The sequence below is a fragment of the Heterocephalus glaber genome, unplaced genomic scaffold, assembly GCF_053883595.1.
Source record: "Heterocephalus glaber isolate CG9 unplaced genomic scaffold, H.glaber_assembly_v1.0 deba00000122, whole genome shotgun sequence".
Classification (NCBI taxonomy): Eukaryota; Metazoa; Chordata; class Mammalia; order Rodentia; family Bathyergidae; genus Heterocephalus; species Heterocephalus glaber.
Window position 1 is genome coordinate 43319293 of NW_028258138.1, and position 288358 is coordinate 43607650.

The window sequence follows — 288358 nt, forward strand, 5'->3', positions numbered from 1 at the left end:
TTTCAAGGTAGGCATGGCACCACTGAGCTAAATCCTTGGCCCTTTCAATGTCTTTGTTTTGTTCAATTGCATGAGTTTCCTAGACTGATATAACAAAGTACCACAAATTGATGCCTTAATATAATTTATTCTTTCACAATTTTCAGGGCTAGGTGTCCAAAATTAAGATATTTGCAACACCAGACTTCCTCTGAACCCTGCAGTGAAGAATCTCTTTGTCTCTTTCAAGCTTCTTTTGGGGTCACCAATCTTTACATTCATTTGGCTTGCAATCTTTGGCTTACATTTATGTCACTTCAGTTCTGCCTCTGTCATCAGATAATTTTGTCCTAGTAAATCTATTGCTTCTTTTTTCTTAAAAGAACATTACTATTATTGAATTAATGACTTACTCTATACTATTATGGCCTCACCACACCCCGACTCAACTATTTACATCTGTAATGACCTTGTTCATAAATAAAGGCACATATTGAATTATTGGAGATTAGTATTTAAATGTATGTTTTAGGGGAAAACAATTCAATTCATAGCAATAATATAATATAGATGAAATGTATACAAAAGGCAAGCACAAAATCTTTCCAAAATCGCATTTTAAATATAACAAGTGTAAATCATTCAATTGATTGATGCAAAAATGTAGTAATGGCAGCATAGTGTGACTTCAAAATCAAGTAAACAAGTAATAAGCCCGCAAGAAAGTGAAGAATTATTGCTACTTAACTAAGCATCATATCATAATTTCTCCCAGTAAGCAGTTTTATATTAAGCACTCATTTGAACTTCTGGAAGAAATAAGAACACAGTTCTTATTCTTTCAGTGCAATGTATTTTGTATATTTGTATACTTTTCTATGACTCTGTAAAATGAATGACACTTGTGACATTCAGACAATAAGATCCAGGAGCTCATTAGAACACGCTGTTTGCTGCTGCCCATGGCTCACTTGATGACTATGTAAATGACTCACTGGAAACCTGTTTGTAATTTCTGATTAACATGTGGTCTCAGCCCATTTTAACACATACCACCAGAATGCAAACCTCCAAAAGAAGTCCTTTTATCATTAGCTCTCAGATGGGAGCCACTCAATTTACACAGTAAGATAAAGTGATGTCTTTAAAAATTACTTTTTCTAGTCACTGTTGTGGCTTTTATTAACCTTCAAAGATAAAGTTTATTTTTGGAGTATTTATTTTTAAATAACATATTTTTTTAAAAAAATTACATATGATTCAAAACATTTTGCTTAAACCTGATTTCTTTTTTATGTTTATATTATTTACCCACATTAAACTCTTCAGTAAACATAATTCATGAATATATTTTTTAAAAATTATTTTAGTTTTGGTAAAAAAACTCATAATATAAAATATGCCATATTATCAATGTCTGAGTGGTCAGTAGTTGTAAGTATATTTGCATTCTCTATAATCTTATTTTAATGAATCCTGTAATTTATTACAATAATCTATTATGTGTGTGTGTACAAACTGTTATTTGATAGATTTTTTTAAAATACTGTCAAGTTTATTCATTTTATACAGTCACAGGGTAACCACAAGTTTTGTCTTCCATGTTCTCATCTTTTCTTTCTTCTCTCCAGTACATCTGGCACGTAATCCTCTGAAGAAAGGACAGGGGATCAAAGATTAAAATCTTTGGTCTGGACTCAGTGTGCTCCATGTGACAGTCACAGTGTAGGATGGCTGGGTGAGATCACTTCCTATATCCCCTAGGTATCGTTTTCTCCCACTTCTCTACTTGCCCTATACTATCCAGCCTAATACAGAAAACTTGGGGGCTGTGTGTCCTTCCATGTATCCTGCTCACTAAGCAACTAGAGAAAACTTGGGGAATGAGGCTTAGTGTGACAACATGGGATAGAGCTTGGAGCCCAGACAGATTGAAAACAGAATGAAGGCAAATCTGGCAGATCTCTGATTTTACAAAAATGGAGAGGTGTTTTCTCTCTGTTTGTTTTTTCACAATTTATAGGACACTAGCAAAAAGAAAAAAAAAAAAGGTCAAGACAGGGAAGATGAGAAGCTTGTCCATCAGCTCAGAGGAGTTGTTCTTTGTAATGAGCTTTTGGCCCAGCTGAATGGTCCCTGGCATGGACTTACAGTCTTTATTTGCATCCAGGATTGTTGCGAAGAGTATACTAGGGTCTGTATGTCCTCTTAGCTTTGCTGGACCTGCTGTGATATCATCTTTCTTGTCCTCACGAAGCTATCTAAGATGGCACTAGATATCTGGGCCAGGGTTTCTTTAGTAGTTTTCCTTTACCTTAAAAATTCTCCTTCTTGGTCAGGGATTTAGCTCAGTGGTTTTGCCACCTGCTGCCAAGCACAAGGACCCGAGTTTGATCCCTGGTACAAAAAAAAAAAAAAAAAATTCTCCTCCTTGGAGAAGTTCTGGTTTCTTTATATTATTGGTTGCAATTTTGCAAGTGAAATCATTTTTCCTCCAAGACGTCTGATTTCCTTTTGTGATTCTCTACTGCATGTAGAAGAATGCTGCTTCTCCAACTCCTTAGCCAACTGCTCAAGTTCCTGTATTCTATATCAGAACTGCTGAAATTTCTCTTCCTTTTAGTATGCAGTTAAGTAAGTGTACGTAAAGGTCCTGAATATTTGTTAGTATCCTAGGTAAGTGTGTTCACCTCTAGGTGGTAAATGACAATCTCTTGATTACTGATCCAGTGAGCATTTTGGAGAGCCACCATATTGGTTACACTGTTGATAGATTCTTTAGAGTCTTGCTTGGTGAAACTATGTGTATAGTTTTGAATTTTCAAATTGTGACTGATCATAAATAACTCACAAATAAAATATATTAAAAATCACTCCTACTTTTGACTAGAATAAAATAAGTCTATACAAGCTAATTGTTAGAAAAAAACCCTAAAATACTACATACATAACCTAGTCCTTGTCTTTCCAATGAATAAATGTCACTATTGTCTTTGTCTTCAATAATCCTACAAGATGTACCCCCTTGGTGATTAAAACAACATACATCTTCAAAAATTTTATCGATAGACAATAAGTATATGAAAAGTTCTAGCCGTTAGAGAAATGCAAATTAAAACTGCCTTAAGATTTCATGTTAGAATCTCAGAATGGCTATTGTCTTAGTTATTTCCTCATTGCTGGGACAAAATGCCTGATACCCACAAGTTGAAGAGGGAAAGGTTTATTTTAGCTCACAATTTTTAAAAGTTTCAGTTCACACTCAGCTGGCTCCAAGCCACGGTGGCATTGCAGAGGGGCATGGAAAAGGAGAAAGAGTTCATAGCAAGGCAGGGAGGAAGCACCAAGAAATGAGGCTTCCATTCCCTTCATATTCCATCCAGACTATAATCCTGTTGGTGCTATCCACACCCAGGGTGGGGCTTCTGTCTTCAATAAATCTATTCAGCCACACCCAGAACTATACCAAACCAATCAGTTGGCTAAAATCCGGTTATCATGCATTCCTAATCCAGTATCACACATCCATGATCCAGCCACCCCTCAAAAGCCCTACCTGTGAGCACATGAGGCCTTGGGGGGATATCTAAATATAAGCCATAAAAGATATCATCAAGAAAGCAGAAAATAATGAATTCTGGTGAGGATGAAGTGGAAAGGAAATCCTCCTACACTATTGGGGGAAGGTAAACTAGTACAACCACAATGTGATGAAAATCAATATGGAGATTCCTCAAAGCACTAAAAATAGAAATGCAGGGGCTAGGGATTTGGCTCAATGGTTTCACCACCTGTTGCACAAGTGTAAGGACCCGAGTTCGATCCCCAGTACCAAAAAAGAAAAAAAAAAAATAGAAATGCCAGCTATACTACTCCTTGGTATATTCTTGAAAGAATTAAAGACTTTATAGTATATACAGTGATACATGCATACCTATATTTATAGCAATGCAATTCACAGCTAAGCTCTGGAAATAGCTATTAACAGACGAATTGATAAAGAAAATGCAGTATGTAAATACAGTGGAGTATTACACAATCTTAAAGAAGAATGAAATAATGTAATTTGCAAGTAAATAGATGGAACTTCAGATGATTGTGCTAAGTAAATAAGCCAGACTCAGAAAGTTAAATGCAAGATGCTTTTTTTTTTTTAAATATGAAGAATCAAAAAACAAATGAACAAACAAATAAATAAATGAGAGACACCAGGAAACTAGAAAGTAGACTTTGGGAAGGTGAGGAAGGGACTCAGGTGGGGGAAGGAGGAATGGTGAAGGTTGTGGGGTTTTAAGTGATAAAAATATATTAAATGCAAGTACCAAATTCCCAAAACAAACATTACCATTGTGTATTATTATCATGCACTAATGAGGTTAAAAAAATTTCTTAGTCTATTAGTTGAATCTAAATGTAATTTCACATTGTTTTCAATGTCCTTGATTTCAGGGACTTTAGTAACTAAGCCAGTTTATTTCTTATAACTGAGATCTGCCTCTTTTCCCTGTTCTCTGGGCTTATAATTTAAACAGTATTCTAGTGGAACATACCTTCCTGGTATGCCTCTGAAGACTTATTGTGAGTTCCCTTCACTTATCCTGGTAAAATTTACCTTCTTCTCTCAGTTGTATTAAAAAAGAAACAGAGGAACAAGCTCTTTCTGATTTCTCTGTGGGTACAAAAATGAAAATATTGTTTTTACTATCTTTTCACCCATGAATAGTATAAGACTATTATTTCTATTGTCCAGGTAAATTAATCCAGGCTTTTTAAATTTAAATCCCCATTATCCCTTGAGACCTAATTGAATAACATCCTTTTCGTAACCATTAATTATTAATTTGTGAAAGGAAGGAAGTTGAGTAAATCATGACCACTCATCTGCTCTTGGTTAACATTGTAAATAGGATTGCTTTTAAAGATTTGGATTCTATTAGGTTACCATGAAATACTCAAAATTCAACACTCAAATTAATTGACATACAATTAAGTGGGTACTTATAAAATAAGAAGTATTTACATTTAAAAAGTTTTCTAAATATAAAATGTATTTGACTATACTATTTTCTAATAATACAGAAATATCTAAAATACAAAATAACCTCAAAATAAAATTTGTAAATTTAATAAAGACTATCCATTATTAACACACACACATATAAACATTTGTGTATTATATGAAAGTGTTGGTTATGCTATTCACTTTGTAGCCTTTTTATAATATGGCAAGATCTTTCCAGTGTATGGAGGAGTTAAAATTTCTTTAAAGTAGAATTTGAATATGAAATTATTTTAAAAATCCCATGAAATCTCTTACTTATTTTCAAGTATTTCTTGGAAAAATAAAAACAGAACAAAAGTAGAAAATGGATCCTTATAGTGATTGTTGCTCTTTATTTATTTAAAGGAAATTGTGTTCCTAATTGAGAATTCAGAATTCAATCAATCAAAGACAAAGAATACCAGGTTATGAAGCATGAAGAAAATTTAATGACATTTTTCTTAATTTACATTGCAGCTCTAAGACTTAAAAGAAACTTAAATGAACATTTTATACATTTACATATGAACAGATGGGGACTTATAAACTATGCATGAAGCACATAGAATTTGTCTCAGATTTCTGATGAATGGTCCTTAAATTGACTAATGTTTATAACAAAATATTTAAATAAAGTTATTATTTGCCTTAGAATATTAATATGTATATATTGCCAGTTATTTGAAATCATTGTAATTGCAAAAAGGACAACTCAGAAATTTAAAGTAATACCACCTGTTTTCTACTATTTCTTTTATCAATCAAATACGAAATGCAAAATACCTCTATTAACCTTAGAGTTTCCTGTGAATACTACAGAATTACTTCTAGTGTTGAAACACCTCATCTTCTGTTGGAAAACCATAAAAACAATTGTGTGGTTATCTGCCAGAACTTTTAAGTAGAAGTGTCAGTAAGTATTGTAAAAAAGATGCTTGGAGTTATTCTGGTTCTGCTAATTCACCTTCGGTGTGACCTTGAGCATTTGTTCAAACTTTAGGGTTTCCTTTTTCCTTATTTACTAGAAAGAAAGTCTCTGATTTTTCAAGTTTCAGGCAGATTCTCCTCCTGGGAATCTACATGTTACAAAAATTTAAAGGGTAGCAGTTTAGTATCCTACCTACATACCACACTCAAAGTTGTGCATTAACTCAAAATGTTTAGAAATTATGAGAATTCACAGATGTTTTGTGTGTTTGACAAATGGATTGTCTATGTGAAATTGTTCAAGTTAGCTTACTCCTGCTATTCAGTTTGGTGATTGTGTATGTGCTGGGAGTGGTACCAGTACTATCTGAAAATCTGCCTGACATGATCTACTCTGTTAGATGCAATGTAATATTGGTCTTCTACTAACAATATTTCAATGTAAAATATACATTTATCTTATTTTCATTATGTTACTTACCTTGTTTTTTTTTTCTTAAATTCTTTTATTGGTACATTTTAGGCATTCAATACCTTTACATTTATCATTGGAAACTTGTACCTTTACATAATGTATCTTCGTTCTTATTTTTCCTCATTCCCCTGCCTTCCCTTAATAAAGCTTTTTAAAATGCCTCGTTTATATAACAATGTGAAAAATTAAGATCAGAGAGATAGGAGAACAGACAGTATGACAGGAAAATTCAAAAGGGAGACAGAAACTTAGAAGATAACATTCAGGGAATAGTTCTGCAACCTTCCCAACATAAGGTCCCCCTCCAAAAATCTATCAAGCCCATTCCTTGAAGAATTTTATACTTTTCTTATTGAAGCCAGTGCTGTTCAAAAGAAGTAAAATGAAAGTCACATCTGTAATTTTAATTTTTCAAGTAGTCAAATTTTAAAGATGTATAAATAATAAAATAAAATTAATTTTACTAATATATTTCACTTAACTTGATATTTCTAAAATATTATCTTTGACCATGTAATTATTATTATATTATTATTATTATTAATTCTTTTATTGGTACATTTTAGGTATACAACACAATTACATTTCTCATTGGGAATTGTACCTTTACATAATGCATCTTGGTTCTTATTTTTTCCCCATTCCTAGCCCTCCCTTCATCCCCTCCACCCTTCCCTATTTACAAAGACTTTATTTCCATTTCTCATCATTTTTCCTTTCCCTTCTTTCCTTTATATTATTATTATTAATGAGATATTTTACATTTTCTGCACTAAGCCCCTGAAATCCAGTGTGTATTTTATACTCAGCATAGTTCAATTTAGACAAACTATATTTTAAATTTTCAGTGTTGGACAACACTGATTTAATGTGTCAGTGCTAAACACAGTTATATCACAGACAAGTAGAAGTAATTTCCAACTGGAACCACAAATAAACTGACAATGAATCCATGTTTGGAATATTAATTTCACAGCATTAGAATTTAGAAAAGTCATACTTTTGTATTATGAATAAATACATTAAGAAAGAAGACCCCATAATTATTAAGTATTCCTACTCATAGCTACAGGAATAAAGCATTCATTTATTATCACATTTAATTCCTACAAAAAACATCTATTGAAAGATCATTACTGAGATGGAAGTAATGAAACTGTGCCCAGCAAGCACTTCACCCTTCTAGTTTGTCTTTCTAAAGGGCAGAGAGTGGAAAGGTAAAATCTGTATTTCTTGCACTCCCTTAAAACTAGAGTTCTTAATGTGATTCAGGTTCCTCCAATCAGATGCACATAGGTGAGATTTGGCTGAAAGAGAAGCAGACATTGTACGTGCCGTTTCTGCCATTTTTGCTTGGCAAGCACAGGGAAAGATTTTACAGCAGTAGCATTAAACAGAGGCACCCTCATCCATTCTCTGCTTGTCCTGTTGAGCATCAGGGCCCTGAGCATCTGTTTCTCAGCATCTCTGATCCAGCAGTTCTCATTGTGCTTCTGTGCCTCACCTGAAGCATCAAAGTGTGAGACTTTGACACACTTCTTTTGGAAGGGATTATCGGTGCTCTCCATCCTCCATCGTCACCCCGGATGCCAACTGGGAGTTCTCTTGGAGTATTGCTGAGCTGGATCAACCGGAAGCCTTTGGTGAGAAAGGTTCTGAGGCAGGGGTAGTTTGTGAGAGCTCACTCCAGGTTGTCTTGGGGCAAGAGGATGATTTCCAGTCTTGACATCAAAGTATAACTCCAGGATTTTCCTTATCTGTGGAGTCTAGACGTGGTGGAGGCTTCTTTGGTGCAACTTCTCGTGCAGATCCCCTGGTGTGGCTTCTCATCATTCAGTAACTGCAGGCAGCCAGAGGGCTTGTACCTCTAGAAGGTAGAGGCTACTTTTCCTGATTTTAAAGACTAGTACTATATATTCGGGAAAATGATAACCTCTTTATAAATGTTTTTCATCCAACAAAAACTGCTGTATATTTTTGGAGAGTAACTTCAATTGGGAATAATATCAGTAAATCTTCATTGGGATAAAATTGCTCCTAAAAGTTGATATGATAATCTTAGTTAATATTTTAGCTTTTGACATATACTTTATAAATTAGAACAGTCAACATTTTGATAGTGGCTGTATCTATCTTATAGATAAAATATTTCTTAATTTTAATTTAAAATCACAATGTAGTAAAGTGAAAATTGCAATTAATATTGTCTTTAGGAGAATTATTAATCAATAGTTCAATAATATAACTTATTTATGCTTTTTGAATATGATAGCAGATAAGAAGATTTGTCATTTATAGTTTCTAAAATGTGAGCACAAATGGTATATGATAATCGTGAAAGGTCAATTAAGTCACTCTAAAAAAGTATCAAAAATTATAGTGTTAACTATATATTTTCTAGGATTATATTTTAATATGTTTGATGTAGTCAGTTTGCATGACTTAGAGCTTTAACATAAAATTTTTATGTTGTACTCTGGAGGAAAAGAAAGTTTTATATACTTTTATAAATATACTTAATTTTATATTTAATTATATATATTATTCTTTACATATATTGTTGATTGTGTTGCTGGTGATTTCCCCGATTAGATGGATTCTTGCCATTGCATTGACTTTGTATATTTATTTAACTCAACAAGTAGGTATACTAAAACAGACATATGAATCTATTTATTTGTAATAGCTGTTATGTGAAAGCCTCATTTAGTTTGGATTATTTGTGAAATGATAAAATAAAATGTAAGAATAAGACAAAGTTCTCAAAATGATGATTCACAGACTGAATTCTGTCCAAAGATATGTTTCTGTCTGTAAAATATATCCAGAAAGTGACTTTTAAAGCAACATTTTACCAGTGAGACTTATCCATAAATCATCAGCAGTGTAAATGTGGTACTCTTCACATTATGAGGTTTCCATGGGAAATATTTGTTATGACTGAACTCAATTGCTTTCCTTGCAAGAGACAAGTTTTCTAGAGCATGCTATCTTTGTCTATTGAGTTATCCTATTTTCCAGTTTATGCAGATGTCTGAGTATTTTCTCCCCATGCACCTTGTGTAACAGTTTATTTTACTTTTACTACATCTAACAGTTCATTCTAACCTACACTACCTGCTTTTTAGACATGGTTTATCATGTTATTAATGGTATATTTGCCATTTTAACAGGGACAGTGCCTTATTTATCTCAAGCTTTTCTTTCTCATCTTTGCCAGGATCCTTATTTTTTTTCTTATTACTTTGAGTATGCTACCATGATAAAATCATTTCTGAATTGTAATAATCTTTTTTATGGTTGTCTCCTAATTTTGATAACAGATACAGAAAAAACATAACCCCCTACTATAGAGCTATCCATTTGATGAAAGAAAAGAACAAAAATGATAAGTAAATGAAAACCTTAAACATTTTCCCCAGTCAACTCTGTTTCAATTCTTGGTAGAGATCAACAATAACAATAATCACTGAAAGTATTAACTGGATTTAAAGAAATTACAACAAATTAAATGTAGAGAAAAATGTGTGGTTATAATCACATATCTCTGAGGGGTTTGCAATGCCAAGAAAACAATGAAAAGTAAAGTATGCACTAAGATACAGCTAATTTTAAACATTCTTTATTATTTTCCATTAGAATAATATAAAAATTCATTAACATTTATATTCATGAGCGACTTTTCTTCTTATATATAGAGATAGCTTAATATCAGACATGTTTAGCAGATAATCAAATATTCATTTTGCATATACAATGGCCATATATATAATATGTGAATATATAAAAATATTGAATTTAATTCTATATTGAATTTAGAGGATTTAGCTATGAAAAAGATAACTGTAACCCTCCCAAAGCTAAGGTTTAAACATCTACAACATTTAAAAGAAATAAGCACATAACTTCTAGCTACAAGGTGTTCTTCTGGATAAGAATAGTAGATTATGCAAAGATACTAAAATAAGCTCCAAGTTTATTTAATTATCACTTTGGAATAGCACATTTTTTCTAAAGCAGGAAGTTTTTTGATCAGAATATTTACTTTACACTTCTACACAAATTAAAATCTGAGTTTAATTGGCTAGCCAATGTAGAAAGACTTCCTTTCGTCATATTCTACCTATATCCTTCTTCTGCAGGGAACAAGCCTCCTGTCCACAGAAGACATCCTGGTTGACTCAACTTGAGAGTCTTTATTTCTCTTTATCCAAAATCTTCCAGAATCATTGCCTCTATCTGGCTCTAGACCAGAAGATTAATCACATTGTGCTATTAATCTCTGTCAGTGTCCATGACCACATGAAGCCCAAGATTTTCAGGTCAGCATTTCACGCTCCTCTAGTGCTTCACAAATGTGACCACAGTTGATCCTTACCCTTAGAAGTGTCCAAACGTCTAGTCCTGAGCTCATCCCCTAGACATTCTCATTCAGTAGGAGAGACTGAGGCTGCTGGTCACAGAACACACTCTGAGAGGCTGCATCCACCGAAGATCTGCCTGTCTTCTCATATCCCTAATTTATACCATCCTCGAATTCTAATCCCTCCCACTCTACTGTCTAATTTCCTCAACTTCAAAAGTTTCCTACATTTTCTTGCTCTAACAGACAATAAATATTCATTTTTTGTCAATGTTTCAGTTTTTTAATAAAAAGTTTAAAGTCTGTTTTTACTCTTAGTTTTTTTAGCATTTAGTGTTTGGTTATTTGGCTTTTCCTCCTCATAGATCCCTAACTAAAACTTTCATCAATCTTCTTCATCTATTAGTCACTTCATTTCATATACTTGTCTCTGTTTTTTGGGTTTTTTTGCTGTTTTTTAAAAAGAGTTTTATTGAGAAATTATTCATATAACATATGTTTTACCCATTAAACATATACAAATCAATGTTTTAAGTATATTTACAGATATGCACAACCATCATTAGAGTTTATTTTAGAACATTTAAATTTTCCCAAAAAGAATCCTTGTGCATTTACTACCTGTCTACCTCCCAGCTCTAAACAACTGCTATTCTACTTTATTTCCCTTAAGAATCACTTAGTCTTGGTTTAATGAAGAATGAAACTGTAGAATACTTTTGCTTTTATGACTAGTTTTTTCACCTAATAAACATTTTCAAGGTTTAAACAAATTGTATCATGAATCAATGTTTCATTTCCTTATATGACAAAATACTAATATTGGACTGTGTGTGGATATAGATTTGTTTAAGATATTTGGATTGTTTTCACTTTTTGATTTCTATGAATATTTCTGCTATAAACATTGGTACATGTACAAGTTTCATATGAATCTTTGTTTTCCTTACTATCTTTTTATTTTTAAAACTTTCATCATCTCACTTTTTATTTCTCTTAAGATATCATCTATCTCTTATGTTCACTTTTATTTAGACGTTCTTTCTAAATGTTTTGATTTATTTTCATTTTTTCTTGAGTTCTATCATTTCATTTCTAAGTTCTTCTAAATCTAATTTGTTTGCTTTCATTTCTTATGCCATATATAGTGTATTTTAAGGTATTAAGTAATAAATTGTAGTTTTGATCTGATTTGGAAGTGTATGTGCTTTTTACTGCTAATAAGGATATTATTTTTGCATTTCTCGCTATGAAATTTGGTCTATATTATATTAGGAATACTTTGGATTTATCTTTGCTTATCAGAATATTTAGAAAGAAGTGTAGTTCAGGGTATTTTTTCCTAAATCACAAATGTTTCTTGTTTATATGTAACATTCAAAGTCATGGTAAATTGTTCTCTGAATTTTATGGCCATACTTTCATTTTATATAAATATTTTCTATCTTTTGTCTATTATCTCCATCTTAATCAACTTAACCTAATTCTCAGAACTTTCTTCTTGGTTTGTGGCTCAGTCTGGGAAGACTTTCTAGGTTAGTTTTAAGTTTTTAAGAGGGCTACACTGTTCCTGCTCTTTTGGGCTTTTTGTACCCACTCTTAATGAGATTTGGGGTTGGGGAAAGGCACCCTTTGACTGCTGCTGTGTGGTGAGGTCCAGTGGGTTCTAGACCTGTTAAAGAGTTCTCCTACATGCTTTTCTATTCATAGGCTTCCTGAGTTTCTCTGTGTTCCTACCACATGTAGGAAGCATGTAAGTCTTATGCTGGTACTCTTTGTCCACCCATGTTTACGTTATGGTACTCACAGTTGTATTTTAGGTCCACATTTGTTGTGTATTTTGTCCATATGATTTTGATATCTATTTTCTGTGTTGTTTTGTTTTGGGTTCTATTTGTTTGGTGTTGGTGCTATAACATTAAAGAACTGCAATTACTGGTATCTTTCTAGAATCACTTTGTTAATCGTTTGCCATGGTGGCATGAAGAATACTTAGGAATTACTAGATGAAAGAGTTGAATAAATTACTACACTTAATTCTAGGTAATTATAACCATGAAGCTTATAATTTTGTAGTACAGGAAAAAATATCCAATGAACTTTTATTAATTTTGGATTTTTGCAATGCTTTTCTTTTGTGTTTTTATTTAGTTCAACAATTTATCAGATTTTATTATATCATACACTTGTTTACTGTTATTGATGGTCGGTGTTTTACATTTTAGTATAAGTAACTTTAAGCCATTCTCCATTCCATTTTGTTACATGAAAAAGTTATCCCCTATTAACATTTATTTTTTATTTTATTTCCAATTTTTCTAAAGTAAAATATTTAAAATAGATTACTTACTTCTCTAACATTCTTTTTCCATTAAACAGTACTAAAATTATTTAGTTTCCATAATGTCTTCTCCAGTATTACATGTGAAGAATCAAATTCTACAAAAGACAGTTGTTTTCTAGACTGTATTTTTTATATAAGAGTGATGTTACTCATGGAGATGATGTTGACCAGACTGTAACTCATAAAAAAGTAAATCACCCCAAAATGTAATACCTTAAATATTGTTTATAACAAATTAGTTGGAACATATGTCCATGACTCATTACAACACCTTGATTTGTCACTGTATTGTAACTAAAAACTACTGGATTACAAGTTGGCCTTTTCAAAAGGATTTGTAAAAATCATACATTTTAAAGGAAGCTCCTTTGGTATGTTATGAAATGCCACCATAATTTGTCTTCACTCTTGTAGTTATTTTCATTTACTCAAGGGATTTTACTTGCCTCAGGAAGATTTTTGCTCTTGACATTCTTTCGCTTCACTAGAGATTATTTATTCTACAGAGAGCCTTTCTGGAAACTATTTTAAACTTCATAAATGTAAACTTATTAACTCACTGTTCTCCTTTGGTATAGAGCAGTCACATATAACAGATGGAACTTTATGGCTTCACTATATGAACACAAATGAAATTATAAATAGGTGATATTTATTAATAGATGATAACAGTATTTTCTAATCCCTTGAACTTTTAAAATAATGCCTTGAGATATGCTCAAGACCTCACTCTTTCCCTTCTTTAGTAGTTGAAAACTACTATTCTATAGTCAAAATATTTTTATATTTAGAAGGAATTTAAGATAGAGATAGTCTTATTTCCTGACAGCCTCAGAGTTTGTTGTGGAGTTAGAGGAAGAGAATGCAGAGGATTTTTGTTGTTGTTGTTTAAATAATCATATGATCTCAGCTGGCTACACCATGGCTACATGGAAATGGAAAAGTGTCTATTATGATATATAATGCATATTGCTATTACAGTTATTTGGGTTTCATGTTAAAAACAGCCACTTGTTCATTTTTAAGTTAATGAAGAAGAGAAGAGAAGAGAAGAGAAGACCAAATTCCCAGGCAACAATAAACTTCATTTTATCTATATCAGTGATTCGTTTATTACTATGCCTTTAATAGGATTGCAGATAACAGTGATGTTGTGTTTATCATCAATTTTTGTTAAGTATGTGATGAAAGCATACAGCAGGTAGAAATCCCATCCTAATCTACACTCTGAGCAAAACATTGTTTTGAAATATGAAATTAATTTTCCAAATCAATTTATATATTTTAAAAGTCAAATAATTGGCAATTGATTATCTATCACCTTCACCCCATGTATGACCTATGATCCAAGTGGCAAACTGCAGAAATAATTTTGGCTATGCTTCCTGGATAATGAAATTTATCAAAAGGATATTAGGTAGCTTAAAAATGTTGACTTTTATGTGACAAAGCAGCATTTTATACCCCCAAATTATACAACATATCCAGTTCCTGGAGTGAACTGAGCAGCTGTGCTAGTAATAGGCCCTCTAGCTTGAACCATGCGTACCACTATCCTGAACCCTGGATGCTGTGACAGATGAGTTGACAGTGCTCATTTTGTAAACTTTTTGATGCTTTCCCCACCTTCCTGTTGTTGAGGAAGCTCCTGTGGTTCCTAATTCAAAGTACAAGGTGGATGTTTAATGCTGGTAGAAAGATTTGGTTACATGAAAGCTGCAAGAGAGTGCAAAAGAGTAAATTCAGAGCTTGTAGTTTTTACCATGAATAGAAGTTGTGCGTCCCGTAAGAGCTGGTGACCTCCAAACATGGGTGTGAGGGAGAAGGAGTCAGATACTGGTTTACTTAAAGAGGAAAAATAAGCTGCAAACATTTCTCCTTTTAAGCTAGATGATTTTATAAAACAGCTGTTTTGCTTTTCTTTTCTTGTGGGTTTTATCAGTGTAGTCCTGAAAGTACAGATAAAACTGAACAAAAGCTATTACACTTTGGCTGCCATTCAATATCTAATAATACTCAAGTAATTTTTTTCAGTATTTCAAACTGTCTGTGTATGTGTGTGTGTTTGTGTTTCTGTGTAGTAAAGAAAAAAATAATGTAATCATTTTCAGACCCTGAATTCCTTGGAATCTCTTCATGTTTCTTTTTAACAGATATAGGAAGCTCTGCCCAAAGACAGTTGTTTATCCATGCAGTAATTACTTTGATTGTGACAGTTTACCAAACAATATGCCTTTAACAATTGTAAAAAACATGAACTAACTTTTTCAAGTTTCTGTCCGGAGCTTGGCCTGAGGATGAAATAATCTAGCAAATTACTTGATTTTTCTTTTTCTCAAGTTGAAAAAACAAAATTTCTTTGATTTCTGACTTTTATATTCTCTTTGTGGCTTCTTGGGCTCTGATTTCTGACAAAATGTCAAATAACTTAGTGAGAAGGCTTATTAAGTGTTGCCTTCATGCCCTGCCACCTGCAGATGATTCAGCTTCTGGTTGAAATCCAGACTTCTGCAGAGATTTGGAAAAGCTTCTACTTGGCCTTGGGTCGTATTCAAGCTGTGTGTACTCAAAAGCCTAGGAAAGTTTGAAAATGAAATAGAGGATTCAGTCAGTGATAGAGGCCCTTACTATGGATCATGGTTGCCTAAGAGAATCCACTGTCACCAACAAAATCCATCACCAAGAATTTTTCTCTTAAGAATACATACCAAAGAGAACTGTTATAGTTTCTCATAAAAAAGGTTCATAAAAACACTATTCACAACAACCATAACTAGAAAAAACCCAGATGTTCATCAACAGTATAATGGATAAATAAATTATGTTATAGTTAGTAAAAACACTGAGCAGCAATGAGAATGAATGAACAACAGTAATACAGATGGATAAAACAAAAATTTTGTTGACAGAAAAACTCAACACATAAGGAGTATATCCAAAATAATTCCATTTTTAAAGTGTTAAAAAGAAAAAACCAATTCATGTTAATAGAAGTAATTACATTGGTTATCTTTGAGGAAGAAATAGTGATTTCAGGCTCATATAAGGGGAGGTTTATTTCCGAGAGATGTGTTTTTTTATGTGGATGCTGATTTTATGAACATGTTTACTTTGTTCATAGTTGTTGAGTTGAACACATAGTTTCATAGTTTTCTGGATGTAGGTTTTAGTTCAGCAAAAGGTAAATCCATAATATAATAAGCTCTAAAACATGTACATTGATACATTTTATTCTCAAAGATTGCTTTTCCTCTCAAATCAGGGTAACTTAAATGTGTCAGAGTTAAAAACAGAGTTAATATTAATTCGAAATGCTCTGATTGTTTTATTTAGGTGCAATTCACTATACTCTTACTGGATAGTTGTATATAATGAACTATAAATACATTATGTGTGAGTGGCATCATTTTGAAATGAAATGATGTACCATAAAACATTTTACTTGGTTTTCATAGAAGAGTGAGAAGCATGTACATAGAGAAATATTCACTAGTATAGTAATGCAGAGCATATACATACATATATATATATATAGTGTGTGTGTGTGAACTATATCAGCCTATGTAAATATTGATTGCTATTTATTTTAATATGAAGATACTGACCCCATAATATGGGTTCTTATACAGTACCATTGCAATTACATTCCTATCATAACTCATTGTACTTGATTAACGGCTAGTGTTTCCAGTTAGAATGTAACCCCACCCCCCTCCACTGGAGACCACACAATTCCATGTTTCATTTTAATCTCTGTTATATTCTACACTGAATGATGCATATTAGAAATATAAATAATATATTTAGGTGATGGATGCAAAAGATGCAAACAGATTTCAAGGAGATTAAAAGTCCAGTAATCCACCTAGAGTGTTCATGCAGGAATATCTTTCTGGATATTCTTATACAATTTATATGTTCTTCTACTCCCAAATCCTAATAAGAAATGGTTGACAAACTGAGAAAATTAACATTATTTATAATTTTCATGTGAAAATTAAATATAACTATCCATGTAGAGATTTCACTGATTTGAAAATTATTTGTTAATAGAAAGTGAACAGGAAGAGCAAAAACATTCATGCCAATTGAAAATTATGGTGAGGATTTCTGGGAAATGCAGCAGAAATATGTAAGAAGAATTTAGTCATGGTACTCTTATAACTGTTATTGTAGGTCAGGTTATGGGATTTTCTGCTATTAACCATGAGCCATAATTGCAAATTACATACTTATATCTATTTCTAGCTTTTTATCTATGTGTACATAATGTATGATATATATAAATATATATATCATACATTATATACATTTTATGAATGTTTTTTCAAGAAATAATAAGTTTAAGATACTAAATGAGTAGTTAAATTTGTAATGTTTATACAAAATTCTATACCTTGGCACTACTTTGCTAGCAGATTAGAATGTTATGTTGAGTGAAGACTTCCCAGTAAGATTTACTGATGTTTCCCATTTTCTATAGCTGCAAATTTTAGTACAGATCACAAAATACTACTGAAATAGTAAAGAAAAATTACTACAAGTATTACTGAAATATTCAGTATTAGTGTTACTTTTACTATATTCCAACAATTCAAAAAATAGCAAGATTTTAGGAATTTTTAGAATTCCTGAGAATTCTCATTTTTGTTGCCAAATTCTGAAGATTAATGTCTCTTAGATATTTGAAAATGGTAAAGTCAAATAGGTGCTTGATCTTAAATGGTTTTTATCCTGGAGAAAAATCATAACATAAATTGTCTACATGTCAGTATATAGTAAGTGCCTCCAGCAGTATGAACTTGATTATGAAGTTATTAAAGGAAGATCTAAGAAAAATGTGGAAAGAATTGATGGTGGTGTTGCGGCAAAAGAGGTATTTGAGTTTTCAAGTTTGGGTTATAATGAGAAAAGTGGGCGAAGGATTTAAAGAAGAGGGAAATTTTATACAAGAAGAATAAGGTAATCTAAATATACAGAAAAATAATATATGTGGCTAAATTATAGAACACATTTTTCTCTTTTCATAGAATGAGTTTCTATTATAATAGGATAAATTTAATAATACAGATCAAAATGTCGTATACTGATCCTTGAACACTGGCCACATTTGCACAGTGTCAGAGAAAGTTGAAATTTACCATAATAACTTGTCAGAAATTTGTTTAATGTAGTTCCTGTCATGGCATCAATTTTATGCCAAAATTATTTGTAACCCAGTTGCACTCTTCCACTTTTTGCCTTGGAAAAGCTTTTCCTCCACATCTGGTTGTTTGTGACATATTCCTCATCTTTCTGACCCCAAACTCAACACACTGCACAGTGGTTAATGCCAGTGTTGTGTGAATTAGTTCACCTTTTAAAATTTAAGCTAGAGAAGCAATAGCTCTATGCAGAACCCTCAAAGATAAGGTCTGTGCACCTTAATGAAGGCATAGTCTGATGGCTCATCCTTCCAACTCCCTACATGCTGACTGTGTTCTCTACTACCTCTGGATGTCATGCTAAGGTTTTGTCCACAGTCCTAATCTCTCTAGGACCTACGAACAACAAATTATTTCATGCACTTTTTGTTTTCATTCCTCATTGTGTTACACCTGGCACACACATTTGAATCTAATTTTCCCTCTGTTTTCAGGGATATATTGCAGACAGGTTATCTTGGCTTATAGCCATTCTCAGGTGAGAGACCTCAAAGCCAAATTAGAAAGTAATCACATGAGTCCTTGAGTTTTGATCAAGGTAGGAAAATTACATGTATAAGACACTGAACAAGACGAGTATTGATTAAATAATTTCATCCTTTTGAGCTGATCATATATTTTTTGTACTTGGCTCTATTGATATAGTGTATTACATTTATTGATTTGTGTATGTTGAACCATCCCGACATCCCTGAGATGAATCCCACTTGGTCAGGGTGTATGATCTTCTTGATGATCTTTTGCATTCTGTTTGCCAGTATCTTATTAAGAATTTTTGCATCTATATTCATTAGTGAGATTGGCCTATAGTTCTCCTTTTCAGTTGGGTCTTTCTCTGCTTTGGGGATCAAGGTGATGCTTGCTTCCAGGAATGAATTTGGGAGTATTGCTTCCCTTTTAATTTCATTGAAGAGTTTAAACAGCAGTGGCAGTAGTTCCTCTCTAAATGTCTTGTAGAATTCAGCAGTGAAAACATCAGGACCTGGGCTTTTCTTAGTTGGTAAGGTTTTTATTACATTTTCAGTTTCATTGATTGATATTGGGTCATTTAGAAGTTTTAGTTCTTCATTCAACTTTGGTAATTCACACATATCTAGGAGTCTGTCCATTTCTTCTGTATTTTCTATCTTATTGGTGTATAGGTTTTCAAAACAGGTATTGATGATCCTCTGGATTTCTGCTGGGTCCATTGTAATTTCACCTTTTTCATTCCTAATTGGGTGGATTTGGGCCTTTCTTTTCCTTTTCCAATAAAGTTGGGCAAGGTTTTGTCAATTTTGTTTATTCTTTTGAAGAAACAACTCTTAGCTTCATTGATTTTTGTATCATTCTCTTAGTCTCCATTGCATTGATTTCCTCCCTGATCTTTATAATTTCCTCCCTTGTATGAGCTTTGGGTTTGTCCTGCTCTTCTTTTTTAGAAGATTGAGATTAAGCATCAGGTTGTGTAATTGGGCTCACTCTGTTTTCCTAATGTGAGTATTCACTGCTATGAATCAATTTCCCTCATAAAACTGCTTTCATTGTATCCCATAGATTCTAATATGTTGTATTGACATTGTCATTTAATTGTAGGAATTGTCTGATTTCTTCTTTAATTTCTTCTGTGACCCATTGGTTATTCATTAGTGTGTTGTGCAGTTTCCATGTGTTTATGAAATTCTTTAGGTTTCTTTTGCTATTGATCTCCAATTTCATTACACTATTGTCTGATAATATACAGGGGATAACTGCAATTTCTTTGCACTTACTTAAACATGTTCTTTGAGCAAGTGTGTGGTCTATTTCAGAGAACAACACGTGTGCAGCTGAAAAGAATGTGTATTCTCATTTTGTAGGGTGGACCACTCCTTAAACATCTGTTAAATTCATTTGTTCAGAGTTTGAGTTCTAGTATTGCATTATTTATTTTTTGTCTAGTTGATCTATCTGTATGTGACAGTGGTATATTGAGGTCCCCCTCTACTATTGTATTAGTGCTTATTTGAGTTTTCATGTCCATTAGTATTTGTTTTATATAGTTGGGCGCACTAGTGTTTGGTGCATATATATTAATGATTGTCATCTCTTATTCTTGGATTGTTCCCTTGACAAGGATGTAGTGTCCTTCTTTGTCTCTCTTAATCAGTGTTGGTTTGAAATCCACTTCATCGGCAAAGAGGATTACTACTCCTGCTTTTTTTCAGATTCCTGTCGCATGGAGTATTTTTTTCCACCTTTTAACTTTCAGTCTATGAGTTTCTTTTTTAATCAGGTGTGTTTCTTGCATGAAGCATATTGTTGGTTCTTGCTTCTTGACCCATTCTGCCAGTCTATTTCTTTGGATTGGTGAACTGAGACTGTTAACATTGATGGTTATTACTGAAATGTATTGACTTATCCTTGTCATGACTTTTTCTTTTTGTTGGATTTTCCTCTTTCCATTTAATTTCTTATCATGCCCAATGGATTCATTCTGCTAGGGTTCCTGGGGTTGCGATCCTCATTGTCTTTTCCTAGGATATTGTTTAAAATTTTTTAGAGTGCTGGTTTGGTATTCATGAAGTTTCTGAGGTGCTCTTTGTCATGAAAGTATCTCTTTTCTCCATCAATTTTGAAAGATAGTTTTGGAGGTTACATCAATCTGGGTTGTAGGCTGTTTTCCTTTAGGGCTTGAAATACATCATTCCACACTCTTCTTGCCTTGTGGGTTTGTGTTGAGAAATCTGCTGTGATTCTGATGGGTTTTCCTGTGTATGTGATTCGTATCTTTTATCTAACTGCTTGTAGAATTTTTCTTTTCTGTTGGGCTTCTGGAATCTTAACTATTATATGCCTAGGTGTTGATTTTTTGTTTTTGATCATGGCTAGATGGAGTCTTATGTGCCTCACTTATCTCTATGTCAAGTTCTTTTCCCCTATTTGGGAAGGATTCTGCCATCATTTCTGTGAACATTTTTTTTTATGTCATCTACACTCTCTCCTGTTTCTTCATTGACTCCAATCAGTTTTATGTTATTCTTCTTTGCATTGTCTACCAGTTGCTGGATTGATTTCTCAAGGTCCCTTACTATTTTTAAGAAGTTTTTCTTTCCCTGGTCACTAATTTCAATCCTATCTTCTATATCTGAAATTCTAGCCTCACATTAGCTCATTCTGCGATGTAAACTTTCAATGGAGTTTTTATTCTCCTGGCAATCTGTTTGTGTCTGTTTTATGGATTCCATTTGTTTCCTATGTTGGAATTCCATCATGTTCCTCAGCTCTTCTATTTTTTTTATCTTTGTCCACTCTAGATTTATTAATCATGTCCTGTACTATGGGCACAATTTCTGCTATTATCTGAGAAATTATTTCTGATTTCATTCTTTCCATCTCCTCTTTCATTGCCAGTTCAGGGAGTCCAGGTAGTTGAGCATCAGCTTGTTCCATCTTGTTGCCCTTTAGGGTTACCTTAGGTGATCTGGAAGCCTGCTTCTGAGACTTATTTGTGTCTTCTCATTTCAACAGATGCAGTGTGCTGTGTCTTTTTTGAGGCAACTTTTTGCTCACCCACTGGTCTTGAATTCTAAGCAAGCCACCAAAGAGCCTTTTCTCTGATGCTCACCAGTACACCAATTCTTAGAGTCCTGGCCTTCTGGATCCCTGAGCTGACCTGTTGTCTGGGCAGGCTTCTGGCTGGGGCCTGTGCACACTTGGGGTGGTATCTAGGTGTGTCTCTCACTGGGTCTCTTATGTAGCTGTTGTCTGGGAGGGCCTTTGTTTGGGGACTGTGTACCCCAGTTTCTGTTGTCTGCACAGGCTTTGGCTAGGGTCTCCATGCACTTATTAATGGTATTGGGCAAGCCTCTGGGCATTGCTTGTGTGCCTGTACAGCTCTTCTCCAGGTGGGTCCCTGGCTGTGGCCAATGGTACGGTGGGCCTCTGGCTGAAAAGTGCACTTCAGTGTAGCTCCTCTCTGGGCAGATCCCCCAGCCTGAGTAGGTGTACCAGAGCCTCTTGGGTTGGGGCAGACCCAGACTGGGATCTGCCTGCAGCTGCACTGGTCTATGCCACACAGCTGCTCCCCGGGATCTGTACACACTCACAGATGCAATGGTGGGCCTCTGGCGGAAGCCTGTGTGCCCATGCAGCTCCTTTCCCTTTGCACCCCAGGTCTGGGTGGTAGTGAAGGAGCCTCTGGGTTCAGGGCAGACCCCTGAGTGGGATCCACCTGCAGCCATGCTGATCTGGGCCACACAGCTGCTCCCTGGGATCTGTACACACTCAAAGGCCAATGGAATGGTGGGACTCTGGTGGTCGAGAAACTCAAAATATTAATAAAGAGCAAAATAAAAGACAGAGGTAGGAGGTAGGGAGATATCTCTTTCTCAAAGGTGAAGAGGATTGAGAGATGGAGGGAGTAGGAAGGACTGAAAGGGAAGAGGTGACAAAAGAATTAAGATGTTCCATGTACATCTATCAACTCCCCACAAGGAATGCAATCATTATCTACTAAAATATGTATGATTTAAAAAGTTAAAATATTGTCCCAAATTTTGGAAAGGACAAAGTTCTCATCACTGTTATTTGAGATATTCTGAGTAAAACAAGAATTTGAGGGGAAGACATACAATCTAGTTTTCAAATGTAAGTTTGGAATGGTTAATCAGTAAAAAGGTGTTTTTAGCTCCAAGTCATGTCTTTAAATCACTGTGATTTCTTTAAAAAATCACGTATATTCTAGCATTTACCTTTTTGTTCTTTGGAAAGAGCTGGCAGTACAAAGGACTTATGTTTAAGATTTGGTATTTTCAAGAATCCCACTGCATGAAAGTTGCATTTAAAAATAATGAAATTTAGCATCTACAAAGAATTAGAATTCTACATATTTTATTTCATTAGAACTATATCCAGATGTTTGATGTGAAATAATACTTCTAATGTAAAGTCATACTTCAGAAATGATTAAGTATATGTTGAAAATACAATAAATAATAATAAAAAAGCTAATTTATTTTCTATTTTCACATCACTTTAATTTTTCCATCTTTGTCCCATTTCTCATTTTGTTTTTTTTTCTTATTTTACCACAAATAGCAATTTGTTTAATTGAACATTTGCTACATTACTAGTACCACAATAGGGGTCTAAAGATATACTTTTGTAAATAAGTTGAAGATATATTTAAATAATTGAAAGCTTAGCAAAAGATGTAAAACATAACTGTTGTCTTATATAGCACAATCCTTAAGATGTTAGATGGAACGAGAAAAGGACAGATAGGTTTTTGAAATTTATCATTTCACTTTATCCTGTTATAGTCTATACAAATAAACTTTATGTACCTCAATTAGATGATTGTGTGTGTTATTTTTTCCTAATGATATACCAGAATTTATGACCAAGTGAACTCATATTTGTGAGTGATAAACATTAAAATGTTAACATTCTATAACTTTTCTCTGACAATAAGCATCCAAGAACAGAGAAAGCATAAAATGAAAAGGCAACTGAAATCTCTTTGTCTGTGTAAATATTAAATATATATCATGCTTACATGACTCTTGGAAGAGTTAATGTGGAAGGATTCAATTTCATTTGCAGAAATAACTCTTGACAGTTATTCCACAAGGCTTCTCAAAATTTCTGCAAATAACACTGTAGGAATGTCACATAAAACAGCTGTGCTTTATATTCTATCTACTTTATAGATTACTGAATTCTGAACCTGATTAAGTTGTTTGACTTTTAGAAGACAGGATAAACAAACTAAGAGATATGGCATTAGTTTTAATAAAACATCTTTCTTGAGAATGGCCATTTATCTCTACTAAACAAGATTTCATGGGATGAAAAAAGAAGATATAAACTCATGAATATGGTTGTGTTTATGTGCAGTTTTCAGAATAGAATTTTGTAGATAATTCAAGTAACTCAAGTAAATAGTTCAATCTAAATTATTCACTAAGTTTGGCAGGATTATTTAACATTGCAAAAATATTACAGATATATACCATGGTCATTTGTGATATTAGATTTTTTTTTTTTTTTTTTTGGTGCCGGGGGTTGAACTCCGGCCCTTGCGCTTGCGAAGCAGGTTGAAGAACCACTGAGCTAAATCCCCAGCCCTATGATATTAGATTTATTAGAATGGTAGAATGTGAGAGAGAAAACTGATACACCGAAAATTTGAAAATAAAATGTGAGCATTTCAATCATTGCTTGAGGCCTTGTTGGTAATTTAACATTAAGAATATGTTAATGTATATTGATAGAAGCTATACTAAGCATAATACTTCAACTGGGGAGGAGAATAAATATTATTAAGAATTTAATAGTTTGAAGGAAGAAACAAAAGGAAGTAGGATCTATAGATTACAGATTGAGTAGTCAACTGCTTCTAGATGGCATTCTGTTCGAAACAGGAGAAAGGTTTTTATTCTGAAACTCCATTAAGACCAACCCGTGGGACAAAGATTAGAGACAAGGTGGCATTTTCCTGTTTATACCTGAAAACCACAATGTTGCCTCCAATAAAATGAGAGAAAGAAGCCTTGGGGCAAGGAAGACAATATTAAAAAAAAAGGTTGTAGCCAATATAAAAGAAAATTAGAAAACAAAAGTTAGAGAACTTCAGGTGTTCTGCTGGTCATGAAATGGCTGAAAACAAATAGCACAGAAATATACAAAGATTTGAAGAAACTACATTCATTGAGATTCTTTGACCTTAGATTCAAAGTGTTTGAATTTTCTAGCTATAAAAGATCTTCTCAGGTAACCAGAAATGATTTTATACAGTTACAGTAGGGAGGAAACAATTTTATTTCTGTATAAAGTTAATTGCATAGATAGAAAATGAACAATAAAAAGAGATGTTAACACATTTTTCTTGATGTTTTGAGGAGGGGATATGTCCCTGTGTCTATGATCAAATGGTATATATGTATATGCATGCACCATCCGTACAATGCTAAAAACAAATATAATTATTTTCCTATTTTTTAATAAAACATGAACTTGCAGGGCTATAGGCTTGTACCAAAGTTACTTGTAAAATTTTGTGCTGCTCCAAAACAAGATAATTTTCCAGATGCATACTAGAATATTGTAAGACTGACCCATCACTCAATTTTTAGTAAAGTTGAAGGGTAAGTAGATAACAAACTTTTAGACCTTAATTTTCAGGACAAAGGAGTCACATCTAATCCAATATATATGACTGAACAACAGAACAGTTAAAATTTCTAGATTTTCAGCTAAATGGAATTTGCTATTTACTCTTTTGAGGAGGAAAAATGAGTGTTCTCTATGTTGAAAGGAGCAAAAGTAACAAAAACATATTTGATGGGCAGAATGGTAGAGTGTGGCAAAAAAAGATAGCGTTTACTAAAGCTTTCTTTCTCCTTTTATATACATCAATGAGACACTGTCCAGCTCCCTTTGAGTTAGTTTGAACCCATGTGCAAGTTCTGGTCAATTGATTATGGTCAGAGTTTGAGGTATGACACATTCAGGCCTGACACATAAAAATCTATCAGATACCAACTGCCCTTTATGCCTTCATTGTGGAAAAAATTGGATGTAGAGGGTTGGGGTCAAAGACGGAGTTGCCACAGGATGGAATGAGCTGGGGACTCTTGAGTGCTATGGATTAGATCTAAAGTATCTCCCAGAGTTCCATGTGTTCAGAGCTGGGCTTTTGGAAGATAATTGGATCATGTGGTGCTATACTCAACAGTGGATTAATATGATGCATCCATAGCTACATGTGCTGCCAGCAGTTGGAGCCTGGCCAGAATTGTTGGGTGAAAGGGGCCATAACCTGAAAAGGTATATCTCCTCCTTGGCTCCTCCTTTTGCTCTGTTTTCTGCCTGCCATGGGTTGAACACCTTTTCTTTTGGCACTGAACTTCAACCATTCTGTTTCTGCTCTGGAGCCAATGGACCAAAACCATGAGCCAAAGTAAACCTCTTCTCCATTAAGTCATGTGTGTTGGGTATTTTGTCCCAGTGACAAAAAAAAGTGACTAAGGCACTAAATAATCATGAAGCAGTGCTCTTTTGCTTTCTGAAGCCCTACCCAGAATGGCATGTGATGTGCCAAACAAGTCTATTCATTGATATTTGAAAAATTGCTTTTTACTCGTTTAGAATATCCTGTTAAACACACACACACACAGAAGATTGACAGTGCAATGCTGAAACTTCAAAGACAAATAGTTATAGTGTATATTATATACTATTTCTAATCATAAGAAATAGTTTAGAAACTTGTTTTATCATTATCAAATGAAAAAGAAAATAGAACAAGCTTGTAGGAGGAAAATTTACTGAGAATGGATGATATATCAACATGTAAGTGGAAACCAGACATCTCCACTCTTGTCATACTGCAAATCCAGAGTGATTATGAGAAAAATACAGGAAATGTCTGGATTGAACTTTTGAAATTCATTGGGTAATCTGGCAGTCATTGAGGGAATGGAACCTAGTTAAATTACTGTCCAGAAAGAAACTTTCAGTCAAAAATAAAAGATGGTGGAGACAGAATATATTGTGAAAGACAAATCTATCTTATGACTACTATAGAAATCAAGATTTCCTGAAAATGTTAGAGCATGGGAATAGATATTCAAAAGACATGGGTAAAATTGGTCAGGAAGTAACTGAAAAGTCCTCACAAAATGTGGAATGTGCCATTGGATAGGGCTGTGGAAATGCCTGGAATTTGGGGAATCTCCCAGATCTAAGTATGTGCCAACTACATCATAGACTAGAAAATGGATGTGTAGAGAGTGCTGGACCCCAAGGAAACAGAAGTGGTCCTTGAGGGCTGCAGGAGTGAATCCAATCAGTAATGAAACACCTAATAGTTCTTCGGTTATTGCTTTTCTTTCACAGTTGTTTCTCCATTGCAAAATAAATTTCACTATCATCTAAAATAATGCTTGGCACATGAAAGATAATAAGTACTTATGTAATGTGTTAATTAGTTTTTCTGTTGATAAAGCTTATTTTCTCAGACTTTATTTTAATATATTTTACATATTTTGAGTGAGAGAGTGTCTAAATGTTAAAAAATAGAAATTGAATAATATTTTAAAGATTCAAGTTTGATATGACTTATGTAGAACTGTGGTTATATTATTATAATTAGAGTAAATCCCAAACTACTCTGATTTCATCTTATCTTTTTCATGATATCATTTAGGTAAAAATTAAATCAAGTAACGTATTTCCTACTTACCTTTAGAATGTATTGTTGTTCTAAAAGTCTCTAAATTCATTCTTACTTTAGCCTGAGTTTCCAAAGTGATAACTTTATTGAGACTTTTTAGTATTTCACCATTCTAATTTTTTTTTTGAAGGAGTTTGAAGCTTTTCCTCTCTTGCCTCTCAACTTCATGTTTGTGGTCTTTGTTTAAAAAAAAAAATGACAGGAAGGGCAACTATATCCCCAATTACTTGGATGCCAGAGTCTTTGATGAGTCAAGGCATTGTGGGTATAGTGATTTATCTGGCATTGCTTTTCTTGTTATTAATGATATTCTAATTAGACCAATCAGTTTTAATTAGTGTGCTGTCATGTAGCAATCTAATAAAATACAGTGTTGAGGAAAATTGATCTGGCCTTGATTCTAATTACTTTCCTTGATGCTAAACCTTATCAAAATAGAAATTGATTCTTTCCAGGCAACCTACCCTACGACCTGTCTCTCTTCCTTTATCTTGTCTTGCTTTCTTACACACAGTCTTCTATTTGTCCCCTTAATTCATATCATGTTCTCATCCTTAATTCATATTGTGTCCTCATTCTCAATTTATTTTAGGCATAACTTGGTCTTTGATGTAAACTGGAAGGGTAGGGTTTACCACCTGTCAGTAAAAGCATTCTTCAGTACAACTTTTCCTCCATGGAATATACCAGATCATAGTCCCATAATCCTAAAGGCTGGCCCAGAGGTAAGGCAGATAGGTTTAGACCCAGGTTAGCCTCCACATAAATCAAAATCAGAGAAAGCTGAAACTGTGGCTGGATTTAGATTTGTAAAGGCAGTAACATTAGCATTACAAAAGAAATATCTTAACAATTTTTATGGGAGATTTGTTTAAGTCTATATTCCTAGAGTAGTATGACATTTTTACGGTAAATAAATGAGTATCTCCAAGAATTAGGTGATTGATGTTTCCCTCACATCTATTTCAATCTCTTTGAGATCAAAATCATTTGAGATAATTGATATTTTCTTTGAATCAGAAAGTACTTCAAATACGAATCTTAAAAGCAGACAAAATTTTAAATAGTTTTAGCTTACTATAAAACTAGGATTTTTTAAATAACACTGTTAATGGAAACAAAATTTAGGTGTACCTTTCTGTGTAATTTTAGTTGTTTTCTTCTTTTTTAAACATGCTTTATTTTAATGATGTTTTAAATCAAAGGACAGGTTGCAATTCATTCAAAGCATATATCTTGATCTTCATAAAAGATCCTTTTCATTATACTATCATAGCTTTTGCTTGAAACATTGAAAATCTCATTAACTTTCTAAATTTTCTTTTGTGTGTGACCCTCAAGGAGTTAATAGTAGCTATAAATCTATGTATTTTCAGATGAAATAGATATCATGACTATATAAAATATTTTATGCATCACTAAACATTCTTGAAATGCTTATAAAAATGTCTAAGAAGGATTTTAGAACTGTTTTAATGGTTTTATGCAACTTTGAATTTGGAATCTGTTAAGTTTTAGCTTGTAGGTGAGGCTATAGGAAAATTAAACTGAAGTGTTGCTCAATCATTGAACTTCTCCTCATAACAATGCTTCTCATGATACCAGCAACCAGTCCATTGACCATTTGAGAATAAGATAGGAACTCATTTTGTTACGAAAGTCCTATAATTCATTAAACACACTGCTTAGGTAAGCTGACAGTTGTTTATCATAAGAAGTCTGTATCACTGGAGAACTCAGAAATCCAAGTTATATCTGGCACTAGCTCCTTATTTCATCATATATTAATTCTTTGAGTAACTCCACTGCGGACCATTTGTCATTTTGAAAATAAAAAAGATGTTTCTTGGATAATAAATGTTTTCACAAGTAACAGAATATCAGTGAGAGAGGGGAGCCAGAACTATCCTACCTTTATCAAGATTTTATATGATGTTTAAAACATATTCTCTGATACATTCTTGATTAATCTTACTGTAACTCAGTTATGAGCTTATGAAAGAGGCCATATCAGGAAAGAGACCACTCTATCCAGTAAAGAATACTTGATCAGTAATTTGAAAGTGATGAAAAAATTTAAAGACTATGACATTTTCATGATGAAATCTGTAGACCTGTACAAAGGAAATGCTCAGTGACACCTCAGTTGTTGAACTCAATTTGTTTGAAATTTGTTCTCAAACACCGAAAAGTTTGAGAACTAGACATATTTTTCCCAGAACAAATAAGGGCAACCAAATTTACAAAATTACACTTATAAATTCACTTTTCCAGGACTTTAACAAATTTTACAATGATTTCTTTCTTTAATTCTATCATGGTTCTCACAGTTTGCCTCTTAGGTTTACTGCTGATATCAGTAACTTTCTTTGGAGCCATGGTTACAATATTTTACGAAAATAAAGTGCAAAAGAATGTTTTAATGCACTAACACAAGCACTGAATGCTGTCTGGGAGGAGTGGCGCTTAGACTGAAGCATCCCCCCTTTGTGTCCGCAGTGAGATGCAACACGCGGCTCACTCAGCCTGTACAGGCTTTTCCAAATCAGATTTTCAGTTCAAGGAGTTATGAACACTGAGCAGATTTTTTTTCAAACTTTGCTGTTTGAGTAAAGTTCAAGTTGGCTGTTCAACAACCAAGGTAACACCATATAGAAACTATTCTAGGGCTGGGGATTTAGCTCTGTGGTTCCGACACCTGCCTTCCAAGCACAGCTTGATCCTCGGTACCAAAAAAAAAAAAAAAGAAATTATTCTAAATACTTTTTAGCATAGACTGTTATAAAATATTTATTATAAAAAGTAGAGAAAGCTTGTGTCGAATCCTGTAGTTAGAGAGGTTCTAGGAGATTCTAAGAGAGAGTCTAGATACTGAAATATGTGATACCTACTCCAAGCTCTTTAAGGTTAGTTTGTACCTTGTCCACTAACGAATCTTTTGTCATCTGGCCTGTACCTTCTTAGGATGTATATCTTCATGTAAACACAGTGGCAGGAGCTGGAAAGTAAATATATTAATTGTTTAACCTGAGGCTCTTAGAGTTTTTCCAGGTTAAATACTAGTGTGAAACCTATACCTGGAAAAGCATAAAGTTGAGATATGATTATTAACTGGCTGTTTTGCCTATGGATTGGGGACAGGGAGAAATATTATGAATGCTCTACCATCCTCGAATTTTTCAATGAAGTGTTTCTCATAGCCAGATATAACTGATTTGGGAAAATAATTAACTTAAAGTTATATTAAAGTAGATTTGTTCATAAAATCCAACTAGAGAAGCAGCAGAATCCTAACAGAGAAAACTATATTGTGCAAGTTGCAGAAAAATGGACCAAGGAATATGTTATATATTTTCAGTCAGAGTAAAAGTCTCAATGAAGGGACTGTAGATAATAGACTCTGGGTGATGGAAGAGGTAATTCTCTTCAGAGTCATGAAAACACCAGCATTAAATGTTCAGAAAGTTCAATGAGAATTAGGTATAGGCCATAGCCTGCCCAGAGAAAATTTAGTAGCATGTAAATATTCTTTCTCCAAAATCTCAAAGTTTTTCTGAACCAACTTTCCTCCCATTGTAAAAAATTGAAAAGGCAGTTTAATCTTCATGTGATGATGGAGGAGGGTGGAAGCTAAAGGTGAGTACTACAGCCCGTCACATCTGTCTTTGCACAGTAGATTCCTATGCTTGTAGCTGTCAGGAAGCAAAGAAGATGAGACTGTTAAATTTTGAATTAATTCTGAAGTATTACATATGATTGGACATTTTGATTACCAAAATGAGACTGCATAACTTGAAGTAATCAGAGAACATTTTATTATCTAACTGACTGAGAAATGATGTAAAATGTGCCTAAGACTTCACCCAGATAGAAAAATAACTAGTTCCACACAATGGATCAGAAGGGGTATTAGGGAGAGAAATTTGCATTCAATTTCACATGTTATGAATCCTGCTTAGTTAATATACTGGTCATACAGTTGTTCAGGAAATTTGCTTGCATTTTTAGAGAAAATGCCAAACCAATCCAAATTTTATTAATGCAAAAATCATTGTACCAGTTAAACTAGATTATCAACATCACTAGATTGAAACTCCTGAGGAGGTGATTGGATTGTGAGGGTAGTAACTGAAGGGACTATTAGAAAGTGGTGTCTAGCTGGAGGAAGTGGATCATAAGGGTGTGACAATGAGAACTGTAGCTAGTTCTTGAGTCCTTCATCTCTGACTGACTCCATAACACTTGAATTTTGCATGCCTGTAAAATTAGCACCAAATAGATGATGCCAAGGTTGGCTTCCAGCTGAGTCAGTAGGCTGGATCTCTTGGATCATTAGGAGAGTAGCCTCTGTATACCTGGAAGAATAAACTCCAGGATTCATTTTCCTACTTTTCCCATGTGTTGTCCTACATTGCAGATTCTAGAAAGTTAAAATCTATCTTTCTTAGACTCCCTTCCAGATAATTTTTTAAATACTTGTTAGATTTCACCAAATAATGTTGTTCTAATGAAATTTTAAATACAGAAATAAAGTGGATGCCACATTTCAGTTAGAGATACTGGATTTTTTATTGTTCCTCAAAATTATAATTGTCCTGAAACAGACAGATCATCTGTGGCAGTGAGACTCAAGATGCAGACCACAATCATGAGAACTGTAGTAGTCATAGGGCAGCAGCAGAAGCATAACTGCAGTCCTGATTCCTGTGATATAGTTATGTTAGTCATTAGGACTACGCACAAATCTTTGGAGTATTTTTCTTTCAAATGTGTGGTAAGATTATAGTTCCTAAACATCTTGAAGTAGATGAGGCCATGTTACTTGGTTTCACCAATGCGATATGGGAAAATTGTATGTACTATTTTATGTAGAAGTATATATATGCTGACATGTGATTCTTTAACTTTTCCTCTTTCTTTAGCCACAACTAAGATAGAAGTATGTGCTGAAAAGGAGTTGAAAAGCTGAGCCATCATATCTATAGCAGCTACCCTGGAGAATCATCCAGATATGTACCATTGGTTTTCCCATTATTGTTTTAAATTACCAAGATTTGGAGATTTTTTATCCTATCATACATTGACTTATCTTAGCATTACAGACTTTGATGTTGTTATGATTTGTATCTAGATGTCCTCCAAGACTCTCATGTGCTATAGGCAGGTCTTTTGGAAGGAAATTGACCATAGGGGCACAATGACTGACTTGCTGTTATGAGGTGGGGCCTAGTCATGGGAGGAAGGTCATTAGGAGCATGATGTTAAATCTCAAATCGCCTCCCTTTTTCCTCTTTTTTCTCTCTACTTCCTCCTGGCATGATGTGAGCAGATTTCTTCTGCCGAGGTCCTTCTTCTATTATGCTGTCAAACATACCAGGACTGAAACTTATGAAATGTGAGCCAAAATAAACCTCTTCTCCTTTATGTTGGGGTGTTGGGTATTTTGTCTCATGAATGAGTAATGTACTAAGATTGATACTACATATGAAATATTGTGATAAGAGAACCTGAAATATGTGAGCATATAGCTTGGAGAAGGGATCAAAAAACATCATTTCTGTCTGAAAATTAATAGTCTGTGTTATTTACTGACAAAGTGCTTTGTAAAAGGTCTTTTGAGAGGACATGGAAGGTAATCATGTACTTAATGAACTCATAGGGATAGAGGGAATGGACAGCAAAGTGAATGTGGAAAGTGTGTACTCATTAACCTTAACTGTGTTAGGAAGTTATGTGGAGGTATGAATTTAGGAAAGAATTAGACATAAAATAATAAAAAGATGAAAATAAATAGAAAATTAGGAACTCTGAGGTTAGAAGTGCAGTTATTTCTCAGCCCCTCACTTTATATGTAAAAACTAAGAGAAGACTTTGAGTGACAAGAATCAAATTAAGGGGGTGACTATCACAAGCATCGTTGTAATCTTCAGATGAATTAAAGTGTTTCAGATTTAAGATCCACTTAAGAGCGTGGCCAAATTAAGTGAATCTTCAATTAGCTAAAAATGTCTCAGAAAATGATTAATGCATATCTCAATCACAGAGCTATTACAATCAAGGTATATAGAATCACATCTAGGTTTTTAAAAAGATGGTAATAAGATAGAAACTAAACATATACTACAAAATTGTAATGTCCTGAGAAAATTGTGCATTTGGCTATATCAGCTCATGTAACTTATTGAAATGAAATAAAATACCTACTACAGTTTTGAAGAGGTTTTCTACCAAGAAAGCAAATACTGAGCTAAAAGGTAATACCAACTAGAAACTTAAACTTTTTATTTTTGGCTTCCAAACTTGTATAAATAGGAATTGGACTAACAAGTCTCTCCAGCTAAAAAATATGCTGCATTCTTTCATTCCAATTATAATCTAGCCAATGAAAAAATAGCAAAGAAACAGTTTCTTGGGGTAACTATAGCAAGGGAGAGAAGATACTACTTTGGAGCAGTGAGAGGGCATATGGAAGGAATACTCTTCATCTCTAGGTAGAAAACTCATTGTTGAAAATGAAAAAATGGAAACAAAGTCTTTGTAAATAGGAAGGGATGGAGGGGTTGAAGGGAGGGCAGGGGAATGGGGAAAAAATAAGAACCAAGAGAAAAAAAACCTCATTGGGAATTCTGAGCTCCTGTACAACAGGGTTTTTTTGTGTTTTTTTTTTTTTGGTACCGGGGATCGAACTCGGGTCCTTGCGCTTGCATAGCAGGCATTGAAACCACTGACCTAAATCCCCGGCCCTAACAGTTTCTTATATGCCTTCAATTTTCCTCTAAAAATAAAAAATGCTTTAATAATTCTATTGCATTCTTATAAGTTGGATGTTGGGCCATATAATTTGACTTTGAATCAAGAGCAACCGCATTTGGCACCAATGTAGAGACTATCGTGAATACCAAGAAGTCATTAATTTGAGTATAAGGCACAAAGAAATGCTATAATAGTCATTATTACCACTTATCAATATCGCTGGTTGTTCTTTCAGACTTAGGGTAGGGACACCTGTTCACGTGAAGTTATGAAGAGTGATGAGACTTGGTTTGAACATTGAGAGTGGAGCAAAAGTGGTGCATGTGAATTTTAGGAGAAAGTATTTAAAGAATAAGTGCACTGTTTTAGATCTTTTTCCCTTATAATGGTAGTCTCACAAGCCCATATGTAAATATCATGTAAATATCAGATAGCTCAGAAAAGACCAGGAGAATCTTCATGAAATATAATAGGTAATGTTTGAATAAAGTATAGAATTTTATCGTTGTAAACCAATGAAATCTCAAGCTTTTTTTTTAAAAAAATTATATCATGAACTACCTAAATCTGAATATATAATACATATGGATTTTTAATACTGTAGCCAAGATATTTAGGACTGATTATTGATTCTGCATCTCTCAGAATGAGAAGAGTTGTAACAATCTTGAATGATTTAAGGGACAAAAGGTATGATTCTGGAAGATGATCTAGATAATGTTATGGAATTTTGATTCTAAGATTGAGTGAACAGTGGAAATAGACTGAACATGAAAGTATAAAATACATCATCAGTAAAACTATGTTCACTATACTAAGGCTACAGAAAATTACATAATATATAGATAGAGAGCACATGTTTTCTAGAAGTAGACACTAAAAAATAGGAAAAGTGTTTTGATGCTCTGGTTAGAATTAATGTTTTATTTGCTTTTGGAAGTAAAACTAATTTGATGTTCCCACTAAAATCTAAAACAATTCTTATTGTGTGATTAAAAATATATACCCAGTTTATATGAAAAAACTGGTTCAGAGAAAACATTGGCTTAGATTTTCTGGAGATAAAAGAAAAAAAAATTAGAAACTTGTTTCTACTAAAACAGTTACAAGAAATATAAATGGTCTTGAAACCTAAGATATTCATAATATATTAGGAAGAAAATAATAAATTTGAATGATTTTAACTACAGTATACCACCTAGCCAGTTGAAAAACAGTCTATAAAATATGCAATTATCCCTTAGGTATTGTAAATTAACCACATAACAACATCAAAATTTTCAATTGTGAAAAAAAAATAACACATGCAGCCTAATTGCTGGGAAGAAAAACTGTAAAACAAGGTAAAATGTGTTCTTAGAGATTTATATTATGATACTAGACAGTTTTCTTTTGAAGTTCCATATTTGTTTATAAAAGCTCTCTGTTGGAAATCAGGTTAACTGTGCATGGCCAGTTTCAATAGTAAGTTTTATTTTTAGAACATTTTGAGTATCCAGGAACCTATTCTCTCTTTTTTTCTTCTTATGTGTTAGTTAATGCTCTCCAGAGAAACATAATTAAACAGATGTAAATGTATTTAATAGCATTTCAAATATGGAGATGAGAATGAAGAAGAGAAGGTGCATTTATTTGAAAGTAAATATTTGGAGGGACAGTAGACATACATCTGACTCTAGAAGTAATAGATTTAAAGATTATCCAAATGTAGTGATTGTAAGTATTTTGAAACATTTCAGTATTTCTGAACTTATTGTAGAGAGAGACACACATGGAGATTTATTTGGCTTATGCAATTGTGCAGGCTAGCAAATACAAAACCCTTGGGGTAGGCCAGCGGACTAAAGAGCTAGGGTAGATTTGATATCACAGCTGGAGGCTAATAACAATGGGGAAGCAGAACTCTCTCCATCAGGTCACCTGAGTGTTTTTTCTTAAGTCCCTTAACTGATTGGATGAGGCTCACCCACATTATGGAGGGTAATATGCTTTAGTCATTGTACTAATTTAAGTGGTAAGTTATTTAAATATATCTTTTTAGAAACATCAACACTGGTGTTTGATTAAATATTAGGGTCTAGTCAATTCGACACACAATTAAGCATGACAACTTATAAAAGAGCTGAGATAGTTTGGGTCTGGATTGTGCTCCCAAAACCAATATAATAAGGACTTGTTTCCCAAGTCATGGTGATTTTGGGTGGTGGTAGAACCTTTCACTGAGGCCCAGTTAGGAGGTCTTAGGTCACAGAGAGTTTACTCTGAAATGAGACTGTGCATCCCTGCTGTCTTTTTCTTTTCTAATTTTTGTCCATGAAGTGAACCACTTGTCCTACTACAGACTCCAGCCATTCCCATCCATTGCCTCTGTCAAAAAATGAAAAGCAATATGTTTACCCAATGATGGACTGGAAACTCCAAAATAAAACTTACCCCTTTATAAGTTGATTATCTAAAGCAGTTATTTCAGTAACAAAAGTGGACTGACACAGGAGCCTAGGCCTCCCCAGTCTTCCCCCCCACACCTTGGATCTTCCCCAAGATCTATGATTGGCAAGTAGGGCTAGCTCCTAATAGTAATTTATCATTTTGCTTCACTCTCAGGATAATTTGTAGTTTGATCAGGAAAACACTTCTAACCTAAAATGATTAAACATGCAATATATAATTTCAATTTTAGATAATAAGCAGAAAATAATTATTTTGACGAATACCTTTGTTTTGGTTCCTACCTCTAGCAGCACACAGTCTTCTTTTGTACATGGACACACAATTTTTTCTTATAAGCACTGCTGCTTATTTATACCAATCAATTCTATTCAGGAAGAGTAAGGGCCCATTCTGTGTCAAGTCTGTGTTAAAATCTTAAGATAAAATGGGTGATCTCATAAATAGCCTCATAGTCTAGCAAGGGGAATGTATATATATACAAATAGTTTGGCAATTGCTCTGATAATTATACCAACAATTTTACAACCAGAAAAAAGAGAGAATTATAGTTTCAATCTTGTATCGTCAAATAAGTTTTCAAAAATATAAAATGGCAACTATCTGTGTGTTGAATAATGGTTTACTAGATGGTATACTGACAAGGAAGTAAGGAATAGAATTTAACATACAAGGGAAAGCAAGGGAATGTTAGTTGGAAAAATTGAGGGTGACTGGAGCATAGCCTATGTGAGAAGTTGGGTGGGCACCCAGCTGTGAGGATGAGTTGGAAGAGATATTGAACACAGAACTAGGAAGACTCAACTTGACACAGCAGGGAGAATGGACACATTGAAGGTGTTTAACACAAGAAACGATATGATAAAGGTTATTGTAGAATTCTACTTTGCAAATGTAAGCAGAAATAGAATTAAAGACCAAGAGAGATTTGAGTCAGATAAACTGTTAAAAAAACACTAATGATTCTTTCAAAGAGATATCTAGATTATAATGGCAGAAATGAAGAAAAGAAGATGAATTTAAATGTGACTACTTGGAAGGACATTGAAAAAATATTTGACTGAATGTACAGAGAGATGCAGATTTGAGACTCTCTTTGGATTTACTGAAATTTCAAATGTCACTATTATAAGTATATTAGTGGAAGACTTTCTAAAAGTTATGATATACTTTATCTTTTCAAAAGAGCATACTGAATATAATATAGTTTTATTGGAGTCACCAATATGAACATTCATATCTTACTTTACTGTAGGTCATAGGATAGTTTTATTAACATTTTATTGCTTCTGTTTGTTTTCATTCTGCTTGCCTGTGATCATTGCAATAGGTTTACCTATTAGAGATTTTCCATAATCTCTAGTTTATTCCTTTTTATAGATGATGGACTAAAAATGAGAACAAAATTGCAACAGTAAACTAAGAAATGTATAAGCAAGAGTGAAGAAGTGTTTCCTATGTGTTTATGTGAAGGCTTCAAGCTTGGGGCTCCATGGCACAATGTGTGTGCACACTGAGACTTGGTTGACTTTGTATTTCATGGGGGTATACAAGAGCATTTAGGTCAACTTCAGCCTAACTCCAGATTGAAAAGATTTTATTACAAATATATTGGCTTCATGTGTTAGAAGTGAAAAGAGCATAAATCATTAGTCATTTCATTGTCTCTTTACTGTGAGAGTAAAAATATGTTATCTTGTAGACACAATACTGTATACTAGACATTGGCAAACTATGATCCACAAGCCAAATCTGCCTGTGTATTTGTTTGTTTATACATTGACATCTAAGAACAATTGTTGCATTATTATTATTATTTTGTTAAATTCTTTTATTGGTACATTTTAGGTATATAACACAATTACATTTCTCATTGGGAATTGTACCTTTACATAATACATCTTGGTTCTTATTTTTTGCCCCATTCCAAGCCCTCCCTTCACCCCCTCAACCCTTTCCTATTTACAAAGACTTCATTTCCATTTTTTCCATTTCTCATCATTTTTCCTTTCCCTTCTTTCCTTTCCCCTGCCCCTCCCACTACATCTACCCCTTTGGACCTTTTCTTCCTATTTTGCATTATCAATTATTCATTCTAATCATTGGTACATTTTAGGTATACAATATAATGACATTCATCATTGGAAATTTGCACCTTTACATAGTCTCTCTTGGTTCTTATTTTCCACCCTTGCCCAGCCCTCCTTTCAACCCCTCCATACCTCCCCACTTACAAAGATTCTGTTCCTATGTTTCCATTTTCTCATATTAATCCCATTCCCTTCTATCCTTTCCCCTAGCCCTCCCACTTCCTTCCCCTTTGCCCCTTTTCTTCCTATTTCACATTACCTATTATACATTTTAGTCCTTATTTACACTTTCAGTTTCTCACACCAGAGAAACCAGATGGTATTTCTACATGTGTGTCCTATTTATTTCACTTAAGAGTATTGCCTCAATGTGCATCCACTTAGCTATAAATGTCTCTAATTTCTCATTTTTTATGGCTGAGTAGTACTCCATTTATAAAAAAACCACATTTTCTTTATCCAGCCTCCAGTTGATGGGCATTTGGGCTGTTTCCAAATTTTAGCTATTACAGATTTTGCTGCAATGAACATGGGTACACATATATCACTGTGGTATGATTCTTTCAATTCTTTGGGAAAAATACGCAGGAGGGGAATAGCTGGGTCAAATGGGACTTCCAGCCCTAGTTCTTTGAGGTATCTCTATACTGATTTCCACAATGGTTGCACCAGTCTACACTCCCACCAGCAGTGGAGCAGGGTTCCTCTTTCCCCACAGCCCCACCAGCATTTGTTATTGGTTGCTTTCATCATAGCAGCCATTCTTTCTGGAGTGAGGTGGAATCTCAGCATTGTTTTCATTTGCATGTCTCGAATGACCAGTGATGTTGAACATTTTTGCATATGTTTATTTGCTATTTCTACTTCTTTGTCTGAGAAATGTCTGTTTATTTCAGATGCCTATTTTCAGATTGGGTCTTTAATTTTGGGAGGTCTGATTTTTTTAAGTTCTTTATAGATTCGAGATAGTAGACCTTTGTCTGAGGAAGAGCAGGTGAAGATTTTTTCCCACATCGTGGGTTGTCTCTTCACACTGCTGGTGGTTTCTCTATGTGAAATAGGAAGAAAAGGGGCAAAGGGGAAAGAAGTGGGAGGGCTAGAGGAAAGGATAGAAGGGAAAGGGATTAATATGAGAAAATGAAACAATAGAAACAAAATCTTTGTAAATAGGGAGGAATGGAGGGGTTGAAGGGAGGGCTGGGCAAGGGTGAAAAATAAGTACCAAGAGAGACTATGTAAAGGTGCAAATTTCCAATGATGAATGTCATTGTATTGTATACCTAAAATGTACCAATGATTAGAATGAATAATTGAAAATATAAAATAGGAAGAAAAGGTCCAAAGGGGTAGATGTAGTGGGAGGGGCAGGGGAAAGGAAAGAAGGGAAAGGAAAAATGATTAGAAATGGAAAAAATGGAAAAGTCTTTGTAAATAGGAAAGGGTGGAGGGCGTGAAGGGAGGGCTAGGAGTGGGAAAAAAATAAGAACCAAGATGCATTATGTAAAGGTACAATTCCCAATGAGAAATGTAATTGTGTTGTATACCTACAATGTACCAATCAAAGAATTTAATAAAAAAAAAAAAAACTCTCAGTGGAGTTCTCCTGGATATCTGTTTGCATCTGTTTTATGGATTCCATGTTTCCTGTTCTGGGATTCCATCATATTCCTATGCTCCTCTATTGTTTTTTATCTGTGTCTGCTCTTAAGTTATTAATCATGTCTTACACTATGGATACTATCTCTGTTGTTATATGAGAAATTATTTCTGATTTCATTTCTTTGAGGTATTCTTTCATTGCCATTTCAGGGAGTCCAGGTTTTTGGTATCAGATTGTTCCATCTCATGTCCCTTTGGTGTTGTCTTAGGAGATCTGGAAGTCTGGTTTTGAGATTTGTTTACATGTCTTCTTATTTCAACAGGTGCAGCATGTTGTGTCTTTTTAGAGGTGACTTTTGGCTTGCCCAGTGGTCTTCAATTCTCAGCAAGTCACCTAGAGGCCTTTTCTCTGCTGCTCACCACTGCACCAATTCCTGGGTTCAGAATTTTGGGTTTCTGGATCCCTGTACTGAACTATTGTTAGGGTGAGGTTCTGGATGGAGCCTGTGCACATTTAGGGTGGTATTTGGGTGGACATCTGGCCCTTGGTTGTGCACTATTGCAGCTCTTTTCCAGGCAAGCCTTTCACTGGGATCTTGGAGGGGTCCTGGTTGGTACCTGCCTGCATCCATGCACCTCTGCTCCATGTGGGCTTCTAGCTGGGATTTGTGAGCACTTACAGATGGACTCTGGGCAGGCCTCTGGTTGTTGCTTTTGTGCCTGTGCAGCTCTTTTCAGGGTGGGGCCCTGGCTGGGACCTGCCCATACCCACTCAGCTCTGGTCCAAGTGGTCTTCTCACTGCAATCTGTACACACTTGCTGATGGAGTCTGAGGACTTATTTCTTATATACACCTTTTGTTGCCACTTTCATTTACATATGCCCTATCTTACTAAAATCTTTGGAAGCATGAATCAGTCCATGGGTGGTATATACCACTCAGTATTTGGTGCAGTATATCAAAAATTTTCATTTCATTATAAATGTTTTGTATAGATCACAAGCCTTCCTAATATTTGTGGAATTCAAACAAAAAGAAGAAAGAGTTGTAAATTCTGCAGGAAAAAAAAAAAAGAAAAAGACACACTGTTGGAATTCCAGTTTGAGATGTCAAGACCTCTGAGGTTTATTAATTCTTTTATAATTAATTTCTTTATCCTTGTCTTAATAGAAGTGAATATATTTTCATGAATTGTTACTTGGTAAAAGACAGGGTTACATTTTAGTTTTTAGTTTCATTAGTGCATGCTTGCAGTGTATAATGATTACATTCCTTGTAAGGAGTTAGTGAGTGTACACCACACATCTTAATTTTTTTCATTCCCTTTTCTTCCCCTCTATCCCTTCTTCCCTCCATCTCTTAATCCTCTTCTCATTTGAGAATGATCTGTCTCTATACCTCCTATTATCTTTTATTTTGCTTTTTATTTTTACTCTGGGTTTCTCATATAAAAGAAACTGTGAGATTTAAGGTTATATGTCTGGTTTATTTCATTTAAAACTATGGTCTCAAGGTGCATCTATTTTCCCACAGATGACTCAAGTTTATCCTTCTTTATGGAAGAGTAGTAATCCACTCTGTGTAAATACAAGATTTTGAAAAATAAATAGTTTAACAAAGTGTATAATAATCTAAGTTATATGACTAACATTACATTATTAATATCTTTTTAAGTGAGGAATGAATTTAGGACGAGCAAAGTGGAAGTATGTTACTTTTCTCTTGTTGCTGGGGCAAAATATCAAAATCCAAAGTTAAAGGAGGAAAGGGTTTATTTAGCACACAGTTGGTAGAAGCTTTAGTCCATAATCAGCTGGTTTGAAAGTAGGGTGGCAGAAGGGCAACAGTTTATGGCACCCCAAAGGTAGCAAAACAACAAGAGGCTTTAACAGCATCTTTCTGCCCCTTTTATCTTATTCAGACTACTTAGGATGGGTAGCACTCATGCCCTTAATCCTAATGCCCTGGGGCCTAGTCCCACCATAAATCAATCACTTTCTCTAGATTCAGCCACCTCTGAAAAAGCATGAAGCTTTGAGGGGACATCTAAACACAAGCCATAACATTCTGCTCCTGTCCCCATAAAGATTCGCATATGCCTATATTTTATTTCATCTCTAAGAGTTGTCAATGTCCTAAAAGTTTCAGCATTGCTGAAAAGTCTCTGAAATTTAAGGCAAAAAATTAGCTGCAAGCCCCTGTACAAATGAAAAGAAAATTAAACACTTCCAACACTAGATGGACATTTCTATTCCAAAAGTTAAAACAGGGGAATATAAAGGAATGGGACAAAAGCAAGTCCAGAGCACAGAAGGGCAAATATTATATCTCACGTTCCACTTCCAGCATCCCCAGCAATCTTTGAAAAGTTGTGAACTCCAAAGGGAGTTCACTGCCCATGGTTGTAGATCCCACAGCTTCTCTCTTGGGCTTGTTCTGCTCCCTCCTTGCAGTTTTTCTCAGGTGATCAGTGCTCCTGGCTTCTCTAAATTTCTAGTGTCTCCACTGCACCTTCAGCCTCACTCTTACATCTTCACATGCTGCCCTCTCAGGGGCACATTGCCTGGCCTCCCAGGCCTTCTGAAATCTGAGTGTACTCCTTCATGACTCCACAACTCTTCCATTCTGCCTACATCTCAAACCAGCACCACGAAGATGATGCCAAACTCTGATGCCAGCTGGAGCAGCAGTAGCCAGTCTTCCCTCACTCTTGGCTGTATGGGTTGAGTGTCTGGCGCACTCTGAATCCATTTCCGAGCAACCAATTCTCTAGGTTGCTGCCACTCTGGAACACAGTGCTCTGGGGCTCTCTTCTCAAAGCAGTCTTTCACTTTTGTCATTTTGAGGCTGCAAAGGGTGGAGTCCTGCTACTTCTTGTGATGCCCTCAGGACATCTTTTCTATTCTGTCCCTTTTCAGCAATCAAGATCTCCTTTCCTTTATCTTTGCAGGACACAGCTTTACTGGAGCTTCCTTTCTGGCCAAACTCAAAACATTTTAAATTATTCTGCTGGGCTCTTTGCTCTTGATTCTCAACATATATCTCGCTAAAAGCCCCAAACAGCAGCCAAGCTATGGCCTCAACATTAGTCTTTCTTGAAATTTCTTCTGTGAGATTAATTATTCTGCCACCCTTAATCTCAGTCTCAGGAAAATTCTCTGGACATGAACAAAATGCAGACAAACTTTCTGCCAAGCCATAGCACATATCATCTGGAGTCCAATAGCCAATGCAATCCTTCCTCCCAGCAGAAATTTCCTGAGTTTAGTCTTTACAGTCTTCCTGGTCTTCTGAGCTCTGACCAGAATCCCCCATACAGAAAATCCTGAGATGTTCCAGCTCTACTTCTACAGCCAACATCTCCAAATCTTTCCTAGCTCTTCCCCTTCCTACAAGCTAGTTCCAAAGGGTTTTGAGCCACATGGCCAGGTAATGTCACAGCAACGACCCTACTTCTCTGGTAACAAATTATGTGTTAGTTACTTTTCTTTCATTGCTGGGACAAAATACCCAACACCCAAAGTTAAAGGATAAAAGGGTTATTTGGCTTACAGTTTGTAGAGGTTTCAGCCTCTAGGCAGAAGGCCAACAGTTCATGGCAGTGGACGACAGCAAAAACAAGGGATCTTAACAGCATTTTTCTCCTCCTTTTATCCCATCCATACTACTGTGAGTAGGGTGGTGCCAAACCAATCATTTACATGTAGTGGTTTAGTAATCACATGCCCTTAATTCCAGCATCAGACATTTGAGATTCAGTCACTCTCTGAAAAAGAAAGCCCTACCTCATCTGCATCAGGCTTTGAGGGGATATCTAAATATAAGCCATAACAAAAAGTTTTATTGATCTAAGGAAGAAGGGGTTGCATGTTAATAGATCCTGAATTTTAAGGGATCTGTTAGGCTTTTGCTTATATCAGCTTACTTTATATGCTTTAAAAGTAAATAATAATGTTCATAGCACCGTGTTGCAGATCCATATTGATTCTAAGTATATTTTCTCTAATAAATTTAACTATTTACTGAAGATGAAAAATCAGTAAAAGAGTTGACAGGCAACATTGTAGTGCCCAAGGGTGCAGAGTATAGCCTGATACTAACTAAGTCTGAACCCACTTTTACCCTCTGGAGAATCTTAACTAAAGCATAAGAACAAAAAGGAGGGAGTAGGTTACTGGAGTCTCAGAATATTGTTTAAAAGTAAAACTTCCTGTTATAACTCACCTTGCACACCCAGTGTGCTTTCCAACATAGTGCTTTCAGGAAGGGGGTTCAAAATAAAATGTGAAGTATTGTAATACTAAATTCTCAAGTATATGATATAAATCTCTCAAGGAGATCTCACCTTTTAAATAGTCTTTCAGTCATGAAATCACTAATAGATTAATCCACTGATGAAGTTAATGCTCCCCAATCCAATCATCTTCTGGGTGTCATTTAATCTAATCAAGTTGGCAGCTAATGCTAACTATCACAGCTATTAAAAAGTCAGAAGACCAAGGAATACTTTAAGTAATTGTAAGGGGAAAAAAGGCAGATGAAACAGACATGCATGCAACCTTGACAAAGGTAGATGTATTTCCCTGCAGGCAGCAACTTTTGAGAGATTACACGCAATGTAGCTAACACATTAGTAATATTTTGTTTCATGTTGTCTCTAAATTCAATGGAGAAGTATGTTTTCTCAGAGATGTTAGGTAATAAAAAGCTAAAAAAAATCCTTAATAGCTCAAATATGATAAGTACAAATATATAAGTAGAAGTGATATAGATTTTCATCTGAAATCAACATATTTGACCATCTAGATAAAATTTCATATTACTTATTGTCATTAAAATTATATTCAAATTTATAGAAGTTGGCAGATAAATATATATATTTCATTCTTCATGTAATAAAGCACATTTATTTATCTTGACTTTTTGTTTTGAGAGGTACATTGATGTACAAAGTTAAAATAGAGAATCCACCACCAAAAAGATAGTCTAAAAATATTGCATGTGATAAAAACATTCTGGGTAAGAAAAAAATAAAGAGATAATGAAAAGATCAGTGACTACCAGGCAGAGATGAATAAATGGAACACAGGGGACTTCACAGTGAAATTATTGTTTATGAAATTATCATGTTAGACTCGTAACATTACGCATCTCTGTTAAAGTCCAGAGGATTATAAAACAAAAATGTGATCTCTAATATGAAATGTAGACCAGTTTGCACTAATATATTGCATTATTGATTTGTATATTAATTAATACATCATTGAAAAATGTATCAATTATAAAAAAGTACCACACTACTGCAAAATGTGTGGAGCCTCACATGCTGTCTACCGCATCTCTTGGTGGGCTACACTGGGAATTATTTACTTTCTGAGTTCACCATATCATCTAGTAGATTCATAGTCTATCTTCTCTGAAGTGAGCTTTGACCTGTTGTTTTAGTTTGGCTGTTTGGTTCTAATTAAATGGCCGCAATGAAAGCTACAATGAACCAATAGGCAGCTGAAGGATGAAATTAGCTTATTTATAATAAGCTATCATATATAATTTATGTCTTTAATGTAGAAATTGTCAAAGTAGAGAAAATTATACAACTATATATTATATAGCACATGAGGAAATAAAGATAATATTTTACATTAACTCTTGGTTCTTTTCTCTCACAGTGGATTCTTTTCACTTTTTTTTTTTTTTTTTTGGTACCAGGGATCGAACTTGGGTCCTTGCGCTTGTGCAGCAGGTGGCGAAACCAAGGAGCTAAGTCCCTGGCCTTTTTCACTCTTTGATATGAGAAAAAACTTAATTTTCCTAGAAATAATGTGACTAAACATGTGTTCAAACTCTGATTGAATTGATTCATTTGATAATGTCAACATCTATATAATTTCACAAATAAAATCTCTTCATTGCAATATTCAAACGCCAATTCTACAGAGGAGGTAAAATCATAAGAGTCACATGTTTACATTTACAGTCATTTAAGGAAAGATGTCATAGAGAACCCATGCTGTATATATCCATTTCTGAATTAAGCCTGGAAATGAATGAAAATGTTAATGATTAAACATTTTCAACTGCCAATTGTCTATGAAATGATAAATATCACTGAATATATGGTAATAAAATGTCTGACAAAATTGTAAAGGGCATAATTTCTGTGAACATGTACTAGGAAAAGTATTATAAATTATACACTCATAATTGTGAAAGGACAAAAGAGATTATGTTTTCTTTTTATATAAAGAATAAGCATTGATTATAGCATATGTCAAATAAATTTCTCTTGTCTAATGTTCAGCATTAAGGATTCATTATCTCAGATGAATGGTTTTTAAAAATAATTTGTATTTCAATTAAGTAGAAATTATAAATTCTTATTCAAAATGATGGAATTAAGCTGAAGTTCAAAATACATTTCTTCTATATTTTCTGGACTCCACAGTTTTACCCCTCTAAATTTTACAGTGTTTATCGTAAATACCTTTTTATTCTTCTTTCTCTCCTGTATTAGATTGTAGTTGTTGATATAAGAATATGAAATCATAGCTCTCTTACCTCACAAACCTAAAATGAATACCCTTACTATGTATGCCTAAATCTTCCTTTATTTTTATTTTTATTAAAAAGTATAGTTATCCTTCTTGAAACTAAGTAAAATAGCCTAATCATATTTCTTATTGATTTGTATCTCCTAATGATCTACTACTTCAATACTGAAATGAAGATGTGGCATCCATAATTAGATAATTCTGTAATTGTCATATCCTTATCATAGCTTCCTATTGATCTAGTTGCACAATAATATTAAAATCTGCCAAAAAACTTTTTCTTCATTACATCAAAGAAAGCATTGAAATTGGCTATTTGGGGTTGGCTGGGTTCCTGGGAAAGCACATGCTAAGATGCAGTTAGATTTATGAAGGCTTTATTGATAATTGATAACTGAAAAGGAATGGTTGGAAGCAGAATTGATAGGAGTAATTTTCTGACCTTTTTGCTGAACCTACAATGTCTCTGTCAGTCCGACATTGAACAACAGAGTATATATTGGCCACTAAGAATCCCTGTGAGGGGCAGAAATGGGTAGATTCCTGACTACTACCTTGCACAATCATTAGTTGAGGGACACTTGGAATAGAACAGAACTTTGTTTTGTATTAGAAAGTGAATCTTGATAAGTTTAGAGTTAGAAAATTTCAGCTAATCACATTTATCTCAAATAGGCAGACTGTTCTTTCTTTAAGGATGTGAGTTCCTCTTCTCTGTGTATATCAGTCAGCATTATTGTTATCAGGACAAGATACCTGTTGCCTACAATTTAAAAAGGTAATGGCTTATTTGGCTCATGATTTCAGAAGGTTCAGTCCATGGATGTCTGGCTCCAAGGCAGACACATCATGGCCGAAGGGCATTGTCAAGGAAAGCTCTTCACTTCGTGGTAATGGAGAAGCAGAGCAGAACAGTGCCAGAGAGAAAAGGTGCAGGGACTAGATAGAGTACACTAGGTCACACCTCCATGATCCACACAGTTATACCCAGATGTGTGCTTTTCTAATTTACTCAATGTGTCTTAATCTAGTCAAATTAACAGTCATGATCAAAGGTCATGCTGAATCTGATACTGACCATCTTTCAAGCTATTTTTCTATATTTTGTCACGGAAGTTCAGGAAACAGCTCCTTCAGAGCATTCAAGGAACTTTTCTTTCTGTGGGAGAATTGGAAAGAAGGAGATCAGAGAGCTTGCTTTGGGTTTTGGGACTCCAACTGATACTCATCAATGTCAAAGAACAAATTTCCTTCATTTCCAGGTAAAACTCCTTTGCTCTTGGGTTAATTTATGGTATAAACCAAAATCTCATTCCATAAGATTATAAGTGTTTAGTAGCCATGAGTTTTTCAGGCTTGAGTTGCTACATTTGTCCACTCTTAGTTATACTTTTTATCCATTTTATTCAGGTATTGATTTAGAGACAGTATTTCAGCTATACCTGTATCATGAAATTCCAATGCCCTACTAGGTATCCATCTTGATGGTGTGACTATAAACTAAGCCACAGGACCACTTTCACATGTCCCCCTATGTAAAGTGGGTTATCTGGTGACTTGTGATCAAGCAGCATACCAGGGCCCAGCAGCATACCAGTAGCTATTTTTAAAGCCTATATAATTCTCTACTAGAGATGTCATGGCTTTACTCCAAACACTCATAAGCCTGTTCTGTGCTATCCACACTGATGCTTGCCATAAGGTCCATCTTGCATCTTTTCCACAACTGAAATCTCAAATACAATATGGTGTGCTGGATCATGCAGCCTAAGTGGCAGAATTTCACACACTGTAGCATGGAGTTGGTGCCAGACCTTCATTGCTCCAGTTCACACTCAAATTGGCAACCTTATATCACACTATGTAAGCATCAAAGTAATAGTTTTACGTGGGTAATATGCTGCCCATAGAATATAAGAGGCATTCTTAGCACTAAAATTCTTCTTTGGTAGTAAGGCGTGTAAGATGAAGCAATTTGACTTTCATGTTTGAAGGGAAATCCTAGAATGGTCCTGGCCATTGAACCTTTAAAACCTTTGGCAAAAGTAATGTACCCATGGTTCTTCATGGAGTTTACTTTTCACCATTTGGAGAACTCTTTAATAAGATCATTTTCTACAAGTTATTTCCTGCTCATCTTGCCTAGACAACACAAATACCATTGCTAGAATGAATATATACAATCACTGTGCTAGTCTCTGAAATGTTCTTTGGTATACATTAAGAAAGAAGATGATATGGTTAATATAAATATGGGAAAAATAAATGTAGATTTATTCAATATGAATGTGAACCTTTTCTTTTCTGATTTGGATAGATGAGTGTCTTAGTCACTTTCTTGCTGCTGAGACACAATAGCTGACATCCACAAATTAAAGGAGAAGTTTATTTTGGCTCAGAGTTTGTAGAGGTTTCAGTCCATAAGGCTAGCTCCAAGGCAGGATACTGTGACAGAGGCACATGAGGAGGAGAGCTGCTCATGGCATGGGAGATAGGAAGCAGAGGAACACTGCCCCCAGTGCCCCACCTCTCCTGACCAGACTGTACCTCCTAATAGAAAGTTAGCTATAATCCCCTGTATTAGTTGATGCTTAATTTTTTTGCTTAAATTCTTTTATTGATACATTTTAGGTATACAATACATTTACATTTATCATTGGGTGCTTGTACCTGTACATGATGTATCTTGGTTCTTATTTTTTCCCCATTCTTTGTGCTCCCTTCCCCCCACCCTTCCTTATTTACAAAGACTTTGTTTCCATTTTTTCCTTTTCTCATAATTTTCCTTTCCCTTCTTTCCTTTCCCCTTCCCCTCCTACTTCCCCTACCCCTTCATAGTTTGAAATAGGAGTATACATAATTTTTATCAGTCAATGCTTACTAGAGTCAGATGTAGAAGAGTCCAAACCTCTGTCTGTGCTCTGGAAACTGGAAGGATCCAGTGAAGGGCTTGGAGCCCATGGCAATGTCCTGTGCAACTCTATATCAAGGATCTATACCAGAAAGGCTCAGAGGCCAGGGGTGGAAGCCAGAAAGTCTGTACCATCAGGGTGAAAGTTATGCCAGAAGGCTGAGAGATCTGCACTGGAAGCTAGGAGATAATATCCAAGATGAAGACCAGGATTGAAGGTCCCCAGAAGGAAGACAAAAACAAAATATCCTTTTAAGAAAAAACTCTGAAAAGCAGTTTCTTCAGGAAAATCAGCAACCATAAAATCTTCCCCTCCAGTTCTCCTTTTATGCCCTTGGCAACAATCTTCAAGTGGGTCTTCCACTCCCAGAACCATGCTGACTCAGTTCAGCTGGGTTTTCTCACTTAAATTAACCATTAGCTAATCCATCACAGCCCCATAATCCAGTCACCTTCCAAAAGCCGTCTAGGATAGCATGAGCTTTCAGAGGGATATCTAGATATAAACCATAACAAATAGAAAGGCTCAAATCATTGGCTGAATATTTTATACTTCCCCCTTTAATGACACATGACAATTGTAACTAGCCCTACTATTTAATTGATCCAGTAGGTTAACTAAATTTTTATGATCTATTCAATTTTGGTATGAGGCTATGCTGGTAAATGAGATAAAAATATGATGTAAGTCACATTATTAAGACCTTAAGGAGTACCATTCATCTCCATTTTTCTTCCTTCTCCCAAGAGGCAATACCATTATTCACTTGAGACTGGAGTAGCATGAAGTTTTAGAGGCTTCCACTTGGCCCTCCTCTCTATGGCAACTTTTACCTCATTACCCAATTACTAAACTTTCCAACCATGTCCACCAAAAATGCATCTGAGAACCAAACAAATCAGAAATATCTTGACTGGAAGATATAGATGACCTACAGTGAACCATAATGTCACCAAGACTCCATTTATTAGTTGAAAATCACGTGCTCCCATTCTAAGAGGAGCCCATGAAAATGCATGTAGTCTATAAGTGTCAAGGTCAACATAATATTATGTCTAATGGTCCTTGTAATTTCTATGTATTACTCTTAATCCATTGTAAAAGTAAGTTAGAAACCATAGGGCCCTTTGAGGAAAGAGAAGTAGTAATTTCAGCTAAAGTATTTCTGGATCTTTGTCTCTGTGGATAAAGTATTCTGTTGAGTCAATCAGATTCTAGTGGAGCTTTAGAAACTAGCTCAGATGTGAAAGTAGCCTAATTTTTACTGAAGAAACTGCTGCCAGCTTTAGACTTGGCATACACACACACACACACACACACACACACACACAAACACACACACACCAAAGACAATTTGGTTGCACCTTTGATGATTCCCTATCTACTTGACCCTTAGAGACACTGTAGTCTTTGAAAGATACCCCTGACTTTCTGTGTCAGGACAAGAGGACCACTCTGGGGAGAGTGAAGAACTATGATCCCTTGGCTTTTGGTGGTTAAACATTGTTGCCTGGCTTCTATTATTTTGTGGTCATGTCATTCTCATTGCATTTAGTGAGACAAGCTCTAGATAGATTTCCTACCATATGCTCTGACCTAAGAGAAGAGCTAAAATGGAATCTGATGATGACTGCTGGTAAGCATTTTTCTCACTGATATATTTCTGATAGTCTTTGTGAAGGAAGAATTTTCTATGCCATGAAATATAATTCCCTGAATTTTCTCATAATTTTTAGAATGAACTCATATAATCTTCAGACCTCATTTAAGATAACCATTTCATTATTCTCCCTTTACTTGGGCTTTAATACAATTTAATTGTATTAATATAATTTTCTCGGTGAATTTAAGCATTGTAATCTTATTCAATTACATTTTCTAAGCCTTTTCTGCTAGTTCCAACAACAAGTTTGCTCCATCCTCCAGCTCTAGGATGTTAAATCCTGGGCTCTAGGTCATAAACTGGCCATTATCCAAGCTTGTGTTCAAATTGATTTGGTCAAGCACCCACAGATGTCTTTCTTCCTAGTGATAAGTGTGCCCTGTGCCAAGAGTTACTGTGAGATATAAGTTCTTTGATCTCCTATTGACTTAAGCATGGCATGACTAGATTAAGCAGAAGCATAACTCTAATTGTAGGTCTCCACTCCAAGAGAGAGTGAGGATATCCCCTTCAGGTAGCATCGATAGCCTTATGAAGAAAATCTCTGTATTTTCTTTCTCTGTGAATGTTAACATTTTTATCATTAATTAAATTTATTGGTATAATTCAGATATACATAATGATCACATAAATCATATGAAATTTATACCTTTACATGATATATCTTGATTTTTATTTTTTCCCATTCTCCTCCCCTCCCTTCTACCCTTCTTCCCCTTATTATTTACAAGAGCTTTGTTTCTGTTTTATCTTTCTTTTCTTATTTTTTCCTTTTCTCTTCCTTCCTTTCTCCCTCCTCCTTCCCTTGTCCGCCTTCTCATTTGAACATTTTCTTCATAGCTGCACAGTTTATAATAGCTAAATCTTGGAAACAACCCAAATGCCCATCAACTGATGAATGGATAAAGAAGAGGTGGCTTTTTGTATACAACAGAGTACTACTCAGTCATAAAGAAGGATAAATTTGAGATATTTACAGCTAAATGGATGCACCTAGAGACCATACACTTAAGTGAAATAAATTGGACATGTGTAAATATCACATTGTTTCTCTGGTGTGAGAAACTGAAAGTGCAAATAAGGACCAAAATATATAATAGATAGTTAACTCTTAATAGTGTTGGGAGAGAACGTGATGCATCATTAGGCTTAAGTGACTCAGATGACTATGAGACAATCTGAGGAGTCAACGGCTTCAAAGACATCCACACAGGTGTTCGCAAGCCATTTGTAACAGTTCTAAGTTTTCTTACCTCAGCTCCCAACTTTGATGCAACAGAACTGTCTGACTTGAATATTCAATCATCTTTGGAATTTAGCTTTTCTAATGATTTAATCTCATGTTGATCTTCATTTTTTTCTACTTGCCTGCTGCATGAGATGAACCTTCTTTGGGATTCCAGAGACTGGTTCTTGCACTAGATTATCAATTTTTAATTACTTCACTTGCTTTAAGCTTTTTTGTTAGTCACCAGTAAGGCAGCAACAACATGCAGTTGTTCTGTCCTTATACCTGTCATTTTCCTTAAATATTTCAAAAGTCTAAATCATAATTCTGCCCAGTGTGTGTTCTCCTCTTTCAGGCCCACCTGGCACGCCACAAGTGAATAACTGAGCATGTGGGGTCCTGCCTGTTCCAGGGACATTCTTTAGCACCTGGTCCTATTTTAAGTCCTGAGTGGCCCAAGTTCCTAGCTGCCACAAAAGATTTTTTTAAGGCAGAATATCTAAACAGTTTGTTTCTCCTCTCATTTCTACAGAATGTGGAATATAAGATAAAAGTGGCAGATAGAATTGGAGAATACTTTTGTCACTTGGCGCTCCCATAGTATTGCCACATTTTTGGCCAGGGGCTTACCAAATAAACATTATTAGTTTTCTATTGCTGCTCTAACAAAGTACCAAAAACTGCAGCTTACCACACAAAAGTTTATTATTTTACAGTTGTAGAAGTCAGAAATCCTAAAATTAAAGTGTCAGAAAAATTGGATTCTTTCTGGAAACTCTGGAGGAGACTCAGTCCAATTCCCTTGCCTTCTATTAGATTCACAGAGCCACCTGTAGTCTCTGATCATGGCACTATCTTGCATTTTCAGAGTCATGAGGAATATATTCCAGTCTTCACCTCCCTGTTTCTGTTCTCAGACTGTATTTGTGTCACTGAAGCTCCTGCCCTCTTTCTTATAAGTATTTTGTGATTTGATTGGGTCCATTCGGATAATCTTGGATAATATCCCAGCTGTAGAACTTTTAAAAGTGTAACAAGAAATGTTTAGAGATACAAACTGAGATATATCTCTTATGCCCTTTTTATGAACATTTCTTTCAGGTCCCACTAGGAAGCTCTTAGACTCTTTTATGGATATATAATAAAACAGTTAGAACATTCAGTTTCTGCTTCAATGCATGTTGCTGAAATCATAGCAGAACATGCTGTAAGATGTTTAAGAAAGAAAGATTCTATTTTCTTTTGCTTAATTCTTAAATGTTGATTTTGAATATCAGAAAAGTCCCCATGATGAATTTAATTATTATGTACTGCAAAATATACTAATAAAATAAAAAAGGTTAACTAGGTAAATGTTTAAAATCTTAAAAAACTAAAAATATAAACCTGATCCACTACATAAAATGATTTATAATAAATAATAATAATAGAATTAAAGAATACAGTCTTATAAGACCTAAATCTGTTTTCTCTTCTAAGTAAGATTCTATATGTTGTAAGGAAAATAAAGAATTAGAAGGATATTATCACTGTCTTGTCTGGTTCTCTGTGCAGAATATTATACCTAATACTCTGGCCTGTTTGGGGGATTATGTTGAGTATTTAGGAAGTTACCAGATAATAAAACACTAGATAAGTCATGTGGCCTCAGTTGGAGAAAACATGGCATATTTGGTTTTCTGAAATTGTGTAGCAGGGAGTGTCTCCAATCCTTACAGGGTCCCCATGTCTACCATGAAACCCAAATGCCTCTGCAGGAATAAATCCAGAAGGAGGCTAAGCATTTGGACCTAAAATAAAATTGCATGTGATGTTGTCTTTCCGTGATGAAAGTGGCTGAAAAGATACTATTGAACCTGAAGGGACTCATATTCTGGAAAAAGAGGATGTACAGTGTTTCCTATGCATGTGATATTCAAATAGCAAAAAGTATATGCTAAAGTCCTTACACAAAAAGATTTAAACTTCTTCATCTGAGAAGTGTCTATTCATTTCAGATTCCCATTTTTTGATTGGATCTCTAAATTTGGCAGGGGTCTAATTTTCTAAGTACTTTATATATAATAGATGTTAGTTCTTTGTCTGATGTGTGACTGGCAACAATTTTTTCCCATTCTGTAGGTTATCTCTTCACTCTGTTGGTGTTTTCCTTTGCTGTGCAGAAGCTATTTAATTTGATGTGATGCCAATGTTGATTCTTGATATTATTTCTTGTGTAACCAGGGTGCTGCTCACAAAGTCTTTGCCCACTCTTCTGTCAAGAGTGTTACCAATATTGTTGTTCAGTAGATTATGTGTCTCTGTTCTAATGTTTAGATCTTTGATCCATTTTGATTAGTTGAGTGTATGGTGAGAGATATGGGTCAAGATTCAATCTGCAGCATGTAGAGAGCCAGTTTTCCCAGCGTCATTTGTTAAAGAGGCTGTCTCCAGTGAAAGTGTTTGGTCCCCTTGTCAAAGATAAGGTAGTTGAATGTTCCTAGAGCTGATTCTGCATTCTCCATCCTGTTGCATTATATAACTTGAAGTCATTAATTGTAATGCCTCCTGCCTTTCCCTTGTTGCCCAGGATTGGTTTTACTATTCTAGGTCTCTAGTGGTTCCATGTGAATTCAGGATTGTTTTCTCTAGTTTTGTGAGGAATGCTGTTGGAATTTTGATTAGGACTGTACTAAATCTGTATATCAGTTTTTTCAAGGATAGTCATTTTGAGTATATTTGTTCTGCCTATCCAGAAACAGGGAATATCTTTCCATTTTCTGATATCTTCTTCCAACTTCTTTTTCAGAATAGTGTAGTTTTCATTGTTGAAGTCTTACTTCTTTGGTTAGGTTAATTCCTAAGTATTCTATTTTACTTGATGCTATTGTAAAAAGTATTACTTCCCTCATTTTTTTGATAGTGAGTTCATTATTGGTGTATAAGAATGCTGTTGATTTTTTAGTTGATTTTTCATCCTGCTGCACTAGTGAATTTGGCTATAAATTCTGAGAGTCTTCTGTATCATTTTGGCATCTTCTCACTCTTGAAAGAAGGGCTATATTCAAGAATCAAATGATAAGAAATGCTGGAGAAGCTGTGGAGATAAAGGAACCCTCCTTCATTGTTGGTGGGAGTGCAAACTGTTACAACCCTTGTGGAAATCAGTATAAAGATATCTGAAAAAGTAAAAATAAAAATTCCATTTGACCCAGTTATTCTTCTACTAAGCATTTTCCCAAAATAGTTAAAGACATCATATTAAAATGATATATGCTTACTCATGTTCAGAGAAGCACAATTAATAATAGATAAATCTTAAAAGCCCCCTAGTAATCAATATATTAGATTCCATATTGATGGAATCTAATTATTGCCTCAATAACTACAAGACTTACTTTTTGAGCAGTGAAACAGAGGGCAAATATGGGAGGCGGGGAAGCTTTTTAAAATTATCTCTGTAAGAATAGTTCACAGGTACATAGATCTCACATGTTAAAATGCTTTCACAGCAGTTTTCTGTCCAGCATGTAAGAAGCTTGGAAGTCATCACTGTCCTAACAAGTAAAAAGCTGAACAAACTAAAAAAAATCAAGTGCTCCATTGAGATTTGTCAGAAAAGTGAAGCTACAAGGAAATTTGCTGCCCTGAAATTGGAAAGACAAGCAAATAGAAAGAATCACAACTTCGTGCAGAAAACCCCCGTAGGGACCAGTGCCAGGGTAGGAAATATGGAACTGTAATTGGCAAATTGGAAGAGGATCAGTGTGGACAACCCTGAGAGCCCAAAATGCCCAGACAATTGGATTATGGGGATTTCTACACTTCTGTGAGTCTTACCACTAGGAGCTTAACCAGACTTTTACAGTAGATATGAGGAAGAGAAAGAGGAACTCTTATTACTGTGTCAGCAGTATGGTAGGGAGTAGGGGGAAAAAAACAGAAATGAAATGTGTACTGTATTCGTAACAAAGTTTTTCCTCAGGAGAAGCTCTTTTAACAGAGCTTAAACTACTGGGACATTCTTAGAGCCTAGGAAGTGAAATATATACTCTATCCCAGTTTACTCTTCCATGTCGGTGACAGGAAATTCCTAACTCCAGCTCATTCTGGTCTTCTCACGCAGGAATGGGGAAAATATCAGGATTTAGCTAAGCCATAAAAATTGAGAGGTACTTGTGAAGTTCACATTCCAGAAGTATGGGCTCACTAAAAATTTAAAAACTACTCAGGAAGATATTGAATGCTCTACACTCCTTAAGACCACATTACTAAAGACTATTTCCTGAAGTTCTTTTTATTTTGTTTTATTTATTATTTTTTGGTACCAGGGATTGAACTTGAGACCTTGTGCTTGCAAGGCAGGCAGCTGAACCATTGAGCTAAATCCTGGCCTGCAGTTCTTTTTATTGAGTGTATTCTGCGTGGATATAAAGATACAATTATTAGGCAAACTAAAGGATAACCCTCACAAAAAAGTTTAAAGAGATAGAGAAAGTATCAGAAGTAGATTCAGATAAGGCAAGAATGTTGGGCCAGGAATTTGAAATAGATACATTTAATATGCCTAGGGCTTTATCAGTAAAATAGAGAATATGTAAGAACAGATTGGCATAAAAGTAGAGAGACAGACATTTTTAGAAGATTGTTTAAATGGTAGAGACCCAAAACACTGTAACAAAAAGGATGAATTCATTTGGTATGCTTATCATTAGACAGGACAGAGCTGAGAAAAGAAACCTTTAGTTTTCAAAGTGGATTGGCAAAGAAAGAATCTAAAAATAAATGGAATAAAATACCAAAGAACTAAGGAATATCTATAAAATATGTAACATACTTATAATGGAACACTAGAAAAAGAAAAAGGAAGAGAATAAATTTTGAAGTGATAATGACAAACTTTCTAAAAATTAGTGTCAAATATCCAATTATAGATCTAGGAAGTTTAAATAAAATCAAGTATAATAAGTGCCAGAAACATATAACTCCTCAAACAGAAACAAAGCATAAAGCAATGCCTAGGCATATGTTATTAAAAATTTGTTCAAATAATTTTTGTAATAATGTACATATATTTTTATATAATTTTGTGTATGACTATTCATATGTTAAGTGCACAAAATCAATGGTACAGAGAAGGGGCAAGACCCAGACTGAGAGAAGTTATTTTCACAAGACATATTTGATAAAGGCCTATTATACAAAGAACTATTAAACTTAATTAAAAAATGAACAATCTGACTAGCAAATTTATCCTTGGACCTCACCAAAGAAGATGTGCCTTGTCAAGTAAGCATATAAAAAGATGCTGGACAATATCTGCCACCAGGGAATTGCAAATTTAAAAAATAAGATATAACCATATATTTATTAGAATGTTCTAAATCCAGAACAAAAATTACATTAAATGCTGGTAAGATGGAAAGCAATGGCATGTCTCAGATATTGCTGCTGGAAAAGAAAAATGGCACAGCCACTTTGTAAAGCTGTTTGTCTAACAAAATAAATTGTGCTTGTACCAAATGATCCAGCAATCCTGCTTCTTGGAATTTAACTAACTGATTTGGTGTTTAATGGCATATGTTTACAACAGCTTCATTTATAATCTTCAAAATTTGGAAACAACCAAGATGTTCTCAGTAGGGAATGGATAAACTGTTGCATTCAGACAATGTAATATCATTCAGAGTTAAAATCAATGAACTACTATGCCATGAAGAGAGAAATTTTAGACACCCTTTATTTGAAGAAGTCAATCTGGAAGGCTACATATTTATTGTATAATTTCAACTTTGTGACATTTTGGAAAAGACAAAACTATGAGGATAGTGAAAAACCAGTGTTGCCAGGGGGTTGGGGGTAGGGGGTACAGACATTAGGCAGGGCACAGAAATTTTTAGGTAGTGAAACTATTCTATATAAAACTATAATGATGCACATATGTCATTATATGTTTTCCAAAACCCTTAAGATGTCCACAACCAAGAATAAATCCTGGTGAACTTTGGGTGATAAAGATGTGTCAGAGCACGTTTGTCAGTTTTATCGAATGTACCACTCTGGTTGGGAATTGTGTTGGCAAGGGAGGCAGTCATGAATGTGGCAGTCATGAATGTATGGGAAATGGGTATATTTCCATTTAATTTTGATATGGAACAAAACTACTTGAAAATTTAAAATACTTTCAAATGATTTACTCTATTCACCACCTTAAGAATTGTACAAATTAAGTCAGGTAGGGATTGTTTTATTGACTCAGTAGTAGAAATTGAAATGTACTGGATATGAAATTTGAGAAATTACAGCAACTTAGCTATAATTAAATTCTTTTTGCTGCTATCTTCATGTAACATACTGCCTTTTCTAAAAACTGATATGACTGAATGGTTATTGAAATTACACAGATGGCTTAAATAATTAAATTGTATGCATGAGATTGTTTAAAATCAATATATTAATTGGGATTTAAAGCCATCATGATGTGTATATGTGTACGTGTAGTTAGATTTATATATGTGTATATTTTCTAAACCTTTATTACATATTATAATTTGTACATATTTTTAATTTATTGAGTATTTAATTCATGCCTTTTGTTTGTAATACATATAACATTATTCATTTACAAGGATATAGAGAAGAATAATATACTTGAATGAATTAAAATTACAGAGCTGGCAAGTAAATCTGGCAATGTACTTAATTTTAACCATAGTATATCAATGTTAAAATTCAGCAAATAACTCAAATTTATCAGTTTTCAGATAAAAGGGCCACAGACTGAAATACATGTCATATATTGATTCTGTTTTCGCTAACAAAAGTGGAAATTTCTACTTCTGAATGGTTTCTGTCTTTGTTCTGTTTATTTAAGCCCCAAAAGTTTCAAATGTTACATTTTATTCTCAGCTGGTGTGAAACTATAGACATTATGCTTGCTCTTCTCCTTACTCTTCCATCTAGGTGAAAGTTACAATACCCTTTTATTTAACCCCGTATGTCTCCAGCCCAGCATTTTCTCTCCCAACTACCTCAGTCCTATCTTCTTTAAAAAACCCCTTTTCTTAGTCTCTTCCTCTTTCCACCTAGTTTATCACTTCCACTAAGCCAGTCTTCACTTACCATAAATATAAAATTCAAAGAGAGTGCTTATGAATTTTCCTCCTGCATCAACATTAAACCCACACATAAAGTACTCAAAGTGAATTTATTTGTGCTATTATTGTTCCTTCAAAATAGGTCTGTTGCTAACAGGTCGCTGGCTGTGCATATGTCATTCATGCAGCTATAAAAGGAAAGAGAAAAAATGCCAGGAACATTGCTCCAAGCTGAGAAACCAAATGCTAAGCAGGGACAAGGAAGTAGCTGAGCTTAGAGTTTAATGATGGAATCCAGCACTGACAGCTGTTTGGAATATTAAATACTTAATGAGAAGGGAGTATTATATGATTCCCAAGTAATAAAGAAGTTGGCATCATTATTCTTATTGTGGCCACATGTGTGCAATGATTTAAGGAGATGAAAGAAGCAAAAGGCATTTCTAGTTGTCTTATTTATTTTCTCATTGCTGAGACAAAAATACTCAACACTCAAAGTTAAAGGAGGAAAGGTTTATTGTAGCTTGTAGTTTATTATAGTTCCTAGAGGTTTCAGTTCATAGTAGGTTGAGTCTAAGACAAGGTGGAATGGCAGAAGGGCAAGACAGAGGAAAAAAATTCATGGTGGGCAGAAGGCAATAAGGCAGCAAAGTAGTGAGTAAGCAGTGAGTAAGTGAGCAGCAGCAGAAACAGAGTAAGCTGCTCCTATTTATCCTTTCTAAGCTACCCACCCTTTGGGTTGTACCACTCACACTCTGGGATGGACCTTCCCATTATTCGCAAAGTACTCATTTGCAAGTACACATGAGAAAAGATTGTGTTCCTATTAAAGGTGATTTAAGATCACCAAAGGCTCACCAAATATTATTGGTCTTTGGTCACCTGGGTGAGAGGCCAAACACTCTGTAGAATACTTTAGAAAAGTTCTATTCCCCATACCCTCTGGGTCAGCTGTTGTGAAGCCTGCAAAGCTGGGAATAATGCACTACATATATCAGTGCCTCTTTCTTGTCATCAATTTGGAACTCATAGGAAAAGACAAGGAAAGCAGAAAGGTGCAGAATGCCTAGAGTCCTGTGTACTCCAGTCTCTACCATCACTGCTTTATTTAGCCCAGGCAAAAGACTTAAACAAGCACTTTCTAGTCTCTCATCTAACATTTCTTCCTTGTTCAAAATACTAACACTTGGGCCAGGGATTTAGCACAGTGGCACTGCACCTGCCTCGCAAGGGCAAGATCCTAAGTTCAATCCCCTGTACCAAAAGCCCCCCAAAACAAGCAAACAAACAAAAAACACTCATTCTCATTCTTCTATTTCTAAATATTTTAATAAGAATTGTAATTATTTTGTAGCTTTGAAATCCCCATTCCTGAATTATATTCAAACACTTATATAAATCTCCTAGCAATTTTATTTGTAGTTACACAGGGAGAATTTATTTATTCAAATGTTAATGAACATTGCAAAACACTTTAACTGTGCACTGGCAATCAACTTCTCTAAGTCCAGTGAGATAGAACACATATATAGCAAGTTATATGATGTGGGTTTATTACTCATGGGAAAGGTATCAAGGCATGAAAGAAGCTTAGGATTCACTGTGATCCAGACCCTCAAGGCTCAAGAAAATTACCAGAGGCAGATGGAGTATGAATTGTTCATTTCTCAATTCTACAGCTGAGAAACCCTGGAAAGCAGCTTGGCATGTGTTGTATATTTAAAGTCAATAGGAATTACTAGGTAAATCCTTTAAGGGCATTCTGCTCAAGGAGAGAAAGGAGGAAAGCCTGGCTGTCAAAGGGAAGTTCTTCTTTCACTAAGATGTCATTTTCCCTATCAGGGACAGGCACAAAACTCAGGCTACTTCAGAAGTTCAACTGTATCTCAGGACGTTGTACTACCAGCATATTCTACAGTTTTTCTTGAAAACTACAATCCAAAAAGCAAGGAGAATGGAAATGTTACAAGGCTGTACAGAGAACTGGCCAGTAAAAGTTAGTTGAAGCCATGAGCAAAGCTTAAATTTATATATTTTATGTACTGATTATCAGAAAAGGGTCTACTTTAATGAGTCATCGCTATATTATTTCATTATTGTTTTCCTTATTTCAGTCAGTACAATCCTTAGTAAAAACTTCTTTGGAAAAGAAGGGTAAGGGATAATTTTCTTGGCTAATTTCCATAGTAACTGATAATTAGAAACATTTCAACTCAGTTAACCTTATATAAATTGATGTACTTACAAATACACTTTCCAAATTGTCATAGTTTTTCAACATACAATTGTTGAGCCTTTCCTGCCTAAGTTCTAAATCCTGTAAGCAAAGCAAAAAGTCAACTGAACGAACATTTGTAGAGGATTTCTTAAAATTAAGTCAATAATGGGAAGAATGAAATTCAAAAATGAAAAAGAAAGTGATAAATGCTGTCTTCCAAAAATGTACAATATTCACGATGACATAGAACAGAATAGGACAGCTTAGTTAAAGTATGAGAAAAATGCTTAGGAAGACTGGAGACGGAAACGATCAAGAAGGAGAACTTGATTGAATCAATGTTTACTGATGTGCATTTTAAATCATGAATGTAATTTAGTCAAACAGAGGAATTTAAGCACAAGTTTATTTAAAATAAGAAAGTAGTCCTTATGCTCACATCCTAGGTTAAAACTAGCAATATGGTAAAGAGTACTTTGCTCTCCTGTGTCAGGGTTTTATCATGGATTAGACATTCTTTGTCTCTTTTCTGAGGTTTGTTTTTTTCTCCATGGCATATTTTACACTTTAATGTAAGAATTTTTGGATTGTTAATTGTGTCATGCTGCACACACAAATGTTTACTACTTTTGCTGGACTTAACAACTGGGCTAGATTTTCTATTCTCCCCTATAATTAGATGTATCTATATGTATTAGTTCTAGCCACGGTCATCACTGGAATGTCTGCCAAACCAAGAAAATATTTTTATGTGGTGCTCGTCTAACAATTTGTTTAAAGTGCATCACAGAATTCATGGGTCAATGTGAGGTGCAGTAATTTATTAATGGAAACTCAGAATAATGGATAGAGATGAGTTACTTCTGTATCATTTTTTCATCCAGTTAATATATGCCATGATTTTCTATGGGATCTGGTCACCATGTCTTCCAATTTAGGTCAAGAAACTTAATATGGATTCTTTATGCAAAATGTGCCATTTCTGGTCAATTTTTTATTTTCCATTGTGAGAAAAGGGCAACAATGCTGTTATTAGTTACATTGTTTGGATTTTTGGAAACTGTATTTAAACCATATATGTCCCCTTTCTCCTGATGATTTCTAAAAGAATTTATTTAATTCTTATTGCAATATGCTCAAAGCACTGTATCATCCATCTTGTTGCCAGGACTACCAGCTTTCAATAACTTTCTCAGAGACTCTTACAAGTTTCACTAGTGGTAATCCAAATGAAATTTGTATCTATAAAATGCATGATGATGAGATGATTCATTTTCTGATCATCTAAATTTTACCATTTGTAAAATATGATGCCACATTTTCTACCCTTATTGTTTCTTGAATGTTTAAGGCCATAATCAGAGTTTTCTTAGGATGTAATCTTGTCCAGTGTTCACTGAATCATTGCCTTCCACACACTGCCACCAATGGAGAAGATAGATGGGTTAATGGATGGAGCACAAAGACTCATCATATCCACACAAGGAATGTCTATTTGTCTTTTGGCATGTATAACTGAGGCGAGTACAATACTACAGCACCTAACTGGAGGTGAGAAGTCATCAATTAGAAAACCCTTTGACATTTTGAAGAAACAACTCAAAATCCTTTGGAATAAATAATTACCAGCAGAAGAAAGTGAGATAGACTGAATATCCAGGTGAAAGATCTCAATAGATTAGAAAGGGAAAAGAGAAGACAGGATCTGCTATATGCTGCGTGTGGACACTGTATCAAAACTGGAAGGACCCTAGGTCTTCCTATGGAATTTGTACATTTCTAGAGTGCATGGATCTTACTACATAAAGTGTCTAAATTTTTTAAGAGGAAATTTATACTAGAGTGCTCTTTGGACAAGCTGCATCTATCATAATTGCTAATAATTAGCAAAGTTGAAAATATTGCCTTAAGTAGGGCAGAGGAATAGAATCACTATATAGAAGCAGCAGGTGCAATAGTAACACAGACTCACTGATCAAATCTCAATTTTATTTAATTTAATTCAAATCAAATTACATAAATAACTAGTATTCAGAAGCATAGAGATGCTTAGAAGCATGGAAATGGTCATCTGATTGTGATAACTAAGGTTGACTATGCTAAATTCTCAAATAAAGACAAAAACTCTCTAAAACTGAGAATAAACATAATTAGGTAATTTAAATAGTGTTCTCGTGGGGTTGGAGCAGCCCTCTTTGCTCATCCTTTCTGTTCTCTGCCTTGTGTGTCCTTGTGAGCAAACCCTGTTTTGAGTAACAGCCAGTATAGCAAATAAACCCAGAGCAGCATGCTGTGAGTCATTTATAAACTAGCAACTCAAGGTGTTTTAAGGGTTAGATTATTAATAATGAATAAGCAAAGGGGGTGTTTAATTGAGAAATAAAATATACTTTTGAAAGTTTAGTGCTTAACATTTGATAAAAAGGACATTCCAATTTTCCCCAAAGTTCTACATACTATGTGGATATTTTGTAAATCCTAGAAGTGTAGAGTTAGTTTTTAGTTGTGGTTCAGCAATGAGGCAAAAAGTTTAGATGTTGAAGGCATTGCCTGGCTATAAACTTCAACCTTACTACAAATTAGCAGATCATCATTGAACAATTTGCCTAATTTTTTGTGCCTCATATTAGTTTCCTAACATGTAAAATTGAATTAGAAATAAATGTAATATTTATAAAAATTTAATGTTTAAATTGAGATAGTCTGTTCCATGAATTAATATTTAGAAAATTCCTGATAAAAATTACACTCTAGTTCAGGATAAAATAAAATGAAATAAAAATTTTAAAATATATAGTGTTTTAAAGAGTACCCAAAAATGGTTTAGTGAGGGGGCACTTTTATAGAAGATCTTAAAAGTAATTAAATAGTGCATTTGAGGAAGAGAAAATCCCCTTAACAGACTGGAGCTGTCCTGGTGCTTAAAGTTTCTAGCCCCTGGTGTTTTATAATCCTGTTGGACATAGATGTTCTCACAGAGACCAGTATTATTTAAAGCCATTCTCTCATTTTGATGAAATCAGAACAAAATAGAAGTTCAAATCATGATTGTTGTTTGAGCAAATCCCCACATAACCCACCCTCCACTTCCAACACAAGTGATGGCTTCTTTACCACTGAGCCTCACACTTGTCATCTTTTCTCCTAATTGATATTTTAATAAATGCAACTGTAGAGTTATCCGTTTCTGACATCACCTAGACCAGGAAGCACTTCGACTTTCTTAAACCTTCCCAAAAATCATTCAGCCAAAGCATAAATCCTATAAATCCTTTCTAAAACTCCTCTTCTGAGATGCTTGTGGTTATCCATGCTGTATATTTGTTATTATAACTTGTAACTATAGTTAGGTCCTCAGTGGTCTTTTGCTGGAAGGCACTGACGCACCACCTATTATGAAGATATTTTTATTCACATTTTAATATTTATATAATAAAATACTAATTGCTTGAAGGCACTGAAAAGTGCTATATCTAGAATCATTTCAATTTTTGCAACTGTCTCAAACAGGAACATATTGACAAAAATAACTGTAGCTGGATCCAATTCTCCAGAAGCAGGTTTCATGCGTGTTTTGCATGTAATGTTATGTTATTCACATTGCATTTCTGACCTAAATAAGAGAAAGATTTTTCATTCTATGCTTTTTGGAGGGCTGGTGTTTTTTTTGTTTTTTTTTTTTTCCAGAGGTGTTTCCTCCCTTTTTTTTTTTTTTGCTCAGCTTTATGAATCTGGCAAGCTTTTCTGTGTGTTGCTGAAAAGACTATTGCACCTATGTACACAGTCACAGCAAATAATTTATTTCAGACCTCCAAGAACATATTTTTTCACCCTCAAAACAGGGATTTTTCATTTCAGTCATCAGTCTCAATCTTAGCAATGATTCCACAATGTCAGTATTCATTTTCAATAAAAAGAAAAAGTTATAGCTCAAAGTGCTTTGACACAGAAGAATAGAACAGTGGTAAAAACAGTCCTCAATTTTTATGCAACAACTTTAAAAATTTTAGTCAGCAAAATATCTTAATTTTTAAATACTTGATTTTTCTTCTTTATATTTTGTTTTTTATTCTAATCTCAAGTGTTGTAAAAATAAATATATTCCAGGTTAGCAACAAAATATTTGAACATTCTGTTAATTCAAATGATTGTTTTTTAATATTTCAGAAAAAAATCTAGGGGCTCACGTACACTCGGAAAAAAATTTACCACTGAGCTACACCTCAGCCCTGTTTTAGTGAAGAGAAATAATACTTTGCCTTGACTTATCCAGACTCTTATTGGGATAACTTGTCTAGAGATGTATCTTTATCCATAAAATTATTATTATCGATCCATTTTGCTTTTACACTTTGTATAATTGTGCCCCTGCTGCCTGTGAATTTTATCCATTATAAAATTTTCTAATCTGTTCCTAAATTAGATATATTTTTATATTACTATATTATGAAGTTAAATGTGACCTTTGGAATTTTGAAGCCCATTCTTTTAGGAATAAAACAAATGTAGGTATAACCATCCTTAAAAATAGTTTTTTTCTTATAATTCCCCAAAGAGGAAGATTATTCTTCAACTTCTCAATCTAAAAGGAAATCTGACTTTTAAAAGAAATGACCAGGGAGACTTTGATCATTATCTGTAACAATCTGACAAAGGTACACATTTATCATTTCCCTTTGAAGGTCTCATACTAAACCTTGTGGTACTGACATTTCATAGAGTCAGCAGATAATATTTTTCCCATTCTTATCAGTCTGTTGTGTACTTTAACATGAACTGTACTGGGATTAATTCCTGAACTGTTAAACAGAAAAAGATGAATTTCATTTAAGATAGTCCATTGACAATATAATTACTCCTTAATCATTCCTTTTTTAACCTTTATGAAACATAGCTGCAGGTCCTGTATGAAGGCATGAATTCTGGAAGATTTGTATTCATATTTTCATTTGCTAAGAAATGACAGCTTTCCCTATACTATATACTACACTTGCTCTTGGCCAAAAGGCTGAGAAGCTTGACTGTACTATATGAACAAAACTCCCCAGGAATAATAGATTTGCCAATATTTGTAAAAATGAGATACAATATTCTTTTTTTTTTTTTTGGTACCATGGATTGAACTCAGGTCCTTGTGCTTGCACAGCAGGCAACGAAACCATTGAGCTAAATCCCGGGCCCCAAGATACAATATTCTTTATCAGGGATTCTTTACTGACAATATTTTTTAAAATCACTCAGTTTCTCTCTTTATTTTCTATCTTGAAACTGACAATATTTACCGCTTTTAATGAAACACATGCAACATGTCATTAAGCTAAACATTCCTATTATGGAAATTTTTAGGAAATAATTCAAAATCTTGGGAAAATTTTCAGCATGAAATGAATCAGAGGATATTTTATATTCTGTAGCATTCACAGTAGTACTTTTCTTAAAATTTACAGAAAGCAAAATATACTGCATCACTGAGTTTGATAAATTAAAATACATTTTCATAGATTGTAGTTAGTAGGGAGACACTTTTATACTTGACTTCTAATGACCCACTTTTTCCTGATGTCTTGTTTATCAGTATTACGTTACAATATTGCTTTTCAATTTTACTAGTCTCCAGCACAAAATCTTATATGCCTTTGATTAAGACAAATGCTTTTTATTTTGAAAACTTCTATACTTTGAGCGTGAAACCTTTAATCATGGTTTCTTTGAACGAATGTCTCTACATGCAGTGACCAAAATTTATAATTCAATATTAAGGTATGAGGTCTGAGGAACAGAAAAGCATGGTTAAAATCTTAGGTTGCTCTTGAAAATACAAGAGTTATAGTAACTTAAAATGAAAAGGGGTAAAGGTTATGCAGATAAACTGAGTCATGTAATTCGTGGATACATGATATTTTGTCATGTCATTTTGTCATCCTCTTATCTGAGTTGGTAAAGAAATAATCTCTAACATATCTCTAAGTTATCTATGGAGTATTAGAAAGGGATATTAGAGATCATTAACTGATTCTTTTATTTCACAGAGGAAGAAATTATATTCTATAAGGGAGGAAAATCCAGTAACTGGATTTCTTTGAATTCTATGCTTATTCTTTCCAACAGTGGGTTCTTTTCCTTACCTCTTCTCAAGTGTAACAAAATCCCCTGAAATACTAGATACTTTATAGAGCTTTGTGACTCTACTTCACTTTTCCAAATGCAGTGGCTTCCAGGAACTGACAAATCATGTTGCTACATCAAGAGCATTCAGATTCTCTGCACCCATCCCCTCTACCACTTTCAGAGTTGGAGCAAAAAGATGCAATTTCTCACTTTAATGAGGGATACTGAGACTCAAAATTCCAAATTCCACAAGTAAATCATTTGCTTATGTAATCTCTACAGCTATAGACCATCCCAGTAAGAAACCTGGTCATAACTCCAAAAGGTTACAGTAAAGTTTATGTTAAATTTTTTCCATTTCATATAACAAGGAATACACTAATGATTCTCATGTTGTTAATCCTGCATTGATTGCCTTTTAAGTCTTTTAAACTTAAGTGAAGATGTTCATAATCAAAGATTTATATAGCTGTATGTGGTCTCTGTTAAGTAGTGTACCTCAAGCTTAACTTACAGATGCCTGAATTGAATTTAGTGTCACTGTTGAATTAATAAATTGCTTAATATCTTTTTTAAAGTCTTAATTATTTCTGACTCTGTCTGTATTTGTCTCTATATACAGCATTTATTTACTCCATGGTAGATTAAAGATGACTCAAACTTCTTTGCTGTTTGTCTCACTGAAAGGCAGAGTTTCTTCTCTTGTTTAGTCTGGTCTCAGTGATTCTGACGAATAGAATGTAGTGTAAATGACATTCTAAGACTTCTGTGGCTAACTCATTAAAAGTCTCACCATTTCCATTTAGGTCCCTTGAAAGGGTTGCTCTGGTTTGAGTCAGCTACCAAGAGAGGAGTCTGTAAGGATCAAAATATATAATTGATAATGTGAAATAGGGAGAAAAAGTCTAAATGGGTAGGGGAAGTGGGAGGGGTAGGAGAAAGGAAAAATATAAGAAGAAAAAATGGAAGCAAAGTCTTTGTAAATAGGGAGGGGTGGAGGGGTTGGAAGGAGGGCAGCGGAATGGGGAAAAATAAGAACCAAGATACATCATGTAAAGGTACAAGTTCCCAATGATGAATGTAACTGTATTGTATAACTAAAATGTACCAAAAAACTTAATGGGAAAAAAAGAAAGAAGTCTAACTATGGTCATACTGTGAATCAGTGTAGAAGTCTGGGCATGAAGAAGCCTATGTGTAGAGACTGTATAGAAGACAAGCCCAGAGAGAAATAAGCCTAATTAGCCATGAACTTTCATCCATTTAAGTCCAGGTAGTAATGAATTAACTCCTCCTGCCTAGGAGCCATGGCACCCTGATCTTGAGGTCTCCTCTGGGCTCAGAGCCATGGCACACCTACCCGCAACTTTCTCTATGCTAGGAGCCACAGCACACTTACCTGGAAGCCTCCTCCTCCACCTGGCCCGGGAGCTGGAAGTTATTTTCTTTTAGGGCTTGAACTACTTCACTCCAGGCTCTCCTTGATTTGAGGGTTTGTGTTGAGAAGTATGCTGGGATTATGATGGACTTTCCTTTGTAGGTGATTTGTTTCATTTCTCTAACTTCCTGTAGGATTTTGCTCTTCCGTTGAGTTTCTGGGATCTTGACTATTATATGTCTAGGTGTAGATTTTTTTGATCATGGCTAGTTGGAGTTCTATATGCCTCACTTATCTTTATGTCCAATTCTCCACCTCTGCCTGGGAAGTTTTCTAATATTACTTCTGTGAACAGTTTTTTATGTCAATTGTACTTTCTCCTGTATTTTTGTGGACTCCTATTAGTCTTATGTTATTCTTCTTTGCATCACCTAGCAGCTGCTGGATTGATTTCTCGTGGTCCCTTACTATTTTTAAGAAATCTCTGTTCTCATGGTCCTTAACTGCAATCCCGTCTTCTATATCTGATATTCTGTCTTCAGATTCCCTTAATCTGTTCTGTATGCTTTCAATGGAGTTTTTAATTTCCTGAATATCTGTTTGAATCTGTTTCATGGTTTCCATTTCTTTCTTATGCTGGGTATTTGTGGCTTCTAGCATATTTCTGAGCTCATCTGTTTTTTATGTTTCTGTTCTAAAGCCTCTAATCATGTCTTTCACTCTGCTCACCATCTCTGCAGTTATCTGGGAGATTATTTCAGCTTTGAATTTTTCTAGAGCCTCATTCATCTGTTTTGTTACTTCCTGTGCTATCAGCTCAGGGAGTCCAGGTTGTTGATCACTGGATTTTTTCACCTCATTTCCCCCAGAATTTGCCTTTTGTGTGGTGGAAGTCTCCTTACTTAAATGTCTTCTCATTTTTGTTTTTGTTACTGTCCTTGGTTTAGTTCCTGGGTTAATACTTTGAAGTTGCTTATTGTAAGTATCTTTGTTGATGTATTTAGAACTCTTATGGAATGATTGCTTCTCAGAGCTGTCTTCCAGATATAGGTACTCTTTAGGTTTTGAGTCTCTAATGGCATTGAGGCTGTCTCATTTTCATTACACTAGGAAGGACAACTGATTAGATCAATCACAATACCTTAGCCCAAGTGATACAATTAGCAACACAATAGCATTGAGTACCTCTTAGAAAATGATAATTTGTAGGAGTTATTAATCTACCACCTTTAACTGTGAATTAAATCAAAATTGAGGACCAACCCAACATATGTTTATAGTGAATAAACTCTTTGATATGTCAACTTTACCCTTTGGAACGGGGAGTTAGATGGAGTTGGGGAGGGAGGGATAGGTAGGTAGAGGGATAGGGGAAGGTTAGCAGTGAGGCCTAGAGGACACAGGTGAGAGAAGGAAAGTGAAAAAAAGAAGAATAAAGAAGAAATATGAATTAGTGCCAGAATAGGAACACAAAAGGAGATGAAGAACAATGTGGGACAGCAAGGGAGTGAGGGAGTGAGGGAGGGAGAGAGGGGGGGGGAGAGAGAGAGAGAGGGAGAGAGAGAGAGAAAAGAGAAAAATAAAAAAATTAAAAGAATAGATAAAGAAGGAAAAAAAAATAAAAATAAGAGCACCCCCCCCCCAAATAGTGGCAATTTTGAAAATAACAAATAAAAGATAAAAATGAAGGGACTCCTTCAGTGTATGTCTCTTCTATCACAATAGACAATGTGGGCAGAAGAGTGCAGTTATAAGTCAATGAGTCTCAGTAAGCCAGTCACAGACCCATGAGATTCAGGCAGATTTCTGGCTACAAGTCCCAAGTTGAGCTCCCTGTCCTCCTGCAGGGTTGAACTGTGCAAGGTTCTATTGCAGGTTCCAGCTGCCTTTCACTTGGAGATAGTCCAGGTTCTGATGGGAGGTGATGATCCTTCTAACTTACCAATTATGATGGTCTGGTGTGTCTTTACCGCAGAGATTCTCTTCATTTTTCCAGTGGGCTTCAGTTATCATCAGGGAGCCTGAGAGAGGCCCTCTCTCTCTTGTTCACTTCTGCAGTTCAGGACAATGGCCTTTATGTCCCCCTGTGCCTCTGTAGTGTGGAACCAGGTAGCTGCACAGCCAAGAGGCCAGAGGTGTGTGTCGGGGGCTGTCTGGCACTATTGTTCTAGGTGCCCTTGCACCTCCACGGGCGGCTGGGGGTGTGCCCAGGGGGTCCTTACAAGCCCTTGGTCACAAGTGGGCATAGCCTGCCAGGCAGAGCTGGGTTCAGTCAGTGCTGGGCACTCTGCTCCCCGTACGGCTCTACCTGCACGGCTCCATGGGTGGCTTGCCACTTACTGTATTTTGACATGAGATGATGATATTCATGTTATACTTAATCCTTCAATGAATACCCTGCATATACCAGACATTTATTAAACAAATTTTGAATGACAGCTGCAAGAAAATGAACAAATGAAAGACTTCTTCTGATTCTTCACTTGTAGTATTAAAAAAATCAAAATATAAAATTTCCAAAATGCTTACATTTTAGTATTTTATAATTCCAAAATAAAAATGGGAAATATAATAAATAATTCTTGAATGAAGAAAAAATTCATTGTTTTTGAGATTGTACTATTTCCCATTTTGTATATCATTGTGTTCATTTATTTATTTTTAATTCTACTCTCCAATTTTCTATCCTCTGAAGCTCTGGATAGGAAAAGAAAATTTAAGGTTTAAGGAATGAGAATTGGAAGCTGATCTCTTTTTAGACAATATTGACTATTTTAGTAAGTCGGAATAATAGGCAGGGAGGCAGAGAATTCTTTAGACATCATAGTGCTTTGACAAGTATTTCAGCTAGAATTCAAGATTTATTGGGAAAGAAGAGAAAGAGGTTGAGTTCTCTCCAGATCTATCTCAAGTTCAAGCACTTGCAGTAATTTAACAGCTGAAAAGTGAGGGAGAGAAAAATAGAAAATTTATATAGTTCTTGAATCCCTATTTAAGTTTCTTCTTTTCAGAACTGTAGCATTTTTTCAAAATTATTGTATTTTTTAATCTTATATATTTATGGAATACAATGTGGTAATTTAACACATGTATGGAATATGTAAAGATCAACACAGGACAATTACCATTTTCATCTCCTTAAAAATTTTTTTTATTGTTGTTGTTCTAGGGTCCCCCAAATGCCTTTCTAATAGTACTTCATAAAATATGTGGAAATTATCCAGCCTTATACTTAATAAATTTATAATATTATGAGGAAAGAAAGCCATATGTGCAAATGAAAGTATAACTTTGGCAAGATACATGCCCTATAACTTCCAGTACCTGCAGCTCCAATTATTAACAATTATCAATGAAACATTCCATTTCAATCTCTATAATTTACTACAAATATCAATTTGAAACTAAGTTTAGAAGTGGTACAGCAGTTGATTAGATATCTATGTTATAAAGTCAATGGGAAACATGACATATGCTCTTAGGATTAGAGATGGGGAAGAACAGTGGTATATCAATTGTGATAGCTTGATGAACATGTTCCTTGACTTTGCACAGTAAGATTTTTAACATTATTTTCAGTCCTAACAAGAAGCAAAGTGAAAATTTATTTTTATATAATAAATGAACTGAAGAGGATCTATAAACCTAAAATATTAATTACCATTCCCAGTACAATTATGACTAGTATTTTAAGAGGATTAAATTCACATAATACAATTAATATTTGCATATTAATATTTGCTGTAAATTAAACCCACTTCTATGAAAAAGGGAGGTTAATTTCATCACATAAATTATTAAATGAAATTGGAATCTGCTACCTAACCAACTGTTGCATTTTTCTTACAGCAGTATCATTATATGTAAGAGACATATATCAGTCATATAGGCTTTTAATAAAACAATAAGGAATATTCTGAGGATAACACAACTACTCATAAAAAATGATTTCTTATGAAGGCGATTCCATGTCCCTAGTTTCAAATTGGCTAAAATTTTATCACATACATTCTAGAATGTATTACCTTGTAGAAGCACACATAGGAATGACTTAGTTGATAATCTATCTTCTACTGAATGACAAACTTTAAAAAAAATTTTTTTTTGGTACCAGGGATTGAACTCGGGTCTTTGCGCTTGCGCAGCAGGCGGCAAAACCACTGAGCTAAATCGCTGACCCTGAATGAAAAGCTTTTAAAGGTATATTTATCTTTCTAATTAAAATGGAGCACCTACTCAAATCATGAGTGTTTTATCTGTTATTACATCCTTTTATTACTAAACACTGAAAGAGATATTTAATTTCAGCTGTTCTGATACATTTACATTTTAACTATCAAATTTTCATGTTTGCTAAATGTTTTTAATGCAGAAAGGAAATTATGTAGCTTTAATGGTGTTTTCATTTCTATACCATAGAGATCATATTTTCTTGATTTCTTGTAAGACTTATTTAATAAGAAAGAAAAAGGGAAATGGAAATTAGGAAGAAATAGTTTTACTTGATTTGGGCTATTTCTATGTTACTAATGTCTTCATGTTAAAGAGTCTGTGTAAAATAAAACTAGATTTTCCATTTATATAGTAGAAATAGAAGGTCAATATCAGTTAAGGATGTAAATGTAAAAAAAGTTATAAAATGAAGAATATGATGATTCTTAAGCCTCCCCAAATAAATCCATTTTTGTTTGACCATGTACAATTGTACCATTTTTTCCAATTTTCTGAAGCCATGCTAAGGTGACAAAATAAAGTCCATTATGGTGTTCTTGCTAACAGTTACATGGATAATATCAAGATTACATTTGCTAATGATGTGAGTGAGTTACTGTATTATCAGGAGCCAGTGGTTTTCTGAAATATATTTTAATCCGAGTTATTTTGAAAAATGAAGTTATAACCATCCCATATGAACAAGGAAATGATCACTCAATATTAGAATGAGAAACATATATAGATTTCTGGTGAAGTATCACCAGTAATGTGTCATGTTTTGCACTTTTATGTCATTGTCATTTGTTCTGAAAAACACAAATAAAAAAATGGCCAAGTAAAAGTAGTAAAAACAAATTTAAAAATTTTTGCTACTCTGCAACTAAGCTGTACTCCTCTAATTCGTATATTATGGTGTCCATCAATTTTGATTAGAATTATTTAACTCAGCTTCCTCCTTCACTCAGGCAACTTAAATCATAAAGACTTTCCATGCTCGCATTTATTTATTTATTTATCTTTCACATATTCACAAATGTTCATTGATTGTCTATGATGGAAGTGCCTATCATGGGGATCGTTCTGGACACTGAAGATAGAATAGCAACAAAATAAGAAAGGTTCATGCTATCATGGAGTTTTCATTCTAGTTGAGTAAATACTGAGGAAACAGATGATAAGCATATAATATGGTACATGGTGACAACTGTAATGAGCAAAAACAAGGCAGAATAAATAAAAAGCAACTGTAGAGAGTCAGCAGGGAGGCTCCAATAATAATTCAGTGTTGCAGCAGACACCTAAAAACCATGTGGGTATTTGGGAAAATTTTGTGCTAGGCAGAAGGAAGAATAAGGGCAGTGGCTCTAAGGAGATCACACTTGTCATACGCAAAGGATAGCAGGAAGGTCAGGTGTGTCTAAAGCAGAGAAAAGAAAGGGGAGTGTGATGAGAACAGAGGTCAGACAAGTGCTATTCACAACTGTCTACCCACTCAGGATGTGCCAGTCCTGAAGGGAGCATAAAAATTAGAACGGTGGTTTTTGTTCTTACAAAGCTTTTGCTTTGGAAATGGCCACAAGACTTTCACAGAAAACAACACAATTTTTAACATAACCAATTTTTTAAAATTCTTTTTAAAATTTTATTTTAAAATTTCTATTAGTACATATTTGCATTAATGATTACTTTCCTTGTGGAGAGTTGGTAACACAACTCCATACTTCTTTTAATTCCCCTTTCCCTCTCCTTCCTCCCACCTCACTCCGTCTCCAAATCCTCTTCCTATTTAAAAAAGATCTATTTCCCTAGTTCCTATTATCTATTTTTTTATTTTTCTCTTTATTTATATTTAGGTTTCCTCATGTAAGAGAAATCATGTGGTATTTAAGCTGGTGTGTGATTTATTTCACTTAATATTATGGTCTCGAGGTGCATCCATTTTCCTATAACGACTCAAGTTTATCTTTATGGCAGAGAAATACTCCATTGTATATAAATAGTGCATTTTCTCCATCCACTCATCTGCTGATGGATATAAAGCCTGCTTACAAGACAGCTATTATGAATTGTGCTATTATAAACATGCATTGGCATGTGTCATTATAATATTACATCCTTAAATCTTTGTAAATTATTAATTATGCAGTACAAATTTTATAGTAGCAATTAATTTTCCTAAAATTAGTAGAAATTTCTTGACTTTGTAGGGACTGTGCTAGCTTAATATTACCTGTAAAGTGTTCTTTGTTAATCTTGAAACATCTTATGATATTATTTAAAGTGCACAAAGCAAAGGCTACAAAAGGGTCACTAATTGCTAGAAGCTATGTAGCTTCTTAGTGAAGGCTATGAGGGCCACACAAACTTATCTGTATTGTGGCATGGCACCCTGCCTGTGTGGCTTTCTAGGTTGGGCAGAAAGGCTACCATCACCTGATGGAGATCAACAAGAGGATCTGGAAGATTGGTCAGGGCTACCTACTCAAGGATGGCATGCTGATCACGAACAATGCCTCCACCAATTATGACATGTCTGACAAGGATGTCAACTCTGTGGGTGCCTTTGTCCACTATGCTGAAGTGATTGACAACTTTGTCACATATTGTAATAACAAGGAGTCAGTGCACACACTGAATAATCCTTGAAAGTCCAGACCAATAGGGGGTTCTGGAGAGATCTACCTGAAATTCACTGATAACCACCTCCAAGTTTTACTGTGGCCACTTCCATGCAGGAGAAGAAAGTGTTCATGAGATCACCTAAGAAAGACTGCCAAGGAAGATGGCACTTAATGTCAGAAACACATTCTCCAACTGATGGGATTGCAATAAAAGTTGTTTACAAGTAGGGGCAAGAAAGGGCAAATTTAACATTGGTGAGGCACACATTTCTAAAATTACACTCCTGTTTATAACATTTAAAATGAAAAAAATGAGCAACAGGAGTCAATAATGGTTCCTTTGAAGGAAGAAGCTATGTTACCTTGAATTTTCTTTTCTTTTCTTTATCTTTCCTTGCCATTTTTTCTTTTCTTTTTTTAAGATTTTTTCTCGTCAATTAGAGAAATATGTTAGACATTGATATTTATCAATGTCATTTTAATTTAAAAAATATATTGAACAGGGGCCTGGGATTTAGCTCAGTGATGCCACCACCTCCCTCATGAGCCAAGGTCCTGAGTTTGATCCCCAGTACCTCCCCAAAATTATTTATATATATATATATATATATATATATATAAAACAGAAGGGAGAAATATGAATGTGATTATTGTACCATTGTGTGTATTAGCAACTGAACAAGTTTACTATAGAGTATCCACTAGCTTGTATAAATCTTGTCATTTTTATGTGATAAATTATTGGCGATTAACAAGTACAAGATAAAACACTAAAATACCTTGGAAATACAATAATGAACAAACAGACATATTTCCTGCTCTCATATAACTTATACTTTTGTAAAACCAAAAATGAAAGCAATTTCAATTATATCATAACATTTATAGAATGATTCACAGGTTCATATAAATAGAAATGCTACCTTACATCAGAGTTTAGGCATAAACATTTGCCTGAGGTGATGATTTATTAATGTCTGGAGGATAAGTAATATTAGGTAAGTGAGTAAGGAGATGGTGTAGTGGAGAGTGTTCTTGGTAGAAAATACAACGAGTGTGAAGCTATTTGGCTATAGAGATCAATCATTACATTAGAAAAACTTATGAAGAGAGATATAAGTGGTGCATAAAGAGCAAACGATGTTAAGAGAATGAATATATAAGGTGTGATCAAAATATGCAATTAATGTTTAAATGGAAATTACTTATAGTAAATGACATATTACCATTAATGCCCCCTTAAGATATTCTTGCTTTGAATGTGCTTATCCCATCAGTTCTAGAATACTTGTTTATGAGTGTCTTATAAGGTGTGTTAAAAAAATACAGTGAATGCTACTGCTGAATGTCATCCAATGGAAAGGCAGTCTCATAAAAAACATTGCAGTTTTTCCTCATTCACCTTATCCACCAATTCTGACACTGTGGGACTTCTAGTTCTTCCCTAATGGCAAAATGACCATGAAAGCTAAATGGTTGGAATCTGTTTTGGACATGGAGGCAGCCACAACAGCACAACTAAAGAAAATCAAGAAAGAGAACTTACAGAACTGCTTCAGAAAGTGGCCAGAAGGATGGCATATGTGTTTGAAGTGAGAAGTATTCTGAGGGGGATTAATGGGAATGTGCTTTTCCCTATAATAAATTTTTTTAAAATGTAAATCATACCATATTGACTGATCACACCTCATATAAGAAGTCAGGTAACATAGGCCTTTTTTTTTTGATATGTTGATACATTAGAACAAACAGAATATTTTTGTTGTCCATTAGAAATTAATATGTGCTCACCCCTCGCCAATATTCATATGCTGAAAATTTAATCCCTTCTATTTTAAAATGACCTTATTTAGAAACAAGATCTTTGCATATTTAATTAGTTAAGATGCAAGTGTAAGTAAGGACTAAAATCTACAATAGATAATGTGAAATAGGAAGAAAAGGGGAAAAGTGGGAGAGGTAGGGGAAAGGAAAGAAGGGAATGGAATTAATATGAGAAAATGAAAAAATGGAAACAGTCTTTGTAAATAGGGAGGGATGGAGGTGCTGAAGGGAGAGCAGGGGAAGGGGGAAATAAGAAGCAAGAGAGATTATGTAAAGGTGCAAATTTCCAATGATGAATGTCATTATATTGTATACCTAAAATGTACCAATAAAATAAAAATTTAAAGAAAAAGATGTGATCATGTTGGAATAGAACTAACTCTCCTTTGCATATGACTGGTATCCTTATAAAAGAGAAAATTTGGACACAGACTCATTTAGGTGAACACCACAGGAAGATAAAGGTAGAAATAAAATTATGCAGCAGAAACCAGCCCTTACCAGGGAATCATCAGAAGATGAGATAGTTTTCTAACAGCCCTCAGAGGGGACCAATCCTGCTGACATCTTGATCTTTAACTTTCAAACTATAGAACAATAAATAACAATAAACACAATAAATTCTGTTGCTGATACTGCATTTGGTTACACTAGTCCTAACACAATCACACAATAGAATTCACAATAATCACAAAACCTGTAGCCTAAGGCTGAGTCTAAACTGATAAAATTCTATAGGATTAAATGAAAAGTCTCCCTTGGACTAAATCTTAATTTACTGTAAGGAAATGATAGTAAAGATACTGTTTTGTAGTGGCATGAGATTTAAAAGAGCTATGTATTAAATTTGAACTAAGCCCAATAAGAATCATTGGTATAGTATATTGCTTAATTTCATTTTAGAGTGTATTAAAAATAAATTTTCAGTAATGAGCAAACTTCTTGAAATATTGGCAGTGTGCTTTTCTTCTAACACTTCCTTGTAACTTGACCCTTTTCAACATCAGTCAGTGACATGTGAATTGCATTGAAAATTGGTGTTTTTAATACAGAGATTGCAGAAATCCAGAAAAATGAAGTTATCATTAGAAAAAAATGGTTTGGAAATTTAAGTTTTTTAATTTGCAATAAACAGGGATTATTTCTGTACTTGTGGTGTGATTCAGGTGTTTGTTTCATTTGAGAGAAGAATAACAGAGAAAGAAAAAAGAATGAAGGACATATATTTTTGGTCCACAATTGAAAATATATACAAATATTAAGGAAATATGGATTTTAGAAATAAGCAAAAATGTTCTTATATGTGTTCCTTTATCTTTTTCAAACTCTTGCCTCTCATTTTACTTTCATCTCTTTAGGAAAACTATCAATTTTTACCACTGCTTTCCTTAATTCAATTCATATATTCATATTCAATTCATATAAATTCACATTCAATTCATTTGCATCATTCATATATATGCATATGTATAGAATCATATGTATGTATGTGTGTGTGTATATATATATATATATATATATATATATATATATATGATTCTGTCATTTTACTGCAGAATTTTTTGTTTCAGTTTCATCATTGCAATTGTTCTGTTTTGCTGTGCTGTTTTCTAGATGAATATTACCCAGGGTTTCCAATCATCTATCTATGTACTAAAAATCAACTGGAAAGGAAATACTGTGCTCATGAATGAAGTGCATTATATTTGCCAGGTTAGTAAGTGCAGAAAGAGTTGAAATTATTGAGGATATTCTGCTCTCTTAAGAAATGAATATAGATTAATTATTTTATTCTTTTTTTCCCATTTAGTTTATTGGTACATTTTAGGTATACAATACAGTTTCATCATTGGGATCTTGTACCTTTTCATAATGTATCTTGGCTTTTATTTTTGTCCTCATTCCCCTGCTCTCCCTTCACCCCCTTCACCCTTCCCTATTTACAAAGACTTTGTTTTCATGCCTTTTTTTCTCATATTTTTTCTTTTCCCTTCATTCCTTTCCCCTACCCCTCCCACTTCCCCTACTCCTTTAGACATTTTCTTCCTATTTCACAATATCAATTATACATTTTGATTCTTATTTGCACCTTTAGTTTTTATAAGGCATCTAGAGATGAAGAGATGAGGGGGAGTAAAAAGAAGTGTTATGCACCAACTTTTCATGATGAATGTAATCATTATGTGTTGTGAATAGGTAGTAATAAAATATTAAACAATTAAACAAATATTACATATTTGTAAAATAGAAATTATGCTTAAAATCATAAAGTTTTAAGAATACTTTATGTTTGTGGTGTTTTATATATCCAATTGTTTCTGCACTGTTTCTGTACTGTTCTGTTTGTTTCTGTACTATACTGCAAACAGGCAGTAATAAAATATTAAACAATTAGACAAAATTATATATTTACAAAATATGTTATGCTTAAAATCATAAAGTTTAAGTATACTGTGTGTAGGTGGTGTCTTGTATATTCAATTTGTTTCTGTACTATTTTTTTCTGCCTGCTTTTGGGTTGTTTATTCTTATGATTCCACTTTTAGCTCTAGTCATTACTTCTCAGATAACTTATTTTATTTATATATGTATTTATGTATGTATGTGTTCATGTGAGTAAGTATTTATTTAGCAGTACTGGGAAATAGATCCAAGGACGTCACACTAGCTACATTACGAATTTTTTATTTTGAGTCAAAGTCGTGCAAAATTTATTGCCCAGGCTGGACTCAAATTTGGTGTTTTTCTCCCTTGGCCTCCCAGAGTGGTGGCATTATAGCTATTTACCCCATACTGGGCTTCATTTTACTTTTAGTGGTTAAACTAACTCTTGTTTTCCAAATTCGAGTATGTATCAGAAACATCTCCATAGCTTTTAAAGACAGAAATTGCTAAGGACAAGCTTAACAGTTTCTAATCGGTTTGGAATATATATATATATATATATATATATATATATAAATATATATATAAAACATATCAGAAATATATATATATATCAGAAATATATATTATATATTTCCTGACATATTATTCTGACACACTGGTTCTATTGTTATAGGACAGTCTCACTTTAAAATACTTATTTATTTATTTATTTATTTATTTTCAATTGCCTTCAAAGGCCATCCCTGGAGACCTGTTTCTTGGTCCTGCATAAGTTAATCAGATTCCACCTCAGGTTTAGTGTATAATGAGACTAACGATGAAGTTAAACCAATTCAAATTCAGCTCACAATTACACTTAACATAAAATGGAAAGTGAATCCACTTTCTCACTGAAGTTCACTTCAGCAAAGTTCCACAACATCAAAGATGCAAATGTTATCACTAATGTCATGGAGAGCCTTAGGACTTTACCTGGAAAATAATGCCTTTAAAATACATATTTATTTACATGAATCACTAAAATCATATGTTTTCCAACAAACTTTTACTCCAGTTTTTGGGAAAAATAGTAAATGAGAAGGATAAAGGTAAAATTTGAGATATTTTTGAATTTTGCTTGACATTGTCCTCTCACTTAACTGTAGCCTCAGATGTGTATTTTTGGTCTGATCTTATTAAGGAGCTATCCCTGACAAAATAATGAAAGTTAAAATATTCTTGCTTAAAGTTTTAATTTAGTTATGTAGTAATTTCTATTTAAAATGCAATTTTTATTTAAAATGTAATTTTAGTTCAAAAATGAGACACAAATGAGATAACATATATAATTACATGAAAATCACTGTGATAGTTTTCTTACTTTGTCAGCACCCTAATAGTTTCATTTTAATCTAGATGTTTTTAGTTGAGATTCTCCAGAGAAATAGAATCAATGAAACTATATAATGAAATATATAATGGAATGTTTATATACACACACATATACACTTACATATGCATGATACACATATAAATAGAGATTCACTATAAGTAATTGGTTCACATCATTTTCATGATAACAAGTGCTGGCAAGTCTGAATTTGCAGGATGGGTCTGCAATCTAGAGATCTGGAAGAGCTCTTGATACAAATGAGGTTAGAGGAGAGCCTGCTGTAGAATTTGCTCTTCCTTACCAAGACTATTCTTTCTATCTTGGTTATACTTTTGATGGCTTGAATGAAACCTATCCACATTATAAAATAAAATATATTAAAAATTGACTTTATCGCAAAATTCTCATGTGCAGCACTCAATTGTACTTCCAGCAATATGAAGGCTGAGGCAAAAGAATCCTAAGAGTTTGAGGCCAACCTGGGCTATATACTGATTTCAAGGCCAGCCTGAACTATATAAGGAGACCCTGTTTCAAAATAGATGCACATTGAGGTGATACTCTGAAATGAAATAAATAGGACACACATGTAAATACCAAATAGCTTCTCTAGTGTGAGAAACTGAAAGTGTAAATAAGGACTAAAAGTTATAATAGATAATGTGAAATAGGAAGAAAAGGGGCAAAGGGGAAGGGGAAGTGAGAGGGGTAGGGGAAAGGAAAGAAGGGAATGGAATTAATATGAGAAAATGAAAAATGGAAACAAAGTCTTTGTCAATAGTGAGGGTTGGAGGGGTTGAAGGGAGGGCAGGGGGAGGGGGAAAAATAAGAACCAAGAGAGATTATGTAAAGGTGCAAATTTCCAATGATGAATGTAACTGTATTGTATGCCTAATATGAACCAAAAAAATTAATTTTAAAAAACAAACTAGGATAAAACACCTCAATATAATGAATAAAAAGTCAGATCACATCAGATACATATTTAATTTTCTCAAATTTCAAATTGGAACCCAAATAAGCATTAAAACAATTGAATAAGGGAAGCATTTATAAATGCTCTGAAAAATGCTATTATATAGCTGACATTTGCAAGTTTCCCTGACAAGTGTTATACGAGTATTGGCTATAAAACAGAATTCCTGGTTGTAAATAATTCCTGCTTTTGTTTATAATGTATCTTTAGATAAAAAGATGGATCGAACCCTATGCTCTCTGCAGTTTTCCCCATAGTGATGTGTGTGACACACACACACACACATGCGTCTATACGCACATGCAATGAAGACCAAAACCTTAGTTTCTGCATCTCCGAGTGTTGCCTACAGAGAATTCACTGGGGCATCTCTCCCAGAAGTTTGCTGAACAGGCCTGAAGGCCTCTTTGACCCAAGATTAAGCCTTCACTTCAGGGGAACTTGTACCAGGACTAGACAGAGTGGTGGTACCCAAACCAGTTTCCTTCCCTAAAGAGATAAAGGGATGGCACAACTCAGAAGGTGTTTACAAAATTCCAAGCTTATTGTGGTATGGAGGTTGTTGTGCAAATTCTTTGCAGTTTATCTGCCTCTTGTTGCCAGTGCTTGGGACCTTACTTGCTCATGGATTTCTTCCTTCCCCAGTAAAATGTGCTCCATGCAAATCCTCACCATGGAGTCTATTTCTGAGCTAAGTAAAGGACAATGAAATATTATCTATTGTTTAGTTCACTACATCAGTGACTCGAACAGTAATTACAAAAATTGGTAATATTTATTTTTAGTAGTGCTTATTTATTTTTAACTTGAAAGGATGAACTTTCTGAGAAATCCTGTGTTACAGCCTTTTAAATTCATTATTAATGTTACATGTCTATTTTGATATGAATTAACTGCTTACACTTTGCTTATTTTCTTCACTATTATTAATCGATATCAAATATTAAAGGATTTTTATTACTTATTCAACATATGATAATATAACAGTAATGTCCAAAATATGATCAGAGTTAGGGCATTTTCTCTTCTCTACTTTTATTCAGTGTGAATGATAGCTTTATAGATCTTAGATGCATGTTTTATTTCTGCTGTTATTTTTCAAATCCACCCATAAAATGTAGAGCTCTCATCTTGATTGGTGACCTTCTGTTTCAGTTCTTGGTATTAGAGAATGAACTATGGATTTTATTTATCTGATTGCAAGAAAGATCTGATTTTTGAGAAGTAATTTGGTTTATAGAATGTCACAGTATCAAGAAATACTATGTGGTCAGGCGCAATTTGACCCAATGTCATCGGAAGAAAAGTTTAGGAAACCTTTAAATAAAAAGATCTTACATTTTTGAAGAATCAAGTATACACTCTGGATGGAATAGTCAAGAGACTCTCTCAGTTGTGGTTATATCCTTACAAAGTCTTCAATATCTTCACAATGAAACACAATACAATGGCCACCTCAACAATAGGATTATGTAACTATTAAATGGGTTACTCTAAGACTAAGATGATGACGATGATGATGATGATGATGACGATGATTTATTTTGTACCAGGGATCAAACTCAGGACCTTGTGCTTGTGAGGCAGGCATGGTGCCACTGAGCTAAATTCCTGGCCCAAAACTAAGATTATTAACTTTGTCATTTATTGAATACAGAAAATATAAGTTCTGGAACTTACAGATAAAAAGTATTTCAATGCTTTCCGCCTTTTCCAAAATCTCAAATAGCAGTTTCTTCATAGTATTAACATTCTACATGTTTGTCATAAGTTCCTGAGAAAATATATAGATAATTCATATTTGAAAGCTACTTGGGAAAAGCTTTTGGAACATGATGAAAAATTTAGATGGTCTGCATAAATAGAACAGTCTTATAAAAACTGATTGTATTTTTTCCATCAAATAACATATTTTTTTCTTGGGGAAATTTTGCGAGTCATGTCATACTCTAATGTTATTTCTTTATTGATTTAATTATAACACGATGAGATTTTGATACCATATAGGACATCCACTTACCCAAAACGTGTTAACCTTCTGATTTTAAACATAATTGCTATTTTATAGAGTTTTTGTTTAATAAGTTTGAGTTATTTTTCAAAGAAATTAAAACTGACATATATTCATTTCTAAAAGGAACAAAACACCCTTAATAGTTTCAGTGTTTGCATTGTGTTTTTATTTCCACTATACAGTTTGGTTCCTTGGTGTATGATTTAAAACCCTGAGTAATATTCATCTGAAAAAAAACATAGTAAATTGGGGTTTTTATAAGATTGAAACTAAAACATACCACTGAAAAGATTTTCACAGGAAGGTGGCAGACATATGATTTTTCTATAGATATTGAAGTAGATGTCAATAGATTGGAAAAATTGGCAAACACTTTCCTAAGTATTTTCTTTTCTCTTTTCCTCACTCATTATTCATTTTGGAGTTCTGTCTGTTAAGCAAATTGTTTCTCTTTTATCTCCAGCTTACATTTCTCCCTCTCTCTCTCTCTCTCTCTCTCTCTCTCTCATTTAATGCAATAATGTTTATTAAAAAAAACTGATGAGCAGTGGACTTTCAATTTATTCCCTCCTTTACAAGGGAAATTCCCTCAGTCAAAAAAGAAAAGAGCACCTGAAACTCCTAAAGACATACTGCTTTGAAAACTAACTCTTGATATTTTTAAACAGTGGGTTCAAGCTATGTAAGCTTTTTTTTTTTAAGATGGACTTAATTATCTAGTATTGCATATGTTAAACAAACCTGGAACATGGGGCAGGTTTTCTTGAGAATCTATTAAGCTAAGCAAGCATAAGAGAGGAAATAAGGAGGATTCATGCTGAAATAGCTTCCTTTGTTAGATGTAATAGAGCCACAGTCATAGAACTGGATGATTATCTGAGCTAGGGAATATACTGATGAGACACTAAAGAATGCTACCGGTGGTCACAATCTCTCTGCTTTGTCCATTTCTTGTTTCCTGAATCATCAAAGTATTAGTAATGTTTGTATCACACTTGTATTGCTGAAGAATTAGTAATGTTTAACAGCTGGTCAGATCTCCGATTCTTGTAAATTTGATTTATTCCTCCCTTTGCAAAACTTCAACATTCTAAGTGGAATTTCCTTCTAGGATCCATGTCAGGTTGCATGAATAGTTGTCATCAAAGAGAAGAGATCATTACAAAATTTAACCATATGCTAAATAATACATAAGTAATGTAGTTATTAATGAATTATTATACCATATATTATCATCATTCTGAAGACAGGGTGGTAATTCAAGGATTTGAAAAACATAAAAGACTCTGACAACTAAAATACATTAGCCAGAGAGCAGGTCTCTGGCTTCATTTTAAATCATATTTATTGGAATAATCTCTGCATACTCATTGGAAGAAAATTTAATCATGATTCAAATACACATATTTTAATAGCTTCCTTCTTGATAAAAGAACCAATTAACAATGAGATATAAAAACAGAGGAAGGAAAAACCTGCTTAAGAAAAACTTTATTAAAAACAGTTAAATTTCTTGTCTTCATTCTTTAGTAAACTATTTGATATGGATTTCAGGAAGAGCTTCAGAATTTTTTATTCCTCTTCCTAAAAGATCACACATAAATAGAGGCCCTGCCTGCTTGTTGGTGCAGATATGAATAGATTTAAAGAAATATGAGGATACTCTTTAAAATAATTTTAGCTTTTTGTTCACTTAGAAATAGAAAGGTTCTATTGACAAAATGAAGGAAAATGTGCTCTATTAGGACTACACTTTTTACTCCAAATTCAATATAAAATAAATGTTTACAAACTAAAATGTTTCACTGAGACATTTCTTCATGAATTATATTTTAGACAAACTCCCATTGGGGCAAATGTTTTCATCTTTTACAGGTGTGAAAAATCTTCTAGGGAGCAGTATTTCCTAACAAATGAAAATATTTCCATCTCCAACCTGCCTTGAGAATGTTACCCCTAGAAATAAAACAACTTCACTATGATTCTAGGCCCTTGTTCAGAACCCATTATGTCAAAGGCAGATTAAAATCACATTTTTGCTATCTGTGAATTTTGTATTCCACTGCTTCGTGTACTTCCTCTTTTTCTCCACTAATATATAGTGATATTTAATTTTAATGATGATTATAGCTTATTATTATCATCATGTGACTGAAAAGATAATAAATGGAATGTTGCATTTACTATTCAGAATGTCTGATCAGAATACATCAGTATGTGCTTACCATAGGAAAATGTAGCATCACTGGCTGGCAGAATTCATTTAAAACTTAGCTAAAATTTTGCATGTACTAAAACTCAGTTCAGCGTGTTTGCTATTGCTCAGATTCATATAAATCACAGGTCAAATTATGTCTTTCAGGTATATAGTGATTATAACCACTAAATATCTGAGTATTATGGCCTACAAAATGAACATATATTATTTCTGAGTATATTAATATGAATGACACAGGAGTGATGCTAATTAAACTAACTGCAGTTTGTTTATTTAAAAACCTACTTCATTTCTTTTATTGATTTAGATAGTCAAATTTGCAAGAAGTTGATAATATATTACATTTTTTATTTGAAAATAAATTTTAATAATGTAGTGGAACAATATGCGTAAGACATGAAATAGCTAAATACAAGCATGAAGTGTCCTTCAGTAACGATCTACTTAGGGAAACTCCTGTTCATGTCAGCATACAAATACCTGGACTCATGCACATGTGCAGGCTGTAAGCTCCTAGCTCTGTGCAGTTACATGCATCTCTGAATTGTAACACTGTAACAAATGGTAAACAATGAACATCAATCTTCATTACAACAGTATACTAACCTTTATTAAAATTAAATATAACTAATAATTCTTTGCAATCCTAGAATTGCTCCTTATGAATAGATAGGTATGCAATAAAAAGAACAATGAAATAGGATTTGGGATGATAAGTACCTCACCTAAAGTGATGGAGGAAGGCAAGAAATAAAATTAGATGAATGGACATGATGAGCCAGAGATTTTCCTGAATGTTAGGTTTCTTCACCCTTGACTTTGTGTTGAAGTACGAAGTATTTAAATAAAAGTATGTTCTTCCCAAATATATAGCCTAAGGAGCTTTCACACATAGAACCCCTTGTTATACTAAATATTTGAATCAGTAACAAAACATTAAAAGTAACTCAGAGAATGTGGAACACACAGACAACAGGATACCATCAGACTATCAAAAATGATGAAATGTCATCATTTAGTACAACATAGATTATGTCAAATAAAACCAGTTAGAGAAAGATACCACATGAATGCACTCAAAAGTAGGACCTAAAACTGTTGGTCCCATAGAAATTGAGGATGAAACAGTTGTAATAAGAGATTGGAGAAAGAGATGAAATAGTTAAGTCAATAAATAGAGTTATTAGTCGACATGAATAATAATTTCCTATATATTAATATAGGAATATATAATAATAATGTCCTATATATTATATTTCCCAGAGTAGTTAGAAGAAAGGAATTTAAATGTGCTCAACAAAATGAAATGATAAATGAATCAAAACACCACATTGTATTTCTTTTTTTTTCTTTTTTCTTTTTTGGTACCGGGGATCAAACTCGGGACCTTGCGCTTGCGAGGCAGGCGCCGGAACCACTGAGCTAAATCCCTGGAGCACATTGTATTTCTTAAATACGTATAAAAATTGTGTGGAAAAAATAAGGTAACCTAGAAATCTCTCTTTTGTTCTCTTCAGTGTTTATCTGCTTCTTCTCTCAAAAGTAAACATTTGTCCTGAATGCTAACATTCTAGATTAGTTTCTGCCCATTTTTGTAATTTCTGTATCTCTAACTTTGTAGAATGAGTATTAGTGTCTGGTTTATTTTACTAAACATTAGTTTTGTGATATTAATTCATATTTTCAAGGAGTAATTATGAAAGGTCAATTCTTCTTGTGGCAATAGTTTCATTTTGTGACTACATCTCAGTTTTTTTCATCCTTCTATAAGTAAGTCTTTACATAGTTTTTACAATTTGAGGCCACTGTAAATCACTAGAAAAATCCTTATAGTATTTGTCTTTTGGCAAACAGTATGTTTATGTTAGGTATATTTCTAGGAGAGTGGCTGCTGGGGTATAGGGTCTGGATGTGTTCACAGGATATCATAAAATTTTTCCAAAATTTTAGTAATTTACACTGTCCCACTCCACTATTGTGGGCCATATATATGGGGATATTTGGTACTTTCATCTATTTTACTTTACTAATACTGGCACGTATCTAATGAATATTATTTAGTAGTTATAATTTGAAGTTTCTTATAATTAATTAACTTGAATTGCACTTAATATTTATTGTCCATCTGATATACTCTTTTGTGAATTATATACGTAGCACTTCTGCCTGTTTTCTATGGAATTTGTATCTTGTTCTTGTTAATTTGTTTTTCCATAAGTGATATGCATCCTTTGTCATATACATGTATCATAAGGGGCTGGGATTTAGCTCAGTGGTGCCACTGCCTGCTTCACAAGCTCAAGGTCCTGAGTTCAATCCCCGGTACCAAAAAAACCCAAAAACAAAACAAAAAACCATATACATGTATCATAAATGGTTCTTTTGCTTATACTCATTGTCTCTTCACACTGTTAATGGTATTTTAACAACAAAATGTTATTATTAATATAGTACAGTTTACAAAATTTTCTTTTCTGATTTGATCTGTTGTTTAAAAATATTTTTTTCTTCCACAAGTACATGATGAGTTGTTATATTGGTTAAAAAATATAGCTCAAATACTTCTGCAAACTACAAATTCCATTGTTTTAAAATATTTCAATATTATAACTTTCATTTAAAGGGCTAGTGTATCTTATTTCACTGAAAAGAAAGATTTGTGTTATTATCTTTTCTTTTTTAAAGAATCTTTTTAGTTTATGTCTTATATGCTGAGTAACTACTTTGAAGATGATGATACACAGTGTAATTTATTGTCTTTTCTCTATTATTTGATTATGAAATTTTGTTTTATTTTTCAATAAAAGAAAAAAATATTAACTTTCACCTTAGAACTGCATTTATCATTGTATATGAGGTAAGGTAAGTGTCAAGATATATTTGTTTCCCCTGTGAGTAACTGATGATCTCTGGCTTTATTTATTTAAAAGATAATTAACCACTGCACAGTGCTATCTTTTATTTTAAATAGTTATTTACTTGTATGAATACTAATTACACTGTTAAAAATGATATTTAAAATACAACTAAATAAAGAATATGAATTAGGTAATGAAAAAGGAAAGAAAATGATTGTGCTTAATCTAATTCTGATTATCTTATGTATCATAAATTTAAAAATAAAATTAAAATCAAAGCCTTATGCGGATCAGATCTATAAAAAATATGATTCTTGTGACATTTTTATTTAGGAAACAAATCACACTGATTATCTGAAAGTCTTCTGAATAGAGGGAATGTAACAGCAGATTCTATACACAAACAATGAAGAAGTGAAAGAGCAGACTCTTACTTTGTGGGTTTCTATTTTCTCAGAATTATCAAATAGAATAAGCAGCTTCTATCCTTAGATTTTGGGGAAAAAGAAGTGTTGTACGGACTGGTAAGTGGATGAGTGGCTTAGTCATCACTGGAAGCATCTGAGCCCCATTAGGCTGGTTCTGTGTGGCAAAGAAAGCTGCAAACTGTGAGGCACTGTTGAAATTCTGGAAAATTAAAATTAGAGTTAAGAAGTGGAAATACATTAATCTCTTCTCCCTTTTCTTGTTTTTCAATATGCCATGAGTGTTCCTTATTTTTTTTTTGTATTAAATTCTTTTATAGGTATGTTGTAGGTATACAACACAATTACATTTCTCACTGGGAATTGTACCTTTACATAATGCATCTTGGTTCTTATTTTTTCCCCATTCCTAGCCCTCCCTTCACCCCCGCCACCCTTCCCTATTTACAAAGACTTTATTTCCATTTTTTCCATTTCTCATCATTTTTTCCTTTCCCTTCTTTCCTTTCCCCTGTGCCTCCCACTACGCCTACCCCTTTGGACCTTTTCTTCCTATTTTACATTATCGATTATTCATTCTAATCATTGGTACATTTTAGGTATACAATATAATGACATTCATCATTGGAAATTTGCACCTTTACATAGTCTCTCTTGGTTCTTGTTTTTCACCTTTGCCCAGCCCACCCTTCAAACCCTCCAGCCTCCCTATTTACAAAGATTTTGTTCCTATTTTTCCATTTTCTCATATTAATCCCATTCCCTTCAATCCTTTCCCTTAGCCCTCCCACTTCCTTCCCCTTTGCCCCTGTTCTTCCTATTTCACATGCCCTATTATACATTTAGTCCTTATTTACACTTTCAGTTTCTCACATCAGAGAAACTATTCAGTATTTACACATGTATGTCCTATTTATTTCACTTAAGAGTATTGCCTTAATGTGCATCCACTTAGCTATAAATGTCTCTAATTTCTCATTTTTTATGGCTGAGTAGTACTCCATTTTATAAAATACCACATCTTCTTTATCCAGTCTCCAGTTGATGGGCATTTGGGCTGTTTCCAAGTTTTAGCTATTACAAACTGTGCTGCTACGAACATGGCTACACGTATATCACTGTGGTATGATTCTTTTAATTCTTTGGGGAAGATCCCCAGCAGTGGAATAGCGGGGTCAAATGGGACTTCCAGTCCTAGTTCTTTGAGGTATCTCCATACTGATTTCTACAGTGGTTGCACCAGTCTACACTCCCACCAGCAGTGGAGCAGAGTTCCTCTTTCCCCACGGCCCCGCCACCATTTGTTATTGGTTGATTTCATGATAGCAGCCATTCTTTCTGGAGTGAAGTGGAATCTCAGCGTTGTTTTCATTTGCATCTCTCGAATGACCAGTGATGTTGAACATTTTTTCATGTATTTATTTGCTATTTCTACTTCATTGTCTGAGAAATGTCTGTTCATTTCAGATGCCCATTTTGGGATTGGATCTTTAAATTTGGGAGATCTGATCTTTTTAAGTTCTTTATAGATTCGAGATAGTAGACCTTTGTCTGAGGAAGAACAGGTAAAGATTTTTTCCCACATTGTGGATTGTCTCTTCAAACTGCTGGTGGTTTCTCTTGCTGTGCAGAAGCCTTTTAATAAGAAGAGATCCCATTTGTTGATTGTTTTTGCTAGTTCACGAGCAACTGAGGTTTTGTTCATAAAATCTTTTCCTACACTGATGTCTTCAAGGGTTCTACCTAACCTCTGTTCCAACTGGTTCCAAGTTTCTATTTTAATATTTAGATCTTTAATCCATTTTGATTTTAGTTTAGTGCATGGTGAGAGATACAGGTCTAGTTTTAATCCTTTGCAAGTTGAAAACCAATTTTTCCAGCACCATTTATTAAAGAGGCTATCTTTCCTCCAGTGAGGGTGTTTGGCTCCTTTATTGAAGATGAGATGGCTGAGTGTGTCTGGCGTTGTTTCTGCATCTTCTAATCTGTTCCACTGGTCCTCAAGCCTGTTTCTTTGCCAGTACCATGCTCTTTTTATCACAGTAGCTTTGTAGTAGAGTTGCAGGTTGGGGATTGTGATACCCCCTGCCATGTCCCTGTTACCTAGAATTGCTTTTGCTATTCTGGGTCTCTCCTTATTCCAAATGAATTTTTGGATTGTTTTCTTGAGGTCTGTGAAGTATGCTGCTGGGATATCAATTGGAATTGCATTAAATCTATATAGCAGTTTTGGAAGTATGCTCATTTTCACTATATTAATCCTTCCTACCCAGGAGCAGGGGATGTCTGTCCATTTTCTGATATCATCTTCAATCTCTCTTTTCAGAGTGCCATAGTTTTCAGAGAAGAGGTCTTTGATCTCTTTTGTTAGGATGATTACTAGGTATTTCAGTTTTTTGGATGCTATTGTGAAAGGAATTATTTGCCCTATTTCTCTCTCAGTGAGTCTGTCATTGGTGTAGAGGAAAGCTATTGATTTTTGTGTGTTGACCTTGTAACCAGCTACTTGACTGAATTTGGTTATTAAGTCTAGAAGACTTTTGGTGGAGTTCTTGGGGTCTTCTATATAGAGTATCATGTCATCTGCAAATAATGACAACTTGACTTCTTCATTCCCTATCTTTATTCCTTTTATTTCTTTCTCTTGTCTAATTGCTGTGGCTAATATTTCCAGGACTATATTGAACAAGAGTGGTGATAGTGGACATCGTTGTCTTGGTCCTGATTTGAGTGTGAAGGATTTCAGTTTTTGACCATTTAGTATGATATGGGCTGTTGGTTTTTCATAGATGGCTTCTATCAGTTTGAGGTAGAGACCATCTATTCCAATTTTTTTGTAGGGTTTTTATCCTAAATGCATGTTGGATTTTATCAAATGCTTTGTCTGCGTCTATGGAGATAATTATATGGTTTTTGTCCTTGGCTCTATTGATATAGTGTATTACATTAATTGATTTGCGTATATTGAACCATCCCTGCATCCCTGGGATGAATCCCATTTGATCAGGGTGTATGATCTTCTTGATGATCTTCTGCATTCTGTTTGCCAGTATCTTATTAAGGATTTTTGCATCTATGTTCATTAGTGAGATTGGCCTATAGTTCCCTTTTTCAGTTGGGTCTTTCTCTGCTTTGGGGATCAAGGTGATGCTTGCTTCCAGGAATGAATTTAGGAGTATTGCTTCCCTTTCAATTTCATTGAAGAGTTTAAACAATAGCGGCAGCAGTTCCTCTCTAAATGTCTTGTAGAATTCAGCAATGAAGCCATCAGGGCCCGGGCTTTTCTTAGGTGATAAGTTTTTAATTATATTTTCAATTTCATTGGTTGATATTGGGTTGTTCAGAATTTTTAGGTCTTCTTCATTCAACTTTAGTAATTCATATGTATGTAGGAATCTATCCATTTCTTCTGTGTTGTCCATCTTATTGGTGTATAGGTTCTGGAAGTAGGTATTGATGATCATCTGGATTTCTGCTGGGTCTGTTGTAATTTCACCCTTTTCATTCCTAATTGCATGGATTTGGGCCTTTTCTTTCCTTTTTCTGACATGGTTAGCTAAAGGTTTATCAATTTTGTTGATTCTTTCAAAGAACCAACTCTTGGCTTCATTGATTTTTTGTATCATTCTCTTAGTCTCCATTGCATTCATTTCTTCTCTGATCTTTATAATTTCCTCCCTTGTATTAACTTTGGGTTTGTCCTGCTCTTCTTTTTCTAGAAGCTTGAGGTTCAGCATCAGGTTGTTAAATTGGACTTGCTCTTTTTTCCTAATATGAGTATTCACTGCTATGAATTTCCCTCGTAAGACTGATTTCATTGTGTCCCATAGATTCCGATATGTTGTATTGTCCTGTGTCATTTAATTGAAGGAACTGTCTGATTTCTTCTTTAATTTCCTCTGTGACCCATTGGTCATTCAGAAGTGTGTTGATCAATTTCCATGTGTTTATGTAATTGTTGTGGTTTCTTTTGCTATTGATCTCCAATTTCATCTCACTATGGTCTGACAATATACAAGGGATAACTTCAATTCCTTTGCACCTACTTAAACATGTTCTATGAGCAAGTATGTGGTCTATTTTGGAGAATGACCCATGTGCAGCTGAAAAGAAAGTGTATTCTGATTTTGTGGGGTGGAAGACTCTGTAAACATCTGTTAAGGTCATTTGTTTAAGAGTTTGATTGAGTTCTAGTATTTCAGTACTTATTTTTAGCCTAGTTGATCTATCTATTTGTGACAGTGGGGTGTTGAGGTCCCCCACTACAATTGCATTGTGCACATATGGCTTTTCATGTCCATTAGTATTTGTTTTATATAGTTCGGTGCACTAGTGTTTGGTGCATAGATATTTATGATTGTCATCTCTTCCTCTTGGATTCTTCCCTTTACAAGGATGTAGTGTTCTTCTTCATCTCTCTTAATTAGTGTTGGTTTGAAATCTACTTGATCTGCCAAGAGGATAACTACTCCTGCTTTTTTTTCAGGTTCCTGTCACAGGCAGTATTGTTTTCCACCCTTTAACTTTCAGTCTATGAGTTTCCTTTTGAATTAAGTGTGTTTCTTGTATGCAGCATATTGTTGGATTTTGCTTCTTGACCCATTCTGCCAGTCTACTTCTTTTGATTGGTGAATTGAGACCATTAATGTTGATGGTTATAACTGAAACATATTGACTTGTCATTGCCATGACTTTTTCTTTTTGTTGGGTTCTCCCCCTTTACATTAATTTCTTGTCTTGCCAGATGGGTTCATTCTGCTTTGCTTCCTGAGGTTGTGATCCTCAATGTCTGTTCCTAGGCTATTGTGTAAAATTCTTTGGAGTGCTGGTTTGGTATTCACGAAGTTCCTAAGATGCTCTTTGTCATTTTAGTATCTTATTTCTCCATCCATTTTGAAAGATAGTTTTTCAGGGTACATCAATCTGGGTTGGAGGCTGTTTTCTTTTAGGGCTTGGAATATGTCACTCCAAGCTCTTCTTGCCTTGATGGTTTGTGTTGAGAAGTCTGCTGTGATTCTGATGGGCTTTCCTTTGTATGTGATTTGTTTCTTTTCTCTGACTGCTTGGAGAACTTTGTTCTTCTGTTGTGTTTCTGGATTCTGAACAATTATATGCCTATGTGTAGATTTTTTTAGATCAAGGCTATTTGGAGTCCTATATGCCTTACTTATCTGTATGTCAAGCTCTTTTCCCCTCTTGGGAAGTTTTCTCCATTATTTCTGTGAAGAGATTTTTTATGTCATCTGCATTCTCTCCTGTTTCTTCATTGACTCCAATCAGTCTTATGTTATTCTTTTTTGCATCATCTGGCAGCTGCTGGATTGATTTCTCATGTTCCCTTATAATTTTGAAGCAATTTTTCTTTTCTTGGTCATTAATTGCAATGTTATCTTCTATATCTGAAACTTCATGAATATCAAACCAGCACTCCAAAAAATTTTAGACAATACCCCAGGAAAAGACAATTAGGATCACAACCCCAGGAAACTCAGCAGAATGAATCCACTGGGTGTGACAAATTAAACACAAAGGGGAGAATTCAACAAAAAGAAAAAGTCATGATAAGGCTTTTAAAACTTTTAACTTCATCTCTCTAATGAGTGTATAATTCAATCTTGTTATTTTACTGATTAGTATTTTTCTGATTCTAGAGTTGCACACCGTTCTTTGTACTTTATTGGCTATTTATCATCTTCTTATGTCTATTTTTTAATTGGGTTGTCTATTAATGAGCTCTAAGAATTCTTTATATATTCTGGTCATAGGTTATATGTATTGTAAATATGGTCTGTTTAAGGACTACTTTTCATTTTAATGATGTCATTTAAAGTTCTAAATTTTGATGGAATCTCATTTATCAATTTTTTTTCTTTTATACATCATGTCTTTTGTATACTAGGGAGTTCTTGCCTATTCTGAATTCATAAACATTTTCCCTTATAATTTCTTCTTAAAGTTTTATACTTTTAGGCTTTCATATTTAGGTTCATAGATCCCTTCAAGTTATTTTCATGTATGGGAATAAAGGGTTGAGGTTAATTTTTATATATGGATAGCAAGTATTCTAGTGCCATTTGCTGAAAACACTATCTCTTCCTCAGCTCTTGAATTGAGTTTATATTCTATAAAATGCTAATGTTAAATAATCTTTCAAAACTCAGTGGACCATATATGTGTGGTTCTATTTCTAGATTCTCTGTTTTATTCGAATGATCTATATGTCTTTCCTTACACTAAGACTGCCTTGATTACTGTAGCTTTAGAAGAAGTCTTAAAATTAGGTACTAAATGTCTTCCAACACTGTTTATGTGGGTTTTTTTTAACTTTTTTAGGTCCTTTGTACTCCTACATAACTTTTAAATTTCAATATCCAATTCTTCATTGATAGCATGTATACACAGACCTGAATTTTTATATATACCTTGAGTTTTCTAATCCTGCTAAATTCAAATACAAGTTCTAGGGGCTCCTAGAGATTTCTGAGTATTTTCTCTGTACATGATCATTTCATCTACATATAAAGATTTTGCTTCTACCTTGCCAATCCTATCCTAATTGTGTCATTTTATTGCCAGACTATTTTGGTGGGGCTTAGGTTTTAAAGTTTAATGGATGGATAAAGACTAAGCATATCTGCCCTTGTTCCCCACCTTAAGGGGAAAGCATTGTATCTTCTCCATTCATATAAGGCATTCTCACTGGAAGTATGGAGTACATGTCTTTAATCTGTTGAGAAGTTTCTGTTCTACTTCTAGTCTTCTGATAGCTTTTCCCATGAACAGCTGTAGAATTTAATCCAGTAATTTTTCTCCAACTAGTGACAGGATCATATGGCTTTTTCCTTTCCTCTGTTAAAATGATGACTTTTGGGGGTGGATCTTCCAATGCTGAACCAACACTGCCATCTCTATAACAAAACCACTTTCTACATACTGCCAGATCTGACTTCTAATAGTTTTTGTTAAACAAATTTCTATCTATGTTCATGCTTTTTTCTTCTATTATCTTTATCCAGTTTTAGGATTAGCACAATGTTGAGTTCCTAAAATGAGAGAAGTGTTCCTTCTTTTTTCTGATTTAATTGTTTGATATAATTTATCAGTTAAAATGTATATGAGCCTGCTGTTGTCATATAGGTAGGTTTTCAAGCTAGGAATATACTTTCTTTAATAGGTGCTATTCAAATTTTATATTTCTTCCAGAGTTAGTTTCATTAATTTGTCTTCCAAGGTACTTCTTAGAAGTTGTCAAATTTATTTCAAAAAAAGATTTTTATAATATGCTTTCTATATCCTTTTAAATTCTGTAAAATCTGTAGTAATGTCTCCTAGCTCTTGGCATTATAATTTTAAAAATGTATAATTTATATTGGAAGAAAAGGTCTAAAGGTGCAGGGGAAGTGGGAGGGGTAGGGCAAAGGAAAAAAGGGAAAAGAAAAAATATGAGAAAAGGAAAAAAATGGAAACAAATTCTTTGCAAATAGGGAAGGGTGGAGGGGGTGAAGGGAGGGCAAGGGAAGGGGAAAAAAGAGAACCAAGATACTCATGTAAAGGTGCAAGATCCCAATGATGAATGTAACTGTATTTTATACTGAAAATGTATCAATAAACTTAATGGGAAAAAAATTTGCATATGTTCCAAGATTACAATGGTGAGTGAAATATTAAATTTATTTAAGTCTGATGAACTATCTTAGATATAATGTAAAAGATTTTCCATTTTTAAAATTTTCTTTCTTAAAAGTTTTTAATTGGCATGTAACTCAACATGTTTATTGAGTACAGTGTGATAATTCTGTCTCTATATATACATAAATTTAACTACATCTATCATGTATCTATAACGTAATGATCATAATCAAAGTAGGTACTACTCCCACATCCTAAATATTTGTCACTTATTTATGTTATGAATTTTTCAATTATTTTAGGTTTTTTATCAAATACATAACAAATTGATGAAAACTATGTTAGCTTACTTTGTGCTATATAGAACACTACAACTTATTCCTCTTGACTGTAATTTACTGCCCATTACCTATCCTCCTTTAATTTACCCGTTGCCTTTTTAGCCTCTAATAATTTTACCCTACCTTTGAGATCAACTAATTTAGCATCCATATAAGTATTACTAAGAACAGAGATCATTATTTTTCATTACCTAAACATTATTCTGTCTCTATCTTATTTTTCCACTCTCTAATTCCTTTGTGAATTGGTCATGAATGTTGTCCCAGTATGTCAAAATAATTTCAGCCATTTCCATTAAAAAAAGGTAGTTCTCGCCTATATTTAGTATTGGATATGTTGACTCCCAAACAGAAGAATAAGTTATTATAGTGATAAAAACAATTGTAGGTAGTGGACATTATGTAGCTCAAGAAAATATGATCAGCTAACTGTATATAGTGATTTTCTGTGTCGTAGGAATTTATAGACATAAATGAAGCTTTAAGAAGAGTAAGAAAAAAAAAAGAAGAGAGATAACATATGGAGAGGTTCATTTCCTAGGTCTCCTGTCCTAAATCTGTCTAAAAAAGTGACAGTTCCTAAATTACCCCACAATAAATTAAGCTCTGATTGTAGCCTTAAGCATTTCATATCTCATTAAGAAAAGTAATAAAAGAAGAACAATTCTGTATCATAAAAATATAGTAAAAATTGGCATTCTTTGAAAATACTGATATTTCTTTGTTTTTATATAGATTTTTATGAAAAAATTTTTAAACAGTGCTCATTTGAAAGTAGCAAACTACTTAATAGTTTTTGATATAAAAATCAAAACAAGATTTTTCATACATATTTTAACATTTTAATTGTTGAATCTCTTTGATACCAGCTCATCAGATAATGCTGATGACCAAAGTGCTAGTTAAGATGAAAGAAAATACAAATTCTGGAGTACTTCAATAAAAAAGCTTTTATTGACAAAATTAATAAGCCACCAAATAAAATTCTCCCTTTTCACTTTTTTCTGCTTCTCTTCCTTGCTTCACTCTTAAAATGACTGTTAAGAGTCAAAAGTTGGCAGGAATAGGAACCTGGAAGATGAAATCACGGTGAAGTTAGATTGCCTGCAGAGGAGGTTCCCAGGGTAGCTGACTACTAGGGGTGTTTTCAGGCACAAACAGGGGCCCTGATATCTTTTCAAAAGTGAAAAGGAAGAAAAAACACAAGTGGCCTTGTATTATTTTCAGACAAAGATCAATTCCTGAGATAAGTGAAACTTTAAGAAAAGAACTTTATTTTCTTACTAAACCTTCTTTTTCAACTTGTTAAAATTTATGTTAGGCAATGAAGACAATTATAAAAATAAATACAAACACATACATATAGAAGTTTGTGTATTTAGTATAGCACATGTGGAAATTATAAATAAATTCAAGGCACTATAAATTTTAAATTCAGATTTATTATAACCTTATTAATTTATTGTGGGCTCTACATCAGATCTTGCCAAATTTTCTTGACCTAGTTGATAAAAACCTCATTCAGAAAACTATGTAGGAAGACTATACTATATTTTATCAATTCCTTTCCTGCTCTTTCATTTTCTGGTCAGGAGTCATACCTTCAAACTATAATGTTTAATTGTATGTAAATATACTCATTGACAGGAAAAATATCATAATTTAGGATTTTGACAAGGGTAGGAAATGAGAAGTTAAAGACTAGTAAGAAAGCAATACAATGTATTAAAATAAATGCAGACATGAAAGAAATTAGATTGGGGGTTCATAATTTTTCAGGCCTTAAAAGTCCCTAACATATCACTTGATTTAACACAGTTTTGTAATTTATTTGCATAATAAATATTTAGAATCTTCAAATCCATTTAATCTGTATAGTAATGACAGTGCATGTAAGCATTTATTGGCTGATTGCAAGATATCTGAAATATTCTGAATATTAGTTTCCCCGTCAGAGATTCTGAGATTTTCAATCATAGTAACAACTTTTTTGTAATAAGTTTGTTAATGTATGTATTTATGATTTAAGAGAATAATATAAGTAAAAGTTAAGTAAGTTGCACCAGATACATCACTTATGGACAGAAAAGCAAGATTTTTAATCCAAAGAACATAGTTTGAAAGGTAGAGCATTTAACTCCTACATTTAAGCAGAAACAGAAATGCAATTAAAATACAGCATTCATTTCATTTTCTACAAATTAATTTAAATGCAAGTGTATGCACATCATTAAAGATACATTAGTCTATTTGCATTGTGAATGCACATCACAAGGTCTACTACATTGAATTACTTTAAAAAGAAAAATTTATAAAACATGTTATGGTTTATAGATGCAATCTTTTTTAAAATTTATATATTAATTGGTACATTTTAGGTATATGATACATTTACATTTATCATTGGGTGTTTGTACCTGAACATGATGTATCTTAGTTATTTTTTTCTCCATTACCTATGTGCCCTTCACCCCCACCACCGTTCCTTATTTACATACTTTGTTTCCAATTTTTGTCCTTTCTCATAATTTTTTCTTTCCTTTTTTCCCTATCCCCTTCCCCTCCCATCATAGATACAATCTTAATTAGAGTTGAGTGATTCATTTTAGATTATTTCAATCAATGATTATACTATATCCAAGTTTTCAAAATGGTGTATATTATCACTTCTGCTCTTGCCATTTATTCACTGGGGTATACTAAATAAATATGTGAATCAGGTATCATGCTAGCAACTGTTCTGATTTTTTTTTGAAAGGTCATAGTCTTTAGTCTCAAAGATGTTAATGTTTGAGAAAGACATATTAACAGATAAATTTACTTCTATAAGGGTAATTAGTATTAGTTTTTATAGGACAACAAAAAAAGGATATCTGACCAAGCCTGAAAATGTAAGAGAAGGAAACAAGAAATTTTATTCTAAAATTTTATAAATGACATAGAGCTAGCCAGATGAAATATGGATAGAAAGATAAAAATACTTTCAACAGAGAACAGATACAAAGACAAAGAAGCAAGGAAAATATTTTTTTGAAGTAGGTGATGTGAATTAGAAACTACGAAGAAATACAAGTTGACGTATAACAAAGATCCATGAAAACCATATTAGGTTCTGTGTCTTTTGTCTACAGTTGAGAGAATCTTTGGACAGATTAGTCAATATATGAAGCAGACTGATTTGAAATTTGAAAGATTTACCTCAAATTTCAAATTCAGGTAGAGAAAGGATTAGAGGAAGACAAACCTGGAAATAAAGCTACAGTTATGGTATTTAGTAAAAGGACCCACGATCAAATAAATTAGGGTAGTGATAGTCAGAATGAAAAAGATAGATAAAACAACATAATTTACTATGAAAAATGAGATTATTAGGCCAAAATAAAAAGCCTGAGGAGGGCCAGCGATTTAGATCAGTGGTTCTACTGCCTGCCTCACAAACTCAAGGTCACAAGTTAGATACCCGGTACCAAAAAAAAAAAAAAAAAAAAAAGCCTGAGAAAAATAGATGCTATGTCAGGATATCAGGCACACCAAGATGTAATATGCTTTTAAACAATGATTTGATAGTGACTGTGTGATAAATTAGATGATGACAGAGATATTTTAACTAAAATTTCATAGGTTACTGCATTGGGCTATTGAACATCACCATCATGTCTTATTTCAAAATTGAAAAGAAGATGATTTGTCTCAAGATTTTAAAAACTTTTATACCAATCTCTTACTGATTTGTCTATTTTCCACTACCATTCATTCAACATAAAAAATGAATCTAGGAAATGGATGATGAGGTTTTTGTGATTATATCTAGTAGAGAGTCTTTGCTCATTAATATGCAATAACACTGCTAACTTATTCAGTGTGATCACTAAGACATTCTAGGTCTCTAGGTTATCCATTTGCCTATCTATCTATCTTCAATCTATATCAAATGTGTGTATGTGTTCATTATCAATAGAGTGGAGTTTTCCATTGGAAAAATAAGAAATGTATTATTCTGTGATGTGTGATCAAAAATACAGTGAATGTTTAAATTTTAAAAATTTAACATAAAAAAAGACACATTGCCATTAGTCTCTCCGAAAATACTTCCCTTTCTTTCAAACACACTCATTCCATCATTCTTGCCACTTTCTGAAGCAGTTGTGGAAGTCTTCTTTCATAAGTTTGTTTAGTTGCACTGTCATGGCTGTCTCCATGTCCTGAATCAATTGAAAACATTTACCTTTTGTATCATTTTGACTTTGGGGAAGAATCAGGAGTCACATGATATCACATATGGCCAATGAGAGAGATGAGGACAGAGCAACATTGCAATGTTGCTATGATTCTTTTCTGTAGCATGGTACATGGCAGCAGCAGTTCTTGAGAATCACAACACGAGAAGACACCCAGGAAAGAGGATTTCCAGAACTACATCAGAAAGTAGTGAGAACAATGGAATAAGCGTGCTTGAATCAAGAGGGAGTATTTTGAGATGGATTGATGGCAATGTATCTTATAATAGTTTTTTAAATGTACACTGAAATTTTTGAATGGTCCTTGATAATAAAACGCACATCATACACACAGACACACACACAACACACCTGCAAAGTTTCTTCAACAAGTTTTCATATACATTATAGCAACAGGAGAAAAAGGCCATTCTGGACAAGCTTTTTTATAGCTACAAAAGGGATCAACATAGTCAAGTATTGTTATTCCCCCAAAGTTTCTTATTAATTGTATCAATCCATTCCATAGATCATAAACGTCTCCTTTTCACACAATTACAATTATTCAAACTCCCTCTTTCAATTTCTTATTATTTCATGCACTCTTCTTGTGTGTCCTTGCCACTTTTAAATCTAGTTTTAGTACACTGCTCAAACATGCGAGTGTGTAAAGTTTCTTTTTGGTGGCTGGAACTTCCTGCTTTCAGTCTCTTTCTCAACTGAAGTAGAAGTCTATCACAACTGCTCAAATGTTTCTTCTAAGTAAATCTTACATGTGAAATTTTCTTTTCAGTACTGGGGATCAAACTCAGGACCTTGTGCTTGTGAGGCAGGTTCAATGCCACTGAGCTAAGTCCCTGGCCCCTCTTACATGTGACTTTTGATGTCACACAATCTCTAAATCCCTCAACTCTTTCTTGTTTGTATAAGACAGTATTCCACTACTATAGCAAATACTTGAGATAATCAACTTTTAAGAGAATATTTTAAGGAAATTTTTAAGGAATATTTTAAAAGAAAAGGTTTAGTTTGGCTCACAATTTTATAGGTTTCAATCGATTATTAGTTAGTTCAACTGCTATCTTCCAAGCAGCGCATCCTGGCAGGAGTGCATGGTAAAGCAGAACCTCTCACTTCATGGCCAGAGAGAAGAGACAGAGAGAGAGGTAGACTCCCATATTACATTCAAAGGCACTCGTCCAGTGAGATCAATAGCAGCCAATAAGTCCCAATGCTTAAAGGTTTCAACATCTCTCAATAGAGTCATTGTGGGAAATAGTCCTTTACCACATCGAATTTGGAGAATGTTTAAGTTCTAAACTACACCAATACTTTTGCCACACTCCAAATATATACTTAGTAAAGAATAATGCCCAGAATTAAAGGCAAAAAAGAAGCCTAAATGATGTAAACTATTGTGAAAAATCATTTCCTCCATTCCTGTCAGTATGCAGGTATTATTGCTGTCCAGATACTTTGAAGCAGTAGCGCCTTCCCATTCATACCACCCTCTTGTTTTTAGTATCAAGTATCTATTTTCTTTTGAAAAAAAGTTTAAATGAAGGAAACTTGAATTTCACAGTACAGAGAGATCTAATTTTTGCAATTGAGAGAAGTAGAAATAGAGATACCACCAGAACAAAATGAAAAGAATAACCAAGCAGTTCAACATTGGCAACACATGATATTGGAGAACTGACCATCACTGGTGTTCTGGATCAATTTAAAATGGTTAACTTTTGTGGTAATTCTGATTTGGGGGAGTCAAAAGTCCCACCGTACCAGTATTGCAATTGTCGGTAGATGTTTTAACTTAATTACTGGGTTATGTTTTTTATTTTTCATGTTTTGTCAGGTTATACTCCCAGGAATGTACTCAGAAATATTTCCTCGGTGTTGTGGGTTACGTATTGGATGTTCCCCAACAGTCCATATGTTGGAGGCTCAGCTCCCCTGGTAGTCATATTATTAAAAGTGATCTGACTTTTAAGAGGTAGAATCTAGAGGAAGGTCCTTAGGTAATGAAGGGTGCTATCCCCACAAGGGAATGTTGGTTATTTTTCTAAAGTAAGTTCCTGAGCTTGACTTCTGAGTCTCTTTGTGTTCAGTATTGAGATGTGATCACCTCCTCCCATACGTGCTCCTACCACTGCCACCATCAATGTGACACAGCTGAAGTATCCTTCCAAGAACCAAGCAAATGCTGTGTCATGCCCTGGAATCCCCAAAATACAGAGTGATATAAATAAATATCACCTCTTAATAATTAGCCTGCCTCAAAGATTTTGACACAGTGATAAAAAGCTAATAACCCCAGTTGCAAGAAATTGTTGTTTTGATGCTGCAAGTAATCTCTTTTTTTCTCAGTATCTCTCTCACTCTGTGTATTTTAGCCTATGTCTCCCTCCTCTCCTGTCTTTCTTTCTGTCTCTATCTCTATCTACCTGATTTTGATAAAGCAAGCTACCTCATTGGAGATTTCACATATCGCAAAACTCAGAGCAGTCTCCAGGCAATAGCCGGTAAGAAACTGAGGTCCTAAGTCCAGAAACAATTTTGCCAGTATCCAGGTGAGATTGAAAAATCATTCCCCACCTAAACCTTTAGAACAAACCCAATCCTTGACAAAAGCATTGACGACAGCCTTTATGAGAAATCGTGAAGCAGAGGGTCAAGTTAAACTGTACCCAGATTTTTGCCTCACAGATTCTGTAAGATAATTAACGTATGTTGTTTTATGAAAAATTTTAGGAACTTATTGTGCAAAAATTGATAACTATATCAATTCTTTCAAATTTAACTTGGGTATTATTTAATATGAATATTTATTATATCTGGCTTACAAACCTGTAACCAACTAAAGCGATTAAATATTATGCATTTTTGTCTGGGTAAAAAAGTTTATTAATATGTTCTATCATGTTTGATGGATATTTTAATAAATATGAATTATTGTAACATTGGCTTATTCTATCTTAATGTGAATAATCTAAATTACTCCCAGACATAATGTACAGCTCAATTTTCCATGTTTTTTTTTTTTTTTGGTACCGGGGATCGAACTCGGGTCCTTGCTCTTGCGCAGCAGGCGGCGAAACCACTGAGCTAAATCCCCGGCCCTTTCCATGTATTTTTCATTAACATGATGCTTCAAGAGATGTTATGGAGTCATGCCATGTAAAATGATTTCATTTGTGTTGTTTGGAACGACAAAAAGAATGATAGGGATTATGACTTTTCTTCTATCAATATACAGCTTCATTCATTAGTGTGTCATATATTTTTGTTCAATAGTAAATTCCTGTTACTGTGGCACAAAATGTCCCATACACATAGCTTTTTGGTACAATAAATCTCAGTTGTTATAAGACATTCTTTAAGAAAAGTTAATCACAAGATCACTGATTCAAAATTTGCTTGAAAATATAAAAATACTCTGATTAAACAATTGCACATAAAACTTGAATTAGAGTTTAAATTTTTGATATTTCTGATACCTGCAGTTCAATATCTTAGTTGAAATTTTTGATTGGTAATAATAATAACACTTTGCTAGTAAGTGTGTTAAATTCAGCCAAAATGATTCATCTTCTCTTATATACTCTTTCCAGTATTACCTTGCAACAGAATAAACCATCTTTATGTGAATCAAATTTCCCTAATTGAATGAAAGACATATATTTTAATAACAGCAACCTATATATTATTTTTAGTACTGATATTGAGAAAACATTTCATTATTTAACTGAAATACTAAATGGAAATTTTAACAAGATATCTGTAACAAATATAATATGTTAAATAGATAATTTTCTACCAAAACAATAGAATTATTTACAACGTATTTTTGTTGTTAATTATTATAAATGTCTATTTCTTATTTACACATGCCTATATTGGCAAACAACTCTCACCAAAAAAGCCCTCATGTTTTAAGTGGCATCATGTATAAGCTAAGTATTGAGATTTTCCCTAATTTCATCATATTCCCATAAGGTAATTTAAACTACCTTTTTAATTATGAAAATAATAATAATATTAAGATGTAAATCCATGAATATTCTGTGCCCCTCTTACAAAAATTTGGCTATTGAATAACAAATGGGTAGCTAGTTCCTTACCAACTCCTTGGTTAATATATTTTAACGTGTCTCTTTCAAATTTGTTTTCATTTTGAAACATTAATATTAAAATTGTTTTATTCTTTAGTTGATAAATATTTATTCCTTATTTTTCTTTATATATCTTTTTCCAATTCTGTAAAGAAACATACCTTTTTTATTCAGACACGACCAGCTCTGCTTCCTGGGGGGAAATGTTCTTTATTTTTGGCTAAACTCTTACTTTCTTTATTCTTTTACTGTGTCCAATATTTGGTTACAATTCTGTAGGATTTGGAAGTGCTCATAAAGAATAAATAGCAAATAAATGTTATATGACAGGATGTTGGTTTCTAATATTGTAAGAGATTAAATTTACTGCTAGAGAAACATTTCACTGAATAAAATAAAAGTCCATAATCCAAAACCTAATTGGTTTGCATTTTATTTGCTCCATTATTACATACACATTTTTTATAATTTTCACCTATAAAAAACAGCCAGGGTGAAATTTTGTATTATGTGTGTGTGTGTGTGTGTGTGTGTGTGTGTGTGTGTACTACCAGATCCAATATTCTAGAAACTATAATAAATATTGTATTTAAGACTAGATACAACTGAACTACTTTATTAGAATAGAAATGTATTCCAGGCAATTGTCCAGTGATAGCCATTGCCAAATTATATGAAGCCTTCACTTAACAGAGAACAGAGACACCTCAACCTCTGATATTGCCATCATTCAAGATAATGAGCAACACAAACCATTCTATTACCAATCTAAAAGCAATAAATGTCAAAGTAAAAGAAGTACGCAATATTCTGGCCTGAAAGAACAAAGGACAGAAGTAATGATAGTACCTTTTAATAATTGCAGTCTATTATATCATGCATAACAAATCATGCTGTGATTGCCAACAGTGTTACTTTAACAGGTTAGAAGGAGAACAGAGTGTGGAGGTAAGAAGATGTTTTGACAGTTACTGTGAAAAATATCTCAAACTCCTTAATTTAAAATACCTGGCAAAATAAAAATATATCAATTTCAGAATGCTTATGATTTTAGCTCTTTGTATCTTATAAACCGAGGATTCGGTGTTTGATTAACCTTCTAATTCATTCTGTTAGTGACTTTAAGGCAGTCAAAACATGACAACTACATATTACACTTCTTTCCAACTAAATAATCATTAGAATGAGTGAAGAGTATATAAGCAATTTCTTAGGGGATCATTTCAAATATTATAGTGGAAAACAATGTTTGATAGGTCAGTTATAAAAACAAAACAAAACCCTGTTTCCCTAGTGAATATTGAGCAATAAAAGAAACAAATGTCCTGTTTCAAGCATTATAGATCATATACCTAGAGCTTAGAGAGTGACTCAGAAATCAAGAATTTGGATCTCCCTGTCCCTGAAAAATTTCACTCATGCTACACTTTAGATGTGACTCAAACTCTGACTCTTCCCTTTATTGATGTATGCAACTACTTTTTAATACTTTTGAATACAGAAAAGGATGAATATTCCAAAGTCTATACAAGTTACCTAAAATATAAGAATTGGAAGAAGTTCTGACTTACTTGAGGTGTTCAACTTTGTTCTTTAAATTTAGCCAGAGACACAAAACCTGTTCCATAGGAGCAATGTATAGATCCTTGCTAGGCATTATATATTGATAGTTGAGGGAGAGTTTCCTTTTTAATTAAGGCTTGGATGGCACTTTGTAGTGGGAGCTGCTAACATCTTTCAGTTTCTGCCCTCATTCAGGACAGCATGCCATTGACAATCAGGACAATTCAAACTTGTAAATTTAGGCTCACCCAGAGTAGTTGAAATTCTATCTTAAACTTTTTTTCTTTCTGTTCCACCGAAAAAATTACTTTTGTTACCTGCACAGGGAGTGAACAGCATCCACAAATTCTTTTGGAAAAAAAGAATATATTTTCTCATTAAAATATGTACAAGGAGTCACAATTTACACAAAAGAGATTGAGTCTAGTTTGCAAATTACTGATCATAACTAGAAAGCTTACTATCTAAGAGAAATAAAACATTTTTCTTACAAGTATTGCATTTGCTCTATTGCTTCAATGTGGAATTCTCTTAAGACCCCTGGCAGCTGAATTAGTCCATGAAACCATGACTCACAACTTGAGAAAGTCTCCACGTTGTCAGGTGACCAACCTCTGCCTTCTTTGCTCTCAGTGTATCACTATATGGGTTGGAAAGTGAGATGAATTGTAGCTTCTGCAGAAACAGTACTTTATTTAGAAAAATTGTGAGGGCAGTAGTAATGAGTTAATGTGCAAATGACCAATAATCAGGAATCTGATTGCTTTAATTTCAAAAGAGTTGATGTATAAGGAATATTTGTTTCTTAGTGAATTTTGCTTCAGAATCAATGGGATAACTTTTTTAAAATTTACTTTTCTCTTTTAGAAGGACCGGAATAATCTAGACCAGTAGCTTGTAAAAATATTTATGAAATTAATATTGTTTTAGTATTTCAACTACTAATGTATTGCAATTTCTTTATGTCAAGACTATATTAATGGTGTTTTGGGAGTGCATAATTAATTTCTCACGGACATGCTCCAAAATTCAACATCTTTGACTTTCTCTTTTTCTTCTTTCAAGAGGTGTTAACTTGAATGAACTGAGAGAAGTTTATTGGCAGGATGCATCTCTGGACAAATATGAGCTGTCTAAACTGGAGTTGGTGATGTTTCTCTTTAACATTATCAGGCTTATTTATTGATCAGTTGGACCTTCCCTCCCCAGTAGCCTCTCTCTAATCTGGATATCACTTAAGAAACAGTCTTATAAAATGATTCTTCCACAGATATTGATGACTAAAATATTTATTAATATTTTAAATTTAAATTTGCTAAATAACTTTTTAGCAACTGTGGAAGAATAAAGATTTTATAACTCCATCTTTTCACAAAATATTTTTTTGTGGTAGAACTTTTGTGAACTAAATACAGATTTATGAGGTTTTGGGGTTCACATACAGGAATATTCCAATCTGCTATGGTTTAAATATGGTTTCTCACCACCCAGCAAGATGTCTCCACATTGAGGATTGAGTTCTGTTATGTTGGTTTTGAGAGGGGGTGGGTCTTTAGGAGACATTTGGAGTCCGGAGGCATCCATACTCGTGAATGGTTTAATGTTTTCCTTGTGTGAAAGGGTGAAATTTCACACATCTACCTATCATTCCACTTGTTGCCATGAGTTGAAGCAGGATAAAGCCCTTAACAAGAAGTAGAATTGATACTAATATATGTTCTTAAACATCTAGAACCATGAACCAAAATCAAATTTCTTTCATTATAAATTACTTTGTATTACATATTATGTTATAGCAAACAAAACTAAACTAAGGGCTCTAAAAGCCTGCAATATACATGATCTATTTATAGTATTATCTTCTATTCCTGAAAAGTTTGACTCAACTCTGACTTCCTATGCCAAGAAACCCCCTTTTACATGTTTATATCATGCATTGGAATTTAAATCCATCCATATTTTTCTATAAATTGGAGAAGAAAGTCTTAGCCATTCTAATCAATGGGTAGGCCAGTGTCATATTCAGTAGCAGTGGCTAGACCACTGTCAAATTCAGTACTAAACTATCCATTATACAGTACATATTTACTTTAAAATATTTTGAGTTGTTTAATACACCTTTAGGTAGAAAAAATGGATCTGAAATAAGTAAACAAAGTAAACATTACAGATATTCCTGGGCTTAAAAAAATGTAGGAAGCTCTCCCTGTAACAATCAAGATCTGCCAGGGGAACTGGTAGAAGTCACACTTCTGGCTCTGCGTGGATGCGTCATGATGGTGTGGCCTTGGTGTCCATGCTTGCTCTCTTTCTCTTTCTTCTTTGGCACTGTTCTTCTGGTCTGCTTCCCAGACACCATGAAATAAGCATCTTTGTTGTGTCATGGCTTTTCTACCTTGGAGGCAGCCGACTATGAACTGAATTTGCTAAAAATGTGAGGTACATTAAACCATTAAACTTCTCCTTTTTTTAAATTGTGGGTATCAGGTATTGTGTCCAACAATGGGGAAGCTAAATAATATACTCCATATCTGCAGATTCCATATCCATGGATTCCACCAACATCAAAGGGAAAATATTTGGCAAAAAAATGGTATGTGTAGTGAAAATGTACACACCTTTGTCAATTTTCCCTAATTGATACAGTTAACAACTATTACATAGCATTTATATTGTATTAAGTATTATTCATTATCTAGAGATTAAAGTATATGGAAGATGTTCCTAGGTTATATACAAATACTATGAAATTGTGCACAAGGGGCTTGAACATCTGTGGATTTTGATGTTTATGGTGGTCTTAGAATCAATACACCAATGACTCAATACTTTATTGTAAAAAAAAAACTGGTAGCACCATCATCTCTCTGTTCCCAAAGAACAAAATTGTGCTTTTGTATATTCATATAAAATTATCTGTAATTACTCTGGGTCTCCAGAATAAGTTTTTGACAGGAAAATTTAGTCCAGTGTGTTTAATTAAAATTAATTACTCATTATGGGATAGTCATTATTTGAAAGAAGAAAAGCAAGTGTACAAAACCAGACTTTAGTAAGATAGCCAATTGAGAGAACAGATTTAATAATAAAGTGATTCACTAATGATACTACTTTAAGTGGTTTTTTAATTCATTTTTTAATGTATTCAAGGAAAATAGAATAAGTTATATTCTTTTCTACCTAAAGCTACCGATTAATATGTGGCCTCTGTTTAGAATTAGCATATATGTTCCACATTGTAACAGCAAAAATACATTAATGTTTAAGGTGATTTGAACATATTCTAAACTTTATCTCAAAACTGTGTCTTGGCATTTGTAATTCACCTTACCATTTTGCTGTAAATTTTGTTACAAAAGTAGAAAATTGATCATAATTAAATAGTAAAATACATTCTATAATTTTCATAGTATATTCCAAAGTACCTTTATTTCAGGCTATTTTATTAAAAGATGTCAAATTTTTATTTTATTTAAAAATTTTTAATTGAAAAATATTTTTTAAAACAAATATCTCTTGTTTACTTCAAAAACTACAATACATGTTGGATAAACATATATTTCTTCAACAGAAACAAATAAAACAGCTAAATTTTGTTTTGTTACTGAATAGCTCAGTAATAACAGGGATAATTATGCTATACTTTCTTCATACAAGATTACTGTACAAATAACCTGCAAACATAGGAACAATTTTTACTCTTTCACAGATGAGAAATTTGAGGCTTAAAAAATAATTCTTAAAAGTTTTTCTATGGTCAAGTGAAAGAAAATAAAACTTAAGTTTCTTTATATTTCTTCTAAATATGACCCCACACTGCCTCAAATCATGCTATGTAAATTTTGGTTACATTCCTGAAAAATGTGAGGAACCAGTCATGGAGGGAATACAGTAAATCAAGGGCCAGAAATGCTAAGGAAGAGATAGTACTAACAAATTATTTTCATAGATGTAAATTTGGTTTTAGAATAAAATATAAAAAGCCATTCAGAGGAAGAAGTATCCTTTTTTCTTTTTTCCATGTTTGGTAGAATATTGATTCATAGTGGTTTTCTTGAAGTTAAACGCTCTTTTAACTCTCCATTTAGTAAATACAATATAATAGCTTTAACAAAAATAATTTTTTTTTTTTGGTACCGGGGATCGAACTCGGGTCCTTGCGCTTGCACAGCAGACGGTGAAACCACTGAGCTAAATCCCCGGCCCAAAAATAAATTTTTTAAAGATGTAAAAACTCATACCCGAATAATGAAAAACAATCCATAGGTTTCTTCAGGATATTATGTAGGAGAACGCTGGCATCAACTTAAAATTTAGATTATTTACAAATTTTGTGAACTGGGGAACTCTTTGCAAACATCGAATTGCGTGTTTCAAAATGAATTCAACATATTAATTTGCAGTTTTAACTGATTTGTTTGAAGAAAGATGGGAAGAAGAGAGTTTAGAGACAGAGTGGCTTGTTTCTTCACACGTAGAATTGAGTCTTTGAGATTTATTTAATTTATGATAACAGGGATTGAACCCAGGGCCTTAACACTGAGCTACATCCCCAGGACTTCGTATTTCTTTTTTAAATTTTGAGACAGAGTCTTGTTAAATGGACTCAAACCTGCAATCCTCTTGCCTCAGCGTTCCAGAATGTTGGAATTACAAATATGTGCTACCATGCCCAGTGTGTAAGCCATATTTTCAAAATGTAGATTTGCAATTTGATTGTGTTGATTACAGTCTAATATTCTCTATATGCTAGAAGCAAAAGTGACCTTGGAAGACAAGAAATACTTATATAATCCATTAAAATAAACAAAAGCAAGTTTTTTTGACAAAGATGTGAATGATTTATGTAGTGTTTGGAACAGAATTAAAAATTTTATGGATTGTGTTCTATTTCTTGTACTCCTCACACTCCTCTGTGGTGTCCTGTTTATTGAATTGGTACTACTGCTGCAAGTAATATACATTTTTTTCTTTTCCTCTTCATGATAAGTACTATCTGAAGGAGTTACCTTTTATGCTGACATCTACAACTCACTATAAGAAAGAAAAAATATGTGTGTGCTATATCCATTATCAAATTTAATACTTGACTTTAGTTTTACTGATGATGGGGCTAATTCACATTATAATAGATTCTATAATGTTAAAATTGGCAATAGAAAATCTATCAGGAGAAATACACATAAAAGATGATTGCAACAACAAATATTTGAACAAACAAAAGAAACTCTTATATGACAACACTTTTTACTTACTTCAATATCTAGAGACCAAAGGGTGAGACTACTAAAACTCTTATTCTCAAGGTTCTCTTTTCCTACAAATCTCTTTAGGGCCAGGCTGGTACCAAGATGCATTCAGGATTCCTATGTCAACGTCACACACTCTGCACAACTCTAACAAGAATAAAAAAAGTGTGAGATGCTTCTAGATGTATGGATAGAAGAGAAAGGAAGAAATTTTGCAGAGAAAATCAACCACCAATCTTTCTCGTCAATCTGAATTGCAACATGTGCCAAATCCTGAGCAGTCATCAAGGACAGGATGAGCCTGAAATCAGGTCAAAGGCTATAGCTGAAAATTGAATCAGCTTCACCTGACAACTGGCTGTGTTGGGCAATGGCAAATATCCAACAAAAATTGGGCCTCTTATTATTCATGAAAAGAAAGGAAGGGAAAAAAAATGTTGTATAGCTAACCAAAAATATCCACAACAGAAGCCCCACAAATAGCAGTTATTCTAATAAAGATATTTGTCAGATAGACTACTTAAGTGGGCAAAAAGCTGAAAGAAATAAAGAAAGGAAGAAAAAAGGAAAGGAAGAAAAAAAGAATAAGAAATGGCTAAAACTTTGATTTAATAGCTCATTGGAATCTGATTAACACTGTATTTTGAAGACTGCCATATATAAGATATGTGTGATATATATACTGATATATATATATAAATAATATAGAAAATACTTCTGTAACCATGTCTTAAATAAAAATTTCAACTATATTAATAGTGACATAAACTAAATGGGAGGTTCATGATAATTAGATAAAAACAGACATTTTGGGTAAATAGGACTCATTTAAGAATTCAAGATGACCCTACCTTTCTTCAAATAGCAAATTTTAGGGTACTTTGCATAGCAACACCAGATTGTTTGTTATAATATAGTTGAGAATTTTAGTCTTTTATTTTTTGGTGAAAAATATTTCCCAAATCAGTGGAAAACTGATTTATTTAATCAAAGAAAGAATTATGATTAAACCCACCATTCAGGTTGCTTCTATATTATATGTAACACACAAAGCTAAAAAATATCAATTCCAGTGTTTAGTGATGTGCTTACCAAATGACTAGTTTCTGGATATAATTTTCCATTTTTAGATAGTTTTTTTCTGTTTTATGTTAATTAGAGCTCAGTTTTGACATGCCGTAGTTGGGTCTATATAAATGTGACTGATTTGGAATCATCAAATATTATGATGTGGTAAAAAATATTTAAATGATTGTGTTGATTTATTTTCCACAAAAAAAATTACACTTTCTATTTTCTAAGTCATTCTAGTTTATTAAGGAGTAAATCTGGAATAAAATGGCATTCAGATTTCTTATACTTTTTATTTTTAATATTAAGAACTATCATTTATCTCAGTATAAAAGGGAATGAAGAATAACTTTTGTCATAGAAGTTTCTCAAATATGTCACTTTCTTATGACCCTGTACTACCATATATAAATTAGTTTTTATTAAGGATGTAGTAGAAAAATCAGAGAAAGCTAAATCATAAACTATCCAGACTCATCAAAATACTTGTATCAGCAAGATTTTGTTGTGCTGAAATAAAAACTAGTAAAACATAGCAGGTTCTAAATTTTGTGGCCTATGGTAAGGATACAGGAGAATGGCCATTTAAATGTGAAAGTTAGCATGACTTATGGTTATATGACTTATGATTATAGTTAAATTTAGATTATATGTAATATAGTTACTCCTATTGCTGATTCAAAGATTTTTTTCAGCCTCTAGGAGTTAAGGCATTCATGTACTTCAAGGTTTAGCAATAGTTTTTTTTATTTTTATTTTTAATCTTAGTATTGACATTGAGAAAACAATTTTTCAATTTCCCTAAAATCTTGGTAGGAATAAGTAAAATTACACTTTAAAGTATTTTCTTGTCATAAATATTCATAAATTTGAAAAGTAAGTTATCTTGTAGATGGCATGTAAAGTTGCCTACAACAATTCATATTCTTTTATGACTTCCTTCCAGTGAGTGCAGGCAGAACCTGTGACTTGATTCTAACCAGTACAAATTGGAGATGTTGCCTTCTGGAGTATGTTTTGTTATATGGCAAAGGGTATGAGATATGATTCCATTATTGAATTTTTTTACAGGAAACTTCCAAGCAGACTGAGGAGAAATATTCTTTTGTTGAGTTTGAAGGAACAAATAGCCATGTTTTGAGGTGGTGGAGAGAGTCACACTGCAAAGAACTGTGGGCCTCGGGTCTAGATGACTGCCCGAATAGAAATAGGAACCTCAGTCCTACAACTACAAAAGAATGAATTCTCCCCTCCCCTTCCCTCTCCTCCTTTTCCCTCCCTTCCCCTACCCTCATCTCTCTACCCTTCTGCCTCCTTTGCTCTCCCCTTCTTCTCTCTCTTGCTCTGTACTCTCTCTCTCTCTTCTATAGAAAGACACACTCAAAAGGGGAAAATAAATCTGTAAACCAAGAAGAGGGCCCTCACTACTAATGGAATCAACCAGCATTGTATCCTTGAGTACTTTACTACTTATTTTGTGTCATTTTATTCTGGAGAGCTAAATGAAAAAATCAATGTCTGGTTTTTAGTAACTGAAGCTACAATATTTTGTTAGAGCAATCTGAGAAGAATTTATGTCAAATGTAAATTAATTAAACTGTTCAATCAAAAATAGAGAGACTGACTTGAGACCAGGAGACTGTGAGGACCCTGAGCATGCCCAGAACAGCCCACTTAGCCACAAAACAGGGGCCCACCTCCCCATCCCCCCACCCCCAGCTCTGGCCTCTTGACTGTGCAGCCACCTGGTTCCACACTACAGAGGCACAGGGGGCCATAAAGGCCATTGTCTTGAGCTGAAGAAGTGAACAACAGAGAGAGGGGCTCTGTCAGTTTCCCTGATGAAAACAGAACCCCACTGGAAAAGTGAAGAGAATCTTTGCAATAAAAGCACATCAGACCACCATTCCTGGTCAGTTTGAGGGATTGTCACCTCCCATCCGAACCTGGACTATCTTCAGGAGAAGGGCAGCTGGACCCTGGAGTGGAACCTTGCAGAGTTCAAGCCTGCAGGAGGACAGGGAGCTCAACTTGAGACTTGCAGCCAGAACAGTCCCTGATTCCCATGAGTATGTGGCTGGCTTATTAAGACTCATTGACTTACATCTGCAGACTGCTGCCCACATTGTCTATTGTGACAACACAGACATACCCTGAAGGAGGCCCTTCATTTTTATCTTTTACTTGTTATTTTCAAAATTGCCACTATTTTTTTGCTCCTATTTTTAATTTTTTTATTTTTTTCTACTCTTAAAATTTTTCTTTTTCTCTTTTTTCTTTTTCTCTTTTCTTTCTCTCTCTCTCTCCCTCACTCCCTTGCTGTCCCACATTGTTCTTCATCTCTCTGTGTGTTCCTGTTCTGGCCCTAATTTGTATTTCTTATTTTTCTAATTTTTCTTTTCTTCTCTTTCCTTCTCTTGCTTCTGCCTTCTGGGCTCATTGCTAACCTTCCCCTATCCTTCTACCTACCTATTCCTCCCTCCCCAACTTCTTCTAACTCCCCGTTCCAAAGGGTAAAGTTGCTATATTAAAGACTTTTATTCACTATAAACATATGTTGGGTTGGTCCTTGATCTTGATTTAATTCACACAGTCAAAGGTGATAGATTAATAACTACCACAAATTGTCCTTTTCTAAGAGGTACTTGATGGTATTGTGTTGCTGATTGTATCCCTTGGGCTAAGGTGCTGTGATTGATCTAATCAATTGTCCTTCCTGGTATAATGAAAATGAGACAGCTTCAATGCCATTAGAGACTCAAAACCTAGAGTAGCTATATCTGGAAGACATCTCTGAGAAGCAATCATTCCATAAGGGTTCTAAACACATCAACAAAGATATTTACAATAAGCAACTTCAAAGTATCAACCCAGGAACTAAACCAAGGACAGTACCAAAAACAAAAATGAGAAGATATTTAAGCAAGGCAAAAACTCAAAAGGCAAATTCTGGGGGAAAGGAGTTAGAAAAGTCAGATAATTAACCACCTGGACAACCTGAACTGATAGCACAGGAAGTAACAAAACAGATGAACGAGACTCTAGAAAAATTCAAAGCAGAAATAATCTCCCAGATAACTATAGAGATGGTGAGCAGAGTGAAAGACATGATTAGAGGCTCTAAAACAGAAACAGATAAAAAAATAGAAGAGCTCAGAAACATGCTGGAAGCCATGAATGCCCAGCATAAGAAAGAAATGGAAACCATGATCACCCAACATAAGAAAGAACTGGAATCCAAGAAACAGATTAAAACAAATATTCAGGAAATTAAAAACTCCATTGAAAGTATGCCCAACAGATTAAGGGAATCTGAAGATAGAATAACAGGATTATGGTTAAGGATAATGAAAACAGAGATTTCTTAAAAATAGTAAGGGACCATGAGAAATCAATCCAGCAACTGCTAGAAGATGCAAAGAAGAATAACATAAGACTGATAGGAGTCCACGAAAAAACAAGAGAAAGTACAATTGACATAAAAAAACTGTTCAGAGAAATAATAGTAGAAAACTTCCTAGACAGAGGTGGAGGATTGTACATACAGATAAGTGAGGCATGTAGAACTCCAATTAGCCTTGATAAAAAAAAAAAAAATCTACACCTAGACATACAATAGTCAATATCCCAGAAACCCAACAGAAGAACAAAATCCTACAGGCAGTTAGAGAAAAGAAACAAATCACCTACAAAGGAATTCCCATCAGAATCACAGCAGGCTTCTCAAACCCTCAAACCAAGGAGAGCCTGGAGTGAAGTATTTCAAGCCCTAAAAGAAAATAAATTCCAACCTAGACTGTTGTATCCTGCAAAATTTTCTTTCAAAATCAATGGGGAATTTAGATACTTCCATGACAAAGAACACCTGAGATATTTCATGAATACCAAACCAGCACTCCAAACAATTCTAAGCAATATCCTAGAAAAAGACAATGAAGGTCACAACTCCATGAGACCCAACAGAGAGAAGCCACCAGGCAAGGTAAGAAACTAAAGGGAAAGGGGAAAAAATAAGAAATGAAAGAGCCAACAATAGTAAAACATCATGACAAGGATGAGTAAATTTCTACCAAGTATAACTATCAATACTAATGGCCTCAATTCACCAATTAAAAGAAATGGCATAAGAAGCAAAATCCAGCAATATGCTGTACACAAGAAACACACTTAACTCAAAAAGAAATTCATAGCCTGAATGTAAAAGGATGGAAAACAGTTTTCCATGCCACGGGAACCCAGAACAAAGCAGGGGTAGTAATCTTATTTGCAGACAAAGTAGATTTCAAACCAAAACTAATTAAGATAGACAAAGATAGTCACTACAACCTTGTGAAGGGAACAGTCCAAGAGGAAGAGATGACAGTCCTAAATATATACACACCAAATACGAATGCCCCCAACTATACAAAACAGTTCTTAATGGACATGAAAAACCAAATAAGCACTAATACAATTGTAGTGGGAGACCTCAATACCCCACCATCACTAGACAGATCATCTAGACAAAAAATTAACAATGAAATTGTAGAACTGAACCAAGCTATTGACCAAATGAATATAATAGATGTTTACATAATGCTCCACCCCACAAAATCAGAACACACATTCTTTTCAGCTGCACACAGGTCATTCTCCAAAATAGACAACCTGCAAGCTCATAGGACATGACTAAGTAAATGTAAAAGAATTGAAATTATCCCCTGTATATTATCAGACCATAGTGCAATAAAATTGGAGGTCAATAACATAAAAAAATGCAAAACCCCCACAAACACATGGAAATGGAATAACACCCTCCTGAACAACCAATGGGTCACAGAGGAAATTAAAGATGAAATTAGACAGTTTCTACAAGTAAATGATAATGCCAGTACAACACACAGGAATCTATGGGACACAACGAAAGAAGTTCTATGAAGGAAATTCATAGCCATGAAAACAGAGAGAACTCAAATAAACAACCTAATGCAGAACCTCAAGCTCCTAGAAAAAGAAGAGCATGAGAAATGCCAAGCTTGTACAATAGAGGAAATTATAAAGATCAGAGCACAAATCAATGCAATGGAGACTAAGAGAATGATACAAAAACATCAATGAAGCCAAGAGTTGGTTTTTTGAAAGAATAAATAAAAACAATAAACCTTTAGCCAACTTTATCAAAAAAAAAAAAAAAAAAGGAAAGATAAGGGTCAAATCCATGCAATTAAGAATGAAAAAGGTGAAGTCACAACAGACCCAGCAGAAATTCAGAGGATCATCAATACCTACTTCAAGAACCTGTACTTTAATAAAATGGAAAACAAAAGAAATGGACAGATTCCTAGATACATATGAATTGCCAAAATTAAATGAAGATGTTATAGAAATTCTAAACACCCCAATTACAATGACTAAAGAAAAGACTAGGTCCTGATGGCTTCACTGCCGAATTCAACAAGACTCTTAAAGAAGAACTATTGCCATTACTCTTTAAACTCATCAATGAAATTGAATGGGAAGCAAGGCTTCCAAATTCATTCCTGGAAGCAAGTGTTACTTTGATTCCAAAATCAGAGAAAGACCCAACCAAAAAAGACAACCGCAGACTAATCTTCCTAAAGAACATAGATGCAAAAATCCTTAACAAGATACTGGAACAAAGAATGCAGACAGTCATCAAGAAGATCATGTACCCTAACAAAGTCAGATTTATCCCAGGGATGAAAGGATGGTTCAATGTTCATAAATCAATAAATGTAATACACTGTGTTAACAGAGCCAAGGACAAAATCCATATGAGCATCTCAATAGATGCAGAAAAGCCATTTGACAAAATCCAACACCCATTCATGATAAAAACCCTACAGAAAATTGGAATAGAGAGTCTTTATCCCAACCTGATTAAGGCTATTTATGAAAAGCCAATAGCCAATATCATACTAAATGGTCAAAAACTGAAAACTTTCATGCCAAAATCAGGAACAAGACAAGGATGCCCACTATCACTACTCCTGTTCAATATTGTTCTGGAAGCATTAGCCACAGCAACTAGAAAAGAGAAAGAAATAAAAGGAATAAAGACAGGAAATAAAAGGAATAAAGACAGGAAACAAAGAAGTGAAACCGTCATTATTCGCTGAAGATATGGTACTTTACATAGAAGATGGAAAAAACTCAATCAAAAGTCGTCTAGACTTAATTGACAGATTCAGTACAGTGACTGGATATAAGGCCAACACTCAAAAAACAATAGACTTCTTATACTCAAATAGCAGACTCACTGAGAGAGAAATTAGGGAAATAATTCATTTTACAATAGCATCCAAAAAAATGAAATATCTAGGAATCAATCTAACAAAGGAAGCAAAAATCTCTACACTGAAAACTACAGCACTCTGAAAAAGGAGATCAAGGGGGCTATAAGAAAATGGAAAAACATTTCTTTTTCCTCAGTGAGAAGAACCGATATAGTGAAAATGGCCATACTTCCTAAACTACTATATAGATTTAATGCAATGGCAATTGAAATTCCAACAATATACTTCACAGAGCTAGAGAAAACAATCCAAAAATTCATTTGGAGCCAGAAGAGATCTAGAATAGCAAATGTAATTCTAGGTAACAGAGACATGGCTGGGGGTATCACAATCCCCAACTTGAATCTATACTACAAAGCTATTGTGATAAAAACAGTATGGTACTGGCAAAGAAACAGACCCTAGGATCAGTGCAATAGATTAGAAGATGAAGAAACAACTTCAGACATACTCAACCACCTCATCTTTGCAAAGGAGCCAAACATCCTCAATGGAGGAAAGATAGCCTCTTTAATAAATGGTGTTGGAAAAACTGGATTTCAACCTGCCAAAGATTAAAACTAGACCTATACCTATCACCATTCATTAAACTAAGATTGAAGTGGATTAAAGATCTAAATAGTAAGACAGAAACACTAAACTTGCTGGCAGATAAGTTAGGTAGAACTCTTGAAGACATTGGCATAGGAAAAGACTTCATGAAGAACTTCAGTAGCACGGGAACTAGCACAAAGAATCAACAACTGGGATCTCATCTTATTACAAAGCTTCTGAACTGCAAAAGAAACTACCAACAGAGCTAAGAGACAACCTACAATGTGGGAAGAAACTTTTAGCAGCTGTATCTCAGACAAAAGTCTATTATTGAGAATATATAAAGAACTAAAAAGAATCAGACCCCCCAAATTCAAAGACCCAATTCAAAAATGGGCATCTGAAATGAGCAGACATTTCTCAGTCAAAGAAGTAAAAACAGCAAATAAATACATGAAATAATGTTCAACATCCCTGGTCATTTGAGAGATGCAGATGAAAACAACACTGAGATTCCACCTCACCCCACAAAGAATGGTTGCTATCAAGAAATCAACCAATAACAAATGCTGGCGGGGGTGTGGGGAGAAAGGAACCCTTCTTCATTGTTGGTGAGAATGTAGACTGGTGCAACCACTGTGGAAATCAGTATGGAGATATCTCAAGGAACTAGGGCTAGAGGTCCCATTTGACCCAGTTATTCCTCTGCTGGGTATCTTTCCAAAAGAATTAAAAGAATCATATCACAGCTATATATGTGCACCCATGTTTATAGCAGCACAGTTTGTAATAGCTAAAGCTTCGAAATAGCCCAAGTGCCCATCAACTGAAAACTGGAAAAATAAGATGTGCTTTTTTTATAAAATGGTGTACTATTCACCAATAAAGAAAGAGAAACTAGAGATATTTATAGCTAAATGGACACATATTGAGGCCATACTCTTAAGTGAAATAAATAGGACACACATGTGTAAATACCGAATAGTTTCTCTTGTGTGAGATACTGCAAGCGTAAATAAGGGTTACAATGATTAAAACCAATAATTGACAGTTTGAAATAGGAAGTAACGGTCCAAAGGGGCAGGAGTGGTGAGAGGGGAAGGGGAAAGGAAAGAAGGGAAATGAAAAATTATGAGAAAAGAAAAAATGTGGAAAAAAAGTCTATGTAAATAGGAAAGGGTAGAGGCACGCAGGTAATGGGAAAAAATTAAAACCAAGATACGTCATGTACAGGTACAAGCACCCAATGATAAATGTAAATGTATTATATACCTAAAATGTACCAATAAAAGAATTTAAGGGAAAAAAATTATCTCATCTGACACTAATTTAAATTTACTTAATAATTAATAGTGACAAATACTTGTTTGGTGTGGTGATTGGTTACATATTCATTTGTAAACATATACCAAAATATTTTGTCCAGTTTTAGTTGCTATATATCATTTTATGTTGATTTAAAAAAATATTTTTATATATTCTGGTTAAAAAACTTCATATATGTATTCAGACAAAGATATAAAAGTGTATGTTTATATATATGTGCATGTGGATATGTGTATGGTACCCCCAGTAAATAACTTGAACTTTCATTTGTTTAAATACATATTTGAAAAAGCAAAAAAAAAAAAAACCAAAAACAGAGAGATTGGCAAAATAGATTACAGAACATAATTCTACTGTATGATATCTAGAAGACACTCACTTTAGATCCAAAGACACAAATCAGTTGAAAAGATAAGGATGGGAAAGGATAATCCATGCAAATAGAAAGTGAAAGAGGATTTGGTAGCCTTACTAATATCTGATAAAATTGATTTTAACTCACATCAGCTTACAAGAGAAAACGAAAAATATTAAATATTCATAAAATGGTATAGCAAGAAGGTATGACAATTATAAATATTTATACATCAAAGAAAAAACATAGACAATTATACATACAAAGAAAAAATGATAAAATGCAGTGAGATACAGAGAGTTTTATAATAATATTGGACACTTCAATATCCCACTGAGCAAATGGATAAAACAACCAGACAGAGGATATGTAAGCAAATAGAGTGGTTGAACAACAAAAATAAACCAACAAGGTCTAACATTCACACATTACATTCTACTCCACCATAACAAGAAAATAGACATTTGTATCCTGAGCACAGAGACAAATTCCCAGGATAAACCTTGGGTTAAGGTCTAATTTCATTTCCAATATTTCTAGGTTTAAAATAACAAATTTTTATTTATGTTCATACTTTTCTATTATCTTTATCCCATTTTAGTATTAGCACAATGTTGATATACTAAAGTGAGGGGAGAAGTGTTCCTTCTTTTTTCTGCTTTAAATGTCTGATATAATTTATCAATTAAAATGTATATGAGCCTGTTATTGTCATATAGGTAGGTTTTCAGCTAGGAATATACTTTCTTTAATAGGTGCTATTCAAATTTTATATTTCTTCTAGAGTCAGTTTCATTAATTTGTCTTCCAAAGTACTTCATAGAAGTTGTCAAATTTATTTCAAAAAAGATTTTTTTAATATGCTTTCTATATTCTTTTAATTCTTTAAAATCTGTGGTAATAGCCTATAAATTTTGATATTATAATTTTTAAAATGTATAATTAATATTGTGTAATAGGAAAAAAAAGTCTAAAGGAGTAAGGGAAGTGGGAGGGGTAGGGGAAAAGAAAGAAAGGAAAAGAAAAAATATGAGAAAAGGAAAAAAAATGGAAAAAAGTCTTTGTAAATAGGGAAGGGTGGTCAGGGGAAGGGGGAAAACATAAGAACCAAGGTAAAGGGACAAGATAACAATGATGAATGAACTGTATTTTATACCTAAAATGTACCAATAAACTTAATGGAAAACAATAAATAAAATAACTTCAAATTAGAAATCAATAATTTAAGAAAAGAAAGTTCACATTTGTGGAAACTAAATATCACACTCTTGAAATACCACAGAGTCAAAGAGATCACAAAGAAAATTAGAAAATAATGAGACAAATGAAAATGAATATGCTATATCAGAATGGATCCAACACTACAGAAGCAGTGTTAAGGGGAAAATTCACAATGATAAACACTAATAATAAAACAAATATCAAATTAATACCTTAACTTTATAGCTTGAGGAATTAGAAAAATAATAAACTAAAGCCAAAGGTAGAAGAAGGAAGTTAATAATGAAGATTAGGACAGAGCTCAAATGATAAAAAAAACAGAAAAATATTGAAGTCAACAAAACAAAAAGTTATCAAAAGTTTAGCTGTATAGATTAAGCAAAAAAGAAGATTCATTTTACTAAAATCAGAAATGAAAGTAGGGACATTACTATAAGTTCTACAACAATAAAAATATAATGAGATTATTATGTCCAATGGAATGCAAAAAAATCTATTACCTAGATCAACTGATGAATTCCTAGAAAGATAAAACTTGACTGTAAGACCGGGGGCCTTACCAAACGCTCCGAGGAGCTGACTGCAGCGAAGAACACCCAGGAAGGAACACACCGGACAAGTTGGAAAGTAAAACAGACCTTAGTCTGGCCAGACGGCACTCCCAAAGCAAAGTAGCTTAGAGAGGCAATCAGCCCAGAGTCCGAGGCTCTTTTATAGGGGGTTGCAGGGAAGTTAAAAGGCGAAATTTACAGAAGAGGGAACAAAAGTTAGTGGTCTTGCATTTGTATTTTAATTAGCCTGACATGTACTGATGGTCAGCAGATGTTTTGTAGATTGTTCTATAGATAAGGTGTCCTGAATGTCAGTTTTCAACAGAGTTGAATAATTATGGCTAATACAGATCTTATCTAGCATCCCTGAACTAACAAGCATCTTTATCTATTTACTCACATTCAATCACAGTTGGGGCTAGGGGAGTTTTATGATTACAGAGTTACCAGTCCCACATGACTAGGCTAAATCACAAAAATAGAAAATGTGACTAGTCCTAAAACTTGTAAGGATATTAAATTAGTAATTAAAAAATAATTCCTGGCAGAGAAAAGCCCTCATCCAAATGGTGTCACTTGCAAATTTTACCATATGTTTAAAGAGCTAATACCAATACTTCTTAAAATTTACAAAAAATTTAAGAGATGTGGCCAGCATTACAACATTAATGTGATATCAAAGCCAGGCAAAAACGCTACAAGAAAAATTTGCAGAAAAACATTCCTCAGGAAGAGTGAATATTCTCTAATAAATATTAACAAACCAAATTCAGTATCATAGTTGGAATATACATTGAGAGCAAGTGAGATTTAATTCTGGAAGGCAAGGATGATCAGACATATGAAATTATTTGCTTCTATTGAAGATAGGTAAGTTAGATAGGTCCAGCCCACCAGGAGCCAACATAGAGGACAGTGAAGACACATTCATTGAAGGCCAGCATTGTAAAGGAGAAACTACCACACCCAGGTAGGATGAAGAGCAGTGATTGATATTCTAAATAGGTATCAATCACCTGGATGGGGGGCCTGACCCACCCTTACTGAAAATACTTGTATGCTTGCTATGTGACTTGCTCCCTCATTTGAGCACCATTTAATCATTGTTACCTGGGTGACTGTACTTGTCATCTTATTGGTTGGTCATGGTTTTGCCCAACTTCATGGTCACCTTGTAAATTTCCACTGGGTCTTACAGTTTTGTCCACTTTGTACTCACCTCACCACATGGCTTTGCTGTATAAAACATCTTTGAACTATGGGATGGGTGGGCAGCCCACTTTCCAGACCCCCTCTGTCTCTCTTAGGCAGAAGCTTTCTTTCTCCCAATAAAATTTTCCTAATCTTAACCTCTATTGTTCCTAAAATTCATTCTTCCATTTTAGAGAACAGGAACTCAGGTTTCAGGTATCTAGTAGGTTTAGGAGTTATATCTCTTCCCCCTATATCACTTCCATTCAACATCACTGTAAAATTTTTAAGCAGTTAGGAAAGAAAAAGGAAAAAAAGAAAGGAAATGAAAATACACATCCCTATCAGAAAGGAAAAAAAATCGTGTTTGCAAATTATATGATTATATATACAGAAAATCTTAAAATTTTCCTCCAAAGACCCAGTTGGAACTAGCAAATGAATTCAGCTATTGTAGCACAATCCAAGAGCACACAGGTCAATAGCACTTCTAGTATTAACAATGACAAATTTAAAAAGAAGTGAAAGAAAATAATTCTATTTAATATAGTATCAAACAGAGTGAAATAAAGAAGAGATTTTTTTGTATGTGGTTCAGGGGATTCAACCCAGGGCTTTGGCCTTTAGCTACATCTTCACCCCTTTTGATTAATTAATTAATTAATTAATTTGTTTTAATTTTGAAACAAGCTCTTGGAAAGTCACCAAGTTACCCAGTTTGAGCTCAGATTTGCAATGATCCTGCCTCAGTCACCCAGAGTGTTGAGAAGGAATTAATTTAACCAAGAAGATAAACAACATGTTCAATTAAAACTATAAAACATTTGTAAAGGACATTGAATATATGAAAAATTAAAAGTCTTCTCACATTCATAGAGAGTAAGTTAACATTCTTGATATCAAGGTTACTCAAAACAATCTAAATATTTAATGAAATTCCTGTCAAAATATCAAAGAAATCTTTGCAAAAATACAGAAAGCCATTCTAAATTCATATGTAATCTCAAGAGATCCGAATAGACAAAGTAATTATGAAAAGACAAGAGAGTTCACTTTTTCTGATTTTAAAGTTAACTATAGTAAATCTACAGTAAAGAAAACCATGTAGTACTGGCAGATAAGCAGGGATTTAGAAAAATGAAAGACAGTGGTACAAAACAAATTTTCATAAAAATGGGGAAATGCTTTTTGACAGAGACTCCAGGAGTATTCAGTGGAGAAAACTCAGTTTTTTCAATGTGTGGTGCTTGGAAAAGTGGATATCCTCATTAAAAGAAAAAAAGATTCTTATCCAATGTAATATACAAAAATTAAATCCACTAATTATAAGAACTAAAACTATAAAAATCTTACAAGAAAACAGAAGACAAACACTTTAAAGAATTGGATTTGGCTGTGAATTCTTGCACGTAATGCCAGACATATAGCTAGCAAAATAAAACAGACAAATTGGAAATCAAAAATTTTTAAAATTGTGTCAATGAACTATAAACAGAGCAAAAGTACAACTCACAAAGTTGGATAAAATATTTGTAAATCACATATTTCACAAGAGGTTAATATTCAAAATGCATAAAGAACTCCTAAAGTTCAACAATAACAACAAAGATATAAGCAACCTAATTAAAAAATGAGCAAAAGTCTTGATTAGACATTTCTACAAAGACAATTACCACATGAAAAAATGGTCAACATCACTTATCATTAAGCAAATGCAAATAAAAATTACAACAAAATTTTACTGAACAGCCATTAGGATGTTTAATATTAAAAATGAACATAACTGTTGGCCGGTGAAGATGTGAAATAATTGAAATTCTTGTTCATACTTGATAGGAAATGTAAAATAGTGAAGGACTACTGCTGTAAATATTGTAGTCAATTCTCAAAAAATTAAAAATAGAATTACAATATGATCCAACAGTTACACCTTTGGAAATATACTGAGAAATCCAAGCAGAGTCTCAAAGGCAGAGTTGTACACCCATGTTCATAGCAGCATTATTCCCAATAGCTAAAAGGAAGAAGCAACCCAAGTAGATGAATAAATTAGTAAAATGTGTTATATGCATGCAATGAAATATTTTCTCCTTTAAAAAACAAAATTCTGACACGTTTCCACATGGATAAACCCTGAAAACATGCTAAGAAAAAAAAGCCAATTAAAAAAGAAGACAAGTACTGCATAATTCTAGTTCTATAACACATCTTTATATAACATATTTAAAACAAACTCAGAAATAGAAAGTGGACCAGTAAATATCAGACAAAAATAGAGTGAAAAGTTGTACAATGAGTGCAGACTCTTAGTCTTGCAGGATAAAAGTTCTAGAGATTTTTCTATAGAAGAATGTGCATACTTAATAATATTATAATATGGTTAAAATTAAGGGAATAAATTAATATTATATAATATTTACTATAACTTTTAAAATACAACTTTGAGAGAAAAAGACAAATGCTGACTATTGATAAAACTTTACAATATTTTATTCACATTACAAGTTTGATGTAGTAACAAAGGTTGTATAGTTTGTCAAAAATACACAGCAAGTAAAAAGATAAAGTTAAATTGTCTTTTAAGCTATATATCCTGACTAGAAAGGAAATAAAAACATGATGTAAAGCACTTAACTATTATTTAAGCTGTTTTCTCTAAGATCCTAATACTATGAATTATTAATTGTATAGCAAGCTATTTGTTACAAATTAAGTTTCTTTGAAAGGGTATTCCTCTTGCAATGTTTTTTTCTCCATTTATGGAAACTTGTCAGTTTGAATTAGAGGAATTTTGCTTGCTTGTTTGCTTATTAAAATTTCAATTGAGTTAACCCCTATATAAATTTTTAATATACTATATAAAAGTAATATTGGATGATTCTTAAATATAAAAATTGGACATCATTACAGGACTACTATGATTGAGACAGTTTTGGGGGTAAGATGCTGGATCGCAGTTGACAATCTTTCCCTTTCTCAAGAAAGTTTGGTAAAAATCTTCTACATACAGTTTGAACATATTTCATTTTATAGTTGTCTACTAAGAGTATTGATGCTTGTTGGAATTCTTGCTTTCTCTAAACTTCCCTCTTATGCAATTCTTATCTAAGCCTATTGTCATTATTATATACCTCTCTTGTTTTAAAATTCAATGGTTCTCATTTAATCAAGCACTAGTATTTTCATTGTTGACATTCCTTTCTTCTATAAACATTGTTTCCACTGCCCCTTTCTTTTTACAGGACACTCTACTCAGTGGTCTACGTAAACTTCAATTTCCACAGAATTAAATTTTTATCACGTAAAACCTTAATACTAATTTCCATTTTTCTGTGTACTTTACCTCACAATTTATTCATTTGTATATTGATGATTGTTTCAAAATCTTCTCATTTTGGATTTTCCATACTTTTACCCATGTATGTCTCAGTTAAAGAGATTTGAAGAATTACTGTACATCCTTCTTATCTCTTTCTTATAAATCCAAATTCCTTTCTATATTCTCAAATCTCAGTGAATGGTAAAATACAATATGTGTGATTGTTGATTTGATTCCTTTTTCAAATATTATAATCTCTCACTGATATTTCCACTATCTAAATGTCTATCTTATATATGAACTATCTTATATAAACTATCTTTCAGACAGTTTTTCAGGGTGCTGCTTTACTTTAGCTTTGAACAAGAAAAGTCTCAGTGGGCTGTGGTGGTGCACACCTGAAAGCCCAGCACTCTGGGAGTCTGAGGCAGGAGATTGCAAACTTAAATCCAGCCTAGGCAATTTAGTGACTTATAAGACCCTGTCTTATAAAAAATAAAAAAAAAAAAAAATGGGGGAGGTGCTGGGGATTTGGGGATGTAGCTCAATGTGAAAACCTTTGTTTCAATTCTCAGCACCACACACAAAAAAATTCTTCAGTTTTTCTTATTGATTAAATAAATCCATTATCTTTGCTACTTCTAAGATGGTTATTCTAAAAATAACATTTCTTTGACAAGGCTTTACAAAGCCAGTTGTACAAAGGCCCCCTTAGAAGTGTCATTCTTTAATCACTGTTCAACATGAGTTCCTGCCCATAATTCGACCAATAACCCTCTTGCATGTACTGCTAATTTTCTATCTGGTTACTTTTGATTATACTACTATGCTTGTTATGTCTCACAATTCAGTCTACTTTTGTTAGCCCACAGAATTAGCAGAAATTTTAGAACACAGGAATAACTAAATAATTTAATTGAGAGAAATACATAAATATGAATATAAAAGGAAATTTTGAAGAAACCAAACAGTTAATGATTCTTTTTTTTGTAACTTCCAATGCCTCTCAGTTTTATTTCTATTTTTAATTGTCATTTTCTCTTAAAATTTAGGCTTTAACTAGGCAACAGAGCTACTGTTTGCCAAATTCCAGCTAAGAATCCATAGCACAAAGTCAAAGCTTACAAAAAGAACTCTCAATCTGCACAACTAATTTCAGAAAATAGTTTAGTACATTTTTGTTATAAAATTTATTTACAGGAGGTTATTCACATGTATTTATCAAATCTATTCCTGATAATTCACAAAAGCATAGAAACAAACTGCACAATAAATCCAAGGCAAGTTTTGTACAAAAAAGCAACTCAAGTTTTGAAGTAGGACATGCAGTATTCCTGCTGAGATAACTAATACTGACAGAGGGGCGCTTTCTCTGACGCCACACGAGGAAGCAGCGTCACACTCCTCACCCTCCAGGCTGACATCGTACAACAGCACAGCGCTGCCACGGCCGCATCAGCAAAGGCCACAGCTGGCACATGCTCCGCCCTGCAAATACGCTTCCAACTGCAATAAATAAATTTCAAATTTAACGTCAGGTCCAACTGTACTCAGCGTGCACGTGGTCCCCAGCGCCATGCCCAGTACCGCAAAGACAAAAAAGACAACAGAGTTTCACTACTTTGGGCACAAACAAGCCAGTGAGTGGTGACCCAGCAGATGAACGCAGCCTGAGAAGTCGCCTGAGTGGAGAGGACGCTGCGTGCACGCTGTGGGGACGGCCTTCCCGAGCCACATGTTACATTAACACTAGGGCTGGGCAATGCTGGATCCCGCTGTTTTTCACGCCTCCCTTAGAAACCCAGAGTTTTTAGACAAGCCCTTTGTTGTGAGAGCAGGAAAGGAATCTTAGGGTAACAATGAGATTTCTTGTCAAAGGTCTGTGGAGGAAGCTTGGACCACAGTGGGACCCCCCCGTACCCCGACTTCCTCACACGCAGCCCAGGACAAACTGCACCCACAAACCGGCAGGGCTGGCTAGTTAATGATTCCTGAGGGAAGAAAAGTTTTAGTAAGTTTGAAGTTATTATCAAAAATATATAGTTATCAAAAATGTGCCAAAAGTTTAGATTCTATTCTAAAAATCTAAAACTATTCCATTCTAATACTCTCTTTACTAAGAGATTCTGGGTCATATATCAGAATGGGCATGTGTGTTATAGTTGAATAAGGTACGACAATTTTATCAAAATTATCGTGTGTGAAATACACACACTTGTCTCAGTTGATCTCTTTTTCAGATGTGCTTTCTGAAAGTAGTTCAAAACTTGCTTACATAATGGAGACAGCTTTTCTAGAGAACTTTCATTATAATGTATGGAAGTTTTCACATGAGTGAAAATAGAATTAACATGAGCTATATGTGTGTGACAATGAGAAGAGAGAACAACTTTGATTCCTAAATAATTATTTAAAATAGTTTTGTAAAATAACAACAAATAGAATTTTATAAAATAGGTATCTATTACATATTTATTAGCATTTTTTACATTATTTAATTTTAAAACAAACAATTATTTGGTTAAGCAAATCTAGAATAGCTAAATGTCATCATTCATACAAACTATAATTATCAAGTAATATGTGAATTTCCCAAAACTAGAGAAATGGTTAATTTTTCTGTCTTTATGCTCAGCAAAGATTATACCTTAACATATTAGAGATTTGTTACAATGTGAGAAACCGTTTAATATTAAATATATAATAAAAATATGTTGATCATAAATCTAAAAAAAAGAATTTAGAAAGTGTAGTGGTTAAGATGGAGTTTCAGCCTGATTGCCATGGAGTCACCTGAGGATTGGTGGAGAGCACTTCTGGGTCTGTGTGGGTGGGTCCTGAGACATGACCTTAGAGGGTAAATCTGTTCCCTCCCCTTTCCCCTCTTTACCCTCTTTTCCTCTGCTTTACTTCTCGGACACCATGAACTAAGCAGTTTTGCTGCATCATACCCTTCACCTTTAATGTCTCTGCCTCAGAACCTTTGTAATCATAAAGCTGACTAATACAGAAAACAAGTTTTGGATCAAAGTAAATATTTAGAAAGCATCTAATCTCAGATTAAAAAAAAAGATACAGAATGGTGAGAATGTTGAACAAGTATCTAGTGATTTTTGAAAAAGGTGAAGCCTCATATCATTTAGAAGGTGTTCTTTTCTCTCCCCATTCAATTCTTATTTAATTTCTCCAGAAACAAAGATGATTTGTTTATTTTAAATTAGCTATATAATTATTGAAATCCACTTCATATAATTTATATTAACAAATCATTATATGAATTTATAACTACAGTGTAGGCTGCCTTTCACAAATGTTGGTGTTATTAGAACAATGTGTTTATCAGCAGGAAATAAGCTCACATTGAATGGATCACAAGTTAAATGTCAATTGACCCTACTTTTTGTTGTTTAAATTGCATAATTTGTCATATGCTGAAAACATATACAGGGAGGCACCTCAACTACTCATTTTTACAAATGTAATATAATTATATTCAATTTGATTTCTTAATTTTTCCAGGGAGAGAACAAGCTTAAATGACAAGTAAACATTATTTGTTGATGCCTTCATTTTAAATTGAAAGAGATTTAGAAAGGTTATATGATTATGATATAATTTAGACCTTGAAATTTTTGCTTTCTTTGAAAAAAAAAATGTATAAATTGCATAACCTCAAGTTTTATTATAAAAAAATTCATAAGAAAAAAACACTTCAGGTGAATGTTCTTTTTTAAAAATAAAACTATTTGTTTTCATTTTTCTACTGTTTATTAGCTCAATCACTGGTCGATCCAAAGTCCATAGCACTTATATTACCCATCAATATATTATTTGAAGTGCAAGTAAAATGAATTTTAGTCAGTTGTTTGTTCACATTTCTTGACTTCAATTTCTTTTCAAAGAGAAATGGCACTGTCTTTAAAACTAGAAATTTTCAGAGCTGGAGCAAGTTAATCTGCCAATGGCCAGAAAGTTTATATAACTCTTGTCTATTATACTGACAGCTGTACTACAACACACCCAGCATCTCTCTTTAAGGCAGGGTAAAATTTGCAGTCCTGTTATGAGGTAGAATATGAAGGTGTTCCCATATGCCTTTCCTTTATATCTCCAGTCACATGTAATTTCATCATTATTTGCTCAGCCATGCCAAATATTGACAATGTTAATGCCACAAAAAGGCATGCAGCAATCATAGTAGTTAAGTGGCTCCAATATCTAAATGATCAAAATGAATTAATTATTTTAAAGGAAATTATAAAACTTTTGCAAGCAGACTTCAATGATTGATTGGCTGTATAAATATGGATCTTCTAATTTCAGTCAAATTTCTAATATTATGATATGTATGTATGATGGGATTTTATTGGAAGTTCTTATGACTTTAAATCTTTGCTCTTTCTTTTGTAGTTACCATTCTTTAAAAAATCAAAGTAAAAATGTTTGTCTCAACAGAGTATGTAATGCATTTTGAAAAATACGTTATTTCTTATTAAATAAAAGCATATATAATTTACACCCTTTTAAATATAAACAATGCCCTCACAATTACACACACATAGCAGACAACTCCCTGTAACAATGAGAACATTTTAAAAATATTTTTTATTAGAACATGTTTCCAGTACATGATGATTCCATTCATCTTAGGGAGGAGGTACATTTATTTAACATATCTTGATTCTTGTTTTGTTTTGGGTTTTTTTTTATTTTTTTTTTTTTTTTTGGTGCCAGGGATCAAACTCGGTTCCTTGAGCTTGTGCAGCAGGTGGCAAAACCACTGAGCTAAATCCCCAGCCCATATCTTAATTCTTTTTATTGCTCTTCTCCTCCCCATTCTACTATCTCTCTTTCTCTGGATCCCTTTCCCCATTTTCTGGTTTTTATTTTTTAGTTTATGTTTGAGATATATACTAATTGCTTTCATTGTGGGTAGTTGGTACATATACATGACTCAGCTTAAATTTTTATAGGCCCTCCTCCCTCCACCTTTGGTCTCTTGGTCTTTTTCCAATTTGTAGATGTTTCCTTTTATCCTTTTATCAATCTTTTATTTTGGTCTTTATTTTTACTTTGGATTTCTCATATGGCATTTAAGCTTGTGTGTCTGATTTATTTTACTTAACATTATGTTTTCAAGGTATATCCATTTTCTTACAAATATCTGAAGCTTATCCCTCTTTATAGTCAACTAGTATTCCATTATGTATTGATACCACATTTTTTAATTCATTCATCTGTTGAAATATAGGCTGCTTCCAAGATTTTATACTGAGAGACAAAATTCATGGGTTATAGTATATTTTTTCTACAATGCATGCCTTAAACAAGTGAATTGATTTCTTTTAACCTCAATACTTCTACTGTGTAATATAATGGAATGAAAATTTTTGATCTTACGCAGCACTGGAAAGGGGATGATTACCTCCTCTTCATAAGGGTCATGTTTGTCACTCTTATAACAAAGGACATGTTAGCAAGAGAAAATTTACTTAATCATAATTTTACAGGACACAGAAACTTTCAGAATGAAGACCAAAAGAAATATTGGAAAATGCATACTTTATGCATATTGACTTTGATAAAGTACTGGCTGTTGTGCAGAAAAGTGATTAGAAAAAAAAATGATGTGATCTGATAATATAAACTGAATGAAGAGACCTAGTAAATCCTGTCTTCCCAACTTGATTGTTCAGTTGTAGCATTTCTCATCCCTGGATTTTAGACAAGGGTAGATCAGAGAATTTCATTATGGTTAGCTCCTAGAAAGAAAAGGGAAGCAGAAAAAGTAGATTAACAGTTCTAGGTTTTATGACTGGCTTTGGAGAAAAGAGTTCTGGTTCCTGTGACCAGTCTGGGGTAGAGTGCTGGTGGTCTCTCTAGAGGGAAACCTGGAACCCCTGAAAGCACTGGCTTTTAAAGAAAGAAAAGGAGACGGCCTGGGGGACAAACAGCAGTTTAATTCCTCTGGCACTATTCGACAATCACAAAGGAAAGAAGCAAGGCTTTTATACATGTAGGAAAGCAGCTTAGTTATTCTGGCTAATGTCTTTCTGATTTTAACCTCTGGTGACAAATGACTTTAAGTGACTCATAAAAGCTACAGGCGAATTCACAAGTCCCCTGTTTCCATTCACTAATCCCGTACATCAAAGAGCACGCCGCAGCCCTCTTATCAGATGGTATTAAAAGAGCAGGACGAAAGTCAAGCCCACCGGCCCACCACAAACATCACAGATGTGTATAGTGAGTTGTATCTCTCTTACCACCTATAGAGTCATTGGGTCTTGGTCCTCTGATCCCAGAAAATGGTAAATAAGAAAACTAGGAAAACCTGTTTTTCTCCCGTGAGACTTTTACAACATCTCTTAAAGTTTTCTGGCATTCTTTTAACAAACAGACTTGTGAAATTTCCCAGAAACGACTTAATTTTCTTAGTTCACAAACTTCTTGTGATCAAGTCTTACAACTAGATAGCTGAATTCTACAATTTCCCACAGTAGAGGAATTTTAGTTTGTGCTTGTTTGTTTTGTTTTGTTGTTTTCTTCAGGAAAGAATGAGGGTTTGAGAGACAGAAAGGCAGAAGAAGGTGAGAGAGAGAGACCTTGGTACATAGGTTGCTTCTGAGTTATCCAATGTATTTTTTTTTTTTTTTTTTTTTGGTACCAGGGATCAAACTTGGGACCTTGCACTTGCAAGGCAGGCACCAGAACCACTGAGCTAAATCCCTGGCCTTGTCCAATGTATTTTAATAAAAACACTATACCATTTTGCCATACTTTAGGGTAGTATTTTCTAAGCCTTGATGTTTACTTAATCCTTCTTATCTATTACAAACAGGTGGGAAAATGGTACAAAAGTATATACATAATGAAAGTGAATATATTAAAAGTGTAAGCTGAGATACAAATGAAGATAAGATCATTTCAAAATAATGTTTTATTATTCATCGATCAAATACTATTTTCAGATAAGATAGTTTTATGTAGTCAGAACATGATGGTATTGGTTGAGAAATTATGAAGTATTATTTCTTTCCCAAATTAATGCCATTTGACTCAGATAGCTTAACTTTCTTTCATCTTGATTACATTTTAGATAGGATTCTACTCACTTTAAGTTTATGACCTCTCCTTTCTTCAAACATTTACTTGGGAAGCTTGTAATTATAAATTCTTTCTCTGATCTTTGAGGCATAGAAATTGCTTAAAAATTATTTTGATAAGTTCATAATCCAAGAGTGTCTTTCTAAGGACTTAAGACCTGTGAAAATTATCTATCTATTTATTTATGTATTTATTTTTGACTCAAAGTTTTGCTATGTAGCCCAGGCTGGCCTTGAAATCACGATGTAGCCCAGACTGGCCCTGAACTTATGGCGATCCTCCTGCCTCAACCCCCAAGTGCTGGGACTACAGGCATGCACCACCACACCCAACAGGTTTCAATTAGCAATAATTGCGCCTCAGATAAACCTTATTGGCTACAATACTGCCATTGCACAAAGCTGCACCCAGAAAATTTAACAAGTACCTTATGCAAGTTATAATTTTTTTCCTATGCAGTGAAAATAGTAGAACGTTTAGTTTACCTTTGAGAAAAGCCAGCTGGTAAACCTAGACCCTCTAGCCTTTTCAGTGAGCTCGTACCGAGTCCAGACTAGTGATTTTAGTTTGTGTGCCAATTTTAGCTTTTAGTAAATATTTAGCCACAGTAATGGAAATTGGTTAACATATGAAAGTTACTTATATAATGTTATTTATATTGCATTATAAAAAGACATATTTAAAATAATAAAATATATATTTTAAACATAAAATGTATATATTTTTGTATTTAAATCAGTTATTTATATGGAATTTATTTATTTATATTATACCAGTAAAAAGTTCCTACCAACTTTTTTCATTTTTATATTAAAGAGGCTTATAGCTCATAGTAACCATGCATTACAGACTCATTAAGTAATATCTTTATTACATATAATTATTTATAATTTATATTTTATTATAACTTTTAGCCTTTAAATAAAGATAGCATGTTTAAATCCCATTGGCATGTTAAGTCCAAAATTTTCTAATGATCTTCCAGTCAGTTTCCATGGTGAAAGAATCTGAGTCTTACAAAGAATCATGATTAGTTAACTCAAATGCAGAGATGGGCCTCAGGATGAGATTTTTCTTCCAATTCCTAGGCCAATACAAAAAGTGGTTCCTAAGTTCATGAGTTCAATTGTCTCCATGATTCTGGTTGCAAACCAAACTGGATGAGAACTGAATCAAATTTTCCCAAAAGGTAAACATTAAACTGAACCATTGAATTTGATTCAGTTCTCGTCCAATTTGGTTTGTGATCAGGATCGTGGAAAGAACCAAGTTCACGAACGGAGATGCCACCGCAGTAATGCCTCAGTTCACAAACTTCTGTTCGGAAACAATTCGGTTCACAAACAGAAGTGTTAGCAAGATTTTGCTTCCATTGGAAAACTCCACATCAGGAACAAACACAGCCATATTCCCCACACAAACACAAATGCATCTACCTCCTCTAACTAGTAAAACAAATTAAGTTTTGTAAACCAAGGTACCATTGTACCTAACTGAGGTGAAATTTTCTCAATTGATTAATGTATTGTTCTGGTTGGTCCCTATTTTTAGTGCATAAAGTCAACAGGGGATTTGTCTGTAAAGTTAAATATTCCTATATATTTGATTCACTGTTTAAAAGTCAGTATTTTTGACATCTATAACTGTTACTACAAGGGTTGGTCTTGTCCATAACTTTCTAATTAGATACACACAGACTTGTGAAACTCCTAATTGCTCAAATAAAATTCTTAGGCAATGTAGCAATTTTTGTGTATGTCATTTATTTCTTGCATGTGTCTTTGAGGTATTTTTACCTCTAGTTACTCAAGTATTTTCTAAGTGATGAGTTGATCTAAAAATTAAGTCATATTTCACCCTAAATTGAATGGCATAAATTCAATTACTATGTTTTCATTAGAATGTGTCTTTGTGGGCTTTCAAAAATTATCACTGCCATTGCTACCCACTGTAAGAAAGGGGAGGTCTAGTGCTGAGATGGTAATGCCAACCTAAAGTTGAGCAAATAGTACAGAAGAATGGATGAAAATAGCCATCTATTGTGTCTTTTATAAAGATCATCACTGTGATTTGTGTATTAATTATCCCCCCAAAGGCTCATAAGTTTTCTTTCCCCAGGGGGGCATTATTAGGAGATGATCAAAGTTTTAGGAGACAGGGCCTAGTGGGAAGTAGTTAGATCACTGGGGGTGTGCTGTTGAAAGAGATTGTGAAATCCTACACATCCTCTTTCTGGTCTCATTCTAGATGTCATTGTATACACTGACATGCCCTTCCACCACCGTCTGCTCTCATCAGAGGCCAAAGCAATGGGAAACTGGAACTTTCAAAATTGTGAGTTAATTCAATCTTTCCCCTTTATAAAATTGATATCCTCCAATATTTGGTTGTAGCAATACAGAAAGCAAATATAGTCACATTCCTTAAAATTTCCTTTCCATGTAACTGTCATGGTCAGATTTGGTGAAAGGATAGGAGAGATTTCAAAGATCTTCCAACTTCCATCTTGTAGAGGATATTGAAGATAGTCATATACGCATTTTTAAAAATTTATATATTAATTGGTACATTTTAGGTATATAATACATTTACATTTATCATTGGGTATTTGTACCTGAACATGATGTATCTTAGTTCTTATTTTTTCCCCATTACCTATGTGCCCTTCACCCTCACCACCCTTCCCTATTTACATAGATTCTGTTTCCATTTTTTTTTCTTTCTCATAATTTTTCCTTTCCTTTCTTCCCTTTCCCCTTCCCCTCCCACCACCCCTCCACCTTTGGACCTTTTCCTATTTCAAATTATCAATTATTCATTTTAATCATTTTCATCCTTATTTACACTTTCAGTTTCTCACACTAGAGATACTATTTGGTATTTACACATGTGTGTTCTATTTATTTCACTTAAGAGTATGGCCTCAATATGCATCCATTTAGCTATAAATGACTAGTTTCTCATTCTTTATGGCTGAGTAGTACTCCATTTTATAAAAAAACCACATCTTCTTTATCCAGTTTCCAGTTTATGGGCACTTGGGCTGTTTCCAAACCTTAGCTATTACAAATTGTGTGGCTATAAACATAGGTGCACATATATCACTGTGGTATGATTCTTTTAATTCTTTGGGGAAGATACCCAGTAGGGGGATACCTGGGTCAAATGGGACCTCTAGTCCTAGTTCCTTGAGGTATCTCCATACTGATTTCCATGGTGGTTGCACCAGTCTGCACTCCCACCAACAATGGAAAAGGGTTCCTTTCTCTCCACACCCCTGCCAGCATTTGTTATTGGATTTCTTGATAGCAGCCGTTCTTTCTGGGGTGAGGTGGAATCTCAGTGTTGTTTTCATCTGCATCTCTAAATTAACCAATGATGTTGAACATTTTTTCATATATTTATTTTCTGGTTTTACTTCTTTGTCTGAGAAATGTCTGTTCATTTCAGATACCCATTTTTGAATTGGGTCTTTGAATTTGGGGGGTCTGATTTTTTTCAATTCTTTGTATATTCTAGATATTAGAACTTTGAAGTACAGCTGCTAAAATTTCTTCCCATATTGTAGGTTGTCTTTTAGCTCTGTTGGTAGTTTCTCTTGCAGTGCAGAAGCTTTTTGATAAGATGAAGTCCCACTTGTTGATTCTTTGTGCTAGTTCCCATGCTACTGAAGTTTTGTTCATTAAGCCTTTTCCTATGCCAATATCATTGAGAGTTCTACCTAACTTATCTTCCAGCAAGTTTACTGTTTCTCTCTTGATAGTTAGCTCTTTAATCCACTTCAATCTTAGTTTAGTGCACTGTGATTGGTATGGGTCTAGTTTTAATCTTTGGCAGGTTGAAATCCAGTTTTTCCAACACCATTTATTGAACAGGCTATTTTTTCTCCAATGAGGGTGATTGGCTCCTTTGTCAAAGATGAGGTAGCTGAGTATGTCTGGACTTGTTTCTGCATCTTCTAATCTATTCCACTGATCCTCAGGCCTGTTTCTTTGCCAGTACCATGCTGTTTTTATCACAGTAGCTTTGTAGTATGGTTTCAAGTTGTGGATTGTGATACCCCAGCCATGTCTCTGTTGCTCAGAATTGCTTTTGCTATTCTAGGTTTCTTCTGCTTCCAAATGAATTTTTGGATTGTTTTCTCTAGTTCTGTGAAGTACGTTGTTGGAATTTCAATTGATATTGCATTAAATCTATATAGTATTTTAGGAAGTATGGCCATTTTCTCTATATTGATTCTTCCTACCCAGGAACAAGGGATATCTTTCCATTTTCTTTTATCCTCTTCGATCTTTTTCAGAGTGCTGTAGTTTTCAGTGTAGAGATCTTTTGCTTCCTTTGTTAGGTTGATTCCTAGATATTTCATTTTTTTAGATGCTACTGTAAAAGAAATTATTTCCCAAATTTCTCTCTCAAGGGGTCTGCTGTTTGCGTATAAGAAGGCTATTGTCTTTTGAGTGTTGACCTTATATTCACCTACTCTACTGAATCTGTCAATTAGGTCTAGAAGTCTTTTGGCATAGTTTTTTGGGTCTTCTATGTAAAGTATCATATCTTCAGCAAATATTGACAGTTTCACTTCTTCCTTTCCTATCTTTATTCCTTTTATTTCTTTCTCTTGTCTAAATGCTATGACTAATGTTTCCAGTACAATATTGAACAGGAGTGGTGATAGTGGGCATCCTTGTCTTGTTCCTGATGTTAGCACGAAAGTTTTCAGTTTTTGACCATTTAGTATGATGTTGACTATTGGTTTTTCATAAATAGCCTTAATCAGGTTAAGATAAAGACCTTCTATTCCAATTTTCTGTAGCGTTTTTATCATGAATAGGTGTTGGATTTTGCCAAATGCCTTTTCTGGATCTATTGAGATGGTCATATGGTTTTTGTCCTTGACTCTATTAAAATACTGTATTACACTATTACATTTATTGATTTATGGATGTCAAACCATCATTGCATCCCTGGGATAAATCCGACTTGGTTAGGGTGTATGATCTTCTTGATGGCTGTCTGCATTCTTTGTGCCAGTATCTTGCTGAGGATTTTTGCATCTATGTTCATTAGAGAGATTGGTCTGTAGTTCTCTTTCTGGGTTGGGTCTTTCCCTGGTTTTGGTATCAAAGTAACACTTGCTTCCAGGAAAGAATTTGGAAGCCTTGCTTCCCTTTCAATTCCCTTGATGAGTTTAAAGAGTAATGGTGATAGTTTTTCTTTAAACGTCTTGTAGAATTCAGCAGTGAAGCCACCAGGACCTGGGCTTTTTTTGTTCATAAAATATTTATTACATTTTCAATTTCACTCATTGTTATTGGGGGGTTTAGAATTTCTATATCTTCTTCATTTAACTTTGGCAATCCATATGTATCTAGGAATCTGTCCATTTCTTCTGTGATTTCCATTTTATTAGAGTACAGGTTCTCAAAGTAGGTATTGATGATCCTCTGAATTTCTGCTGGGTCTGTTGTGGCTTCACCTTTTTCATTCTTAATTGCATGGATTTGAGCCTTTTCTTTCCTTTTTTGATAAGGTTGGCTAAAGGTTTATAGATTTTATTTATTCTTTCAAAAAACCAGCTCTTAGATTCATTGATTTTTTTGTATCTTTCTCTTAGTCTCCATTGCATTGATTTCTGCTCGGATCTTCATAATTTCCTTTCTTGTATGAACTTTGGGTTTGTTTTGGTCTTCTTTTTTGTAGGAGCTTGAAGTTCTGCATTAGGTTATTTATCTGAGTTCTCTCTGTTGTCCTAATATGGTCATTCACTGCTATGAATTTCCCATGTGGAACTGCTTTCATTGTGTCCCACAGATTCCTGTATGCTGTACTGGCATTATCATTTACTTATAAAAACTGCCTAATTTTTTTTTTAATTTCCTCTGTGACCTATTGGTTGTTCAGGAGAGTGTTATTCAATTTCCATGTGTTTGTTGGTGTTCTGCAGTTTCTTATGTTATTGACCTCCAATTTTATTGCACTATGGTCTGATAATATACAGGGGATAACTTCAATTCTTTTACATTTACTTAGATTTGCCCTATGAACTAGCATGTGATCTATTTTGGAGAATGACCCATGTGCAGCTGAAAAGAATGTGTATTCTGATTTTGTGGAGTGGAACCCTCTATAAACATCTCTTAAGTCCATTTGTTCAATAGCTTGTTTCAGTTCTAGAATTTCATTGTTAATGTTTTTCCTAGAGGATCTGTCTATTTGTAATAGAGGGGTGTTGAGTTTCCCCACTACAACTGTAGTAGTGCTTATTTGGTTTTTCATGTCCATTAATATTTGTTTTGTATAGTTGGGGGCATTTGTATTTGGTCCATAAATATTTAGGATTGTCATTTCATGCTCTTGGATTGTTCCCTTCAAAAGGATGTTGTGACCATCTTTGCCTCTCTTAATTAGCTTTGGTTTGAAATCTACTTTGTCTGCAAATAAGATTGCTACCCCTGCTTTTTTCTGGGATCCTGTCACATGGAGAACTGTTTTCCATCCTTTTACTTTCAGTCTATGAATTTCCTTTTGAATTAGGTGTGTTTCTTGTATACAGCATATTTTTGGATTTTGGTTCTTAATCCTTTCTGTCAGTCTATTTCTTTTGATTGGTGAATTGAGGCCATTAACATTGATAGTTATAATTGAGAGATATTGACTCATTCTTGCCATGATGATTTATTGTTGTTGGCTCTTTTCTTATTTTCCCCCCTTTACCTTTAGTGCCTTACCTTGTGTGATGTCTTCTCTCTGTTGGCCCTCATGGAGTTGTGAACTTCATTGTCTTTTTCTAGGATACTGCATAAAATTGCTTGGAGTGCTGATTTGGTGCTCATGAAGTTTCTCAGGTGTTCTTTGTCATGAAAGTATCTAATTTCCCCATCGATTTTGAAAGATAATTTTGCCGGATACAACAGTTTAGGTTGGAAGTTATTTTCTTTTAAGGCTTGAACTACTTCACTCCAGGCTCTCCTTGATTTGAGGGTTTGTGTTGAGAAATCTACCATGATTCTGATGGGCTTTCCTTTGTAGGTGATTTGTTTCTTTTCTCTAACTGCCTGTAGGATTTTGTTCTTCTGTTAGGTTTCTGGAATCTTGACTATTATATGCCTAGGTGTAGATATTTTTTGATCGTGGTTGGGTGGAGTTCTATATCCCTCACTTATCTGTGTGTCCAATTCTCCACCTCTGTCTGGGAAGTTTTCTACTATTACTTCTGTGAACAGTTCTTTTTATGTCTATTGTACTTTCTCCTGTATTTTCATGGACTCTTATCAGTCTTATGTTATTCTTCTTTGCATCATCTAGCAGCTGTTGGATTGATTTCTCATGGCCCCTTGCTATCTTTAAGCAATCTCTGTTTTCACGGTCCTTAACTGCAGTCCTGTCTTCTATATTTGATATTCTGTCTTCAGATTCTCTTAGTCTTCTCTGCATGCTTTCAATGGAATTTTTAATCTCCTGAATATCTGTTTCAATCTGTTTCATGGATTCCAGTTCTTTCTTATGTTGGGTAGTCATGGTTTCCATTTCTTTCTTATGCTGGGCATTCATGGCTTCCACCATGCTTCTGATCTCATCTATTTTCTTGTCTGTTTCTGCTTTAGAGCCTCTATTCATGTCTTTCCCTCTACTCACCATCTCTGTATTTATCTGGGAGATTATTTCTGCTTTGAATTTTTCTAGAGCCTCATGTATCTGCTTTGTTACTTCCTGTGCTATCAGTTCAGGGTGTCCAGGTGGTTGATTACCTGACTTTTCCACCTCATTTCCCCCAGAATTTTCTTTTTGTGGCATGGAAGCCTGTTTATGCCTTGCTTAAATGTCTTTTCATTTTTGTTTTTTGGTACTGTCCTTGGTTTAATTCCTGGGTTGATATTTCAAAATTGCTTAATGTAGGTATCTTTGTTGCTTGTGTTTCAAACCCTTGTGGAATGATTGCTTTTCAGAGGTGTCTTTCAGATATGGCTTGTGTTTAGGTTTTGAGGCTCTAATAACTCTGAGGCTGTTTCACTTTCCTTATACCAGGATGGAAAACTGATTAGATCAATCACAACATGTTAGGCCAAATGTTACAATCAGCAATACCTTAGCATCAAGGGCAGCTTAGAAAATGACAATTTGTGGTAGTTATTAATCTATCACATTTAACTATGTGAAGTATAATCCCCTGTGCCTCTGTAGTGAGGGACCAGGTAGCAGAAAAGCTGTAGGGTGGGGGGGGGATATGGAATTGGCCCTTGCAGGTGCCCGCGTGGCTAAGCAGAGCACTGCATGAAAGCGGGGCTCCAAGCTGCTCGCGGCACCTCACCTTGCTGTGCACAGGAACTGGAAAGCAGCCAAGGAGCCTCAGACTGTTTGGCCCACCCATGGCTGAGGAAGGCAGGGCCCATATTTGCATTATAAAACACCAATTAACTTGGAAATAGCAACAAATGATTGCAACTTTTTCATTGTAAGGTGAGTTATTAAATTTCTAGTATGATTTTTTGAGTAAAATAATGGTTTTATAATAAGCTCCAAAATTTTAACAGACACAAGTTTCATTAAAAATAAAATAGATCCCAGTGAGCTGTGGTGTGGGCCAGAGCTGTGCGGCTGCAGTCAGATCCCAGCCAGGGCCCTGCTGAGACACCAGTGGCTCAGGCACACAAGTCCAAGCCAAAAGGCCACCCAGAAAAGAGCTGCACAGGTGCACAAGCATCAGCCAGGGGCCTGCCCCATACCATCAGGAAGGGCATGGAGACCCTAGCCAGAAGCCTGCTCAGACACCAGTGTCTAGGGTCCCCAGCTCCCAGCCAAAGGCCCTCACAGACAACAGTTACACAGGGACCCCAGCAAGAGGCACACCTACTTACTATTCCAAGTGTGCACAGGCCCCAGCCAGAAGCCCACTCAGGCAACAGGTCAGCTCAGGGACCTGGAAGGCAACCATTCTGAACCCAGGAATTGGTACACTGGTGAGCACCAGAGAAAAGGTGGCTCAGTGGCTTGCTGAGAACTGAAGACCACTGTGTGAGCAAAAAGTCAACTCAACAGAGGCACAGTAGGCTGCATCGGTTGAAATGAGAAGACAGGCCAATAAGCCTCAGATGAGACTTAAAGATCTCCTAGGGAACCCCAAAGGGAAAGGAGATGGAACAATCTGATAATCAACCACCTGGACTCTATGAACTGGCAACAAAAATGGATCTGGAAAAAATGAAATCAGAAGTAATTTCTCAGACAACAATGGAGATTGTGCCCATAGTGCAAGACATGATTAGTAAATATAGTGCAGACACAGATAAAAACATAGAGGAGCTGAGGAACATGATGGAATTCCAACATAGGAAATAAATTGAATCCATAAAACAGATCCAAACAGATTTCCAGGAGATGAAAAATTCCACTGAAAGTTTACACAGCAGAATAAGCCAATGTGAGGATAGAATTTCAGATATAGAAAATAGGATTGCAATTAGTGACCAGGAAAAGAAAACATTCTTTAAAATAGTAAGGGACCATGAGAAATCAATCCAACAGCTGCTAGATGATGCAAAGAAGAACAACATAAAACTGACTAGAGTCAATGAAGAAACAGGTGAAAGAGCAAATGACATAAAAAAAACTGCTTACAGAAGTGATGGCAGAAAACTTCCCAAGTAGGGGAAAAGCACTTGACATACAGACAATTGAGGCATACAGGACTCCAACTAGCCATGATAAAAAAATGTACACATATGCATATAATAGTTAAAATTCCAGGAACCCAACAGAAGAACAAAATTCTACAAGCAGTTAGAGAAAAGAAACAAATCACATACACAGGAAAGCCAATAAGAATCACAGCACAATTCTCAACACAAACATACAAGGCAAGAAGAGAATGGAGTGATGTATTTCAAGCCCTAAAGGAAAACAACCTCCAACCTAGATTGATGAACCCTGCAAAATTATATTTCAAAATTGCTGGATAAATAAGATACTTTCATGTCAAACTGCACCTTAGGAACTGCATTATTACCAAACCAGCACTCCAAAAAATTTTAGACAATATCCTAGGAAAAGACAAAAAGGATCACAACCCCAGGAAGCCCAGAAGAATGAATCCATCAGGCACAACAAGAAATTAAAAGCAAAGGGAAGAATCCAGCAAAAAAAAATCATGACAAGGATAAGTCAATACATATCAGTTATAACCATCAATGTTAATGGTCTCAATTCTCCAATCAAAAGAAATAGACTCACAGAATGGGTCAAGAATCAAGATCCAACAAAATGCTGCATACAAGAAACATATTTAATTAAAAAAGAAACTCATAGACTGAAAGTTAAAGGGTAGAAAACAACACTCCATGCAACAGGAACCCCCCAAAATCAAGAGTAGCTATCCTCTATGCAGATCAAGTGGATTTCAAACCAACACTGATTAAGAGAGACAAAGAAGGACACTACATTCTTGTAAAGGAATAATCCATGTGGAAGAGATGACAATCATAAATACATATGCACCAAACACTAGTGCCCGCAACTATATAAATCAAATACCAACAGACATGGAAAATGAAATAAGTACTAACACAATTGTAGTGGGGGACCTCAACACCCAAAGTCACGAGTAGATAGATCAACTAGACAAAAAATACAATGAAATATTAGAACTCAGTCAAAATCTTGCACAAATGAACTTAACAGATGTTTACAGAGTGTTCCATCCCAAAAAGTCAGAATACACATTCTTTTCAGCTGCACATGGGTCATTCTCCAAAATAGACCACATACTCATTCATAGAACATGTCCAAATAAGTGCAAAGTAGTTGAAGTTATCTCTTGTAGATTATCAGACCATAGTGTGATGAAATTGGAGGTCAATAGCATATAAACTGCAAAAATTTTATAAACACATAGAAAGTGAACAACACACTTCTGAATAACCAATGGGTCACAGAGAAAAGTAAAGAAGAAATCAGACAGTTCCTACAATTAAATGACAATGACAATACAACATATCGGAATCTATGGGACACAATGAAAGCTGTCTTATGAGGGAAATTCATAGCAGTGAATAATCACATTAGGAAAACAGAGTGAGCCCAATTACACAATCTGATGCTTAACCTCAATGTTCTAGAAAAAGAAGAGCAGGACAAACCCAAATACAAGGGAGCAAATTATAAAGATCAGGGCAGAAATCAGTGCAATGGAGACTAAGAGAATGGTAGAAAAATCAATGAAGCCAAGAGTTGTTTCTTCAAAAGAATAAACAAAATTGACAAACCCTTAGCCAAACTTATCAGAAAAAGGAAAGGAAAGGCCCAAATCCATGAAATTAAGAATGAAAAGGATGAAATTCCAACAGACCCAGCAGAAATCCAGAGGATTGTCAATACCTACTTTGAGAACCTATATGCTAATAAGATGGAAAACAGAAAAAATGGACATATTACTAGATATGTATGAATTACTAAAGTTGAACGAAGAAGACCTAGATTCTAAATGACCCAATATCAATCAATGAAATTGAAAATGTAATTAAAAACTTATGAACTAAGTAAAGCCTGGGTCCTGACGGCTTCACTGCAGAATTCTACAAGACATTTAGAGAGGAACTACTGCCACTACTGTTTAAACTCTTCAATGAAATTGAAAGGGAAGCAATACTCCCAAATTCATTCCTGGAAGTAAGCATCACCTTGATCCCCAAAGCAGAGAAAGACTCAACCAAAAATGAAACCTATAGGCCAATCTCACTAATGAATGTAGATGCAAAAACCCTTAATAAGATACTAGCAAATAGAATGTAGAAGATCAGGAAGAAGCTTATATACCTGACCAAGTGGGATTCATCCCAGGGATGCAGGGATGGTTCAACATACACAGATCAATCAATGTAATACACTACATTAATAGAGCCAAGGACAAAAACCATATGGTCATCTCAATAGATGCAGAAAAAGTATTAGACAAAATCCAACATGCATCTATAATAAAAACCCTACAAAAATTGGAATACATGGTCTCTACCTCAAACTGATAAAAGCCATCTATGAAAAATCAACAGCCAATATCATGCTAAATGGTCAAAAACTGAAATCCTTCACACTCAAATCAGAAACAAGACAAGGATGTCCACTATCACCACTCCTGTTTAATACAGTTTTGGAAACATTAGCCACAGCAATTAGACAAGAGAAAGAAATAAAAGGAATAAAGATAGGGAATGAAGAAGTCAAATTGGCATTATTTGCAGATGACATGATACTCTATATAGAAGACTGCAAGAACTCCACCAAAAGTCTTCTAGAAATAATAACCAAATTAAGTAAAGTAGCTGGATACAAGTTCAGCACAAAAAATCAACAGCTTTTCTGTACATGAACAACAGACTCATTGAAAGAGGAATGGGGCAAACAATTCCTTTCAAAATAGCATCCAAAATGCTGAAATACCTAGGAATCAACCTAACAAAAGAAATCAAAGACCTCTACCCTAAAAATTATAGCACTCTGACAAAAGGTATTGAAGAAGGTATTGGAAAATCAAAAGACATCTCTTGCTCTTGGGTAGGAAGAACCAGCATTCTGAAAATGACCATACTTCCAAAACTGCTATATAGATTCAATGGAATCCCAATTTCAATTCCAGCAGCATACTTCACAGACCTGGGGAAAGCAATCCAAAATTTCATTTGGAACAAGAAGAGACCTAGAATGCCAAAGGCAATTCTAGGGAATAAAGACAAGGTAGGGGGTATCACAATCCCCAACTTGAAACAATACTACAGGGCCAGGGATTTAGCTTAGTGGTTTTGCTGCCTACTGCAGAAGCACAAGGACCCAAGTTCAAGGACCCACGTTTGATCCCTGGTAGCAAAAAAAAAAAAAAAAAAAAGTAAAAGAAACTCTACTACAAATCTACTGTGATAAAAACAGCACGGTACTGGCAAAGAAACAGAGCTGAGAACCAGTGGAACAGATTAGAAGATGCAGAAACAACTCCAGACACACTCAGCCACCTCATCTTCAATAAAGGAGCCAAACACCCTCATTGGAGCAAAGATAGCCTCTTTAATAAATGGTGCTGGAAAAAGTGGGTTTCAACTTGCTAAAGATTAAAACTAGACCTATATCTCTCTCCATGCAGTAAACTAAAATTGAAATGGTTCAAAGATCCAAATATTAAAACAAAACACTAAACTGGATGGAAGAGAGTTTAGGTAGAACTGTGGAAGACATTGGCATAGGAAAACACTTTTGAACAAAACCTCAGTTACAGGTGAACTAGCACAAACAATCAATAATTGGAATGTATTCTTATTAAAAAGCTTCTACACAGCAAGAGGAACCACCAACAGTGTGAAAAGGCAACCCTCAATGCAGGAAAAAATTTTCACCACCAGTTCCTCAGACAAAGATCTACTATGCAGAATATATAAAGAACTTAACAAAAAATCAGATCTCCAAAATTTAAAGATCCAATCCAAAAAAGGGCATCTGAAATGAACAGGCATTTCTCAGATAAAGAAGTAGGAATAGCAAATAAACATGTGAAAAAATGTTCAACATCACTTGTCATTCTAGAGGTGCAAATGAAAGCAGCACTAAGATGGCACCTAACCCCAGAAAGAATGGCTGCTATTATGAAATCAACCAATAACAAATTCTGGCTGGGCTGTGGGGGAAGAGCCCATTGCTCCACTGCTGGTGGGAGTGTCGACTGGTGCAACCACTGTGGAAATCAGTATGGAGATACCTCAAAGAACTAGGACTGGAAGCCCCATTTGAGCCAGCTATTCCTCTGCTGGGTATCTTCCACAAAGAATTCAAAGAATCATACCAGAGTAATATATTTGCACCCATGTTCATAGCAGCACAGTTTGTGATAGCTAAAACTTAGAAATAGCCCAATTGCCCATCAACTGGAGACTGCATAAAGAAAATGTGGTTTTTCTATAAAATGGAGTACTACTCATCCATAAAGAATGAAAAATTAGAGACATTTATAGCTAAATGGATACACATTGAGGCGATACTCTTAAGTGAAATAAATAGGACATGTGTAAATACTGAATAGTTTCTCTGGTGTGGGAAACTGAAGGTGTAAATAAGAATCAAAATGTATAATAGATAAAGTAAAACAGGAAGAAAAATTCTAGGGGGGAAGAGAAAGTGGGAGGAGTAGGGGAAAGGAAAGAAGGGAAAGGAAAAATATGATAAAAGGGAAAAATGGAAACAAAGTCTTTGTAAATAGTAAAGGGTAGAGGGGTTGAAGGGAAGGCAGGCAGATGGGGCAAAAAATGTGTACCAAGATAGAGCATGTAAAGTGCAAATTTCCAATGATGAATGTTTATATTGTGTACCTAACATGTGCCAATAAAATTAACAATCAAAAGAAATAAAATAAAATAGTTGAGACCATGGGTATGATTTCAATATATTGAGCTTTCCCTTTTTTTTGCCCATCATGTCTTTTTAAGGTCTGATATTGCTTTTCTACTTCCTTAGTACTAAAAGCAAGTGAGAGCACAAATATACAAGTATATTTGAGCTGATCAAATTGTTCAAGCAAATTGTTTCAGTAGAAAGATTAGAATCTAATTTCTTAGGTCACTACCTGTATAATAAAATGTGAAGACTCTGGATAGAAAAGATTTTTTTAAAAAGGTGGAGAAATGATAAAATCCACAGGGATTGAAAAGAATCCCTAAACTAGTCATCAAAGTCTTAGTCATTAGCATAATGCTTTTTCAATTGTGCTTACCACTCACTGACCCACTGCAGTCTCATTATACTAAGATACTTACCTTACTCTTGCCTATAGGTCACTTATGTTTAATTTCTGTTTAAAATGTATCCTGATGCCTAAGTTACTTTTTTTATTACTGGGACAAAACACCTAACACTCACTACTTAAGAAAGGACATGTTGGGCTGGGGATTTAGCTCAGTGGTTCTACTGCCTGCCTTGCAAGCGCAAGGACCCACGTTCGATCCCCGGTACCAAAAGAAAAAAAAAAAAAAAAAACAAAGAAAGAAAGGATATGTTTATTTTGCCTCATAATTTGTAGAGTTTTCAGTCCACAGTCAGCCAGGTCAAATGTAGAGCAACATGGCAGTGGCATTTGGCAGAAGAGAAACAGCTGCTGGCATGGAGGAATGAAGCAGAGAGAGAAGAGAGAAAGGAGAGAGAGAGAGGGAGAGAAAGAGAGAGAGAGATCGAGAGTGAGCGAGCGAGAGAGAGAGAGAGAGAGATCAAGGGAGAAGGGAGAAGGGATTGGGATACCTCCTTCCAGGCCACACCCTCAGTGATCCACCTCCCCCAACCAGGCTTCACCTCCAAATATGACATTTAGCTGTAAACTCATCAGTGGATTGATCCACTGAAGAGTATCACTCTGCCATGATCCACCACCTTTCAAAAGCACTACCTATGGGCACATATGGCTTTTGAGGACATCTATATAAAAACCATAACACTTGATGAAAACTAGAATATATTAGGATTGCCTATAGATATCAGAAAGAAACATCAACTTTTGCTCAGTTAAAAAGCTAGCAATGGGCCAGGGATTTAGCTCAGTGGCAAAGCGCCTGCCTCATGAGTGCAAGGTCCTGAGTTCAATCCCTGGTACCAAAAAAAAAAAAAAAAAGCTAGCAATTATCAATTTTTCTCTACTATTCTATTTGGTGACACAGGAAGTTTAGTTCCCTTGAATAAGAACCAAGATACATTACGTAAAGGTACAAATTTCCAATGATGAAGTTCATTATATTGTGTACCTAATATGTACCAATGAAATTAATAAAAAAGTTTCAGTTTGGGAAAAATAATAATACTTGCAATAATAAAAAAATGAAATACATAAACTTCCCTTAATGAAGTAGAACATTCACTTTTTCCCCACTGACAATATTTTATGGTTCATGCCTTACCTCTGAAAGAAATTAAACTCTTTGAATTGAAGGTCAATTTTAAAGATAAAAATGAGCCTTGCTTTTAACACACAGTCCTTAGACTTAGCCTGTTGTCTTAGTTGCTATCCTCTTTGCAGAGACAATATATCCAACACTGAAATTTAAAGGAGAAAGGTTTATTTAGCTCAGCTTTTAGAGGTTTCAGTTCATAATTGGCTGGCTCCAAGGCAGGATGGCATGGCTATGAGAAACAGTTCATGTTGAGCAGAAGGCAGAATGCAGCAAGCAGTCAAGTAGCAAGCAGCAAGTGACAAGCATAGCCCTCTTTCTGCCCCTTATATTCTATCCAGGCTACATATCCTTAAGGTGTTTAGCACTCATACCCAGAGTGGGCTTTACCATTATCCATACCCAGAGCTATGCCAAACCAATCAGTGAACTAATTTAGTAATCACATAGTTTTAATCCCACCATCACACACTCTAGCTTCAGATGCCTCTAAAAAGTTCCACCTATGACTCCATGAGGCTTTGGAGGGACATCAAGACACAAGACATAACACCTGTGTACACAACTTTACTCAGTTCTGTAGCTGGCTAAGTGGGTTTGACTTCTTTAGTCACCTTGACACATCCTTCTTTAAATAAACAAAACCACTCTGAGAGGGTTAAGTCATCCCAAGCACAGGAAGTTTCTTTAATTCCTGATACCCAGAGGGTATATCTTTGTCAAAATGAGAACTAAAAGAAATGTTACTCACAAAAATTATTTTAACAACAGGAAAATATACATTTGTACTCATATGTTAAGTACTACCAGAGAAAAAACTCCACTTGGCAAAGTTATCCATGGCAGGAAAATCTTATTGAAGGTTACTATGATAAGAAAGGAAGATGATACCTGGGACTGAACTCAACAGTATTGAAAAAAAGGTCAAGAGAGTTTTTTAAGTGTTAGGGTTAGTTAACTGGAGAGCTATGGAAGACATTAAAGAGGAAGCTGATCCAGGAGATGTGTGAGCAACTTGAGATAATCCTGAATATAGAGATATCTTTCTCTGATTAGGTCATCTATATTTGTTAAATGAAATTAGACTTTACCCTCCTACAGAAATAGACATGCCAATACTCTCTCCCTTCTTGATTACATTTTAAATGGATGGCCACAAGGTTTCTCAGAAATGGAAGAATGCTAGGCTTTATTCATATTCTTTGAGAGCAAAGGAGATTTAAATTCAGAGTACACAAAGAAGCAACATTTCATAATAAAAATATGCAAAGCATAGATTTACAATAGCAACCAAAGAATTTAGAAGAACTTAGAATAAAATTAGATTTTTAAAGAGAAAGTTAAAATCATTCAAAAGTGTGGTTAAAAGAAAGAAGTCAAGTGAATCTATAAAAAACGGAAGATAAAAAATAGTATTTATTCAGATTTGGTATTTTTCCGTGATTGTCTACAATTAACCATCTGAAACAACAAATATTTAATATTTTAAGTGAAACACCTAAGAAAATAAAATTAATTTTCCTTAAAAATTCCTGGACCTGTGAGAGAACATAGATATACAAATCATAGTCTAATTTTTTGATCAAGGCTATTTGGAGTCCTATATGCCTCACTTATCTGTATGTCAAGTTCTTTTCCCCTGCTTGGGAAGTTTTCTGCCATTACTTCTGTGAAGAGTTTTTTTTATGTCATCTGCATTCTCTCCTGTTTCTTCATTGACTCCAATCAGTCTTATGTTATTCTTCTTTGCATCATCTAGCAGCTGCTGGATTGATTTCTCATGTTCCCTTATAATGTTGAAGCAATTTTTCTTTTCCTGGTCATTAATTGTAATCTTATCTTCTATATCTGACATTCTGTGCTCACATTGGCTCATTCTGCTGTGTAGACTTTCAGTGGAGTTGTTCATCTCCTGGAAATCTATTTGCATCTGTTTTATGGATTCCATTTGTTTCCTATGTTGGGATTCCATCATGTTCCTCAGCTCCTCTCTAGATTTATTAATCATGTCTTGCACTAGGAGTACAATTTCTCCTGTTATCTGAGAAATTATTTCTGATTTCATTTTTTCCAGATCCCCTTTTGTTGCCAGTTCAGTGGGTCCAGGTGGTTGAGTATCAGAGTGTTCCACCTCATTTCCTTTTGGGGTTGCTGTAGGTGATCTGTAAGTCTGGTTTTGAGATTTATTTATGTGTTTTCTCATTTTGATTGGGGGGCGGTGGGGGGTGCTGTTGGTGGCTGTGAGGATCACCTCCTCTGAACTGGGAGAGGTGGGACAGGGGCCAGGAGTGGAGGTAGGGATGGTGGCCCAGAACCCCCTTCCTCTGGGCTGGGAGCAGTGGGAGGGATGGTAGCTGGGAAGCCCCTTCCTCTGGACCAGGAGCAGTAGGACAGTGGCTCAGAAGCCCCTACCTCTGGGCCAGGAGTGGTGGGAGGGATGGTGGCCTGGAAGCCCCTTCCTCTGGGCTGGGAGCGGCGGGACAGAAGGTGGCCCAAAAGCCCTTTCCTCTGGGCTAGGAGCAGTGGGAGGGATGGTGGCCAGGAAGCTCCTTCCTCTGGACCAGGAGCAGTGGGACAGGGGCTCAGAAGTCCCTACCTCTGGACCAGGAGCAGTGGGACCCAGTACCGTGGTCTGGTGGTCTGGTGTCCTCTCCGTCTTTGTAGTGTGGAACCAGGTGGCTGCCTGTTTGCATCAGGGTGATTCGGCGTGTTCTGCTTGATTCTCGACCTCGGTAGGGCATCCGCAGACCTGCCTGTCTGCAGTGTGCCGACTCAACCCGTTCTGCATGACTCAGACCTCTCATAGTCTAATTGTTGAAGTTTGTTCTACTGGTTGTGGTTGAAAGCACCTACCTGACATTGAGTATAGTGCCCCAAATCATGCCATAGTGGTTTCCTTTGTTCCCCCTCAGGCTAATGATCTCTTCTTGACTTTAAATATAACCTACTTCCATTGTCTAACTTTGCATTTAATATATCACAGTGTATGATATGATTATACAATACTGAAAGCCTATGTTCATAAATGCCACTTCTATAACTATAGCTACATAGCTTGCTATATAGCTTTGGTTTATACTAAAAAGTTGCAGAAATTTAAAAAAATTGAACCTTTGTAGGACATGCAGTGTACATTTCTTTCTAGACTTATTTATGTGGCATAAAAAGAATTTATGGAGCTAGATTTGCCAAATCAAAGCTTAAAGTTTATTAAACAATTCACTTAGACTAAAATGTTTGCCTATTATTTGATAGGAAAGATGATAGAATAAAATAATTGAATTCTATTCTATCATGGTAAGGTCTTACCTAATTAAAGTGAATCAATAAATATATATTTGTTATTTGACATATAGATTGAGTTAATTTACATAATATAAAACATAACAATGATTTCTACCCCTTACAAAAATACTGAAGTACATCTTAACAGTTTTCATTGTCAAAACCATATACTGTAATATTAAATTTGTATTTGCATACAGATGAGGACTGTTTCATGTTTACAAAATTGCATTTTTTGTATTTCTGTTAGTTTATCCACACATATAATTTCAATTATTTAGTGATGCTAAACACAATACATATTATGTTAACAAAAATAATGTGTGCCTAACTTTATCCTTGTTGGTTATTTCATGATTTAGTAAACCATTTCCCACTAATCATATATTTACTGTTGATATTTCACTTTTTAAAATATTTCTGTATTTATTTTGATTTTCAAAATTTATTATCTTATGTAAATAAATAATATGTATTTTCAGAAAACAGATTCATAAGTTATGGAGAATGCTATGTTTAATGCCTTTTGATTCAGATTAAGGTATTACTTTTTTGTTAGTGTTTGAGATAAGAGTTTTGGCCCACAACTTGTTATTCCTGCTTAAAATCTAGGGTAACAATACATTTTATAAAGAAATCCTGTCTGGATTTTGTATTTATATTTTATTGAAAAATTATATTTGTGAATTATATGAATAACTGTAAGAGTCAAACATATAATAATCAAAATATTATTTCATCCATATATAATCAGTTTTGATTTCTTTTTGACTTAACAGAATACTTATTAGAAATACATTTCTTATAATCGCATGAATTAGCATTGTACAATAAAATGGAAATGTTATTACAAACATATTACAAAAACTGTTCAGAATAAAATAAATTGTAGGAATTTTAGAAAATTGATTAATATTAGAATTGGATATCAAAATTTTAAAAGCAAGTGCTAATTTTATTTATTTATTTAGTACCAGGGATTGGACTCGGGTCCTTGTGCTTGCGAGGGAGGCAGCGGAACCCCTGAGCTAAATTCCCAGCCTGCAAGTGCTGATTTTAGTACCATGTAAAATAAAGCAATATCCCACTATAGAAAAAATATGAATTAGTCATTTTCAACATTCTGAGGAAAATGAGATATATTTTCTTAGTATGTTGCATGACTCTTAGATTAAAATACTCAGACATTATTCATAAAGAATATAAATTGCTTGATTTTTTTCTTGTTCTTTTCAATTTTGAGGTCTGATCATCACAGCATGTTAAATAGAACCACATAAAAATCTCCATGGGAACTTGTGATACTGTGTGACTATATTTGTCTCTAATTTTATTTAGCTCATTTCCCCAACACCTACTTTTTCTTTGGAGTAAATTACAAGCATCCTTTAGAACCATTAGAGCAGCCTTGCAACAGTGATGGATATTTATATCTTCCATCAATAAATCAGCCTGCACAGATAAATTCTCAGCTAATTACCTATTTACTTGCCTATATCTCGACCTATTACAAAGAGAATTTGAAATGACTTACTTATTGAAAAAGCCCAGAAAAGTTTTCTAGATTACTTGGAATTTTCAAATTATCCTTGACAAATAAAAATAAGTCTTAAGATAAAGGCTAAGATTCATAAAAAGTGAAAGCCATTTGGCTTTTGGTGGGAGCTGGTTATTATATATCCGGTTTTGCTGTCTTTGTATGATGGTCCACAAGACACTGTCATTGTCTCTCAGCTGAGATGGAAAGGCAAAGCTCTACCAAATTATTTTAAGAAAAAGTTATCAGACACCTTATTTTGTATTACTTTATTTTATATTGATTGGTTGAGTTTCTAATATTGAGGATTGAAGCCAGATCCTTCACACTCATCTGCATCCTCAGAATTTTTTTACACTTTTTATTTGTGATGGTCTTACTAAGTTGCCTCATCTGGGCTCTGGGCTCACATTTGTGATCCTCTGGCCACAGCCTCTCAGAGCACTGGAAATATAGCCAGTTAGCTACTGAGAGAGATTGATCAGATTTGTAGGCCTGTATTTCTCTTATAGCTCAATAACTGTGTTGAACATATAGACATTCTAAAATAATATTGATTAATAAATTTTTCATAAAAGCTATTTCATGAATTTAAACAATGAATGTATACAGTATTTACAGGCTTTATTTCCTAGGCTCTGAGCATAATAGATTCTTCTTGTTTATTTGTTTTTAGCAATGTTCAGAGTCTTTTCAGGTATTGATTTGCCATTATACACTAAGGAAACTGTTATCGAGCTGTTCTTTTTAATTAGATGAGGCAGTTACATTTTCATAACTGAAAAAAGAATTTATTCTGAGGCCAGAAAATGAGTTTCAATCCCAACTAATTCTATGATCTCATACAAATTACATAACCTTTTGTTAGACATTTACTTGTCACTTTTACTACAGCCATAAAAATACATAACTTATGACCCTTTTAAATAATCAAATAAAACAATTTACGATTAAATTACATTCTTTCTTTCTTTGTTTCAGTATAATCACTATCAAATCCCATACAACAAACCAGATTAAGTCAGATAATATTTCTAAGTGAAGGATTTCTAATCTAGAAGTTCTTCTGTGTAGACCTGGGTGGCATCTGGTTTTTATCCCCCATGACTTTTATTTTGTCTCATCACCAGAACATTGTATTGATTCCATATGTGAAAAGTGACGATGTGTAATGCATTCTTTTGGCCAAAGTTTTTCTTTTCTTAGAGATGCTACCATCAATTGATCCATCATTGTTAGTTCTATAATAGACAGCACTGATTATAGTACTAGGTTTAGTTCTACAAGGACTCATATGGTTATCGAGTTTCCTTTTTAAAGGATTTTGAAACTCTTATACTTTCACAAAGAATTTGGTTCACACAAAATATGCTATAACAGAACTGCGATTGATTTGTAATACTAAACAGAATACTTCTGAGGGCAAGAGCCTGTGAATATTTTTACAAAAATAGAGAATTACAATCCCCAAACAGTGAAATCAAATTGTCTTTTTGTTTTGTATGATTAAACAAATTATTCTAAAGACCCCTTACATATAGGAAATAAATACATATTTCTAGCCCCTTTCATAAAATAATTCTGAAATGTTCTATACAAGTAATTGAAAATGTGTTTGAAACATAAATGTTTAGTTCTGTATGTTTGTGGCCTGTTAAAGACCTGAACTAATCCATTGATCAAAAGATATACAAATTCTATACTGAAAGCTCATGGTAAGGGTGCCAGTGAAGGGATTTGGAAATTGGCTAGAAAACAACAAATCTGACTTTTACAGAAAGAAGAAACTTTTTTATATGTGTGCCAGAGTTCATTCGATTCCAACTCCCAAATGCCTATTTCAAATAAGCATTGTATTTATAGGGAGACTAGTCCCCCAAACCCTAGTCAAGGAAACACTGTCTTGTAATGGGCTGCTGTTGAGCAATTGCGTGGCTCTTATCAGTCACTGAATTTGTGTGCTAGACTGCATGTCATCCATCACTGAGGCTGGGCTGTGCTTGCTGAGATGAACAGAATTCCCAATAAAGATGGAATGGGAATGAAGTGTACATAATTTTTTCCAAGGACTCTTGTCTTTGCTTCTGCTTTTTTTGCTGTTTTAATTTGTGCCATATATAAAGAGTAACTTAGTAGGGTGGGAGACTTCGGTAGTGCAGCTGCATGTAAATCTTCCACCAATCGGTAAGTAATCTTTAATAAACTCATTTATTTGCCAAGATGGACTTGCCCAGGTCATTCTTCAGTTTGTTGGCACCACCTCAATTCAGAGGCAGATGCTTCTTTTATATCACCCTGGGAAATTAACAGAATAACATTATTAGATGACCCCATGATAGAATATCTCTAGTAAGCCTTAGGTAACAATTGGACAGTTACATATTTTAACAGGTAGCATACAATTCTTCCAACATATACGCTTGACTAAGAGAAAAGAGAATAGAAATGTACTTTTGATTTTTGTACTGTCTATAACAAAATCATTTTTGTGAGGGTTTTTTTGGGGGAACACTGCTAGGGATGGAGTCCAGGGACTCAAAAATACTAGGGAAGCACCTCACACATAGTAGGAAAGCACTATTCGCTGATTTATGCCCCAGTCCTAATAAAAAGAATTTGATAAGAGAATCAGACCCACTTCTTTAATGACATCATTTCACTTCTTCAACTCTTTCTTCTCATTGAATCCTTTGATAACTAGGGTCTTAAAAATCTTTGTTTAGTGCCAGCTTTTCATGATTAGTCATTCGACTTATATCTAGAAACTTCTTTTTTTTCTGCTACATATTAGAAAACCTACAGACCTAAGTTGGCAAACATATGTCTTCAACTAAGCTAATCTTGAACTTTAAAAAAATGTTTAAAATTGTGATGGAGTACACTGTTTTCCATCACTTAAGAGTCTTTTAGAGCCAAATATATAGGTAGCGAGAAGAACAATGTGATGTGGACTAAGAAGGTCACAAAATCTCTTTGTTATGAAATTACTGTTTTACAATTTCTACAAGTTAAAACTGATGGATTTATACATAGTAGGAATTTGTATAATTAGATTGATTTTATCTAAAACCTATCTGAGATGGGGAGTCCTAACAGGACTTTCGCACTGATTGATGATGTGTTTTTATGTGTAGCTTGTACAGTGGTGATGAGCATTCCTTGTATCAGGCGCTGCAGCTCTGACTGATAATAGAAGGCACAGACTTTGTGATTCAGGGATACTACCTGGAACAATAGTGTCCATTTCCCTCCTGTAAATCACCGCAACTACCAAGAAGGAAAATGAGAGGATACAACATTAAAAAACTATCCAGATGACCTTCTGAAAAAATGAAATCATTTTCTGAATTTCAACTCCAGTTAAGCATTAAATGCAATTGTTCCAAGAGTGAAAGTGAAGTTATTGATACCAGTATTTACATGATTTCTTTCTTTCTTTCTTTCTTTCTTTCTTTCTTTCTTTCTTTCTTTCTTTCTTTCTTTCTTTCTTTCTTTCTTTCTTTCTTTCTCTTTCTTTCTTTCTTTCTCTTTCTTTCTTTCTCTTTTTTCTTTCTTTTTTTCCTTCCTTCCTTCCTTCCTTCCTTTCTTTCTCTCGCTCTTCTTTCTCTCTCTCTCTCTCTCCCTCCCTCCCTCCCTCCCTCTCTCTCTCTCTCTTTCTTCTTTTTTGAGACAGGGTCTCACTATGTAGGTCAGGCTGGCCTTGAACACACAACTATCCTCCTGCCTCAGTCTCCTGAGTGCTGGGATTACAGGCATGCCCCACTCTACCCTGCTTCATGATTAATTTCAATGAAACATTGGATTTCAATAAATTGGAAGGGAATAGAAGGTGCAGAATCATTAAAATAACTGAAAGTACAGGATATAAAATATTTATATAATATGCACTCACTATGTTGTACACACATTACACATACGTGCTCATCTTCCTTTTCATTCTTCATGGTCTTCTTTAAAATAAAATGCCCACTTTCCTTTCCTGTCAGAGTACTCTTATGACTAAATGTGCATGCTGTGGTTAGAGTGTAATCCCCAGGCTTTCATATTTGAAACTTGGTTCCCAGTGTAGCAGTGTGAGAGGAGGTGGAAGCTTTAGGCAGTGGAGCTTGGTGAGAGTTGAGTGGGTCTCGGGCTTTCTACCCTCTGTAGACAGTAAGGTAGTTTTTATGATCCTATTGATTCTCGTGAGAGAAAATTGGTTTAAAAGATCTGCTCCTGACTATCTGGCTTCCTGTTCTACCTCATGATCACTACCTCTGTAATACCATGTGCTATTATTTATTTCATAGACTGAATGGATGGATATTTTTGATCTTGAACTTTTAGCCTCCAGGTCTTTGAGCTAAATAAATCTGTTTTCTTTAGAACATGCTTAGCCTCAAGTATTTATTTATAATAATGAAAAATTGACCAACACAATTTGTAACCTTAACTTATGGAATCCTTTTTTCTTCCTACCTCTGATAATTTCCTGTGTATTCATCATGCTATATTCTCCCATTTTTTGTTGTTTTCAGACTTTGTAGCACTTTGTACCACTTTGGTCAAAAAACCCTTATTCCTTCTTTTAACAGTTACACTTATTTGCAGAAGTGACTTTTTATTAACCTCTTTTTACATGAATTATGATTTACAACTTATCAGTCTCATACTGCATAGTTCGCATGACTACCCTGAAGAAAAAAGATTATGGGTATAGGTCAATAGGGGAGAAATGATTAGTGATGGCAAACATAAAAACAAAATGTAGTAACAAAGTGAAAATTACCCTTTTTTATATGATCTTACTTTAGATGTAATTGTTAATCGTGTAAAAGTAAAAACAAAACAAAACAAAACCTGAGTAAAAATCTGCAATAATTAATACAATCTGGGATTTCATCAATAATAGTAGGAAAAACACAATCAATAAATGACATCAAAATGAAAAAATAATAGGTATAAAATTTGTCATTAAAACACTATTTTTAGTTTCTAATATGAAAGTCCATTAAAATATAGACAACTATGAAAAAATTTTAAAACTGCAGTATTCATTTGTTATAATATGCAAATTGAGAATTCATATAGTTTTAAAGATATATGTGTTTTCCAGTACTTTAAGAAATCAGAATTTATGTAATCTACATTTGAAAAAGATTGCCTTGGACATTAAATTCATAGATTATCAGTATTAAATTTTACTCAGTTTTTGTTTCAATGTTACTGAAGTTTTCTTTGTTAAGTTAAACATTTCTTCAATAACAAATTCTACATGCTCCCACATGGGGTAAAATTAAATTTACTTTGTATTTTAGCTATAAAAATTTTGTAAATTACACTACTATTTTATTATGAATCTTTTGTCTCAAAATGTTCAATATGTTCAAAAACACATTTTGCGAAATCTCTTTAAAATTAGTATTACACAGGTATATAAGCTTTGTAAATAGTTTGAACATATAACCCCTTTTGTTGAGTCATATATTGAGAATTATTATAAATAGAACCAACTCTTGGTGTCTCTATAACATTAGATGAGTCACTTAATCTTCTTCAGGATTAGGTTCATTTCCACAAAATGATAAAGCAAATTCAAATAACATCTAGGACCTATTTCACCCCGAGGCTCAATTTTTTTTTAATATATATCACTTTCAAAAATCTGATCCCCTCTTTCTTCATGTCCTGTCTTGTTTTCTATTTTACCGTGTGGTTTCCTCTTCATCTGAACATAATATAACAAATTGCCTCACATTACAATTGATTATACATACAAGAAGGAAGCTCTTCAGTGTGTGGGGTGTGTGTGTGTGACTGTATCTGTGTGTGTGTGTGTTTGGGGGAGAGAGAGAGAGAGAGAGAGAGAGAGAGAGAGAGAGAGAGAGAGAGAGCGAGAGAGACAAGAGACAAGTGACAGGTGACGGGGTGGGGGGATTTTATTTCATTAGTTCGCACAATAGGCCAGGAAGACTAGGCTAGTTTGGCTGTAACCCGTGCTGCTTTTTCCAGGAAAGCTAAAGTGATTGTGAAGTGACTTCACAATAATTTAGCAGTGACAATACATTTGAAGAGACCCTGTGGAAAGCTACTGCCAGATCTCATCCAAGCTGAGCATTTTGACTAAAGCTACACTGTTGCTACTGCCTGACTTCCTATCAGTTCAACACTTAGTAATCACTGAAGCTTCCAGCATGTTTCCTTGCTGGTACATCCTGGGAGTGACAGCCAGCATATGGAATTATGCTCCTTCTTCCCCCTCGCATTCTCACATAGACTTAAGAAAATAAGCTATGTTTGGCCTACTTTATAGGAATTCGTGGAACAAAACTTTCTACTACAGGCTGATAGGTAGTAAATTTTGTTATCTGTTGTTTTTTATATTTATCTTTCTGAAGATTTGTTATGGCAGTGACCTTAATACGTATTGTTATTGCTATGTGTAGGTATCAGTCATTAAAATTAACAACTTCATTCAGAATTACTTTTTATATTATGGAGTTTTCAAAAATATTTGATCTTATTTGTTTGGATATTGTACAATTTATTTCAGGAATTATAAATAAAAATTCTTAGTTTCCTCTAGTAATTTTTCAAATACTAATTTATTTCATTTGAGATAGTGTTTTTAATGTAAAATGAAATAAAATTAATTAAAAAGAAGCCTAAAATTAATGGGCAAATTTACTTCAGCAGTAAATTTTTATGGAGCTTTTTCATCTTTGAGTTACTACGATTTACAAAAATATTTCAAGTAAAATATTTATGCAGGAAAGCATGGCAAAGCTGATTAGGGGAAAAACATGACCAGATCCCAGGACACATGCTCCAAGTAATTCTTAGGACCCTGTATGTGGACTTCCTGTAAGAACCCACTATGTGTGGAGTGAATAAAAAGACAAGACGCCATTAAGTACTCACTATCCTGCATCATCATGGTAGCCTGCCCTGTACTCCCTGGGTGTGCATTAGTTTTGTAAGTTTTTAATTTTAATTTTAATTTTACCTCTCTTTTACTAGGTTCAAGTTCACTCTGCAGAGCCAGTTTCTCCCTTCCCCTTCACTTTTAATTTTTTCTACCTCAAATAAATGTGAAACTTGCCAACATTTTTGCTTGTTTACTTCAATTCTTTGTTTGAGATAGAAAGAACCTGGAAACCAACTCTACAAGGAAACTCTAGCACCTCAAAACCTGGTAACAATATAGCTTGAAAATTATGTCTTATAATGGATAATTCATTTTTATTATTACTACCTTATTACTAATATTGATTTATGGGTACTTATTATATTCAATGTCAAATTGTCTTTAGAAACAACTGTGTCTGTACATAGAAACAACAGATATGCTTAAACAACAATAATTAGAAAAGTTTCTTGCAGCATAATGATAGATTTATTGAAAACATTTCTCAGTGCATTAGATCTCTAATACATTTGTAGTGGTACAGAGTTTGACTGAAGCATTAATTTTCCACTTCAGTTTTCATACAAAAAGTTTGTCTTGGTAATCCTCTCTCCTAGTGACATAATGAACACTGTTGTACTGAGCTTTCTTCCCTTAAGTTCTAAATATCATTGCCAAAAATTAAAATTATTTGTCTGTTTGAACCTCATCACTTCCACCTTTACCACAGATAGCTCAGTTAGATAGTAATTAATATAGAGTCAGAGAGTAACTGGGTCCTCAAAGAAATCAGCACACATACAAAAATAAAGACATTGGAATTATGACTGAATACAATGACCAGTCCTCCATCCTTCCCTTATGGATAAACAATAAACTGAAATTATACTGTGATTAACACCACCTGGTCCAGTAAATCCAGATAGGCATCAAATGCCCAGGTGGATGACCAGAACATCTGGATCCATCTCTTCCCAAAAATGTCTTTGTTTTTTCCATGTACCATTGCTACATGACTTATTTCCCTATTGGATCAATATTAGCTAAGTGACTATACTTATAATCCTATAAGTTGATTGTATTTCGACCCATTTTGTAGAACTGCTGTATAAATTACTCGTGACAAAGGGCCTCAGTGACCACCCATTTGGGACCCCTCTTGGAAATTCAGGAGCTATTTTTCATCTCTTTATTTACAATAAGATTTTCCTAACTTCTGCCTTCGGTTTGCAATTTCATTCCTCCATGTTGTGAAGTCACAAACTAGGCACATTTTACCTCTAAAAGGTTAGCAGTTATATTTTTCATATATCAACTTGACAATGGTTCTTCTGATAAAATGTAAATTACCTATTGTCATAAGAACCAAAGTACCTCTCAGAAAGTAAAAGTAAGCAAAATTTCTGTAACTAATTCAAGCTAGATGTATGGTACACTGAAGAGCTTGTGCACCTTTAAACCTCTTCAGTAACAGTAGTCAGACTATATACAGTATGATGTAATACAAAAATGTCTAAAGGAAGAATAAGTTGCATATCAGATTCATAAACAGAGTACTGGAAGGCACTGAAATAAAAAATTAAAAATACATGATGACCACAGTGGAGGTAATGCATTTACATAAATCTTGCAATACTTGAAACTATCCAAAATTTTGAAAAATAGTTACATTCATAATTTGGGAATATTTTGAGCTCAATATCCAATCATCTTCCAAAGCCTTACTTCTGAACACATGAGGCTTCTGGAGGGCATTTTAGATTAGAACCACAACAAGTTGTGAATCTTTGCCTGCAAGTGTGTGGTTCTTAATGCATGAGGTAGATTGAGAAGGCTCAGGGAGGTCTCGAGTGTATGAAGTTTCTGTGTTGTGCTCTGTTTACTCAGTTTGCTGAACTCATGTAGTATTTCACAGAGAGGATACAACCCTTAAAAAAACACACAATTACTGCTTTGTTTCAATCATTCCCAGTATGTCATTCACCTTAGGAAAATCTACATTTAAAAAAATACTATTCTAATAGAATTGGCTATGTGTATATAAGTACACATTGAGCGAGTGTCTGCATATTATTCATAGCTTGAAGTGTAAGTCAGTTTTACCAAAACACATCATCTATCTCACCGTATTTGAATCATTAATCTGATTTTTAAAAAATTTTATATTTTTATATTTTGAATTTGTATTAAATTTCTATTTAGCTGCATAAGACATAAGTGCATGAAGTTTTAATGCTGAGATAATGTGTATATGTCTTTAACACTTTAATTCAAAGCTATTTAGCACTAAAATTTCAAACTAATTTTGCCCTATAAAATTCTAACAGTTTCAAGTGTAGAAGATAATGTTAAAAACAACTTCTTACTTGTATTCTTGTTTCTATCTTCCTGTTAGCCTCATTACGTCCTGAGAGATCATACTATATACTCAGTGATATATATATATATATATATAATTGTCATGTAAATTCTCACAGTAAAATGACCATAATCTTATGTATTTGAATAATAATAATCATTAAAATTCCCCTTGCCTTTCATCTTCCACTTTTCTCTTTTCACTCTTAAGTAGCCCATAAGTACTTAAAGGGAAAAGTAAATAAATAAAAAAGAGAGAAATGTGAGTGGATATCATTCACTGACTTGATTTATTTATTTCATTTTTCCAGTACCAGGGTCTGGGGATTGAACATAGTACCTTAGCACTGAAATGAATTCCTAGCCCTTCTCATTTTTTCAAAAATTTTAAGACAATGTCCCACTAAGTCACTTTTAATTTCCTTCCTCAGCCTCCCACAGTGCTGGAATTATAGATATGTGGCAGCACTCTCTTCTGATATTGGTTATATTTAAATTCAAAATTTCCAAAACCTGGAAATTGTGTTTTAAATCAATTTATTTTATAAGGAAATATCTAGGATTTCTCAAAGGTACATTAATTATTTCAGGTAAAATTATCAAGAAAGGTACAGTGTACACATCATGTATTTGATTTCAAACAGTTAATAAATGTGCTGAATCCACAAGCTGTTTACCTGGGGATGAATACTCAGCTTTTCTGGCTTTTTTTCCCCACAGGAGACCTGAAAGTTAAAAAGCTCCCTAATTTTAGCAAGTGAAAATGCTTTACTTCTATTTTTTAGTATTTCAAGTGGAAAATTATTCTGTTTTTTTTTTTTCTGGTACCAGGGATGAAACTCAGGAGCTTCTGCTTGTGGGGCAGGGCCGGCGCCACTGAGCCACATCCCCAGGGGAGTTATTCTCTGTTGTGACTATTCTGTTTCTGTTTTATTTCTCCACATCATTGTTCTATGAGGATATGTACATTTAAAATAAATATGTATTAAATACCGTACATTAAACAATCCAAAGTTGTTGAGTTAAAGACAATTTTCTGAAGAAAATAACGTGTCATATTTTCTTCTAAGAAGCTGTGGAGGCAGTTATCTTTAACTTTTTTCTATAGGATTTATTTAAACTGTTTTAAAAAGTCAACCTCACACTTCAGCATGATCACAGCAGTTCTCTAGCATGCAACATTCTTATTAATACTCTATTTTTCTTGCAATTAAAAATTACAAATCACTCTAATTCTTTCCCTACACCATCGCCTCTCTGTTGTTCCCACTCTTTATGTTTTTGTCTCTCATTAGCTGCTTTCTCACAGTATTCAGCAAAAAAATATATTTCATATGCTGTAATATAATAATTGTCATACACTTTTAACAGAAAAACATATATAAATTATATAGCTGATATACAATTTTTATATACATTTTATAAAACAGGGTTTTTTCTTTAATTAGAATTGATATAAATTTTATTAAATATTTTAGGTTAAGGGAGACTCATTAAAAAAGAAATTGCAATATAACTATTTCAAAGTAAATGTACATTTATCAAACTCAAAATAATTATAGTCTAAGAAGAGGGATAACTAGGAAATGCTTCCATCTGAAACACAAATAATGGAATGATAAATGAGCAGAAATAAAGTATCAGTAAAAAAGGAAACATTTGTTGTAGATGGAAGAGTATGTATAATATTCTTCAAGTGGTGGATGATGTCATAAGAATTTAAAGAAATTGGTGACAGCTAGAGTGTAATGGAGAGCTTTCAGATGAGTGGTATCAATTAATGCTGAAAAAAGAAAAATGTATAGTAGAATGCAAGGTTTTAAAGCAACTTATTCTTTATATTGAAGAAATGAAAGGGCACCACTTCTAGCTGGTGATGGAAATAGCCAGATACGTTTATAAAATATCACAGGATCAAAAATATTTAGGATGATAGTAAGAATGGGGGAGAATATTTAGTCAGCTATGTATCAGGAGGTCGTGATTGGTCTATCCAAGACAAACACCTGTAGAATTCTATTGCATTAAGAGGAGACTGTGGGGATGGTTGTGTAAGATGCAGAGCCCTGAGGCTCAATTCCAGTCACCACAGACATAAAAAGGTAAAAAAGGATAATAGACTTGGACTAATGAATTTGTTGTAGAGATGGTGATTCTCTAGAGATTTTCCAGGCCTTCAGTCTCAGGATTGGTATGGAATCTTTGATCTCTCATATTCCCAGCCTTTCAACTTCTTGTGTTAAGCAGCTACTGAATCCTCAGGCTCTTCAGCATACAGATGGCCAGTGTGGACTATGCTGTCTCTGATGCTGTAAGCCTATCTAATAAATCTCCTTTTATAACAATTATACTATATTCCTTATATTATATTATATTATATTATATGTATTATTCACCTTCTCATTGCTGGGACAAAGTACCTTACATCTGAAACTTAAGGAGGAGAGGTTTAGTTTAGCTTGTGCTTCACGATTTGGTCCGTGGTTGGTTAGCTTCAAGGCAGAAAGAATGGTGAAAGGAATGGCAGAGGAAAGCTGCTCAACCTGTAACAGCCAGGCAGAAGGAGAGAGGGAGAAAGAAGAGAGGCTCCAGGTCATGCACTCAGTGAACCATCTCCAACCAGGCCCGACCTCTTAAAAGCATATTTGGCTACTAACTCATCCACAAATTAACCCAAGGATGAGTATCACGCCCCATCGTTCAATCAACTTTCAAAAGCCACACTTTTAAACCATCTATCTATCTATCTATCTATCTATCTATCTATCTATCTATCTATCTATCTGTCTATGACAGATTTAACACACAGCCTTCACACTGAGCTATATCCCCAGTCCTTTTATTAAATTGATTTTTCATTTTGAGACAGGGTCTTGCAATATTTCCCAGGCAGAACTTGAAGTTATGATCCTTCTGCCTTTGCCTCCCACAGTACTGGCATTATAGGAATGGACCCCTATACCTGGCTGAAAGAAATGTGTTTTGAATGTGAATTAGAATATAAAAAATATGAGGATTTGAGAAAGGACAAAAATACTGCCTAGATATCTGGACAAATCTCATGTAGGTGCAATATTTTTAATATAATATCTGAATAAATGCAGGCACTTTGTGGAGAAGAATATGAAAAGTGAGATATTTGAGTATGTATTTGAATATGAATATTTGATATTCAAATCAAGATGTAAAAAAGAAAGTGTGGACTAAAAATGCACAATTATTCAGGCACTTGTCTACTTAAATAGTGAGAATAGAGAAGATGGTCTGAAAAAATTGTTGAAGGTGTCACAATATATGTGCTAAATGTAAATTTGAAACACACTGACATAAAGTCTTTTTGGCAAGGAAGACCCCAGACAAATTGATAGAAAAAGTTGGTGAAAAGAAGCATGGATTGAACATGGTAGAGATTATTTTAAAAGAAGCTGTCGTCTTCAAGGTTTATTAAGGCTGAGAGGCCAAATAATTGAAGGAGAATAGATAAATTGTAGTTTCAGTCAAGTAAGTTATGAAAACTATGATTTTTATATTAAAATATTTAGATTATATTTATATCTCTGCTTATAAGAAAAGATTTTGAATCTGGAAAACTTGGAGAACTTTTCGGTACATGATTTTCTTAGGTATATTTCCAACTGATAAGTTTGCAAAATATATTACATTTAATAAAACCTGAAGAAATTAGTTCAATTTAATGAAAGTCTAAATCTGAAAGAACTATCACAAAATATTTATACAAACAAGTATATGTTCTCCAGATATTTTGCATATTTATTTATAGTTCTTAAAATAAATGGCATGTAAGGATACTGTAAATAATTTAAACATGTAAAGTAGAATTTTATGCATTATTAATATAACTATGCTTTCTATATATATATTAAGCATATTGGTTGAAAGGAGGAAAAAAAATGATGAGCCTTTTGTGACTTTTACGTCTGTTCAAATATTATTAAACTACTCAAATATTACTTTCCCTGTAAAACATTCCTTCTATGTCATCCTCTACATAAATAAACATGTCTTTGTACCTACCTTGTAACATAGGCACAAATATGTGTATATTTTACTGATAATTAAAGGATTAATGCCTATTAACTAGATACCTATGCCTCAGGTTATATTGTTCTGTGTCACTAGTGCCTATTTCACAGTTTGTACATACTAACTGTACTAAGAATGCTTATACATTATTCAAAAAATTTTCATACAAAACATGAATAATAGAAATAGTAATGATTGTATATTATTTTAATTTAACATTTTCTTTACTAAAATGACTATATTGAGAATCTAAGGTAATAAATATCTTATGAAAAAATCAAAAACACAGAACAGAAAAATTGACTAATAACTGACTGGTAACATTTTTACATAATAGAATTAAATAGAAAATACTTGTGAAATACCTATAATTTCCATCAGAAAGCATGAGGTGAACAGAAAATATTTTTATTGTGAAAGAAAAAAGTGTGACTTCATATAATAATTCTCAAAGGAGGCACACTTTATATTAATATTATGTAAATAAAAGATTCATTATTTTCTCAATATTCTTTATATGGGTTGAGAACATGGTTTCTGGAGAACATGATTTCTCAGAAACAAGCCTTGGCCCAGGCAGTAAGCACAGTCTGGGGTGAACAGACAGAGGGTTGCCTGATGCAGAGAGGACACCTCAAATACTGATATGTCCTAAAAGCAGGTGGAAAAAATTATGATTTGCTGGATCCCAAGACTACAGATCTTGGAAAGAAACCACTCATTCAAACACACAGGAATACTTTCTTTTACTTAATTCTATTTTTATTGTATTATTTTTATATTTCCTTCATTGGGTTTTCTGGGGGGTTGGGGTTTTAACAGTTTGTGGTTTTGTTTGCCAAACAGTACCTGTAGGTCACAATTTTTCCTAATGCTTACTCAGTAAAGCACTATGAAAACAGTTAATATATCTTTCAATCATTTTCTGTGCCCAAGGTATACATAATGTTTTCATGGGGGAAGGGAAAGACAGGAGCATGCATGAGGATGAGGGATCACATCTCAAACAGGAAGACAGGAGAGTTGAGTGGGGCCAGGATTAGGCTTTTATCATAATGATCTAGTGAGAACTAACTAGGTTCCCAAGAGAAACGCCCAAACTTCTTTTGAGGGTGTGACTCCAATGAACCCAATGACTTCCTACATGGTCTCAACACGTAAAAGATCCATCAGGTTTCATGTTGCCACTCTGTGGACCAAGCTTGACAGCACATGAACCACTAGGGGAACAAATTTAAACTCTATTCAAGCCATAGCAGCTACATTCATCGCTTTTGTTTATATTTAAAATCCACTCTATTTATCCAAAACATTTCTACATTTATTTTTCTACATAGTTCATCTATTCATTAAAATATTTTGTGACAAAACAACTATTTTTTCCAATAATTATTCAATCAATTGGGGTATTTTTAAATTATAAAGCATGCCATGTACAAATAATAAAAAATAAGATCATATTTAATTTTTAAATTGTATAATCTTTCTTATTCTAATGGTATTGCCTAATCCTTTTATAACAATAAGTGATAGTTCATCTCTTATTTAGAACTTACTGAAAAGTCATTTCATATGTCATTTGCAAGGTAAGATCTGCTTTTGTTTTTACATTCACTTTGTATTTACATTTATTTTATATTTTTGTCTTTTTCAGAAAGTTTCAAATTATTCATATTTAAAAAATTTAGATCTTCCTCAAATTAAGAAAGATGTTAAATTTTTGAAAAATAATTTCAGGAGTCTTCATTTTTCCTTTCTTATTCTATTAGTATGACAAATGGCCTTTTTTTTTTGCTAGATTTTACATGTATGTATCATTGCTTGAAATAAATTTTAAGCTATTTCCTTTCTGTACACGAGAATGGTTCAAATAATAGCTAATTTATATTATCTTTAAATTCTTTTAAGTAGTTAGAAATTCTGAACCTGATGTTTTTATATGCTAGTGTGCAGAAAATTACAGAAACACACTAATAATTTCATATGCCATGTAGCTTGTATGATTATTTCTGCCTATATTAATAACACTATTAATATTTTACAACTATTAGCACTGAATGAATTTTAGATCAATTTACATAAGATTTAAAAATTACTGTAATAATTCCATAGATGTCCTCTGTTTTTATAGTGATGTTAACATTTTTTTTTTCCAAGGGATTGAATTCAGGACTTTGCACTTACCAGGCAGGTGCAGTGCCACTGAGCTAAATCCCTGGCTCAGTGTTATCATGTTCAACAGGGAATTTGAATTTATGTTTTCATTGTGATTTGTGCTTATTTTTGCCTTTTCTCTCTTTCTTTTTTTTTGGAATTTCTTTAATTGTTGATTTCTTCCATACTTTTTATTAGTTTTATATTGTGGCTGTAACAAATTTGTACCAACTTAATGGATTTATACAAAAAAAAATGTATTACATTACATTTCTGTAGGTCAGCAGTCTAACGTGAGTCTCACTTGATTAAAGTAATCTTGGAGGACTGTGTCCCTTTTTAGAGTTGCAAGATGGGAACTTATCTAGTTACATTCTAGTTTCTATAGAACTTTCACATCCTTCCTCCATCTTCAAACCTAGAAACACTCTGTCCCTTATTCCACTGACATATCTCATTCTAATCATAGCTACAAAATGTTCTCAAGTTTTAAGAACTCTTGTAATAGTGTTTGTGAAATTTCTCTTATCATGTAAGGCAACAATATTAGGATAAAAATTTATGACATGATGTCTTTGGATTTTATTCGATCTATGGTAACTAGTTTGATTTTTTTCTCTTTCAATTTACAAAATATATTTTTACTTCAATCTTTTAAGTATCAATAAAGTTCTCTATTATTCTTAGCCTGTATTTATTGAGTTTGAAGTGTGAGAATGAGAATATCATTAATTTAGTAATTATACTAATATTTTTTAATATCTCCCTGTGTCCAGTTCTAGATATGGAATTTTAAGATTGAATACAATTGGAAAAAATCAGCTATATTGGACCTTGTATTTTAGACAGTGTGCAAAAAATGCACAAGTAAAACATGGTATGCCAGAAGGGGATCAATGTTGTAAAGAATTATAAAGGAAGGAAACTTGGGAATACAGTGCAGAGGGTAAGGTCTGCTTTTTTCACACAAATATTCTCATTACTTAGGTGATTATTCTATGAGAAGGAGCTCCCAGCGCTAAGTCACTACACTTGAAATATGGTTTAAGAAGTGAGAAAAACCTAAAGGAAATCACTGTGCTAGGAAAGGTAAAGAAAACTGTCGAGTAGTGGAAGGAGAAGTGAAGATAGATTTGGGGAATAGAGCACAGGCCTTTGGTCCATTGCCCTAGTCCTTTGTAAGTACTGTAGTTTTTTTTTTTATTCTGAGTAAATGCTAATCCATAGGAAGATTTTGAGCAGAAAGTTACCATGATGTATGCTTTAGAATTTTTTTTTACTGACTGCTGTGCTGAGAATGCCATGTAATGGAGCACTAACATAAGCAAAGATCCTAGAATAGAGATTACAGCATTAATCTGCAGAAGAGACATTATATGACAATATTAGTTAGACAGGCAGGAGAAATTGGCCAGATTCTGAGTCTATAGGCTAGTTTTGCTGAAGGACCTGGTATATATTTAAAAAGTGAGAATTCAGCGATGGCTTCAAGGGGATTATGAAAGGACCAGGCTTAGGGAAGAAAGTTAGTAAAAAGAATAATGACTTGAGTTCTGGAAATGTTTGAAGCACTTCTTAAATACTACCCAGAATTTGAGAGTGATAGTTGAATAGTAAGCTGGCACTCTAGGTGTTTAGTCTGAACTGAAGATAGAAACTTCTAAGGTCTGGAAATATTATTAAAACTAGTAGAATGGGTTTGATAGCTATTAAAGAGGCTCAAGGAATGAGTCCTGTTAACTCTCAAAAATTTCAAAATTGGTATCTGGCCAAAAAGAAAAATAAAGGAATAGGTCAGGTTGAAAGACATGAAAAAGGAGTAATATTTTGAAAGTCAAGAGAAAAATTTCAAGAAGAAAGAATATCTGTACTTAATACTTCTGTTAGATGTAATTAGGTGATAATTCAGAAATCATCATAAGATTTATTAATATATGGTCCTTGGCAGCCTTAAAATGCTATTTTGGAGAAATAGTATAAGCAAAAGCCTGGCTAAAATGAGTTCCAGAGCAGTAGAATGAGAGGAACTGGTGACTTGCATGCTGAATATAGAGCCAGAAAGAATTCCTAATGAATAAAACATAGCCTAGAGGAGAAAGGCAATATTCGATGTAAAATGACTGGGTTTTCATTTTCATAATTAGACAAATGATGATGCTCTTTGATAAGGTGTGAAGGTTACATTACTGGACCATTTTTACAGGTGTTTTATTGTTTCTTTTTTTCTCAAAGAAAATCAAAAGCAAATGGAAAGTAGATATTTGTGTATGTTTTGGTAGAAAAATCACCATAAAAAACTCATATTGTAACTAAAATAATATAAATGTTACACTGAAATATATCAGGCCCTATGGATTTATATATGCATTAATTTTACCATAACAAGAAAACCATATAGTAGATGCTATTATTTTTCCTCTTTACCTAGATGAGTAAAATGAGAAAGGCTAAGTAACCTGTTTTAAATTCACATACACGATAAATTTCAGAGCCAAAATTTAAACTCAGATTAGCTGAAAGATAAATATTTCCTTTTTCTTTTCCTTTTTTTTTCTTTTTTTAATATTTATCACGTGTGTGTGTGGTACTTGATTTCAAATTTTGGACACTCTACTACTGAGCAAGTTTCTCAGCTTTTATAAAAAGTCTGTCTAGAATTCCCATGCTGGTCTTTAATTCAGGATCCTCCTGCCTCAACCTCCCAGCTAGCTAAGATTAGAAGTAGAGGTCCTTGTACCTGGCTTATAATACTTTTTATTATAGTAGGAAATTAAATTTAAAAACACAACAAAAAACCCCTCCATAATGACCATTAAGAAAAAACCAAGTTAATGAAGTGGATAAGAAACAGAATATTCATCTAGAAAAGTGGGACCTGAAGGGTCTAGAACACTATGGTAGTACCAAAGCTGCCCTTAATGGAAGTATTTTATAATTTCATTAAAGTAGCATCACTCAACAGTCATGCCATCTGGTTTCAGATTATTCCAACCATTCAAGGGGAAATTTCAAGGATTGCTCCTGATTTTTTAAAAAAAGATATTCATTTTTCTCCAATCTCAGTTTACTCACATCTTCAAAAAAATCTATCCTAACTTTCACCCTGATTCTGTTTATTTGCAGGAGGAAAAAAGTCCATCCATCATGAATTGTTATGTGCCTCTTTTCCTTGGGCAACCTATTACACACACAAAAATAAAATAAAGAGTTCAAAGTTTTACCAGTCTTGTGATGGTAAAACCTTGGATTCTATAAGTCATTCTGTCATTTTATCTTGATCCATGCTCTTCTTTTTTTTCTCATTCTGCCTCAGATCAAAGAATGTCATTGTTTAGAGGATTTTCTTCTCTATTTTATATTCTAATATTAATGAAGAGAAAAGGGGAGTGTTGGTAGAAAGAGTTATGCATTGATTTCTTGAATGTTCGCCATATAATTTACTTGCTTTTTTTCAATGATTATGCTCTAAAGTTGTTTTTATTCTTCTGTTACTTTATTTTTCTTTTAGTATTGCTGAAACAATGCATATTGCTAGATTTTGCTTTATTCACTGACTTAGTTATTCATTTGAAGTGAGAATAAGATGTGCTTAATCATGGTACTAGAATTCCTTCAGTCATCTCTTTAATAAATAAGAATCTCCAATAATACCACAGATACAGAACTTCATGTCATTGTTCATATTTCCATACCCTAGAATAAACAAAAGCGATTACTGTTTGAATCCTTTTGGCTGAGAGTGATAAATGCTCTTCAATCTAGGCTATAGTTTTGTATTTTTTCTTTTGAAAATTTGAACTGCATTCATTCATCAAAAATCCCTTAACAGTTCTTCTGTGTATGCATATATTTCTTCAAATATTGCTGGTATTGACTGGAGAATCACATTTTATTATTTTGAAGATGTACTTAATGGTATTTTATTTATATTCTTGAAAGTAAAATAGATATATCATGGAAACATGTTTCAAAATTCTCAGAAAGATATGTCATTTTAAAAATTCATCATGAAAATTTTAAAATTAGAAAAAAAAAGTTCCAGAAATTATTACAAAGGAGTTTAATATAAATATGTATTATAAGTAAAATGAATATATTTCATAATATAAGTTAACATGTGTGTAAAATGCTCAGAAATATTTAAGACATGAATTCACAAGAGGATATAATCGCAAACATTTATGCACTCAATAATATAAATTCAAAATACATGATGTGCGAATTCATAGGACAGGAAGAAAAATAGACAAATCTGCAATTACATGGAAGACATTAATTTTAACATGTTTCTTTCAGCAGTTGATACAAGAAGTAGACAAAAATTATTAAAATAGAACACTTGAATAATACTATCAACCAACTTCACTTAATTTTCATGAATAAAGTACTTCATCCCACAAAAGCAGAATACATAAGCTTTTCTCTCATACTTGGAAGAGTTTTCAAGATAAGTCCTACTTTGGGGTGGGAACATTTAGAACTCTTATTAATTTTAATGTCTCTCACCAAAGCTAGAAGAACAAAAATAAAATTGTTTAATTTCCTTGTGAGTAAGAGTGATTCATTACCAATACAATGATTTGAATCCCACCTATCAAGTATATTTGATATTTTAGAATTGTGAGTTTTTAATCTGTGTAACAGTAATGGTAACTTGTCTATCAGATTGACACAAAAGTTAAGTAAAATTGCTTTATTAAAGTTCCTGTCATAAAAATATAATATTTAATATTTATTCTAGGCTCATATAAAAATCACTTCTAGGGCCGGGGATTTAGCTTAGTGGTTTCCCCACCTGCTGCGCAAGAGCAAGGACCCGAGTTCGATCCCTGGTACCAAAAAAAAAAAAAAAAAAAAAAAAAAAAAATCACATCTATCCGGAGATGCCATGCATGTATATCTTTCGTGAATGAGAGAATGAGAGTATTTTTGTTACCTTTGCACCTCTGCTATTTCCAGTCATCCTTTATTAGCTATAATTTTCACCTAAGTCTTAAAATTTCTTTCATGGAAAAATTAAGATCATGACCTGCTTTGATTTTAAAACTAATAAGTCTTTCAACCTATAATCTATTAATAGAAAGTTATTTACTTAAAGTTTATTATGAAAATACTTCTATTAAAATCATTCAAGTTCATTAATTTCATCTACTCTTCATCTACTTTTCTAAGTAGATCAGAACATTGATTTTCCACTATTAAAAACATTATACACATATATACATAATTTTATCTCAAAAACCTACTTTTATGTATGTAAAGATTAATTTGTTTCTCATTCATTTATAATATGAAGGCACTACATTTATTTTTAATAAACTAATGACATGTATAACAGAGTACAAAATCATTTAGATTATGAACAACATGTACAGTGGGACTCTTTTTGATATATGTAAAAAAATAAGCTTGGAAGCATATTAAGAGTGACTTATTATACTAACCAATGAGTAGAAAATCACAGATGATTTTTATTTTTGTAATTCTTTGTATGTTTGTACACAGTATTTTGAAATAAATGCATATTCCTTCTGCAGCAAGGAAAAATGAACAGTTAAACCAGACAAAATGTGCAATTAGTTTAATCAGGTTCCTTATTTTTTTTTTTTGTATTAAATTCTTTTATTGGTACATTGTAGGTATACAACACAATTACATTTCTCATTGGGAATTGTACCTTTATATAATGCATCTTGGTTCTTATTTTTTCCCCATTCCTAGCCCTCCCTTCATGCCCTCCACCCTTCCCTATTTACAAAGACTTTATTTCCATTTTTTCCATTTCTCATCATTTTTTCCTTTCCCTTCTTTCCTTTCCCCTGTGCCTCCCACTATGCCTATCCCTTTGGACCTTTTCTTCCTATTTTGCATTATCGATTGTTCATTCTAATAATTGGTACATTTTAGGTATACAATATAATGACATTCATCATTGGAAATTTACACCTTTACATAGTCTCTCTTGGTTCTTGTTTTTCACCCTTGCCCAGCCCTCTCTTCAACCCCTCCAGCCCTCCCTATTTACAAAAATTTTGTTCCTATATTTCCATTTTCTCATATTAATCCCATTCCCTTCAATCCTTTCCCTTAGCCCTTCCATTTCCTTCCCCTTTGCCCCTTTTCTTCCTATTTCACATTACCTATTATACATTTAGTCTTTATTTACACTTTCAGTTTCTCACACCAGAGAAACTATTCGGTGTTTACACATCTGTGTCCTATTTATTTCACTTAAGAGTATTGCCTCAATGTGCATCCACTTATATGAATTACCAAAGTTGAATGAAGAAGACCTAAAAATTCTGAACAACCCAATATCAACCAATGAAATTGAAAATGTAATTAAAAACTTATCACCTAAGAAAAGCCCGGGCCCTGATGGCTTCACTGCTGAATTCTACAAGACATTTAGAGAGGAACTGCTACCACTACTGTTTAAACTCTTCAATGAAATTGAAAGGGAAGCAATACTCCCAAATTCATTCCTGGAAGCAAGCATCACCTTGATCCCTAAAGCAGAGAAAGACCCAACTGAAAAAGAGAACTATAGGCCAATCTCACTAATGAACATAGATGCAAAAATCCTTAATAAGATAATGGCAAATAGAATGCAGAAGATCATCAAGAAGATCATACACCCTGATCAAGTGGGATTCATCCCAGGGATGCAGGGATGGTTCAGTATACAAAAATCAATTAATGTAATACACTATATCAATAGAGCCAAGGACAAAAACCATATGATTATCTCCATAGACGCAGACAAAGCATTTGACAAAATCCAACATGCATTTAGGATAAAAACCCTACAAAAAATTGGAATAGATGGTCTCTACCTCAAACTGATAGAAGCCATCTATGAAAAACCAACATCCAATCTCATACTAAATGGTCAAAAACTGAAATCCTTCACACTCAAATCAGGAACAAGACAAAGATGTCCACTATCACCACTCTTGTTCAATATAGTTCTGGAAACATTAGCCACGGCAATTAGACAAGAGAAAGAAATAAAAGGAATAAAGATAGGAAACGAAGAAGTCAAATTGTCATTATTTACAGATGACATGATACTCTATATAGAAGACCCCAGGGCCTCCACCAAAAGTCTTCTAGACTTAATAACCAAATTCAGTTAAGTAGCTGGTTACAAGGTCAACACACAAAAATCAATAGCTTTCCTCTACATGAATGACAGACTCACTGAGAGAGAAATAGGGCAAATAATTCCTTTCACAATAGCATCCAAAAAACTGAAATGCCTAGGAATCATCCTAACAAAAGAAATCAGGTTCCTTATTTTACCTTGGATTAATTGATGTTGAGTTCCCTTAAATTGATAGATTATTTGTTCCTGTATCACATAGGTGCTTTCTTAGGAGTGCTGTTGAAAGAAGCTCTGTACTTTTTAAACATAGTTTGCTTTATTTTAAGGTGATTTTACAGAATTTCTTTCTTGCTACAGGTGCTGCCTTATGAATACATCATTTACCCATTGGACATTCAAGTGGTTAATAGACTAAATCTCTCTAATTATAGAGGAGATCAAAATGTGTTGACAGCTCTGCCATTTGGGGGGAGTGACAACCCCGGGTCCCTGCCACATTCTGACATTCAAGCTACATTGCTAATATCAGAAATATTCTGTAAGCGGCTCACAGAAGAAAAGCAAGTTACACAGATTTTGTCAGATTTTTCCACTCAGCTGTGACATCAATTCTCCCGCACATACTTTCAGATTCAAAGCCCAAAAAGCTAACAACAGAAAAATGCATTTCATTGCTACTAATATCCTCACCTTTCAAGGTTAGTGCAGAGTTTCAGAAAGGGCTTCTGGGTGGGCAATATAAGATCTAGGTTCTGATTTGTGTCCCTATCCATACAGCATAATGTGTTCTACTTTCTCTGAACATTAGATTAAATTATTTTTAAGTGCCGTTCCAAACTTTCTATGATTTTTTGGGAAATTATATGATTATATGTATAATGTGCCTCTGGCTTTAGATAGAATTAGTTTACTAAGGTTTAAGGTCATTTTGCTACTTTCAATGCAGTAACTTTGATTCATTTGCAAACTTAGATAAAATTCTCTCCTTAATCCTCAATTTATATTGGAAACATCATCTGAAAAAAATGCTTTCTCATATAAAAGACTTTGGAGATTTTTGTAAATATTTGTTTATAACCATTTTTCTGTATTTTAATAGTTTTATATGTTTTGTTCTGTATTATTTATCAGTCATCTACATCTATCAATTAATACACACAGACATACAAACACACATGCGCGCGCATGCAATCTTAGGAAAACCTTATGTGAACCTACTACTGTGTTTGAATAAGTTCTCTCTGATGGATTGAAAACTGCATTCTTTTAATAACGATTAATTTTCTTGCTTCATTAATCCAAAAGGAAAATTTGAAAGATATATTACTATGCATGTCTCAGATTCCCAACTTGTTTAATGCACTTTGAGAAATTAAGAACATTGCAATTAATTTAGCCAAAACAAAATATGATGAAAAATTTATGTAGATTTTTTTTCTCATGGTACATGTTTAACTATACATGTTTTTTTTTACATTTATTATAATTGAATAAAATTTCTGGAAATGTCAACATTTTGAAATACAGTTTTATATTTAATTTTAAATTTCAGAATCTTTTGTCAACAATATATGTCTAAAATTAAATATATTGGTTGATTTTCATAAAGGTCTTAAATTAGTTTTATAAAAACATTAACTTCAATATTTTCTTGCAGATCTTGAATGTGTGGTGGCAGCATATCTGAATTCATTAAATCAATAATCTATAAATTAATCAGAAATCATTCAATGGATCTGTAAGCATTGAAATAGATATAATACAAGATATACAAGTATATAAGAATTTACAGGATTGGCTTACAATGGCCGCCCACTGAGTCAGATGTGGAAGAGTGCAGAGGGTCTGTCTGCACCTTGGAGACTGAAGAATTCAGTCAAAAGGCTGGAGCTCATGGCAGTGTCCTGTACAAGTCTGTATGAGGAAGCTGATGGATGGGCCTATGATGGAAGGCTGGAGTCTACACCGGAAGGCTGAAGGATCTGCACCACAAGCTGAAGAGCCTGCACTGGAAGCCAGGAGATGACTTCTAAGGAGAAGGTGAAGACTGGTGCTCCTTTGAAGAAGTAGAAGCAGATCCATCTTTCTTCATTTCCCCTTTATATTATCCAGGCGACAAGCTGCCCTAGGGTGGATCTTCATCACCCTAGGGTGTGGAACTGCTGAGTCAATTTTGTCGAGCTTTTGTTACTCAGATTGCCACAAGCAATTAACCATCACATCCAGTAACCAGTGCATTATGCAATTATATATTTTTTATTATACCTAAAATGTTAACATTTGAGAAATAGTTGTCTTTAGATGTTTTAAGGATGAATTTAGCAAAATTCAGATTACTTTTATCTTATTATAATTGAATTCTATTTGTCCTGAATATGCATTGTGGCTCATAATTCATTTATTTTTCATAAAAGAACATAATTCTACTTATTTTGTATATACAATTTTAACCAATTAGTTTTTCTTCTTGCTTCAGCTTGTGTCACATGAGCTATAGGTTTATTTCTCTTTAGGAAATGATTACTTTTGCAAGATGTCTTCTAGGCATAGCTGGTTTTTGGCTTTTGAATCCATCCCAACATCCTGGCTCTTAAATTTATTAGGGATGAGAAGTTGCTGCCCGTTTGGCTTACCACCCAGTTCTTTGGTATTGGGTTCATGACACCCAGACAATCTCATTATTGGTATATAGGAAGAACAACTGATCACAACAACTATGTCAACTTAGTTAAAGTAGTACAATCAGTAATAACAATAGCATCAATACAGTCTAGAAAATGACAGAGTGTGATAACTAATTTGCCCCCTGTAACCGTAGGCACAAAATTTATAATTATAAAAAAATCTAAAACAAGTCAGGAAATTATATGCAGTAAATATCCCCTTAATAGAGTGATTTTATCTTCGGGGGAAAAAATTTAAAATGGATAAATGAAAGGTACAGAGAAATAAAAGAGGAAAAGAAAGTAGAAATAAGGATGAAGAACAAAGGAAAACTACTGAAGCTTTGAGAAACCAGCAAAGATGACAGAAGGGAAAAAAAGAAGGAAAAAAACCAAAAAAAAAAACGAAAAAAAAAATCTAAAAATATGTTCACGCTCATGAAAAAAAAAAAAACATCATGAAAAGAAAATTCTCTGTGATTTCAAGCTTGTGGTTATCTTCTGGGTTCTAGTTTTGTGATAGTGTTCAATTCAGGGACACTGGTAGGCCAAAAAGGCAGACAGATCCTAGATCATGCTGGATGATCCCAGCAACCCCACAGTAGGATGAGGGTAGAGTGCTGGATAATCCCAGCAAGGCTGTAGTGGGAATAGGGTGGGGCACCAATTCTTTTGCCTTTAACTCCACAGAAGTTCAACCTGATCCTGGCCTCTGGTTGTGGGGATCTTGAGTTGTTCCACCTACAAAACAAGATGTGTCTCTTGCTGGCCTGACCCTGGCTGCCTGACCTTGGTTGGACATCTCCCATGGCTGTCCCTCACATACACACTCTGGGATTTCAATACTTGGAGTCCTGAAATAAAGCCAACCCACAGCTCCTCCAAGTCCCAGGTTCAGTTGGCCCCTCCCTAAAATGATGTCTGGCAAAGCTCGCTCTCCAGAGGAAACAATGGACACAGGCTGGAGTCACTCACTCAACGGCTCTTGAAGCTCACAGTTTTTACAGCTCCTTTCCACTGGTGAATTTCTCCTTGTAGGTGTCTGGAGTCACCTGCCCTCACTGTGTCTCTATAAATTTGTCCCTCCTCTCTCACGCTAGGAGCCAGGGCAAAAGTGCAGTTTGCCACCTCCTTTTCCTGCACTGTGGTCTGCTGAAGATCTAGCTATTATAAATTGTGCTGTTATAAACATGAGTATGCGTGAATCCCTACAATATGCTGATTTTAATGTATTGGGGGAAGATAACTAAAAGAGGTCAAGGTGAATAAATTTGGATTTCTATTTTTAGTTTTTTGAGGAATTTCCATGCTGATTTCCATAGCGGTTGTACTAATTTATATTCCCACAAACAATGTGGAAGAATTCCTTCTTTCCCATGTTCTTGGCAGCATTTATTATTAGATTTTTTTATGATAACCATTCTTTCTGGTGTAAGATGATATCTCCAAATAGTTTTAACTTGCATTTCTCTATCACCAGCAGTGTTGAACATTTTTTTTCATGTATTTATTGACCATTTGTACTTAGTCTGAGAAGTGTCTATTCATTTTGGCACCCCACTGTATTCTTACTATAGGCTTGCAGTTTTAGTCCTCTGTCCAGGAAATAGGTGGCAAAATATTTTCCCATTCTGGAGGTTGTCTCTTCACTGTTGGTTGTTTCCTTTGCAGTGCAGAAGCATTTTGATTTGATGTGATCCTATTTGTTGATTCTTAACTTTATTGTTCACAGTTTATTCTAATTAAAAACGCTGTTTTTTAGGAAGAAAAGCAAAGGGGAAGGAAGTGGGAGGGCTAGGGGAAAGGATAGAAGGGAATGGGATTAATATGAGAAAATGGAAAAATAGGAACAAAATCTTTGTAAATAGGGAGGACTGGAGGGGTTGAAGAGAGGGCTGGGCAAGGGTGAAAAACAAGAACCAAGAGAGACTATGTAAAGGTGCAAATTTCCAATGATGAATGTCATTATATTGTATACCTAAAATGTACCAATGATTAGAATGAATAATCGGTAATGTAAGATAGGAAGAAAAGGTCCAAAGGGGTAGGTGTAGTGGGAGGGGCAGAGGAAAGGAAAGAAGGGAAAGGAAAAATGATGAAAAATAGAAAAAATGGAAATAAAGTCTTTATAAATAGGGAAGGGTGGAGGGCGTGAAGGGAGGGCTAGGAATGGGGAAACAATTAGAACCAAGATGCATTATATAAAGGTACAATTCCCAATGAGAAATGTAATTGTGTTGTATACCTACAATGTACCAATAAAAGAATTTAATACAAAAAAACACGCTATTTTTAAGTCGTATGTTTAAAATAATAACCAAGCTGAAATCTTGAACTCATCCTTGAACAAGGAATGAACCATTTCCCTTTCTAACAGGTTGCACAATACCATCATACATGGCACAAATCACCTGTTAATATTCTGCATATGGACACAATAAACTTATGTATTATAAATATTACCTTATTGTTTTTCAAAATTATTTATTTACTGCATCACTAATAAAGTAGCTTTAAATTTGTGACCATTGCAACAATACTGAAGAGTTTACTTGTACAGAATAACAAAATTCCTATCCTTTGGTACTTAATGAGACAAACTGAAAATGAAACCTTAATGCTGTTCAAATAGAATTCATTTAAAATATCAAAGAATTTATACACAAAATTTTATTATGCCATCTTTAAATAGAGGACTTTAGATTATGCAAAGGATAACATTCATTATTTATGGAATGTAGCAGTAGTGATAAAACTTGGCTTTCCTATTATCCTAAAATTTCACCAAAGGAAATAAAAACCAATAACCCTGCAAAAGAGTAAAAGTGTTTTTCCATTAAGCATACATTAATCAAAGTAAAGTTAAATAAAATTTAAATGCCTTTTAGGGATCATTGTTTGCTAAAACAATAAAATTACCTGATCATGCAGTCATTAGGAGCTTAGATAAGTTTGCTCTGAATTAATTTCACTCTGTTGGGAGATAATTACAAAAGTTTGTAACTTTTAATATATTCTGAGCAGAAAATTTTATTTTGTACATCACACTATTTGAAATTGTACTATTTTTACCAGAAAGTAAGACAACACAGAGACGAAGTCCAAGTATCAGGTCACTATTTTCTTGTGTAACAAAAGCTTAGTTTAAACTTGCGTATAAAATATCACTATCACACATTTGAAACAAGGTTGTTTATTTTAAAATATTATTTAGGTGGAGCTAATGAGTTTGTTAATTAAGAAAATTAGAGATAAAGACAAAAGAGTTCCATATTTAGATCTTTCTATTCTTTGAACAATAACAATTTTGTAGTTGGCAAAGAGGGCTGAGCTCTGGAACTATGGAGATATACATGTGTTGCAAAATTTAAGACACTTATCTTTCCTCAGAAAAGATTTCTTTAGGTTATAAAATGTCAAGTTAAAAAAAAAATAAGACTCTGAAAGGAGTCAAAGTTTTTCTCCGTAGTTCAAGAAAAGGAGGGCAGATTGTCTACAAGTACCCAGATACATTTTTTGGTATTTCTCATCTGCAATTCAGACCACAGACCCTATTACACAGAGGAGATATCCAGTGTTCATCACATTACCCTAAAATCAATAATTAAGTCAAAGAGGAATCAACACAACTACTATTACGTAAATAGAAATGATTAATCTATCTCATCTTACAAAAAACCTAAATGCTTCCAAATTACTGTTAATAAATATGAATATTACAAAATTAACACATTTGATTTATTCTTTAGTTAAAAATGACTTCTCTACTCCAGTGTTGCAACATTTTCCCATGATCTCACAGTTTTTATACTTTTAAATTCCTGACCATGTATGGTAAGCCCCTCACTTATGAACAAGTTTTGTTCCAGGAAAACACTCATAAGTTCATAAGTTGGATTCATTCTTAAGTCTGAAAATGTGAGTCTTGTACACATTTGATACAAATATACAATGTAAAGCATGAAAAAAACCAAACACAAACAAATACTATAAACTATTTTTACTTTTATGGTTACCTTAAAGTGGTGGTACAATATAGGACAACAATTGTAAGTAAACTATTTTCACATTTGTTTTATGGTTATTGTCTTGAGCTTCCTAGCAGTCCCCTCCATATCACCACTGCTTTTTCTCTTGCTTTTAAGCATCCTGGGCTTTGACTGAGCACTGTACTACTGTAAACTAACTACCACACTGTAAGCACATAGCAGCACAACTGTGACAATGTCCAGCGGACATGTGAGCTACTTCTGTGATTTGTTTGCATTTACGAATTCTGTAATGTGAGGTCTGTTTGTATTTGTGAAAGTTCACAATTCAAATGTTCATAAATTTCTTCTTGAAACAGTGTGGGATAAATGTATTGCTATACATTTTTACACAACTTAAGTCATTCAGAGTATGCAAAATTAAAATAAGTGACAGGGAGATATACTCTCCAAAGTGAAGTGTTCATTTAAGAAAAGCAGAGGATTGAAATCTAGGAAATCCATGTTATGGCATTCCAGAAATTGGGGGCGGGGGCAACAGGAAACTTTTAAATACAAAAGTTCATATAAGCTATCTGGAAACGAAAAGCGTTAGTTAGAAAAACTTGCTAAGAAGTGGGTTTTAACTATTTGTGGGAGTCAGTCATTATTAGGCAAGTTTCCTCATGTTAGTGGTCTAAATGGAGTCGTGCAGTTCTAAGGAATTTCTCACATACTGCCATTCATAGGCATGTATGTGTACTACTTCTTCCTTCATTGTTTTCTCGCTCCACTTTGTTAGGGTTTGACATAAAGTGCCTTCATTGTAATACTCACAGTTTCAAGTGTTTATACATATCTATCTCTCTCTGTTCTGTTTCTTGTTTTTAATTGTTTTGCAAGATGTATATGCGTGACTCCGAAGCACATCCTATACTTGCAGCTTGTACTCAATATATAGCCAAATAATTAAGTCCCCAAACCAAAAGCTAAGTAGGTTCCCATATTCTTCCCATATTCCCATCTCCATCTCCATATCAGTGTCCATGGGGGATATCTTTCTTTCCTTCCTTTGTTACTTGGTATCTTCATCTAATTTCTTTTATTCTGTATTTTAATGCTTTTCACAAATTTTGGCATATTTTCAGTATCATTAAGTTCTACATAGTATTTGATTTTGATCTACAGAGTATTTAGTGTGTATTGTATAATATTAAAGTATTTTGGGTATTTATATATATATATCTATTATTTGTTTTCTAATTTAATTGCTTTTTTGGTTTGAGAAAATGCTTGGCATAATTTTATCCTTTCTGAATTTACCATTAGTTGTTTTATGCTTTAGCATATACCCTTTTTTGAAATGAATTTGGATCCTGCAATTACTGACTGTGGTGTTCTGTAAATTTTAAGTAGAATAAGATTGTTTATAGTATATTTTTACTGATTTATTGACTTCATATTTTTATCTATTACCAAATTTTTTCCTATGATTTTTAAGTTATCTACTTTTTACTTCTGTCAAAATTTACTTCATACTATTTGAAGCTATGTATTAGCCACTATACTTATAATTTTATATCTCTGTGAAGCAGTATTCTTATCATTTTGAAACATCTGTCTGATAAAATTGTAGGAAACAGTGAGGTACACTTTGTGAAGACTGAAAGGGGATCTAGGGCAGAGAGGAGAAGGACTGTTGGGAGGGAGGGGAGAAAAAATGATCAAGATGCAATATCTTTATGTATGAATTTCCCAAGGTTAATGTAATTATTATGTATCACAGTTATACAATGATAATGAAAAATTTTAAAAACTTTGTCTTGAATTTGTTGTTGTTGTTGTTGTTATTGGGGATCAAACTTGGGTCCTTGCGCTTCTGAGGCAAGTAACAGAACCACTGAGCTAAATCTCCAATTTTAATTGCTCTTCAGTCTGTTCATTCTAACCATGTGGGCAATATATTTTTTTCTATTCAATTAATTTCAATAAGTCAATACATTTGAACTGAGTCTTTCACAGACAGTATTGCTGATTTAATTTATTTACTTGTTTACAATATTAGAATTAAATGTAACTATTGATAGTTGTTGGCTTTAGCTTTAGCTGTCATTTTAGTTTTATTTTCTTTCGGTTTTTGATTTATTTGTTTTCTTTCATGCCTTTGTAAAATTTATTATCAAAATTCCATTTCAATGAATTAATTTGCATTTTCTATGCCTCTGGGTGTTGCATTATCCAAGCTTAATTTTTTAAAATCAACTTAGTTGCCTGCAAAATTATGGTTTTCTTCATTCTGAACATACTAATCATGGTTCTATCGAATCCCTAATATTTCCAAATATGTAGAGATTGAAGGTATGGCTCTATAATTATCATTTGACTGATGGCATACATCTATGAAATATATGAATGGTATATAATTAATATATGTGTGTATGGATATCTAAGTATCTGTAATGAGAGAGGATTCTAATTTAGCTATATAAGTATTTACTTTAGTAAAAGAAAGAATTCAAGATACTTTTCTTTTTAGTATCAGACTTTTGAAAGTCCACTACTTAGTGATAAGTACTAATGCATCACTTTTATTTCCTTAGTAGAATTAGTTTTATGCTTACCTAAGAATTGTAAACTCCAACTATGTGTGATATAATTGTATATTTCTATTATATGTTTTATTATTACAATTTAAATACGAACACCATTATTTTAGGCCATACCATTACTGGTATTTTGTAAAGCTTACTATTGATTTTTTGCCACCCAAAAGCAATCTAAGGGGAAGAAAAAATGGACACGTGTTATTGAGAATCTCAAACAAGTTCTTATTTTTCTTTAAAGTTCAGCCAATCTCGATAGTTTCTATATTTGAATCATACTCTGCCCAGCCTGAGTTTCAAATCTGTACAACTGACTCAAAATAATGATATTGGTAACAACAACTTCATGCTTTATGGGGCTTGTAGAAAAAAAGAAAAGCACGATCGATGTTCTTTCATAAGATCTCTAGCCCTGCAGGCTTCCTTCAGAGGAGTTCTTTGTCCTCAGTGGCAGGAGTAAAGGATAGGGAGAAGGGAAGCAAAAGCCCTACTCTCTTTTAATACAGGGTTTATGAAAGTGATTCAGTGAGGCAGAAAACTTCATTGCCAGGCTATAATACAGGTCCTTTAACAGTCCATAAAGAAAAAGTGAATTTCAAAGTTATTTTCAAAGGATAGATTAAAACTACAGGAACAAAGCTGGAAAGTGAGGTCAAATCTAGGATTGTACTCATAAAACTTAACAAACATGGAGTAGTGAAAGAAAATTCCTTTGCTAAGTTAGCTTTATTAAATGGGCATCTAATCATGTTGACTTCTTTTTATGGCAACATTATCAAGAGAAATTTTCCTAAATAAACATATTTGCAATCTAAAACATGAAAGCCTAATGTTTGCTTTAGGAAAAATATTCATTTTAAAAAATGAAATAAGCATCTATGTTCTTATTTTATAGTGCAGTTGTTTATATGTGGAAGAGCACACATGTGCATGAGTGTTTGTATATGCTTTATTGCGCTTCATGTGTGTGTCTTGTGTATACAAACAGACTCAACATACACACATATGCATATATTTTGGCTTGGAAAATATTAGGATGTAGCATATTAATGTAAACTTTTATTTTCAATTTAAAAAATACAAGATTTCACATATCAAGTGATCTAAGAAGAAGGATATATATAAAAATGCCAGACCAGCAATCTGATATGAAAATAATTTGCTGAAACTCAGTTCTCGTTAGAATAAATATGCGTGTTCCTCAAACATCGCCCTTCCTTTTGTTATTGTCTCCCAGATGTGGCATGAGAGGCATCTTTTGTAAAAGTTGGGATTATTTGATTGTAAATTCTAGAGGGAGTTTTTTATTTGTATGTGTATTAAAAGTTGAAAAAAATTTAGAAGTCTAGTGGTTCATGTGTATAAGATATATGTGGTAAGAATAGTCATTGGTTGATGTGAAGACTATTTATACCTTTGTCATAAGGAGGATGTATGTTGTGAAAGGATAGTGATACTTCTGAAAAAGTAAGCCAGGCTAAGATATATATCAGAACTCAGAAATGTCAAATGACATAAATCAATCAATCAATACATAAGGCAATCAAGCATGGTTTGTTTCTGACACTGTGGTACATGACACTGAAGTACATGTTAGCCTTTCTCTTTGGACACAAGTAGTTAAAAAATGTTTCAAATTTTTAAAAACTAAAATATTAATACCATTGTCATACATGATTTTTAGGTGATTATAATGCTTTGGATCTCAAAGTTCCCTCAGATGATCTTGTGTGGAAGGCTTGGTTCTATTGGGAGGGGGTATAAATTTTAAAAGGTGAAGACTAGCTGAAGGAAACAGGATGTTAGATACATCCTTGAAAGGTATTGACAACTAGTCTCTTCTGCCTTTTCTTTTTGTTTACTGGCTGTCACACGATGAGCAGCTTTGACCCACTATAAGCTTCAACATGAAGTGCTGCTTTACCGTAGGCTCAAAGTCATGGGGCCAAGAAACTATGTACTGAAACTTTTGAAATCATAAGCCACAATAAGCATTTCCTTCTTTAAGCTGATTATCATGAGTATTATTTGCAGGGATGGAGAGCAACCTAACACACTGATCTGCATTGTCATTTTTTTTTTTCATTACTGGGGATAGAACTCAGGACCTTGCACTTGTGAAGCAGGCATGGTGCCACTGAGCTAAATCCCCAGCCTTGTCATTTTATTTGTAGTGGAAAGTAGAGCCTTAATAACTGAAATGCACAGAGTAGAAAATAGTACACCAAATATTTTTTCTAGTACAGTGAAACAAATTTTAAGTAAACTATAGATATAATAAAAAAATGATAACAAGGAATATAATACAGATAAGAAAGCAAAGAACTAGTAGGTTTAGGAATTGTAAATTCATGTTGGTTTGAAATCCATTGGGATGAATGTTTTACAGGAAATTCCTGGCTGAAGAACAAGTGGGTTTTATTTAAAGAAAGGAATATTTTGAAATGTTTGTATATTTATAATTCTTTTAACATTAATCTATTGATTCATATATAGGATGCATATATACATTTTGTTTAAATATCTAATTTTTAAAAGAAATTAAAATAATGTGAAAAAAGTTATATGCTTATGAAATTTTTCTTCTGCTGCTCTTCATCTGTCTGCACTAATCCATTTGTATATTTAATATAACTTTTCTTCATCCTGAACCATTTTTGACATTTTTTGTAGTGTACTTCTGCTTGATTGCTTCAGCTTTTTATGTCTGAATTTATATGATTTGTTTTAGCTTTTGCATGTCTGAGAATGTTTTAATTTTGTCTTTGTATTTGAAACATATTTCTTTTTTTCTTTTACTTAAAGAACTTGTTTTTTATAATCTCATTCAAATTGTTTTAGATGAGAAATCTACTGTCAAATTTATTTGTACATAATATGACCTCCCCCCACACACACTGGCTGCTTTTAAGATGTGCTCATGCATGTGTGTGTGTGTGTGTGTGTGTGTGTGTGTGTTTGTCATGGAATGCCTAGATATTTGGTGAAACTTTATGCTAGATGTTTTGTGAGATATTTTTAAATTACTTTAACATAACATCAATATACTAGTAAAGCACATTGCCCTTGTAAAGTGAGTGGATCTCATTCAATTATTGAAGGTTTGAATAGAATAAAAAGCCTTGCATAGTTCTTTCTAGAAATCCTGTGAAATGTGCCAAACCAACTTTCCTTGCTAAATTATGTCAGTAGAGATAAAGATTTATGTTAGTTTTTTTTAATAGGAAAAAAATGTTCTTAATGTCTTTTCCTATATGTTGTTTTTATGATTACCTGTAATGTAATCTCTGTCTCTGTCTCTCTCTTTTTTCTTTCTGTCCCTGTCTGTCTCTGTCTCTCTCTCTGTTGTGATCTCTCCATTTCCATTAATTCTGGGTAAAACTGTTCTGTTTTTTAATGTCTATTTCTCAAGTAATAATAATAATTATCTATTCAGGACCTTTTAGTAGAATGAAAACAAAATTATATTATCTATAATTCTGCTAATTCTTCTCTTTTGGTATTACTATTCCTATTTTCCAAAGGAAAAAATTAAAGAACAAAGCAATTAAATATATAATCCAGTATCATAATAGTTTATATTAATTGCTATTGTAGCATTCCTTACTTATTATGGTTTATATCTAGATGTACCCCCCTCATAGCCTCATGAGCTCATAGGTGAAGCTTTGGGGAGATGATTGGATCATGGGGATGTGATATTTATCGGTGGATTAGTCTGCTGATGAGTTTATAGTTAAATGAGATTTGGGAGGTGAAGCCTAGATGGGGGAGGTTCATCACTGGGAAGTGTGACCTGAAAGGTCGCATCCTTCTCCCTTCTCTTTTGATGCCCACCCCCCTCCTTTTGTCCTGGCATGGACTGTTTCTCCTCTGCCATACACCTCTGCTATCTCCCCTATGCTGCCCTGTCTTGAAGTCAGCTGACTGGACTGAAAGCTCTAAAATCTGTGACCAAAATAAACTTTTCCTCCTTTATGCTGTGGGTATCTGGTGTTGTTTTGCAGCAACAGAAAGCTAGTAAGACAATCCTTTACCTCTATTTGAATATTTTCTTTTGTTTTGCATAACAATGTGGGAGTTTTGGCTTTCTGAATTTATAAATCATCTGGAAAAACAAAAACAGCAAATTTTAACAAAAAGATGGTAGAAAGTACAGTTAGTTAATTAGTTTCTAAATAATGTTACTAAAAATAAATAAATATTGGGACATGGTTTGTGAAAGCATCATATTTGCTTGCATTATTGTTCTAAAATTAGAAAAATACATTTGCATTGGCTTGGGAAAGTGGTTGAATAACAGGTGGAATAACAAACAATGAAATTACTCTTAAATTTTATTTTTGCAGTTACAAATAAAATTTAAGATACTGTGTTTTAGTACCGCCATACTTGCGGTATCACTTATAAAACTGATCAGTTACTATGAATAAAGTACATGATTTATCTGCCCATATCATCTTATATTTCTATATGTTAGCCATTGCTTTTTAAGAAGAGTGACAGAATTGGGATAATATTAAGCCCATTCAGTTGGTATAGTAACTTCAGTGAATGAACTTCTTTCCTGGCAGTTAAGATGTTCTATTTCACTGATTGCTTTCTTTGACTCTTACTCTCTCCAAATGGGATAGGATATGTGCAGAGGGGGTAAGTAGAATATACATTTTTGGTATTATGTTTAAGATAGAATTAAAGAAGAAGAATTAATGGTACTAGTGCTTCAGACTCAAGGTCTCATAATGTCTGGGGATGTATAGTTTAAGGCAGACAAACTCTGTTCAGAAGTTAAACTATAACTTTTGGTAGAATAGAACTGATAGAGTTATGTGGTATAAATCCAGAGAATTAACATCAAAATCTTAAAAATCAATTCTCCACTTTATTCAGACCTACTGGGATTCTCTAAATACAGAGGTAATGTTATGGAAAGTACCCATTCATAGCAAGATGAGAAGCATTCAATTCTGCTCTTACTAAAGATAGATCATGGGAAAAGAAAAGCTGTGAATTGGTAAATAAAATGACAGAAAAAAGCAGAACCAAGAGAAAAACTCATTCCAAGCTTTCCATAACAGATACATGATGGCAAAAGTATAACATGATACCTAAAGATAGTATGTGATTAAATAAATAAAAAGCAAGACCTAATAAAGTTAAGCACCAATACTTTGTGCTAGAAGAAGGAGGTAATGGAACTCCATTTGTGCAGAATATATCAATGTCTATGCTGACATTTTTTATACTTATTTCTACATGAAGACATCTATTTATAAAGTAAGTAAATCAAGCACAGCAACTAATTATTTCAGAATAGGTGGAATAGTTATTAGTTATTTATTTCATAGGTAAAGTCCATTTTAACTACACTTTCCAAAGCCAGAAAATGATCAACAGGGGAAAAAAACCCCTATGATATCATAGTCATGTCTTATTTCAGTGCAAATGTGTTATTCCTCACAGTTTTATGGTATTGATTATTGCTCCCAACCCCTTTACTCATGCATCTCTACATAAGAAAAGTATGTATTAATATCATCTTGCTTACTCTAAGTGCCTCCTTGGGAGATATAACATACCTTTTATATTAGGTAAAATATAACTAGATATAATATACCTATTAAATTAAGTGAAAAAAATCTTGACATACATTGAAAAAAATGTAATGCCACTAAATATATAGTCAAATTCAAAATAAACTTTTAAGAGAATAATACTTTTGGCATGTAGTATAATTGGCATTTTTTAGTTGACCTAATGAGAATATTCCTCTACAGAATTTTTTGGCGTGTGATATGTTACTCTAGCAAAGAATTTAAGATACAGTTTGTGCAGCTCGGTCAGTGACCTTTCCAGAATCATGTAAACTCTATTTTACTCTCAATATTACAATAAATAAATATTCTACACCTTTTAACCCCATTTTCTTTGTAAAGGTGGGGATATGTTTTGTTTTTACTGATATGAATGAAATCTTTAATTTTTCAAATTCATTTTGATGGAAAAAACAAAATTTCGGTCATTTATTTTAATTCAACAACTACATTCAATATTTTTGCTGTAACGTAATACAAACGTCTTTGAAATCTGAGAATTTTTGAAAGCAAGCTGCACTATTTTAACATCTTTGGAATTTTAGAGGTGAATGTGTAAAATAAATAGGTGTGTTTCAAACAGTATGAATTAGTCACTATCCCATTGCTGAGACACAATACCCAACACTTACAGTTTAAAGAAGGAAAGGTTTATTTTGCTTTGCAGTTTCAGTGGATCCACTGCGTATCTGGCTGTTTCCAAGTCAGAATCAGCCTGGTAGAGGAAAGCTGTGCACCAAATGGCAGCCAGGAAGCAGAGAGAACAGGGCAGAGCTGGAACCCAGAATATACCCTTCCAACCCATCTCTAGGGACCCGCCCCTTCTGACCAGGCTCCGCCTGGGGACACATTAGATCAAATCCATAACAATGAATACACGTGTGCATGGATGTGTTGTTGTTGTTGCTGTTGATTACTGACTTTTTATAAATGTGACCTTTTATCTTTCTGAATGAAATTAGAAAAATAATCCTTATATTTCCTTAATTTCCAGTAGGCTTAAGCAGAATTCAAGAGCAAATATATCGTTATTTATTTCATATCTAATTATACTAACAAGATTAATTCATTAAAATAATTGTTTCATTTTACAGGCCAATCAGTGAGCTAAACTCTTGATCCTCTCAGATAAGCTTACACAGTAAGGGAACTGTAGCTTTAATGTTTTGTGCACGGTGCATATGAAGAGATGAAGCCATCAGTAAGAGGACAGGAAAGACTGCTTGGAGTAGTGGGTACACCCATGGTTCCGGCGGCGCTGGATTTGACCGCCACATTACCATGCATTGTTTTGCCAGAGGGTCGGCTCTACCAAGTAGAATATACTTTTAAGATTATTAACTGGGGTGGCCTTACATCAGTAGTTGTCAGAAGCAAAGAGTGTGCAGTAATTGTCACACAGAAGAAAGTATGTGATAAATTATTGGATTCTGGTACGGTGACTCACTTATTCAAGATACCTGAAAACATTTGCTGTGTGATGGCCAGAATGACAGCCACAGCAGATCTCAGGTACAGAGGGCATGCTTTGAAGCAGCTAATTGGAAATACAAGTATGGCTATGAGATTCCTGCGTTCATGCTCTGTAATAGAATTGCTGATATTTCTCAAGTATACACACAGAATGTTGAAATGAGGTCACTTGGTTGTTGCATGATTCTAATTGGTATTGATGAAGAACAAGGCTCTCAGGTGTACCGGTGTGACGCTGCAGATTACTACTGTGGGTTTAAAGCCACTGCAGCAAGTATGAAATGAACTGAGTCAACCAGCTTCCTTGAAAAAAAGGGAAGAAGAAATTCGATTGGACATTTGAACAGACAGTGGAAACTGCAATTATATGCCTGTCTGCTGTTTTCTCAATTGATTTCAAACCTTCAGAAATAGAAGTTGGAGCAGTTACAGGTTAAATCCCTAATTCAGGATTCTTATGGAAGCAGAGATTGATGCTTACCTTTTTGCTCTAGCAGAGAGAGACTAAATATTGTCATTAGTTTACCAAACCCATGAAGTCACTTGCCTGTGTGTTTGATAACAACAGACCAACATTACAGAGGCAGTTGAACTGACAGAAGAACCTCTCCCACTCCTCCTGACACTCAAGTGGTGAGGACTCTGTATATATAACAATAATGCTTTCAGGAGGGGGGAGGAGGGAGAGAGAGAGAGAGAGAGAGAGAGAGAGAGAGAGAGAGAGAGAGAGAGAGAGAGAGAGAGAGGAGAGAGAGAGAGAGAGAGAGAGAGAGAGAGAGAGAGAGAGGAAAAAGAAAGAGAGAAAGATGACAGGAGCAAGAGCATTTAAAATAGGAATCTGTAAATCTTAAAAATTATGAGAAAATCACCTCTATGTAACTTATAGGTGGAAGTGCTTTTTTAAAAAAATTTTCCCTTAGTATATTTTTGTGATATACAATAAATATATTCATTGTGGGGAATTGGTATGTATATATATTGTATCTTAATTCTTTTTACTTCTTCATGGCACTGATAATTTTAAAAACTCAAATATGTGTTGGGAATGAGGATGTAGTTAATGCAAAAAGAATCTTCCAATATCTAAGTCACTAGTTATAGAAAGACCTAGAGTGTGACCCTAGAGTAGAAATGGAGACAGAATTAGGAATCTCCAGGAATTGTTTTCATTGATTGAACCTACCTACTCTATTTATTTACTTGTTTTACTCTATAAGTATGTGTATAAATAGCACTCAGATTCATGCACTAAGACCAATACATAGCATTTTACTTATTGATAGTAATAACCAATGGAATACTTTCAATACATAGAATCATAAAAAGAAAGTTTATTGTATCTTATAATTCCTATAATTGGTTACTAATGATTCAATTCTGAGGGTAGCAAGTGGAGGAAATTAGGATAAAAAAGGAATAAACCCCAAAAGACTTTAAACTGGCAAAATTCTGCTTTTTTTCTGTAAATGCCATTGTTAAATTCAATTTTGAGAAATGTTTTTCTCATAAGTATAAGGCTGTTTTTGACCAAAAAGTCTTATTACACCCATAAGGCTATTCAATATTTTAACATATATTTTAACCTATGTCTAACTTATGCTTTTGAAAAATACTGATTATATTAGACAACTTTATGTTTTATTTTTCTGGTGTCTCCTTTGCAAAACATTTTCATTTCAAGTATATTTAACATAGTTCCTGAGAGTCAACCTTTTCTTTTTAACTTGTTGATTCAGGCTGCTATAACAAAGTATCACAAACTGTGTAGTTTATAAACATAGAAATTTATTTTTCACACTTCTGGAGGCTGAGAATTCCAACGTCAAAGGACTGACAGATTTGGTACCAGTAATGTCACTGGGCAGGGTTTGAAGAGGCTCCTGAAAAGGAGATGAGGACCTCAGGTCAGACTGCTATGTAGGCTCTTGACTCATGTTACAGAAAAAGAACTTCAGGACACATCAGTGTGAGGCATAGGCAGAGTCAGAAATAAGTGCAGAAAGGGAAAGACTTCAGTGTGCGTAACTACAGGAGGAATGGTCTGATGCAGGAGTTTATACTGGACTACTCACAAAAGAGACCAGCTTTAAAAATTATCTGAGGTGGGCTAGGATCCAGCCAATAATTATTTCATATTTTGTTTCATACCTTTGGAGGAATCCTTTTGGCTTGAAGGGTAAAATTTTTCTTTTCTTTAGGATGAAGTTTCCTTTGATTCCTGTCACAGAGTAATTGCTCCCACTCATAGGAAAGATGATCTTATCATGGGGTGGTCTCGGAGGCCCTGCTTTTCCTGGAATCCAAGGTGATTTTAAGTTTGGAGTCTTCTAGGAGTTGTTTCAGAGACATGTAGAAAAGGAAATTGTGAAATCTAGCAATTGGATACTGCTGATTATCCTGCAATCACTTTAGCACTTCCATCTTGCTTTCTGTCCTCAATCTTGAAGGGATAAATTTAGGGCTAATAAATTTTGCCACACAAATACTCCGTAAGTGATTATCATGCCCATGTGCAGAGATGAGCAGAAATTAGAACCAGAGTTTTAAGGTAATAAGACAGACAAAACATTGAGTTTGTCTCGTACATATCCTTAATCCTTCTATCTTACTTCATTGAGATTTCACTTTCTCACTTTCTCAAAGATGGTAACTTCCCAATGTTTTCATTTCATTTTAAGGCCTAGGTAGCTTTCTAGGGTCCTAATTAGATCACTAATCCCATTCTTGAGAGCTCTGACAAAGATAATCACTACCCAAAAGTCTCCACTAATTTATTATACCATTATTATCTTGTGACTTGTGATATATATATATATATATATATATATATATATATATATATATGAATTTTGGGATACACAAACATTCCTTTCATAGCACCTGTCTGGTCCCTTCACATGCTTTATGTCCTGCCCATCTTGATATAATCAGCATTTTGTGGTGTTTTTCAGGATTTGAATTTAGTGAAAGATAGTTTTGAGTAACTGTGATTAAAAGGAAAATCCTTCAATGCAGAAAGTCTCCACAATATTAGTAGACAAAGAGAACATCTGTTTTGCTGAATAAACAATATGTGAGAATGTGATGAATATCACAGGCAATCCATTAAAAGATTGCAAATTCCAGCCCTGTATATAACTAGACAGATTACCCATCATATATTTGTTTCTAAGGTTTAAAAAAATAACTAGTTAATGTTAATGAGAGGACTTGAGAATAATATTTTTCATGCTTAGCTCAGTCTAAATTTACCTGTGAATTGAAGTTACCACCTGGCTTACTTTATTGGCATTATCTGGAGGAAAATGGAGCTTCTCATGGTGAAGGTAGTTTTGCAACTTGGAAAAGCTCAGGGAAGTTAGGCTTTTATCCTTCCACAGAAACTGGGAGTTGAGTCCTATCTTTCTTCATGTTTGCACTTCAGAGAAAGTTTCAAGTCTTTGAGAAAGATATTCCTGGATCATAAAGTTGACAAAAGGTCAATATAGTCTTATAAGGATTTATGTACATCTAAAAGAGGGGAAAGCACCTACAATTTCCTAAATAAATGCTCAAAGAAAAAGATAGAGAAATTTCTTTTCTTATTTTTAGCAGAGAAAATTAAGCCTCTTATTTTAAATTTTCATTTATCCTTAAAATGTAAACAGGAGAATCATGTGGTTGTTTTCTTGGGAAAATTTTTTATGGTGATTTCCTACAATTTCTTACAAAAATTGTTTTCTGAAATCTCACACTGTGCTGTTCAAAGTTTTATTTCTACTTTCTTGCTTGTCTTTCTGCAAGACAAAGAAAAATATTTTAATAAATTCGTAAACATATAGTTTCATATTTAAAATTTACCCTTTATTTCATACTTTACATCAAATTAATCTTTTGATGTTTCGTTTTATCATGTTGACAAAGAAGGTAATTTAAAATTTCAGATAGACAATTCAGTATCACACAGTGCTCAGAGTCACATTGATCACAGTTCATATCAATAGTCTAGGTGCCATAAAGTACCTTTCTGAATAATGATTGCCCTTTAGGGTTATCAATTATTAAGACAGAAGTTGAAGGGTAACCTACGATATTTCTACATTCATTAATTTCATAGTATATATTTTAGTATGAAAGATGAAAGGGTTATTTAACATTTGTAGTTACTTTTTCTAGACATTACCATTGATTACACATGTATCTCAAAATTATTGTAGACATAAGAGCTGTATGACTAGAGAACTATCTTCTGTTCAGAGCTTATTACATGCTTTCCACTGTAATTAGTATTTACTAACCCTAAAATACAAAGACCTGGGGCAAGTCCTGGAGAAAACTTATAAGACCATACCCTTACATAAAAATTAAGAGAAATTTACATTATGAAAATTTACATTAATGAAAAGTATGATGGCACATAACTAAAATACATACTTATGATATAAATCTAATGAGAGCTATTCTTCCAAGTTAAATAAAAATACTCAAAATGGAATAACAAGGTATTTGTCAGAATTACACTCAATGCTATGTCCTAAATAGCCCATCTCTTGCTAGATTATATTTGGTAAATAAAATATTTAACTTGACAATATCAAAAGAAATGTTTTATTAATTTAGTACAATTTTTTAAAAATTTATGCAGTTTTGCTTTTGTTTATGTCAGTTTGCTATTATTTCTCAATGAGAAGCACTAAAGAACACATAATGCCAGTAATAATTTATATTCAAAACAAATTGACCTCTACTTACACAAAATGATAACTAATGACTCTGGAGCTTCCATCTCTTTTAAATTGCATTTTACATCTTTTTCACCAGAAGGCATTTGTTCTTGACCTTAAAGGTTACACAATTTTTATAATTTCTAATGTATCATTAATTTTTCATTCATTTTAAATTATCTTCAAATTAATTCCTTTAAACTACATGCTGTAAGCATTCCTTGGATTCAACATTCAATGAATTGTTTAACATACATATTCCTATGTTAACAATATTCTTTGGAAAATAATTAAATTGTCATAGTTTTCCTCAGTTTGTTTCACAATTCAAGGTACAAAATTTGTAGTAATCTCAAAAGATTTTCTATTTCTCTGTCATTTTATGCATAATTTTCAGCACCTGGGTAAATTAATCACTGAATAGAATTCATAGTGGCTTATCTTCTTCAGGCTGTGGAGTACTAAAAACATATTTCATGGACTTCATGTGTGAATCTGTCAGTTTACTTTGCTGGATGACGAAATACCCCACAATGTAATGATTTCTAATAGTAACCCTTTACTGTAGCTTATGAGTGCATTAGTCAGGCATTTTGAAAATACGAAGCAGATTTAATTGCTTTTCAGTTGGACTCACTACCGTGTCCACAGTTACTTTGCAGGATACTGGGACAAATGTGGACTCCTTTGTATATTTTACCATAATCAGTGGCAATCTGCAGGAGTAGCATGGTTGTCTGAGCCACATATTTCTCTTACATTAAACTTTTTTGAGCTTCTTTGCATGGTGGCGACAAGAAGAGGAGAAAGAAAATACGTTGTGTGGTTCCACTTCAGGCCTGGAAGAGGATTTTCTGCTGCATCTTATCAGCAAAGTAAAAACTTAGTCCTCATCTAATGCATGAAACAGCACAAACTTCTACTTGATAAGAAAAGCTCCAAGTAAAAGGTAATAAAGGAGGTGGACTTTAGCCATTTTTAAAAAATTAATTTCATTGGTACATTTTAGGTATACAATATAATGATATTCATCATTGCAGATTTACACCTTTACATAATCTATCATGGTTCTTATCTTTTCCACATTCCCCTGCCCTCCCTTCAACCCCTCCACCCCTCCTTATCTACAAAGACTTTGTTTCCATTTTTTCATTTTCTCATATTAATTCCATTCTCTTCTTTCTTTTCCCCTACCACTCCCATTTCCCCTTCCCCTTTGCCCCATTTCTTCCTATTTCACATTACCTATTATACCTTTTAGTCCTTATTTACATTTTCACTTTCTCACACCAGAGAAAGATTTGGTATACACTTAAGAGTATCACCTCAATGTGCACCCATTTAGTTGTTTGAGGTATCTCCATATTGATTTCCACAGTGGTTGCACCAGTCTGCACTCCCACCAACAATGAAGAAGGGTTCCTTTCTCCCCACAACCATGCTAGCATTTGTTATTGGTTGATTTCTTGATAACAGCCATTCTTACTGGGGTGAGGTGGAATCTCAGTGTTGTTTTTATCTGCATCTCTCGAATGACCAATGCTGTTGAACATTTTTTCATGTTTATGTGCTGCTTTTACTTCTTTGTCTGAGAAATGTCTGTTCATTTCAGATACCCATTTTTTAATTGGGTCTTTATATTTCAGGGCTCTGATATTTTTGAGTTCTTTATATATTCTAAATAGTAGACCTTTGTCTGAGGAACAGCTCATTTCCCACATTGTAGGTTGTCTCTTAGTTCTGTAGGTGGTTTTTCTGGCAGTGCAAAAGCTTTTTAATAAAATGAGATCCCAGTTGTTGATTCTTTGTGTAGTTCCCATGCTATTGAGAATTTGTTCATAAAGATTTTTCCTATGCCAGTGTCTTCAAGAGTTCTACCTAACTTGTCTTCCAGCAAGTTTAGTGTTTCTATCTTAATATTTAAATCATTAATCCACTTTGATTTTAGTTTAGTGCATGGTGAAAGATAGGGTTCTAGTTTTAATCTTTGGCAGGTTGAAATCCTGTTTTTCCAATACCATTTATTAAAGAGGCTGTCTTTCCTCTGGTTAGGATGGTTGGCTCCTTTGTCAAAGGTGAGGTAGCTGAGTATATGTGGAATTGTTTCTGTATCTTCTAGTCTATTCCACTGATCCTTGGGTTTGGGAAACCCAATTTTTCCAGCACCATTTATTAAAGAGGCTATCTTTCCTCCAGTGAGGGTGTTTGGCTCCTTTGTCTAAGATGAGGTGGCTGAGTGTGTCTGGGGTTATTTCTGCATCTTCTAATCTGTTCCACTGATCCTTGGGTCTGTTTCTTTGCCAGTATCATGCTGTTTTTAATCACAGTAGCTTTGCAGTATAGTTTCAAGTTGGGGATTGTGATACTCCCTACCATGTCTCTCTTGCTTAGAATTGCTTTTGCTATTCTAGGTCTCTTCTTGTTCCAAATGAATTTTTGGATTGTTTTCTCAAGGTCTTTGAAGTACGCTCCTGGAAGAGATGTGAGGTAGAGCTCTTGAAAACATTGGGGTAAGAATAAATTTCTCAAACAAAAGTTGCACTTGAACTAGCACAAAGAATCAACTAGTGGGATCTTTTCTTATTAAAAAGCTTCTGCACAGCAAGTGAAACCATCAACAGCATGAAGAGACAACCCACAATGTGGTAAAAAATTTTAACCAGCTGTTCCTCAGACAAAGGCCTACTATCTAGACACTATAAAGAACTTAAAAAAAATCAGACCTCCCAAATTTAAAGACCCAATCCAAAAAGTGGCATCTAAAATGGACAGACATTTCTCAGACAAAGAAGTAGCAATAGCAAATAAATATATGAAAAATGTTCAACATCACCAGTCATTTAAGAGATACAAATGAAAACAATGCTGAGATTCCACCTCACCCCAGAAAGAATCTCTGCTACAATGAAATCAACCAATAACAAATGCTGGTGGGGCTGTGGGGAAAGAGGAAGCCTGCTCCACTGCTGGTGGTAGTGTAGACTGGTGCAATGACTGTGGAAATCAGTATGGAGATACCTCAGAGAACTAGAACTGGAAGTCCCATTTGTCCCAGCTACTCCCCTGGTGGGTATCTTCCCAAAAGAATTATAAGAATCATACCACAGAGATATTTGTGCACCCGTGTTCATAGTGGCACAGCTTATAATAGCTAAACCTTGGAAACAGCCCAATTGCCCATCAACTGGAGACTGGAGACTGGATAAAGAAAATGTTTTTTTTTTAAAGATAAAATGGAGTACTACTCAGCCATAAAGTATGAGAAACTAGAGACATTTATAGCTAAGTGGATGCACATTGAGGCCATACTCTTAGGTGAAATAAATAGGACACGTGTAATGAATAGCTTCTCTGGTGTGAAAAACTAAAAAAGTGTAAATAAGGATCAAAATATATACTTGATATTGTGAAATAAGAAGAAAGGGAGTAGAGGAAGTGGGATGAGTAGGTGAAAGAAAAGAAGAGAAAAGAAAAAATATGAGAAATAAATGGAAACAAAGACTGTAAATAGGGAAGGGAGGGCAAGGGAATGGGAAAAAAATAAGCAAGATACATCATGTAAAGGTACAAGATCTCAATGATGATTGTAGCTGTACTGTATACCTAAAATATAACAATAAAGTTAATGGAAAAAAATTGGGTTTCAACTTGTCGAAGATTAAAACTAGACCTATATCTCTTGCCATACCCTAAACTAAAATTGAAATGCATTTTTAAGGAAATCTATGAGGTAAGCTGAGTGATCTTCTAATAATTCTTGTCATTTTACAAATCAGTGGATGATGACAGAAAATTATTTCTTAATAGAAAATTGTGATCAGATTAAATTTGAATTGATGCCAAATTGTAGTATTAAATGTTAACTAGATTGAGTGAATATTTTGAAATTTTTAAGTTTTGAAGCAGAAAATCCTGTAAATGAGCCCATTTTATTTGCACTGGAAAGAAGTCAAATAATCATAAATATTCTTTAAATTTTGTTCAGTACTGAAATGGAATCTCATTGTAAGTATTTTAGTTTCCTATGCCCATATAATGAATAGTAATTGCAATACAATATTTAGAATTTAGTAGATGGAAATATGTGAACTTCTTAAGGAGTAATTCAGATATCTAAGTGGTAATTTTACACATGGTTTTTCACTTTTTAAAAATACAGGGTCTTGCTATATTGTTTAGGATGCTTAGAATTCACTATTGTAGCCGAGCATTGCCTCAAATTTATAATGATCCTCCTGCCTCAGTCTCTGCAGTGTTGGGATTGCAAGTGTGTGCTGCCATGCCTGGCTTTTTATTCACATTTTAATAACAATTTTAATAATAAAAGTGAAAGTGATCTAATGTCTTTAAAATTGTTCCCTAAATAATGGTTGTTCATCCATAGAACAGAAAAGTTATAAAACTACTTTGAACTTTTGTATTGATAATTTACACTTTGCTTTTTCTTTAACAAAACTCTTACCATAGCCAATAAAATAGTACTAAACTCATTTGAACTCAGAGTTAGCATTCCTACTATAGTTTTGCTTCTTTCTTTTATGTGTGTGTGTGTGAGTATGTGTGTTTTAAGTCATCAAGCTTATCAGCAAACAATCCCACATATTACTACTGAATTTTCTAGGAAACATCATACAGTTTGGCTACACCATTATGTTCTCATGAACAGTTTCAATATTTTGACTTCCTCTGCAACACTTGGTATGTTTGGTTTTTGTTCTTGATGGTAGTATTAGTTCTTTTTTAAATGCTGGGTAAAATTCAGCAGTGAGGCTATCTAGTCCTAGGCTTTTCTTTGATAAAAGACATTTTATCTCTCATTCATTTCCATTATTTTTATTGATCTGTTTAGTTTTCTATGTCATCATTACTCAAAATTGGTAAGGTGTATATGTTTAGGAATTTATCCATTTCTTTTACGTTTTATAATTTTTTATGTATAATTGTTAACAGTATTTTCAAATGTTCTTTTATATTTCCATGTTGTCTACTGAAATATTTTTTGTCTTATTTATTCACCTGAGCCTTCATTTTACTTAGTCTTGGTTAGAGTTTGCCAATTTTTATATTTAAAAATGGGAATCTATACATATGGTATACTAGTTGGCTATAAAGAAGGATAGACTTGAGGCATTTATAGGAAAATGAATGGATCTGGAAAATATAATGTTGAGTGAAATAAATTAGCTACACAAGCTTAAGTACCATATAGTATCTTTTCATTTGAATAAGAAAAAGTATTAAGAAAATAATGAGGTTGGATAGAAAGAGACAAGGGGATAAATTTCTTGCAAATGGGAAGGGATCCAGGAAACTGAGGGTAAAGGGAGAGGGGAAGGGGAAGTAAGAACAATTAAGATACATCATGTACAGGAGCCTAATAACCTCAATGAATAAAAACATTATATTATGTCATAAACATGAGACAAGAACAATAACATGAATGAAAAGATGGAAAGGGGATTTAGAGGCACAGGAAGAAAAGTGGGGAGGGGACTAAAAAAGAAGCATGCTCTATTATATACATATATCTACTCCATATGATGAATGTAAACATCCTGTGGTACAAATTTGGACTATTAAAATACAAAATAAGTAAAAACTGTTTTATTGATCGTTTGTATTTTTGTATATTTGGTCATTATTTCAATTATTTCTAGTCTGATTTTTATTTATTTCTATCAAATTTTGTTTTGATTTCTTATTTTTCTAGTTTCTCAGTTGTACAAACATTTTTTTTCTAGTTTTTCAGCTGCACTGCTATTTTCTTTAACTTTTCTTGATGTAGGCATTGTTGTTACAAATTTTCCTTTTAGTATAGCTATTGCCATATATTTTTTGTATTTTTTTATTAATCATATTTTAAAAAATTTCTTTGCAGTTTATTCTTTGATCCATTTTCATATACTTTCCATGTATTTGTATCATTTCCAAAGTTTTTATTACTGAGTTCTAGTTTTAATTTATTGTGGCTATATTGAAAAAGATAATCATGTGTTTTCAATTTTTAATACCATTTTGAGACTTATGTTGCCCCTTTCTTCCTTCCTTCCTTTCTTTTTCTCCCTCCTTCATCCTCATTTTCCTTTTCTTTCTCTTTCTTTCTTTCTTTCTCTCTTTCTCTCTCTCTTTCTCTTTCTTTCTTTCTTTCTTTCTTTCTTTCTTTCTTTCTTTCTTTCTTTCTTTCTCTTTCTCTCTCTCTCTTTCTCTCTCTCCCTCCCTTCCTTCCTTCCTTCCTTTCCTTCCTTCACCTCTTTTTATCAAACCCAGGGCCTTGTATATGCTAGGCAAGTACTGGATCACTGAGCTACACTCCCAACTTTCAGTTCTTTATCTCCACTCACTTTTATATACAGACATATTTTAAATATTATTTATATTCTTCTGCCTTCCAAATTTATATATTCAGCTTTTCTACTTTTCCTGATATAGGTAAAGCTACACTAAAGCTATCTGGCTGACATGCCTAGCATCAAAGAGATAGCATCCAAAATTGAATTTGAAATTTTCATGTCTTATTTACAATTCTCACAACCATGTCTGGTTCAGTAAATAACCCTTCAATATTCTAAATGTCTAATGCCAAAAATGTGGAATTATACCTTACTGATCTTTCTTTCACATTATCTCCTTTTTTTTTTTCTTTTGGTACCAGGGATCGAACTCGGGTCCTTGCGCTTGCGCAGCAGGCGGTGAAACCACTGAGCTAAATCCCCGGCCCACTTTCACATTATCTTCTAATAAATGCTGTAGGTTCTCCATTCAAAATGTGTTCCAAATCCTATTGACTCTCACTACCTCCAGAACACTGTTGTATTATCTGGATTATCACAATAACTTCTTAATGTATCTCACTTCTTCTGCCCTTGTCTTATTATAGAATATTCTTTATGCAGCTGTCAATCTGAGTTAAATCTCATCATATCACTCTTCTGTTCAAAATTCTTTAGTAGCTTTCTGTTTCATTCAGAAAAATATAGAATCTCTTAAAAGGCTGTATCTGCCAATGTCCCAGTAGCAGAAGACAGCCTATTCAAGCTGGATCATTGACTCTAGTTCCGTAAGTACAATGAGAGTTTATGGAAACCAACAATAGATAGTAATTTATTTACAGTTTGGGATTTCATTTTCCTGGGGAAGCAGATTCTGTGGCTGAGGATGTTTACAGAACAAGCATTCATAGATGAGAATGGTAGTTCCTACCTGTATGAGAACTGTAGTTCCTACCAGTGGATACTGTGGCAGTAGTCTATTTTCTTCTTAAAATAGTAAACTGGAGATCTATCTCTGACAGTCCTTGTGAAATTATTGGAATTTGTCTCTATTTGCTGAATGCCACCATTCTCAGAGTCTCTCAGGGATTCATTGAGACCAAAATGTAAGCTGTTTCTTAGATTCTTTCACTACAACCACTGTACTGATTTTGTTTTTTTCATTTTTCTCAGTGAATTTGAAACAGTATTGAACAATCACATCTTGCCTTATGAAGTTATTGAAATTTCTTCTTCATAATGTTTTATCTCCTATTGTGGATATATCTTTATGAATCCTTTACAAAATATTAATGGGGTTCTGGGAGACAACAGTGTTTGATAGATTTATAAGTCTGCCATATTTTACTAGAGAAAATTCAGTTAAACAAACAAGAGAGGACTTTATCCATAGTTTCAATTTCTATAGTTTCAATTACCCTTGTTTAAAAATATTAAATGGAAAATTCTAGAAATATGTAAATAGTTCACAAATTTTAAAGTGCATGCCATATGCAGTACTATGATGAAATCTGTACCATTCTGCTCTGCTCCACCTAGGGTGTGAATCATCCCCATGTCCAGTGTATCCATCGTGCATATGCTACCTAAGCATTAGTCACCCTTCTTGAGTATCAGACAACTGTCAGAGTATCAGAGCTCTTGTGTTCAAGTAATCATTATATAGTAGCCTACTCCTTTGTCATAATACCTACTTAATTCTCTTCATGTAGTCTCATCACATAGACATATCATCTCACATCATCACAAAAAGAATGGTAAATACAGTCCAATTAAAGAAGAGAGACAGAGAACCACATTCATATATACCATTTATTAAAGTAAGTTACAATATGTTGTTATAATTGCTCCAGTTTATTATTTAATCTTTTATAGCACCTAATTTATAAATTAAACTTTATCGTAGAAATAGGAAAACAAAGTTTCTATAAAGGTTTGATATTACCTGCAGTTTTAAGCACATACTGAAATCCTGAAATGTATCCTACAAAGAAAATGAGGGACTACTGTTTTAGTGTACGGTGTTACCCTAAGAACTGAGAAGAGCTTGGTAAAGTCTCAGGAAGCAGATTTTAATTTCTTGCTTTTCAAAACTATTAGTGTTTCTTAACTTATGCATTCATTGGTTCTTACTTTAAGTGACCAAGAGCCTATTTTAGTGGGCTAGTGAGCAGGTGTCATGGGGGACATTTCATTGCTTGAGTATGCAAATATAAAAGAATGTTTGCTATCACACCTAGATCACTGTATGTTATTTTAAGTTTCATTTTATTAATTTTATATTATTCTTATTAAATAATATTGCCTTGTATATTCAGTCTCTTTTAACTATAAAATAAAAGCTCATACCAGATAGCACAACAAAGAAAACACAGGGAACTAATTAGAGTTAGAGAAGCTGAAAGTCAATGGGAAATTGAGTCAGGAATCATTTGTAATCAGAGGAATAAAAAGCCCTCATGGTATTACCAGAAATTAGACACTGGTGTCACTTAATGTACACACTCCAGGTTAATGGTACCAGACTTGAAATGGACGATAGATGTGACATAATCATCTTGGAGCTGGTGCCTGAAGAGAAAATGTAACTGTAGTTCTTTCTGCTTTGTCCCCAAATGTCTCACAGGTGCCTCCCTTGGATTAAGCTATTGAGAAGACAAACAGCCAGGGAATCTGGAAATCCAGAGACAGACAACTGATGAAATATTTTTTAAAAGAAGTTAATTAATGGCTAGCCTCTCCTCTTGGCTTCTCTATTTTTATTTTACTTGCTCTTCTCAAAACTGCACCATGATTAAGAACTCAGCTTTTTTTTTTGTTTATATTTTTGTTGTCCATTGTCCTGAATTCAGTATGAATAAGAAATATCTTTGCTTCTTTCCCTAACAGTTTGACCAAGTTCCTAGGGATCGCCTCCTCCTGGAAGAGTCTGCAAAAATGTAAAAGGTTCTTCGGCACAGAAAACCATCCACTTGGTGTCTGGAGTCAGATTCCAGGGTAGGTATCTGAACTCCACCAATCTTAGTATGACTTTACGCAAATTACTGAACTCCAACCCCTCCATTTCTTCATGTATGTATGAATGGTTGTGTAAGCCTAAGAAGGTAAATGTACAAAAAGCCCTGACTTCAGCATATGGCACATAGGTAATAGTTAATCCTTGTCATGTACATCGTTTATTAATATTAGGAACTCCAAAAATGGTAGTGGTAACAATCCCAGCTTCTCAAATAGTGATTCTATTTCCAGTTCCTGAGTTTATCAACACACATAGCCACCATCTTGGACATCTTGGGTCTTCCCTTGGGAAGCTGAGGATGGGGAGAGATCTTTTAGATGTATGTGAGCTGGAGTCCTTCATTGATAAGCTGGAGAAAAGGAGTTTCAGTTGCAGTTATGGGGTGACTTGGGAGATGAGGTAGCCTGAGGAGAGATGAGGGAAGGCTACAGAATCAGAGTTGAGAATTGGGGTATCTAAGAATTAAAAGATGGAACTAATGGTTGTATGAAGATATATTTATTTGGGAACCAAATGAGAGAAGTATGTCAGGTAGGACACAAAGAACTCTAAATGCAGAGTGGGTGAATTTGGGGAGGGTGTATTTGGGCATGAAATGGAGTAGTTATTGTGTGTCTCAGGGGCTGAGCAAGCTGAGTCCCTTAGGAATGTCACAGGAGGCTGAAGAAGTAAGATGACATAAGGAGTAGGACGAACATTATGTGTGAAGGTAAATACAGTGTTTTGGAAGTGGGGAGGCCACCAGGAATCAGCAGTGGCTTGAAGTTTAGGGCTGAGCATTGAGCATGAGGAACTGGGGAGTGGTGGGCTGATGGAGCACTAGGAGGACCTAAGGATTTGGTTCTGGAAGCAGGACCAAGTCACAAGGCTTGTGCCTCTAGGCTGCCAAAAGCTTGGCACCTGATTGTGCACTGAGGGGCCCAGAGAGAAATAGGTGGGGGCCTGTGGTCTGAGAAAGGACTCTAGTTAGCAGTCTCAGGGACTCAGAATCCTGGGAATATGTGGATATATCTGGGGTCCACAGGAGGGGTGGTGAGCAACAAGGTCTCAGAGGAGGGCAGAAGGTGGGCTCCAGGCCAGTGTGTGTCCTGGGATTCTCCAAGGAGGCTGGACTTAGGGTCTATCTAAGTCTGAGTCTCACTGGACAAGGTCAAAAAAAGATCCCAAAATGAAGGTGGAGAACCTAACTCACCCAACCTGGAATAAGTTTCAGATTCATTGACTCCAGATATGGAAAAAATTAAGTTTTAGGACTAGTAAGAGGCATAAAGGTATTTACTAGGAAAAAAATTTTTTTTTTTTGGAACCAGGGATCGAACTGGGGTCCTTGCGCTTGCATAGCAGGCATCGAAACCACTGAGCTAAATCACCGGCTCAACTAGGAAGAATTTTAAAAGTACATATTGAAAGAAATAGAGCATGTGCCTTCAAGAGAGAGTCAAGCATCCTTGTTCTGCTGCTTACCAGGATGTAGCCTCTAGTAATCTATTTAACTCTCCTGCTCTTCAATATCATTCGTGTCAGTGAGTATGACAATAAAATCGACATCCCACAATGTCTTTAGGAATTAAGGGTCTGGAGCAGTGCTGGGCACACAGAATGCTTAGTATCCCTTAGCCATTATTTCCATTACTCAGTAGACATTGAGATGAATCAAGAGCGGAGTCAGTGAACAGAAAGAAAAGATTGGGAAACAGCCTTTACATTTCAGAAAGGTCAAAGTTCTGCTATTTGTGTTTTTAAAATCATGTCTTAACACTTGCCTGGTTTCACATCAAGATTATCTAGGGAGTTTGTTAAAATGTGTATCTTGGACAACATCAATACAGATTGTAGCATAATTTATAAAGGATAAAACATTTAATATGTTTTTCAGGTAATTCGTATGCACAAAAACTTTTGAGAAACGGTGCCAAAGGGATCCTGAGTATACAACTCCCTCTTTAGTTTATTTCTCCCATTTACTGAATGAGCTGCAGGTGAAAATATTTGGGCTTGTAAGTGATTGCAGGGACATTTCTTTGGGGACCTGGGCAACAGATTTCACTACCAAGTCATTGCACATTTGAAACTGAATTATATTTTTAACTTTGATGTTCCTTACAAATTTTTTTTTCCCCTTTGGTGATTTCTACTCTTACTAGAGACAAGAAAAACAGCAATACCATGTTTGTTCCTTTTCTAATATCTAAGGGAGTAATAAAGTTGGTCTAGCTGACCTCTTGATGGTTTCATTGCTGTTATTTTTAATAAAACCCTTTTTTTGAATAAGTAAGCATACAATATATTCTCTATGAAAACTCAGATATGAATTCTGCAAAATCTTTCAAAAATACTCAAATCAGACACTTGTGTCTGTTGAATTTGTATGATTATTTTCTTCTTCGCAGGTATACAATTTCTTGCTCTTTTGTGGGTTTGGAGTTTTTCTTTTATATTTATAGATTTTCTCACATGTTATAGAATTACCTTGGTCTCACACATTAAAATTATGTTATTATCTTTCTATTTAAACATAGAAAATTTACACCAAAGAATGAGGTATTATGAAAAGCACAAAAATATACATAATCTAAAAGATTCAATGTTTTGTATCAAATCATATAAATTGTTAGGTAGCTGTGTTGGTTGAGGGTCTAAAGCTATCTGAATTTATATTTCCTTTAGCACACTAAAAACAGTAAGTTCTCTTATCAAAAACTTCACTAGGTACCCATCATCCACAAATTGAAGTCAAAATGCCTTACCAGATATCAAGATGTCTGTTGATATGATTATCCATAGGTTTTTATTTATCTTTTCAATCTGTGTCCTAGTAATTCCATTCCTACTCCCTAAATTAGAGTACTTCTTTTATATCCAATACTTGAGAATGCTTGCTGGTAATGTTTTCCTTTACCTCAAAGATCTTACTCTTAATCTTTATATGCACATGTCTTCAATATTCTTTGAGAAAATATTTAAGTATGAGATCCTATATGATGTCTTAAAAGCAACACAGGTACGACTTATATTATTATTAATAGTTGTATACATACTTAGAGATGAGAAAAAGTGACTGGAAAAGTTTTGCTGTTATTAGTCTATAAAGTTTACTGTTTCTGAAATGTGATAGGCATTCTTACAAAACATGTAAATTAATATAAGGATAAATTAGACCTGAAGCATATGAAGCATATAAATCATTTCTTCTCTCCATGGCAACAATTTTTCCTCAGCTTAGGCTATCAGTAAATGTCATTTGGACTCCTGGAAAAACTATTCTTTCCACAAAACAATTCTCCACAATGCAGGCAGAATTATGGTTGTAAAATTTTAGTGTGATTATAGCATTTCATAAATTTCAATACTTGAATGGTTCCACATTACTGAATTATGGATTCTAACATTAATGTGCTTTGAGGATATTTTGTCCTATTTAATTCTTTTCCACTTCTGTCCTTTACACCCATTTTTTAAAGTCTACGATTTTCAGCAGACATATTACAGTTATCCTAATATCTTATTCTGTCTTATTACTGAATTTGGAACATGTTATTTTCTTAGTTTAAGGCAGTATTTTTATGCCTGCCATAATAATTTTGTTCTGTCTAATTAATAATTTATTTTGTGATAAATCCAAGTCTAAATGTCACTTTATTTATGAATCTCTTACTCTATCTGCTTTTTAAAGTACTATCATAACTCAGTGCTTCTACTATCATAAAATATTCTCTACTATTTGCTCATCTATAACCTATAGAATAGTTCCTTGAGCCCAGGTAGCATACTACATATTGATTTACTTGTCTCTTTTTAATCACTTCAAGTAGTTAGGTGCACAGTAATCATCTGATACACATTTGCTAAATAACTGGATGTGTACATTTACTGTAATAAAATTTCAGATTGTAGGTTAAGTTATGAATTTTGAGGAAAGTAGATTCCTCTACCCAAAGATACAACTTAAGTATATTTAATTAAATATAATTAATTCCAGCCAGGGCTGGAAACCAGAGAGTATTTGAGCATTTTGAACAAAATCAGATTTTCTATAATCTAAGGCACTAAGTTCCCACAGAGCATGCTAGAAAATTATATAAAAACAAAATAATAAAACAAAATAAAATTATACACAGTGCTTTTGGCCAATAATAGGAACAGTTTAACTATGCAAATTTCACCATAAGCATCTATTCAATGCTAGTTTAGACTGTCTCTACTCTAGGAATCTTCTTTAAATCACTAATCAGTTCATCTCAAGAGGCACTTGGACAGCACTTTTGTGTCCGTACTGAAGCTATTATTTATGTAAAATCCTGAGTGTTTCTTGGGCAGGTGTCATTTCAATCAGTCAATTCTTATGATGAATAAATTTGATAAAATTGTTTTTATATTTTCTATTATATTATCTTTTAAATAATTAATGAAAAATATGCATTGTCTGCTCATCCTGTATTAAACAATTGTTCTGGTAAGTGGTTAAATCCTAAACAGAATTACGAGGTTTTTTTGTTTTGTTTTGTTTTTGCTGTTGCCTTGTCATCTTGTTTAACGAACTAGCCATATTTCTTGAATGGGTTGTTTATTTAGCAGTATAGATTAAACAGTCTCCTCAAGACTTTCTAAGAAGCTTGAGGACTAATAACCCATAAATGATATGTCAGTATCCTCAACACAACACCTGCTTATTGAAGTTAATGCAATAGAATTTGAATCTTTTCCTGATGTTCCTTCTTTTTATTTCTTTCAACTTGCCTAAGTTTCTGTCATTTATTATATGCTTTGTCACCAAAATCTCTTTCTTCTCTCTCTAAAATATTGAGTATTTGTCATATGTTAAATTTTCAGTTGCATCTAAAGTCACTTATTTCTTTCACTAATATCTAAAATGCATCTTTAACTTCAACTGCAAGTGGGTTTGGTCTCCATTAGAAAAATGTCATTCATTAAAAGCAGAGAAGTGAGAAAAATTTCCTCCCCATCTTTCACTAGCTCTTCCCACTCATCATTTAGGAAACCACTCAATATTATTTCACTCAATATTATTTCTTTTAACAAGCTTTACTCCATTCTGGAATATGATAGATTGTTGTAAAGGCTTTTGTACTATTTCAGACTTTTCTTTCATTCTTCTTACTAATTAAATGTTTGTATAATTACCTTCTGTTAAATGTGAATCTCCCTTACTATGTTGGAAGGTAGGGGACACTTTTTCATTTCTTGCAACACTGCCTTTAGTACATAACACAGTGCCTGGAATATGGTTAGATGCTAGAAACATTTTCTGAGCCCATCAAAAATAATATAATATAGAATTTCTAGGGGGAAGGTGATTTAAGGAGTTTGATAGTCAGGAAGGATCCATTTTCTTCTGATCTCACTGCATTTAAACAATCATGTTCTCTGATCAGCATAGGGCTTTAGGGACTTCCTGAAGACAAGGTTTATGTAGAGATAATGTTATGAACAGGAATTGATATTTCATTTTGTCATACAGGAAGTGGAACATAAGGTAATAAGTGGCTCTATTTAAATGTTAGATGTTGTAAAGTCTAATAAATATAAAGAAGTCTTAAAATCTTTCAAACATATGATATGGTATTTATTTCACTTGCTTCTAAATTATGTTTAAAACTATGTAGCCCAAACCTAAAAGATAAAAGTAAACAATTCCTTGGTACTAAAAAGTTAAAATTATTTCATCTAAATTTAAACAAATACTGTTTCTCTGCAAACTATGCTTTGTTTGGTGACAGGAAAGCAAATTCTATTGCTGTTTGTATTTAAACACCTGTTTTGTTTTACAATTTAAAAATTATTCGTACTGAAAAACGTAGGGTGATTTCATTCAATAACCTGTACCTGGTAGCTGTGATTTTCCTCAATCTTAAGGTGTAACCAAAAATGATGTAATATGGCATACTTAGATGCAGCTTCCTTTTCTGCTTAAAGCATATGCCATATCCTGTAAGTGTTATTTTTCTATTGTAATTCTTTATCTTATTCCTTTTCTTTACATTGCCTTTAAGTTTCCATGGGAACCATAAGAGGGAAAATAAAGATACATTTTCTATGTGCATTATTTTAAGAAAATATTTTTTCTGTGAAGTTTAATTCTGGGACAGGTTTTACTTTATTGCAGATAGTAGTTTGACCACTTGTGCTTAATATGAACCTTTTTTTATATGGAATTTAAAATTTGGTTTTGCTTATTTCTGCAAATATATTATTTCATCTAGTTTTTATGTAAAACTATTTGTCTGAAAGTATGTAAATATGTTTGCAATGTAATATATCATAGATCTTCTGATTAATTAGATATTTTGCTTCCATTCCTTCTAATGTATGAATTTGGAAACATTTGGCTTAATGCAAAAAATTAATTGAAGAAAATCTTGGGTACTATTTTTCATAACATAGTTTTGGTATGATAGTAGTAGGGAGAAGCAATTAATATTAGAGAAAAAAACTTATTCTAATAATTCTTTTCTGATATGCAAATACCCATATCTACAAAAGAAAATCCCATTATAAATAAAAATAAGCTTGCTTTATCAAATGTGATGCTAGAAAACTTCCCCCATTTGTTATTTTTAAGGCAAAAACATTGCAAAATCTTATTTCATAAGTCTAATTTCCCATTAAAAGGTAAAAGGAATAAAATAATAATTAAAATGAAGCAATAAAACAAAACAAAACCAAAAGGGCTAGTTTAATTAAATGTCTTTGAGAAATTTAGAAATGCTTATTCCATATAATGTAATTTTACATATTTTAGCTGTAGATTTTCTTTCATTTTTGAGATTTAAAATTACATTTAAACTTTTATTGTTTGTAGTCTTGTTTTATAAACACCCCAGGTCTTATAAGAAGTGACAGCAGCAGAGTTCATTTGAGATTTCAGTTGAAAACAAGAGAATCCAGTTTCTTTCTAAGTAATCTCTATCCATTTTCTAGTAGAAATATGAAAGATTTTACTTGAGATTTTCCAACACCAATTGAAGGACAACAGAGAAAGAATAGAGATTAATTAGCTTCTCCAAAGAGATCCTTCCAAACTAGTGTTTAAGTCTAGATAAGGGTTTCTTAGTGTATTGTCCACAAAATCTCAATCTCAGACTTAAAAACATGTAACATCATTGGAAAATGTAAGTCAAGATCAGAAAACACTGAGTTAAAAGGAATTCCTGAGCTATTACTTTTATGACTAGATTTCTATGAGATATTGCTATGTTGATGACCAGTATCAGGATAAAAGAGAAGACAATATTAAGTAATACATATCAAACTAATTTGAACATAGTATATTTATTAATGGATATTACTGGTTATGTTCCTCTCTTCCAATCAGATTTAAGAAAATAATTATTTTAAATAATACGCTTTACTTCAGGGTTATAAAATCTAGTTTATTTATTCATCATGGAGTTGTCCGTCAATAGAAAAGATACTTAAGAAAGCTGAATAGCTTCCAAAGGTATCTTAAGCAAAAATGCTATTTAGATGAGGCTAGAAAACAGGGACAACCTTTGTGTTACTGATAAAAGTTGTGGAGTCATTAGCTTCTTGGTAGTTAGAAAGCACAGAGAAAATTATAAGCTTTTGGGTTGAAGGTACAGAACCATAAAAGAAGAAAATCTGAGAACAGAATGCTAAGAACATCACTACTTAAGAAAAGGGGAGAGAAATGAGAGAACAGTTTTCAGACTGGTAGAGAAGAATAAATATTGGTAAAAGAAATTCATATAATATTCTAAGTAGCAGCTCAGTATCTGTTGATGCAGAGGTAGGAGTACGATACAAAGAAAATAAACAGATACTTATGTAAGTATCATTGAATTAAAAGATTTTTTCTTAAGTGTATTTGTGCATTTTCCAGAGGTTTTTCCAAAGAAAATTGTTTATTTTCTTACCCAAATCTTTTGTATATGTGTGTGTGTCTATGTCTAAAATGTGGTTGTGAATCCATTTGATTACTTTTACTGATCAATTTCTATAGAAATCATTTCTATTACAATCAGGATCAATTATTATGTTGTGGCAACTAACAATAGTAAAAAATATTCCCAGTATCTACTATTCTCATTGTTTTATTCTAATATAGACATACAGTAATAGCAGGAGTGTTAGCCCATGCCCAGATGGAAATCACTTTAACAACTAGACTATAGGGCTTATATGTAATTTCTTTGAAGTTTACAAACTGTTTCTTTTCTTTTTTTATTAATTTTATTGGTACATTTTAGGTATACAATACAATGACATTCGTCATTGGAAATTTGCACCTTTACATAATCCATCTTGATTCTTATTTTTCCCCCTTCCCTTGCCCTCCCTTCAACCCCTCCACCCCTCCCCACTTATGAAGACTTTGTTTCCATTTTTTCCCCTTTTCTCATCTTAATTCCATTTCTCTTTCCTTTCCCCTACCCCTCCCACTTCCCCTTCCCCTTTGCCCCTTTTCTTCCTATTTCACAATATTTATTATACATTTTGATCCTTATTTACACTTTCACTTTCTCAACCAAAGAAACTATTCAGTATATGTGCAGACGAAGTGAGCATAAGGGAAACTATTCAGTATTTACACATGTGTGTCCTATTTATTTCACTTAAGAGTATTACCTCAATGTGCATCCATTTAGCTATAAATTGTCTCTAATTTCTCATTCTTTATGGGTGTGCAGTACTCCATTTTATAGAACACACACACACACACACACACACACATACACACACACACACACAGACACACATTTTCTTTATCCAGTCTCCAGTTGATGGGCACTTGGGCTGTTTCCAAGTTTTAGCTATTACAAACTGTGCTGCTATGAACATGGGTGCACATATATTCCTGTAGTATGATTCTTTTAATTCTTTTGAGAAGATACCTAGCAGGGGAATAGCTGGGTCAAATGGGACATTTAATCCTAGTTCTTTGATATTTCTCCATACTGATTTCCACAGTGGTTGCATCAGTCTACACTCCCACCAGCAGTGGAGCAGGGTTCCTTTTTCCCCACAGCCCTGCCAGCATTTGTTATTGGTTGATTTCATGATAGCAGCCAGACTATTTTTGAAGTTATTTAGGTCAGCAACTTTTTCCCAACCCATCACCTTCAGTGAGGTTTTTTCGTACACTTGTAATTTGGTTAGAATGTATTTTCACATCTTTATTCCATCCAAGCATTCCTCAGACTCCTAAATTATTTTTATTGCATATACAATGTAGCTTACTTTTTGTGCAATGTTAATAGGTTTTGACCAACACAGAGTGTCATGTATCTACCATTACAACAGCATAAGCATAATTTAGTTCCTAATAATTCTCCTGTGCTTCTATACTTCAACTCTCACTTTTATCTCTAAACCTATGGTGATGACTGATTGTGGATTTGTTTTTATCAAGAATATTTTATATTTTTGTATATAGTATTCAACTTTGTCAGGCTGGCTTCTTTTGCTTGCAGTGGGCAATAAGGATTCATCTATATTATTTCATGGCTTAAGAGTTCATTTCCATTTACAATCAAATTATATTTGTGTGGATGTACTCTAGTTTGTTTATTCGCTTATGGTTACTGTGGTTTATCTTGGTTGCTTATAGTTCATGTTGATTAAGAGTAATGATGCTATTAACATTTGCACACAGGTTTTTGTGTGTGCTTAAGTTTTCAAGTCTATTGGGTAAACGCTTAGGAGGATTACCTGCTTAGATAATGTTTAGCTTTATAATAAGCTGCAAAAATGTCTTTTAAAATATTTTATCACTTCACATTTGTACCAGCAATGACAGAAATATCTTCTTGGCATAGCCTCACTAGCTGTTGATATTTTTACTTTTATTTTAACCATTTCAGAAGATATATACTGGTATCCTATTATTGTTTTTTGCAATTCTCTAATGATAAATTGTGTTGAAAATATTTTCATATTTATTGAATATTTATTTATCATATTTATTTCATATTTTCATATTTATTTGTTATTTAAACACCAAATTTAGGACAGATCATTTGTACATTATTGATTATTTTTCTTTTTGTTCAATTGTTTTAATTGTTACTTAAGAATTCTTAGTAAGGCATGGTGGCACATGCCTGTAATCCCATCACTCTAGAGACCGAGGGAAGAGGATCATTAGTTCATGGCCAATCTGGACTATGCAACAAAACTCTGTATAAATAAATAAACAAGGAATATGTGTATATTGTTGAAACTTGACTTTTATCAAGCATTTTTTGTAAATACTTTCTTCTAGACTGTGGGGTGTAATTTCATTTTGTAACACTGTATTTTCACAGCACAACTTATTAATCTTAATAATATTCAACTTATAGTTTTCCCCTATTTTGTTTTTGTTATTATATTTACAAACACATTTCTAAACCTAACACTTTAATTTTCTCATGTAATCTTTTAGAATTTTCACAGTTTTGTGTTTCATATTTCTGTGTATAATCCATTTTGAATTAACTCTTATGAAAACTGTATGTTATATATTTAGGATATGTGTAGATAGATAGATACCTAACTGTTCCAGCATCATTTGTTTGTAAGATTATCCTTTCTCCATTGAGTTGCTTTGGGGATTTTGCCAAAGATCACAGAAGTATATTCTAATTTAGGGTCAGGTTTTAGGCTATGTTCTGTTTTTTGGAACTCTGTATTGTTGATTTCACAAATACTATGCTTAAATGATTGTTGTAATTTTATAATAAACCTTGAAATTGGGCAGTATGACTCCTCTCTTTTTCAGTGTTGTGGTTGCCTTCCTAGGTCTTCTAGAGGAAGAGATAAATTAATGGACTCAAAGTGACACAGTGGGTAAGGGCAGGGCAAAATAAAATAGCAAAGTATTCAAAGTGATCTAAAGAATAATCTATACATACTCTCCATTTTCAAACAACTCTGAGAATAGTTAAGTCATTTTTTGTACTTGTGCAAATGGAGATGACATATATATGTATATTATATATATATTATATAGTATATTAAGTAGTTTGAATATAACATTACCCTCATGGTCTCATGACACTTAAGAATACCAGAGTATATATGATGTCCAAATTTGTTTTGGGAAATTACTTCACCAAAATAATGAGTAAACAAGAGATTAGGGAAATCATGAGATAATGTTTAATTTTCAAAAGGAAGAAACTCCTATAAGAATAAGAATTTTGCCAAAGATGTAAAAAGAAATCTATTAAACATGAATCATTTGCACTTTTCCCCGGAGTGGGGTGTCACCATTTCTATTTTTTAAAGAACCAGTTACTTAGCATGGATGCTTACTTAACCAAAACATTTCCAAACGCCTGGCCTGACTCCACTGGTTCATACTTGCTACTTACCAGACCCAGCTCTCTCTTCTTTCACAAATGCCTATTTGAAACTCTAACCCCTTCTAACTACTACTAAAAGTGATATCACCAGCAATTCATTGCTTTTCAATGCTAAACCAAATAGTACTTCTCTTGAAATCTGATCCCTGAGCTTTAAGATGATTTTTCTGAGTATTGTAGGTTGAATTTTTCAGAAGGCAGAACTGATAGATGTACTTTGTGTTTGTGGAACCCTTTTCACTACATAAAAACTTAAAAGGAATTTCTGTCAAAGGAAAAAATGATTTGCTTCATTTGATGTGGCTGTTTCATCCATCATGAAATTAGCTTGCAGTAATTCAGCTCTTAAAAGTGTCTTCTAAAAGAATCTTGGTAAATTGACAAGACTATTTTTTGCCATTTTGTTTCTTTAGGAATTATACTGATTTGTTAGTTTTTCTCTGAACTACACAGGCAGTTTGAAAAGAGAGAAATATCTAACAATAAGTTTGATTTGTCTGCAGATGAATAATAGTCTAATCTCAAACTGAGAAAAGTTGGCTCTGAGCTGCTGGAATTTAAATAATGCCAACTACAAATTTAAAGTTTGGGTACTGTTATTTCAGGGACAATATGGCTTCATTAAGAGAACATTTTTAGGTAAACAAAATATACACTCTATGAAATAAATAGACCTGAATTTATTAAGAATCTACCATGTGCAAAGTATTATGGTAGGTGATGTATTGTAACAAAGAATACATGCCTACAGAAATTTCATAAACAAATCTATACTGATAAGAAACTTTTGCTTTCAGTGAATACTATGTATCTTAGTTCAAAGTATGTTTCTAAAATTTTGCTACCACTTTACTAATAATAAAAAATGAAGAACAACTGAATCTGACAAGATTTGCCATTTTTTTAGGTGTTTTGAAGTGCTTCATAATATATTTAAGAATAGCTGTGCGAACAAAGGGTACTTACCTGAAATTCTTTAACTATTTCAAACATAATATCAATAAAAATAAAATCAAACAAAATGCTTCTATGTGAAGTCTAAACGTGTAACAAAAATATCCATAAAGGAATTCAATCAATAAATGTGATTGTGTGATTTGTCATCCAAAAGTGTCAGCTTGGTTAATTTAGCAAAATAATTCAACAATTAAATTATGGTGTCTATTCAGTTAATTTTTTGTTATGTAGAATCTCCCTGGTGATTCCCAAAGTGAAAAAAATCAATATATCCAAGTTTCCTTTTTTATCTGATTTATGGGTTATCTTATAAATGCAAATGCAATACCTTTTTCTGCTTCTTTCATGCCTCTTAAAAATGGACCTGATGAGAGAAAAGAAACACACACAAAAAAATGGATTGATGAATTCTTTGTACAATTATAATAAAACAACTTAGAATTTGAATATATAAAGCACTATTATTCTTAGCAATTACTGATTATTTATTTTTACTCTTCTTAGAGACACTGAAAATTCACATTTGGACATTGTAAACAGACATAGATTCCATTACACCAGTTCCCTTTATTTATAGAGAAATGTTCATCTATGACAGCTCATTTGAGAACATTGAACAGATTTTACCAAAATAAAAATACTTTTTTCTTTGAAATGATTTTTCTATTATGCTTTTCCAATTTTGATCCAAGCATGTTTGATTTTAGTGATTTTTTGAGGCTTAACAGTTACACAGTGAAAAGGGAACATTTTCTAGTAATATCTGGGCTCAATACATTGCCTATAGAAATTACACAGGCAGTAAGACTCTGAAATAAACTTCTGTGATTCTTACTCTTCCCTAACATCTTTCTAAATCTACACTTATCCTATTCTCCAGTGTTCACAACATAGCTATTTGCAGGTGGATTGTTATAACTAATAACAGCTATTGAACACTTACTCTCCTCCACGTATTATCAGCCCTCTATATGTGTGGGTTCCATTTCCATCGATTCAACCAAATGCAGATAAAAATATTTGATAAAAAATTACTGAACATGTACAGAAATTTTCCTTCCTTTATTCCCTAGAAAATACACTATAAAAATTATTTACATGGTATTTACAGTCTCTAAGATTTTGTTAGTAATCTAGAGTTGATTCAAAGAATATAGAAAGGTATGTACAGAATATATGTAAATGCTGTACTTTTTCTGTAAAGAGCTTCAGCATACTCAGATTTTAGTGATTTTAAGGTTCTTCAAACAAATCTCCAAAGATACTGAGGGTTGACTGTGTTTAAAACTTTTGTTCATGTAACACTCACCCCTCAAACACCTTCATTTGAACCTGGTTCTTACCCATTTTTAACACTCAGATATATATCTGTGCTCCAGTAAAAGAGTTTCTGGTCTTTCTAACTACATTTTAGTGATAGAAGATAGGATCTATAAGGTCCCCAGAGTCAACCAAGAAATATTACTTGGAAAAGTACAGTGAAAAACAAGATTTGATGCCCTACCCCTAAGCTTAAGAATAAAATGATAAAGCTAGGCACTATTGGATTAAGTGTTCCAGAGTAAGAGAGTCCAGATCCAGCCAAAATGCTGTAGATGATAGTCCAGACTTGAACATAGGCAATTATAAAGTGTCAACCCAGCAAAGATTCTTAAGGAATGCTGGTTTCCACTCCTCCCCACGGAATGTGGTACACAGTCAATGAAGGAGCTGCTGTCAAGTACTTGGGACCCCTGGCTGGCCATGGTCTTCTGTATGGTTAAACCTACCCATTCATTTGACTTTATTTCCAAGCATCTTTATTGAGGACTTCAGCGAAGGCTTTCCTAAGGTGTCTGTGCTGAGTCCTCCTTGAGAGTAAGACGCAAGGTGGGGGACCTGAAAGCGGTTTTCTTTATGGTCAGTGTTTTGCTTTGGTTTTTCTCTCAGCGCTGAGATTACCACCATTTCTTTCTTGCCTGTTCTGAGTCACCTGACCCTCAATTGGTTCTATTTCATAGAGGATAGGGAAACTGGAACATTAGCAATTTCTTCGCCTTAGCCCATCATAGCGATGTTGAAAGACTTCAATATTACTTTCATTCTGGCATATTTAACCAGCTACTCTAACATTCAGAAACTCAGATTTGAGTCCAGCTAAATTCCTGTCATAGAACATGTATGAAAAATACCTCAGTGTAAACTAAGGGAGTTGGGAAAAATGTGGGAAGTGGGGAGGAGATTGGTAATAAAGGATATGATGTTTAGGTCTTGAGCAAAGTAAATGAACCAAAACTCAGCTATTCTGAGACATGACTAGGGTAGGAAGGACATGAAATAGGTTCAAATAAGTATTTCAGATGGAGTTACAGCAAGATATTTGCATGGTAAACCAAATGAGGATGCTTTATATTTAAAGTTGAATTTAAGAAAATAAAGTAATTTTTTTCCTTTGGAGATGAGAAAGTTATGATATTTTTGAACAGAAGAATAATGTAATAAATTTGTGTTACAAATTTATTATTTATTATTTATTACAAATTTATTTATTATTTCAGTTACTGGGCCATAAACACTTAACATTAATTAGAGATATGTTTTTGAAACATACTTTGCTAGATATTGGAGCATTTTTAAAAGCTCATGATCTAGGTGATGTGCATTATCCTATAATGTGATTTAATGGAAAAATTTTAAAAATACTGGTGCAAAATACATGTATAACTGACTAATTTAGGAGACATAATAGAAAATTTAATACAGTGAGCAATGCAGAAATTGAGTTTTAAAAACATGTACATTCTTAGGAACAGGGAAAGTACGTATGAAAAAATCCCATAAACCAAAAACCTGTTTTATAACTCAGACTCTGTACACTTTATTTCTTTGCTTGAAAATTGTGGATAACTATAGTTGTCCTGTAAAACTCTGTAAATTAAAAGACCATGCCAACTAGTGAATGTATTTGTAAGTCTACAAACAAAACATAAACTCCTCATTATTAGCAATTAATCTTTGTATCTATAAAGATTTTTTTCTTTCAGAAATCCATACCTGGTATTTTACTATTGGACCTAGTTTAGCTCTCCAGCTCAACTTTTAACCAATTTTCAATAGGCACATTTCATTTCGATGAAATCAACTTAAACCCAGTTACAGTGGAAACTACCTTAAACTTTCTGTAGCAGTAGTACTAGTAGCAGTACTATTAGTACTAGTAGTAGTTGTAGTGGGTTTTTTTTTTTTTTTGCTTAACTTCTTTTATTGGTACATTTTAGATATACAATATCTTTACATTTATCATTGGGTGCTTGTACCTGTACAGTGTGTATTTTGGTTCTTATCTTTTCCTCATTACCTGTGTGCACTTCACCCCCTCTACCCTTCCCTATTTATGCAGACTTTGTTTCCATTTTTTTCTTTTCTTATAATTTTTTCTTTCCCTTCTTTCCTTTCCTTTTCTCCTCACACTTCCCCTACCCCTTTGGACCTTTTCTTCCTATTTCAAATTATGAATTATTCATTTTAAATGTTTTAAACCTTATTTACACTTTCAATTTAGATGACACAAAGGAGAATAACATAAGACTGATAGGAGCCCACGAAAAAACAGGAGAAAGTACAACTGACATAAAAAATCTGTTCACAGAAGTAATAGTAGAAAACTTCTCAGACAGAGGTGGAGAATTGGACATACAGATAAGTGAGGCATATAGAACTCCAACTAGCCACAGTCAAAAAAAATCTACACATAGACATAACAGTCAAGATCCCAGAAACCCAACAGTAGTTGTAATGTTTAAAACTATCTGCTAAAGCAAAAATAATTTGTAATTATTCTTAAGTGTTATCAACATTGCAATTAAAATAAATCATAAAGATAGATATTAGTCAAACATCTGCTGTAGAATCCACTGTTCTTATTTCTCTTGTGTATGGTATTGGTAATTACAGTTTAATATCCTCTTACTTCTAAAATTTTGTCATAATTTATGTTTCGCAGATTTGAACTCTCCAAAGAACAAAAATTCTGAAGATAATTTTCCAGAAATATTCAAGATGTTAATTACCTTTCCAATATGAAACTATTTTCTTTTCACTACTAATTTGACAATAAAATTTTAAATTATACATTATTATGGCTTGTATTTAAATGTCTCCCTTAAGCCCCACGTGGTCATAGGTGGAACTGTTCAGAGGTGGCTGGATCTAGCGTGTGTGATACTGGGATTAAGGATGTGATGCTGGGATTGATTCATGGTATGATGCTAGGATTAAGGGTGCCACCACCTGGAATGAGTGCTCCCCACCCTAAGGGTGTGTAGCCTGGATAAGAATATAAGGGATAAAAAGAGAGTTGCTTGTTGCTTGCTACTTTGATATTTTTGTATTAGACAAATAATTACATATTTATCATACTAATTGAAAAGGCATAGAAAGGATTATTTCAAAAAACTATTTTTGAGAATACAACCTAAAATGGAGGTGAAAAGTGTGTGTATATACCAGAAGATAGCTTATGTAAACATAGAAACTTAGAATACTGTGAGTTCTCTGTAATTTTCTTACAGAGAGTTTATAAATTAATCTAGATAAATGGATACCATAGATTTCCTGATAAGCATTTCTGCTGTATTTATCATTAAGTTCCAAACTCTCATCTATACCCTTGCTCAGACTGTCCCTCTCTGCTTAAATATCTGACCACTTGTCATCCTGGGAACTATTACTCATTTTTCAAAATTTGAGGACAAGAAATATCCCTGGGAAATCTTTTCAAACTATTTTTCTCTAGAGGCAGGCAGCTAGGCATCTGTGCTACCAAATATCTCTCTCTATATCATTGTTCTTACTATTTTTTAAAAACTTATTAATCATCAATAATAATGCTAGTCTCTGTTTTAACCATTTATAAATATTATTACTAATTATTTAATCCTTTAACTTTCTATGAGAAATGTATTATTATATTTTTTTCTTTTTAACATTTAAAAATCATATAGAACTAGAGTAATTTGTATAAAGCCTAGGTGTTATTAAGAAGTGTTAGGATCCAAATTTAAGCATTATGGCTTCAGAAGTCATGTTTTTAGATTCTGTATTGTTGCCTCTCAATCAGAAGATGTTACACTTCAGTTGTTGGTACTCACAATAACCAGTTGATTCTTGATATAAGAGTTATTGTTTTTTTTAATCTTTCTATCTTTTAACATGAAGTGTAATATCCAGAAAATAATATATTGTTTTGGAATATATGAATGAGACTTCAAATGGAAGTATATTTAATTTATTTGAAATTTAGAAGGCTAAATGTCTGACACCTTTTAAAGCAATATGTTCAGTGGAAAATCAATGCATGCTATATGTTTCTCATATCCTATCTCCTCTGTTGCTTTGAAAAGCCACCAAAGCTGATTTCTAACCACAGAATAGTACCAACATTATTTGGTATTTGACTGTGCTTTCTTGTTACATTCATAAATCATAGAAGCTGAAAATTGATACATCATTGAACGAATCCAAGCAAAATTTGTTCCTTTTTACCATTCTATCTATAAAGTTGAAAACATTAAATGTCTGAGTTCATAAAATTTTCACTGGATGGATAGGTTTGAGCCACCCCATAGAATCAATGTCATACAAACCATGTGGGTTGATGGACTTTTTCCCATCAAACTGTCATTTTGTATCTCCTCTTACATTATATTTGCTACCTCAACAGTGACTCAAACTGTTATTTTTTACAGCTAGTATCCTACTACAAAATAACCCCATATATTTTGACCACCCAGTTAACTGTTTATTGATATCTAAAGGCTTTAGTTTTTCATTCCAAATATGTATCTAAAAGTTGTCTAGATTTTTGTATGGTGGCACACATTTAAAAGTAGATCATTGCACAGGAGTTTCCCTGTGTCTAGAATTATCACAGAAATCAGGGTTGACATATCGATGTAACATTTTTTTCTTTCATTTATTTCTTTGTACCAGTTCCCATCCAGCTTTGGGTGATGATATTTTATGATGATTACTTCTACCAATGCTCTGTGTGTGTGAACACTAGGGACCTTGTTATCTGTGTAGGTGTCCATAGCCAAGGAGTCACGTACAGTTTCAAACTATCAATTAAAAAAGTTTTCCATAAAACTGAGGGCTTATTTCCAAAGGATGTTTTCACTTTCTGAGGGACACATTTAAATTTAGATAAGAACATTATGCTCTGTCAACCCTAATGGAGTGGCTGCTCTGAAAAGACAGTGTAAAGGGAAGTGCAAAGAATAGGAAATATGATTTCTTTTACAGAGAGAAATCAAAGAAAATAATGACCTAGGAATCAATAGCAGGATTGGAGTTGCAAGTATGTGTGAGCAAATGTATTTACATATATATAATATATATATAGGAAGTATATATATCTCTGTGTGTTTGTATTTTGAGGATAAGATTGAGAGATATGAGATAATAAAGATATAAAAATTAACAAAGATAAAAATTAAATATTTTATGTAAAAAAGGATTATACATTATACTAGAACTACTCATGTATTTTTTTTGTATTAAACTTTTTTATTGGTACATTGTAGGTATACAACACAATTACACTTCTCATTGGGAATTGTACCTTTACATAACACATCTTGGTTCTTATTTTTTCCCCATTCCTAGCCCTCCCTTCACATCCTCCACCCTTCCCTATTTACAAAGACTTTATTTCCATTTTTTCCATTTCTCATCATTTTTCCTTTCCCTTCTTTCCTTTCCCCTGCCCCTCCCACTACCCCTACCCCTTTGGACCTTTTCTTCCTATTTTACATTATTGATTATTCATTCTAATCATTGGTACATTTTAGGTATACAATATAATGACATTCATCATTGGAAATTTACACCTTTACATAGTCTCTCTTGGTTCTTATTTTTCACCCTTGTCCAGCCCTCCCTTCAACCCCTCCAGTCCTCCCTATTTACAAAGATTTTGTTCCTATTTTTCATTTTCTCCTATTAATCCCATTCCCTTCTATCCTTTCCTCTAGCCCTCCCACTTCCTTCCCCTTTCCTCCTTTTCTTCCTATTTCACATTACCTATTATACATTTAGTCTTTATTTACACTTTCAGTTTCTCAAAACAGAGAAACTATTTGGTATTTACAAATATGTGTCCTATTTATTTCACTTAAGAGTATTGCCTCAATGTGCATCCACTTAGCTATAAATGTCTCTAATTTCTCATTTTGTATGGCTGAGTAGTGCTCCATTTTATAAAAAACCCCACATTTTCTTTATTCAGTCTCCAGTTGATGGGCATTTGGGCTGTTTCCAAGTTTTAACTATTGCAAACTGCGCTGCTATGAACATGGGCACACATATATCACTGTGGTATGATTCTTTTAATTCTTTGGGGAAGATCCCCAGCAGTGGAATAGTGGGGTCAAATGGGACTTCCAGTCCTAGTTCTTTGAGGTATCTCCATACTGATTTCCACAGTGCTTGCACCAGTCTACACTCCCACCAGCAGTGGAGCAGGGTTCCTCTTTCCCCACAGCCCCACCAGCATTTGTTATTGCTTGATTTCATGATAGCAGCCATTCTTTCTGGACTGAAGTGGAATCTCAGCCATATTTTCATTTGCATCTCTCCAATGACCAGTGATGTTGAACAGTTTTTCAAGTATTTATTTGCTATTTCTACTTCTTTGTCTGAGAAATGTCTGTTCATTTCAGATGCCCATTTTTTTGATTGGATCTTTCAATTTGGGAGGTCTGATCTTTTTAAGTTCTTTATAGATTCGAGATAGTAGACTTTTGTCTGAGGAAAAGCAGGTGAAGATTTTTTCCCACATTGTGGGTTGTCTCTTCACACTGCTGGTGGTTTCTCTTGCTGTGCAGAAGCCTTTTAATAAGAAGAGATCCCATTTGTTTATTGTTTGTACTAGTTCACGGGCAAATGAGGTTTTGTTCATAAAATCTTTTCCTTCACTGATGTCTTCAAGGGTTCTACCTAACCTCTGATCCAACTGGTTCAGAGTTTCTATTTTAATATTTAGATCTTTAATCCATTTTGATTTTAGTTTAGTTCATGGTGAGAGATACAGGCCTAGTTTTAATCTTTGGCAAGTTGAAAACCAATTTTTCCAGCACTATTTATTAAAGAGGTTATTTATCCTCCAGTGAGGGTGTTTGGCTCCTTTGTCGAAGCTGAGATGGCTGAGTGTGTCTGGTGTCGTTTCTGCACCTTCTAATCTGTTCCACTGGTCTTCAAGTCTGTTTCGTTGCCAGTACCATGCTGTTTTTATCACAGTAGCTTTGTAGTAGAGTTGCAGGTTGGGGATTGTGATCCTCCCTGCCATGTCTCTGTTACCTAGAATTGCTTTTGCTATTCTGGGTCTCTTCTTGTTCCAAATGAATTTTTGGTTTTTTTTCTTGAGGTCTATGAAGTATGCTGCTGGGATCTCAATTGGAATTGCATTAAATCTATATAGCACTTTTGGAAGTATGGCCATTTTCACTCTATTAATCCTTCCTACCCAGGAGCAGGGGATGTCTGTCCATTTTCTGATATCATCTTCAATCTCTCTTTTCAGAGTGCCATAGTTTTCAGAGAAGAGGTCTTTGATTTCTTTCATTAGGATGATTCCTAGGTATTTCAGTTTTTTGGATGCTATTGTGAAAGGAATTATTTGCCCTATTTCTCTCTCAGTGGGTCTGTCATTCGTGTAGAGGAAAGCTATTGATTTTTGTGTGTTAACCTTGTAACCAGCTACTTGACTGAATTTGGTTATTAAGTCTAGAAGGCTTTTGGTGGAGTTCTTGGGGTCTTCTATATAGAGTATCATGTCATCTGCAAATAATGACAATTTGACTTCTTCATTACGTATCTTTATTCCTTTTATTTCTTTCTTTTGTCTAATTGCTGTGGTTAATGTTTCCAAAACTGTATTAAACAGGAGTGGTGATAGTGGACATCCTTGTCTTGTTCCTGATTTTCATGTGAAGGATTTCAGTTTTTGACCATTTAGTATGATATTGGCTGTTGGTTTTTCATAGATGGCTTCTATCAGTTTGAGGTAGAGACCATCTATTCCAATTTTTTGTAGGGTTTTTATCCTAAATGCATGTTGGATTTTGTCAAATGCTTTTTCTGCATCTATAGAGATAATCATATGGTTTTTGTCCTTGGCTCTATTGATATAGTGTATTACATTGATTGATTTGTGTATGTTGAACCATCCCTGCATCTCTGGGATGAATCCCACTTGCTCAGGGTGTATGATCTTCTTGATGATCTTCTGCATTCTATTTCCATTATCTTATTAAGGATTTTTGCATCTACATTAATTAGTGAGACTGGCCTATAGTTCTCTTTTTCAATTGGGACTTTCTCTGCTTTGGGAATCAAGGTGATGCTTGCTTCCAGGAATGAATTTGGGAGTATTGCTTCCCTTTCAATTTCAATGAAGAGTTTAAACAGTAGTGGTAGCAGTTCCTCTCTAAATGTCTTGTAGAATTCAGCAGTGAAGCCATCAGGGCCTGGGCTTTTCTTAGTTGATAAGTTTTTAATTACGTTTTCAATTTCATTGGTTGAAATCGGGTTGTTCAGAATTTTTAGGTCTTCTTCGTTCAACTTTGGTAATTCATATGTATCTAGAAATCTGTCCATTCTTTCTGTGTTGTCCATCTTATTGGCGTATAGGTTCTGGAAGTAGGTATTGACAATCCTCTGGATTTCTGCTGGGTCTGTTGTAATTTCACCCTTTTCATTCTTAATTGCATGGATTTGGGCCTTTTCTTTCCTTTTTCTGACAAGGTTGGGTAAAGGTTTGTCAATTTTGTTGATTCTTTCGAAGAACCAATTCTTGGCTTCATTGATTTTTTTGTATCATTCTCTTAGTCTCCATTGCATTGATTTCTCCTCTGATCTTTATAATTTCCTCCCTTGTATGAGCTTTGGGGTTGTCCTGCTCTTCTTTTTCTAGAAGCTTGAGGTTCAACATCAAGTTGTTTAATTGGGCTTGTTCTGTTTTCCTAATATGCATATTCACTGCTATAAATTTCCCTCGTAAGACTGCTTTCATTGTGTCCCATAGATTCTGATATGTTGTATTGTCATTGTCATTTAATTGAAGGAACTGTCTGATTTCTTCTTTAATTTCCTCTGTGACCCATTGGTTATTCAGAAGTGTGTTGTTCAATTTCCATGTGTTTATGAAATTTTTTGAGTTTCTTTTGCTGTGGATCTCCAATTTCATTGCACTATAGTCTGATAATATACAGGGGATAACTTCAATTCCTTTGCACTTACTTAAACATGTTCTATGTGTGAGTATGTGGTCTATTTTGGAGAATGACCCATGTGCAGCTGAGAAGAATGTGTATTCTGATTTTGTGGGCTGGAAGACTCTGTAAACATACTCATGTATTTTAAACAGGGCATTAAATCAATAAGATGTCCATTTCAGAGTTTGTAGTTGTATAAAGTGTTGAACTGAGAAACAACAGAGGAAGAAAGATCAATTACACTGTTTTTCTAACAACTGAGGGATGACTGAACTCTGTGGGGAGATAACAACCAAAGAATAATGGGAAAGGATGGATTAGGTTTGAAAGAATTTAAATAGGGAACCAATAATTCTTGGTAAATTATTAAATTGTGTAGACAGCCATGTGGCAAGAAAAAGGAAATACTCATGGATGATAAGTCAGCTTCCAGGCTGTAATCTCATTAATATTGGAGTCAAGAATTGCTCATATTATGAAGAATTTAAGCTACTTGTTATATACCTTGTTAGAGGGATGTGGAGTGAAAGGGGAAAAACCGAGCCCACAGTGTAGATCTGCAATCATCACCAAATACCTGGTTGCTGAAGACATTAGTGTCAGGCAGAACATAAAAAGACAGGACCTAGAGTTGCAAATCAGAAATGATGCAAGTAAAAATTAACCCGAATAAAACTACTTTCTACTCTGAACTTGCTACTTTCTATACTCTGAACTTGCCCTAGTGCCTGGTTACTCACTCCTTACCATTTCACCATGGAAGACACTGTTCTTTTGCTTCCAATGCAGTCACCTCATTTTCTCCCTGGTGCTCTGCCCCCTTCTCTGTCAGATATTTTCCCCACTGGCATTAACCAACTAGATCTGAAATGAAAATTAAGCAAAAGGAAACTGAAGATGGGCAAATCAAACCAGCTATGATCAATATTAAATTTGATCCACCTTTGAGTAACTATGGATAACAAGTTTAAATGTTAACTCTCTTCTCAGGCTTTCCAGGAGGACTTATCTTTGTTGCCAGAACCATTTAGCTATAAAATTTTTGTAATATTTAATGAATTTATTTGTATTTGCCTATTTGCATATCTTGTAATTGTCCTTATTAAAATATGTCTTCGTGGATTGTTTTTGGTCTTCCAAAAATCAGATGTCAAATAGGATTAGTTTTTCTAGTTATTTCTTGGAGAGAAGGCCTATAAAGATATGGGAGCAAGAGAATATGGACATGCCATTAGAGCATGATAAAGGCCTGACACTTGTGAAAGAGTGGAAAGAATCATTAGCAAAGAACAAGTTCAGACCTCAATGCAATTTTCAGAAAGTCTCCAGTAGTTTAGGAAGCAATGCTTTGGTAATTGAAACAAACAGTGATATGAACTCTCCTGTAGGTTTTCCTAAAATATGTGTTATTATAACTCCTTGCCTGTCACACTTAGTATCATACATAATACCTGGAATAAATATAATAATAATAAATATTTATTATATGATTTATTTGAATGAATGACAATAATTTTCTAGTTTTAGTGGGTTTTCTTGTTTAGTGTTTAAAAATAGAATTTATTTACTTGTTCTTTTCTTTTTTTTTTTTGGTATCGGGGATTGAACTCGGGACCTTGTGCTTGCGAGGCAGGTGGCAGAACCACTGAGGTAAATCCCCAGCCCTATTGACTTGTTCTTTTAAACCAAATGCTTGTATTGAAAGATGAATAGTAAGAAAGGAGTTAACTGATTCTAAAAAATTTTGATTTTATTGGGATTGCACATTCACCAAGTAGGGTTAAATAAATCACAGAAATGATATTTTTATCTCAATCAGTAAACAAATTTTATTATTTCTATATTTTCATTGGCTTTCTCTTTTATTAGTTCACATTAGTCACATAGAATACTGATTATATTTATGTAACATACTTTTATTGTTTCCATCCCCATTATGCTCTTTGCCCTTTCTCTCACCCTTTCCAGTTCCCTTCCTTTTATCCAGTAGTGTCTCTTCTACTTTCATGTTCTCTCTCTTTCTCCTTGTCACATATGAAAGAAAGCCTGTTACATTTGTCTTTCTGAGTCTAGGCTATTTTGTTTAATATGATAAACTCTAGTTCCATCTGTTTTCCTACAAATCATCTGATTTCACTGTTCTTTATGGCTGAATAATAAATACTCTCTAGGGCATATGTATGACATTTTTTTAATCCATTAATCCACTGATAGACACCTTGGCTGGTTCCATATCTCAGCTGTTGTGAATTTGGTTGTAATATATATGGATTTGCAGGTATTCTGATATTAAGCTGACTTTAATTCTTTCTAAACCATATCATGGAATAATATAGTTGCTATGCTAATTTACATTCCCACCAGCAGTGCACTTTCCTTTTCATAGAATTAAGAAGTTGTTGATGCTCTGCTATATCATGGAAAATAACAAAAGCTTTTGTTATTGTTGTTAATCATCTTGATACTACTTAAACAGAAGGTAAATTAGTCACAGAATAACAGTTATCATAACATTAATGTCAAACACATTGTTTCAGTAGAAATTTGAAGTAAAAAAATTTCTAATTGTATTCAAGAATATTTCTCATTGAACTAAATCTCTTTTAAGCAATTCAGGATGATGGGTTTCAAATATTCTGTTATTGCTCAATGAATCATGAAGTTTAAATTTTTGAAGTAAGTTTTACTTGACTAAATTTTTAAAATGCATGTAATTTATTTCCACTTGATTTAAATTTTAAGTATTATTCCTAATTTTTAAAGAAGTAGAACAATTAGACTTTTTCTATAGCACTGTACTAAAATATTCTTCTTAATAACTTGAGCTATTTTCAGGTTTTTGCCTGTGAATGATGAGAATATGCTTTGGATTTAAAAATGTGTGTATTTTTAAATATGAGAATTTACCTGAAGACAGGTTAATATGATTAGTAATCTGAATAAAGTGATAATTATTTAAAGAAATTGTTCTTAGGTTCTTTTGTACATTGAGCAAAAGCTAAAAATTAATACTGACAGTAAAATTTAATCATGAGAAAATTCAAAATTATACATTTCTTTTAATTAGGATTTTAAAAGAAGGAGACAGGGTAACATTTTATATTTAATACACACAGGCATTAGTTTTCTAGAATTGCCACAATGTGAAGAGCTGAAAAGAGCAGAATTTTTTTCTGTTACAGTTTTGGAGCATAGAGTTTCTCTCTGAAGCCTCCAAGGAAGGCTCTTTCTTTTCATCTTTCTAACTTTTTGTGATTTTTGGTAGTTCTTGATATTCACTTGTTTATGGAATACATCACTTCCATTTCTGCCTCTGTCTTTACATTGCTGTCCCTGTGCCTATATCTCATAGTTAGTTTTTCTTTTATTATAGGAGAACAAATCATAATGGATTTAGGACCCATCCTACTTCTAGAACTTCATCTTGACTAACTATATTTGCAAAGATTCCAATCTAAATGTTACATTCTAAGTTTCCAGGAAGGATTAAAATGTTTGAAAAATAACATTTAAACTATTGGTACATGATTAAATGATTAATCATAGTTTGTATTAATTCATAGTTTATTTTTTTAAGACAAAGTGTTCAGAGAATTTATTAAATACATTTGGAGAACTATACGGTCTAAAGAAAAATAATAAAATTGAACATTATAACTAAAAATACTATGTATGTACAATCATTTAAGTGAGATATTTTGAACAGGCTGACTAGTCAACTAACTCAGGATCATGGGACTGGTCACTTGCTACATGACTATAGCAAGTCATATATATATATATATATATACACATGGGACTATATTACTTTCTATATGAACCATTCTAACATTTATCATTTAGATAATTATCAGAAATTTAAAATATGCTGGTTACAAATAATGTAATATATTACATATTCCTGATATTCTTTAGTCCATTCTCATGGAGCATGAGAGGTAAGACTTTACTGAAAACATAGAGCATAAGTAGCCAAATAGGACTTGTGCAGCGAGTAAGTTACCAAGGACATCAATCAGGAACACGAAGGGATATAGAGAACAAGCTCCGAGTGGGCCAGCTGTAGGAAGTTTTATAAAGGAATTATTTGCAAAGATGTGCACAAAGTGCAACGGTTTCATCAAGGTAAAGTAATATACACACACTCTATTAGCAGTAATTGCAAGGTTCTTTCTCTTTCCCTGGGGCTGGATGGGGAGGGAAGGAAGCAATTCCTTGGAATATAGAAGCAAAGTGTCTAAAGGGAGGGGACCATCTTACAGGAGCTGGGACTCCACATCATATACTCAATCAAGTGAAGCCAATCTCACAGGCAGAGAGCACATATAATAGTCTAATTTCACATTACTTTCCCATTTTCCCATGCAATACTCCACCTGGTTCCCTGTTGTCATTTCCAACCAGAAGCCAGAATCAAGAAAACTCATAGATAGTTCCCTGTTAATCAGTCTCTCAAAGCATGTACCTGCATGCTCAAGGATGCAGTGAAGTCCTGAAAGTCCAGCCCACTTTTATTTTATATCTCTTTCAGAATATTAGTTGTACTGTTTAATAAAAATTAAAGAACAAAACTTAACCTTTGATTTTTTAGCATATTTTTATGCTAATGTCAATGTCTCCTTTTCTTTAACAATAAAATGAAGATTAGTGGGACTGTAAAATCCAAATTGTGACAGAAGGTAGGGGCACACTGTGTCATTGTGTTTTGTTACATGTAGAAACAATCTCTCTGCAACTGACAGTGACATTACATGGTGTTTGTGTAGTGGGCAGCAGATTCATTCTAGCATGCTTTATAGAAATTGCTGCCATTTGATAAGTAACTCCATATGGACTGAGGTTGAAGCACTAAATCATTGTGTCGCCTTCATGCCAAGCACTGATTCATGGCCATGTCTTACTCTGCAATTTGTTGCTACTACATTTCAGAAAATATACTTGTTTTCTCTCAATCATAAAATATCTTTAATTTATTCTTTCTCTGGTTGAATTTTACTGTGCTTGATATTTTGGCATCACTATGTTCACAGCAAACTATTTTTAATCAAATATATAGTTGTAATCATGACAGAGCTTGAAGGGACCTTAAAGGTCACATAGTCTCATTTCTCACCACATATATGCCATCCCAAATGATAGTCATATATCTGGCTTCTGCTTGAATAATTCCAATGACAGGGAACTGACTACTTGAGATGCAGCCTTTTCTATGCTTGGATAGCTCTCATTGCTGAAAGTTCTTCCTTATGTTGAGTGAAAATTTATTAACTCTCTTTTCCACATCTTGGTCCTAGCTCTACCCTCTAATACAATAAGTTTAAGTTCGTATTCTGTTGTTAACCCTTAAATTTACTATTGCGAGATATTTAGTGGCTTACACATTATGTAGTTAAGGTGCATATCCCCTAATAATCGTATGAAACAAATTTATTCTGACTCTTGTTTTCAGAATAAGTAGGCACTTTTTGACTCTAATTCTACATAGGAATCAAAAATAAAAACTAAACTAAAATCTTAGAAATACATAATTCAATGGGCATTCAAAACTATAAGCTGATGTATGGATTCTACTTTACATTCTATGCCAGAAGCAGTTTATTTGTAGAAATTTCAGAAAAAATGTGTTCATTTATATAAAAATGACATTGTTCATGCAGAGTTCTCAATCTCAAAGCCTAAATATAACCTGGAGGTAGAAAATGGATCTGAATTTTTAATGAAAATTTTATTAGTGCCGTTTGTTTTCTATTTCATTTTTTTCTAAATCTGAATTAAAGAGATAAAAGGCAAATTCAATAACAGGGGTGCCAAAAAAGAATAACTATTGACTGCATATTTTTTACTCATTAATTGCTGAACACAGGTGTGCACCAAGAATACTTTCTCTGCAACTAGATCTTCTAGTGCTCCATCTTTCAGTATCCTACCTTCTTACTTGATTCCATCCTTTACCTTTAGTTCATCTTAGTTCCCAAGAATTTCTCAACTATAACTACAAGTAGAGAATAGCCAATGTCTGCTACACTAATCTTAACATGGATTCAAGGAAGAACAGCTGATTTATTGGTAAATAATTAATATTTTTCTTAAAGAATAAAACAGAATCTGAAAAAATACAACTCAAGAAAACTTCTAGATAAATCATTTTGCTCACGTAGATATCATCATAGATAAACAGACTATAAATGCTAACAATTTATTACATGTAACAAATTAAATTTCCAGTTCATCCCGAATAATACTTCCTTTAGTGTTTCATGTGTGTCCCATTCTTTAAGACACTCTTACTTATCATTTTTTACTAATGTACACAAAATTAACATTTCCATGGAAAATCAACTGACTTAACCAATCAATTCATGTATAATAAAAATTTATGAATTGCTTACAATCAAATAGAGTAATAAATGTAGGATAATTTGCATGCTATGAAGTAAAAGATACTGAAAACATAGTTAAATCAAGAAAACAATCAAAATTATGATTATATCTCCATTACTGATATTTATAAAACATTTGTATGCCATGTTCACGAATTTGAATCTAAAAATTGGGATTTTTAAATAAAAACAATGTCCATTAGAAAGCAAAGAGCCAAAATACTTGCACAGGTAAAATAACATAATTGCTTCTTCATGATAAGAAACCTTTACCGTATGAACAATGGTTAGAGAAAAGTTTTATAGAAACTATTGTTTAAAGGAATTTTAGTGCCTGTAATTACCTATAAATTTTCAAAAGCAAATTAATTTCATGAACTAACTCTCAAGTAATTAATTTTAAGTAGCTTGGATAATGGGTGAATATTTTTCTGTTGGAACAGAACAGCTGTATACTTTAAGTGATGTTAACATGTTTACAGAAATGTTACGTCATCTGTTCAATGCACTCTATATGCTGAATTACACAAATGAGGCACATATACCCAGGTGTTATTCATGTTGCACTGTGTCTTTGAAAGTAACACCCAAATCTCTTCATTGTTATTAGTGGCATAAACTCAGATTTCCTCCTACTTTTCTGATAGTCACAATTTCCAATTTGTTAAGAAAGATAAAAAGTTTATCTGGTATGTCAAAATTTATTTCAATTATTTATTTGCATTTTAGAAATACATTAACATAGTGAAGAAAAAACGAAAAATCACCCAGGTTTCAAGGTACAGTCAATTTGATTAATATGTTTTAAACATTTTAAAGATGTGATACTTTAGATCATTTCTATCTGAAATTGAGTTGAAAGAATTTAGAGGTTAGAAGGCTGAGTAAGGTTTCCTGATATTTGCCAGTGATTTACTAGTAACTGATAATTTTGGCTAATATTTCATGAAAGTAAGTCTTTCTTCTGACCTATTGATTTTGAATGACTCTATGGTTTGAAATATTTCCAAGCTGCGAGTTTGTTTCCAACTTCCATTTGATAACATTGTCCTCAAAGCATGAATGAGCAGGGAAAACAATATATGAGATTCCATATTACCCCAGGAAGATTGTCTATCATCAAGAAATCAAATAATAACAAAGGCTGGTAGGACTGCAGAGGGGGAAAGGAACCCTTTTGCGTTGTTGTTGGTTATATAAGCTAATACAACCACTATGAAAATCACAGTGGTACATGCATACCCATATTTACAGCAGCAAAATTCATAATAGTTAAATCTTCTAAGCAGCCTATGTGCCCATCAACAGATCAGTGGATAAGGCAAATGTGGTTTTTATGCACCATGGGGCTCTGCTCTGCCATAAAGAAGGATAAATATGAGTTATTTGTAGGAAAATGGTTGCACATTGAGACCATAATGTTATGTGAAATAAATAAGATACACAAGTTTATGTATCACATGATTTCTCTTACATGAGAAACTCAGAATATAAGCAAAGAACAAAATAAGAAATAGATAATAGGAAGTAGGATGACAGATCTTTCTCACATGGGAAGGGCATCAAGAGATGGAGAAAGAAAGGAAAAAGGAAAGGAGAAGGGGATGAAAAACTAATTCGGATGTGTTATGTACATGCACCAACTCCCTACACAGAATGGAATCATTATACTGCAAACATATACTATAAAGAATAAAAATTAAAAAGAAAAATAGAAAAACTAAATACTAGCAGACAAACAAACAGAAACACTTACCCAGCACGTAATGTTGGGATACCTCTATGCTCACTGTTTGGAAGCACTGAAGTCATTTCTAGTATCTCAATCAGTCTTCTCTCCATTTTTTTTTCTTTTTAACTTTATCTCTATATTTGTTACCTCTTAAAGCAGAATGTGTCCTGGGCACTCCATATCCATTCAGAGGCCTTGTTCCAAATTATTTTTCAAACAGCATTCCACTATATCTAGGAAGTTTAGTTTATTCCTCTAAACAATACTTTTCTTTGGAAAACAAGTCTCGTGGAGTTTCTGCCATCAAGTTGTTTCAGTTTAAAATACTTATTTCTAGAAGCCTAGTACATGCAGAATTGAAACTATGAGGGGAAAGTCTTTAAAAAGTAGATCCTACAAGATGAAAATCCAAGCTATTGTAACAAATATTCCTTTAAACATCAATATATCTCGACACTTCAGAGACAGAAGATTTGGTGTACTATGGAAGCCAGCTTGATAATTAAATATTTTAGAGCTCACAAAGTTAACATTAAGTTACATGTCTTACTACAAACATCTTTACCTGTTAAAATAAAGCAAGGTGAGAAAGCATTGCTTGCTCTGCTTTAGTGCCTAAAGTATCACAGTAACACTTAAAATTAGAAAGAAGTCTTATCTTCCCCTTAAGCAGTTATCATGCCATATAGACTTAAATGTTAACAAAAAGATCTTTGAAAATATAGACTCTTGGTACTTCTAGAGTGATGATTAAGCACAAGTCAGACACAGAGAAAGAGAAAGAAGTAAAACTTATTGCACAGCTATTTAGGCATTCTGATAGTTTCTCTCTCTCTCTCTCTCTCTCTCTCTCTCTATATATATATATATATATATTTTTTTTTTTTTCTTTTTCTGAAATAGCTCTTTACAGATTTCTTCCACAGTTTACTCTTGAGGTCTTCCAGAGAAGTGTGAGGTTTTTATTTATGGATCCTACTTTTCGCAGTCCTTTCTGCTTTCTTGAGCTGACAAATTAAGAAAGCATGCACTTTTTCTCCACTTGTTTATTTTATTCCTCTCTTTGAATGCCTAAACTCACCCAAGTCTGAGATACCAGTTCCTTCCCATTTTCCCTTCTGGTCCTGCATTTCTTTTAAAGTGGGATGTACCTCTCCAGTAGGAGAATATATAAGTTAAATCTTTTCATTTATTTCATGCTTGAGAAATCAAACAGGTAAAAGAAGCCTTAGGATACTTTATTTTTTCTACTCCTTTTGAAAGGGCAAAAGTATGAGACTTGATATTATTATCTCCTAATTTCATTATTCCTCTCCCAAGAAATATAATGAATTAATCCCTATTCCATCATACAAAACTTTTTTCTAAAGCTTGGAATTGTTCCATAACCCAGGTTGTTGGACGAGAATGGGTAGTGTTTTGTATTGTAGCCTAAGTTAGTGTACTTGATGTACTCTGGTATGACTTGACACTGTCAGAACTTTGCCTATATCAGCAATTTAAGTGAAGGAGATAAAGAAGAAGATATTTATTGAAATGGTATAGGTAAAAAAACTGAGACTTATGCAATTTTAGTTATTGTTTATTCCAAAAGTCAAAGAGAGTGGGAGGATGTGAATCTAGGTCTTTTTAATTGCAAAGGAACAGACTTTGTATTCTATGAGAATGTCTCTAGAGAACTGTTGGGTAAGCAAAGCTTATCTGTAGTTTCACTAATTATTTAATATATATGTGAGAGTATACAACAAATCAACTTCATATTTTCATATATTTCAAACATTACAGATAATATGTGAAAACTTTAGTGTTTGATTCATTATTTTTGTGACCCCTACTAACATAATTTTCAAACAATAAAAGTTGTTTCAAGATTACAGCTGAAAGCATTTTGACTAATGCATGCACTTATTACATGATACCCCAATCAAAAGCTGGAATGTTTCTCTAACTCTAAAACATTTCTTCATTCCTTAATGAAATGAATGTACATTTATCTCCCATCCCAGGCAATACTGATCTGATCTCTATCAAAGAAAACATGTTAGATTGAACAGCAATAAAACTTCATAGGAATAAAAATTAATATTTTCTTTCTTCCCAGGTTATTTTGCTCATTATAATATTTGATGCCATGCTATTGTACATTGGTGTGGGTCCAGAGAGGATTTCAGGTGATTTATATTCCTAAAGATATCACATGAGATCTTCAGTAGATGTTGGGTTTGAAATGTGCTCTATTTTTCTAATTATTGTAAACTTGAGCATTTCCTGAATTTATACAACTTCCGAGAGGTTTTAGCTTTGATATTCCTTCTTTCCTTGGGCTAAAGCCAAAATCTATAGCACACCATAGTGCATTTCTAGATGTCTTTTGGTGTACCTTTCTACTTGCCAATGCTAATCCATGCAATTCCACCTCCTTTATACCCTGAATTTTGGTCCCTGTCTTCCAATCTCAGCAAAGTCATTGTGCTCAGGCACTCATTCACTAATAGCTACAAGTGTCTCAGGGCAGGATGGTGGTGTGATCAAGCAACTCAATGGAATTGTTTCCAGACCAAGTTGAAATAATAGCAAACTATGTTTATGTTTATGTACAAAGAACTTTGGATTTTTGCTTTCTCTCCTTATGCAGTTCATTAGAGCTGAATATATTTGCCTAATTGTACCCATCTGTTTTGATAACTTATCCATAGACCTAACCTACTAGTATATGAATGACTTATCTGCCCCTGCTATATTCTTTATTCTTTCACTACCCCAAACCCCTAAATTACCATAAACAAATTAGGATAATATGTTTGAATACTCAAACTTTTCCAAAACTCAGCAGTTATCAAAGAAATACCAGGTATATAATTCATTTTGTAGACAATGCAGGAACTCTTGTGCATTTATTGTTATAATTAACAATTGTAAGCAGCCAGTTTTTGTACAGCTCAATAAATGAATATAAATATATAGATAATTTTTATAAGAGTAATAGAAGTGGTCCAGGGTTTTAGCTCAGTCTTTCTACTGCCTGTCTTGCAAGCGCAGGATCCCGAGTTCAATCCCCAGGACCAGTAGCAAAAAAAAAAAAAGAAGAGTAATAGAATTACTTGTTATCTTGTAATTTCAAAATTAACAAATATTGACTTGTTTTTCCTTGTTTTTAGAATTATGAAAACTATGTATTCTCTGATAAAAAAAAATGAACCAGGCAATTTTCTGGTGACCTCATACACTTTCATTTAACCATCACAATATATCTATGAGTTATATTGTTTTCTATCTTTTCCATATTTATAAATATTATAGAAATTTAGTGTTTTCCCAGGGTCTCATGGCTACTAGTAACAGCACTAGAATTTCACATAATTATTTTAATCCAGAAGTAATTTTCTTTCTCCTAACATGATACTTTTTAATTATTATACTTTGCTGTTCCATAAGTGCAAATCACATTTAGTAATCATATACCTGATATTTATACAGGTGACAAGGGCTGCATGTATCAGAAGATCTTAACACCTCTTTTCCTTTCCTTTAGATTTTCCCTCACACACAAGTATTCTTGAGAGATATAAAACTCTGCTAGAAGAAAATCAAGGAAAAGAATAAAGGCTTTAGTATTCAAATGATAAAGATGTGATATGTACATGTATCTTTTCCCCATGGTAAATAAATTTATTGTGCATCAAAATCATATACTAACAAAATATTGAAAAGGAAAAATGAATTTTGTTATTTTTATTCTCTAAACTTTTTTTACAATATGCATATTTTCTCCCTTTTGTCCTTTCACAGCATTATCTCCTTTTTCAGTCTCTTATTCCCTCTATCCCTGCTACTCCTATTTTCTCTATATTCAATATTCACTAAAGATTTCCCTTTTCCTTCTTCATTTAGAAGAAACTTTTGTTCCTCATTAATGAATGTACATATCTTAAGTCAGGCATCAAAGGTTATATCAAAATTAATTTTAAAAATCATAGAAGCATTTAAGTAATACTTCTCTGTTCTTATTTATACATATTTTAAATTTAAAAGGTCAAAAATTACTGTTAAAAAAAAAGATATAGGGCTGGGGATTTAGCTCAGTGGTTTTGCTGCCTGCCTAGAAAGCAGAATGTCCCGATTCCGATCCCCAATAAAAAAAAAAAAAGATATGAACAGTAATATCAAAGACATTGCTACAAATGAATTAAAATTATGTCTTAAAATTGGTACTGTGTGTTTCTTTTCTTCACTTTTTATATATGTTTAAAATATATAATTAAAATAGATAATGCTAGTTTTTTGTTTAAAATATATTATTAAAATAATTAATAATAAACCATTATATCAGTAAAATTAAGCCTAAATAACCAATTTTTAATGTTTACATTATGTTATAGATTATCAATAACATCATAGGTTATTAATATCTTCCATAAATGAGAGAGCCAATTACTGCAATGTAATTGAATATAAAAAATGATTTATAACTATTTTAAGAGGCATAGAAATATTGCTGAGTTTTGGGGTTCTCAGTCTCCTTCTAGTGCTGTTTTCCAGGTTCATTCTGTCCTGAACAAAGAATTAGTCAAGACAATTGCGAAAGGTTGCAAGGTTTTACATTTATTAAAGGTAGAAAAAGAAACATACTCTGTAGAGTGACTCTGGGTCAATTAGAAGTAGGACAGGAATTACATTCTACAGGGTGAGAGCAGACCACCCCAAGAGAACACAGTATCCTTGAGCTCAGTGACAGCTGTAAGTCCTCAGGATGGTCAGATGTAGGCTGTTCTATCAAAAACCCACTTGAGTCCTCACTAAAAGAATCGAAGATAGCACTCTCTGATTTGTTCTACATGCAGGAGTTCTGGGAACTATACTGAGAATGTGTCCTGAAACTTTGTAATCAATAGATCCTGTTCACTTTTCCAGCCAGTTTGCCATGCCCCAATCTCCTGCCTTAGAAGTACTTATTAAGCAGAAATAAAAAGTATGCACTCAAATAAATAGAGTACAGGACCTCAAGAGACTCACAGATGCTACAGTTTGGAGCTGGGAACAATTACTTTTTTTGATTGTGAAAATCTGTGGAATTTGTGATTGTACAAGAAGTTCTTGGTCTTGGGAAAAGAATGCCCTACTTACAGAAAGAATGGGCTATTCATAGGTAAAGGCCTATTTTATAGGTGAAAAGAGGTGGTCTATTAAGAAGTGAAGAAAGCCTTTTGCAAGTATAAAGACAGTGACCTAACTGATTTGTATGTGAAAGGGAATTAATTGCCCAATCTTATTATATTCTGGGATAAAAGGAAGAAGAAAAAGATTTTTTTTTTGGTACCAAGGATCAAACTCAGGACCTTGTGCTTGCAAGGCAGGTAAGGTGTCACTGAGCTAAATCCTCAGCCCCTAAGAAAAAGATTTTGATTGGACTTGTCCCCTCAAGGTGCAATTTTCATTTTTAAAATTATGATTTTCATTATCTCCTTTGTACCTGCTTTTATTTCTTCTTTCTGATCTCATATCCCTCATGATACTGCAATCCTTTATTTTTCAGAAGTGCAGAACACAACCCTTTGAAACTACTTCAGGCCAAAGAATGTGAAGATCTTTCTGACACAGTCATCAAATCTCACTCTCACTGATCTAAAGTGGACAAGGGAAGATGGGATTTGTTGTTTGATAAACAATCATTTTAATAGTATGAAAAAGAAGACAAGAGACCAGCCACTCATGGAGCCACGTGGATAGAGCCATGTGGGGAGCAGAGCACCCAGGTCTGACTGGGCCCAACTCTGTCCAGCTGGCTATGCCCATTTGCAACCAAGAGCTTGTAAGGACCCCCTGGGCATGTCCACCAGCCACCTATGGAGCCATGCAGGTGCCTACAACAACAGTGCCAGCCTAATCACACCCCCTCCCCATCTCTGGCCTCTTGGCTGTGCAGCTACCTGGTTCCACACTACAGAGGCACAGGGGGACATAAAGGCCATTGTCCTGAACTGCAGAAGTGAACAAGAGAGACAGGGCCTCTCTCAGACTCCCTGATGATAAATGAAAACCACTGGAAGAGTGAACAGAATTTCTGCAGTAAAGGCATACCAGACCACCATAATTGGTAAGTTAGAGGGATCATCACCTCCCATCAGAACCTGGACTATCTCCAGGAAAAAGGCAGCTGGAACCTGCAATAGAATCTTGCACAGTTCAACCCTACAGGAGGACAGGGAGCTCAACTTGGGACTTGTAGCCAGAAATCTGCCTGAATCTCATGGGTCTGTGACTGGCTTACTGAGACTCATTGACTTACAACTGCACACTTCTGCCCATGTTGTCTATTGTGACAGAAGAGACATACCCTGAAGGAGTCACTTCATTTTTATCTTTTATTTGTTATTTTCAAAATTACCACTATTTTTTTTGCTCTTGGTTTTAATTTTTTTCCTTCTTTTTCTATTCTTTTAAAATATTTTATTTTTCTCTTTTTTATTTCTTTTCTCTTCTCTCTCTCTCTCTCCCTCCCTCCCTCGCTCCTTTGCTGTCCCACATTGCTCTTCATCTCCCTTTGTGTTCCTATTCTGGTGCTAATTCATATTTCTTCTTTATTTTTCTTTGGTTCTCTTTCCTTCTCTCACCTGTATCCACTGGCTTCACTACTATCCTTCCCCTGTCCTTCTACCTACCTATCTCTCCCTCCCCAACTCCCTCTAACTCCCCATTCCGAAGGGTAAAGTTGATATATTGAAGAGTTCATTCACTATAAACATATGTTGGGTTGGTCCTTGATTTTGATTTAATTCATGAAGTTAAAGGTGATAGATTACTAACTACCACAAATTGTCATTTTCTAAGAGGTACTCAATGCTATTGCATTGCTAATTGTATCCTTGGGCTAAGGTGTTGTGATTGATCTAATCAGTTGTCCTTCCTGCTACAATGGAAATGAGACAGCCTCAGAGCCATTAGAGATGCAAAACCTAAAGGCTGGCTATATCTGGAAGACATCTCTGAGAAGCAATCATTCCATAAGGATTCTAAATACATCAACAAAGATACTTACAATAAGCAACTTCAAAGTATCAACCCAAGAACTAAAGCAAAGATAGTACCCCCCCAAAAAAATGAGAAGACATTTAAGCAAGACACAAACTAAGACTTCCACCCCACAAAAGGCACATTCTGGGGGAAACGAGGTGGAAAAGTCTGATAATCAACCACATGGACACCCTGAACTGATAGCACAGGAAGTAACAAAACAGATAAATGAGGCTCTAGAAAAATTCAAAGCAGAAATAATCTCCCAGATAACTACAGAGATAGTGAGCAGAGTGAAAGACATGATTAGAGGCTCTAGAACAGAAACTGATAAAAAAATAGATGAGCTCAGAATCATACTTGAAGCCATGAATGCCCAGCATAAGAAAGAAATGGAAACCATAACTGTCCAACATAAAAAAAGTAATAGAATCCATGAAACAGATTCAAACAGATATTCAGGAAATTAGAAACTCCACTGAAAGCATACAGAACAGATTAAGGGAATCTGAGGATAGACTATCAGATATAGAAGACAGAATTGAAGTTAAGGGCCATGAAAACAGAGATTTCTTAAAAATAGTAAGGGACCACAAGAAATCAACCCAGCAGCTGCTAGATGATGCAAAGAAGAACAACATAAGACTGATAGGGGTGCAGGAAAAAACAGGACAAAGTACAATTGACATTAAAAAAAATATTCACAGAAGTATTAATAGAAAACTTCCCAGACAGAGGTCAAGAAATGGACATACAGATAAGTGAGGCATATAGAACTCCAACTACCCATGATCAACAAAATCTACACCTAGACATACAATAGTCAAGATCTCAGAAAGCCAAGAGAAGAACAAAACTCTACAGGCAATTAGAGAAAAGAAACAAATCACCTAAAAAGGAAAGCCCATCAGAATCATGGCAGACTTCTCAGCACAAACCCTCAAATAAAGGAGAGCCTGGAGTGAAGTATTTCAAGCTCTAAAAAAAAATATCTTCCAATGTAGACTGCTGTATCCTGCAAAAGTATCTTTCAAAATCAATGGGGAAATTAGAAACTCCCATGACAAAGAACACCTGAGAAATTTCATAAACACCAAACCAGCACTCCAAACAATTCTAAGCAATACCCTACAAAAAAAGAATGAAGGTCACAACTCTATGAGGCCCAATAGAGAGAAACCACCAGGCAAGGTAAGTAACTAAAGGAAAAAGGGGAAAAATAAGAAATAAAAGAGCCAACAACAGTAAAACATCATGACACGGATGAGTCAATATCAATTATAATTATCAATGTTAATGGCCTCAATTCACCAATCAAAAGAAATGGACTGACAGAATGGATTAAGAACCAATATCCAGCAATATACTGTTCACAAGAAACACACCTAACTCAAAAGGAAATTCATAGACTGAAAGTAAAATGATGGAAAACAGTTCTCCTAGGGACAGGAACCTAGAAAATAGCAGGGGTAGCAATCCTATTTGCAGATAAAGTAGATTTCAAACCAAAACTAATCAAGAGAAACAAAGATGGTCACTACATCCTTGTGAAGGGAACAATCCAAGAGGAAGAGATGACATTCCTAAATATATATGCACCAAATACGAATGCCACCAACTACACATAACAAATATTAATGGACATGAAAAACCAAATAAGCACTAATACAATTGTAGTGGGGGACCACAATACCCCACTATCATAAATAGACAGATCATCTAGACAAAAAATTAACAATGAAATTCTAGAACTGAACCAAGCTATTGAACAAATGGATTTAATAGATGTTTATAGAGTGTTCCACCCCACAAAATCAGAATACATATTCTTTACAGCTGCACACGGGTCATTCTCCAAAATAGGTCACATGCTAGCTCATAGGACATGTCTAAGTAAATGTAAAAGAATTGAAGCTATCCCCTGTATATTATCAGATCATAGTGCAATATAATTGGAGGTCAATAACACAAGAAACCACAAAACTCCCACAAAAACCTGGAAATTGAATAACACCCTCCTGAACAACAAATGGGTCACAGAGGAAATTAAAGAAGAAATTAGACAGTTTCTACAAGTAAATGTTAATGCCAGTACAACATACAGGAATCTATGGGACACAATGAAAGCAGTTCTACATAGGAAATTTATAGCAGTGAATGCCCCTATTAGGAAAACAGAGAGAACTCAGTTAAAACCTAATGCAGAACCTCAAGCTCCCAGAAAAAGAAGAGCATAACAAACCCAACACTGGTACAAGACAGGAAACTATAAAGATTCTAGCAGAAATCAATGTAATTGAGACTAAGAGAATGATACAAAAAATTAATGAATCAAAGAGTTGGTTTTTTGAAAGAATAAATAAAATTGATAAACCTTTAGCCAACCTTATCAAAAATGGAAAGAAAAGGGTCAAATCCATGCAATTAAGAATGAAAAAGATGAAGTCACAACAGACTCAGCAGAAATTCAGAGGACCATCAATACCTACTTTGAGAACCCGTACTCTAATAAAATGGAAAACACAGAAGAACTGGACAAAATTCCTAGATACACACGAATTGCCAAAGTTAGATGAAGAAGATATAGAGATTCTAAACACCCCAATTACAATGAGTGAAATGGAAAATGTAATAAAAAACTTACCAACAAAGAAAAGCCCAGGGCCTGATGGCTTCATTGCCTAATTCTACAAGACATTTAAAGAAGAACTCTCACCATTACTCTTTAAACTCATCAAGGAAATTGAAAGGGAAGCAAGGCTTCCAAATTCATTCCTGGAAGCAAGTGTTACTTTGATTCCAAAACCAGAGAAAGACCCAACCCAAAAAGATAACTACAGACCAATCTCCCTAATGAACATAGATGCAAAAATCCTCAACAAGATACTGGCAAACAGAATACAGAGTGTCATCAAGAAGATCATACACCCTGACCAAGTCAAATTTATTCCAGGGATGAAAGGATGGTTCAACATTCCTAAATCAATAAATGTAATAGACTATATTAACAGAGTCAAGGACAAAAACCATATGATCATCTCAATAGATGAAGAAAAAGCATTCGACAAAATCCAACACCCATTCATGATAAAAAATGCTACAGAAAAATTGGAATAGAAGGTCCTAATGTCAACCTGATTAAAGCTATTTATGAAAAACCAACAGCCAACATCATACTAAATGGTCAAAAACTGAAAACTTTCACACTAAAATCAGGAACAAGACAAGGATGTCTACTATCACCACTCCTGTTCAATATAGTTCTGGAAATATTAGCCACAGCAATTAGAAAAGAGAAAGAAATAAAAGGAATAAAGATAGGAAATGAAGAAGTGAAACTGCCAGTATTTGTTGATGATATTATACTTTACATAGAAGACCCAAAAAATTCAGCCAAAAGTCTTCTAGACCTAATTGACATATTCAGTAGAGTAGCTAGATATAAAGTCAACTCTCAAAAAACAATACCCTTCTTATACTCAAATAGTGGATTCATTGAGAGAGAAATTTGGGAAATAATTCCTTTTACAGTAGCATCCAAAAAAATGAAATATCTAGGAATCAATCTAACAAAGGAAGCAAAAGACCTCTACACTGAAAACTACAGCACTCTGAAAAAGGACATTGAGGATTATATAAGAAAATGGAAAGATATCCCTTGTTCCTGGGTAGGAAGAACCAATATAATGAAAATGGCCATATTTTCAAAACTACTATATAGCTTTAATGCAATGGCAATTTAAATTTCAACAATATACTTCACAGAACTAGAAAAAACAATACAAAAATTCATTTGGAACCAGAAGAGACCTAGAGTATCAAAAGCACTTCTAGGCAACAGAGACATGGCTGTGGGTATCACAATCCCCAACTGAAACTACACTACAAAATTACTGTGATAAAAATAGTGTGGTACTGGCAAAGAAACAGACCCGAGGATCAGTGAAATAGATTAGAAGACCCAGAAACAATTCCAGACATACTTAGCCACTTCACCTTTGATAAAGGATCCAACCACCCTCATTGGAGGAAAGATAGCCTCTTTAATAAATGGTGCTGGAAAAATTAGATTTCAACCTGCCAAAGATTAAAACTAGACCCATACCTATCACCATGCACTAAACTAAGATTGAAGTTGATTAAAGATCTAAATATGAAGACAGAAACTTTAAAATCACTGGAAGATTAGTTAGGTAGAACTCTTGAAGATATTGACATAGGAAAAGACTTTATGAACAAATCTTCAGTAGCATGGGAGCTAACACAAAGAATCAACAACTGGGATCTCATCTTATCAAAAAGCTTCTGCATTGCAAGAGAAACCACCAACAGTGCTAAAAGACAACCTACAATGTGGGAAACAATTTTTAGCAGCTGTACCTCAGACAAAGGTCTACTATCTAGAATATATAATGAACTGAAAAATATCAGACCCCCCCAAATTCAAAGACCTAATTCAAAAATGGGCATCTGAAATGAACAGACATTTCTCACTCAAAGAAGTAAAAGCAGCAAATAAAGATATGAAAAAATGTTCAACATCACTGGTCATTCGAGAGATGTGGATGAAAACAAGCTGAGATTCCACCTCACCCCACAAAGAATGGCTGCTATGAAGAAATCAACCAATAACAAATGCTGGTGGGGCTGTGGAGAGAAAGGAATCCTTCTCCATTGTTGGTGGGAGGGCAGACTGGTGCAACCACTGTGGAGATTAGTATGGAGATACCTCAAAGAACTAGGGCTATGGATCCTGTATGACCCAGATATTTCCCTGCTGGATATCTTACCCAAAGAATTAAAAGAATCATACCACAGGGATATATGTGCACCCATGTTTATAGCGGCACAGTTTGAATACCTAAAACTTGGAAACAGACCAAGTGCCCATCAACTGGAAACTGGATAAAGAAGATGTGTTTTTTTAATAAAATGGAATACTGCTCAGCCATAAAGAATGAGAAACTAGAGTCATTTATAGCTAAATGGATGCATATTGAGGCCATACTCTTAAGTGAAATAAATAGGACACACATGTGCAAATACCGAATAGTTTCTCTAGTGTGAGAAACTGAAAGTGTACATAAGAATTAGAATGAATAATTCATAATTTGAGATAGGAAAAGGTCCAAATGTGTAGGAGTGGTGGGGAGGAAAGGGGAAAGGGAAGAAGGGGAAGGAAAAATTATGAGAAAAGAAAAAATAATGGAAATGAAATCTATGTAAATAGGGAAGGGTGGAGTGGGTGAAGGGCGCACAGGTAATGAGGAAAAAAATAAGAACTAAGATACATCACGTACAGGTACAAGCACCCAATGATAAATGTAAACATATTGTATACCTAAAATGCACCAAAAAAAAAAAGATGTCAAGAATATTAACCAGTCATTAACATTCATGCTACATTTTGTTACCTTGAATAACAAGTTGAGGCCCGAAATCACAAGTAGAATATTGAAGAATATTGGCTTCAAAAAATGGTGTAACTAGAATCTTATCTTTAATATTAACCTCTATTTATTTTGAGATCATCACCCAAATATAACTGACAGGCCCCCCAAGGTGGTCCCCAGCCCAAGCAGACCCACTACCCACATCCACAGGAGCACAGAGATAACAAGAAGCCAGCAGCCACCCTGCTGCTCTCACAACCCTGTTTAGCAGCCAGCCTCAGGCCTATCACTCATGGGACTCTAAAATTTTCCACTCTCTTGACCAGTGCCTCCTTCCCTACCTAAAATGCCCTATATCAACCATGGACACCCTCCTCTCAGTGCCAATGGCTTTCTCACCCTCGGCCCGTCTGCATCCAAATGTCAATAAACTCATCGCATGTTGCTTAGACTTTGTGTGGCTCAGTTGTCTCAGTCGTGCCTTGGTCTGACCTTGGAATAACATGTAGAATTCAAGAGCAAACAGACTGCTCCATGTTTGTCAATAAGAAATTTGTCTCCCTAATTTAATTATAACAATGGTGAATGTATACACTAAATAAAGATATCTATGTTTTTGTGACTATTGGGCTAAAATATTTTAACTGCAGGTATAGGGCGTAGAACCTGTGTTATTGTGGTTGATGGGGTCCAGGACAAGTTCCTGCTTTTTGTGCACAATCAAGAAGTAGCTGGATATGGCACATGATGGTAAAGAAATAGCATTAATTGATTAAGGCACAGTATGTTGAAAGTGAGCTGACTAGGACTAGGAAATAGAAAATAGCACAGCACTGAGGGCATGGAGTTTAGAGTAGTGATCATAAACCTTTCAAAGCTTTCAATGGTACAAACAGCCCACTGTGGCATGCATGCCATAGTTATGCCATCACTGGCTTATAGATTTAAGATGTTGTGGCAGATATAGGGCACCTCTCACTGGGTCTTCCAGAGCATGAATGACAACATGATTGACAGGGTACTGAGTCATGCCAGCTGCGCCTTTTGCATATGTCCTTTCCCATAATTCACTGTTATAATTGGATGTATGAGATGCAGTCCATATACCTGAAGCTTCAATGGGCTCTATGTGAAGAAAAGTTTCTGTAGGTCATGCAGGAAGATCTGCTGCAAATGCATCCTTGTTTGGAATTTTGGAATTTCCAGGGCAGGCTCCGGATTCTTTATTTTCCTTATTTCTACCCCTGGCAAGTAACCTTTAGGACAAAGTTTGGAAGGTTTGTCCTGAGGCATTGCCCAGGTTTAGATAAATAGAAGACAGTGTTTTGGCAGCAAGTGGAGGGGATCATCCCCGTATCCCACAACTGTACTCACTATACTACCTGTATCTTGACTTTTTATAGGCCTCATTTTCTTTTATAGTGACTGGGTCCAGATAACAAACACATAAAATCTGAAGTTTATAACAAAAATTTAGTTTATACTACAAAAGTAGCAAAGCTTTGTAGCTAAAATATTTATATTGCCATTTTTATTTTATAGGCATTCCCACAATAAGCTAAATCTTTATCTGAGAGGTACTTGAAAGTACACTAAAATAGCATTGTGGAAATATCCTAAGGGAAGCTGAAGGAAACATGCTTTGAAGAGCTAGTGGTGCTGGGAATCATGACTTGTTATGACTATAGGCCAGTGGTGATGAACTTATGGGGCACATGCCACAGTGGGCTGTCTGTTACCATTGAAAGCTCTAAAAGGTTTATCATCATTGCTAAAATTTTAGAACTACAGCTGCAGACTGCCAGTAGGGGCTGGTGCAGTGTTTGGAGCCTCTTTTTATATTCACCCTAGCTTTTTCTAATTTTTCCTATTATTTTAATCTTTTTGGGTTATACTTTCCAGTTGCTTATCTAAGAGCCAGTCAAAGTAAAATCTGTGTTAACCAAAATTAATTATTATCTCTCTCTCTCTCTCTCTCTCTCTCTCTCTCACCAAGGTCAGTTAGAAATTCTCAAGTGCTCGTATTTTAGTGTATGTGCTATTGAAGTGAACACTGGGTTACTTTTAGGGCCATATGAAGAGCCTCTTAGCTCCTCTAGGTATTCCCTCTACAACTTGTGTCATCTGCCAAGATAGGTCATGGTCTTGCTTGACCATATAGCTTTCCTTGAAAGTCTTGGGGTCGTTTCCCTCTTTCATCAACCTCCTTTTAGAACAATGGACACTGGTTGACTCCTGCCCTCTGGGGTTCAACAATCACCCCTTTTGGGGAGGTTAGGTGAGTAGTCAGTGTTGTATTATCTTTTAAGAAGGATTATATTCTGCTCTGGGTCCTGGCTGAACTTTGGAGCTCAAAAGCCAAAATATTAGCTGTTCTCTTAGTCTAGTTATCCTTTTAGCTTTTTGTACCCAAGCCTCAATTGTTGAACACACACATCATTTTCAATAGTCTTGAAGTGAGAAAAGTGGTCCTTAACTATTATAATCTTATCTGATATCAGGTTCTTCAAAATATAGAGTTCTTCAAAATAAAGAAACTGAAAGTGTAAATAAGAATCAAAATGTAGAACAGATAAAGTGAAACAGGAAGAAAAGGTCTAAAGGGGAAGAGGAAGTGGGAGGAGTAGGGGAAAGGAAAGAAAGGAAAGGAAAAAAAATATGAGAAAAGGAAAAAATGGAAACAAAGTCTCTGTAAATAGGGAAGGGTGGAGGGGTTGAAGGGAGGGCAGGGAAATGGGAAAAGATAAGAACCAAGATGTATCATGTAAAGGTACAAATTCCCAATGATGAATGTCATCATATTGTACACTTAAAATGTACCAATAAACTTAATAAAAGAAAAAAAAAAGAACAGCTACCACTTTTACTGAATCTCAGCTGGCTTTAATTTTAGGAGTCAGTGTCATTTTCTCTCTATGCTGTGGTGATGGCCTAACATCTCAACACACTTCTTAGGTTCTTTTAGAAGTCGTATTTCTGAATAATGTTACCAGATAACATTTGCAAAGTTTTACAAAGAAAATTTAAAATAAAAAGCAAACACAGCATTTGAGGAAAACAATTGTGAAATCGTTATTATACCAGAACCATGAAGATTTTATAATTATCTCAAAAATATATTTAAATTCCTATTATAGCATAAAATAACTTATGCAAGATTACCTTTATCCAATTATAAAATATTAAATTAAATAAGTAAATTTTTATCAAGCAAAATGTGCTTGTTGGCTGATGTATATTATTGGGGATTAGTGTTCAATCTTTAGAGTGACAGTACCCAGACTATATAGTGTAATAGGCACATCCAAATATCATAATATAATTATATAAAAATTACCTAAATATAAGCTTGAAAAACCCCTTCATCCTAAACAACTTTAATCTGGACATCATTGGTATGATTAAGATGTTCTCTTGATTTCCTCATCTCGGAAGACCTGTACATTTAGGGAAAATGAATGTATTCAATATACCATGAGGCTAGCAATAATTATTGTCACATTTTCATAAATGCTCCCACATAACAATCTAATTTCTACTCTCCAGTTAAAAATCAGATGTCTCCAGTAGGTTTTCATAGTGTTATAGGGCTGACAATGTCCAAGGATGCCTTTAGAACTCCTATAACTTTAGGAAAAAGTGTTAATGACCACAAATAGACTTTTTACCCAACATACAAGTATATTTTATTTATACAGTAAGAGAAAGTTTTTTAATGAAAACCAATAGATGTAGATTAAGTTTTAAATGTCAGGATCAAATTTAAAGAGTTTCAAAAATATTTGATCATTTTACATAGCTAATGTATGTTATATAAAAGAGAACTTATTGGTTAATTTGCAGGTATTAAAATTAAGCAATCTTAACTCTGTAAGCTTTTTAATAATAGTTGAAGCTCAGATTCATGGCATATTTTGTCTTTAGATGTATATATGTCTCTTGCATATTATGTATATAGTGTGCTATAATGTAAACAATAGCTGTTTATTTAACCAATTACAAACTGATTATTGAAAACAAGACAGGCCAACAGGTAAATAAAACGTTAATGCTTAAAACTCAAGTAAGGTACATATTTATTTTAAAATGATATTTTGTGTGATGTCCATTTTATAAGTGCAATGTTCATTGTTTTCTGTGTACAATAACAAATTTTTTCCTTGATTAAAGATAATATCATACATGTAGCTTAAGAATGGTAAGTAAGCTATGCTTTGGTTCTCACAAGAATCTAAAATAATTGTTTAGAGTAAATAAGTAAATAAATATAAATGACACTAATGCTTACAATTATTTATAACATCTGAATCATCTGTTTAGATATAAATTGAAGCATGGACCTCTTAACATTTACAAAAGGTAAAATATCTTGATAAATAAAGTGTTTTTATAAAATGTTAATATATACAAATATATATGCATATGTACATTTAAGATTATTTAAGTTTTCCAAGGGTTAAATTTTACTATAATTTTATATTAAAATAATATTTTTAAAGAATTCATCTAAGTAGAGGGACCTATGGGCCTAGAGAGCTACTGGACAAAACTTCCCTCTGTGGCTGGAAAAGCAGCTGCCTGAATCAGCTTCAGTTTTTCCACTGATGGATGGATGCCTTCTCTGGTGTGACAGTTAACTGATGTGTCAACTGGAATAAGAAATGCCCAACTAAATTGGATCAGCATAGTTCTTCTTGCAGAAGACTCATCCTAGGGAGGATTGTCACTAGAGTAGCATAAAAGGAAAGTGAAGGAACCCTTGCTTCTGTTTCTTTGGAGGAGCTCCAGTCTTCACCTTTACCTTGGATGCCATTTCCTGGCTTCAAGCACATTCTCTTTAGTCTTCAGTGCAGACCCTCTGACCTCCTGACATGGACTCACACAGGACACTACAGTGATCTCCAGGCCTTTGACTGGTTCTTTTGGATCTCCAGTGTGCAGACAGACCCTCGTCACTCTTCCACACCTGACTCTGTGGGTGGCCATTGAGGACAGTCTTATAAATTTTTGTATATTTGTATATATCTCATTAAATCTATTTCTCTAGTAAGCACTGACATACATCTGGTTTTTGACAGAGTCTTAGTGTGCCACATCCTAACAAATGCTCTTAAAAATTATTTATAATTAAGTTAGCTATAGTTAGAAAATTAGAGTTTTGTGTATCTAAAACAGTAAGGTTGTCTTAAGATATGAAAATGCTTTGGGTAAATAAAAATTAATGAAACAAAGGTTTTGTGTTTATCAGTTTAAAATTACTAATATAAATGTTAAAAATGATAAAGAATAAAGTTTATAATCATACCTATCTTCGTAGTATTATATGCAACAATGAAAAAATTGAAAGAATCTTACTAAATTGCTAGCTAGTAGTTTTGTTAAACTTGAGGGTTATCATGTAGGAAAAGACAACAACAAAGTGAAGCAATTGTTATGCTTTACAACTTAAAGGTCCTCTGATTATGCTACAGTATTTCACCTCAATAGTTCTTGTATGTATATGTGTAAAACTGGGTTTATTAATGTGTACCTTAATGAAAAAGATACACATTTGATTTAGAAAATAAAATAGGGAAATTTTCTTGGAATATAACACCAAAGATTTGAAAATTGGACTAGTTATCTAAGAAAAAAATAATTTTCTTTACATTGTAAACAATAAAGCATTTCAAAATTATTCCTGTATTTCTAACTTTTTAAGTGGAACACTCAAAGAACTGTATTTGAATCATTTCTACTAGGGCCTTGCAATGCCTGAAACATAATAAGGAAGATGTTTTAATGACCAAAGAAACTGTTTTTGGAATTGAGTAGGTACTTGGGGTTTTCCTAAATTTATTACTGTAGCAAAGTAGAAGCATAGTTAAAAGAAAAGGCCCTAAAAACTATTTCAGTAGACTGTTACTTAAGAAATTAAAGTGTTTAGTGTTGATAATCTAATTTATAATTTTCTAGATTTTCTGGAAAAATAAGATCATTACAACCCAAGGGCCAATTGTGAGATGTATTATGAGAATGCTGTACTTGTAATGATTCAAATGATTGGTAGCATTTTATCAGTATAATTCAGCTATAATACTGTAAAAGCTATACACAAAATGAAGTAATTTAAATGGTATGGCATTATATACCTTTGATTTGAGGAGGAATAATATAAAAAGTCTCTTACTTAAAACTAAAAGGGCCATTAACCAAGATTAATGATAGAGATAAAACTATTAAGTACTAATCTACAGGAGACCTATGAGAGACCTTCAATACATAGATAGCTAATGCAGGTCTGCTTTAATAACTTTTTAATTGTGTGTTAATTATTTATTCATTAAATTGTTTATTCTAGTGCTTTGTCTGGAGTCTCTAGTGGCTCCAAATGAAGGAATTGAAGTCCCCAGTAGCATGTAAACAACCAAGGAAGCATTTTTATTGCATTTAAATTAGTTGCACTGAGAAAACATATGAGACTATCCATGGAACCTTCTCAGACTTCATGAGCTTACATTACTCCCTGATTCATAAACCTCAAAATTTAAATCTAACATAATAAAGTTAAATTTTATGTACTCAAAACTAGAATTGATGAATTTGTAGTAAATATCTATCATTGGAAAAGTCTGACAGATGATTTACAATTAGAAATTTTGATGAGTTAGATCCATAACTGAGCAAACTATATGCACTTTTTTCTGTTTTTAACTGCTTAGTAGGAGCCAAGAACATGTTATACAATGAAAGATCTAGTTGAAGATACAGTGGTTAAAAATAAAATATTAAGTTCAGATAACTGTAAAATATTATTGATTTACAAAAGTAGGGCAAAGTTTTGGGGATTAATATTTAAACTAGCTTTTAAAGATGACTAGGATTTACCCAGGTTAGAAAGATATTCCCAGAGAGAAGCTCAGAGGCATTATAGGATTTTGGAGAAGCAGCATGATTAAAGGACATAAAAAGTAGCAATACATAAACATGAAGGAAGACGGAACTGAAAGTGGCATGAATTTGACAACCAAATAGGACTGAATGACAAGGTTAAAATTTTAAAATGTGTCTCCATTTACAATATGTTGAGTGTGATAAACCCACCTCAAGTTAAAAATGCATTTAACACACCTAACCTACCAAACATCAAAGCTTAGTTATACAGTACTAAGAGTAGAGTGTTGGTTGCTTGCTCTTGTGATAATATGGTTGATTGAGAGCTGTACCTCCATGACATTTCCCAGCTTCATAAGAGTGTACAAGGCTTCATAATGCTAGCACAGAGAAATCAAAATTCAAATTTGAAAGATGGCTTCTACTGAATTTGTATGGCTTTTCTTCTATCACAAAGATGAACAGTCATCAGTAGACCCATTATAAATCAGAGGCAATCTATGTTTTATTTTGTATATAGGAAGCTGAGAGTTAACACAATTTTTTTGTGTGTGCAAAAGGTTGAAAAACTTTGTCTTCCCTGCAGAAAAATAATTCTGGTATCAGAGTAAAACCTTGATGTGAATGTTGATTTTCTGGGGGTAGAGTACAGTAACTAAAGACCATACATAATGGACAGTAAAAATATAACTAGGAAAATGGCACTGGGGTTGACCAGGGGCAGGGAAATTTGAAAAACTGCTGAAGTAGTTAACTGCTATGATGTGGGTGACAAGAGAATAAATGGTTCAATATGATCCTTAAGTGTTAGCTTGAGGTTATAATGATGCTATTAACTAACATAAAAGATTTAACAGAAGTGGTATAAACTTTAATCATGCTGGAGGTTCTTCATTTATATCCTTATACATCTAAAGGTTCACATGTGCCTTATTCTCAAAAATCTCCTGCTGTACTGGAGCACAGAGTGCGTTAGGATTGGAATTTGAACAAGGAGTTCGTTAGTGTTCTTATGGGGTCAAGTTTGTTGCATCATATAAAATGTGAAGAAAGGGGAGTAGTCTAAAAACTTCTGAGATTTGATTTCTTGACCAATTTGTGACATTATTTTACCTGAAGCATCTTGGAAAGGCTATATTTTCAGTATATCAAAGTGAATCTAAGAAGCAGAAAGTAAGTTCCAAAAGAGTTTCTTAACCATGAAGAAAAATCAGAAACTCTTGGATGTATTTCTCTCTGTAAGTATTTACACATTAGCAGGTCAAAGAATGCAAAATGAATTTAAAAAAAAGGATGTATCTCAGTGAATCCCAATTTCCTGATAAAGTTGGCTTTCCCTTGGCACTGTTCAAGTTAGCTTGTGGCACCAGCAGAAGTAATCCTGACTTTTCCTCTGTCTTTATGCTTGTCAATATCCGCTGCTACAATGATCAAGATATTGGGAAAATAAGCAAAATAAATGTTATGAAAAATGACTTTTTAAAGAAGTCATGAGGGAATACACCCGAATAAAAGTTATAAAAGTGTCTGACAAAAATAGTATTAGACTTTGTCCAATACAGATGTTAGCTTCAAACTTCAATGTATCCAAAGAATTCATTTCAAAATTACAATCCACTTAACTTATGATCAGAAGAGTATTTTTTACAGTGTCATCTCTCTTTCATCACTGTGCCACAGATTATACAGTACACAGATACTCCAGTACAAAATTCTGTAGGTACACAAATAACATTTAAATTAAAAATCTTAAAAACACAATATTTTATGGAGCCAGATAATATTAATTTGATTTTGTATTTGCTAAATCATTGAAGATGCACTGGAAGTACTTGCTTCTTAAAGTATCATACAGCTCATGATCTCTGAACTGAGATTCTATGTATATTTGTATATAAAGGAATCAATATTTGGTGCAAACTAAGTGATTTGGAGAAATTACCTACTTTACACAATTATGAATTATTCACATTGAAAATTTCTGGAAAATAGAGTAAACTCTCAAAAAATACTTGATTGTGAATTTGATCACACTATTGCAAAAGATAACTTGAACATATGAAATAGTACTACCATGGGAAAACTCTACCACAGAAATCTAAAAAAATCATCCTAAATACCACTTTTCACATTGAGAAACTGATCATGTAGGTATTAGCCTTTTTAAATGTATTCGACTTGGCCAATGTGGAAAAAAAACAATGATAATGTCTAAACCTCTTTTGTTAGGAGCTTCACAGTTGTATTATTTGTAATATCATTTTAACTACTTTTGAACTAGCTAATTTTCTAGTTGTCTATGCACACATAAAATATGTAAGGTAAATGGTTATTCTATTTCCCATTTGTCATTTAAACTTTTTAGTATTTTTTAGTAATTTTGTATCATTGTCATTCATCTCTTCAAATCATGAAAAGATTTACAGTACAAATATTACATTTACATTCCAATTTCAGACTGAAAGTAGGGCTAAGAAATTACCTTCATGTTCCTCAGGTTGCGCAAGAAGTATATTCGAGGAACTTAGCCTCAGAGTCTTATCGGTGTAACAAAAAATTTAGGTTCTTGGTCACTAAGCTGTCCTAAGTTCTGCCACTATAGAAGCAGTATTATAATATCTGAGAAAGATGCAAAAGTGTCACTGGTAAGATGCTTAATCAGTAAAATTAGCAAATAACATTTTAAGAAGCACTTTTGTTTGATATTATCAAGAACACATGCATAAACTTCAGGAATCACAGGAACCCATGGAAATAGTTATTAGATTATCTATGGTTCAGAATGGACATAGGAATCTGCAATCATTAATTTTGACTGTAGCATACAGTTGTTTTCAAGTTTTTGGTCTCTATTCTTTATTCTGGCTATAGTTAGCATTTTGAAAGATCACAATTTGAAGAAATAAAATTGCTCCCATACACGCTTTCACATATGAGAAAATGACCAGCTCTAAAATGTCCCATAAAAATACAAATAAATTCTACTCCTAGTAATTTGCCTTTTAAGGAAATACAACTATAACCATAAACACACACACACAAACTAAGGTGAACTGAAAATGGTTTATGGGAAATGGACACTTACTGTGTGCTTTTGCAATATAATGAAAAATTCCAAATCTCTCTTAAAAATATTTACATATATATTTACAAATGTATGATTTTAATGAGTTATTCTGAAGTGATTTGAAATAACAAGGTTATTTATTATTTAGATGGCATATATTTTGTGAATTGTCAAAAGTGTTTGCTCTAGTTCTATTTTAATCAGTAATAAAGTTGATGTTACATCTAGCATCTAGGATATCAGTCATGATACAAGATTGGTGCATTCAGGGTGGTATAGCTATAGATTGACATATCAATGCTGCTAAATCTAATAATGAATTTTATCTTAATGAATTTCCTGGTGACTAAAATCACTTAGGACCCATGTAAAATCTCTAGGTGACTTGTCTTATATTCTTTCTTTTTTGGTTAAATTCTTTTATTGGTACATTTTAGTTATACAACACAATTACATTTCTCATTGGGAATTGTACCTTTACATAATGCATCTTGGTTCTTATTTTTTCCCCATTCCTAGCCCTCCCTTTACCCCCTCCAGCCTTCCCTATTTACAAAGACTTTATTTCCATTTTTTCCATTTCTCATCATTTTTCCTTTCCCTTCTTTCCTTTCCCCTGCCTCTCTCAATACCCCTAGCCCTTTGGTCCTTTTCTTCCTATTTTGCATTATTGATTATTCATTCTAATCATTGGTACATTTTAGGTATACAATATAATGACATTCATCATTGGAAATTTGTACCTTTACATAATCTCTCTTGGTTTATATTTTTCACCCTTTCCCAGCCCTCCCTTCAACCTCTCCATTCCTCCCTATTTACAAAGATTTTGTTCCTATTTTTCCATTTTCTCATATTAATCTCATTCCCTTCTATCCTTTCCCCTAGCCCTCCTACTTCCTTCCCCTTTGCCCCTTTTCTTCCTATTTCACGTTACCTATTATACATTTTAGTCCTTATTTACACTTTCAGTTTCTCACACTAGAGAAACTATTCAGCATTTATACATGTGTGTCCTATTTATTTCACTTAAGAGTATTGCCTCAATGTGCATCCACTTAGGCATAAATGTCTCTAATTCCTCATTTTTTATGGCTGAGTAGTACTCCATTTTATAAAAAAACCACAATTTATGTATCCAGTCTCCAGTTGATGGGCATTTGGCCTGTTTCTAAGTTTTAGCTATTGCAAACTGTGCTGCTATGAACATGGGTGCACATATATCACTGTGGTATGATTCTTTTAATTCTTTGGGGAAGATCCCCAGTAGTGGAATAGTGGGGTCAAATGGGATTTGCAGTCCTAGTTCTTTGAGGTATCTCCATACTGATTTCCACAGTGCTTGCACCAGTCTACACTCCCACCAGCAGTGGAGCAGGGTTCCTCTTTCCCCACAGCCCCACCAGCATTTGTTATTGCTTGATTTCATGATAGCAGCCATTCTTTCTGGAGTGAAGTGGAATCTCAGCCATGTTTTCATTTGCATCCCTCAAATGACCAGTGATGTTGAACAGTTTTTCATGTATTTATTTGCTATTTCTACTTCTTTGTCTGAGAAATGTCTGTTCATTTCAGATGCCCATTTTTGGATTAGGTCTTTAAATTTGGGAGGTCTAATCTTTTTGAGTTCTTTATAGATTTGAGATAGTAGACATTTGCCTGAGGAAAAGCAGGTGAAGATTTTTTTCCCACATTGTGGGTTGTCTCTTCACACTGCTGGTGGTTTCTCTTGCTGTGCAGAAGTTTTGTAATAAGAAGAGATCCCACTTGTTGATTGTTTGTGATAGTACACAGGCAACTGAGGTTTTGTTCATAAAATCTTTTCCTACACTGGTGTCTTCAAGAGTTCTACCTAACCTCTGTTCCAACTGGTTCAGAGTTTCTATTTTAATACTTAGATCTTTAATCCATTTTGATTTTAGTTTAGTGCATGGTGAGAGATATAGGTCTAGTTTTACTCTTTGGCAAGTTGAAACCCAGTTTTTCCAGCACCATTTATTAAAAAGGCTATCTTTCCTCCAGTGAGAGTGTTTGGCTCCTTTATCAAAGATAAGATGGCTGAGTGTTTCTGGCATTGTTTCTGCGTCTTCTAATCTGTCCTACTGGTCCTCAGGTCTGTTTCTTTGCCAGTACCATGCTGTTTTTATCATTGTAGCTTTGTAGTAGAGTTGCAGGTTGGGGATTGTGATACCCCCTGCCATATCTTTGTTACCTAGAATTGCTTTTGCTATTCTGGGTCTCTTCTTGTTCTAAATGAATTTTTGGTTTGTTTTCTGAAGGTCTGTGAAGTATGCTGCTGGGATCTCAAGTGGAATTGCATTAAATCTATATAGCAGTTTTGGAAGTATAGCTGTTTTCACTATATTAATCCCTTCTACCCAGGAGCAGGGGATGTCTGCCCATTTTCTGATATCATCTTCAATCTCTCTTTTCAGAGTGCCATAGTTTTCAGAGAAGAGGTCTTTGATTTCTTTCATTAGGATGATTCCTAGGTATTTCAGTTTTTTGGATGCTATTGTGAAAGGAATTATTTGCCCTATTTCTCTCTCAGTGGGTCTGTCATTGGTGTAGAGGAAAGCTATTGATTTTTGTGTGTTGACCTTGTAACCAGCTACTTGACTGAATTTGGTTATTCAGTCTAGAGGACTTTTGGTGGAATTCTTGGGGTCTTCTATATAGAGTATCTTGTTATCTGCAAATAATGATAATTTGACTTCTTCATTTCCTATCTTTATTCCTTTTATTTCTTTCTCTTGTTTAATTGCCATCGATATTGTTTCCAGAACTATATTGAACAAGAGTGGTGATAGTGGACATCTTTGTCTTGTTCCTGATTTTATTGTGAAAAATTTCAGTTTTTGACCATTTAGTATGATATTGGCTGTTGATTTTTTCATAGATGGCTTTTATCAGTTTTAGGTAGAGACCATCTATTCCAATTTTTTGTAGGGTTTTTATCCTAAATGCATGTTGGATTTTGTCAAATGCTTTTTCTGCATCTATGGAGATAATCATATGGTTTTTGTCCTTGGCTCTATTGATATAGTGTATTACATTGATTGATTTGTGTGTGTTGGACCATCCCTGCATCCCTGGGATGAATCCCACTTGATCAGGGTGTATGATCTTCTTGATAATCTTCTGCATTCTATTTGCCAGTATCTTATTAAGGATTTTTGAATCTATGTTCATTAGTGAGATTGGCCTATAGTTCTCCTTTTCGGTTGGGTCTTTCTCTGCTTTGGAGATCAAGCTGATGCTTGCTTCCAGGAATAAATTTGGGAGTACTGTTTCTCTTTCAATTTCATTGAAGAGTTTAAACAGTAGTGGCAGTAGTTCCTCTGTAAATGTCTTGTAGAATTCAGCAGTGAAGCCATCAGGGCCTGGGCTTTTCTTAGTTGATAAGTTTTTAAATACATTTTCAATTTCACTGGTTGACACTGGATTGTTTAGAATTTTTAGGTCTTCTTCATGCAACTTTGGTAATTGATATGTATCTAGGAATCTGTCCATTTCTTCTGTGTTGTCCATCTTATTGACGTATAGGTTCTGGAAGTAGGTATTGATGATCCTCTGGATTTCTGCTGGGTCTGTTGTAATTTCACCCTTTTCATTCCTAATGGCATGAATTTGGGCCTTTTCTTTCCTTTTCCTGATAAGGTTGGCTAAGGATTTGTCAATTTTGTTGATTCTTTCAAAGAACCAACTCTTGGCTTCATTGATTTTTTTGTATCAATCTCTTAGTCTCCATTGCATTGATTTCTCCTCTGATCTTTATAATTTCCTCCCTTGTATGAGCTTTGGGTTTGTCCTGCTCTTCTTTTTCTAGAAGCTTGAGGTTCAGCAACAGGTTGTTTAATTGGGCTCATTCTGTTTTCCTAATATGTGTATTCACTGTTATGAATTTCCCTCATAAGACTGCTTTCATTGTGTCCCATAGATTCCAATGTGTTCTATTATCATTGTCATTTAATTGTAGGAGCTGTCTGATTTCTTCTTTAATTTCCTCTGTGACCCATTAGTTATTCAGAAGTGTGTTGTTCAATTTCTACGTGTTTATGAAATTTTTCGAGTTTCTTTTGCTATGACTCTTCAATTTCATGGCTCTATCGTCTAATAATATACAGGGGATAATTTCAATTCCTTTGCACTTACTTAAACATGTTCTATGTGTGAGTGAGTATGTGGTCTATTTTGGAGAATGACCCATGTGCAGCTGAGAAGAATGTGTATTCTGATTTTGTGAGGTGGAACACTCTGTAAACATTGGTTAAATTCATTTGTTCAAGAGTTCTATTGAGTTCTAGTATTTCATTACTCATATTTTGTCTAGTTGATCTATCTGTGACAGTTGGGGTGTTGAGGTCCCCCACTTCAAGTGTATGAATGCATATATGACTTTTCATGACCCTTAGTATTTGTTTTATATAGTTGGGTGCACTAGTGTTTGGTGCATAGATATTTATGATTATCATCTCTTGTTCTTGGGTTGTTTCCTTTACAAGGATGTAGTGTCCTTCTTTATCTCTCTTAATAAGGGTTGGTTTGAAATCTACTTGATCTGCAAAGAGGATAGCTACTCCTGTTTTTTTTCGGGTTCCTGTTGCATGGTGCACTGTTTTCCACCCTTTAACTTTCAGTCTATGAGTTTCCTTTTGAATTAAGTGTGTTCCTTGTATGCAGCATATTGTTGGCTTTTGCTTCTTGACCCATTCTGCCAGTCTATTTCTTTTCATTGGTGAATTAAGTCCATTAACATTGATGTTTATAACTGAAATGTATTGAGTTGTCATTGCCATGACTTTTTCTTTTTGTTGGGTTCTCCCTCTTTACAATTAATTTCTTGTCATGCCAGATGGGTTCATTCTGCTTTGCTTCCTGGGGTTGTGATCCTCAATGTCTGTCCCTAGGATATTGTGTAAAATTCTTTGGAGTGTTGGTTTGGTATTCACGAAGTTCCTAAGGTGCTCTTTGTCATGAAAGTATCTTATTTCTCCATCCATTTTGAAAGATAGTTTTGCAGGATACATCAATCTGGGTTGCATGCTGTTTTCTTTTAGGGCTTGGAATATGTCACTCCAAGTTCTTCCTGCCTTGAGGGTTTGCATTGAGAAATCTGCTGTGATTTTGATGGGCTTTCCTTTGTATGTGATTTGTTTCTTTTCTCTGACTGGTTGTAGAATTTTGTTCTTCTGTTGAGTTTCTGGAATCTTAACAATTATATGCCTTTGTGTAGATTTTTTTTTTTTTGATCAAGGCTATTTGGAATCCTATATGCCTCACTTATCTGTATGTCAAGTTCTTTTCCCCTGCTTTGGGAGTTTTCTGCCATTACTTTTGTGAAGAGTTTTTTTATGTCATCTCCACTCTCTCCTGTTTCTTCATTGACTCCAATCAGTCTTGTTATTCTTCTTTGCATCGTCTAGCTGCTGCTGGATTGATTTCTCATGTTCCCTTATAATTTTGAAGCAATTTTCCTTTTCCTGGTCATTAATTGCAATCTTGTCTTCTGTATCTGATAATCTGTCCTCACATTGACTCATTCTGCTGTGTAGACTTTCAGTGGAGTTTTTCATCTCCTGGAAATCTATTTGCTTCTGTTTTATGGATTCCATTTGTTTCCTATGTTGGGATTCCATCATGTTCCTCAGCTCCTCTCTAGATTTATCAATCATGTCCTACACTAGGGGCACAATTTCTCCTGTTATCTGAAAAATTATTTCTGATTTCATTTTTTCTAGATCCCCTTTTGTTGCCAGTTCAGTGTGTCCAGGTGGTTGAGTATCAGAGTGTTCCTTCTCATTTCCCTTTGGGGTTGCTGTAGGTGATCTGGAAGTCTGGTTTTGAGACTTATTTACATCTTTTCTCATTTCAACTGGGGGGTAGGGGCTGCTGTTGACGCCCACTTGGATCACCTCCTCTGAGCTGGGAGAGGTGGGACAAGGGCTGGGAGTTGTGAGGGGGATGGTGGCCCGGAAGCCCCTTCCTCTGGACCAGGAGCAGTGGGAAGGCAGCTCAGAAGCCCCTTCCTCTGGGCTGGGAGCAGCAGGACAGAAGGCAGCCCAAACGCAACTTGTCTTATATTCTTGAAATGAAAGTAGACTGCGTCTAAATGGCTTAAACTGTGGGTGGTGTTACTTGGAATGTTAGAGACAAATAATTCATCTTGCAGGGAAGATTGGAACACTGGAAACATTTGTTACAGAATCACACATTTATTGATTTGTCAGGGTCCTTCAGATTCCCTTTAGATCTCAGTATTATTTCCCATTAGTATCTTGAGTTGATTTTGTTGCTGATTTTAGATTTCAGTTAGACATTTGAGAGTAATATGGGCTAGTATAATACAGCAAAACTTGTTATTTGCTAGTGCTGAACATTTTGCAATATTATTTAATTTAAAAAATTTTCTGTGTATAGGACTAGCGTCATTTGAAATGTAGAAGTCCCTTACATTGACAGCTTACTGAACTTTGAATGCTAATAATTTAATTGTGCTGCTTGTATAAAATTATTCAAAAAGACAATTAGATTTCAAAAAGTTAAAATGTAAATTTTATTTACATAAAATGTAAAACTGTGAAAATTATTGTAAAAATTGTTGAATATACTTAACATATTAAACATATTCAATTAATATTAAACACATTTAACATATGTTAATATATTTAAATATATATAAACTTTATCCTATTTAATTTCATAAATTAAAATTACAAAAAGGAAAATCATTCATTGACCACAAATTTAAAAATATTCGAATTTATTTAAGATGAAAAATTTAGTTGCTCTTTACTTTCAAAATTTATTGAATTACCAGAATACTGGAAAATTTATTGATAATTTATACATTCAAATACAAATAAGTTTTGTGTTTAGATCTTATATCAACTCAAATGTGAAAATATAAGTACATATTTATTGATTTTGCTAAAATGAAGATAAGCAATATACTGTTTTGTATAATACAAAGTATTAAATACATTTATATGTAGAATACATATTTATTTGATTATCCAATGATATCACCAGATGACCAGTAGAATATGTGAATATGTAATATGATAATTAAATTCTGTCTGTTTTGCTAACTTACAGAAAAATATAGTTTCATTCAAGGTTTTTTATTTTATTTATACAGATATCTATTTTTCAAGGTAGGTGGATTCCTTTTCTGCAATTGTTTATTTCTCTCATTTTTATCTTTTGTATGTCTAGAATTGTGTGTTGTTATTGGTGTCTTCAAATTAGTATAGGCCTGCTTGTAGTTTGTCGCTATCACATGTAACATTTTTCAATTTGTTCAGATGTATTCTTCTGTGCTCAAAACATCCTATTCTTTCAGTTTCAATGAGCTGAGATTTTGGGTATCAATCTTTTCAAGTTATATTAATGACTTAGAACAAAGACTGGGTCAAATAACATCCACCACCTACTTTTGTAAGACCTGGTAAACTAAGACGGTTTGAGGATCTTTGAAAAGGCCATGAGGAGCATAGGAAATTTTGCAGTAACTCTGCCTGACTTTTTTGTGTTATTGGTCTGTTATGACAAAAACTCACTAGGTGAACAAAATCCCTCATTTTCCAAACTACTGCTACTTTAGAATTAAAAGAAAAATATCACCAGCAAAGTTAATTGACTTTTTCTATTTGCCAAAAATGTTACTCATTTGGAATTCAAATTTCTCTTACAGGATCAAATTATCTCTGAACTTCACAACCATTTTCTCTGAGAAGAAATGTTTAACTTATGATGACAAACAACATGCTTCAGAGTATTTAAAGATGATGGACATTTTGGACATAAAGTCAATTTGATGAATTTATAAAAATTATAATATCAAGAACATGATTGATGCACATCTGCTATGCAAAACAAGCTTGATATGCTAATGGATGCACATTTTTAGACAGTTGGAAACTCCTAAGTAAAACACTGGGTATTATATTCAAGCATTTTGGTCAACAAGTTATTTACTGATATTTTATTGCACTGACACTAGTAATCAGTAAAACATACGTTTTATGAGAACAGAGCTGCAAGGCAGAGTGATTTTATTTTTGAAGCTTTTTAGGTCTATAAATACCTTAAATAATGACAACAACAAACCCAAGAAGATTGATGTTCTAAATATGGAAGTCCATGTAGAGGAGTATTTGTTTAAAATAATATCATATACATGAAAGAATAAATATATCATGGGACAAGAAAATCATTCTAAAGTCAAATGTATTTAATGTCTGCTTAATCATTCTTATTGGATTTATGCTTTCTTTTAAAAAATATCTTTAAAATACATGTCAAATAGGAGAGAAAATTTAATAACTTTGAAAGAGGTAAGTACATTTTTCTGCTAAATTACACATAGGGAATATTATTGTATTTTTCCAAAAGTTATCCTAATGAAAACTCTTAAATAGTTGTATTTTTTAATTATAATATTGACATAACAGAAAAGTAAATAATGCAGAGTAATGTAAGGTTACAAATTATATCTATTTTTCTGTGTCTGTATTTCAGTAGTAAAACCTTTATTTATTATAGAACAAATTATAACATTTTGCTAAAATCTATTATGGCTACTTTCCTCATTGCATAATATTTTTCTAAAAGTTTTAATAATGGAGATCTTAATGCCAATGGTATAATTGGAATTTGAGAAAATTAATCAAATAGAGAAACATATAACAAGAACGATCAAAGAAAATGAGAATTTATACAAATTACCAATATCCTGAGGGAAAATAAATAGTCAGATGATCAAAGTATCAAACAAAATTTATGAAAAAATGCTCAGCTACTCTCAAATCTGTCAAATATTTAAGGAAAAAATATTCAATCTAATTAAAAATTCCATTTTATCACTTTCTCATTGCTGAGAAATAATACCCAAAGTTCAAAACAAAGAAGTGTATTTTGGGGCATTTTCACACCATAGTCAGCTGGCTCCAAAGCAGAAAGGCATGGAGGAGGAGAGCAGATAACAGTCTGGAAGACAGGAAGCAGAGAGTAAAGGAAGCAGCGCAAGAGGGAAGCTAAACCTTTGTAGGCTACACTCCCAGTAACCCATGTCCTCAGACCAGACCAATAGCAAGCCAGACACCTCCCAGTAGCAAGCCAGCTACACTGGCCTGTAATCCAATCATCTTTCGAACACATTATGCTTGGGACTCATTTTAGATTAGAACCATAATAAATGCCTAAAAGAAACACTTTCCACTCCATTTGTTGAGCCAATAAAGTTTTGATAACAATGACTTTGAAGAAGAACATAGGAAAAAAATCACAATTTATCTTTCCAATGGGTAAGCATATAAAGTTTACAAATAAAATACTGGATAATTTAATACATCATATTAAAAGATAATTAAATTTTGGAATTTTTATCCTAGAAATTCAAGCTTGGGTTTAACATTAGATAATCAATATAATTATAGGATTAATAATTAGTAAAGAAAACATATGATCATCAGATAATTTCATATATCTTCACTATAAAAATTTCTAGGAAAAAGGTAAAAATCATCCTCAAAAATCTGAAACAGTCATCACACCTACATGTGAAATATTGTACTTTATGTTTGAAAAAATATTCTCTGTATGGTACTGAATATTTTAGCCAGTGCAATAAGGCAAGACAAATAGATAAACAATCTATGTTTGGAACATAAATTTAACCATTAGTTTTCTTAGGTTATATTATTATATAAAAAAGAAAGTTATGGGACTCTCCAAATAAAATGTTAGAATTTTTAAAAGAGTAGATAGCAAAATTTCTAGAAACAACAATATATGCAAAATTAAATTAAATGTTTTCTATTTATCAGCAACAACATGACAATGGAACTTTATAACATGTTCTGTGGGTTTGAGAGTTACACCTATTCCCCCTAGCAAGAATCATTACTACTTTTGTGTAACCAGAAAGTTCTGTGTGGTGGGAGCAGATCAATTCCCCTGATCTGTGAAGATGTCTGTTGTGTTTTGGACTATGACAACTATGAGCCTTGTCCAGCTGTTTCTACACACTCAGGTCTGAGGTTGTATCTCTGTGTCTCAAGCTCAGTCTGCCATGTTACTGTGAACAACATTATATTTTGCTTAAAGGCACATGTGTTACTAACATTGTCCTTTCTGTCATCTTAGTATAATTAAGATAACTCTACTAACTCAGATTGTACATCTTATTTTCTTTTGCACAAGCCCATATTAGTACAACTACTAAATAAAAGGCATATGTTAAAATAAAAATTTAAAAATAAATAAAATGTGTTCTGCAATGAAATGTGACTACAACTACCTCAAAATAGTGATTTTATATGAATATATTTGCATATATATTCAAATTCAATTACTTATATTAATATTTTATGTGAATCTCTTTTTAGATGAATAAAAATATAATGATTAGTCAATAAAAAAAGATTGCAGTGCTTCCATAATTAAATGTAAGAGTTTGATGGGATAATATGGGATAAATATGGGATAAATGGAGCTTTTTAGATGTACTATTATTTATTTTTTCTTTTTACTTGGTTATAGTTACATAGGTTTTTCCCTATTAAACTGTTCTTACCAGTTTTATGCAATTTCCTTTATATGTTTTACATTACCCCATCACATTTCACATTAAAAATTCAAAACTGAGAGAAAAAAAGAGGTTTAAAAGTAGTCATTTGAAAGTGAAATACAGAAGACACTTCAAAAAAGAAGGTGGACTATAATTAAATTATATTCTATGACTTCCACTTATGGGAAATTGAACTTTCAAATACACAGATCAAAATTTAACGCATCTACCTGCCTAAAAACAGAAGAACTGGTCCTAGGTTGACCTCTTTTTCCAAGGATACAAGTTGTCCCTAGAAAGAAAAAGAAGCAAAGTGCCTATCTAGTCTGTGAGCCTATCAGTTTAGCAAGGTGGAGCTCCATTTCTTCTAAAGTTATTAACCAACTTTTCTACTTCTACTGGGGCAGTAAGAATGAGCAACACAGAGACCACAGTTGATGTTATGTTTCTCTGGAGGGAATCTTGTTGCGATTAATCGTAAAATGAGTGATCAACCAAACCAAAATGTATGACCATCTTTTCAACCAAAGATCAGATCAGAGGATCATGAGATCCCTTAGGAGTTGCCCTGTTTATTCTCTGAATAAAATCACAGAGGACAACTTGTCAATTTATGGAATGAAATATATATAACATTTACACCCATTTCATTTAAAAGATAATTGTAAATAAAGTCTCTTCAGTTTTTAAAGTCTTATATTCACGTTTCTAATCTTAGCCAACATATATTTTCTGTTAAGAAAAAGTTACATATTTCATTTTATTTTTTCATTTAAAAGTTTTTATTGTGTTTCTGATAGGATTCAGGAACTGTCGTAAGTACTGATATGAGAACTACCAGCTTTTTTCTTTTCAATTCAACATTTTTAACTATAAATTTTACCAGGGGTCTCTTGCTAACAAATTATCACTGTAGTTTTTGTGAAACATAAAACAGATGTGAAAAAATCAATGCAGTCTTAAAAGTAAATACCTCTTAATCTTAGCTACCATCCACACATGAAACTTATCCCTATAGCAAAAGATTAAAAGATCATAAAAGAAAAGAAATAGAAAGGATTCAAGAGCCATCATGTTGTTCCTTATTATATGTCACGACTTTCCAATGTAGGTATATTATTGTCTGATAGCACAGAGAAATGTGACTGTATTTACTATTGCTTTAAGTTATATTTTAATAGAAATGTAATATATACTTTCCCCTATGTGTTCTGTCTTTGGAAAGGTGAAATAATATTTTTAAATATCAATAATTATTGTAACACTCTGCTGAATGTTTTCAATGCTAACTAGGTAGAAGATTAACATTTTTAGAATTCTGTCTCATGAACACTAATTAAATTCTATATTTGATCACCATTAAAGTTATTCTAACAATATATCTGTTTTAGTGGAACTGTGATAATAAAATTGATTGTTTTCCCCACAATTCAGTACACACTATGAAGGAACAATAATAAAACTTTTGAATATTTTAAATTTATTTTAAAAAGTGAGTTTACTTAAGAATAGAATCAAGTCAGGCATGTAATCCTAGTACTTGGGAGGCTGAGGCAGAATGATTACCATGAGTCTGAGGTCAGCCTGAGTTACATAATGAGTTCAAGGCCAGCCTGAACTACATAGTGTGATCCTGTCTCAAAATAAATAAATAAATAATAAAAAAGAATAGACTCAAGAACTTTTCAGGGTTTATGAGGCATTATTTTGATTCTGAATTAGTAAATTTTAGTTTCATTGCTCTGCTCCTTAAATCTCATATTTAATAGGCAGTACAGTTAATTCTGTTGCAGATTTTTTTGGATTTTTGGGTCTAATTGAAAATAATCTTAATAATTTTGCCCTTTCTGTTAAAAGCTCTTTTATAGCAAATCATTGGTCCAGACATAGAAGGAGAGATAGATTTAATGTATGATATAATTCACAAATATTTGCTTTATAAGATAGTCACAATAGAATGTGTTAGAAAATCTGGAATATTTTTTTCATTGTCCACCTCATTCATAAAGAACTTTTCTAATCTTGTTAAAATTATATGCTCATAAATTACCGATAATTTATTTTATACTGAACCTCCCCAAGGTTGCGGAATGCATTTAAGGTTAACCTTTTAAAGCTTGATCATCTAAGAAAAAAATGTATGATTTGGCATGCAGTCACAGAGGTTGCATGTGATACCAAGCAGGTATAGATACTGAGCAAATATGGAACTGTCTGTAATAAAATATCCTTGAAATTTTTGCCAAACCACAGAAAGCTGTTAAGCCTATTAAGCAAAACAATATTTCAATTGTGTTCAAATCTGTAACATTTACTATCATGAGTTGTCATAACTGGTAATTTTTTTTTTTTTTTTGTACCAGGGATAGAACTCGGGACCTTGTGCTTGTGCGGCAGGCGCTGGAACCGCTGAGCTAAATCCCCGGCCCTATGACTGGTAATTTGATCATGTTTGCAATTGCATGTGTCAATGTAGGAATACAAACTCTAAGCTTCTGCTTTAAATTCATTAAAAACCCCATGTTTATGAAACCTCATAACATCATAGATCCACTTTCATTTGTACTGAGAAAGGTTTCCATGTGAATATAGAGATATAATAAATGATCAATCTGTCTACAGTTCCATATACCCATAGAAACCTAATTACATGACCTAAATGATCATGTTTATAATCAAATAGAAATATTGCTTTGAAAATCTATATATGAAAGTTCGAATACATGTAAATAATATAAATGAAATTCTTATAATGCAATTTTCATAAACTTTATTATAAGATTATGTGAAAGAATGCAGTGCCTTAGAGCAGCGGTTCTTGAGCAAAATTTAGTTTAGATTCACTTATTGGTTCCTTTAAACCACAGATTCTGAATTTCACCTGGACGGTTTCTGATTCTGTAATTTTGGTGAAGCATCAAAGGTCTAAAAAACACTACAGATAATCTCATATAACTAGGACAGTAACTCCATTTGAGTTAAAATATTCAAACTAATTTCATTTTCAGAAGGCTGTTTATAAATGTTTATACTCATCAAAAATTGACCGCCTACTAGCCTCCACCTCTTAAGAGTCCTTAACATCTCCAAACCACCATACTGAGGAACAAGCCTGCAACATGTTAACCTGTGGGAGATAATCCACATCCAATCTGGATCAGGGTATACTGCAGTTATTTGCACGACCTTCTCATCTTTTTCTTGTGTCTTAGTTTGTTCAGGCCTATTTAAAAAATCCCCACAGGGCCAGGGATTTAGCTAAGTGGTTCTGGCGCCTGCCTCACAAGCGCAGGGTCCTGAGTTCCATCCCCGGTACCAAAAAAAAAAAAAAGAAAATAAAAAATCCCCACAAACCAGACAATTTATAAACAACAAATATTTTCCCCTCATAGTTCTTGAGGTTGTAAAGTCTAACATCATAGGACTCCACATCAGGTAAGGGCAATTTCCTTGATGTCCATCTTTTCATTGTAAGCTTATTTAGCAGAAAAGGTGAGCATGCTTCCCTGGCCACTCTTATAAGGACACTAATTTTATTCATAACAACCTCAACATCATGATCTAATCACTTCCCAAATGTTCAGCTTCCTAATACTGTCACCCTGGGGTTTAAGACTAAACATACATTTTGGGGAACATAAACATTCAGACCATGCAATTCTACAGTTCTGAAACTGTCTAAATAAAACCTATTAAGAAAACATTTGAAGCCTTTATTAAATAATTACATTTCACAGATATATTTTTACTTGAATAGTCTTATTATTCATGCTAAAGTTATAAAGAGATAAATCTATGCTATTCCCCTAAATACCTGCCATAAATGATGGTAAAACCTATATCCAGCTTTTTAATGCAGCTTTAAATTCTCCTATGTTCAGACTGAGTGGTTAATTGCTTTGCTTTGTGTGTTTCTACTTTTTAATTTTCTTTTCTCTCATACCCTAGTCCTCTCACCCTTTTAGAAGCTCAATTTTGTCATTTTAATATGACTGTAATTGCTATATGCTACTCTATTCACTATCCGACAGGGAGAAAGAGATAAGTGCCCTCTTGAGTTTTAATAGATTTATTCTGCAGATATGCCAAGCTACATTTTATTTTCTTTTACAAAACCTCCATAAAATACATTTCAATTTGTTCCAATTGTTTCATTTTACTAATGGTGAGACTTTGAATAAGAACTTTGTTTTTTACTCTGCATAAAAAATAAGAGAAAAATAAATAATCTTTGACAGCAACTGTACCCATTTTATATTTAATTTTACTGGAAAGTTTATTTAACTAGGCAGCTTTAAAATTATTTTTAGGAATAAATTGTGATATTCAAATGGAAAACCATTATATGACAATCAATAGAACTTCTTTCTGTAAAAAGTAAACCTATAGATTCCCTCCATGGGGCCTTTAGAGTGTGAACACTGGAAACAGACAGGAGAAAGGTGTGTCCAGGGCCAGGGAACAGGGAGGAAGGTGAGGTGGGAATTCCAGGCCACAGAGATTCCCATGTTGAAGAAAGGGGAGAAGGTCTGGAGATGGATGGTGATGACAGTCATGTATTCATGGGAACAAACTAGGTGACACTGAGCTGTACAAGAAAACTGGATAGAAAGGCACATTTGATGCTACTGGTACTTTATCTCAATAAAAAGAATACACTAAAAAGAAAAAGAAAGTAAACCTACAAATTTTAAGGATGAGTATATGTGGCATCCAACTTGTAAAGAACATTACCCTAATTACTCCAACAAAGCATATATTTTGTTAGATTTAGTAGTTAAACATAATATAAATTTAGAAAAGGAATTTATAGAGCATACTTCATTTTTAAATGTTGGGTAAGATTTATAATTCAAGTAATCCAAGGTTTTTGAATTTAATTACTGGTCACTTTCATCTTATAAAGGTTTCAAATACATAAATAGTAGAACTATTGGAGTTGAAAGACACGGTAGGAGTTAGAGAATTAAAGTCCTTTTCTTTATTGCTGTAAAAATCATTTGGCATCTTACTACAGTCAATATCTCTACCATCACAGAAGCTTTGAAAATCTCGAGAATTAGGCTAAGTTAACTGTACAGTTCCAATCCTTTCATTCATCAATAGACTTTGAAAGCGATCTTTTTGAAAGGCTTGTCTGAAGGGAGGAAACCGTAAGATGCTGTGACTTATTGGAAGTTTCATAGTGGATGGCAGAACTAGGCTTGATAAATATTCAGTGATATTCAGAGAATAGAGACCTTGATTCTGTGACTCCTTCTCTTTCCACTATACCACACATCTTCAATCACAATTAGGATTATATAGGAAAAAGCAGAAAATTTTACAGAAAATGTATTACTTAAGAAATTAGATTGCACAAATAAATCTAAAAATACTGTTTCTCAGTTCAAAACTTCAAAATGTTCAATTACTTTATTTTACCAGTTACCAAACCTCTGCTAATATCACAAGTACTTTGTTGTTTTATGATTTCTTGCTACCGCCTACACAGGTTTTTTTTAACATTGTTCTTATGCAAGTCATTATTTGCATTGTTAGTGAATCTATATTAAAGAAAACCTTTATTTAATATTGATTGCACATAAAAATTAACTATGAAATAAAATAATTTAGGCCAATAAAACTCTAATTGTTTATCAAAAGACTTTCTTGTCTTTTGAAAAGGGGATTCAGCTCATACAAAATTTTATTTCATCTTAGAACCAAATTGTGATTTCTTTATAGAAAAATAGAAGTCTGGAAAAGGAAAAGGAATATCATCTAAAACATAAATCTAAATTTTCTCCAAATAATATGGTAACTGCACAATGCATAGTAGCCATATCTACTTGAAAATCATTAATCATTCTCTAAATGTCTTTTGAGACCTTTCACAGTGCGATGTGATGTTGATTACTAGAGATGGAGGAAACTAAATTAAGGGATTTCTGTGAGGTCACTATGAATTTTCTTTTAACAAAGAGTTTTTACATAGTGCAAGGTAGAAGTAGATTTTAGAAGTCAAGCCCTTTTCACTATGGTCTGTATTTCCTTTTCAGGTCATTTTTCAAAAGATTCTTCTAGGAAGAGCCATGTAGTTTACTGGGTGTTTCAGAAAGATTTTTCTAGCCACATCTGCTTTTTAGCATGACAGTTTTTTGTGAAGATTTCTGACACACACTAGCAAGACTCTCAGAAGCTGCAGTAAAACCATTTGTTTACTAGTTAAATTATAAGTGTATTTATTCATTGCAGGACATTTTGATTAGCACTCAATAGACACCTTGGAAATTAGATGTTTAAAATTTAAATATAAATACGGAACAATAAAGACCTTAACTTTTCAAATTTGAATGATAAATAAAAAGAGATTTAAACACACTACGTTATATATATTCAATTCTGAAAAATGTTAAAACAAAATTTGTAAATAAAAACCCTAGAGTAGCTAATATTTGTCATTAAAACTGCTTTCTTTGTTTCAGTGAGTCAGAATATCTATTTTCCTCTCCTTTGTATGTGTATATGCTTCCTCAGTCACATACCTATTATTTCCATACTATGGACTACTATACCTCATTCTCCTAAAAGAAATGCAATCCTGCTTGGTCCTTAACACCATAGAGAGGTTTTGTGTAGAGATATTCCTACTTTAAAAACCTATCTGTGTAATGACTGTTCAGACTTAAGACCAAGGAGCGCTGTTTGGACTTGCTACCTGTGGCTCACATGTCACAGGAATGTGGGGGACAGGCTGGCCTATGGCTTCTTCTACAGTATAATACTGCAGTTTTTGTTGATTTTACTGTATGGTACAGCACAGTATAGTACTGTAGTTCTATGTTCTGTTATACATTGCAGTAATGTATATAAGAATTATACAAATAAAAGCAAAGTCATCAAGTTGGAGTTTCCTTTGACCATTTTTTTGTTCTGAATATTATAATGTACATGCTAAATACAATTCCTAATTTAGTGACCAATGCATTTAATGACCTAGCCCTATGGATGTAATTTGGTCATTAAATGAGAAATAGCTCTCCTATGTTCTGGCTCTGTTAATAATAAACCTTGTACAAGTTAACATTTCTATAATTGAGCCTATTTTACCTGTAAAATTGAGAATATTAACTCTAAATTTATTGTAATAAATAAATTAATATATTTACATATTTAGAACAGTTTCTGGGGCAAAGTAAACAATATAAAATGTTAGCCATGGCCATCAAAATCATTATTTTCTTATACTTTTTTAGTCTCATGAATGTTTATATAGTATAGGATAATTTCATGGAAAAGAACTCACAATATTTAACCAGCAGTATATCTAGATTTGAGGTTATTTTCTGGGCATTGATTTGAGTCATAATCCGTAATTCGTGGTACCTATTCCTATTTATGGAGACCATTTTCTGCAAATTAAATCTGCACTTTATTGTTCAGTCAATGGACAGGATAAAAGAAGCTGATATTTACAGCTCTGAATTGCTAAGATCAACTATACTTATATACTATTCTGTCAGTTTATCCCAAAGAATATTTCAAAAATATATTTTTTTATTTTAATGTAATATAAATATCTATATCTATAAAGAAAACATAAAAACACTTCTATAAAAATAAAATTTCATTACAAAATAATTAGACAGTAACAATTGTAAATACATTCTTTATTATGATTTTAAAAGAATATATATATATATATATTTTTTTTTTTTGGTACCGGGGATCAAACTCGGGACCTTGTGCTTGTGAGATAAGTGCTGGAACCACTGAGCTAAATCCTCAGCCCAAAAGAATATATTTTTAATTTCTAATCTATTCCTCAACTCATATCCTAAGAAAACTGTACCTTTTTTGTATAAAACATTTTAATTATTAAAAAAGTAGCTGATACTTGGTATTATTTTGAACAATTTCTTCCTAGTTTACATTTTGGTCATCATTTACACTTTCAGTTTCTCATATGAGAAACAATGTGATATTTACACGTGTGTTCAATTTATTTCATTTAAGAATGTGGTCTCAAGGTGCATCTATTTACATAGAAATTTCTCAAGTTTATCCTTCTTTGTGGCTGTATAGTATTACAATATATTTAACATATATATATATTTTTTCCATTCATTGGTTGGTGGACATTTGGTTTGTTTCCGAGATTTAGCTATTAAAAACTGTGCTGCTTTAAAACCTGGAAGTCTTTTGGTGGAGTTTTTGGAGTCTTCTATATAGAGCATCTTATCATCTGCCAATAATAATAATTTACCTTTTTTCTTTCCTATCTTTACTCCATTTATTTCTTTTTCTCTGTTTATGTTTCTAGAACTATACTGAATATGAGTGGTGATAGTGGATAGTCTTCTCTTGCTCCTAATTTTACAGTGAAAGCTTTCCATTTTTGACCATTTACTATCACATGGGCTGTTGGTTTGTCATAGATGGCTTTTATCAGATTGAAATAGATACCATCTATTCTAATTTTCTGTAGAATTTTTATCATGAATGGGTGTTGAACTTTGTCAAATGCTTTTTCTGCATCTGTTGAGATGGTCATGTGATTTTTGTCTTTGGCTCTTATGCATTTGCATATGTTGAATCATCCCTGTGTCCCTGGGATGAATACACTTGGTCATGGTGTATGATCTTCTTGATGATTTGCTGCATTCCTTTTGCCACTATTTTATTAAGGACTTTTGAATCTGTGCTCCTTAGAGAGATTGGCCTGTAGTTCCCCTTTGTTTGAGTCCTTCTGTGGCTTTGGTATCAGGGGAAAAAATCATTATTTTAAGCTTCTTTTCAATTCTGTGTTTTCAGGGGATTCATTGAGGTTGTAAGAATTAAGTCAAAACTTCTATTGTACAATATTCAATGTTTTTTAATCCTACTATTAATATTCTTGGCAGCTAACCCAGATAGAGCCTATCTCTACTTTTATGGAAAAAAATTCTGAAATTTGATTCATTATTTTATAAAAGTGTTTTTTACAATTTAGTTACTTGGGAGTGTTAGAAGTTTTTGATTTGGTTCATATTCAAAGTGGTGCTGGAAAAAGTGAGCTTCAACTTTCCAAAGATTAAAACTAGACCTATATCTCTCACCATGTATTAAACTAAAATCGAAGTGGATTAAAGATCTAAATATTAAAGCCAAAACACTAAACCAGCTGGAAGAGAGTTAGGTAGAACTCTGGAAGACATTGGCATAGGAAAAGACTTTATGAACAAAACCTCAGTTGCCCGTGAACTAGCACAAACAATCAAGAATTTGGATATCTTCTTATTAAAAAGCTTCTGCACAGCAAGAGAAACCACCAACAGTGTAAAGATACAGTCCACAATGTGGGAAAAAATTTTCACTAGCAGTTCCTCAGACAAAGGTCTACTATATAGAATATGTAAAGAAATTAAAAAAAATCAGACCTCCCAAATTTAAAGATACAATCCAAAAAAGGGCATGTGAAATGAACAGACATTTCTCAGACAAAGAAGTAGAAATAGCAAATAAACAAATGAAAAACTCTTCAACATCATTGGTCATTTGAGAGATGTAAATAACAATGCTAAGATGGCACCTCACTCCAGAAAGAATGGCTGCTATCATGAAGTCAACCAATAACAAATGCTGGCTGGGCTGTGGGGAAAGAGGAACACTGCTCCACGGCTGGTGGGAGTGTAGACTGGTGCAACCACTGTGGAAATCAGTATGGTGATATCTCAGAGAACTAGGACTAGAAGTCCCATTTGACCCAGCTATTCCTCTGCTGGGTATCTTCCCCAAAGAATTAAAAGAATCATACCACAGTGATATATGTGCATCCATGTTCATGGCAGTACCGTTTGTAATAGCTAAAACTTGCAAACAGCCCAAATGCCCATCAACTGGAGACTGGATCAAGAAAATGTGGTTTTTCTATAGAATGGAGTACCACTCAGCCATAAAGAAGGAGAAATTAGAGACATGTATAGCTAAATGGATATACATTGAGGCGATACTCTTAAGTGAAATAAATAGGACACATACGTGTAGATACAGAACAGTTTCTCTGGTGCAAGAAACTGAAAGTGTAAATAAGAATCAAAATGTATAATAGATAAAGTGAAACAGGAGAAAAGTTCTAAGGGAGAAGAGGAAGTGGGAGAAGTAGGGGAAAGGAAAGAAGGGAAAGGAAAAAGTATGATAAAAGGAAAAAAAGGAAACCAAGTCTTTGCAAATAGTGCGAGGTGGAGGGGTTGAAAGGAGGGCAGGGGAATGAGGAAAAAAATAAGAACCAATATAGAGTATGTAAAGGTACAAATTCCCAATGATGAATGTCATTATATTGTATACCTAAAATGTACCAATAAAATTAATAATATAAAAAATTCTGAAATTTGATTCAATATTTTATAAAAATGTTTTTGACAGTTGAGTTACTTGAGAGTGTTAGAAGTTTTCAAATTGGTTTATATTCAAAATATATTGTTAGTTTTTCTGCTATGAAAATTCTTGATTAAGTTTTACGAGCTAATGAAGTAGATGCTACCTCTTTTTAAATGATTAAAATAAATATAGAGTAAATGCACCAAAAATATTAAACTTCCTCATTTGAAAAATTCAGTAACTACTATAGCTACTGTAACTACTATTTGAAGATTTGCAAAGCACATTTTGCAGAAAAATATTAGTACTTAGTAGCAGATTTTAATTATTTGGGTATTATTATGAAAGTTGTATTCTGATTAATTCATGTTTCAAATTATTAAAAACAAATAATAAGCTTTATAACTAACATTTCATAATCTATGTGATTTCAAATTTAATTTTCATTTACACTGTTGTTATCTTTGTTTGTTATTCCATATCAGAGTAAAGACATTTCACTCTTTTATAACAACAGATGAAAATATTAAAAATGTAGAATTTGGAAGAAGTAGAGCATCTATATTAGCTGTACACTTTAAGGTCTGATTTAAAGAATTTATTTATTCATTTAGCAAAAAGGACACGAATTTTGAGTGTAAATGTTGTTTCATGTTGTTTTATAGCATCACTGTAATCATCTTCATTCTTGATCATAGAGATCATAGGAAAGAAATGTCAGGACCATAGGTTTGATGTGTTTGAGAATTATGATAATAGATGACAAAGTGTGAGTCATAGGTTATCCTCTGTTTAAGAACAGAGTTGCATTAAAATCTAGTATTGCATATTCAAAAGTCAAATTTATTTTCATTATTAAGTAATCTTCATTTCATAGTATTTAACTTACTTCCAGCACAAAAAATAAACAAATTAAGAAGCAAACACTTACTTAACACCTTTATTTCTTAACTAATTATGCCATCCAAAAATGTTCCTTGCCATACTGTGTAATTTATAGATCACCTGAATATAATCTTTTCAAATTAATTTAATTAATAATCATAGAAGATTATTGTTATGTTGTGAATATTCTCTTCACAACTGTGTTGACATTTTAATTGTTATTTAATAGTATTAAGGGTTGAGACCATTAACGGTATTAGGTCCTGGGGGGAACTATGCTCTCATGGGTGTAAATAATATCATGAAGTGAGATATTTATAAATGAGAGACCATACCCCCTTTTTTCTGTCTCTGTCAGAAGTGTGTTTGCTTAACCTCCTGCCATTGTGCCAAAGCATGAATATCTTCAACAGACATTCTAGCCTCCAGAACTATGCATCAAAGAATTTTATCTATTGTTTATAGATGTCTGTATAATTTTCCCATAGCAAAGAAAACCAGAAGACAGTTACATTTCTGAAATTTAAAATAAGAAATTTCCTTCAGGGTGGTGAGTTAATTTATCCTATTTATAACATCATTTCTTCTAACACTATTTTTATTTTGTTGTTGTTGCTGTAACTGTTTATACTGATACAAAGTTATCATAGTGAAGAAAAAGTTACATTAGACCCCAGTCTTTCTTACCTTTTGTATTCATCTATTCATTTCCAAAAGGTAAGTTTATTGAAACTATTGTCTATGTCAGATATTGTAAGAACTAGAATATGAAGAGAGCATAACTTTGAGTTGCTGATATACAAAAGCATATTCAAGAAAAGTAAAATATATTTTGTTTTTGGCTGAAACTGACATTTTAGATTTAAAACCATGGTAAAATGAAGAATAGTGAGAAGCAACAGAAAGGTAAAGACCTTGGAATTTAATGTCAGGTGTAACACAGCCAATGGATCTTGGAAGCAATTGTCAAGCTAGCTCATAAGCTCCTACCTGGAAAGGCATAGATAGTTTAGTAAAAAAAACCAATCTAGATGTGATTGAGAACTCAAACAAAAAGATATTAGAAGTTCAGGAAATCAGAAATCTGCAAGTCCTGTCAGGAGTTCTAGAATTATTACATTGGCAGAAAGACAATGTTATATACAAATAGTTTAGAAGTATATCTATTAGATGGCTATAAAAGAAATTGTTTGCATTTTGGCAAAAAAGAAAAAAAAATCTTTTGTGACTAGATAGTCTTATTCTTTCAGAAGTGGAAGTTTCATCCAAAATTAGATTAAACTGAAGCTTAAGTAAAGTAAATAGATGTAACACAGAAAATTAAGGGAGAATATCAAGATAGTTCTACTTAGTCTATTAAAAAGCTAAAAATGTTATATGAGCATCATTTCCTGTTTTGAATATTAGTTAGCAAAAGATATTTTTCTATTTTGATTTAAAAATTCTCTAAGAATTAGAACACCACTTTTTTTTTGGTCATCAGCTTTGCTATTTGAGAATTTTATAATTAAAAATCCAGTTTTGATTGGCTCAATTCTCTTTAGTGAAGAGGGAATGCAATTATTTTCTATTTTTCAAGGTGATTCATTTTATAACTGATGACAGTTACTACTTAATCACTTTCAATAAAGTAATATGTCTTCATTTTTACATTTCCTTATAATCTGTATGAAACCTCATAATTATCCATTCTAGTTAGTGGTATCTTATACTTCCTTCTAAATACTCATGGTTCAACTTTTGTAGGTAATTTAAAAGCTTTTTTCAAAAGGCACTGTATTCTCTAAAACATTCTGCCACCAAATTTGATAGAAGATTAGAAAAAATAAAAGTTGTACTTGTTTAAATAAATGTGGACAATACTGATTAAAACAAGTTACCCTGTGGCTTTATTATAAACCTTTAGTATGAACACCTGGGAAGCACTTTGCGATAATAAATTTTTGTGCTCATATTTTCCTTTTCTTCGTTAAAGGATACAGATAAAAGGATATGGGAATGAGGGAAGCATGTACTTATTTGATAATTCTTTCCAAAAATTTAGTCCTGCCATTTAATTTTTTTTTTTTTTTGTACCGGGGATTGAATTTGGGCCCTTGCGCTTGTGCAGCAAGGGGAGAAACCACTGAGCTAAATCCCCGACCCCCTGACATTTAATTAATGGGACATAATATGAAAGATTTTGAGGGCACAGAGAATATGCTTTGAAAAAAAAAAGAAAGAGAAAAATTTTGTCTTGTCTGGAGTGAGATTCCTTTAGATTATACCAACAAGAAAACTCTGGGTCCATAGTTACCAACATGTGAAATCTCCAGGCAAAACATGATACAAAGAAGCAGCCAGAGGTCTCTCAAAGTTTACTATGTACCAATAAGGGCAAGGAAATACAGAAAGATTTTGAGATTTAAACTCTTAGAAACCCCACAAAGTTCCTGCCGGGGAGGACAGGAGCAGCTTTGCTAGAGATTTCATAATCCTTTGCATCAGCTCCTCAAATGTGTAGCCAAATAAACACACACAATTCAAATCCAGTTTTAAAATAACTTCTTTTCCACCTAAATTATCCCTATTATATCCTTTTCATGTCAGAACCAATCACTCTATGGAGCCAGGGTCTTTGTAGGGATGATAGAAAACCACTGCCCATGAAATCCATGAGGACACACAGGGATGATGAACACCCCAAAGTAAGCTGGATTCAGGGTAGATGTTCACATTTTCTAAATGCACTTTGGATATTTTATTACTGTATTATACAAGGAGAACCCCATTATAGCACGATCATCTCCCTAAGGGGAGTCTAGAAGTTCTGAAGTGAACAATTCTGTCACTTTGATCATATAGAACCCGAATACAGAATTGAAACATTATTGAATACACAATTGAAGAATTACACAGAATAATAGGTACTTGTGTTTGAAAGATTCAAGTTGTATTCTTCATCTATACATATAATATATATATATATACACACACACATATATAATATTGTGTTCTTTGAGAAGGGATTTACTACACAGAATTTTTAAGTTTCATTTATTCATTTAACTTATTCATTTAACTTTATTCACAGGTACTATTTGCTATGTTCAGTTGGTGGATTAGGTATACACAAAATAAATAAAGCAAAAATTTGAGGTGATTTCTAATTAATACCAAACACTTTTCTTTCTATGGCAGTGCACATAGCCTATTACCAGTTTCTAGGGTGCTGGGGACTCCTTCTAGAGTTTCTTTCTATGTTCTTCTTGTCACAAACAAATAATTGTAAAAAACAAGAGCAAATGGTAGCAAGGTTTTACCATTATTAAAGGTAGGAAAAGAAACAAGTGCTACAGAGTGAATGTAGGTCAATTAAAGGTAGGGAAAAATACACTACAGGGTGAGAGCAGACCACTGTGAAAGAGAGCACAGTGGCCAAGAGCTTAGTGGTGGCCATTTTTTGTGTCT

The 288358-nt window shown here is 33.7% G+C and overlaps 3 pseudogenes; 1 reads left to right on the forward strand and 2 right to left on the reverse strand.

Moving 5' to 3' along the window:
• Positions 1-1996: 1996 nt before the first annotated feature.
• On the reverse strand, positions 1997-2732 carry LOC101698295 (vesicle transport protein SEC20 pseudogene; annotated as a pseudogene).
• Positions 2733-17894: 15162 nt separating this feature from the next.
• LOC101698675 (proteasome subunit alpha type-6 pseudogene) lies at positions 17895-196633 on the forward strand (annotated as a pseudogene).
• On the reverse strand, positions 136880-136953 carry LOC147830406 (U4 spliceosomal RNA; annotated as a pseudogene).
• Positions 196634-288358: the final 91725 nt, after the last annotated feature.